We start from the raw sequence: 227,975 nt of genomic DNA, 5'->3' as shown, positions 1-227,975 counted from the left end.
TTTCCCACCTTGCTCTTCCTTCCCCACTCATAGAGTGCAATCTGGCTTCACCTCATGCCGCATCAGTGTACTTGGTCCACTTGATGTCACCAATATCTTGCCGTTTGTCAAATCAAATCACTCCTTTTCCATCCTCATTCCATTTGACCAGTCTTCACGGGCAAAGATTGTTTTTAAGCCTCTTACAACGTTGTCTTCTTGATTTCCTCCTTTACTTGACAATTCTACTCAGTAATTTGCAGACTGGTCTTCTTCCACCTATCCCTGGAGGGAATGTTACCTGAGTACCTGGGCTAGAACCCTTCACTGGGTATATGCACTACTGGTTAGCCCTGCGCTCTGCATCTGTGGCTTCAGTTACTGAACACTTTCAGACCTTCATCTCCATCCCAGTCTTATCTGTTATCAAACTAGACAGTCATGGTCTATATAGAATGTCCCAAAGGCACCTTAATTTCAAATTCAAATATAGCATTCAAAATAATGTTTTTCCAAAATATTTGGAATGTCATTCCAAAATAACATTCAAAACCTTTCATTTTTATGTATTCTCTGCCTAATTCAAAATTGTGTCAAATTAGTACCTTAAGTAAGAAGCACCCTAAACTCCTCTTTTTCCCTTTCCCCCCAGCTGATCACTGAACAAATGCTGGAAATTTAAACTGTTTAACATCTGCTTTCCTTATTGACTTCCTCTCCAGCCCACTGACACTGCCTTAACTCAAGACATCTTTGGCTCTTTCCGACTCTCTAATATTCTTCCTCTTTCCAATCCCATGTTCCCCATCCATCCTCCACTCTGTAGGCAAAGTGATCGTACCAGAGTATAAATCTGCTAATACTGCACCCTTTTAAAAATGCTTTGATGAAAAGAATAAAGTAGGAGTAATCAGTCTACCTGATATTCAACATATTACATAGCTACAGTAATCAAGACCATGTGGAATCATTAGAAGAATAAACACATAGATCAGTGAAACAGAATAGAGTACCCAGAAAGAGACCCATGTAAATAGGCACAACTGATTTTTGTCAAAGATGGAAAAGTAATTCGATTGAGGAAAGATAACTTTTTCAAAAAATGGTACTGAACCAACTGGACAGGCACAGACCAAAAACAAAACAAAACAAAACAAAAACTTCAACCTAAGTCTTATATCTTCCACAAAAATTAACTTAAAAGATCATGAACTTGAATGTAAAATGTACAACTATAAAACTTTCAGAAAAAAATATAAAAGAAAATCTTCAGCATCTAGGCCTACCCAAAAAGTTCATAGACTTAACACCCAAAGTACTACCCATAAAAGGAAACTGGACTTATCGCAAACTAAAATTTTTGTTCTCAAAGGACCCTGTTAAGAGAAGGAAAATATAAGTTACAAAGTAAGAGAAGATACCTAAAGTATTTGCAGCTCACAATTCTGATGGAGGACTAATATCCAGAATATACAAAGAAGACCTTAAATTAAAGGGTAATAAAACAAGCAATCCACTTTGAAAATGAGTACAAGATATGAATAGACATTTAACCAAAGAAAATACACAGATAGAAAATAAGCACATAAAAAGATGTTCAAAAAGATCATTAGCCACCAGAAAAGGCAAATTAAAACCATAATGAGATATCACTATACAACTATCAGAATGGCTCAAATAAAAAATAGACAACACCCAATGAGGATGGTAAGGATGTAGAAAAGCAAGATAATTCGTACACTGCTGCTGGAGATGAAAAAAGGTCCCATCACTCTGGATAACAGTTAGGCAGTTTCTCATTAAACTAAACATGTAACTACTGTCTAAAGCAACTATTATACTGGTAGACATTTATCCCTGAGAAATGAAAACTCATGTTCATACAAAAACTTGTATACAAATGTTTTAGCAGCTTTATTCCTAACAGCTGCAAACTGGAGACAACCCAGCTGTCCTTCAGTGGGCGAATGACCAAACAGAGCTCTGAGCATACTGTGGAATCTGTACAAACTGTGGAATATGATTCAGCAATTACATGGGCACACTACCTATATCCACAGCAACCTGCAACCCAAGAAATTATGTTAAGGGGGAAAAAGTTGATCCCAAAGTGTTGCTTATTGTATGACGCCATTTATATAACAACATAAGATATCTTGAAAGACAGAACTATAAAAATAGAGATTCCATTAGTGGTTGCCAGAGCTGAAAGAGGAGGTGGAGAAGAGAAAGAAGTATGTGGGACTATAAAGGTTAACGGAAGGATTCTCATGGTGATGGGAATGTTCTGTGTCCTGCTTGTAACTATGCCAGTATCTGAGTTGTGATACAGTCCTGTGGTTTTGGAAGATGTCATCACTGAGGGGAGCGAGGTATAGGGTCCGCAAGATCTCTATTATTTCTATCACATACAAATCTACAACTATGTCAAAATTAAAAACTTAAATTTTTAAAAGTACTCTTCAATGGCTACTCACTGCCTTTGGGATAAAGGCTGTATTTTAGAAGGAAAGGCTCTGCATCACCTCACTCCTGCCTAACTCATTCTACTCCACTCTATCACTCAGAGTTCTTAGGCAAACTAAGAAACCAGCTCTGGCTAACGTGTGCTGAAAAAGAACATACTGAAATAATTCAAGTGGTTTTCAGAGTCGACAGTCAAGTTGAAGAACAAGGCTTGTGCAGGTCAGCAGAAATAAAAATGTGTGGCCATGTCCAGAGTCTTCCCACAAGGACAGGTCACTGAGGGACTGCTACCACCAAGGACACTGGGCACTCCCACCAGCTCCTCCATGGGCTCGAGCACAACTCCGCCACCACTGGATACCAGGTGACACTGTCCCCTCCAAAGCACCTCACCCCAACTCCAGCTTTCAGGGTTCAGAGAGAGCTCTCAGAATGGAAGATGGGACTTTGCCTCTCCAACTCATACAGTGGAAGATTCCCCACACATAGAAAAAGGACATCTTAGAAAGAAATATAAAATAAAAATAAAAATCATAACCCCATCTAGTTTTCTACAAAACTCTTGAAGTGGGCTCATGTAAGTCTTAAAGTCCACAAAGATGCCTTGCTTGTTCATACATGTTCACTTTTTTTTTTTTTTAAGATTTTATGTATCTCTTCATTGAGAGACAGAGACAGAGAGAGAGGCAGAGGCAGAGGGAGAAGCAGGCTCCCTGCAGAACAGGGAGCCCAATGTGGGACTCGATCCCAGGACCCTGGGATCATGACCTGAGCCAAAGGCAGACATTTAACTGACTGAGCCAGCCGGGCGCCTCATACATGTTAACTTCCATCCAGTCCTCCCCTTCTGCCTAGTGTGGCTTCCCCGGTTCATCTCCCTTTTGTACCCAAGTGTCCTCCAATTTATTCCCCAGACAAATATGGGTACTTATATAAGAGCAGGAGAAAGTATCTCTCTCCTTCATTCATTCCTGACCACTTTATTAAACAGAATTGACTACTCGCTCATTCATGTCCCCAACCAGGTTTTAAACCATCTCTATCATTTAACTCATAACTGTCTCACCCAATCAATTCTAACCTCTTTACACACTGTAAGCCTTTGTTGGCTTCCTATACCAGCATAATGCCTAACACCCAATAGGTACTCAATAATGCATGCTGAGAGTGAATACCATTAATCTAAAACACAGATTGTAATATCTTAAGTCATTGAATATCTGTTAATGTGTAATTGCATTGTTTTCCCCAAGCACACTGCTCTGTCCTTGAAGTTAAGTGTGTGTATCTCTCATTTCTTTGCATCTCAAGGAGAATCTAGGATGCCATCTTATGCACAGACAAACAGAGCTCTGTCTTATGCACCAATCTTGCTATGCCACAATCTACTCTCCAAATGGCAGCCCAAATTGTCTTTTTAAGTTCTTGTTTTCTTTTTTCTTTTCTTTTCTACTTTTTTATAAGAGAGAGAGAAAATGGTGGGAAGGCAGAGGGAGAGAAAGGATCCCAAGCAGGCTCCCACTCAGCACAGAGCCCAACACGGGGCTTGATCTTATGGCCCTGAGATCATGACCCAAGCCAAAATCAAGAGTTGGACACTTAATCGACTGAGCCACCCAGCTGTCCCTGAAAAAATAATCTTTAAAAGTACTGGGGCACCTGGGTGGCTCCATCGGTTAAGCGTCTGCCTTCAACTCAGGTAGTGATCTCAGGGTTCTGAGATGGAGACCGTGTTGGGCCCCCTCCTCAGTGGGTGCCTCCTTCTCCCTCTCCCTCTGGTCCTCCCCCTCCTTGTGCTTGCTCCCTCTCTCTGTCTCTCAAACAAATAAATAAAAATCTTTAAAAATAAAAATAATAAATAAAAGTATAATTCAGGGGTGCCTAGCTGGCCAAGTTGGAAGAGCATACAACCCTTGATCTCATGGCCATGAGTTTGAGCCTACATTGGGTGCAGAGATTACTGAAATAAATTCAAAAATAAACTTTAAAAATATAAAAATATAAGTCCAATTTGTGTTTTTCAACAGCTTACCATCAGTGGAAGTAAATTCCAAACTCCTTTTCTTTAGGTACTGGCCTATCTCCAACCCCTCAGCTCCCCAGTATCATCTCCCCTTTTTGCTTCTTTGGCGGTCTGTGGCCCAGCCACAGAGGCCATATTTCTATTCACTGAAGCAACAGCCAAGGTCTTCTTCTGACCCGTGACTTTTTACTCACCATTCTCCCAGCCAGTAATGCTCTTCTAGGAGACTTCATGCAGATATATCCTTTAGTCCTCAGCCTAGTTCCAAAGAGCTTTCCCTAATCTCCAAACCCGGCTTCTTTCTTAGAGTATGCTATTGGTTGAATTGTGTCCTTCAAAAACATAGGTTGAAGTCCTACCTCCCAATACATCAGAATATGACCTTATGTGGAAATAGGATCTTCTTGGCAAAATTCAGCTTCTTCCTTTGGCTCAAATACAGCCTGGGACTCTGGGATCTTTGACGTGTTTCATCTTAGCCTTCATCAATCAGTCTCTCATTTGGCCAGTTTTGGTGGGACTGGACACCCAACCCATGGCAAAATGGCGAGAATCTGTTGGAATCAACTTAAGAACATGAAATATATTATGGAGAGCTCAAGTTATATGTGAAGAAAATAATGAAGAGGAGGAAGAAGGGATAGCATGAATATTTGAAGCACATGATAACTCAATTCTAAATTTATCCTAGTTTTCTCAGCCAAGAGTACAGTGTTTATTTCAGACTAGATAAAGAGGATTGGACACATTTTCCTGAGAAATGAAATTTAAGAGAAAGTTGTGATTATTAGACACCAAAATGGACTGAAAAATGATGTCAAATTAAGCTCAATTTTTTTCTTCATTTAGAACTGCTATTACAAAGGGAAAATTTTTCACTTGCAGCAGCTCTTAGGAGATATCAAAGCAAATGCTGAGTTTTTATTTTACTGCAACTGGTTGTTACCAGCTAAAACCATTGTAGGATATGAACTGTGAGGAGCCTGGCTTGCCAGATCCTTACTGTCCATAACTGACGCATTTTTCCTGACAATGGGTTATGGAAAACAACAGCCAACACTGAGCACTGGCCTCATTCTGTCCCTATCTAGTGGGTGTGTTTTCAATATTAAAGAGCATAACCAGAAAACCCCATTTCTCACAGTTCAGAAACCATGACTTTTCCCTTCAGTGAACTACTCAGTGAATTTATTGATATGAGTTCCCTTGCTTGCAAGAAAATTAATTCAGCTTTGGAAAAGAAAAAGAAAAAAAAACTATTTAAATCTCTTCATTTCATTCTTTGGCACTATAAAAGACATGAAATGGGCATAGTGTATCTAGATTTCAGCAAGATACTGGAAAAGTATTCTAAAGAGATCTGCAAAGGGAATTAGATAAAAAACTTGCTTTCCAAAAGGATGGAGTATTCTTGTATATACAATCTCCTAGAAGCAGCTGATATGCCTTTTCTAAAGTGGAAGTAGGTATCCGTGGATCACCCATGGTTTGTCTTTCCATGTTAATGATACTTCATTAATCAAGGTTCTCATCTACCCAGCAGCAAAATTACTACAGTATGGGCACAGCTTGAAGATACTGTAGGTTCAGTTCCAGACCACCACGATAACGCAAATACTACAATAAAGTAAGTCAAATTATTTTTTTGACTTCCCAGTACATAAAAAAGTTATGTTTATACTATACCATATTCTCTTAAGTTTGCAAGAGTATTATCTCTTAAAAAAAAAAAAAGACAAAACCTTAATTTAAAAACACCTTATTGCTAAAAAATGCTAACAATCATCTGAGCTTTCAGTGAGTCATGATCTCTGGTCATAGAACACCATAACAAATATAACAATAATGAAAAAGTCTGAAATACTGTGAGGATTACCAAAATGTGATACAGGGACACAAAATGAACTAATGTGGTCGGAATAATGGTGCCAACAGATTTGTTTGATGCAGGCGTGTCCCAAAACTTCAATTAACAAAAAAATTATATCTGCAAAGCACAATCAAGCGAAGCACAATAAAATGAGGTATGCCTGTATTTGCAAAATTCTAATAGCATTAATATGGGGAGATTATTGTCGTATGTCCAGTCAGCATTTTCCAATTAAAAGAGATATGCAATAGTTTTATTTCTATTACCAAGGGTTGTAAAATTTTTAGCCATTACCAGTAACAGCAAATGTACTGGTCTGACTTATACATAGATGATTTTATATAGGAACAAAAAAATTCTTATAATAAACTCCCAGAATTAGAATTTTCCAATATTCATGCCAAGTAATTGGGCAGAATTTCAAAAATTCCCTGTTCACCTAGGCCTTTTTTTTTTTTTTTTTTTTTTTTGGTCTCTGATAAATAAGTAGTATACTTGGCATTCTTTTTTTTTTTTTTTAATTGGACTATCTCTAAGTAACCGTATTCACATTTCTACTGTTCACATTAATGGTTATTATTTAATTGTTCTCATGTTTTTTAGTATTTCTTTCCATTTGTTTCTTAATTAATTAAAAAAAACTACTAACCTTATATATTCCTACTATTTAAAGTCAAGATTAAAGAAATATTTTAGTTAACTTCAGACAAAAGCCTCCAATAATTTTTCAAAATAATGAAATTATTTATATGTATATATATTTTGTATATATATAAAATGAAATAATGACTTCTTAGGAAGGTTATATTTTTTTTCAAGTGCTTAGCACTTTAACAATTAAGCTCATAATAATTATCTTTTTGTAATGTTTATATTGATAATCTCCTGTTAAATCATTTATATGTATAGTTGTATATGGCATGGCAATTTACAGACTTGTGATTGGTGTAATGGGCATCTTGGGTCTTGAGATATAATGTTGGACGTTTAGGCAAATCTCAGGGGCTTAATGTTCCTTGAAGAACCATCAAGGTAAATGTATTTAATATACAATAAAAGCCTATTAGAAAGTGGTTTTCTTTTCCTCAGTGGAAGTCAAACCATGAGTCACATCTTGTCTCCTGTATACAGAATGATATATGTGTATTTGGTTCACTTTAACACCAAAAGCCTATAATCTGTGTGCTATACTCATCTTTAGAAAGAAGCATTTATTACAGCTTGGTTAACTGTACGTATTTTTACATCTCCTCAGTTAATGGGAATTTCAGAATATTGACCTAAAACAGTTTATTTGAAGTGAGTTACAATTCCATTCTACAGGCCTAGACCCAAAGGAATAGAATGTGAGACAAACTTTCCTTTTATCATTCTCTGCTTGGGCCTCCAGCAAAGGATCTGTCTCCAGCCACTGGAGGTCACGTGCTGAATCTCTATTAATCAGTTCATGTCAGATGCAATCAGAATTTTGTCCAATTACAAAAACACTCATCCACTAATTTATCAAAAGCAACTGTGTGTAATACTCATGCTTTAGAGGATTAAACCACATGTTATTAATGGGCAGTTGAAGGAAGCACACTTCAGTAACTTATAAAACTGTGGCCTATTAACAGTTATTTATTTCAGTAGTCCTTGGAGCTTATCTCTTTTGCTTCACTAAGTCAACAAGTATTTACTGAGCTCCTACCACGTGCCAGGCACCGGGCTAGTACTTGGGGACATGAAATTAAATAAAGCAAGCATAGTCTCTCCTGGTAAGGACATTATTGCAAACAAAAACTGTGGCCACGTAAGTACTGTCCATGTAGAGGGCGATACAGAGCTAAGTAAGATAAAAATTGTTTGGAAAGAATGTTTCCACCTTTGACTTCCACTATAGTTTTTTTCTTCTGTAATTTATTCAACATATAATCATTGAACACTGCCTACAAGGCATCAAGCATGACAGTTGCTCTTCAGAATGTTGACATGAAAACAGACACAGCCTGTATCTTCTATGGAATTTATAAACTAGTAGAGGAGACAGTATTAGACAAATACTTACAGAAATTATCAACAAATGATGGTTATTTGCTAAGAGCTATGAAGTAGAAATACAAGTTCTATAGGAGGAAAAGGGCTATCGAGCTCTATTTTAGACAAGAGTCTTTAGATCTTTACTTGTTTCATCTTCATATCATCCCCAGAGCTTGGAAAAGGACTCTGATAAAACTGACACTTAAATGAATATTTGTTGAGCAATTGAGCCCTGAATTTGAGAAGTAGGTCAGAAAATATCATTCTTGAAAAGTGAAAATTAATCAAAATGACTAGATATGGTGTTTATTATTGCTCCTCAAGGATATTTCTAGTTCTCCTCTTCCAAGAATATAGTAGAATTGTACTTTCCTATCCTTTTGAGGATAAGCACGGCCATATGACTGGCTTTAATCTAATGTTATTAGAATTGATATGTATCCCTTCCAAGGAAAAGCCTTTAAGAGGAAGTGTGCAATTAAATGCATTTCCCTCCCTTACCATGACAACAATGCTTCAGATGAAGGATGATCTATTAGCCTACTTCTCTCGCTGCACAAAACATGGACCAGAGCCTCACCACCCAGGCAGACACATATAAGCTAACTGAGAAATAACCTTGGTTGTTTCAGGCCTCAGAGATTTTAAGGATTGATAAGGATCATAGCATTTAACTTAACCAGAGCTGCCTGATAACCTGGATAAAGTTAGACGCCTATGGAAAGTGTAATGCGAGAAGGTGGGTAGGGAGGCAACACATTTACAAGAATATAAAACAAACTGATAAGATTAGAGAGCTTCCCAAACCTCAGCAAAAGACTTAGGGTGCTCCTTGAAAAAGGAAGTATCCCTTTCGAATGGATCCTAGAAAATATAATACATCTGTCACAAGAAAGTTTATTATGCAATATGGGATTTGTATGGGATTTGTTGATTTTGCAATATGGGATTTGTGTGTATGTGACTGATAAGAATTGAAAGAGACAGGGGGACAAAAAGAATGTGCCCCCTAACTGTACTCTGAGCTTAACTACCACTTATTATAGAATTTTGGTAAGCACGAAAAAGGCTCCCACTCTAGAACATATTAGATGAAGTTTTCTTCTTTTGGGTAACACTTAGTTTCCTTGTCCAGATTCTGTATTCACTGAGCAACTTTCTTCGTTTTGGATTCCTGAATATGTCTTATTAGTCCTGCCAAATACGCCTGTTCCTAGGAATTAATAATTGTACATATATTTGATAAATCATTCTCCTGTGAATATAACTAGTATATATTTTATACACTTAACTACTTGAGAATAACTCAATAACTCAAAAAATAATAAATAATTTTTAAAGTTTCTAATACGCATTATTGAGAACCAGGCCCTAGATCAGTGTTGATCCTACTAATGTACTGATGTCCCAAAACACTCAGTCTGAAATGGCTGTCAGCCTGATGTGACACATTTGGTGCCAGAAAACAACACTGACATCTTAACTAAAATAGCAGCCATGACTAGAAAGAGTTATACAGGTTGAAGTTATGAGAAATAAGAAGCATTTGCAATAATAATCTTGAGCTTAAAGGTAGACATGATGCAGAAGTTAAACTATTAAAGGTTAAATTGTTATAAAGACTGCTGAACTTTTAAAATCAATCTTTCCAAACTAGACTTTTAACATTTAATGGATTTATTTTTTGAAGTTTGTAAATTACCATTATGAATATTTTAAGAATTATTATAAATGTTCTATATTTTATAAGAAAGGCATTATTTGTCTACTTTACATGATTCCTAAGCTTAACCAAACTTAAGTATAATTATTTTCAAAGTCCCATTTCCTTCCAGTTAAATATATTTTTTTAGTTTTTTGTTTTTTGGTTTTTTTAAGATTTTATTTATTTATTTGATAGAGAGATCAAAAGTAGGCAAAGAGAGAGGGGGAAGCAGGCTCCCCACTGAGCAGAGAGCCCAACTCGGGGCTTGATCCCAGGACCCTGAGATCATGACCTGAGCAAAAGGCAGAGGCTTAACCCACTAAGCCACCCAGGCACGCCTAGTTAAATATATTTTTAATTTTATGCATAGGAATGTAAGAGTGGGACAAGAATGCTTTGTAACAGAAATGTAGTATGCAGTGAACTTGACTACAGAAGTATTTATTCTCTTAAGCAATGGGTTTCAATAATTTTCCTCAAGTAATGTCATATGCACTTACTATAGGACAAATTCAGTGGAGGAAACTCATATTCAATGATTTAGAAAACCTTAACTGGAAACAAAGAAATGCATTGAACTTAATGTGAAACAAAATGCATCAGTACAATAAAAATTCTTTTTAAAAATTTAATACAAATCATTGTTAAAACATTAAATAACAAGAGCACTAGACTTATTAAAGATGAAAGGGTTAAGTGGAAGTTAACAGATTATTTTAAAACTATTCCAAGAAGACCCTTCAGTCTATGGCTTATTTTCCTTTGTGCATAATATTATGCAGGAAACAATTTTTCAATTCATGCAATAATATTTATACTGCACTTTTCCATATAAATGTGTTCATAAATATTAATCAATTCCCACAACAACACTGTGAGAAAGCTAAGAATTATCCAGAGTTGACAGACTGAGAGCTTAAAATGATGTTTGGCTATGATGCCAAGGACTGCTGAGGGAATTAATAAGAGAGCTGACAACAGAGTCAAAAATCCTGGCTCTGGCTGCTGCCAGGGTGAAGGAAACTGTCACAGAGCTTCCTTGTCCAGTCCTGACTCCTGTGCTCCACAGTGACTTCTGGAGTCACATGCACCTTCTCTAACATTACCCCTGCAAGGTCAGTGGAGCTATCACAGATTCTTCTAGCTTAGCTCTTAGTGTGTCAGAGTTAGGTGTCTCACTTCTCTTTGAGAACATCAAGAACATTTTCAAATCATAATTTGGAGACCTGCTTCAAGAGGTCTTCTGTAAGCCGATCGACAGAATCTACTTAAAGCCAAGGAAGAAATACCACTGCATCCTGCAAAGCCAAAACCAGGATCCTGGGACTGACTTATCTAAACTCTTGGTGATAAACACCTTTGTCTGCAAGCCTTTAATGCAGTATGTACACAGCATGCCGGTGACTAACTCTCCCAGTGACCCAGGACCTGAAGGTCACTAAAGGACTCTTTGGGTTAAAACTAGGGAAGTCCCAGGCAAACCCAAATGATGGTAATCTTATCTCTAGATAATGAAATATACTGATGCTTCTTTATTTTACATGACTGGTGAAATGAACGTAACCAGTTGTCTTATTTCAGCAGGTAATTAGATAATTGGGTAAAATTAAACTTGAGCAAAATTTTTTAAAATATTTTTTAAATATACCTTTGAGTGAATTATGGCCAAATTTTCAAAGATAGTAAAATTTCATATACAGTAGTCAAATTGCCATGGGGTAGGACCATCTGTGTGCATAAAAACCCATACTGAAAACTTGCCTTCAGGTTCTTTCCTTGCATAGGAGTTCAGACTGGAGAGATCTAATTCCCCTTATCTTACCTCAAGGACTCTTCTCATCTGTGGCCCTTGGCTACCCTATTTCAGAGCCCTAAAGAGTCCCAGAGAGTCAGGGACATGAGAAACTTCTTAAGGTTCTCCAGGATACACAAGAATCTGAAAGGTTGCCCTGTTTTATCTGCCGTGGCTCCTCTACCCCGTTGAGCCATGCTAGATGAGATCCTCTCTCTGAGATTACAATCTGGCTGGTTACAACCTGGGAAGCCAGAGAGACCCCCTACTCTGGGGTCTCTCCATTACCCCCTCCTTGGTGAGTGTTCAGCCAAAAGGACATAAGTAGAGATCAGGTTCATTTCAATCACCCAAAGTCTCAGTTCTCACCTGGGCCCCTCTGATTCTCTTCTTCCCACCTGCTTGAACTCTTCTCTCATTTGGGGAGGGAAACCAGCTGTTATGTCATCATCCATTCACTTCTCCACCGTGGATGGAATATGTGCTATTTTTGGTTTTGGCTCTTCTACAACTACTTACTATCTGTGTGACTGTGAGCAAGTTTGTTTGTTTTTTAACCTTTTTTTTCTTTTTAAGCCTTGTTTCCTCATCTGTAAAAATGGGGATGATTATAGTATTTACAGCACATGGGTTGTTGTGAAGATCAAATAAGTTAATAAATGTGAAATGCTTACAAAAACTTTGACACAAAGTAAGCCTTCATTAATTTTCGATTTTGTTGTGATTATTTAAATCCAAGCTTTGATTTATAAAAACAGTAATCATAACTTCTTTTTCATTCTCTCAGAAGCTGATTCTTACAACAAAATGCCTTTCTTTTAAGACTTGTTTCTGGTAAAGATTCAAAAGTCTACTTTGAAACGCAGGTGAGAAATTAACTCTTCATTTAGGCATCTTTCATTTTCTTCTCTCTCTGGGGACCTAGATTTCAGTCTTTTGCTTTGCTTCTAAGTATGAAAGGAATGTTCCTCAGCACCAAATTATGGAGTAAAGAGAAGAAAATCTACTAAGTGATATTATTGCCTTTTGCCAGGTATGTGACCTTGGCAAGGGGCTTAAATTCTGAGCCTTGGGTTTCCTCATCTATGAAATAGGGGGAATAATAATTTAGTGATTGAGTAAATCAATCAATAAAAATTTACTGAGTACTATATTCCAGAAACCTTGTCTGGTCCTAGAGATAAACACTTCAACAAGACACAGGCCCTGACCTCAATGAGTTTATAGCCTAGCGTGAGAGAGACTAAACCAATAATTACAGACAAATCCAGTAAGTTCCATTGCGATGAAAGTGATAAAGGGGACCTTGACCTTGACATGTAAGCTGAGACTAGAAGTATGGAGAGAGATGAGCTGGGGTAGAAGGCAGAAGAATGACTGAGAACTTAACCAATCATCTTATTTCTGTAGGCAATCGCATCACAGGGGGCAAAGTCCCATTTCATAAAAAATGTTATATTTGTCATAATAAAATAATGGCATGTACAAAGTCGTGGCATAGTATGGAATTTCAGACTGCCCAGATGCTTAAAGAAGGCCACTGTGACTGGAACGAACAAAGCAAAGAGAATGGGAAGAAGTGAGAAAGAAAAGATGCGGGGCGGGGAGTGGGGGGCAGATGCGCAGCGTCCTGGAGACTCTAGAATGTGAAAAGGTAATGACGTAACAAAGATAAAACTTTGACACAAAATTCTTCACTTAACATTGATTCCTTCCTGCAAACGTTGAGTTTCTTCCTGCAAACGTTGAGTTTCTTACCTTCATAATTGTTTTTCTCAGCACTCTTTGTTTTTTAGTATTTTAAGTTAAGCTGAGTCACTTCACTCATAAATTCCACCTCCTAAGTATGTTTCTATTATGAGTACTCTCATCAAAAGTTTACGACCACTGCCAAATAATGCAAGATTTTTTGAAATTATTCATTTTACCCTTACAGTATGTTATGAATATATGCAGATTTATGGGTCCTACTTACATATGCAAATTTATAAATATTAAACAGCAAAGGTCAAGATTACTTACCTTTAAATTATTCTGAAGTAGCCTGCTCTATTCCAAAGCATTCTGTACCACCTTTCATTCCACAATTCACATATTTTACTTTCCACTGTGGTGTCTTTTCCTAGATTTTAAAAATGATTCTACTATCAGATTTTTAGGCTATTTTTTAAAAAAGATTTTATTTACTTATTTGAGAGAGAGAGAGTACACAAAACTCCCGGTATCTTTCCTAGCAGTGGAAAGATCATTTCCCACAAGACTAACTGACAGTAACAATGCAGCCCTGAAACTCCCCACCCCAACTCCCTTATCCCCCACCCCCACCCCACCTGCCTCAACCCTGGGGCCCAGGGCTGCTTGCCTTTCCTTTCACTAAGATTCCTGTTGACTTCAACCTGATCCTCAGGCAAAGTGGTCTTAAAATCCCAGGGCTTCCTCACCACTCCATGCAAATTTGATTTGATTTTTGTGGTTGCGTTCACAGTATGGATTCAATTTGATCTTTCCCTAAATTATGGCCTCTCTCTCTCCTCTGACTTAAACTATAATTACCCTCTGACTTATCTTCTGATTATTGTATTCATTTACACATTCCCTTACTCACTGAATGTTTCCTTATTACTTCCAAAATTCCAGCGACTATGCGGGGCACCAGAGAAAGCCTGTGCTTCTTTCAGAGAAGATGCGGAATCACCTTTGCTGGGCCACAGGTCTCCATACCACATGACCCAGGACTAGGTACATTCATTTGTCCAGTCCATCAGATCAACTCATACTTTTACAGCAGTTACACAAGCTGGGCGCTGGGGTGCCTTACAAGATAGTGTATATCAGACAACAAAAGCTGTAGGAAAGTGGCTTTTTGACCCAGGAGTAGAGTGCCACATCTTCTGGATACCCTCAGTCTTTCAGCATTTATGAACATGGCATCCCAGGATTTGATGGAAAGAGGTGTTTAACTTATTGGAAAACACTGTTTATTCCCAAGGTCAAAAACAACAGAACACTTCCATAAGGACAGTCTTGTTCCATTTCTAAAGCTCCTTAACCGATTTAAAAAAAAATGAATCTAACCAACCTGGAGGCCAGTTATCGGGTATAAGAAGATCCTAAAGAGTGTGGAAAGGATTCTTAATTTTAAAAAGTTGGTTGTGTGAAGAGGGGAGTCATGATGCCAGACTTTCTGTTAGGATTTTAATCCTCACAACACCTCTAAATGAAATGAATACCTTATTTGTTAAACTTGCAATATTGTGATATAGAGAAAACACAGGAAAAAGTATATAAAACTTAAATTTACAGCTTAACAAACTGTTGCAAAATGAACTCAGGTTAACACCTACTCAGATAAAAAAAATGGACTATTACGGGCACCCTGATGGAAACTCTGTGGGACTCTAGCACATCATAGCCCCATTCACCACCTACTGCCAAACACACCCCTGACTTTCAAGGAACTCAACTTCCTTCCATTACCTTATGGTTTCACAGGCTAATTTACCAACTATAAAAATATCATTTGATTCTGCCTATTTGGGGAGGTCATACTTTAATTGTTCTATTCTGCCTGGCCTCTTTTGCTCAACATTATGTCATTAAGAGTCATCTATTTTGCAACAGACATAAGAAACCCATTCACTTTTATTGCTGTGTGGTGTAAATTTGGTCGAAAATACCACAATAGGGGCACCTGGGTGGCTCAGTCAGTTAAGCCGCTACCTTCGGCTCAGGTTGTGATCCTGGGGTCCTGGGATCGAGTCCCACATCGGGCTCCTTGTCCAGCGGGGAGCCTGCTTCTCTCTGCCTCTGCCTGTGACTCTGCCTGCTTGTGCTCTCTCTCTGACAACAAATAAATAAGAAATCTTTAAAAAAAAAAAAAAAAGGGAAAAGACAAAAGAAAACACCATAATATATCCTTCTGGTATGCAACTTTTGGACTGTTTCCAGTTTGGGGCCATTTTGAACAATACAATGAGCTTATATGAATATGCTCTGGTGTAAGTGTACACATTTTCCTCTCTAGTATGAAATTCCTGGGTTGTGGGTTATGGGTACCCCCACCTTCACTAGATACGACCAAGCAGGCTGTCCATCAGCAGTTCATGAGTTCCCACCGCTCCACGTCCTCATCTGCCTTGATTAGATTTCTAATTTTCGCCAGTCTGATGAAATGTAGTGTCTCACTGAGGTTTCAGTCTTCATTTTTCTGGATAAAACATTTTTGCATAGAAAAGGAAAGAGTAAATAAAATCAAAAGACAACCGACAGAATGGGAGAAGATATTTGCAAATGACGTATCAGATAAAGGGCTAGTATCCAAAATCTATAAAGAACTTATCAAACTCAACACCCAAAAACAAATAATCTAATCAAGAAATGGGCAGAAGACACGAACAGACATTTCTTCAAAGAAGACATCCAAATGGCCAACAGACCCATGAAAACATGCTCTACATCACTCAGCATCAGGGAAATACCAATCAAAACCATAATGAGATATAACCATACCAGTCAGAATGACTAAAATTAACAAGTCAGGAACGACAGGATGGCAAGGATGCAGAGAAGGGCGAACTCTGTTTCACTGGTGGTGGGAATGCAAGCTAGTACAGCCACTCCAGAAAATAGTACAGAGGTTCCTCAAAAAGTTGAAAATAGAGCTACCCTATGATGAGGAATTGCACTACTAGGTATTTGCCACAAAGATACAAATGTAGTGATCTAAAGGGGCACGTACATCCCAATTTTTATAACAGCAATGTCCACAATATATGAACTATGGAAAAAGAGTCCAGATGTCTATCAACAGATGAATGGATAATGAAGATGTGGTGTACATCATTACACAACCATCAAAAAAACCCGAGATCTTGAAATTTGCAATCACATGGGTAGTACTAGAGGGTATTATGTGAAGTAAAGTAAGTCAAACAGAGGAAGACAATTATCATATGATCTCGCTGATATGTGTAATTTAAGAAACAAAACAGAGGTTATTGGGGAAGAGAGGAAAAAGTAAAACAAGACAAAACCAGAGAAGGAGACAAACCATAAGAGACTCTTAATCATAGGAAACAAACTGAGGCTTGCTGGAAGGGAGAAGCGTGGAGAGCTAGGTTAACTGGGGGATGGACACTAAGGAGGGCATGTGATGTAATAAGCAGTAGGTATTAATGTAAAATTGATGAATCACGGACCTATACCCCTGAACCCAATAACACATTATATGTTAATTAAATGAACTAAAATAATTTAAAAATTTAAAAATAAAAATAAAAGACTTTTTATTTATTCATTTGAGAGAGACAGAAAGAGCACAAGCAGGGGAGAGGCAGAGGGAGACAGAGAAGTAGATTCCCCGCTGAGCTGGGAGCCCAACATGGGGCTCCATTCCAGAACCTAGAGATTATGACCTGAGTCTAAGGCAGACACTTAATAAACTGAGCCACTTTGGTGCCCCTAATTTTTCTGGTTCCTAATGATACTGAACATCTTTATTTATATTCCATTTGCATGCCCTCTCTTCTGAAGTGCCTACTTGGGTATTTTGCCCAATGAAGAAGAAATAAGCATTCCTACAAGCCAAGTTAAAAAAAATGTTTACCTCAGGAGGGAGTGATAATGTGACAAGTGACATTTATGGGTAAAAAAAAGGAGGACTGAAGATTGAACACTGGGTTTAGCAAATGGTACCACTGGCGAATTTAATCAGAGAGTTGGTGAAATAGAGGAAAAAGTTTGTGTGCTTAAGAGAGCACGAGAGAAGGGATCACAGGCAGTGAGGAATACAACTATTTCAGTTTTCATAAAAGTGGGGCAGAGAAACGGAATATCAATTTGTTTTAGGATGAGAAAAATAGGGTGCCTGGGTGACTCAGTTGGTTGGGAGACTGCCTTCGGCTCAGGTCATGATCCTGGAGTCCCGGGATCGAGTCCCATATCTGGCTCCCAACTCTGCAGGGAGTCTGCTTCTCCCTCTGACCTTCTCCCCTCTCAGGTTCTCTCTCGTTCTCTAATAAATAAAGAAAATCTTTTTTAAAAAAATGAGAAAAATAACATCACATTTGTATATATGACGGTGAGATGATTTAGTAGAAATGAAAAATAATACAGGCAAGGGGAAAAAGTACTATTTCTGAGAGGATGATCAGTGTTCAAGGAGAGGGCTGGCTTTACATGTATATGTAGACAATTTATAGCAGTGCTTCTCAAACTTCACATGTGGAGGTTTTGTTAAAAATATGTTTGCTGAGTCCTAGGGCCAGATTTATGATTCAGTCATTCTCCAGTGGGATCCAAGAATTTCTGTTTCTAGCAAGTTCCCATGGTCTACTGCCGATCTGGGGATCACAACATAAGAACCACTGCTCTACAGTAACAGGAGGCAAGGCAGAGTACCTAACTATGTATGCTAGTTGGTACTGGGTATTTTTCCAGAAAAATAGAACTTGGGTCAACACTTGAGAGTAAAGATGAGGGAACATGATGTGACAAGAGGAAACTATAAAATAATCATTTAGAACAGAAGTAGAGTGAATGCATCAGGGCATTAACATATTATTACAGAGAGTAGCATTAATTACTCATTGAAATACGTGTGCAATGGTTGTGTATATTTTCTTCAGCCAGGATCAGCTGCTCAGGTATAAATACAAAGAACTAATAGAGTTGACTTTAACCTGTATATGTGATACCCTCTGCTGCCTAACAAGTAACCTCAAAACTCAGTTGCTTAAAACAATATTTATTATTGTTCAGGAATCTACAATCAGCTAGACTGTCTTGTTGATGTGAACCAGGCTTGGTTGCTCATGGCTGGGCTCACACCTGATCTAAGGTCAGCTCATAGGTCATTAGGGACCCACCGATTTTGGATGGCCTTGCTCACATGTCTGGTATTTTACTGATTATGGGCTGGGATGACTGGAGTGGACTGACATAATGATTCAGCATCCCTTGGGGTAACCCAAACTTATTCACCCAGCAGTAGCAGGATTCCCAAAATGAATGTGGAATCCCCCAACACCTCTTGTGACTCAGGCTCAGCACTGACAAAATGTCCTCTACTGCATGCTGTTCCTGAAAGCAACTCACAAACCTAGACCAGATTCAAGGAGAAAGAGATTCTAGCCTCACGTGAGGGGTTGCAGTCATATTGCAAAGGGGATAGATAGATAGATAGATAGATAGATAGATAGATATCAAGAAGATTTATGTTGTTTTTAGTATTTACCACTACCAGAATGTGATCTTTCACTAGTTTAAAGAGATGAGAAAGGAATACAGGAATTAAGGATGTATCAATTAAATGATTATAATGATTTTCTAAGGATGTATCAATTAAATGATTATAATGATTCTCCATGAATATTCAGCTGGGGGAAAAAAATGAGAACATAATAGCAGTAAAAGACAGTGAAAGGAGGTGGCAGTCATTGGACTGTAGACACCAGCACTCAAAGGGTTGGAGCTGGAAAAGAGGACGTGAGCTGGAAGAAGAGAAGAGGGTAGTAATAGTGTCAGTGATAAGACCATCCCAGAAGAGAAGTTAAAGGAATCGAGAGGCTAGAGTGTTATAATCATTAAAAAATAAGAAGTGGAAATTGAAACATTACAATGAGCTAGAAGCTAAAATCAAGGTACGGGAAACATGAAGGGAGAACTGTGGTAGGTTGATAAATATACAAGTGTATAAATACAAATACATACATGTGTAAAAAAAATAAATATATATACAAGATAGATATAGATATATAATATATCTATATATATCTTTTAGAGAGACAGTATACCCACACACAGGCAGGGGACAGGGGCAGAGAGAGAGGGAGACAGACCCTTACGCAAGCTCCACACTCAGCATGGAGCTCCACACAAGGCTTGTTCTCACGACTCTGAGATTATGACCTGAGCCGAAATCAAGAGTCCGACACCTAGCCAACTGAGCCACCCAGGTGCCCCTGAAAATATTCTTTGTCATTATGTATATACATTGTGTATACTGGGATAAGTCTGTAAGAACATATGTTCAACTTAGAGCAGTTACTTCCCGGGTGGGGGTGGGGGGATGATAATGTATTGAGCAATGGTGAAAGGAAATTTTTGCTTTCATTCTCTTTGCTTCTTTTTTTGTGGTGTCACCACACACATATGTTTTGTGCAGAAATAACTTCAGTCTAAAGGAAAAATTCAAATGGAAAAATGAAATAGAGCTTTAAGAAAAGCAAAAGGGGCTGGCTTCCTGTCACAAAGATCAGGATTTGAATTTCATCTGTAAAAGGAGTATATTCCATGTCCATGTTTTGGTGATTAAGTGAGATCATTATTTAATGCCCTTCACAGTGTCTGGCACGTGGAAGCAGCTCAATAACGCTGGCTATTTTCCAGTCACTGACAAGTGCCCCGCCCACATGCAAATGCACTGGGTGCCCGTGCGCGGGTCGTGTGCAGGTCCTGCGCAGGTAGGCACGCAGGTAGGCACACCAGAGGGAGAGAGCGAAGGGGTGGAGGAGGACACATGCGGACCCAGAGATTGTGCAGCACGGGTCTACTCTACTCAGAGTACTTTCATTCCGGGGGGTGAAAAAGGAGAAAGACAAAAGGAGAAAATGGACATGTTGTTTATATTTCTTACCTGGCTAATTTCCAGAAGAGACTAATAAGAAATTATGCATATATTGACAACTTCACTAGCAAGAGCATTTATTCCAACATTCTCATTAAGAACTCTTCGCATGTCCAAATGACAGTTTTAAAATAGAGCTTTTAGAACAAGAATAAATCACAGCGAGTACTTTCCAAGGGTCAACAGTCATAATGAAGAGAGCTTAGTAGGCAGAGTTATCTCAGTATAGACAGAATCTAGTAATAGAAACTTGGAGAATCCTGTGACCTTCATGATAAAACACCAGTCTTTAAAATAAGAATTTTTCTGATTGATATACTATTAAAAATTAAGTGTAGCTGGTAAGTTAATTATTAGGCTCCCAAAATGTTGGCTTAGGCCATTTTTACCCTGTGATTATATAGCCTGCATGTGAGCTCTTAGTGTAAGATGTGAAGAGTCTACCAAATATCCAACAGAAAATCAGTGCCTGATACTTACACTAGTATTTGACACGACTAAAAATTAATGGTTGTCAGAATGCCGCCTGAAGATTGTGGCTCCAAGCAATTAAAATCTGTTTTTAAAAAAGATTTTATTTATTTATTTGACAGACAGAGATCTGTCAGGCTCCCTGCTGAGCGGAGAGCCCAATGCGGGGCTCGATCCCAGGATCCTGGGATCATGACCTGAGCCGAAGGCAGAGGCTTTAACCCACTAAGCCACCCAGGCACCCCTCCAAGCAGTTAAAATCTTTATTATAAACCTGTGAAATGTAAATCCTGATTTATTGATTACTGAGAACATGGGATTCAGAGTCAAACACAGAGCCTTCTGCCTCCAAGTAGGTACCTCCTGGCACTCACTCAAAATTTCACAATGGATGAAGATAGAGAAATTAGGAAATGGAAATTCATTCGTTCATTCAGTGGCCATTATGTACCAGGTTGTGCGCTAGGAATTGAGATACAAAGATGAACAAAACCCAGTTCCCAGTCTGAAATAACAGAGCTACTAGAAAAGCCTGACACAAAGCCAAATATTAATAAAACCATCAAGAAGATATCTCTAGGTTCCTGCAGCGAAACGAAATAATGTTCTTTCCAAGGGTGATGCGGGTGGTAGCTTGCATGGTAATGGAAATCAACAAATAAAAGAAGGCGTGATGGTTAATTTATTGAGCCAACTTGACAGGCTAAGGGATGCCCAGATAACTGGTGAAACATTTCAGCATGCGTCTATGCCTGTCTCTGGAAGACATGTGCATCAGTAGACTGAGTAAAGAAGTTTGCACTCACCCATGAAGTTAGACATAGTCCAACTTGATAAGGACCTGAACAGGAAAAACAAAAACAAAAACAAAAAAACCGAGGCAGAGGAATGGGGGTGGTGGAGAAAGGACAAATTTACTCTTCGCTGCTTGAGCTGGGAAACTCACCCTCCCCAGGCCCTAGATGTCAGGGCTCCTGGTTCTCAGGGCTTTGGACTTGAACTGAATTATACTACTGGTTTCCCTGCTTTTCTACCTTGCAGACAGCAGATTTCAGCCTCCATAATTGCATGAGCCAACTCCTATAATAAATCTCTCTCTCTCTCCATACACACACACACACCCTATTGATTCAGTGTTCCTGGGGAACTCTAATATAGGAAGAGAGAATATTTTGGGCAGAGTAAGCAGCATGAGGTTAAGAAGCCATGCCAGACTAGCTTCTCCATTTTATGTACGGTATTCTAATTATTAGATACATAATCTCCCTCTCTAAACTGAAGGTGCCTCCAGGGAAGTTACCATTGTCTACTTTTGTATTCTGGTATCTATCATAATGCCTGGCACACGATAGTTTCTCAATAAACATGTGTTTAAATCTTTAAAAAAAAATTAAAAAAAAAATAGTATCCTACCTCAACAGAGCCACTCAAGGTCTTTCTCCTTTGGGCCTGAGGATCTCTCAGAGGTTAAGGGGGCTGCTCCAACTCACACACAACCTAGAAGTCAGCCAGCATCCCTCAAGTATAAGAGAACAGGAACCAACAGATGGTCAGACTTTCCTTCTGGTGTACAATTATGGGAAGGATTCTCTGTGTTTCATGGAACATCCCAGTGGAATTAAAGCACTGTTGCCTACAACAGTGACCCTGTTATCCCTTCATATTGTTACTGGCTCTTATTCTTTTATTTCACTGCTGATTTCTGGGACGGCCTCTTTTTTTTTTTTTAAGATTTTATTTATTTATTTGACAGAGAGATCACAAGTGGGCAGAGAGGCAGGCAGAGAGAGGGGGGGAAGCAGGCTTCCCGCTGAGCAGAGAGCCCGCTGTGGGACTCTATCCCAGGACTCTGAGATCATGACCTGAGTCGAAGGCAGAGGCTTAACCCCTGAGCCACCCAGGCACCCCTGGGACTGCCTCTTAATAAGCCACCTACAGCCACGTTTTCATCTCAGGCTCTGCTTTCAGGACACCCCATTCATGAGAAAGATGCAGTACTTACACTAACCTCTGAGTAACTATGAATTTTCTACGAACATTAATAAGGGAACAGACATGAGACCTCAACATTTAGCGCACATGGGTGTGGAACAAGAATGATAAAATGAACTATTTCTGGAAGAAGAGAAAGCTTGGACTTTTGTTATCTTACCATAACAAAAATTTCTGATAACTTCTTAAGGACAAGGAAGTTGGAAATAATGTCACAAATCAGTACATAAAATCTCTGTTGTATATGTTCATATGTATAATTGTGCACCATAGAGTATGTAATATGAGTGAAGTCATTTTCAGCTAAAATGTTTAGTAGCTTCCTAAAGTCTCTAGTCCAAGATTTCTTCTCAGGTATTATCATTGTTCAATTTCTCAAATCTAACTAATACTGCCGATGGGATTCTGATGCCCAGAGCAAACAAAGCCAGGGATATTTGACAAACTCAGTAAGAATTTAAAAATGAATGACTGATTGGTTCTTTAATAAGGTAATCTGTCCTTGAGTGCAAACCCATTTGCTTGGTTCTCAAACTACAGGTAATGCTGGACTAAACAGTGCCAGGAGATGTGCACCTTACACAAGTGAGATTTCTTATTATCCAACTCCATTTCTAACTAGTGAATGTGGGCATAGAGATAGAACTAGGTCATGTGGGCAAAATCAATGCTTCATCTCATTGAAAATGGTGAAAGCAGCAACCACAAAATGACCAAACAATTGCTCCTTTTACAGCCCATCCCTGCTTCTAACATGCCCAGCCATGTTTCTGAAGGACCACGAGCCACCTGTGAGTGGAAAGTGTGGGAAGAAGGGAACATGTGGCCTGGATTGGGAACACCTATCTCATGGAAACCCACATTGGCCAACCAGAACGCGTTTGTGGTTGCTGCTCTCCACAAATCCCAGTATCAGTCGAGTGAGCGGGCGGGTGAGAAGAATAAAGGAGAAAGGAGGTTTAAAGGCAAACTTCAACCAAAGATAGGAGATACTACATGATTTTCTTTTTGCTTCATAAACAAATTAAACTGATTTTGTTAGCTAGAAAGATACAATACTACAAAAATTTAGAAACTAAGCAATAGTCCTTTGTTTATATCTTTATGTTTTTAACTGCATATTTAAATAGAAATCATCTTAAAATTTAAAAAGCATATCACTATATTAAAGTTTTTGATGGCAAATATCTTATATTGCATCTCAATTTTTTTTTTTCAAACAGTATTTATTTCTTTATGTCTTCATGTCTAAAAGCATGTTTCTTTAAATGGCATATACTTAAATCTTGTTTTGGTCAAGTCTTACATACCTTTTCATCTCTTTTTAGGTCATTTACACTTAGTATAATTATCAATATGTTTGTGTGTAAGTTTACCATATTGTTACTTACTACCCATTGCTCTCACCTATTCATCATTCCTTTTTTTTTTTCTGCCTTCTTTTGTATTAATTGATGTTTCTCAGAAGTCCGCTGTAGAGGAATGATGGTTGGAATGTTTAGCTGAAACATAGAGTAGGGCAAACTATGAAAAACTATGTTAGTACCACTTCTGAATACACAAAGAGATTTCCCACAGGATCCTAACGCATTCCATTGTTTTATATTTGCTTTTGAGAGGAAAGGTTTAGAGTCTTGCAGTAAGTATGTCTTACCTGTTAGGTATAGCAATAATCCATTAATCCTTTCACTTTGCCAAGAAAAGAAAAACTGTTACACAGTCACTGTCCAGAAGTTAGCCTGTTACCTGAGATTTTTCTGGAACAGAAATCCTAGATGCCTAGAATCGGATTAAATAGTCAACAAATAATAAATCATTTTCTTAAAAGATTTTATTTGTTTATTTTTGTGAGAGAGAGAAGCAGCACAAGCAGGGCTGGGGGAGGGAGAGGCAGACTCCCAGCTGAGCAGGGAGCCTGATGGCAAACTAGGACCCTGAGGATCATGACCTGAGCCAAAGCAGATGTTTAACCAACTATGAGCCACCCAGGCACCTAATAAATCATTTCTAAGACTACTGATACTCATTTACACATTGCTTTTCAAAAGGGGCTGTTGTGGAATATTTTTGTTAAGAGGAGAAAAAAAAAAACAATAGTGGAGAAGTGTGGATGAGCATGAGATACTCAATTTTCCATACCTTATTTTCAAATATTAAAGAGATATAATTACTTTTAAGAAAACTTTCAAGTATCTAATTTTATAGATAAGAAAACTGAAACAAAGTAATTAAAGAATCAAAATATATCAACTTAGGAGGGCACTTGTTATTCCTTTAATTACACTCTAGTACAGCATGAGAAATACATAAACGGAGAAAGATCAAAGATGAAAATACACAGGTGAGATGCATCCAGTCACTTAAGTCAAAAAAGTAAACTTGCTGCTCAAGAGCCCTGGAGACAAAGAATGTATAGATCCTCACCCAAGCCAAGGGGGACTCCACACTGACTGGATCACAGTTCATAAGGCATTCCTAAAATATGTGCATATTTGGATGCCCTTGATAATAAAAAATTTTAACACACTTAAATATTTGAAAATTTGGAATCAAAACATAAATAGAAAAAGAAAATAAGGGCCATCCATGGAAGGAACAATCATTTCACTGGGCTCACATATTTTTTGCTTCTATTATCACCAAAATGCCAACCAGCCTCCAAAAATATCTAAGTCTCCCATAATTCCTTAGGAATACCAAACCTTAGCTATGAAAGCCTGACTTGAATGTATCCATTATCTTTGGTTAGATATTTTACCCATACTAGTATAATGTTAAAATATTAACAGATTTCTTTGTTTCAAAATTTCCCCACCAGTTAGAAAATGGTAAAAGTTTTGGCTAGGCCCAGCCCTCAGACGGAGGAAGATGTTCTGTGGCAGACAATTTCTTGGTTTTGTATTCCAGCATGGACTTGAGACTCTCAAAGTAGAAAAACTGTCTCGAAGGCTGCATTCGTTTTCTAGGGCTGCCATAACAAAATACTGCAGACTGAGTGGCTTAAACAACGGAAATTTATCTCTCACAGTTCTGGAGGTTAGAAGTCCCAACATTAAGATGTCAACAGGTTTGATTTCTCCCGAGGCCTCTCTCCTTGGCTTGCAGACCACTGCTTTCTTGCTGTGTCCTCACATGGTCTTTCTTCCTCTGTGCGTGACACCCCTGGTTCTCTCTTTGTGGGTCCAAATTTCCTCTTCTAAAAGGACATCAGTCAAAATGATCAGGTCTGCCCTAGAGCTTCATTTTAATTTGATCACTTTTTTAAAGGCCCTATGTCCAAAGAGAGCCCCTACAGCCCCTCAAGTTAAACACAGTCATTTGAGGGAAGCACAACTCAGCCCATAACAATTGCCAGGATACATCTGTTTTTTCAAGTTCTGGGCTTTCTGCAAGAAAAAAATTATAAAAAGTTTTTTTTTAAGTTGGTTTCAGAATAGATACAAAGTATATGTCTCAGAGTTGCCAAAATTTAGGAAATAAAAATAAAGTATGTCAATTTATATCTGAATTTCAGAGAAACAACAAATAGTTTCTTTAATACTAGGTTTCATGGGATATTTGGGACATTCAAATTTAATTAGGCATTCAATATTTTATCTGACAATGTTAGTCTCAGGAAACAGGATGGGCAGCATTAAAGTGGATCATTTGTATGGCTCTCAGAGGAAGAGACCCTACACCCTATCGCATTGTGAGGTTAAATCCCTCCCATGAGAAACAACAGAAACCTCCACATGAGTTTGAGGATCCAAAAGCAGAGTATTTCGTTCTGCATTCTGAGAGAAAACTGCTTTAAGGAGTGTCCTGTGGTAACAGAGAGCCATCACTCGAGTAGAAACGGTGGCTCCCATCCGGATAGAAGGGGTCTGAGGTAACCACCCCACCTTTCCACGGCGAAATACGGACCCTCCTTTGCTGTGGCTTCAAAGCCAAAAGCTTTCTGTGAAGGTTTCCTGGGACTCCTCAAGAGAGAAGAGGTTGAATGAGTGTGGAATGGCAACCTTAAAATGGTCTCATGGTTTGGATCAAAGCTAAAAATTTTCGGGACGATGCTGTAAGTAGAGATACTGTAGAGTTTAATGCAGCAGTCATAGTTGCTGACAGGGTGGATGCCGTGGCCAGAGGTAACCAAACACTGACAGGGATGGAGAAGCAGATGTATGGATGCCATTAGCCAAGGACCAGAAGTCTATTCCTGGACTCGCTGACGCTATGTTAGCCCTGCTGCAATTTAGAACCCCCACGCCTCCCAGAAAGACAGCAAAGAAGAAAGAAAGACTGATAGTCAAAGAGAAATTCAGTTTAAACCAGAACTAGCTGAGTTCACCTTGAGTTTATCCGCATTGTACTTCTAACTTAACTGCTGATGAATCAAGATTCCCCATAATACACTATTAGATTGTTTGAATCTGACCCTAAAACACAACATGTCTTAACCAATTAAATTTCAATCCACTGCTATATCCTAAGAGATCTTGCTGAATCACAATTCTGCCATTTGGTATTTTAGCTCTCTCTGCAAGAGGGACTCATTTCATATTTTACACGTTTAGTTATTTATTGAGATACAACCTTAATGAGAAGTTTCCTGAATCGAGATACCACCTTACACCTGTTGGAATGGCCAAAATCAACAAGACAGTAAACAGCAAGTGCTGGAGAGGATGTGGAGAAAGGGGAACCCTTTTATACTGTTGGTGGGAATGCAAGTTGGTGCAGCCACTTTGGAAAACAGTGTGTAAATTCCTTAAGAAATTAAAAATAGAAATTCCCTATGACCCTGCAATCGCAGTGCTGGGTATTTACCCCAAAGATACAGATGTAGTGAAAAGAAGCGCCATCTGTACCCCAATGTTCATAGCAGCAATGGCCACAGTCACCAAACTGTGGAAAGAGCCAAGATGCCCTTCCTTCAACAGACGAAAGGATAAAGAAGATACGGTCCTTATATACAATGGAATATATTGTGCCTCCATCAGAAAGGAGGAATACCCAACTTTTGTATCAACATGGATGGGACTGGAGGAGATTATGCTGAGTGAAATAAGTCAAGCAGAGAGAGTCAACTATCATATGGTTTCACTTACTAGTGGAGCATAAGGAATAACACAGAGGACATGGGGAGCTGGAGAGGAGACGTGAGCTGGGGGAAATTAGAGGGGGAGATGAACCAGGAGAGACTGTGGACTCTGAGAAACAAACTGAGGGGAGAGGGGTGGGGGGCTGGGTGAGCCTGGTGGTGGGTATTAAGAAGGGAACGTATTGCATAGAGCACTGGGTGTGGTGCATAAACAATGAATCTTGGAACACTGAAAAAAATGAAATTTAATTTAAAAAAAGAAATAAACTAAATTTAAAAAACTATTTACTATACCTTCAAAAAACAAAGTTTCCTACCAAAGGACTTCATCCCACCACATTCTCTCCTTCCAACATCCAAAATAAATACACCCACACACAAAAATAAAATAAATATATACACACCACAAAAACCACAGTAAAATTTCTAAGTAAGCGTCTCTTCTTGCAGCAAGAGCAGAAAGGAAAAGTAGAAAATCACTTTGTTTTTTATTAAGAAACTGAAGGATTTTTAAATTACTAAAAAAATCAAATGAAAAATATTCCTAATGCAGAACTACTGCCATCTTAAGGCCACTGCCCAGTATTACAAATCAGCTTTTGGTCCTATTCAGCTAGAAGACTAATATTTAAGGGCTACAGAGATTAATTTTTAAGCATTTAAATATTTTATCTTTTTTTCAAATTACTAAATAAACTTTATTGCTTCCCTGTAAGCAAATTATGGGATCCAGGGAAGATGTGGCAATTAAGTTGTACAAAAAGTTAACATTACAATGTTTACTTTGGAGTATTTAGAAAAACACTTTTTTTAAATATGGTCTTTTTTGGGGGGATCAGGAAGAAAAAGAATCTTAAGCAGGTTCCACGTCCAGTGCCAAGCCCAACGACGGCCTTGATCTCACGACCCTGAGATCATGGACCTGAGCTGAAATCAAGAGTTGGAGGCTTAACCAACTGAGCCACCCAGGCACCCCAGAAAAACATATTTTCAACTAACAAAAGAATAAACAAACAAACCTCTCCCTGCCCCCAAATAACAGTTTGGTAAATAACATTTATTATGTAGACATCAAATTGCAGTATTTTAAATTCACAAAAGATCACTTTGTGAGTTATTTTAAAGTCTAAAACAAGCTAGCTGATCATAAATTATTTAGGTAAATAAAAGTAAAAGGCACACCTAAGGTTAAAGTCGCTAAGTTACAGTATTTACTGTATTAAAATATAGGTCTATTGATATAGGTCTAAATATAGGTCAGTAGTAATGATGAAATTCAATCCTAGAAAATCAGCAAAAATATAACTTATTCTGAGCATTTCTACATTATTTCATAACTTTTGCATGAAAAGGAAAACTCCATACATAGAATACTAAAAAACAACCTAAAATTTCACAACATAGTATTAACATTATACTCAAATAAAAATACCAAGATCCTGAAAACCAACAAATAGCCTAAGCAAAAAAAAATTAAGCATAAGTTCCTGTCATTTAGGGATCTTTCAAATGCAAATACTATTTACTACATTTGACCCAACAACATTGGTTGGGGTCAAATCTCCTTACTGAATGTCTTAGTTTGCTGAGACTGCCATAACAAAATACCACAGACTTGGTGGCTTAAAGAGAAAATTATTTTCTTACAGCTCTGGAGGCTGGAAGCACAAGATCAAGGTGCCAGTTGGGTAGGTTTCTAGTGAAATCCTCCTTTTTTGCTTGCAGACTGAACCTTCTCCTTATATCCTCACATGGGATTTCTTCCATGCCTACAGTGTCTTTGGTGTCACTTCTTCTTTGAAACCATCATATTAAATTAGGGCCCTACTCTTATGACCTCATTTAATCATACTCAAAGTCCCTATCTTCAAAAATAGTCACATTGGGGCTTAGGCTTCGATATATGAATTTGGGAAGGGAGGGACAATTCAGACCACAACACTGATATACTTAATATTAGCACTCAAAGAAACAGAAATTAATTGGTCTAAGAACATGGAACTCTTGATTGATTGATACTAGAACAGCTGTGGTATTTTATCAGTACCTGTGATAGAAGTTTAATGTATTAGAAAAAAAAGTAAATATTTTTATTTGAAAATAAGCCCTATGAAGAAAAGTGAATGTATTTAGGTTCAGGGTTAGGTAAGGAGTCGGGGGTGGGAGAGGGAACCATCCCACATGTTCTTAAAGGAGTTAGAACGAGGTTTGAGCTAGAAGCCTGGACAGGTGACTACAGGTCAAGGAGGGGTAAGAGCTCTAGGGATGCCTGGAGGGTATTGTTTCCTAAATTCTCCCACAAAGTGTAAATGCCTAGAGTCTCTAGCAGAGAGCTCTTTGACAGGACTTGAGGAATCTAAGACATGTCACTTAGCAAGTAGAAATGTCTGTTGTTGAGCCTATCCAAGTCTAAGGGCCAACCCCAGTCCCAGGGACACTTACATCAGGAAAAACCATCCTTTTCGTACTCTTCCCTTGGGCAACAAATGCCCTTGTACATTTATATTACTAAGGGAACTCCCTAAAGTGTCTACCCTTCAGGGAAACTTGTGGCCTTCAGTGTATAGCCTACCTGGCACTTTGACATTGGCAGGCCCACCGCAGGGGCAAAGAGGAACACTAACATCAATGCTTCACGGACAACAGAGTCATAAAGGGAAATATGTACAAACTGTGAATCAATCCAGGCCCCTCTTTTTGACTCACAGACATTAAAAATATGGCTGCTGGACTGTGACCAGACCGGTCAGTGAAGAGCTCAATCTTCTTGAGGTTTCTTTCCTCTTCCTATTCCAGAGAGATCTGTTTGGGGCTTTTAAGAGTTATAATGGAACAAGTATTCAATTTATTCAAATGGGCCCACTAGGTATAATAAGTGTCTTACCTAATTGAATTATTTATTGCACTAAATTAATCCCCTGATTGGTCTATTGGCCTCATAAGGGTTAGTATTCGTAAGGGTTAAATGTAATTCTCAATGAATTATATCTTCATTATGTCATAACTATTGATTTTTTTTCCATTGGACAATGTTCCTTTAAACTTAACACATAAGAAATACAAAGGTAATGAACTTACATTTTCTTTTTTAAATTTATATTGTATTTTCTCTTTTAAATAATTTTAAAGATCTCCAAGACCTAGCCTTTCATATGGGTTCTCAAAGTGAAATACCTTAAGCAACATTGTATATAACTTTTCTCCTGTACATCTAAAATCATACCAGCTATACACAGTCCGTGAGAGAATTCAGTTTATTGTCGAACCATTTTGTGCTCTATAAATCTTAAAGCCGTCTGTTTGCAGAAAGTTCTCTGCTCTGTAGCATGTTCTATCAACTTTCTGCTGTCCTTTCACAGAAAAATTCATCCATATTAAAAAAAATAAGATAATCAAGTAACAAAAATAGCCAACGTTGATTCCTTTAATCAGCGTCATTTTGCAAAAATGGTCCTTCAACTTCTAATAAATTTCTTTTCTAATGCACTCCAGAAGGGGAGATAGTGAAAGGTCTTTTAACAACTTAGGGAGCAACGAAATATTCAAACCTTAGAGAGCACGTGGGCAACGAGAGCTCCCCAATTCTAGGCTAACTGTGTCAGAGGATATTCGTGAATAGAATTGTCGTCGCCATAACCTTACCTTATCCCGCACTAGAGCAAAGGGTCGGGTGTAACTTGACAGTGTCCTGTTTTCTGGGGCACCTTGAAAACGACGGGGAGCCCCGGTTAATTTTGTGGCAAAGGTTCTGCGTCCACGGGGACTCACGGGCACCCCCAGCTCCAGCAGAGGTGGAGGGGCTCGCGGCCCTCCCGCCTTCCGGACTGCGGGGCGGGGAGAGCGGCGGGGGGCGGCGGGAGCCCAGCCGGCAGCGGGGGCGGCGCGGGCAGGCGGGCCGCGCGGGAGGCGGGGAGAAGCGCGGCCGGGGGCGGCGCTCGCGGGCGCGGGAAGCGCTGGAGGCCGACGCGCTGCGTCCCGGGGGTGGCCGCAGCCCCGCCCCGCCCCGCCCCGCCCCGCCCCGGTCCCGTCCGGTCCCATCCCCGCAGCGTCCCGCAGCGTCCCGTCCGCGGGCTCCTCGCACCCTCCCGGCGCCCGAGGCGCTCTCCAGTGCTTCCAGCGCAGCCATGGCTCAGCACTTCTCCCTGGCCGCCTGCGACGTGGTCGGCTTCGACCTGGACCACACTCTGTGTCGCTACAACCTGCCCGAGAGCGCCCTGGTGAGTGGCGCGGGCTGCCCGGGGCGCGCGGCGAGCACCTCCCTGGCGGCCGGGGCCGGACTTCCCTCGGGGCTCAGGGCGGCGAGCGCCGCCGGGGGCCTGCGGCCGCCACGCCCCTGCGCAGAACCCGGCCTCCCACCGCGAGGCCGGGCGGAAGTGTGCGTCCCCGGGGCCCTGCCGGCGCGCTCCGCACTGGCTTGCGGTGCCCAGCTGTGAGCCAAGTTGGAGAAGAGCCGTGGGGAGGAGAAGGGGCCGAGGGGCGAGCGGTGCAGAACCGGCCGGGAGAAGCGGTTCCAGGGACAGAAGGCGGGGCGGGGCCAGGGCAACTGGGGGTGTCTGCTGCAGATCCCTGGCCTTGGAACTTCGCTGCTGGTCCTTCTGGGCTCCAGCGGCGCTCCAGGACAGCCACCTGGACTCGTATTTTCCGGGTGTGCATTTTCCCTTTTCGTGTCTGTGCGACCACCTGTCAGTTCTTAAACACTGCAGTCAGGGAGAGATTGCGTGGTGTATGGGAAGGAACGCTAGCCGAGAAGTCGTTAGAATGATAGCCCCTATTTTGTCTTCTACCAAGAGACAAAAATGAACCTTTACTGCCCACTTCCTACAGGCACCATGCCCCCTTTGAGTAAGTTCTAATCTTAACAACAGCCTACTAAGCTGGGGTCCTCCCAGGCCTTTGGAAAGAAGGGGAAGTGAAGTATGTCTGATTCCACACCCTCAGGTGAATCGCCTTTCCTCCCCGGTTCCTTTGGTTTCATACGGAAACTGATGTAAGAAATCAACAGGAATTTTTTTAGCCAAAGATCTAAGCATCAAAGCTTTCTAAAAGAGCGGACTAGGAGCACCGTGGTCAGAGCAGGGCTCCACGACCAGACTGCCTGGCCTAGGGCACCAGCGTCTCCATTACTAGCTCTGTGACCTTGGGCAAGTTACTTAACTTTTTTTTCAATCCTCAGTTTCCCCATTCACAAAAATGACCCAAATAATCGGATTTACGGCAAAAGGCTGCAAGAATTAAGTGAGGAGTAATAGATGTATAATGCGTAGAGCAGTGTCTGACCCATACAAGTGCTTTTATGGTTACCATCCAAACCATTTTTAAGCCTCGCCATTTATGGTTAGAGCTCAGGGCCTCTGGTACAGACATTAGCCAGTGCTGTTCCTCATCCCAGTGAGGTCAGTGCTCCAACCTGAGGTTCAGGTATCTGTCAGAGGTCAAAACCCAGTGTCTGAGTTGCTCATGTGCTATCTATGCACAGATGCTAAAAAATAAAAAAGGTGTACTGTTCCTGCTGTTACACTTTTCTGCTTTCCTTCTATACAGGTGTTTCCTTGGTCATACTGAAAGTTGAGAAGGCTTTTCTTTTTGATCTTCAGCCACTACTTTTTCTAGACCTTTGATTCATATTTTCCTTCCCCACGTGCCTTTCAGGTTCCCTCCCGGAGAATGCGAGTTTTCTTGCATCTCCTCTGTGGCCACCTTCATCTGAAGGAAATATTGTTAAACCACTCATGTTAAGCCCATTATGTGCCTGTGTGCAGGTCTCGTCTCAGCATGCAAGATCCTCGAGGACAAGGATTCTTTTCTACAAACCTTCCTCTAATATCAGGGAGGCTTAAAGATTGAAAGTAACCTAGGGTGTTAGGTGTGATCCTCTTTGGTTCAGAAATCTTCTATGAAATGCCAGCAGTGTGCTTGCTGAGCACCATAATAGAACTGAATACAGAGATAGACACAGGCTTTCCAAGTGGCCATTGTACTGGGTAAAGATGCTGCTGAGTTGGTTTCGGCCCCCTGGAGTGAAGGCAGTATCATTCCTGGAGGGCTTCCCTCCACCACACCAACTCCTCTGTCAGATCTCTTCTGAAATAGCATTCCTTTTGGGAAGCTTTCCCCTGCCCCCTAAAGTTTACCCTTTCCTTCTCATCCCACCTCCAATTTTCCATAAAACCCTTAATTTCTGAAAGCACTTACACGCAGCTTAAAAGTTCCTGTTAACCTGTTGGAATCTTCCCCTTGAATCTAGAGTCATGGCTCCCTGACTTTAGAATCTCTGACAGTCTCTTGTGTGTTCTGTGTGCTGAACTGAGTGCTTGGCATAAAATGGTTCAGTCAGTAATTGTGGAATGACTGAATAAAAAAAATATATTTTAATAACTGAATATGGCACAGTCACTATTCTAATAATCATTCAGTTTAAATGAGCTGGTTAGGTCTTTACAAAACTTTGTGAGGTTGTTGCTTTGTCGCAGTCGTTTGGAGATGAGGATAAGGTGCTAAAAAGGATAAGTAGCTTATCCAGGATCGTCCTGCTAGCCGGCTTCTGTTTCCACCGCTCGGCTTTATATGTGCCACAAAGCCTAGGGTTGCTGTCTGGAGTGACTGGTGCTTGAGCTGGGTACCAACACAGGAGTTAAAGCTGGCAGGGAGGAGGCAGGGTGGAGCACTTTGGACAGAGCAAATACAGCCAGGGTAAAGACCCAGCGAAGAGAACTCCGGGAGGTACAGGTATCCAGCAGCAGACAGGGAATGGCAGGAGAAGATGTTGGAGAAGTCAGTGGCGACTGCATCGTGGAACAGTGCGAGGGCCTCTCCCATGAGTGTCATAGGCATTTAATAAAGGCAGAGTGTGTGCAAAGGTGGGACTGGGTGTGTTACTACACCTGGGGACTCAGGAAAGCCATCCTAGAAATGATGACCCCTGTGCTCTCCGGGGGTTGCAGACTCGGAAGTGGATGGGGCCAGCAGTTAAGCCCCATATGGGAGTGGGAGTGGGACCTGGGGCAGCTAGGAGAGCGGGTTTGCCTTCTGAAGACACAACCACACTCAACTTTTGCCAACATCTATCTGCCGTGAGGAAGTAGGGGCTCAGTCTCTTAAAAGATCTGATTCCTTTAAGATAAGTTAGAGATCTGAACTTGTTTTAAAAAAAGAAAGAAAGAAAGAAAGAAATCCTTGTATGTGAAGTCTCTGAATTTTTAAACGTTAGCTCATTTTCAAACAGCAGGATTGTAGGGTTGTGAGACAGATTTAGCAAAGAAAAAAACAGAGCACCCAGTTCAATTTGGATTTCAAATAACAAAAACATTTTTATCAGATGCTTCTTCTGCAGGGGATGTGCTTATCCTAAAAAATTCATTGTTGTTTATCTGAAAACCAGATTCAGCTAGGTATTTCATATTTTATCTGGCACCATGAAGCAGGAATCAAACCTGATTTGTGATCTGCATGTAACTTACAGGACACCAGTGTGCAGCTGCTGTGTGGTGTGTGTTACTAGTCACGGGAGACTGGGAGCAAGTCAGTGACCCCAAAGGCTGGGGGAGGATGGGGGCTGCCCGTGGAGGCCGTGTGCCATCAAGGTTTCTGGGTGAAAAAGGTCCAAGAACCAAGGCGTCAGGATTAGGACAGGTTTGAGAGGCACAGACTCCCTTATTGTTCTCAGCACCACTATTCTCATTCTCCCAGCACGTTGACCTCATTCTCTCCTATTACAGAAACTTCTCCACGAGGTGAGGAACACAGCTGTGGACGCCCCTGTTGGCAGCCCTTCTGGAAAGGGCTCCTTTGTCTTAGGAAGGTTTCCAACCTCATTGGAATCACATGCCCATATCTTTATCAGGATTGCCAAGGGGTGAGAAAGTCCAGGACTGAATAAAGTGCCTCGACCAGAGGCAAAATTAATGGTGTCAGTAACCATTGGTAGCTTGAAAGTGACCATGGTGGGGATATTTATTACCATGGAAATGGGCAGACAGTACTTATCAAGGATGGAGATATATATATAGATATCTATCTATATATATATATCTGGTTAAGACTGATAATAAAAGCAAATATTTACATTGAATTTACTTGTATGTCAGGCACTGCTCTAAAGCACTTTACATCTGTTAATCCCACAGCACTGGTTTCCTGCGAGGCAGGATTATGATGTGTATTTTTATTGTCCGCTGTACTGTGTATTTTTATTGTCCACCGTACTCTGGACCTCAGAGTGACTCAGTACATGTTTTATTTCATTTCTTTTTTTTTTTTTAATGATTGAACAAAAATCCATAGAACATGGAAAGCCAGTGATTTTCAGTCATCTCTGGGCTTTGCGAATCCTGACCTGGACCCCACCCTTGCCTGTAGGTCTGAAATTTCTGGGTGGTTTTAAGAGCAGTCACTATGGTTCTGAATCACCGCCAGGGGTGGGAAGTGTTGATATATCGTGTTGACATAATGTGAGCTATTATCAGTTGACCTGGTTCAGGGTCACACTGCATTGCGTGGGAGTACATGTATAGTGACTTTAATTAGCTTCAGGACAGAGAACAGCTCTAGTTGACAGGGAGCTTTTGATTTCTCTGCACTCATCTCCTGGTGCTCGCACCCAAACCCAGGCATGTGCGGGCCTCTGGGTTTCTGGACTTGGCGTGCTCCCTCCCTCTGGATTCACCCAGCTAACTGCTACAGCTCTCAGGGGTCAGTGTAAGCATCATCACCTCAGGGAGGCCTTCTTCCGTCCCTTTCGCTGTGTCTCGACCCTCTCCGCTTTGTGCCACCTCATGCTGGCAAAGAGGTTATGGGTTCACGGAGAGTAGAAGGGTCAAGTTGCTGGAGTATCATCTTGGTCCCTGCTCAGTCTGACCCCAGGCCAGTATTCAGATTCAGGTTCAAGTGCATCTGATGCTGACTTAAGAACACTGTTTGAAGGAGAATGGGGTAGGGCCAGAGTGGACTTTTGTCTACCTTTCGCCTGCTTTTCACGTGGGATACACAGTTCTCTAAAAATTTGAGCCAACCCTTTAGAAAAAAATAAGACACATCACTCAAACACTTGGGATTTTGTCGTTGAGGAATCAGAAGATCCATTTATCTTTGTACTTATTTCCAGAAGTTTCCTTTGTCCTTTTCCCTCAGTTTTCCCTGTGGCGGAGATACGAGAGATATTTCCTGTATCTGATGGAAGCCCCTTCATTCTTCCTTCAGGTCATCTGCCTGGTTCCCGTGTGTATTTCCCTTTGAGACTCCCCTGTGTCAGTGACAAAACTAAAACAACTTAGTGACAAGTTGGATGTCCTTTATTTAGGGGAGAATGATCTATGAACTGGGGAAGAACAGTGCCCCATAAGCACTATCCACTAAGGATGAGCTGAGGATAGATGGAATGATAGAGTAGTCAATAAGTTTATCATCGTGGTGATCTGTTAAATAAGTTTACAAAGCTTTGTCAAGTCTTAATGATCTCCAACCCTTAGAATTCAGGAGTAAGACTGAGCGTTGTCCTTGGTTATAAAATTGTATACTGGTGGTCTAATTCTACACTATGAAAGGACACAGTAGCTACCTGGGCTTCTCAGCAGTGGATAAATTGATTGCATTAAAGGGGGATTAAACTGCAGAACTTCACAGTTAGAGAGATCTCTCTCCCATCTGCCCCATGAGTAATTCCAGTAGGTTTTCAGGTCTGTGAAATTAGGAATGAATAGTGAGTTTTTTATTTATTCCTTTTTCTTATTTATAGCTCATTTATAATAGCTTTGCTCAGTTCCTGGTCAAGGAGAAAGGGTATGACAAGGAATTGCTAACTGTGACTCCAGAGGATTGGGATTTCTGGTAAGTTCTTTTTTTTTTTTAAGGTCTTCCTATTCCTTCTGATTCTCAAATATTGCTGAGTAAACCTCAGTGCTTCCTTTTCTGTGGAGACATAAATTGAAATGTGAAACTGAATCAAAGGACAAAAATGCCTTCTGTATTAAAAGTTTTATGTTTCATAAATCAAAGCCTTTTCTGCTTTAAATTAGATTTGTTTAATTAAATATGTAAATAAGCTAAAAGCTTATTGACTAATTTGGTATTTGTATATGGCTGAAGTTTGTCTTAAGTTTCAGAGGTTATTAAGAACTGTCTCTAAAATTTACATTTTTTCATTAAAAAAATGTGCTGTATTGCCTTTCAGCACATTGGTTCTATAGAACCATAGAAGAGGAAGAATCATCATGTTTTGAATAAGTGTCTGAACTGGAACATTGGGTTTTCTATAATTTGAATAGACATTACTATGTCTATTCTACTGCTTCCTCCTTTCCTGGGTTAGGTTTTTCCACTTCCCAAGGCTTGTTTTCTCTCTCTCTTCCTCATCTAAACGACAAAATAAAAATCCTACACTTAAACATTGCTCAGTTAAAAATTAATAATAATCCTAAAACACATAGAAACACATGCAGAATTAATTCTAGAACAATGATGTTCATCTATTACATATTTCTGCAATATTTGGCTAGACCTTTTTGATGTATCCCTTTTCTAAAAAGAAGAAACAAATATTGTGTTTCTGACTCTGGTATTCTGGTATTCTGACTCTGGTATCTCAGTATTATGTTACTGACTCTGGAAGTTTTACTGTGAACCAGAGTCAGCAAGCCTTCTAAAGTACCACATCATTTTTTGTTTAATTCTCTTGGTATTTGGTGGCCATTATACCTCCTTGCTTTTATTATTCATAATAATGAATCTGTTCCCACTTTTCTCCCCAAATCCCGCAAGTCTTTTACAGTGAGGAACCTAAACCTTAGTATTTGACTTTGTTTTAGTGGTTTTCAATAAGATGTCCTGCCCAGGGGGCAAGTTTTTATAACCTGACCTAAATGGAGGCAATTTATGAAGAGTATAGGAGAGACCCTGGATATATCTGGCAGTCTATAAATTTGGGCATGCGCATGTCTTATTTAATGAAAAATATTTTGTACATTTCAGCAGAGACATACAATGGAGTTCCCTTTTTTTTGTTCTCTTTAAGTTTTAAATTCTTCCTTTTTAAAAGCGTAAGGATTTTACAACCTAAACATGCTGTCTTTCAGTTTCCCTCATGACAGTTTCCTTTGCTCTGTGGATGGTACTTAATTTTAGGATTCTTGGCTATTTTTATTTGTTTGACTAATATATCATTCATGTGGGTAGAAGAATCCCTTTTTAGCATTGTGACTTTTTGAAAATATAGATTATTATTCCTTAGATTAGCTGAATCTATGAATTGATTGGTAATCAGACTTTTCTGTTTTAGTTGCAAGGGCTTGGCATTGGATCTGGAAGATGGGAATTTCATTAAACTTGCAGATAATGGCACTGTGCTCAGGTAATAAAATTAGCTGTGAAGTCAGAACTATTTTTCCGGGACACTTTATACAGCATTTGATCGTTAAGGTACGGATTAAATAAGGTTATTATTTTTACCAATCAGATGACAGATCGTGTGCCTATGTTTCTTTGTATGAATTGTTTGAACGATTTAAATACAGTTCTGATAGGGGCGCCTGGGTGTCTCAGTGGGTTAAGCCTCTGCCTTCGGCTCAGGTCATGATCTCAGGTTCCTGGGATTGATCCCCGCATCGGACTCTCTGCTCAGCAGGGAGCCTGCTTACCCCCTCTCTCTCTGCCTGCCTCTCTGCCTACTTGTGATCTCTATCTCTCTGTCAAATAAATAAATAAAATCTTTTAAAAATAAATAAATAAATACAGTTCTGATAGCATTGAACTTCAAAGTCTAGCTCTTAAATTTAGCTCACCAAAAATATTTGCAGGAAATCCAGTAGAATTTTAATAACTTGCTTCATCTCATTGCCCACCTCTCCTGCAAAAGAGTCTGGGGATTATGTTGTGTTAGATAAGTACATAGTTGCCTGGAATAAACTTAGATTTCTTTTTATTAAGGAAGAAGGAGAAGATGGATGTTGGGTGGGGTTGATGATCTCTGCACATCTCTCCTCCTCTCTCTGTTTATCCAAATCTGTCTCCTGGGTACAGGACTGATGTTGTATTTCAGCTCCTTCTGGAAGTTTTTCTAGTCAGTTCCAACCTTCACTGGTCTCCGTTTTTCACACTCAGTGCTGATTCCCTTCCTTCCCTCCCCTCCGCATGTACCGGGCACTTTGAATGTTGAAGAGCAGGTCCAGCAGTTGAGAAGCTGCTGCCACCGTTGCTCTGAGCCTTATAGAGGGTGCGAGGAGTGGGCATCTGTTTCTGCCCCCAAGAACGATAGTAGAGGCAAGTCAATATGGTCACGACTCTGCGATTTGTGATTTATATTAACGTGATCAGAGCTGAAGGAAAGAACACTCAACACGGATTATCCCTGGTACATACTCTTCCTTCCGATACATCATTCTTTCTGCACAGTATAAACTCATGTTGTACCTAGACCTTGTCCTAAGGTTCAGATGACTAGAGCTGGTGTGGCCTCACCTCTTACTACTTTGTTATTCGTTTGCACATTTCTTGCCTTGGGCAACTAGGGCTAGAACTTCTGTGTGTATGTATACATTTGTATGTACGTATGCGTACATACTCCATGCAGTTTTGACCATGACCTTTAACTCAACCATCAGATTCTTACAGTGTGCTTGGCTGTCATCAGTCATAGTTCAAAGAATGTAAAGCATTCTGCAGTTTGGGTTCTTTCTTTCATTGTTATGTCTGTCTCTCCTCCCTCTCAGCGTCCCTCCCCTGAGATCTGACCCCCTCCAGGCAGTTTCTCCTGGATTCACTAGCTCATCTCCCTGATGCCTGCTTTCTTCCAGCAGAGCAGATTCCTTGTCTCATCCTATGTTCTACTCCAGATCCTTCCATCTTTACATGCAGCTTTCTAAAGCATTGTCCTCTTACAGAAAGGAGCCCATTTTGATTTTTCCATTTGTTCTCACCCTATTGCTTTCCCCCTCCTTCTCTTATTGGTTCTCCCCACGGCTGCCACCCAGTCTCTGCTGTGGTTTCTGATCATTCCAGTGAGACTACCTTCATCTTCAGAGTTAAACAATAACTTCTCAGGGAAGAGTTTTTCTTCTGGAGAAATAGTTTAGATATTATAGGTCCAGAGCAGCTAGCATGGGCCAGACCTCAGAGTGAGTTGCTCCTGATCACTTAATTGCCAGTTGGTGGATGAAATGAACAAAGAACTTAAGGAAACGCCTTCTAGAGCCCTAAAGGAATAAATCATGTCGTTGAAAATGGACAAAAAGAAAACTGGGTTCATTTTCGGGGGGACCACCCATAGCAAGGCCAGAGGGAGGGGTAATCAGAGGAGGCGTTCACGAGCATTGTACCCCATCTCCCCGAACCAGGGCGAGCCACGGCACGAAGATGATGGCTCCCGAGGCGCTGGCAGAGGAGTATGGTGGGAAGGAGTGGAAGCACTTCATGTCCGATGCGGGAATGGCTTGCCGATCAGGTATGGCTCATGTGGGTCTGCGCCACCATGACCGCCCCGGGGTCTGGGACCTTGAACCTGCAGCGTGAGGACAGGAAGCATCCGCCCTTGCCTCCTGTTGGCCAGGATGCACAAGGGAGCCACCGTGGGCTGATGGGAATAGGGTGTGTTTTCCACACCTGTCTCGAATCTCTTTGGCATTGATTCTAATTTATTTTAGGTTTTGTTGATTCTCCTTTTACCTTCTCTTGTTCTAGAGTAAAAAGGCTAGCACCTAGGAATAATACGTTTCTCAGTCATCTGTATTTTTTTTTTATCAGTTTATTACATGCTCAGTCCCTGCTTTAATTTCTCCTTTACCCATTTCTCCTCACATGCATACTACCCACCTGTCTCATTTTCTTGAATTCTCTCCTTTACTGCCAGCTCTGCTGTCTTCTCTCTTCCGCCTTTATCTCTTCTTTTCCCTTATTTTAAATAATTTCACCCATTTTCCCCCACTGTCTTGGAAGAAATTCACCATGTGTAAACATGAAAAGATTTCTCAGCACGATTTGTAGACATTGATGTACATAAATTAATAAGGAATGATTAAGACATTATTATAAACACATAGACCTTATTATAATTGTTGGTTTTTCATTTGTGCTAAATTTTTTGTGCCATATTCTCTCACACTACACGTTTGAAATGCACTCATCTCCTTCAGAAAACGTAGTAACCTGAGGAGCACCTGGCTGGCTCAGTCAGTGGAGCATGTGACTCTTGATCTTGGGGTTGTGAGTTCGAATCCCACATTGGGAGTAAAGATTACTTAAAATAAAATCCTAAAAAAGAAAAGAAAGGAAAATGTAGTGACCTGAAAATAGTTGGGAGTTACTCCTTATTACAATTAGGTTTGCTGTGTTACATTCATCACCTTTTGAGAGTTTGTATTGTTTTTGTCCTGAGATGAAAATGTCAAGAAATCGTTGCTCTTGGTAACCTAAGTTAAGAGGAAAACAGGTTTCACATTGGGGATCGAGGTGGAAGGCGTTCACACATCTCAAGTCCCAGTGGCTGGTGGCAGTTTAACGGGTGTCTGTAGCCTTTTACTCAGCTAAAAACAGAGAGCGGCCGTTGTCTGTCCAGAAGCAGGCAGTCGTAGATAACTTTTTCCCAGAAAGGCCAGGTGCGGAGCTAAGCGTTTCACTCTGACATCCTTTAGAAACAGTACTTTAAAGAACTAAAATATTTCTCAGCCAGGAAACGAACGTTCACCCAGGAGGACTGCCGGCTGCTCACCACTTTGCCCTCTGGAGAGCGCCCCCTCCTGGAGCCAGCGGCTTCCCTCTGGTCCCCCCGGTTTACCCAGGAGCGCTCTGAGGAAGAGCTTGGAATTTACCTCCTCTTACTTGGGGTGGTTAGGGAGGTGTTTCCCGTTTATGTGCTCGGTGGTCAGGCGGTGGTGACGCATCACAAAGGCCTATTATTGTTTCTGCCAGATAATAAGTGAAAGCTTGATGCCTTCTTTGTGGAGCATAACAAATAGCATGGAGGACAAGGGGAGTTAGAGAGAAGGGAGTTGGGGGAAATTGGAGGGGGAGGTGAACCATGAGAGACTATGGACTCTGAAAAACAATCTGAGGGTTTTGAAGGGGTGGGGGGTGGGAGGTTGGGGGAACCAGGTGGTGGGTATTAGAGAGGGCACGGATTGCATGGAGCACTGGGTGTGGTGCAAAAACAATGAATACTGTTATGCTGAAAATAAATAAAATAAATAAATTTTTTTTTTTAAAAGCAATACTATTTTTTTTAATCTGGAGACATAGAAAAGAAAAAAAAAATGGCCTGAGATTCCACAACCCTGTTAAACTTTGTTTACCTTAAAAAATATAATGTAAGCATATGGCTAGGAAATTTAAATATTATCGAAAAGAATAAAATGAGGAGTTAATTATCTCCAACCCCTGTTGTCCTCCAAAATCCCCTTTCCTTGAAGCTTATTTCTCAAAAGCACACAAAAGGGATCATACATTTCCTGCAGTGTGCTCTTTAACTGATGTCCTCGAGATTCTGTCACTTTAACACACACAGAGCCACCTGGTTCTGTGAAAGGCTGGTGTTCCCTGCCATCTGGTTTCATCCGTCAGCCTGTTCAGAGTGCACGTTTGCATCGTGTCTGGTGCTTGGCCCTTACAAACAGACCTGCGGTAATGTTTGCACACACATACAGTTGGCTCTTTGTAAGTTCCTAGAAGTGCGCTAAGGATATAGAGGTTTAAAAATTTTAGGGCAACTCTCTTGGCCCCCTCCCTCTTTGCGAGCTTTGTACTATCCCTCAGTAAACTTTGCTTTGCTGCCTCCCAAAATAACATAAAATAAAATAAACTTTCGATCAGTAAGGCCAAATAAGGGCCTTTATTTAAGGAGAGCATTATAAAGTGCTTTCCCTACCAGTACATTTAGGGAATTTAAAGCACTGATAGGCAGAGACATTTTACTGACAGTTTATTTGACAATCCCTTTGCAAGTTGTTGCGTTGGCAGGAGTGTGGTTTTCTTTACCAGCCAGTCTGCAGAGAGCAAGTCCTTTTGATCTTTCCCCCCTTAAACTGGTAGATTATTCAGAAACAGCTTAGTATAACAGAAAGCACAGGGCAGGTAGAGCCAGGTTGTCCTGGATCATGCTGACTCTGTTCCTTGCTGGGCAAAGTGATCTGGTCAGTTACTAAGCCACTCTTAGCATCACTTGGCTCAACTTCAAGTGAAGATGGTATCACTCATTGGCACGAGTGAGAACATTGTGCTATCATAAGTTGTTCTTTTGCCCTCAGTCATGCATGTGCCTCTGGTCTGTGACCAGTGAGAGCAGGCAGTCTGTGAAGTATGTAGTGTCGGCAGTGGCTTCTTGGGGAATGAGTTCTCAGTGGGCAAAGTTTAAGGATCTTAGAACTTGTTAGAGGCTTATTTTCTTTATCTGAGCTCACTGATCCCTTCATTGCCAGTGAGTTCTCTGCTCATTAGGAGGGGCGAGAAGCAAAGCTTTCATGGGGTACAGTCTTGGAGTTTTGGTGGAAGAAGAGGCATCGAGAGCAGCCTGGCCCAGTTCATAGGTCAGGACTAAAGAAGTCTCAGCGTGCCCACACAGCGGTCATCCAGCCCACATTTTACAGTCCAGTGACTCAGCCCCCTTGGCTTCTCGGAGGGAGTCTTATTAAACCCCTGAGTTATTTGATTAGATCCCATCCAAGACTCAGGATCAGTATTTTAACTCTAACTGAATTTTGTCTGTTAATGGCCACAGAGGAAGGGGAAAGCAAGGGCACGGAACTGGCAGGACAACAGATCTCCTGCTGCCACCGCGCCCGGAGCAGCTGGCGACGCTGGTGTCGCAGGCCAGGAGATTAGATCAAGTGCAGGGCTGTGGACCGTGGGAAGGGGTGCCTGCCATCCTGGTCTCGGGAGCCCGGGAGTGTTGTGTGGCCTTACAGCACGGCAGAGTGTGGGCAGAAAAGCACATGGGCTGTGATCTCCCTTTTCCTCCTGATGCCTGGTTCCTCAGGCAGCAGAGCCATCCTGACCTTTCTGAGGAATAAACAGTAATCTAAGATGTTCTACCAATAATTTCAGCTGTAAGAGTAAAAACCAGGAAGATATGCCAACCAAACTATTTTTAACTGCGGGAAAGGATATGTAAACTCACGTAGCCATTTTGTGAATTAACAGATGGAGAACTTTTGACTTTATTTCTTATACATTCTTAATAATTTGATATGTAGAAGTAAAGGGCATTTAATGACATTTAAAAGGATAGACATCTAGCCCCTGCAGAGGATTTTCTCCTGATTTACGTGTGGCACTCCCTCATTCCAAAAATCCATTCCACTGTTAGGTCATTCAGTCATTCAACAAACATTTGTTGAGTCCCTGCAGTATGCTGGATATTGAGCATAGTGGACGCTAGGGAACAAGACTGCTGTGTTCCATAACTTCATACTTAGCTTACAAATGGGAAGAAGGGAGTACTTGAAATCAGGCACTTACAATATTGCATGCAACAGTTGTGACGTTTGAGGAGGTACTTTCTCACATTAAACTACAGTCTGGCTTCGCCTTTGGTTCTGTTTGATTCCTCCTTGTACAAGGATTCCCTGAGGATTCTATGACATTGGGATCCCCCCAAAGCAGAGTGGTTGGTCCCGATCCTGGTATACAGGAATGAGATAGTGGAGAGGGTAAGCTGTAGAAGGTAGAAACAGTTGGAGCTGGATTCCACTGGATTTCTGAGAAGCACTGAGAATATCTCCCAGAGTTGTCGATCCAAGGGACAGGAGCCTTCACTGGCCCCTAAACTTGAGGCTCTCCCACTGGCTCCTGGTTGAGGCTTGCCACATGAGCCACATGGACTCCACAGGCTTCTCGAGGGACTGAATGACACAGGTGTGCTTGAGGTGGGATGATGCCATTAAGCACAGCAGTGACTGGGCTCCAGCATGAGCCAAAGGAACGCAATATGGGACATCAAGGGTCTGCCCAGGGACGGCAGATTCAAAAGAGACTTCTGCACCAAGGAAGGGCTCAAGTTTAATTCCGTCCTAGGGTCAAGCAAAATAAATCAATCTCTCTCCTCCCTGAGATTCTACCGTGCCTGTTCTGTGCACCTGAGTTTTTCCCAGATAAGTACACCATATCCCACATGATGTGATTTGTTGTTGTTGTTGTCTATTCCTCTCATCACCCGGGTTGTCCTCACATGAAACTGAAGGTGGACCAGCCAGCACAGATAGGAGAAGGGCTGTTATGCAGATGACTTCGTGGTGCTCCAGTGTTAGGCTGATTGTCTTGACATTCAGTGACATTGATAACATAAATTGTGGCTGTTTTATAATCCATTTCATAGTTAACATATAGTCTAGTTTTCGTTTTTACGTAAAATTTTTTTTCATAAGATCCTTGAATTAGGGCGGTCATTTTTTAACTTTCTTATAGCTTAATCCTTCTTTAAAAGACAGTGAACGCCTGCAATAGAGCTATTCTGACTTGAAATAGAGGCCCCTCTAAGGAACCAGACCAAAGTCTGGTGTCTCTTCAGCCAAGTTTCTGTGTGTCACATAAATGAGCCATTCGTTCCCAGTGTAAAATTTTGTTCTTTTTTAGGAAAATACTATTTTTATGATAACTACTTTGACCTGCCAGGAGCGCTTCTATGTGCCAGAGTGGTGGACTCTCTATCAAAGGTGAGCAGGGACTCGTTTTTCAGAAGTTACAATAGGTATTCAGTCATAAATCAGAGGACTTAACTATATATGTCTTTGGGTTGAGATTTTACTCAGTTTCCTCTTTGTGGTCTTGGAAGTGACTGAGGAAGGAAAACATAGAGAATTTGGTCAGATACCTTGGGAAAATTAAATAGCCCTGACCATTTTTCCCCTGAGGGATAATAAACCTCTTCTCCAGCAGGGGGTGCAAATGTCTAAAAAGAAAATACCTTACAGATGGAAAGAATATTTTCTTGGGTTTCATTAGCAGAATTTAAGAAAAAATAATTAAAGATAATTTTAAAAATCCCACTATCGTTAAGCACTCTAAATAATACAAAATCAAAAAAAAAATGAGATGAAGTTTTTAAGTTCCTCATTTTGAGCAGTTTGATATGTATAGACTTTGTACTATTTATGAAGATTGAATATATTATTGAATATATTGAATATACTTAGGAATATAATTATTATATTACTGAATACTAATATGATTATTATTAGATATATGGAATATACCTGTGAGCAGACACCAATTTTATATCAGAATTACTTTCCAGTTTTGCTTGTGTTGTCTTTGAACATCACAACAATCACGTTAATAATAGAACATGGATAGTGGTTTTCTTTTGAGCCAGAATTAGTCATGTGTTTGCGAGTTTCCGCTGAGCAATTATTTTATCATGTAGAAGTTATTATTTACTTGAGATGGAATCAGTTTTTCATCCATAATGACTTCAGGCAAATGTATTAGTCTTCAGATATTCCAGAGTTTAATTAGGTACAAATGTCTAGTAGTTTGTTTTTGTTTAGGTAGAAGGACACTGGTTAATAATGGTTCCAAGACGGCAAGGCCTTGTGGGATTATGTATTTCAATGTAATGTTTATTTGCTTCCTGGTTTAAAAAAAAATCTAAATAAAAGTGGTTTATGTTTTGGATTTGGAACCTCCTTCATCTCTCCTGTAGAGATTTTCTACTCTTTTTTATTAAAGTCCGGAAAATGTGCACTGAATTCTAAAGTAACCAGCTTTTAGGACTTTAGGATTTGGGGCTTCTCAGCCCCATCGATGCCGCGGTACAGAAAGCTATAACACTGTAAATTTACTCCTGTGTTTAAAATATATAATTTTTAGACTTCACACTGAGTAGCAATTTCTATTTTATTTGGGCTATACGAGCTATATTAATATTTAGTTATATGCATGTGTATATATGTATCTGTAGCAGTGATTTTCTTGGAAGATCTTTCTTCTTAAAATCCCATTCCTAGAATGAGTTTTTTCATCTGTTATCTTTTCTAAAATATGAGTCCCATTTTTAGATTATAGCAATATTGTAATTGCTTGCTTTTTTTTCTTCTGTGCTTAAAAAATTATTACATGTGTTAACATTTGGGATTTTTTTTTTTTCCAGCGGAACAATGGTCAAAAAACATTTGATTTTTGGAAGGATATAGTTGCTGGTATACAACACAATTATAAAATGTCAGCTTTTAAGGGTGAGTAATGTGATGGGAGACTTTCTAATTGATGTTTGCTAAATGCTGCGCGGCTTGTGAATTAGTTTGAAGTTACCTATTTTGTCATGTTCCCCAATCAGGACTTCATTTTATCTAAAATGAAGTTGTTACTGCTTATATTTTAAGAGGTACTTTATTCATGTCTGCTCCATGGCTACAATTGCCTGTCCTCTGAGCTCTGCTCTCTCTCCCTGACCTGCCAGAAGGGGCGTTTCGTGGGTTCCCCAGAATGGAGTTCCAGCTGTGCTGTTTCCTGGCTCGGTGATGAGGATTACTCCCTAGAACCCTGGGCGTAGTAGCTATAGACAGGTAGGGAGAGTGAGAATTCCATTCTCATTGCTGGAAAACAGGACTGGTTGACTCAGAATGGGGCAGAGTCTTGGCCAGGCTGCACATCGGGTCTCACAGCTGCATCTCAGGTAAGGTTATGCGGAAGATCTCTAAGGCATACAGGGATGCTTTGTCATAGGTTACCTTGGGAACTCGAACCAGGCTGCCCTGAGTCACCCGGTGGACTGTTAGATGCTCAAGAACAATGTTTCTCAGCTTAGAAAAAGGTTGCCTTTGATTGACATAAATTGCCTGCCTTCCTTTTAATGGTAATTTAAGTAATCAAAATAATCCTAAATATTGTGACTAAAAACATGTCAAGGCAATAAATAGCAACTCCCAAATATTTTTTCAAATTGCATATTTCTCTGCCACCTGCTTCTTTCTTTTCCTGAAGAAATCACTGCTTAGCGAGATTGTCTCACTTTTCTGTGCCTGGTCACCGGCATACAGCCCTGGCTGGTAGGTCCCATATGGTCCTGTGGGTGTCTTTTTGTAGCCATGTGGAGTGCTGAGGGGTGTGTGCGAATCCCCACCCCAGTACAGGGGAGTATCCATGACAACTGTAATGGCCACCCACCACTTTATTGTTTTATTTTTATGAACTTTGTAAAGTGAAAAGCCTTAAAAGAAAATAGTTGAGAATAGCAAATTGCTGCTCTCAAAAAAATTCAGCATAAAAATCTGTTGATGTTATTTTATTGCATTGTAAATAAGGAGTAGGTAAAACATGTCATGCTTTAATAAGTGAGGCACAGCTTAGAAGTTTTAAGCAGCAGTATAAAAATACAGTACAGAGCATAAATAAATCACATCTTTTCATTTCTAGCCAGATTTTGAAACCCTTGACATTAGCAATAATTTCACTAAAGTGGGAGGCTCAAGGTCCTTATGGCGATGTTCTGTAAACCCACAAAATCATAATCTGTTAAGACTCAACATGGAATTAAATCAAATTAATCACACTTGTATTAAATAAATAAACTAGGTTAGACACCCATTTCCAAGTTGTGCCGGGTATATAGAAAGCTTTTCTGGAGTCACAGAAAAATCTGAAAAGATTCATGGCTAAAGCACCTTGCATTTCAGATTTATTTTAACATCATCTTTTGGCTTTTTATTAGAGTTGTAAGAAGTCTGTGTGCACCTGTACATTTGAATAAATCTTGATGAAGGGGCCGTGTAAGCCTTCAAGTAATGCACTATCATAAAGATCTTAGAGTATACAGTGCCTTTTAAATTTGAATATTCAAGTATGTGAGTTCTATAAAGACATGATACCCTCTGAATGTTTCCTAGAAGTTCTCCTGTTAATCGGCTGATTAAAAGAAAAAAAATGCTGAATTTCCAAAATCAAATTTAACATAATTTCGTGTCACATTTCAGGGTTTCTTTGTGATCATTCAAAATTTTTTAGGTTAGTAGGACTTTCAGGGTGAAATTTTTAAGTTCTGAAGGAGTTCACAGAACACTTTAAAGAGCCTTGGGACCGCTTACTAGAAATTCAGGAGGGCTTTCCCCTGCTGTTTACCACTGCAGCGCACTTTCTCCGGGCGGGGGGTAGAATTGGTGGGTCCAAAAGCTCAAATCTGTATTTGGAAAATCAAAATTCGTCCCTTTTTTTTTTTTTTTTTTTTTTTTTTGGCCTACCTCCATATGCTTTCTGTGGGGCACGGTGGAGTTGGGGAACGCCTTCTCAGGCCGAGTTACATGAGCTCGGCGGGCGCACGCTCACACCGGGGCCACCAGGAACCCGGAGAAAGAGGAGTGGACGTACTCCGAGGAGTACAGCCCGCTCGAGCCAGCGTTGGGCAGCTGCAGCCACACCTGGTCGTTCTCCGCGAGATCGAGTACCGCGCTCCCTGAAGCCTGATCTAGGTAGCCTTTGGTGTACTCGTCGTAGGTGTACATCACAGGGGCGCCGTTCTTATACAGGCCCACCCACACGTGGGTCCCTTTCACATGCACGTGGTAGGAGAAGTAGTACGTGCCTGGTACGCTGCAGGTAAAGATGCCGGTTCTGGGGTCGTAATGCTGCTGCCTGTTGTACAAAATCTTATCGAATGGGATGGGAATACCTACAGCTGGGTAAGCTTTGGAGAGAATAACAGTGAAAGCGGACATCGGCATTCCCGTCACTCCCTGGCTGGCACTAACAAAAGGCCTTTGGCCCGCCTTTATGAAGCCCTCAGGTGGGGCTGCTTGGCCTGGGGGCCCTGGGGGGCCTGGGGGGCCAGGCTCTCCAGTGTGGCCTCTCGGACCTGGAGGCCCTGGTGGCCCAGTGGGACCATTGAGCCCCTTAGTTGCTACGCCCGCTGGCCCAGGAGGACCTGGAGTTCCCGGATCCCCTTTAGATCCGGGGAATCCTGGAATGCCCGGTGGCCCAATGGGGCCTCTGGTTCCTGGTATTCCAGGGGCCCCTCTTGGCCCAGTCTCACCATTGTGTCCAGGCATTCCCTTAGCTCCTGCTGGGCCCACAGGGCCTGGGAGACCAGCAGGTCCCCGAACTCCAGAGTCCCCTTTTGGGCCTGGTAACCCTTGGTTTCCCTTAGGACCACTGCTGCCTGGTTCTCCCGGGTACCCTGGTTTTCCATCTAACCCAGAGGAACCCCTTTCTCCCTTAGTCCCAGGGTGTCCTACAGGCCCCACCGGCCCCATCTCACCTTTAGGACCGGGAATCCCTTGGTTGCCTGGCATGCCTTTTGGTCCTTGGGGTCCCGTATTTCCAGGGGGTCCAGTCACACCTGGTTCCCCGGGATGACCTGCTGGGCCTTGTTCCCCTTTAGCACCTGGACTTCCTGGAAGGCCAATAGGACCCCTTTGTCCCTTCAGGCCTGGCAACCCTGGTTTCCCGAAGCCACGAGCCCCTGGAGGCCCAGCTAGTCCCGGAGCCCCAGGGTGACCTTTTGTCCCAGGAACCCCTGGCTGGCCTGGGGCTCCGGTAGCTCCTGGCTTTCCAGTGCCTTCGGGTCCTCGTTCCCCAGGAGGACCTTGGGGGCCTGGTGGGCCCGCTGGTCCCCTTTCTCCTGGAAAACCCCGATCGCCTTTGGCACCTGGTTGTCCTGGAAACCCATTTTCACCTCTTTTTCCCACTCCAGGAAGGCCAGGTGGTCCCATGGGACCCTGAGGGCCTGGAAGACCCCTCTCACCGGGGCGTCCAGGAGCGCCGTATCCTGCTTCCCCTTTCTGTCCAAGCACACCAGGCGCTCCCGGTGCGCCCTTCTCTCCAGGAAAGCCCCTGGGTCCCGGGGCTCCTGCACGACCTTGTTGTCCGGGTTTTCCCCTCACAGTCATTCCAGCTGGGCCGGGGATCCCGGGTGGCCCTGGTGGGCCCCGTGGTCCTGGTAAACCAGCCGGTCCCACATCTCCTTTTGGTCCAGATGGTCCTTTCTCCCCTGGTTTTCCTGGGAGTCCTGGCAAACCCGGCTTCCCAGTGGCCGATGGTCCCGGTGGTCCGGGCAGCCCTGGCTCTCCTTGGGGTCCGGGACTTCCGTGACCTGGTTTTCCTGGTGGTCCAGATGGGCCTGGGTGCCCTCGAGGTCCAGCGGGGCCTGGTGGGCCAGGAATACCTTGCTCTCCTCTTACAGATACACCTAAGAAACACGCCCGATACACACGCCCAGAAAGAGAGATGGTTAGTGGTGACTTCGCACTGTCAGTCCATTTTGGCAGACTAGTCGTAAGTGGTTTTTGGATAATACATTTTCTATTGTATGTAAAAACAGTGCCAGAGAGGATGGTTTCATAAGACCATGGCTCCCCTAATACTTTCAGTACACCCTCATTATCCAGGAAAATAAACTGGGGTTGAAGAATTCATCTAGAATAAGAGTGCAGTGGAGGTCTTTACCCCATTTATTTTGGGAAGGTCATCTACCTCGAGAGGAAAGGGGAAAAAAGGTATTTGATAGAAAGGAAGAAAAAGACAAATGCAGAATAAATGGGAAAGTATTTAAGAACTATGACAGTTTTCTCTCACAAAAGCTGTCCTGTAAGATATCTGGTGAGAAAATCTGCCCTGGCCTACCGAACACAGTTCAGATGTAGGTTGATTTTTTTCACCCTCGGCACATACCGTGAGCTCCTCTACCCTCCTTTCATTGACTTAACACAGCAGCAAAGAGAATTGGATCCAGTGGGCAGGGTATATAAAATAGTAGGTATATAAAATAGCATTAAAATGCTTATCTAAAGTTTTCTTTGGTTAATGCACATAGTTATTATTGATTTCATAGAGGTATGGGACCATTTGAACCAGGTACTTCTACTGATACTATGAATTCAGTTCAGAAAAGGCTCATTCACTGCCTGTGATGGGAAAAGGGCTCTTGGACCACAAGTGTGCGGAGCACAGGACACATCTTACAAGAGCTTCAGTTATGAAGGGAGTGAAACAAGTGTCCCTGGGATAAGAGGTGTCCAGTGTTTTGGTTTTAGTCGTTCAGAGGTGGGAATTAACAGAGCATTCTGGTATTAGGATATATAACTGGGAAAATACTCTCGTATCAGAGGATCTTTAGGCATCAATTATTGTAAGCATCTATTATGAAATAGTCTTTTCTTTCTCAGAGAAATTCTTTAATTGCTAGCAAAAATGGCAATAATTACATATGATTGCAATGTCTATTTGCAGAACTTATATTAAAATCATTTTGCGTTTAATAAGTCTTCAAGAAGATAGCTGGAATGCCTGCCTATACTATTTAAATTCTTTTACTGTTGGAAAATGGTTCGTAGTTATGGTAGATTTAGCAAATGGCATAGTTAATGAACAGTTTGGTCAAAACCCCGAGAATGACTTATGGCTGTGACTTTTGAGCCACATGTATTTTGTACAAAAGTGATTAATTAATATACTTAAACTTTATCTAAATCTTTAATGGCTTTAGAAATCAGAGTGAAGACTAAATTGGAACTATTATTAAATGAATTACAAATTTAAAAAACAAAAAAAGAATTATAAATTGCCTTTGAAAACATGCTTATGGGTATGGTTCATATCAACTGTCAATTGTTGGTACATTATAATACTTTTAAAAATCTTTCATATCAACTGGCATGTAAGAAGTAGTCAGCCAGTAGTAATTGCTAATATTATTCTCTTGGGTACTCATATTTGAAATAAATTTGGTGACAAATGAAATATAAAATATACAGCAGAATCATTAAAATAGATAAGCTAAAATAGGAAAATTATTTTAGACTTGGGTATTTATATTTTGTACTAATTAGAGTTATTACATTTCATTTTGTAAATATTCAAATGTATGGAACTTTATTCACTCATGGGATTCAGTAAATGACATCAGGAAGAAGACTCTGAGAAAGTTAATTTGTGGAAAAGATCTCTCTCTATAAATATACACACAAACACACATATATAAATATATGTATATCATTGATAGATTGACTTTCTAGTGTACATACCTTAAATGTCTATAAGTATCAAGAGGTGTAGTATATTACAAATAGAATAGATGAATAAATAGAAAACAAAATAGCACTTTTTTTTTCAAATGCAAGCTATGGGGTTTACTTCAGAATCTTATTCTGAATCTCCTAAAGATCTTATCCATACTAAAAATCATTTAGTCTGGTTGGAAATCTGTTTAACTGTTAAAATAGGGAGGAAAAACAGTCTTACTGAAAATGACTACATAGTGGGTTGCCTGGGTGGCTCAGTCAGTTAAGCATCCAACTCCTGGTCTTGGCTCAGGTCATGACCTCAGGGTCATGAGATCGAGCTCTGTGCTCAGCTTGGAGTCCACTTAGAATTCTTTCCACCTCCTCCACCCCCCACCTTACACTCTCTCTTTTTAAATAACAAATGAAAATTTTAAAAATGAAAACGACTCCATAGACCACCATTTGAGGCTGGGTTATAGACTTGAGGCATAGACCACCATCTGAGGATAGGGTGATCTCAGTCACTTGGAATGTTGCCCTCAAAGGTCCTCCACCTCTTGATCCAAGAAAAAATGAATTCTGTTGTGTCTTTAAGGGATAGCCCCTATTTGTTGCTTGCCAATGGGGGGGAGAAATGAAAGATTAGGGTGGTATCATCCTCAAGGAAAAATGATTACCTAGCAAAGAAGTTTCTGAAATGTCCAGAAATTGAAATAGTGGTCGATCATGTCAGAATATGGCACCCAAGGGGCCACCAGCTCTGCATTGCTTTGCAGCATAATTTGGTGTGTTTTGGCTGAGCCCTCTGAACCTGTGTTGAACAGATGGGCCCAGGAATTACATAGGCACTCTTTATATTTCTGTTATCAACCTAATGCTATATGTGTATACATTGTAGACTTTTGTCTTTCTTTTAATACATTAGTGCCTGCCAGTGAATGATGATGTACTTGAGTTTCCACCTTGTATCACCTTGTATCATCAAGTAGAGACTGTAGTGAATTTAGCAGTTGAAATGCAGCTTCTAAGCTTTTCATTTATTTTGCAGAAGTAGCCAAGATAATGCAGTATAGTAAGATGGGAAAACAGAAACATTTTAAACCATCTACAAGGGGTACATTTGATTTTTAACTCAAGGTGGTTTCATATGATCTTGGTAAACTACGAAGAGTCTGAATTTGTGAATATAGAGATATACCCAGTGATGTATGTCGTAGCATTTCACATGAATTGCCATTCATTGTTTCAAGGAAAGTAGCAGGTTTCTTTTGTAACTTTTCTCTTTCTCGTATTTTATTTGTATTTTGAGACATTCGGGAGTTTTTGTGACATACCTGTGCATTTATTTTTAAACATTAAGCTACCTTTCATGAAATGTTTTAAATTTCATCTTTCTAAGAAGACAATCCTGTATGTTTACTTTCCTGAACATGGTTGTCTCCAAAAGCACTATTTTTAAAGTCTATGGCAAATATCCTTAGCGTTATTTGCAAGGTAAAATATGTAACTATAATGAAAAAATACTAAGGAAAGGAAACTTGAATCTTAAAATCAGTTCAGATTATGCAGTTAGATTCAGTTAGATTTCAGGTAGTATGTGCCTGATGTCACTCAGTGGAATTAGTGAATGAGAAACCCTAATAATTGCCCTTCCTTGAGGATCTGTTAGGAGTGTGCGTATACATTTTCTCAGTTCTCTTCACAATATCTGAGAAAGCTGAACAGCTGGGAAAAGATTCAAGAACAAAGCTAAAACCTATCTAAGGCTAGCCCTCCGTACAGTGTGAGGAAGTGGAGACGTACGAGTAACACAGCTAATACTTGCATACTTTACAGGTAGTAGTAACTCACTTAAACTTCCTAACAGCCCTTTGAGATCGCTGCTGCTGCTTTTTTTATGAGCGAGGAAACTAAGGCACAGAGAGGGTGAGTAACTTACTTGAGGCCCCACAGTTAGTACACGGCAATTAAGTCTGTGTATTTGACAGCTAATCCATACAAAAATGTATAAATAGGGGGGTGCCTGGGTGGCTCAGTGGGTAAAGCCTCTGCCTTTGGCTCTGGTCATGATCTCAGGGTCCTGGGATCAAGCCCCACATCAGGCTTTCTGCTCAGCGGGGAGTCTGCTTCCCCCCGCCTTGCCTCCTGCTTTGCCTACTTGTGATCTCTCTCGCTCTGTCAAATTAATAAATAGATTTTAAAATATATATATATTTAGATACCTAAACCTGTTCCTCTCGGTATAATTGGCAGTTATTTCTCATTAAGATTTTAAACTTAATTAATTTGTTTTGGATCCATTTTTCTCCCTCATGGTTGGTTATTTGTGCAGAAGCATCAATGGTAGGAAAAGCTTTAAACATAAAAGTTCTTAATTTTCTTCAGGTACATCTTTCTACCCTACTCACTGTGGAAAGGATATTAATGTACTTGAATAGTCTTGCTTTTTCCATAAATCATTTTGCTTTATTATTTTGGGCAAACTAGGAGTTTGAAGATAATTTAACACCAAGTAGAGTTAAAAGCATTTTGTTAAAGAGATCATTAAGATTGTAGAAAGCAGTAACCAGTTAGTTAATACTGCAAAATATATAAAGTTTACCTTTACTCTTTATGGCATAGGGAATGAAGAACTGGGTCTTGGTGTTGGGTGGTGGACCTTTTATGCCTGTAGGTGTTTGGAATTGCTCAGCATAAAATCCTCCATGAACCAGGTTCAAGAACATTAGCAGCAAAAGGGCTGTTTGTGGTAGCATGTTCTCAGATGGCGTCTGAAAAACAGAAAAGAATCATTTCTTGTTAAAAAAAAAAAAAAGAAAAAAAAAGAATCATTTCTTGTTATTGACCTGTTTTATTTGTCTGTAGTTGAACACATGAATTCTTTATTTCATTAACTACCTTTTTTACCTTATCCTTTCTGTTTTTAATATATTCCATAAACCAGAATTAGAAATTTTTAGTTATATGAATATATGACTTAGTTTTTAGTGGAAACCACATTCAAGTAACCAATAAAACTGAAGTGATTTTTGAAGACGAAATACAGAAACTATAATTAGATACCTGTATTAATAATTTAAGATCTTTAACATAGGTTGAAATATCCAGCAGTTTCAAAATAAACTAAGTAGGACATAATTTTACGAATATGGTTTTCTTAGAACTATTTTCTTATAGAGGCTAATATGGATTGAACTTTCTGAGTACACTTTAGTGGAAGGTCGCTTTTTTTAAATGACAAAAAAATAAAGAGTTGATTTATGAGGCCCGTTTCCAAACAAGCTACCATGAAAGTCCACCAGAACATCAAGTCATAGACTTACCTGGGTGCCAGGAATTCCTGGAGATGGTTTCTTGGCAGCTTTCTGAGCCCTCCTGTGGCCAGGTGAGCAGTGCAGAAGGTACCTTCTCCGGAGCTGACCTACCGTATTTATACTGTTTCTCCCTTACTTCTTGAGGTTCCCCTGAGTTTAAGCTCCTCCCCTGAGAGGTGGAGAGTACTAATTATAGTGGAAAGTTCTATTGGGCAAGCATACAAGATCAGGTTGGGCTCTCTTATTTTCTTAATGAAAAATAAACTCTTTGTCTTCAATATATATTAATAGTTTTAACCATGCAGCATCTTTTTCTGAGTTTTATTTTAGAAGTTATTACTCAGATGTTTAGGTTGGTTCATAATGGGATGATAATACCCCCTTTGTGTTTTTGAAAGCACATTCTTATGTTATTTGGTTGAAAATATTTGTAGTATATTAAAGTAGGAGAGGAAGTCTTTTTGCAGAGGGAGGGGTGTGGATTTAAACCATCCTCTAAGTTCTTCAAATATGACATAAGGCCCTCAATGTGTCCATTAATGTTCCTAAATTTTTATGCAAATAGCTAACTCCATTTCTTAGAAAACAATTAAAATGTAGGTATGTTGTTTTATGTCTTGGAATTTTAGTGTAAGTTCTCAGAAGTTAGTAAGAGAAATTTTTAATATGTTAATATCTACTTTAATTTTTATATATTAAATATTTTAGTTTTCAGACAGAGGCAAGATATCCATGAATTTGAGAATAGGGTTAGGAATATAATTACCATAAAGGATTTGGACTCTTTATTTACGATACATCAGTATGTTCAGTAAATTGCTTTAGGTGTTACTGCTTAATTTTGGATTTTACTTTAGAGTTGTAGTATAGATTATAGACGGCAAAAGCCTTAACTGATATCATATTGTGTCTATTGAATAAGATGGTTGTGTTCATTTCAGAAGAAAAAAATCCCTCGAACTTTGCTTTCAGCTTTTAAAAAAAGTATCAGTGGTTTACCTTACAATTTCCTTCAGGAATCTTGATTCAGCCCAATGAGAAACATTTTTCCCCCAAAGATGAAAGTAAACCTTATCATTGTCTTTTTCAGTGCTTAGAATTCTCTTTAACAATATTAGGAAACTCTTAAAAGTCAGTTTTCAGGATCCTAAAAAATATCTAATACAAACAGGAAGTTGGGAGACTAAATTTTGTATCTTATTTAATTTCATTATTTTTGGAGCTAGTGAAATCAACTGTACAGGTAAAGTAGGTGAGAAGGAAAATTCCGTAACAGGCATAGATACAACCTTTTTCAAACCTCTGCAGAATTAAAGTAGAATGGTTTCAGGACTGATTGATAACTGATGTAAGTTAGTGTTTGGCCACTAACTTGGATGAAATGAAGGTTTGTTTTTTTTCTTGTCCCTGTTTCCTGTCCTGAATATAATTTTCTGAATTTTGTTAGATTAAATCTTTATAGAAATATAAATGGATAGCTCACCTCACTGACTGCCTTTCTCCTAACTCTCCCTTTTAAACCTTCCATTGGTTGCCATGTTTAAAAATCTTTACCATCCTATATGTCTCTATGTAATATTCATTGATAGATATGAAATGTGATTTTTGTATCAGCTCACATGAACAGGATAATTCAAAAATTTATATTCTAATCACTTTTCATCACTTGAAAAAGTGATTTTTGTAATTATTATATATGCTCTGCTATGCCTATAAGATACGACAAAGGATTAGTAAGAGAAATGGCTGCCTTCCGTCTACTTATGGTTCATTTGGATAAGTTTTTGAAAAAGTAGGTGAGGTTACATGGATGCCCTTGAAGGCTAGCCTGTAGACTTCGGGGTTTTTTGTTTCAATTTTGTTTTAAAATGAATTATTACAAGTACATATTCTAGTATTTTTGTATGTATATGTGGATACACACACACTTATTTATAATTGAGACTGTTACCCTGTTAGATTACGTTCATGTGAAAGTACAGATTAATTCTCAGGTCTTTACACTGTGCACCTGTGTAGACCGTTTGTTCGTCTGTGGATACTCCAGCTATTCCAGACCTTCTCACCTCAAATTCTCTAGGTGTCTGTTACACAATGAAAAGTTTGGGCTAGGCTTCCAAGCTCCTCCCAGCTTTAAAATTAGAGCATTCTGTGTTGGAGGTATTTTGCTGTTCCCCATGGTGAGACAGTGGGCTTGGCTCCATTTAGGACTTACTAGAGACAAAGTCCATACCAGATGCTCAGATGCCTTCTTTTGGGGATATGTAAATACATGTGGCTGTTTGTCAATCTATATACCCCGTTTAACTTTGGAAAATGTGGTGTCTTTATTGGATAAGGCTTGGCCATTCAACCCTTTTTGCAAATAGTATACTTATTTCAGCACAGGGAATCTGACTGCTGTTTGCTTTGTTAGTCACATAAGAAGGACTGTCTCCTCCAAAACAGATTGTAGAATCAGAATATTTGCTAGCCACACCCCACCCAATTGTGTATTTAAAACTATTTTTATTCTGGGAGTTTACTTGTAGCAGTTTGAAGTGACTCGTCTGTGGCTTTTGGATGAAAACCCATTCCACTTAAAACAGAAAGCCATGCTCTCTCAACTCAGTAACCTAAGTGCATTTTTATAATATCAAATATAAATGTTTTTTGCACATCTAGCATTTAGCTGTTCTAAGCTTGCCTGTTCATTTTCACTAGCCAGGATCAGTGATTAATTCACCGAATATTTTTTTTGTGTCCGGCATGGAGATAAAAAGTGGGTGAATAATGTGCAACCCCCACCCTTCCTGGGTTTGAACAGTGGTCTGCAATCATTTTTCCCCAGTCCTGCAGTTCTAGGGGGCAGGACACATTTCCTTCAGTCTTCAAGGTCCGGTGATACAGTGGTAGTTCTGAGATTGCATCGTAAAAAAGCTCTTCAGGTGATTACAGTGGACTCTGAAGTTGGAGTATCTTGGTCTGATGGCATTGTTCCATTACCAGTTTCTTAATATTAGCTGCATAGTTTTTTGTCATTTTGTGTCTCTACTTTCTAACTTTATTGTGGAAAATTTTAGTTTTCTGTAGAAGTAGAGATTAGTTACAGTGAATGCTTAGGTATTCCTGGGCCAATTCAAACTAATCTCAACTCTCTGACGCTCAGTCCTTCCATTCACCATACCTCAAAATGGTGGACAAATAGGGGAGCCTGGGTGGCTCAGTCAAAAGTGTCTGCCTTTGGCTCAAGTCATGATCCTGGGGGTCCTAGGATCCAGCCCATGTCCAAGTCCCTGCTCAGCAGGGAGTCTGCTTCTCCTTTTCCCTTAATCTCTCCCTCCCTTCCCTGCTCATGTTCTCTCTTTCATTCTCTCTCACTCTCAAATAAATAAAATCTTTTAAAAAATTATGGACAAATACATATTGTCCCAATTTACCTATGAATATTCAGTATACTTCTCCAGAAAATGAGTCATTTTTCTCTAAAACAAAATCTTCATACCTATAAAATGAACCGTTTCTTAATAGTATCAAATCCTTTAGCCCATGTTCAAATTTTCCCAGTTATCTTAATGTATGTACACATGCATGTATGCATAGGTATGTAAGTGCATACTATGTACATGTAAATCTATAGAGAGAGATACCCACATGTGTACAGTGCAGGCACATCTGTATACATATATGTACATACAGAGTCAAATGTTTTTACTGATTGATTTACTGTTTGTTCAAATTAAGTTCATGAATAGTCCCTAACTTACGTGTTCCTGGTATTGTTGTTTTCTCTCTGTGTCTCTTTATTTCCTTTGCAGTTTATTTGTTGAAAACCTAGGTCATCTGTTCTGATCAATATCCCACAATTTGGATTTTGTTGTCAGTTAAAATACTTTTCTATACCTTATATTTCCTGTAGATTGGTAGTTAGATCTAGAGGTTTGATGTCCTTCAGATTTGAGATGCACACACAAATACTTGTTTAGCAAGAAGGCCCTTCATTGCTGGTTGTCTTTTGTGGTGTTGCTAGGCATTGGTCATTACCTAGATTCATTATTTCACTGGAGAATACAAAATGGTGGTATTTGTTTGTTTGTTTAAGATTTTTATTTATTTATTTATTCAACAGACAGAGATCACAAGTTGGCACAGAGGCAGGCAGAGAGAGAGGGGGAAGCAGGCTCCCTGCTGAGCAGAGAGCCCAATGCGGAGCTCAATCCCAGGTCCCTGAGATCATGACCTGAGCCATAAGCAGAGGCTTAACCCACTGAGCCACCCAGGCGCCCCCAAAATGGTAGTATTTGAATTCTATTATTCTTTTTAGCTAGAATACTTCCATAAAGGTAAATACTCCTTTATTAACTATTTGGTTACCTCAGAGTGCATAGAAAAAGCAGGAGAAATGCCTTTATCCATGTGCAACCTAATAAGCTTATTTTCCTAGCATCCTCCAGAGGTTACCCTGTGAGGTGTTTGAGAGTCATTATAAACTCATGGATTTAAATATATTTTGTGTGTTTTTTAAAATCTTTTTTGGTTTATGCTTCTATTATTTTTTAAAATAGGTATTCATTTATATGCCCTTCCGATTTCTTAGATAAATGACATCATAAAGTACATACTATATGCTACCTTTTTTAATGTAATAGTTTGTCTTGGAGATCACTGCATAGCATTATGTGAATATGATCCACATTTCCTTTTCCCAGCTACATGGTACTCCACTGTATGACCGTACCACGGTTTTACACACGTTTCCCTGTGATGGGTATATGGGTTATTTCCTCTCTCTTGCCATTACAACGATTTTTGTAGTGGGTTACTTTGTGTATGTGTATTTTTTGGCCAGAATATCTTCAGGAGAGATTTTTAGAACTGGAAATCCTGGGTCAAATGGTAAATGCGTCTGTCATTTTGTTACATGTCATTTCACTCTCCTCCATAGGTCTTGTGTCATTTCATATTTCCACTGGCAAAATATGAGTGTCTGTTTCCTTACAGCCTCACCAACAGGCTATCTTGTTTAGATTTTGTTGCATTTTTAGATTTTTGCCCATTTTACAGGTGAAAACTATAATCTTGGTTTAATGGTGATTTTGGTTCTTCTTATGAAGCACCGGCTCGAGCATCTTTTTGTATAGTTAAGACTGTACTTCTGGCTCACTTTTCCTGAAAGTGTTCTCTGTCTTAGGAATATAAACCTCTTGGGACATCTGGGTGGCTCAGTCCGTTAACTGTCTGTCTTTGGCGCAGGTCATGATTCTGGGGTCTGGGGATCAAGCCTCTCATCAGGATCCTTGTTCAGTAGGAAGTCTGCTTCTTCCTCTGCCTGCTGCTCACCCTACTTCTGCTCTCTCTCTCTCTGACAAATAAATATATTAAAAAAAAAAAAAGGAATAGAAACCTCTTTCCTGTGATAGAGTTTGCACATGTTCTTTCCAGTTTGTCATTTGTCTTTTTTGTTTAGGAATTTTTTTTTAAATTTTATTTATTTATTTATTTGATAGCCAGAGATCACAATTAGGCAGAGAGACAGGCAGAGAGAGAGGGAAGCAGGCTCCCTGCTGAGCAGAGAGCCCGACGTGGGCCTTGATCCCAGGACCCTGAGATCATGACCTGAGCTGAAGACAGAAGCTTAACCCACTGAGCCACCCAGGTGCCCCTAGAATGGGGATTTTTTAACACACGAAATTTTCTTTTTCTTTTAAGATCTATACTTTTTTTAAAAAGATTTTATTTATTTATTTGACAGACAGAGATCACAAGCAGGCAGAGGCAGGCAGAGAGAGGGGGGAAGCAGGCTCCCTGCTGAGCAGAGAGCCCCATGTAGGGCTCGATCCCAGGACCCTGGGATCATGACCTGAGCCGAAGACAGAGGCTTTAACCCACTGAGCCACTCAGGTGCCCCTAAGATCTATACTTTTGATTCCGAATATTATTGTTCTTTCATGGACACAGAGCTGTAAGGCACAGGAGAGGTCATCTAAATCAATCATCTCATTCTTGAGATGAGGAAACTGACTCCTGTGTTATGAATGTCTCCTTCCCTAATGTTTGAGTAAAATTACTGAAGTGAGGAGCTGTTGATAAGAGAGTACATTGGAAGAGAGCACCACCGACTAAGCCAATATGTTCATCTCCTCACCCAAGGAGGACACTGATTTTCCTGTCTCCCTAATCCTTCAATTTTTTAGCAGTGGAAATGGAACAGTGCCCGGAAGTGTTGCTGGGGCACTGGGAGACCCACAGCATCCGCCACCACCTCATGGTACCTCATTCCTCTTGAAAAGAATTTAAAAGAACATTCGTAGGTGCTGTTAGAGAGCTAAAAATGATCTATTTGTGAAAACAGTCTAATGTGGCATAGTGGTTAGATACCTGCTGAAAGCTTGAAAGGAGAAATTCGTGCATAAAAACAGATGTTTATGAAACCCCTGAAGCTTCAGGCCAGGTCAAGAAAAACCGAGAGTCACTTAAGGAGTTTGAACAAGGCTTTATATTCTATTTTCTATTACACATAAATTGCTACATTACTTAAAGAGCTCATAGTTCTGTGCCACAAGCACTTAGTGACATCACCATCTTTCCACAGTAACCTGCTGAGTTAAAAATATCGGAGCCTCGTGGCTCCTTGACCTCCGATCTTCTTGGCCACCCAAGAGGCTATTCAGACCCATTCCTACTCTATTTACAAGTTTAGCTTTCACGTGAAGCCTCTGCTAAGCTGGAAAGAGAAATCAGACAGAAAGTTAAAGTGTCAAAAATGACCATTTTAATTGGGGAAGACACTTTCTATTTGAATCTTTTTATTCCCCTGCTCTTTATCATATTCTGAACAACTTCACAGTCACCAAGTACTATGGGTACAAAGTACCTGTAGGTACAAAGCAGGGTATTTGCACGTGGCAGCCCAGACCATCAGGACCCCCGCCCACGAAACTTGCTGGTGCAGCTCTTGAATTCACAGTAGCAACTGAAATGCATTCTACAGTCTTCAGTTTGAGTAATGCTGGGCCCTACTCTCCATAGGCAGACAGCTTTGTTACCTGCCTGATAGACCTCACTCTAACTGTGAGCTGAGACTAGAAACTACTCTCTTGCCGCCATCTCTGGCCCATCCATTACCCTGGCCCCTTACACCTGGTTTCCTCATCAGTGAAAGCCCTACCATCTGCTCACTTGCTTTCAGATTTTTTTTTTTTTTAAGATTTTATTTATTTGAGGGGCGCCTGGGTGGCTCAGTGGGTTAAGTCGCTGCCTTCAGCTCAGGTCATGATCTCAGGGTCCTGGGATCGAGTCCCACATCGGGCTCTCTCTTCAGCAGGGGGCCTGCTTCCCTTCCTCTCTCTGTGATCTCTTCCCTTCCTCTCTCCTACTGTGATCTCTCTCTGTCAAATAAATAAATAAAATCTTTAAAAAAAAAAGATTTTATTTATTTGAGAGAGAGAGAAAGAGCAAGTGAGGGAGAACATGAGTAGCAGAGAGAGGCAGTGGGGGAAGGAGAAGCAGACTCCCCGCTGAGCAGGGAGCCCAATGCAGGACTCAGTGCCAGGACCCTGGGATCATGACCTGAGCAGAAGGTAGACGCTTAGCCAACTGAGCCACCCAGGTGCCCCCTTGCGTTCAGATTTTAAGGATAATCACCATTTAAAGAAAATGTAGGAAACAGAAAAGAAAAGAAAATTTGTACACTATAGAAATATAATGACTGTTAATAGTGGTGTTTCCCCCCTCCCCCCATGACCTTTTTGGAGCTAAAATTCTATCAGTTATCTTTCATCAGCGGACAGTCAAAATAATTGTCACTTCTGACGGACTGTAAGTCTGAAAGGTAGGCATGCTACAGTCCTGTCCTGTTTTCTGGGTTTTTTTATTGGGTAGGAAACTTGGAAGGTGACGTAAGAGCCATTTGAAGTGGTAGACCAGGGCCTGGGCTTGCTCAGTAGATGTGAATGATGATGTCTAAGAAGTAAATATCTCTGATGTTATACTTGATTCTGTCTATAGTGCCATTCTTCTCAAATGTTTGCCAGACTGTGAGCCTCTACTGCGCGCCAGTTGCCAGGTTAGACGCTGCAAACCGCTACTGATTCTCTTAGTGTCGTGGGGGACACAGACAGCAAACACAGCCTCTTAGGGGTTTTGCTTCCGTTTCTTTTAGAATCTGGAATTCACAGATTCTGGTGTGGAAGGAAATCCAGGTTTCGATCATCAAACCATGTTTTCTAATCATACTTCGTACTCGTTTCTGACTAACTCCAGGACTGTGGGTCATTTAATCATTAAAACTCCAGTCTGAGCAGGCAGTGCCTGGTACAAAGCATGAACTTCATAAATATTTGCTGGACGAGGGGACTCAGAGCTTTAGGACACCAGATTTCAATATTTTTTGAGTGTGGGCATTTTGCCTCACACTTGTGGGCACCCAGAGGTGGGGCCTTTTGCACATTCCGGTTTGGGTCTGGGTCTTTTCAGTTCACGTCCTACCTTAAAATAACTCTGAGTTCTTGCAAGAGGTCCCAGCATGAATAACTGCTTCCCAAAACAGCTTGCACAAAAGCTTTTAACTGTGGCTGCTGTTCTGTCCAGTGGTTCCGTCCAATGAAGTTAGAATTTCGGACTCAGAATTTTCCAAAACAGTGTTTTCTCCTGGTAACCATGACAGGGGTATAGAGTGAAGGGAGAGGTTCCAGACAGAGGCCGAGATGGAGAGAGAGAGAAGAAGGAGAAGAGCCTGGACTCGGGGGAATTTTAAGGGATTTCTTTAAATGTCTCAGAATCTGAATGTTAATACTTTCACAACGCAGAGTACTAACCACTATACGATCACGGCAGAATGTTAACACTTTCAGAGCAACTTTTTATATAAGCCTGTGCTTCATTTTCAAAATTTCCTCACTCATCCATACCCCCTCTCTGTGTGGATACATCAATTCGTTCAGCTCCTTAGTGACATACGTTCCATGCCAGGAAATAAAAATGGGCATTTACAGATTCCTTCCCTTCTCAAAAACTACCAGTTTAAAAACAAACAAACTACCTGTTAGCACCTTCTCTTTTGAATGAAAGTACATGACCTGTAAAGGGTGAAACATTATTTGGAAAGAGAATACTAGATAACATTTTAGAACAACCAGTGTTTGTAAGATGAAAAATTTGAGAATCACATTCAGCATCACTAAAAACTGGATTTTAGAGCTGCAAGAGACACTCATCTCAAGTTAAGTAGCAGAAATTGATATTTAAATTTTGTCCTTAGCAGCCTTAGACCTTTTTTTTTTTTAAAGATTTTATTTATTTATTTGACAGAGAGAGATTACAAGTAGGCAGAGAGAGAGAGAGAAGGAGGCTCCCTGCCGAGCAGAGAGCCCGATGCAGGACTCGATCCCAGGACCCTGAGATCATGACCTGAGCCGAAGGCAGCGGCTTAACCCACTGAGCCACCCAGGCGCCCAGACCTTTTTTTTTTTTAATACCGACTTCATGTTAGTCTTTTAGATAACAACGAGAGAGCTATGGGTTATACCTGTTACTTAGCAAAAGTATATTTGGGCAAAATTAACATTTTCCTATTAAAATCTTGGGTAGTAGATCATCCAATTACCTAATGAACAGTATAACTTCTATTACCAGAAAGTATTTTTCACTATAATTTGTGACTATAATTCAGTTGAAAAAAGGTTTTTTTTACCTATGCTTCAGATGCTGCTCTATCTTGTGGATCAACATACCCATCCCTGGTTATGTATTTACAAATATTCTTATTTACTAAACCAAGATATCTTCTATAAAATGGATGTGTGCAGTACATTCAAATTTGTGTGCAAAACCAGATGCCTTTTAGAGCTGTGAAATCTGTCTGGGAATGTTCAGCTGAATAGCTAACATTTCTTAAGCTCTTACCATGTGCTAGGTACAATTCATCTTTATTTCATTTACTCTTTGTAGCAGCCCATGAAAGAGGTACTGTTATTGTCTCCATCTTTAGACATGAAAAATTGAGGCCCAGAGAAGGTAAGCATCATAGCCAAGATCACAGGGTAGGTGATGGTAGAGTTACAGTTTTCTTTGGATCTATGTTAAGGGTCTATGAGGAATCCAATATAATTCTGCATATATGACTGTTAAATTCAGAACTACTGTGTGGGCTGTTCTTTGTCAAGAATTTGTGGGCAAGTGCTTTCTAGAACATCATCTCCTATTGATGGAAACTATTTTTCATTAATTCAGCTTAATTCAGATTTTGCTAATTACAAAACAAACTTCAGTTAGTGCTAATGGTACATATCCTGAAGAAATGTCACTACGCTTAATTCATAGCACATCATGGCCTTTTACAATGACTGAAAGGGAGGATGGGTTTACCAAAAAATTCTCAATGTTTTGGGAGACATTCCACCTCTTACTAATATTTTAATCCTAATAATGATAAACCATAGTAAAAGTTAAAATTATTTGTTCTGAAAAAGAGATCCTATTTAAGAAAACTTAATGTGGAATTCTCAGCTTTGGAGAGTTTGATGATTTGGCGGGGGAGCCTTTTATGAGTTGATTTCTAATTTGACTTTTCTTGCTATTTTAGTGATCTTTGGCCTACTTTTTCAAATGCTAGTATTTCTTTAGATTCAAAATAACTGGACTTTGAGCTAATGATTCATTCCATGTTTAATTCACTCCTGCCCGTTGAATGGAAAATCTGGCACCAGAAACCTTAAATACATTTAAAATTTAGTATTATCCGGTTTTGAACTAGGACTAGCACACTATCAAAGAATCTTTTTCCTCCAAATTTATGCAAGTTCAGTATTGTGTATAATATAGGAAGTTGTGTTCCAGTGTAAAGTTTCATTAGTATAACACCACTTTTTAACATTGAGTTCATAGCAGTTTCATTACTTAGAATTAGTTTTTAGACATAATTTCTAAGTGAAGTTGAATCTGTATTAGATTTTGCAGAACATGGCACTGACTTACAAATGCTAATGAGGTAGATCTAGAATTTCACTTTTGGATCCTCGTATTTTTATAGAATTTTATAATTAGCACAGGTTAAAAATGACAGAGGATTGTCTTTTTTTAAGATTTTATTTCTTTGAGAGAGAGAGAGAGAGAGAAAGAACGTGAGTGGGGGAGGGGCAAAAGAAGAAGAGAGGGGATCTCAGGCAGGCTACGCACTCACTGAGCATGGAGTCTGACATGGGGCTTGATCTCAGGACTCTGAGATCGTGACCTGAGCCAAAACCAAGAGTTAGAGGCTTACCCGACTAAGCCACCCAGGCACTCCAGGATTGGTCTTCTTTTTTTTTTTTTTAAAGATTTTATTTATTTATTTGACAGAGGTCACAAGTAGGCAAGAGAGGCAGGCAGGGAGAGAGAGGAGGAAGCAGGCTCTCCACGGAGCAGAGAGCCCTATGCGGGGCTCGATCCCAGGATCCCGAGATCATGATCTGAGCCGAAAACAGAGGCTTTAACCCACTGAGCCACCCAGGCGCCCCTCTAGGATTGTTCTTAATTACAACTAAGATCTTAAGAGAGCAAGAATAGATACTTAAGTATTTCCCATTTTGCCTCCAGTCCTGCTTTTGGCTTTATTTCCCCTAAACCATAGTTTCTCATATTGGTAAATACTAGTTTATAATTGCTTTTTAAATTTGTAACCGTTTGGATTTATAACCGCAGCCAAGAAAAGCTTAAAAGCAAAAAAAGGCATATTGAACATATATGACAATACATGATCAAATAATGCAGTTACAAAAGATAGATGTATGTAAAAATGCAGATATAACAAGAAAAGAATTATTTGACAAAAAACTTTAGTAAGAGAATTTAGAGGGGAATGTAATGAGTTTTGTAGCCTTTGGGAAACAGCTTACCATACTTATTAGCGAATGGGTGTTTTGTGGGTGAAAGCTCTAGTTCTGTTAAGTAACAGTTTGTGGGTAATTAACTTAAAGCTCAAAATTCTGTTATTTGGTATAAATGTTGGGTAAACTCATGTAGATTTTAAGTAATAAAATTATTATGTTTAGGAGTGCGTGGGTGGCTCAGTTAGGCATTACTGATGCTTGATTTTGGCTTTTGATTTCGGCTCAGGTTATGATCTCAGCTCCCAAGTGGGGCTCCTTGCACAACAGAGAGACTGCTTGTGATTCTTTTCCCTTTCCCTCTGCCCCTCCCCCTGCTCTCGCACATGCACACACCCTCTCTAAAATAAATAAATTGTACAAAATTAAAATTCCAAAATAATAATAAAATTATGTTTCAATGATTCTCTTTAGAAGCTGATTTCACAATAATATTGAAAAATATTGTATTTGAAAGCCATCTATTTTTAGATCTTATTTTACCCTTAATATTGATATAAAAATTCTTGAATATTTTAATGCCTATTACATGCTACAATGTAGCAGTACTGAACTCCTTTTAAAATGCACTTGACTGGGGCACCTGGGTGGCTCAGTGGGTTAAGCCGCTGCCTTCGGCTCAGGTCATGATCTCAGGGTCCTGGGATCGAGTCCCGCATCGGGCTTTCTGCTCAGCAGGGAGCCTGCTTCCCTCTCTCTCTCTCTGCCTGTCTCTCTGTCTGCTTGTGATCTCTGTCTGTCAAATCAACAAATAAAATCTTTAAAAAAAAAAAAAATGCACTTGACTGTGTTAATGCAGTGTTAATAAATTTATCAAAATTTTCAAAAACATCTCAGATGAGTGTAAAGAGCACTACCACATATATTTTTTTAATTTAGTTTTATTTTTTCAGTGTCCCAAGGTTCATTGTTTATGCAGCACACCCAGTGCTCCATGCACTCCGTGAGCACCAGGCTCACCCATCCCCCCCTCCACCCCTCCAGAACCCTCAGTTTGTTTCTCAGAGTCCACATATTTTTAAATTTAACTGTGTAGCACTTCACTCTAGGATCTGGTTTTTCAAGTGAGGCTAATACATGGGGACGATGTTTATGAGCTATGTGGTTCTTTAGGTATCTCTTAACTTGGAAGGAAAGAAGGAAATAAGAATTTAACTTTGTTTTGCTTAAGAGACATAAATATTAAGTCCTCGTCTTCATAGTAAGGGCCATTTTGTATAAAAGTTACCTATCTGCGGGAGCCTAGTAAAGCACTTGAGTCTTCTATGGGTCATTTTTAAATATCATTCTGTGATTATCACTGTAATTAGATCTTACTCCACTTTGTCTTCACATTGGTCTCGTATTTACTGACACTTCTTCTGTGTGTTAGATACTTCTCTCGTTTAACCCACAAGAACCTTGTGTGGTAGATACTAGCCTTCTTATTTGGTGTGTAAGGAAGCTGGAGCCCAAGAGCTTGACGGATTTACAGTTTCAAGAAGGCAGTAGGTGGCCGAGCAGAGAGTTTGCATACCAGGTTCACAGGCTACATTGGCATTTTCTTTTCTTTTCTTTTTTTAGATTTTATTTATTTATTTGACAGAGAGAGAGAGAGATAGTGAGAGGAGGAACACAAGCAGGGGGAGTGGGAGACAAGCAGGGAGCCCCATGCGGGGCTTGATCCCTGGACCCTGGGATCATGACCTGAGCCGTAGGCAGACACTTAAGGACTGAGCCACCCAGGCGCCCCTACACTGGCATTTTCCACAAGAGCATGCTATCAGATATTTTTAAATACTCTTTTGTTTAATTTCCTGTGATTGTTACTGAACTCCATCAACTCTTGACCAGGTTCCACCCCTTATCAACTGTAGTGGAAATGCCGACAGAGGGGTGCATTCGGCTAATATATTTTCTCAGAGTAGAAACGACTCCTTGGCTCTTGTGGCCACATCGGGCGTCTCTCCCTCTTCTGCCTTCCATCCTCGCTTTCCATTGTTTTCCAGAACAAAGACCCCCTTTTTTTCAATATTTCACACTGAGGAAGCTTTGGTACATACATAGTATACATGATTTTTTTAAAACAAAAAGCAATAATACTAATGCAGCGAACAAACACCTGCTACCCAGCTAAAGAAACCTGTGTTACTGCTGCTTCCGAGACCCCTGTGCACACCTCCCTGACTATACTCCGTCCGTTCCCGGTGTGAGGAACTGTGCTGAGTTGTGTGTCTTCCGCTCCCTCTGTCTTCCCAGGAAGTCTGCCCTCCCACGTCCCATCCCCAAAACACACGTGACCATATCCCAGAGTAACTTGTTGTCACGTTTTCACACTATGCTTAAAGGTATTAGACTGTGTGTGCTTTTACAACTTCTTTTTGTTTGTTTGTTTGTTTTTATTTGACACACAGAGAGAGATCACAAGTAGGCAGAGAGGCAGGCAGAGAGAGGGAAGCAGGCTCCCCGCTGAGTAGAGAGCCTGATGCGGGGCTTGATCCCAGGGTCCTGGGATCATGACCTGAGCCGAAGGCAGAGGCTTAACCCATTGAGCCACCCAGGTTCCCTGCAACTTGTTTTTTTGATACAGCATTATGTTTTTGAGATCTATCCATATTAATGTGTGTAGTAGTTGTTTATTCATTTTTCACTGCTATATGCACCTTCCCATTGTGAGTAGTCAGAATTTATTTTTGTTCATTTGGTATTGCATATTTTACCTAAGTTTTATTTGTTTGCTGTTAAAATAATACTGCTTTAAACATTCTTATACATATTCCATGGCTACCCACAAAAGAATGTTTCTAGTGAGGATTATCTAGGCGTGGAATCCTAAATAGACCTTTTTTTCTGTTTGTTTGTTGTTTGCTAAAGCCATTTTGTGTTTTACCAGTGGGATATAAGAGTTACAACGCCCTGGTGTTAATCTAAATTTTAAGGTTTGCTAATCAGTAGTTGTAAAACATCTTCTCATTAGATTTTTATTCGCATCTTCCTGATTTCCAACGAGGGTAAGCATAGTTTCATGTATTTGTTGTGCGTTTGTGTTTACTCTTCTCTCAATACCTGTTTATACCTTTGCTCATTTTTTATTGGGTTGTCTTTTATTGTTATTACTGATTTTTTAACACTCCTTACATATTTTAGATATTAATTTTCATTAGTCACATGCATTGCGGATATATGACACCTTTTGTGTTATCTGATGCTGTCAGCCAAGAAAGACTCTGTTTTTAAAAATAATTCACTGAGACCCAGTAAGTTCTTTATGTTACTCTTTTTGCAACTTTCCGGTGGGACTACAAGCTATTGTATATTCAAGAAAAGACTTGGTATCTCTGTAAAAGATGGTGGGGAGAAATTTTTCTTTTGATGACTTTCCTTCCTCTGATGAAAGTAGATGATCATTCCTTTTATAGAATTGGCAATTCTAAGATTACTTATAAAGGTTCTATATAAATCACTAACAGAAGTTTATGTTCAACATTGGAAATCAAGTAAAAGGTATATTGGTATATTTCTTCTTGTGCAATAATAACTAGCATCACATTTTCTGGATTGGAGTCCTAATTATTTCAGTAAGTGATTTTCTGAGAAAAACATTATAAATGTGAGATATTTCTAGTGTAGAAAGTATAGGAATTACTTTTTCAGGAAAATTTTCAAGTTACTTGGATGAAAACTCAAAAAAAAGGTCTGTTACCTCTTATTTTCATTTAAAAGCTGATTTGTAGTACATAATACAAATGGAATTGATGCTAGAATATTATTCCATTTTACTTTGACATTTGCACGAGTTTTTGTGGGGGCTGAATGGATACTGTTTCTAAAATATGAAACTAATATTCACAGGTGTTCTAATTTATTTTTAGAATCTGCAGGACTAATTTTAGTAATTTAAGTTTAAAAGATAAGAATATTACAAACTCCGTTTTATTAACACTTTTTCTAACCTTAAAATAAAGTGACCTGGCATATTCTCAAAAAAAAAAAAAGTAGGGGTTGCATTGAGTTGAAAAAAACACATTTTTTTGATTCCATTAAAACCAAAACCACATGCATCCTAATTTGGCAACTAAAAAAGCATCTCCTTAGTTTCAGGTATGGTATTTTATAAGTTAATGACATTAACTGTCACTAACTTATAAAATAATGTTTAATACTTTATAATTAAATTATTATTAAATTATTATTTTATTCAAACTCATTTTTCACTCTTAAGTGAAAAAATGAGTTTGTAACTTGTTTCTGGTAATTCTGTTGAAATGTATTGGAATCTGAAAATAAACATGTGCAGGAAAAGGAGATCTTATGTTTATAGTGTGTGGTAAAAATTAAGGTTTATACTTATAGTTAAGAACTGTCTTTAGTAACCTAGGCATCTTGATAGAATGTTAGTTCAGAGAGATTCATTGAGTGGCTTGGAGTTCAGCAGGAAGGAATCAGTGCAATAAATCAGTGAGAAAAATTAATTTATAGTGTTTGTCCACCCTTGAAAAATGTAAATTTGGCACTGCTTCTCTCATTTCTTCTCATTTCTCATTAACTGCCTTCAGACAGCAGAAGATTCAAACTCCTGTATTTATCATCTTTAAGAGAGATATTCTTGCTGTAAAGCCCTTTGTTTTTTAAGTCCCAGAGTCTTCATACGAGTCAGTCTGAATACATGGGAATCAAGCAAATGCCCCCAAATATCTGGATTAACTATTCTTTGTGTATTAAGGTGGGAAAATTTGGCCAATGAAAACATAGACATTATGGTTTAAATTTTATTTGGAAAAGACTATGGTTTTGTCATACACACCTTTTGCTATTACTGTGAAATTCCTCGAGACAGGATTTTATTGATTTGAATAATTTTTAGGAATAATAATAAAATACCTGATACTTACTCATATCAAATTTGTCCTTGTCATTGGTAATAATTTGAAAGAGTTTTCCCCAATATAGGTAACATCAGAAGGAGTAGTTGAGTTAAGGAGTGGGAATGTGCCATTTTGTTATGCCTATAAATTTGGCATTTCACTGCACTACATATTTGGGTATCTGATTTTATATATGCATATTTATATATTTAAAGACAAGTAGATAATTTTATGGATAAGCCTAGGAAATAAATTATTTACTGAAAAAATTCATTTCGTTATAATCCAATCAAGGATTAGTAAATGCCATTAATCACAACATGGCTGAATTTATAGTAGTGTTTCGTCATGATATGTTTCCTGTATTAGATTTTAATCTTTAACAATTAGTAAGATATTTTTAAAATTTTATGAAAATGTAGATGTCGGGGGGCCTGGGTGGACCAGTGGGTTAAAGCCTCTGCCTACAGCTCAGGTCATGATCTCAGGGTCCTGGGATCGAGCCCCGCATCGGGCTTTCTGCTCGGCAGGGAGCCTGCTTCCTCCTCTCTCTCTCTGCCTGCCTCTCTGCCTACTTGTGATCTGTCAAATAAATTAAAAAAAAAAAAAGAAAGAAAGAAAATGTAGATGCACATGGAATGTCTTAATCCTTGAGAGATTAGTTTTTATGATTTTTCACGTAATAATAAATGGTCATTATTTTTGTGTGTGTGTGTAATGAGGATATCCAGAGTTCATTTAATACTGGCCATTTTGGATTTGGATTTAGATACTTGGGTTTCTGGAGCTTTATATAATTGGTATCTCTTTTTATAACAAAAAGAAAGCGTGAACCTTTAGTCTTGCTACAACACTGAAATGTTAACTTAAAGGAGAGCACCAACTTGGATTCACCTATACTGAGTTGCTAAATATGTTTATTGAACTTGTCTTTCCTAGTTTTCTATACTACTTTAAATATAAGATTCTAAGTTTAGAACTTAAATATTTGAGTATATTTAATTTAAATAAACCTTGACTTCCAATAAACTAGTAAATAGACTCTTAGAATTTGTATGTAATGCACACCAGACTTTGGGACAACTACTTCTTAGACTTCACAACAGTAATATAATCTTCAAAGGGACTGGGTGTGATAACAGAAAGTAAACCATGAGTGGTGAGCCAGTGGCATTTGTCCCTGATGACCTTGAGCTAGTTCACCCTATCCCAGCCACAGATACGTATGATGGAGAGTGAGACTTCTGTTTGGCATGTAATTCACAATGAGAGTTTTTAAACAAGGATCTTAGACTGACAGTGCTGACTGTTCTCTGCAAAATTTTGTTGAAAGTTACTGGATTTATTTCAAAATATGCTGGTTGCCAGCAGTGGAGATAAGATCTGTGGGAAAGGATTCGGTTAATGGATGATGTTGAGATATTCTCAGAGGGAATGAATGAAGCAATCATAGATTTGGTTCATACATCAGACTGACATGTGAGAAGTGGCATGCCTTTGGGGTCTAATCCATGAGCAAAGTTATGGGCATAAAAGGCTCCCTAGAGTTTAAAGCATTGAAATAGACTGGAAGCTTCTTCAGGATCTTCCCCTCCCTCAACAAAGGGTGTTGGTATGTTACAGAGGACAGTTGGTAACTGCTTACTATTAAATGTCTCCAAATGAGTTGGTTTTCAAAGATGAAATGTGATGAAATTAATTGGCAATGAAATATTTGGATTATGCACATTGTAAGATTTGAATCCAGTTGCTCTTCACTAAAATTCTTAAAAAATTAAACAATAAATTACAGGCAAAAAAGAATACTGATTTTCAGAATGCAAAGATTTTCTTTATTAGTAGGGAGATTGGTTACATCATCACTTCAGGATAAAGTCACAAGCTTCCCACTCACTTAAGATAGTAAAATGGATCCTATGTTATTTTATTGGAAATCCTGATCAGTGTTATCTTATTATTTTCTCTTCATTCTCTAACCCAATATTTATGTATTTACCATGTTATAATCTACTTTTTTTTCTTTTAAAGTTTTTATTTAAATTCTAGTTAGTTAATAACATATATGGTAAAATTAGTTTCAGGTATAGACTTTAGTGATTCATCACTTCGGGATACCACCAAGTGTTCATCACAACAAGTGCCCTCCTTAATACCCATCACCATTTTAGCCCACCCTCCACCCACCACCCCTCCAGCAACCCCCAGTTTTTTTCTCAATAGTTAAGTCTCTACGGTTTGCTTCCTCTTCTCTTTTTTTTTCCTTCCCATATGTTCATTCATTTTGTTTCTTAAATTTCACATGTGAGTAAAATCAAATGGTATTTGTCTTTCTCTGACTGACTTATTTCACTTAGCATAATAGCATAAAGTGTTGCAAATGGCAAGATTTCATTCTTTTTGATGACTGGGTAATATTCCATTGAATATGTGTATCATATCTTTTTTTTTTTTAATCTGATAGAAGACACAGTGAGAGAGGAAACATAAGCAGGGGGAGTGGGAGAGGGAGAAGCAGGCTTCCCACTGAGCAGAGAGCCCATTGTGGGGCTCAGTCCCAGGACTCTGGGATCATGACCTGAGCCAAAGGCAGACTCTTAATGATTGAGCCACCCAGGTGCACCGTATCTACTTTATCCATTCATCAGTCCAGGTTATAATCCTCTACTCATACTATTTCAGAGCTTTCTTTTAGGTGTTGCCAATGATCTAAAAATCAAATCTGTATTTTCTATCCAATAACATGTGAAAGTGGATTGTTTCTTTTTTTTCTGTAACTTATTTTTATTCTGGAACTTATTATTGGTGTTAGTAGTTCATCTTACTGTTTAGAGTATGATTTTATTTTTAGCAGTAGTTGTGTAGCTGAGTTGAAAATTATATTTGTAAAGTAATCAAAGAGAGCTTTTGGTACTTCCTCACCTTCTTTTAACATTTATGCAACAATATTTAGGAGCAGCAAATACTTTCCCAGAATTTTGTATCTGGTAATATAGGATTTTCTTTTCATTGCAGTTTACTGTACATGCCATCCAAAGCACATACTTTTCTAAGCACTTAAATACAGTGGTAGACAACTAGAATCCTTAAACTTGGCTTTTTTTTTTTTTAAGATTTTATTTATTTGACAGAGATCACAAGTAGGCAGAGAGGCAGGCAGAGAGAGAGAGGAGGAAGCAGGCTCCCCACGGAGCAGAGAGCCGATCCCAGGACCCCAGGATCATGACCTGAGCCGAAGGCAGAGGCTTTAACCCACTGAGCCACCCAGGCACCCCAAAACTTGGCTTTTTGTTTGGGTTTTTTTGTGGGTTGTTTTTTTTTTTTTTTTTGGTGTGTTTGGTTTGCTACAGCTACTACTACCAAATGATAGCCTTAGGACTATTATTATCAATTCAATTTTCATTATCCTCTCAAAGTTAATTAATGTTAATTAGCATGTTAATTAATACAATTGTTAAGGATAATGCCGGAATTTATTATATGTACTTTTTTAGTATATCAATTTTTTATTAAAGTAGTGGCTAAATAGTTCTATAACAGGATCATTACTAACTAAAATCTGAGATTTTTTTTTTCGTTTTTCTCAATGAAGAAGAAACAAATAAGAGAAATAATGTTTAACATTCAGATATACTTGAGGCTCATTTAGTTTTTTTAACCATATTTTGAGTGGTTAACTTTACAGGCAGTCATTTCTAAAATTAAATCAAAATGAAAGGTTAGCAGGAGAAATACGGACATAGCCAAATAAATATTTTCAATAAAATATATATTACATGACACTAGTTTCTAAATTACAGTTTATTCTAAGGAGCCAATCCTTTGTTTTTTTTAATCACTAGAACATGCTAAAAATTTAAGTGATGGAAATTTACCATGCTGCTCCAGCTCTCCTAGGCATTTGGATTTTTAGCCTATTTTATGTGTTTATTAATTTTCTTTTTTCTTTATTATACGATAGGTACATAATCCGTGGGTAAACACAGGTAGTCAGTAAACCAACAAATTTCTCAATATATTTTGTCTGGCAGAACATTTTGGGGTGATTACACATGTGGTTCAGAATTCGAAGGTTGTAGTGATACTGTTTGGCAAATTCACACAATTTACATCTCTCAGCGACTTCTAAATATTAAATTAAGAACTTTTTCATAACCAATGGCTTATGTAATTGTTTTCATCATTGCAAAGTTTCGGAGCAGTGTAAGGCATTTCTATATACTAACTTGTGCTTCTTCCCACTGTGCGTGACAGGAAATTGAATAGACAGTGTGTTTCTTTGCTAGACTAACGGGGCATTCTTAGGATTATAATCTTCTAAATTATTTCCTTGCCAGTATTAACAGAACACTGACCTATTCAAAGGTTACTCCAGCAGGATAAATAAGTTGAGTCTGAGATGGACTTTCCAAACAGGGGTGTTTGAATAGTGAAGTATATAGCACTGTTGGTTTTAACAAAGGTAAACCAGAGGACAGCTGTTGAAAAGGGAAGCTAGACTTGAAATTGGAGAAATAGTTATTTTCCAAAGAGCCCCTAGGCCTCATGCAAACAGTGAATTAAAAATAGTTGAGGGGCTCCTGAGTGGCTCAGTCGATAGAGTGTCCAACTCTTGATTTTTGCTTGGGTCATGATCTAGTGGTGAGATGGGTCCCTGTGTCAGGCCCCAGGACCTCAGTGGGAAGTCTGCTTGGGATTCTCTCTCCCTCTCCGCCTTACTCTCTCTATCGCATAAATCTTTTTTTTTCTTTTTTTTTTTTTTTAATGTATTATTAGCCCCAGGGATACAGGTCTGTGAAACCTCAGGCTTACACATTTTGCAGCACTCACCATAGCACATACCCTCCCAGTGTCCATAAGCCAGCCACCCTCTCCACACCCCTCCCCCCAGCCACCCTCAAATATATCTTTTAAAAAAACAGTTGAACTTAATGTTGATGCACCACATTAGTGTAGGGATTAGGGCAGAACCTAGAATCTGGACTCTCCATGTAAAATAACTGGTCAGTTACAGAATCGGGAGCCTAAAGATCCTTAGCTTTTTGGCTCATTTTCTTTCTTCAGAGATGAGGAAATTAAGAAGAAATTTTGGGTTAAATAAAGAATCAGGATGAGGACTCACGGCTTTTTAAACTAAAATCCAGTAGTCCAGGGCACCTGTGTGGCTTTGCTGATTAAGCCTTCAGCTCAAGTCATGATCCCAGGGTCCTGGGATCAAACCCCACCTTGGGCTCTCTGCTCCTTGGGGAACCTGCTTCTCCCTCTGCCCCTCCCCCTTGCTCATTCTCTCTCTCTCTCTCTCAAATATAAATGAAGTATATAGTATAAATATATATAAATAAAATATATATAAAGTATATATATAAATAAAGCATAAAGTATAAATATATATATAAATTTTTTAAAAATCCAGTATTCCCTCTCACAGGTAGGTACCATTGAATGTGTTGGTACAGTATTTTACCTTTACTTCCTATAACAGCTCCCTTGGAGGACTGTCCCAAAATTCTGGTAGAGGGTCTGAAAGAAGGCTTAAAGGCCACGACTGAGGAGACTTAAAGCACAGCAGCTAGATCCCCCTGGTCTGCTCTTTTACAAGGGCCATGAAGCCAAGGCTTGAAAGGTTTTGGCAGTAGAGTAGCCTAGTTGGTGTGTTTTTTGAAATACTACTCTGGCTGCAATACGCAGTACTTCCGGGAATCCGTAGTCGCTGGGAGATCAGTTAAGAAAATCCTTACAGATGTTCAGCAGACATACGAAAAGATTCTCAGCTTTACTAATCATCAGGGAAATGCAAATCAAAACCACCGTGGAATACCAGCTTCACACATGTCAGAATGGCTAAAATCAAAGAGACCGATAACAAGGGTTGGCGAGGACATGGAGGGAAAAGGTATCCTCATTCGCTGTTGGTGGGAATGAAAATTGGTACAGCTGCTAAGGAAAACAGTGAGGTTCCTCAAACAATTAAAAATAGAAATACCATATGATCCAGTAATTCCACTATTGGTTTTTGCCCCCCAAAAATGAAAAGAGCAATTAAAAAAGACACATGCACCTCTGTGTTTATTGCAGCATTGTTAACAATAGTGAAGTTACAGAAGCAATCGAAAGGTCCAACAGTAGACGGATAAGGAAGATGTTTTTAAATACATATATGTGTATATTTTATTTATATATATAAACATAAATGGAATATTACACATAAAAAGGACGTGATCTTGCCATTTGCAACAACATGGATGGGACCTAGAGGGTATTACGTTAAGTGAAGTAAGTCAGATTGAGAAAAACATACCGTATGATTTCACTCATATGTAGAGTCTAAAGAAACAAAAATATAAATAGGCAAAAAGGAGATCCAGACCTATAAATACAGAGAACAAACTGATAGTTGACAGAGGGGAGAATGAGGTTGGATAAAATAGATGAAGGGGAGTGGGGAATACGGACTCTCAGCTGTGGAATGAAGAAGTCGTGGGAACGAAAGACACCGCATAGGGAATGCAGTCAATGATATTGTGATAACATGTGGTCAGCACAGCGTAAGGCACAGACGGGTTGATCCCTGTGTCGTGGTGCACCTGAAACTAATGTAACATCGTGTGTCAACTATACTCAAATAAAAAAAATTTTTTTAAGGAGGGGAAAAAAACCAAAATGGTGTCCTGGACTAGAAGGGTGTGGTGTAGATGAACGGAGGAAGATGGATAAAAGTGATATTTAAAAATGAATTTTTAGAGATTGGGGCATTAATGTAGCAACATTTGGTAAGCTTACTTTTATTGGATGTGACCTACTGTTGCTCTCTTTCATATATTCTTGTCATGGAATGTAATATCTGAATGTAAGGGGGCTGGAGAGTCTTGGGGTATTATATATAGTAAACATCAAATGTGAGTTTGGGAATATCACTTGAAATTATATGTAATGGGGGCACCTGGGTGGCTCAGTCGTTAAGCCTCTGCCTTCAGCCCAGGTCATGATCCCAGGATCCTGGGCTCGAGCCCCACATCAGGCTCCCTGATGCCTGAAGCCTGCTTCTCCGTCTCCTTGCCACACACCCCCCCCCCGGTTTGTGCTGTCTCTCTCTCTCTCTCTCTGTCAAATAAAAAAATAAATCTTTAAAAAATTATATATATATTACATACAGTGTTCTTATTTACATATTACATAAACTGATTTAGGAACTATGATATTTAAGTTTTGTAAGTAGAAACAATTACAGATTACATGTGATTTTATAGTTTGGGGTTTTTTTTTTTTTAAAGATTTATTTATTTGAGAGAGCATCCAAGCATGTGCCAGGGGAAGGGGCAGAGGCAGAAAATCTTCAAGGAGACTCCCTGCTGAGCTTGAGCTCAGAGCCAGAGGTGGGGCTTGATCCCAGGACCCATGAGATCATGACCTGAGCCAAAACCAAGAATCGGACACCCAAATCGACTGAGCCACCCATGCGCCCCACAATTTTTTAGTTTTTGATAAATGAGTAAGATGACATTTACAGTTTTTACGGCACTTAAAAATACTGCCTTTTGTTGACTGACATCTTGACCATCTCTAGATTTACATCTCTCTCTAAATTTGTTCAGGGATTAGAATTTGCAGCTCCTGATAGCAGTTGTTATCATCTGCTTGGTCCTTCATGTTTTCTTCTGTGCTGTTACCCAGCCCACGTTCCTGCTGCCTGCTTCCCTGCCCCGTCCACTCTGCTTTCCTCCTCTCCCACCCCGTCACGGGCTCATCCCAGAGCGTCGCGCCTTCCGCTGCGCCTTCCACTGTCTCAACTTACGTTCATGCTTGCAAATACATTTTTACTATATATCGTTTTCTTGGCTTTTTCTTAAAATAACACAGGATGAAAAATCCTAAATGTTTTTAACTTACAGCGTTTTTGGTTTATGCCCTGCAAATTATTGTGTGGTTAGAAGTTATCTGTAGAGCAAAATTTCATTCTATTCATTCATTTAGTTACTTGATGTATTGAGCATTTGCATACTATTCCTTATTTAAGTTTGCTATATAGCACTATTCAATTTAAATCATTTATATGTGATCTCATGGTATGCTTTTAAAATTCAGAATGTTACCAGGAAAACAGTACATATTGAAAAACCTGATATTCAATATCAAGTTGTTAAATATCGGGTTAGGCTTATGGGTAGTGTGTTAGAAATTATCACTTTGTATTCCTAACTTTTCATTTATAACAGGAATAAAGTATCCATTTTAGCTTTTCTATAAGTAACAGCTTTAAAATCATACTTTAAAACTTTAACAAAAAAAGCAGCATTAATGAAATCATTCAGTATAGCCTATAAATAATAGCAACCCTTCTCCTAATTATTGAGACATTTATAAACTGATAATTTTGTCTCATCAAATATTTTGGTTTTTTTTCAGCACCAAGGCATTTATTTTAGATCCCGAAGCTTTATAAGGACTTGTTATTTGGAGAGTAATTGATGCCAACTTTATTGAAAACGTCTATTTTATTTTACTAAGATAATACTTCTTTGACTGAGATGGAGGATTACAGTGACCTAGTTGATTCCAGTGCACCGCTCTGTACAAAGGAGGAGGAGAAATGGAAATTTTGGAGGAGATGGGGTTTGCATTTCCTCGTCTACTTTGAAAGGACACACTGTCTTCATTTCCATTATACTTTCAGTATGGTTGACTTTTGAAAGGCAAATGTGAAGTGACATTAAGAATTTGAAATGAGAATCTATGGTGGGAAAATACAGGAGCTGTTTCTTTTTCATCTGTTAATGATTAGAGTTTTGATACCTCAAAGTTGCACACAGCATTAGATTATTCCGTTTCTTTACTGCTTAACTTTCATCCTGGTCCCTGCTTCTTCACCAGGAGACAGATCTCTTTGCCGTTTGTTTCAAATGTAAGAGAAAACACTTGATAAGTTTTCTAACTGCTGTTCCTCCTCTGCCTTTAATTTCACGTGTTACGGTGATTATCCTACTACCATGTCAGATGAGCTGCCGCGCTCTTTCTCCCGGCAGTCCATCTCCTGTACACTGGAGTCATCCTCTTCCGTCTCACAGGGGGCTCTCAGTCTGCCGGGTCCTCGCCGTCATGTCTTCCCCACATCCTTACATAAGCCCTTTACCATATTCAAAACTTGGAGTGCTATAAAATAAAAGGAAAAATCTTCTGACAGCCCTGCAATTCTTTCTTTTTCCCTCTTTCCCTCTCTTCCTTCACAGCCATACATCTTGGATAATTGTTCCATACTTTTCTGTTCCTTTTACAATGGCACCATTCTGTTGTTTCTGGTAAGGTCAACCAGCAGCTCCAACTGACGAAGAAGTCCAGTGATCTATTTCCAGTAGTCATATATTACCATTTTTCTAAACATCTCATTTTATAAGCCATTCTTTCTCAAAACTCACTCTTCTCTTGGCTTTCTTACTGCTTCTCTCCCTGGTTTCCTTACCAACTTGGATGACTTCTTTGTCTTACTCCTTGACTTCCTCTTTCTGCTTTGCTCATCTCTTGAATGTTGAGATCCCTAAAGGTCCTGTGTTTGGTTCTCTTCTTTGTACTGAAGGGGCTACTTGAATGCTCACTGTCATAACTTCATTCACCATGGATTTATGGGCTGCTTTCTCCCCAGACCCATATTCGCAACACCCTGTTGGAAACTTGCTAAATGCCAAGAGGTAGGAATCAGGAGACTACTGAAATCATCCTCATAAGAGATCATAAAAGGAGAGTCAGAGGGGATAGAGAAATTAGGTTTTTACGAGATATATTCAGGAGGTAGAATTTCAGGACCTTAAATTTATAGTCCCTTTTTTTCAGGGGAGTAGAGGGAAAGGAATGAATTTGAGGTTTTAGGACTTGGTCACTTAGAGGTTTGTGGCTCTGTCCATTAAAGATTCAAAGTGTAAGAAAATGAGACGGACTTTCAAAGATGGTGGTTATATCTTTGAACATGTAAACTTGGAAGTGTCTGCTAAACTTCAGTTATTCATTTAACTTCTGTAAGTATAGAGTGCCACGGAGAGATCTGGTCTGAAAATCATGGACGTAGAAGGAGCCCATGTAAGTAGACACTGAGGACACGAGAGAGGATACGGAGCACGGGATGTCACAGCCTGTCGTGAACACTGTCACATTCCCACCCTTCTCTGGCTGTTTCTCATCTTCACACGTAACCTTTATTGTAACTATGGCACATTACTTGACAATCTCTTAATGTGCCATGTTTTTTCTTTATGTTAATACTCATTGATCAGTGTCTAAAGCCCTCAGCCCATCTATGAATTCCCTATTTTATCTCCAAAGTTTAGCTCAAGTAACATCTTCTCCAGGAAGCAGTAATTAGGCTTAAATAATTTTGTCTCTCTGCTCCCATAGTGCCTTGGGATAGCACTTAAGACATCTTTCTGTGACTTACATGTATGGCTCATTCCCACTAGACTGTATTTTCTATCTGCTTAAGACTTGTGTTAGCAAGTTTAGCAGTCAAATTTCCTTATTTGTTAAGGTAATAGATTTTTAGGTGGAATGTTTTGTAATTATATAGCTCATTAAGGTATAATAAAAATAACTTAAAAAATAATGTTTAGCCACCTTAATATTTGAATGTGGCTTTTTAAAGGTCCACTAAGAAAATGCTTTCGAGTCCTTGATTAGGCTCTGTGAGCTCACCAGGAAAAAGAAACAGTAAATTTCAAAAACTTAAAATTTCCCTCCATACTTCTTGTTTTCATAGCATAATAAAATACAGAGAAATGATTGCTTTATACTTTACCACTAGATGGCTGAATTACATTGCTTTTGGAAAAGAAGTAAAATCTTAATCGTTTGAAGTAGCCTACTAGGTAACATTTAACAAAATGATATATAAGTGTAATATATGTTAATATATTTACACATTCATACACACACATACATACATATGCACACACATAAATAACTTACTCTCTAAATAGGTTAATTGGAATTAAAAATTGTTCCTTTAAAACTTTTTTTTTTTTTAAGATTTTATTTATTTGACACACAGAGATCACAAGTAAGCAGAGGCAGGCAGAGAGAGAGGAAGGGAAGCAGGCTCCCACTGAGCAGAGAGCCCGATGTGGGACTCGATCCCAGGACCCTGGGATCATGACCTGAGCCAAAGGCAGAGGCTTTAACCCACTGAGCCACTCAGGCGCCCCTCCTTAAAAACTTTTAAAAATTATAACCTCATGTGATTTCAGCTACAATTTATAAGATATATTTTAATGAGATGTATAAAAGATGGGTATATTTTAAAATCATGCCCTTGCGTGGAATATCCACAAACGTCAGTGCTAAAAGTTTCACAGAACCTTTGGGGTGAATTTAACTGTATTAGAGAACTAGTATCTGTTGTCAGATGAGGACTCTGGCTTTTTCCGTAAGCACAGTGTTTCATAGAGTTTCTGCTCAACTGGAGTTCAAAATGATGCAATAGGTAATATAATACTTCATTTAAATTTTCAGTGTAAGACATTTCCAGTTTTTAAGTCTCCTCGAATCAAGTCTTGGTCATAAGTGCCTCTATTTTTGGTCAAGATTCAGGAATGCTCTACGAAGTTGAACCATGGGAAATTACCATTTTTGAATGTCAAAAACTCAAACATCAGCCGTCTCATGTAGTCCAACCTAGTAGCTTCCTTGTTTTAGTCATTTTTATTTATTACAATTCATACAGTGACCTGAATACTTCTATTATTTTGGGCAATTAAGCTTTGGTCTAAAGATTTGATTGAATGATTTCTTTACCTCAACTTTGGGAATTTTTGGAAGGCACCTACTCAGAAGTGCAGTTTGGCAAAATGACATTCAGGTTAATAATAGGCCTTACTGAATCCCAGAAGAATTTCCAAGTACCATTTCAGTGTAAAGTTACATGCATTGCCTTCAGAAAATGCAGGGTGCATCTCTGAAAATTGGACATGGTATCTAAAGGGAATCTTCCTAGGGTTATTTTGGTTAGGTATTAGTTGAAGTGATTGACCAAACAAAAGTTAAAATGTGGGTCTCAGGGGAGCCTGGGTGGCTCCGTGGTTTGAGCATCTGACTTCAGCTCACGCCATGGTCTCAGGGTCCTGGGATGCAGCCTAGGGGTCAGGTCCTAGTCCACATTGATTGGGGAATCGGTTTGTCCCTCCCAGTCCCTGTCTTCCCCACCCCCGGCTCATGCACACTTGCTCTCACTCTTTCAAATAAATAAATGAATAAAATATATTTTTAAATATGGGTCTCAAATCAACATCGATTTGTAATGTATTTTTCCCCTTGGAATGCTGTTAACATAATAGTCTATTGATTTTGTTTTCCGTTACTTAGTGGCAGTGTTAAAGTTTAACTGTAACGTGAAATTTTAAAATTGTTGAAAAACACATTTAATGTTTTAACAAAGCAGCAAAATACCTGAAGTGGTATTTTTGGCTAAATTAAAATGTGCTGTCAGTGAGGCCTTGATCTGTCTTTCCACTCCTCTACCCTAACACCGCCCATGGTAATCCCCTCTCTTCTTGGGCAGGCATGGTTCTGGCTTTTTCTCCCTGAACGCTGACAACAGAGTCACCCAGACGTGGTGTACTACTTGCTACAGGTGATCATGCTAGTGTTTTGGAACTTTCATGTCAACCTTATTTTAAGTCTTCCAGCAAAATGTTGATTTAAAAATACATAAAACCTTGTATTTGCTTTTTTAAAAAAACAGGAGGACAGTGAGGTAGTGTTAAAATAGTTTGAAAGTACTGTTCATGTTGTTGATTTGGTAAACTTACAGATTAATTTAATTATGAAAGGGAGAGGTCCTCTCTGAAAAATATTTGGGTGTTTTTGATGGAATTAAGCAGTTCCTTATTTGTCCTGTTTTATTTCACCCATCAAATTAAAAACAAAGCGATGTTTGACTGTTTATGCTTCAGGATTAATAATTAGGAGATACTTACTAGCAGAGGCAATTACATTTCTTGACTGAGCTGTCACATCTTGTAGATGAAAAATATTGAATTGTTTTGAGAACACTATTTCTTATGAGGTAAAAGTAGAACATTAGTCAGGATTTTTTTTTTTTAACCTGCAACCATATTGTCTTTTTGTTTGTTTGTTTTTACTCCCTGTGCAGATTTGAAATCAGTGTGTTAGACTAGAACTTCATTCTGACAGGAGTGTATAGATGTTATACATGGCCAGCTGAATACAATATGGCATTGGAATATCTCTCCTTCTGGATGGATCAGTTAAGGGTACAAATATTTAACATGATTCTAGTGCTCTTAAGCATTGATAGAAAACGTACCACTCGTGCTTGCAGTTACATCATCTAACCGCTTCAAGGATCTGGGATAATCTGTTAAAGGATAACTGAACTATGTATAGTACAGAGTAGGAAGGAAGAGGTCATAGAGAAAACACAGATGAAATAAAGGAAGAGAAATTATATTTGCTAATTGGGAATGGATGGGAGAGCATGAGGAAGCATTCCTGGAGGTCACGATAATTTAAAGTTGCCTCGAAAGGTGAATTTGATCAGGTAGAGAGACAGGAGAGAGAAGTTAGGTGGGTGACTGCAGCTGTCCTTATCCTGCTTTTATAATATTTGCTTTTAAAATTCATTGTATCTTAAATAAGAATTGTGTTTGAGAATTACATCAAAGATATCTGTGGGAGTGCCTGGGTGGCTCAGTGGGTTGAGTGTCTGCCTTCAGCTCAGCTCATGATCCCAGGGTTCTGAGATCGAGCCCCTTATCAGGCTCCTTGCTTATCAGGGAGCCTGCTTCTCCGTCTCCCTCTGCTTGCTGCTCCCTTGCTTTCCCTCTCTCTCTCTGTCCAATAAATAAACAATTTGGGGGGGAAAATATATCTATGGATATGAAGACAATAAAGCTGAGATAACAGTAACTCCGGCTTCCAGCCCTCTCCCACCCACCTCCCCCACCACCCTCTGTCACAACACAACGCTTGCCACCGTCCCTGTGCTCTTCTCAGGGCTCTGGTCCCTGCAGCCAGCCCCTGACCATGGAGAGCCACATCCTCCACGGGAGAAGGCTTGCTGCATCTTTTCTCATGACAGTGTGTTCGTTCTGTTTTGTTTTTCTTTTCTCTTTGCCAAAGGATGCTCATGCCATAACACCACCTTCCCTCTCCCGAAAAGACAAGAAGGGAAGAGAATTAAGCTTTGGACTGCACATTATTCGGAGTGGGAATGGGGAAAACAAAGCTAACCTTTACTTGTAGGTATCTCCGGTGTTTGCCCTTTTCCTTCTGTCTCGTGTTTTCTTGATTCACGTGGTCTAAGAATGAGGACTCCCCCATCTTTTGAATGAATTGCAGTGCTGGAAGCTTCTGTAACGATGTGAGACTATGCAGGACCACTCATGTAAGTGGAACCCTAGACAGATAACATCCAAGGACTGCCACACTCGTTTCATTCCTTCCTGCTACCTCAGAAGCTCAGACAGCAGGAAGTGAACCATGGGGACAGGTTCGCCAAAAGCCAGCCTCAACGTCTTAAAACAAAAATGGTTTTTCTTGTAATTCAAAAAATATTGACACGAATTGCAGAAGAGATTTGAGTCCCAAGGGAGATCAAGTATGTGTGAAATTGAGTTTAAGTTCTGCTTTTTCAGTAGACTGTAACCAAAGAGCATATGAAACCACAAGAGAGGGTTCCTCCACATCCTCCTCAAGTTTGAGTTCTTTTTTTTTTTTTTAACAAAGTACAGCAGTCAAACGGAATGAGAAGAATGAGCTGATGAATGGGCGGGGGGGCAGAGGGGGGCTGGCGGGCTTTGCAGAGCGTCGTCCGAAGCTGAGGGTAAAGACCAGCAGCCCCCCTGACCCCCACCCCTCGAGACTCCTTCTGACAGCCACGGGGCCCTGGATTTGTGCATGTTTTAGATGACCCACAGCATTCTTAATGTACAAAACCAAAATGTCTCACAGACGTTATAAGAACATTAAGAAAAGCAAAAAGCACATATTTCCATTACACCTTTTTACACGTTTCTTTCCGATCATTCTTTTCCATCTTCCGTTTGACACCTAACTCTGAGTCCTAGAGAGAAAAGCATCACAGCGGCAGCCTGAGCTCAGAAGGCAATTCCTCGGAACCAGTGAGGACTTTAGAGCTTCTTTTGCTCGCTGTGATAAGTGCACAGAGCCCCAGGGCCGTTCTTACTACAGAGGAGCTGTCTTGACCGGTACCAGTACCGCCGATTCTTCTGTTGTTGGGAGGCATTGCGTTTTCCAGAAGTGAGTGCCGGCCTGGGACTGCTTTTAAAGAGGACGCCTCACTTGAAGAGACAGGAAATTGCAAACTCCAGCTTTGGTGCATCTCCGAGGATGCTTTCCTCCTCTTGAAATTCCCTACTCTGGCCTCTCTTCACATCCAGGGAGGAAAAATGTCATTCTTAATGGATTCCCTTTTTAATTTAACCATTGCTTAAAATGAAGACAAAAAGTTACAAATAATCTTACAAGACACAGGAAAGAAAGTATCCTATTTCCTATAAACACATTATGTTATCTTTTCGGAGAGATTGCCCAGTCACAGGCAGCGTTCGTTCCCCAGTTTGCATGCAATTAAGTTATCGGTCATAGCAACCGACTGTCAATACGTTTGCATTTCTCCTACCTGTATTTGCTGAAAAGGTCCCTAAGAGCTTGCTGTTGGCTCTTTAAAAGTCACTAGCTTGTCATCCGGTGTATTTATTCTTCAGTTATACGTGGGGGCAGAAGTTCGTAGACGCGGCCAGTAAGAATTCCAGGATGGGTAAAAACAATCCACTCCTTCCAGAGCCGTTTTGGGGTCGTTTTTGAACTTTGTACTTTTTATACAGAGCTCTGCTGAATCACATGCTGGCTACCGAAGGATGGTCTGCCTTCTGATTCATTTCCAGGAAAGAATAAATTTCTGTTGTCCAGCAGTCAGTGACTTTCTGAGATGTGGATGGGGATCGGGGAATTTGTGTTCGCGCAAGCACGGAATGACACCTCGGCATGAACGGTTGCCCTGGGATGGCTCAGAAAACAAATCCTTCACTAGTTTTGATTAATAAACCTAAATGATGTGTGCATTTTAGAAGGAAAATTACTTTGCATCTATCTACCTACTAACCAGCAAAGTGAGGAAGTTAACACAGGAGACTGGCGTCTTAAAGTCATTCTTTTGGGATCAGTGATGTTTTAAAAAATATAACAGTGTATTTACTGATTTTTATTCTTACTCCTTTTTCAGATTAACTCAGCTGTGTGTTTATTCTTACCGAAAGCCAGAGAAACTTAACTTTCTTTTTCAATAAAGACAAAAGAGAGACTTCATACCAAATCTTTGATCCTATTCCCTTTTATGTGCATATCCTTTTTCCTAACTATCCAGATTTGGCAATTTACACATATGATTGTTCTTTTTTTTTCCCACTTCTTTGTTCTTTATTGCCCCCAAGTCAATATATACTAGGAATTATAGGCTGTCTTAATTGTTGGAGACCTTTTTTCAACATCATGACTGTGTCAGATTTTCTGGACGTTCTGTAAATAATTAATTTACCCACTTGCTGAATCTTTGTGCTGTAGCTATGACAGGTATTTTTTGTTCTGCTGCCTAGAGCCACACAGCACTGATGACCCTGAGCTCATGACCCGAGCTGAAGTCAAGGGTCAGGTGCTCAACCGACTGAGCCACCCAAGCATCCCTCTTGTTATCCTTCTGATTCAAATTGTAGACTGGAAGAAAAACCGAGGGCTGAGAGAGGGACAGCTCAACATTTTGGATTCTTTGAGGCAGAAGGGGAGCTGAGAAGAAGGGCAGATATAGGAAGGAGGAAACTAATACAACAAAATAGGGGAGAATGATGTCCTGAGGCTGAAAGAATAAAGCAGTGACCTGTTGAGCTCTGAGGTACCATAAGGGCAGTTAGTCGGCCACTGGATTAGCAGTATGGATTAGCAGCTGATGTCCATGGCAGATTCCTGTTCACTTTAGTAAGAAAACTAGTTTGAAAGAAGAGTGGGAAGTGAGGAAGTGGATATGGTCAGCGTAGACAGCTCTGTTGGTTTTGTTGTGAAGCAAAGAGCTAGAGGGATGTGGAATCGTAAGAGTTAACTTCATGCCCCCCCCCCATGGTTGGGGGTATGATATGAATGAAAAGAAGAAATAATGGTGTACGTGTATGTGCTTTTATTGCTTGTTTTTTAATGAACAGAGAAGGTCCCTAGGACACAGGCTTAAGTTAAACTAGTTTAAGTTTCATCCTACCACTTAACTGGTGTGTATGGGGGCAAACTGCCTAGCGGCCATTCTGTGATAGAAATAAGTCATATTCCAACAGTCGTCGTGAGCACAAACTTAAATATAAGATGTATATAAAGTGCCTGATTCATAGTAAGTAATAAATCCACTACAGTTACCTTTGAATTCTGAAGAGTCTATGTTCGGAAACAATTAAGCACTATTTATTTATTTATTTATTTATTTATTTATTTACTCATTTTTCTTAGGAACTCTTTATGCCGATAGAGAGCCCTGTTTCTCAGTAAGAGGTAGGCCCTAGCTGAGGCCGGACCTCACTTCCCCAAAATCCAGCTTTACCAAGCTGCTTGCTTGCTGTTTTCCAGTGTATTTATAGTCGGTCATACTTCAGCTGATCGGCTTGGAAGCTCTTTCTCTCCTCCTATCCCCCCAATCATCTTCGAAGGCCAGGTTATCTTTCCGACTCCAAGTCAAGGAGCAGCCCTTCCCTGGGACCTTTCCTGACACCGATGCTTTCCCACACAGTTCTGTGGCTGACCCCTGCCTTTCTCCTCTGTGGCCTCATTGTAGCCTATTACTGCCCTTCCACTCTTCTTTCGGTGAGGTTCACAGAGCTGTCGATCTCTACTGGCCTGTCATATCCTTAAAAGCCGTAAACATATATCTTTGGCTTTTATCCCCCGCATGATACTTGACCCATTATAGGTATTCAATAAACCGTTGTTGAATAAATTGATACATGTGTGAATGAACGGTTAATACAATCATGACCACTGTGACAGCTTTGCATATTTTAATGCTTCAATCACTTTATTTATTTATTAATTACTTGCCAAGAGTATTTTACAAAGAATACAAATCATAAAATCAAATAAATATGCGAGGCTTGAGCTGGTTGGGTTCACCCCCCTCCCTAGCTTAGAAGAGCATTATTTTGTGAAAGAGGTTTGAGACAAATTATGAATAGTCACTGTTCCAAAAGGCCACTTAACACTCAAGATATCAGAAATTTGGAATATACACTCTAAACAGGTCATGCTTTGAAAATGTTAGTGGTGGTAAAGATGATTATTAAAATAAGAATAATTGGATTTCAGATCTGTACTTACAAAATGTTTGTTAAAATCATATGTCATATAACTTGAGAACTAGGTTCTGGAGAATCTTGGAATAGGGCAGTGATGACGCAGAAGGACCACTTATTCTACCTTCGAAGTGGCTGAATTTTCCCACTGAGATCCCCTATACCCCCTCTGCTTTTCTCTGCTGTTTTCTGTTCTATTTTGGGTTGTAAGGATTATTCCAGAACTCTAAATTTTTCACTTTCCTCCCGTCATAGGAACAGTGATAAAATTTTAAGTTTTATCCTGGGTAATCAGGATGCAATGAGGAGCCTTGGGACAACCATTTGTATAAATGTGTAATTGCTACAGTCTGTGTTTTGGGGTTAAAGATGGGCATAAAGAGTTGCCTTTAACTCCAGTTCCAATATCCAGGGAAGTCCAAGGATGAGAATCTGCTGCTTACTCTGCATAGTGGGAAGGATTTTATTGATGGATAGCCACTCAGATGAAGGTTCCAGTATCTTAAAGAAGAAATTATGCTGTGGAGGGATGCCTGGGTGGCTCAGTCCATTAAGCGTCTGCCTTTGGCTCAGGTCATGATCCCAAGGTCCTGGAATGGAGCCCCACATTGGGCTCTTTGCTCACCAGGGAGCCTGCTTCTCTCTCTGCCTACCACTCCCCCTGCTTGTGCGCTCGCTCTCTCTCTCTCTCTCTCTCTCTCACAAATAAATAAAATCTTGATAGAAAGAAAGAGAAAGAAGGGAAGGAAGAAAGAAAGTAAGTTACGTTGTGGAATGATTGTAAGGGAGAGAGCTAGGTTCTTCTCCTAACACTATATCTTTTGTCCAAACTGTGTAGGAGTTTAAACAAATTTGGGGCTTCAGTTTTTCCCCTCTGTAATCAGGGTGACTGAGCATTTCCTGACTTTTGTAAATTTGTGAACACTTTTCTAAGTAATGATTATATATTAAAGATTATATAAGGGTTATTTTAATATAACCCTTAGTTACAGTTATAAAGAAAAATTTTGTTTTCTCTGTATTATAGGTAATATAGTCTGTTTAATTACATAAAAAGTATTTATAGAGAAAATTTTAAGTTTTTATTATGTTTCTTTAGTGTTAAGGCAGCAAAAATAGTCAAAAACTTTTTATCCTTGGATGCCTGGAATTCTTGGATTTTGACCATTGGGAAAATCTGCTCTTTTTCCTGTTGAAGAGTAAGATAAGAACAAATGTTTCAGGGTTCAATTTGCAAGCCCTTTTCTACAATCTCTCACTGCAGGTGTGGATAACCAGTTAGGATAAAGTTATCTTTATATTGTTTCTTTTAACATTTTTTGTGATATACCAATATCTTGATTTGCTGCATAAGAAATTTGATCAGATAAATGCAATTCATAGAAAAGTTCAAAATTTGTCATCCTTATGCTTCCTGTCTTTTTTCTCCAGTCCCTTATGTGAACAAATTCAAAACAATATACTAAAAATAACTAAAAACACTATGTAAGTGTCAAAACCAGCCTCTAGCAATGTCCATCTGAGTGATAAACCGACTGTGTACTGTCCAGGAGGCAGCTTCTTGCCACTCACTTGAAATACACATCAGGGCTCTCAAAATTTCGTCTTAAAGGGCTATACAATTGGAACTTTAAACAATATATTTAAAAATAGGTGGAAATTAGTACTTTGGCCTTTAGCAGCCGGAGATCGAAATGCCTGTACACCTCTAGGCTGGTGGTCAGATGATGCGGAGAAATAAGGGAAACACTGACGGTGTCTTCTGGCTGCGTGGTTTTTGGACAGCAGGAAAGACTGTTCTCGGGCTGTGGTGTGAGGGGATGAGCAGTCTGTCCGTGCACGTTGGAGCAGTGAGCTTCATTCCTGTGGGGTGTTCTGTCTGAGCAACAGGGGCAGAAAAGCTGTGTGACGGCAAGTGTTCCTCAAATCCACACGCAGGTCCGAGGACCCGCTTGGCCTCCTCTTCTCCTGGACATGTTCCTTCTCAAAGACATTTCTTATTGTTGGTGGTTTGTAAACTTTGTTCTGGAATAATCCCTAGATTGACAGGTAGATGTCGACGAGAAGATGGAGAGATCCTATATAGGCTTCATCCCGTTTTTTCTAATGGTTGTATTTTATAGCTCCACGTGATTGATTTGTTGACACCAAGACTCAACTTTGGAACATTACTCTGAATTACACTCAAGTCTTCACTTGGATTTCACGAGTTTTCCACTTACACGCTTTTCCAGGATCCCATCCAGGAGTCCACATTGCATTCGGTCTTCCTGTCTTACTATTCGTCTCTTTTGGTCTATGGCATTTTCTTAGTCTTTCCCTATTTCTAGGACCTGACAATCTTGAGGAGTACTGGCCAAGTATTTTGTAAAATGTCCCTCCATTTGGGTTTATCTGATGTTTTCCCCATGACTCAGCTGGGGTTGTGGATTAGACCCCCACAGAGGTGAAAAAGTATTCTTGTCGCATTGTATCCGGTACATACATGCTGTCACTGTAGTATCAGTGGCAACGTTCGCCTTGATTACCTAACCAACCAACATGGCAGCTGCCAGGTTTCTCGACTGTGGACTTACTGGTTTTCCCCATTTCATGCTCTGTTCTTTGGAAGCAAGTCACAGGGTCCAGCCGACACTTAGGGTTGGGGGGTTGAGAAGTAAACTCCTGTACTTGGAACAAGCAAAATATACTTACCTGGAATTTTTCTGTAAAAAAACATCAGATAGATGTGCTAAAGGACTTTCTTTTCCTCTCTTTCATTTCCTCTCTCCCAAGGCAAAACATGGTATGCTTGTTCACAGGAATATCCAACTCCAGTTATGCCTGTGACTAGATGGACAGTACTTTCCCCGCTGATTATAAATTTCAGGCTGCGAATGTTAAGTGAATAAAGTAGTCCTTCTTTGTTTTCATGGTACAAGTAGTGAAGAAGAACGACTTAATGAAGAGTAGGCAGACTACAAAGTTCTGGCATCTTTACTATTTTCATAAAGTTCTTTTGTTTTTGTTTTTTTAATGAAAACCATCTTGAGTTTCCATCCAGATAAAACGTGGACTGCTTCTAGCTACCATACTTTTTTTATTTTGTTTTTGCTGTGCTCTCTTCTGAAACATTCAGTTGCCACTTCTACCACCTGCTTGCAGCCTGCTGGGAACCCAGGACACGGTTAATTCAGTCTAACAGGATTACTAATATTGCTGCTTATCATCTCTACAGGAGCCACAGTAGAATAGCATAGGTTTCCTGTAGTTTTAAAGATATATGTAAAAGAGTTATGTTTTGTAATAAACTGTTTTGAGCTTTTCCTAATGGTCAGATTTTTATATGAGTGCCATAATTACTTATGAGGAATAGAGAATATTTCCATGAGCAAGATTATCTACTTGTTTGAAAAATTAAGGAATCAGTATAGCTTATAGACTTTAGAGTTTTAACTTTATTGAGATAATCCTTTATACACAATCAAGTGTACACCAGTGTGGGGGCTTTCTCAGGTACTCTGTGTGTTCCCCAGTCTTGTTATGACTACCTGGGGTAGGCCTGAGGGACAGCTTTGCAAGGGAGTGCAAAGAGCCCTTGGGTCAGGTGTTCTTAGCTACTTCAGACTCACATGCAGTCCCCCACGTGGCTTGTGGCATTTTTAAAATCGTAGGCTGTATGGCACCTGGGTGGCTACAATGGGTTAAAGCTTCTGCCTTCAGGTCTGCCTTCAGGCTCAGGTCATGATCCCAGGGTCCTGGGATCGAGCCCTGCATCGGGCTCTCTGCTCAGCGAGCCTGCTTCCCCCCTCTCTCTGCCTGCCTCTCTGTCTACTTGTGATCTCTGTCTGTCAAAAAAATAAATAAAATCTTTTTTAAAATAAATAAATAAAATTAAAAAATAAAATCATGGGCTGCATCTTACCAGCTTTGACTGCAGCTGGCCCCTTGTCCCACAGCACATTGCCACAGGTAAGCTAGTCCTAGTCCGTGCGTCCTCTCCACCCAGCCTCTAGTGATGCTTAAAATTCCCATATGTGGGACAGTGGCTTACCAGAGATGATTGCCTTTGCATCTGGAGCCCTTCCGGATTGAAATCTGACAAGTGAGCCCACAGACATATTCTGAGTCTGTCTGGTTTCTTGCCTGACAAACTGTCCCCCAGAGGGGGGGACTTCTCCAAGTTCAACCACAGGTCGAAGATAACGAAAGTGACCTCTTCCTGTTTCATTCCTTCACATTTCTCTGTGTTCACAACTCTTATGTGGTTTTTACAGAAACATTTCTGTAAAAAATAATTTAATTTACATTTCTGTAAAAAGGTATTTTGTTGAGGTTTATTTGGGGATTTGCTGTGCTCTGGACAAGGGGAAAGATCTTCCATATCCTTCCTCATCCAGACCAAAAGCAAAACTTGCTTGTTCAATTTTCGGCTATCCCATATCCCATATTCTGCCTAAACTTTTTCTACTAAATGAAGATAGTCATTTGCAGATTATGTGAATTCTTAGAAAATACCTACTTAGTGTTATGGCACAACATAAAATCAGTTTTCTTACTAAAACTGGGTAGAAGCTCTCTAAAGAATGAGCAGTGTAGGGTTTATAGTGTTTCCAGGAAGAGCAAGGATCACACAGAAAGAAGCACAGTAGGCTCAGTGAAAGGAGAGATTTTACTCCTTATTTGGGCTTTTTTTTTTTTTTTTTTTGCAACTTCCCTATTTTTTTACTGATCATCAGTATCTCTCAGGTCAGAAAGAAATAAATTTATTATGCTGTACTTATTCTGAAATATTTCTATTTTTAGATTTTGCTTACTTTGATATTAAGTATATGTAAAAGGTGGTTTCGTTTTTTTAAAGGCATATCCCCTTTTTGCTGGTCACTTTATTCTTAAGCTTTGGAAGTTAACAGACTCATAGCTTTATTTTTATCCTTCCTTGAATATTTTCTTAACTACTTAAAGGAAAATTATATCTATAAGAATCCTTTTAGATCTATACTAAACATTATTATGGTGCAGCTTAAAAGGGAATTTTCACCACAAAGTTCTCTCATGAAGTATAATAAAATAAAATGTTTCTTTTGTTAACAGGTACTCATAGTGTTAAAGAATTTCTCAAGCATTTATAATGGCTTTTTTGATATATCTTAGTAGTATTCTTGAGATTTCTTTTTGGACATAAATATGTAATTACAAGAAAAGTGATATCCCTTTTAGAGGAAGAATTTGTTATAACAAAAAAGTCACAACTATAATTTAATTCACGTAACTGAGTTAAGACATGTGGTCTACTTTGAACAAAACACATTCTAAACTAGAAATTTTGGCTCCATGTTTGACTTCTTGAAATAAACTGTATAATCAAAACAGAACTGGAATTATTTGATACTATAATAATCTTCTAGTGGTTATTTAAAACAGAATTTTATACCTTTGGGGCTGTTCTGAGTTTTTACATAGGAGTATTTATCTAAGAAAAGATGTCATTAATTATATTTTAGTGATGTATTTTACTCTTATAAATTACTCCTCTAGATAGTCCTATATATACTCTTCTGAGGGCTTATGATTAACATTGTCCCCGAAAAATCTTGTAACTGTTCAGTACTGATGCTTTGGGAATGGAAGTGTTGGAAGTAGTTATATCATCAAATGCATATTAGTTCTCAGATATAGTAAACTTTTAGAAAAGAAATTTTAAAGAAATTGAAAGAGAGAATGAAGATAGCATTGCCACAGTTGATTTAGAAATAGAGAGTAATCAAGATCTTGGCTTTTCATATGATTCATTTATTATATGTTCTGACACAATTTTTAGAGACACTAATATGCAATGTCATCATTACCATTGTGATACTTCGAGCTTGCCAAGGACTGTGCAGAAGAAAAATCTACATAGAACATTTCAGCCCACAAGAGCTTAAAATATAGAAGATAAGGTTGGCAGCCATGTGAATTCACGGCTTACAAACAGATGAAGAAAACACTAGAACCCAGTTTCTGGGAAAGGGGGGAATTGAATCTCTAGCTGGATATACTGGGAAGAACTACCTAGGTTTTGGTAAAATAAGGCACAGTATTTTTTTTTTTCTTAAATTGGAAAAGTCTAGAGTTAGGATACCAATATTCTAACTCTAGACTTTTCCAGTTTAAGAAAAAAGCACCAGTAGACCACATGTGCTTTTTTTTTTTTTGCCCATTTGTGGAATTTATATTCTAACAAGAACTAATCGAAACTATGCCTCTCTTCTGTCCCTGCCTTTCTGTCTGGAAACTTTCATCTTTTATTTGCTACTTTCCTTGGAATGGAAATTCCAAAATATCTTGGAATATTTCCAAAATATTTCTTGAAAGTGATAATTTAGTAATTAACATGTGTGTGTTAATTTGTATGATAAAACATCAAAAAAAAAGACATTGTAAGGTACATTTACAGATTTGTTTACATAAGAGGCTGTACATATGCTATAGAATACTTCCCCTATCCCATTAACTAGTCTCAACTTGTTAAGGATCAAAGCTAGTGGGGGTGGTAGAAGTTCATGACCCATTCTCATCCCTTGAGAAAAGTAAAAAAAAAAACTCCCAGTCTTCACCACCTACTTAGTTTGCTTCACTGGTTCTCATACTGCTTTTTCTCCCTGTCAATGTGGTAGATACCACAATGTGTCATATGTGGTAGATTCTCTGAATTGCTTCTTAGAGCTTTTCACTTTAAGTAATAACATGTAAAGAAAACCCCAAAGCAATGAAACCTTTTTACATAATATACAGATTTCCTTCAACCAATACTTAGAGTTCAGTTTAAAACCATACCAACCTTTTTTCCACATATGTCTTCAACTTTATTTCAAAATATTGACATACTAAAAAGGAAGCATATAAACAAATTTCTGTTAGAGACTTAAATACTAGCAAAAGTCATTAACTTTTCTATAGTAGTTGACTAATAAACTGATAGTAGTATAAATTTCTTTCTTATTTTTTTACAAATTTCTTTTTGTATTATTCTGTGTTTTTCATCTTTCCCCTTTGAAAACACCTTTTTCTTCCCCCATATAATTTTAGAAGATTAATGGGAACTTTAGATACAATTTTATTTTATTTTATTTCATTTTATTTTATTTTTAAAGATTTTATTTATTTGACAGAAAGAGAGACAGCGAGAGAGGAACACAAGCCAGAGAAGCAGGAGAGGGAGAAGCAGGTTTCCAATGCAGGGAACCCAATGCAGGGCTTGATCCCAGGACCGCCGGGATCATGACCTGAGCCGAAAGCAGTTGCTTAACAACTGAGCCACCCAGGTGCCCCATTTAGATAGAGTTTTAATGTAATTCCTAATCTTCCTGAGTTGAATACTGGGACCCATGTGTGCTAAGAAAATGACTAGAGTACCACAGCTAAAATCTGCAGTTCTCATTTATAATGCAGTTTCTGAACAATAGAATATGTAACATGGTTTAAATGTACATATTTAGTAGTGTCTCACCGAATGAGTTCATGCATACAGTTATAAAAATTAAGTTTTATTACCTGGGCTTTCCATTTCCAGCAAATTCTCAATAATAGTAATTAAGTTTCACTGCAAATTGTGTTCGTTTATATCATTCATCACATACCTTTCGATTAGCTGTACTTTCCATTCATGTATGTTACAGACTTTAAGAGCATTACAGATAGTAGGAAGATGAGTAGAAGGGCACCTAGGTGGCTCAGTCATTAAGTGTCTGCCTTGGGCTCAGGCCATGATCCCAGGGTTCTGGGATCAAGCCTATGTTGGGGTCCCCGCTCGGGGGGTATCTACTTCTTCCTCTGCTCCCTACTCATGCTCTCTCTTGATATCTCCATCTCTCTCTCTTTCTCTCAAATAAATAAAATCTTCACAAAAAAACAAAAGCTGGCTAGAGTATATCCAAAGGCAGATGCCACCATAAGATCTAGACTTTATTAAATCTGTGATCGAAACTCACCACTTCCTAAATACTGTCCATCACTTCCATTCTATTTCATTGTAAAGTGGGTTAAACTTATATTCATGAACTTCCCTCTTTAATAACACAAAATTTTAAAATATGGACTTTATTGCTAAATTTAAAATGCTGTGATTTCTTTAAGTTGTCATAAACAAGAATGTTCGCTATTTTTTGCTAGATATACTGTTGGGATTAAAATAAGTACATATACTATGACCTATCCTACCTTCTACACCTCACAGTGTCCTATCAGACACACTTCTCATAAAGAACATGCAGTCTTTGAGACTGACATTTCCTGTGCATTGAAATTTTATCTGCTTTACAAAATACTATAAATTCTATTCATTAGAATAGAATTTTGCTTGTTGGTGCCCTTAGATGTTTTAACTCAAGGAGTATATCCAGATATTTACAGGAAAAGAAATGTAACACTTTAAAATACAGTGAACTCTTGTAAGGTTTATTAAGTAATCTAAGTAATTAATAATGTTCTGTTTCCTAGTATTCCAACATAACCATGTGAAAGGGCATTAAAATTCCATTTGTGTATTTTCTCCTGAGAAAAGAGATGGACATTTTGCTTTGTCTTTTACTAGAAAAGTCCTAACTCCTTAGAGTTTGGAGATCAGTTTTATTGTCAGTATAAAAACATTACCTTTCACCACAGTGAGTTTACTTAGTGAAACTTTTTTAACCTCAGTTTCTAGTTTCTATAAATTGTTTTATAGATAATGAGAGAGAGAGAGAGTGTGTGTGTGTGTGTGTGTGTGTGTGTGTGTGTGTGGTATGTACGTTAGAACCTGTCCTAAATTTATGCGACCTAAGTGGAAGTGAATTTGCTTGAAACTCCTGATTCTATAACAAGCCGAGTATAGACTCAGGATACTTTCCTTACTTGACCCTTAACTTGAAGTCTTCCTGCCTTGATTCCTGGTGGGGATAGAATGAATCCATAGCCATCTCTATGTTTTTTTGTTTGTTTGTTTTTAAAGATTTTATTTATTTATTTATTTGACAGACAGAGATTACAAGTAGGCAGAGAGGCAGGCAGAGAGAGAGAGAGGAGGAAGCAGGCTCCCTGCTGAGCAGAGAGCCCAACGCGGGACTCGATCCCAGGACCCTGAGATCATGACCTGAGCCGAAGGCAGCGGCTTAACCCACTGAGCCACCCAGGCACCCAACCATCTCTATGTTTTAATGTCCACATATAAAGTTCTGAAATTGGACAATGGAAACCTTGGTCAGTTTGAAAAAGGGATTACTGCAGTGAGGTAGAAAGCTAACTGCCTAGAGTCTTTTGTGTTTCCGGTACACAGAAGGCAAGTTACCAAGTGCTCCCACCTCTAACTGAACTTCTCAACCCCAGAGCAAACAACCATGGTATTGATAAAGACAATTTCATTGAACAATCTAAGATTTCTCACTTCTGGAAAAATAGAACAGACTCCCTCTGACAATAAAACGCCTTGATTGATCCCCACCCAAAAATGTGAGCATCCCAGAATGGCAAAAACAAAACAAAACAAAAAAAACTCATGGCTAGATTCAGATGAAGACCAAAATATGCCTGCAACTCCCAATAGATCTTCTGCTTGAGTGTCCGTTTTATAAATCCTTATGCCTTAAGCAACACTCTCTTAGACAATTATCATGTGATCTCACTGATATGAGGAATTTGAGAAACAAGGCAGAGGAGCATAGGGGAAGGGAAGGAAAAATGAAACAAGACAAAACCAAAGAGGGAGACAACCCATAAGAGACTGAATCTCAGGAAACAAACTGAGGGTTGCCGGGGCAGGGTGGGGTGGCGCAGTGATGGCCACTGGGGAGGGCATGTGCTGCGGTGAGTGCTGTGAACTGTGCAAGACTGATGAATCACATCACTGTACCCCTAAAACAAATAATACAGTATATGTTAATTTTTTTAAAAAGTAATTAAAAAAAGCAACACTTTCCTGACAATATATGCACTTCCAGCTCTTCGGTTCTTTTTTCCTAGGTGTCTGGGGGCACAGTACTAATTAGCAGTAGTAGAAATAAAAGATGTTCATAATCTTCATTTTTATGGTTACACAAATTATTATTTCTTGGCCCTAAAACAGTCAAGGCAGGTGAAATTGTAAAATAAAATATTTTAATCCTGGGGTGCCTGGGTGGCTCAGTGGGTTAAAGCCTCTCCCTTCGGCTCAGGTCACGATCTCAGGATCCTGGTGTCGAGCCTGGCATCGGGCTCTCTGCTCGCAGGGAGCCTGCTTCCTCCTCTCTCTCTCTGCCTGCCTTTCTGCCTACTTGTGATCTCTGTCTGTCAAATAAATAAATAAAATCTTTAAAAAATAAATGTTAATCCTGTTTTCCTTAGTTCCTTTATTTAGCATTCAGTGGAGATACTTAGCTTGAGGCAGGAGGGCTGTGAAGACAGAGAGAGCAATTTATTTCAGAAATAGTATACAGTAATAGTAATAGTATACAGTAATACACAAAGATAAACTCGAATGAACGACCTTAATGTGAAACAGGAATCAATCAAAATCCTAGAGGAGAACATAGGCAGTAACCTCTTTGACATCAGCCATGCCAACTTCTTTTAGGACACATCTCCAAAGGCAAAGGCAACAAAAGCAAAAATGAACTTTTGGGACTTCATCAAGATCAAAAGCTTCAACACAGCAAAGGAAACAATCAGCAAAACAAAGAGACAACCTTTGGGTAATAACCTCTTTGACATCAGCCATGCCAACTTCTTTCAAGACACATCTCCAAAGGCAAGGGAAATAAAAGCAAAAATGAACTTTTGGGACTTCATCAAAATCAAAAGCTTCAGCACAGCAAAGGAAACAATCAGCAAAACAAAGAGGCAACCTTCGGAATGGGAAAAGATATTCGCAAATGACACTACAGACGGAGGGCTGATATCCAAGGTCTATAAAGAACTTCTCAAACTCAACACCCAAAAAACAGATAATCAAGTCAAAAAATGGGCAGAAGACATGAACAGACACTTCTCTGATGAAGACATACAAATGGCTAACAAACACATGAAAAAATGTTCATCATCATTAACCATCAGGGAAATACAAATCAAAACCAAATTGAGATACCACCTCACACCAGTCAGAATGGCTAAAACTAACCAGTCAGAAAACAACAGATGTTGGCAAGGATGCAGAGAAAAGGGAACCCTCCTACACTGTTGGTGGGAATGCAAGCTGGTGCAGCCACTCTGGAAAACAGTATGGAGGTTGCTCAAAAAGTTGAAAATAGAGCTACCCTGTGATCCAGCAATCACACTACTGGGGATTTATGCCAGACATACAAATGTAGTGATTCAAAGGGGCACATGCACCGGAATGTTTATAGCAGCAGTGTCCACAATAGCCAAACTATGGAACGAACCTAGATGTCCATCAACAGAGGAATGGACAAATAAGATGTGAGATACACACACATACACACACAATGGAATACTATGCAGCCATCAAGAAAAATGAAATCTTGCCATTTGCAACAACTTGGATGGAACTAGAAGGTATTATGCTAAGCGAAATAAATCAGTCAGAAAAAGACAATTATCATAGGATCTCTCTGATTTGAAAAATTTGAGAGGCAGGGTGAGGGGGTTAGGAGGGGGAAAAAATGAAACAAGATGGGATTTGTGGGGGAGACAAACCATAAGAGACTCTTAATCTTACAAAACAAACAGGGTTGCCAGGTGCAGGGGAGGTAGGGGGAGGGTGGTGGGGTTATGGACATTGGGGAAGGTCTGTGCTATGGTGAGTGCTGTGAAGTGTGTAAGCCTGATGATTCACAGACCTGTACCCCTGGGGCAAATAATATATTATATGTTAATAAAAGAAGAAGAAGAAAAAACCAGTGCATTTGACAAGTTATGTATCATAGAGTAGAATTCTATTCACAAATGAAACAAGAAATTCTAACTATTCCAACAATATGAATGAATTTTAAAAACCTAATGAGAGAAAGGAAAAGCTAGATACAAGAAGTTTGTATCCTATGATACAATTTTTGTAATATATAATTTTATGTAATAAATTGTAGAGTGGGATAAACTAGAACATAGGTAACTGATAAAACCAGAAAAGCAAAGATGTGAGAACCATGAACAACTTTGGCCATGGTACTAAGAGGGTTTCCAGGAAGCATTTTATTTCTTGACCTTGTCAGTGATCACACGAATGTTTGCTTTATAATATTTCACTATAGTGCAGTTTTGTGTGCTTTATGTGTGTATTTTTTATAGTAATTTCTTTAAAAAAACACATGATTTCTGAGTTAAGGACTTGAGGCCCATTTCATAGCTCGTACCTTGTTTTTTTTTCTTTTGTTTTACTTTTATTTGTTTAGCATTGCGTGACTACATCATCTTAAAGCATGGAGTCTTAAGTCTGTAATTGCAGTGGATAAATAGAACATTTACATTGATTCACATGTTAGAACCTTATTTAAAACAGACCTCATGTATCCTAAAGGTTGTAGCCTTCCTCATTTTCATCTGACAGCAGAGTCTTCGACCTACCATCATTACACTGGTTTTTCCAAAGATTTGTCAGACAAATCTGGTTGAAATAGGATGCTGAGGAAAACCTTTCCTGCTTGAATTCTTCTCTTTCAGTTTGACTTTTGGGAAATTTCTTTTAGGTTTAAAACTATGATGAGAGCTTTTACCTCAGTTCATTAATTAGAACTTACTTCTCTCTGAGACCATTAGGATTGCGTAATTCTCTATCTATCTTTCCCCATTTTGAGTGCCAGTAAGCTCAGAGTCCAATTTGTGACTAATGTATAATCCCTGGATCGCTGTATATTTGCACTTTCTTGCATCGTATTGACATTTTACTCTGATTTCTTTTGATTGTGATGTTTATTCTTTATAGATCTCCATCTTATCTGTAAGTATTTTGTAAAAGTACTTCAGCTCCTTTGCACATTAAGAAGAATGTGTGAGGGGCACCTGGGTGGCTCAGTGGGTTAAGCCTCTGCCTTTGGCTCAGGTCATGATCCCAGCGTCCTGGGATCGAGCCCGCATCGGGCTCTCTGCTGAGTGTCCCCCGCCTCCATCTGCCTCTCTGCCTACTTGTGATCTGTCTCTGTCTCTGTCAAATAAATAAATAAAATCTTTTTAAAAAAATAATAAGAAGAAAGCGTGAATGAGCATGCAAACCAGCGAGGGAGTGCGGGGTGACACGGAGCCGGCCTCCGAGTGGAAACTCCGAGACTCCCTGTAGTTCTTGTGGATGAAATAAAGTTCAAAAGTTTAAACCTGCTCTGCAGACTGTTTTTCTCTCCCTTCAAGAGGCTCTTGATTGTCAAGTGAAAGTAAATATTTATAGTTGGCTATGCTAAAATGTTCTGAGGGTGAAAAAAATGGTTTTAATAGAACTGTATCCTTAATAGGAGTGGACACACAAATCCCTTCATGGGCGGAAGGCGGGGCCAGGGAAGCAAAGGCTGACAGCGGTGACTGAGCTAAGGGCTCGTGCTTCTTAGCATCCTTTCAAAGGAGACACGTAATCATTTGATTGGACGCGAGGCTGTATGTATGCATGGGCCTTTGGAGATTTTTTTCTCTTGAACTGCTGAGGTACTTTTGTGGAAACAGGATTTTTAAACTGATTTCCGTGAAATACACGTCCACGTCCTTCTTTTCACGGTTTTCAGAGAGCGGCCGAGTGACGTGAGCCGCATGAGATCATGGACACGGCCCGGGCTCTGTTGAAACGTGGGCGAATCAGTTCATCTCCCTGCAGCAACGCCAGGACTTTTTCAGCCGTCCGGTGGGATGGAACACAGAGCTTGTGGCGGGTGTGAGAGGAGTCGCGGTGTGCGGAGGGCCTGGCATGCCGGAGCGAGTCTGCCTGTGTTTATTGTCTCCTCTTCCTCTCACCACATTTTCAACAAGCAAAGTCAGCCTCCCCTGAGACAACACAGGACTTTTTAGAAATTATTTTCCTATTTTTTTCTTTTATTATCATGTGAAATCCTGTCCTTTTCCTTGAAACATGAGGTTATGGCCCCATGGTGCAAAGAATTAATTTCTGGTGGTTCTTATTCTGAAAGAGAAGGCACGTTGTTCTGTCGGTAGATGGATATGGAAAGGGAGAGGGAAGTGTGGGTAGTCATTTGGATGAGGGAAGGGAGGTGAGGGAGACAGTAGTGGGACAAGGAGGTAGGGCCCTTGTATCTTGAGAAAACAAACAAACACCCGCATCATGTCAGGCGCTCTTTTTACACAGCTAAATTTAAGTCAAGAGGAATAAAAATGACAGTGGTTGTGGGGGTAAACATGCCATGCAGAAAACCTCCCCTTTTACACAACTACTTGCTTTATTGGGTCTTGAATAAAATCAAACAGGAAAGACTTTAGACCAGCAAAACTGCCAAAAATGTGGTAGTCTCTGGAACCCTGGCAGCCGAACTGCCAGAATCGTGCAGTATGTAAACGGGATGGAATCATTCTGCTGAGAAGCAAGTGACAGGTCTGGTGGATCTCAGTAACCTGAGAAGGTACCAGAACCGTGTCTCTTAATGGCTTCACTGCGGTGGGTGTGGAGCTTCTCCATGGTTCTCATTAGTAGTTAACCCTATTTATAAAGACCGGTGTATGGAACTCCTAGAACTTGAAGCTGGACAGGCCTTGAGGAATTGTCTGACTCCAGCTCTGCATTTTAACTTAGGAAACGGAGGCTCAGAGGCCTGCACTGACTTCTCCAGAAGTGTGTAGCGAGTGAACGTCAGAACTAGGGGCAGGGCTTGAACCTCGACTCCTGAACTAAATGCTACTCGAGGAGAAAATGTGCTTTAGAAATGATGTGTTGGGGCGCCTCGGTGGGTTGAGGCCTCTGGCTTCGGCTCAGGTCATGATCTTAGGGTCCTGGGATCGAGCCCTGCAGTGGGCTCTCTGCTCAGCGGGGAGCCTGCTTCCCTCTCTCTCTCTCTGCCTACTTATGATCTCTCTCTCTCTGTCAAATAAATAAATAAAATCTTAAAAAAAAAAAATATGGTGTGTTTCTACCCATTTAACATGGGTTTGCCCTGAAAGTCAGTATCTTACAGAGAGAATAAACAACTCCTGTCCTTCCTTCTGTACTTTAGCAAGAATTTATGCTTCTGACCCAGATTCTGCATCCGTTGCTCTGAGATATGGAAGGAAAAGAATTGGAAGTCTTCCAAAAATGTTAACCTTAAGTAAGCAAAAAATCCTGCCGGACTTCCTGTGCCGCAGTGCCTGTTTCCCTGTGGAAGGGGAAGGAGAGAAGGTGGTTCAAAGGAAAGAAAAAGGTTTTTAGTGCAAGTGAGTTCTGCTTAGTGGGAGCTTTGGGGATATTTACAGATGCGTTATTTGTTGGTAAGATGAAATAGGCTACAGTAATGACTGACACGGAAAGATTTTTTTTTAATTTAATTTTAATATTTTTTTATTTTTTATTTTTTATAAACATATATTTTTATCCCCAGGGGTACAGGTCTGTGAATCACCAGGTTTACACACTTCACAGCACTCACCAAAGCACATACCCTCCCCAATGTCCATAACCCCACCCCCTCTTCTCCCAACCCCCCTCCCCCCAGCAACCCTCAGTTTGTTTTGTGAGATTAAGAGTCGCTTATGGTTTGTCTCCCTCCCAATCCCATCTTGTTTCATTTATTCTTCTCCTACCCACTTAAGCCCCCATGTTGCATCACCACTTCCTCATATCAGGGAGATCATATGACAGTTGTCTTTCTCCGCTTGACTTATTTCGCTAAGCGTGATACGCTCTAGTTCCATCCACGTTGTCGCAAATGGCAAGATTTCATTTCTTTTGATGGCTGCATAGTATTCCATTGTGATGCGGAAGGATTTTGAGGGATATGATCAATCATCCATAGGAACAACCACATCTTCATTATTCACTGCACATCGTTCCGCCAAGTATATGGAATGAAGTCAGTAGGAAAATTGTGTGTGTTACACCTATAAAGAAAATCTTCTTACTGCTAAAAATTGTCTACAAAATTGTCTAAATGTCGTTGTGTAATATAAGTTATATAAAGTTTCTAGACTCATCATCTAAAATTTGAGGTGTTTCAGGAGCCTGGGTGGCTCAGTCATTAAGCATCTGCCTTCAGCTCAGGTCATGATCCTGGGGTCCTGGGATGGAGTCCCACCTCATGCTCCCTGCTCAGCAGGGAGTCTGCTTCTCCCTCTTCCTCGGTCTCCAGCTTGCTTTTTCTCAAATAAATAAATAAAATCTTTTTTTAAAAAGGTAAAATAAAATAAAATCTCAGGTGTTCCTCCTAATACCTAAGTCCTTAAAGTATGTATGTTGATAGACAGTATATATTTGTATTTCCTAAACCTTCAGGCTGCCAGGTTTTTATTGTGTTTCTGTCGTCATCAGCAACAGAGCAGTAAACATTATCAGAGATGAAGTCAAATTTTCAAATCAGTTTGGCTACTTGCAAGCTACATTGATTGCCCCCCTTTTTTAGATAGGATAAAAATGAGGTAAACAAAAATCAGAGGATGAGATTTGGGGCTTATCAAATGCATCTAATTAATCTCCCTTTGCCCATTACTCAGATGTAAATTTATAATCATTTATATCATGGTAAGAATTGGTCATATGGACTTACAATCCACTTATTAGGTATGTAGAGAGTAGGAATGTATGGGATATTTAAGAGATGAATTTGAGTTTGGACTTAAACTGTGTGACTTTAGCAAATTAATTAACACCTATAGATCTTCATTTGGTGATATTTAAAATGGAGAAATATCATATTATTGTAAGATAATGTGCATAACATATTAAGCAGAGTGCCTAACTTACAGTGAGCTCTGAGTAAATGTCAGCTAGTATTATTTAGGAAAAAGCATCATTCTCTTCTTTGTATATAATCACATATTCTTATAAAATGCGTTTCTACTTTAGTGAGTCACACATCCCCCCTCCCTCTGCAACATCAATTGAAAAAGAGGAAACTGGGGTTAGAGTTTAAGCATATACAAATAAAAAACTTGCAAGGGACATTCCTTTTTGCCCAAAGTGAATTCTATATTTCTGTTAGTATTTAACTTCATAAAAAACCTTTTTCCTGAACTTTTTTTCCTTTTGATGTAAAGTCAAAAATAAAATCTTAACATGAAAGAGTATTTTGTGTGTCCTAAAAGTAAATATGAAATTCAGAATTCCGAAATTTAATTTTCAGGTCTTGCCTTGTATCTGTGTTGAGAGTGCAAAGTGTCCACTGGCCAGAATGCGTCTGGGGTGAACACAAAGGTGTCGGTGTTTCTCAGAGCACATCTCCTCGGGCTAGGCTGAAACCTGCTTCTCTGCGCTCACACTCTCACAGGGCGAGCCTGCTTCCCCTCATTCCTCACACAGCATTTTGAGACCCTGTTCTCCTGAGTGGTCTCTGGTTGCCCTTGACCTTTTAGAGTGAGTACCTGGAGTCGTTCCTAAGAAGCTCGTTGTGAGATGTACTTGGCTTGCCAGAGTAATTGGGATCACTGTCCCTTTTTGTCTGAACGTAACGTTACTAAAGGTGAATGTATTAATGCCAGGGCCTTACAGACTCTCAGGTGTCGCTTGAGAAAGCCGGTGCTTACGAACCTTTGGCCTTCCTTGACTCTGCAGCTTGTTCTTATAGCAGCCCTTTGTGTAATGCTTTTTAGTTTCTTTGTATTTTTCTGCCAGCTTTTCCCATGGTTTATTTACAAAAGCCCAACCCCAAAGCATCTAGTAATAAATAAAGAGCGAGAGTACTATCTTTCTTTCCATAGGACTGTTGTCATTGATAAGAAAACCTCTAAAAAAAAGCCATCATGTTTGGCTTCTAAACAAAAGGCAGAAAGAGTTCATGTGTTGGGCAGCTGTGGTAGAAGCAAAGATCACAGGCTTTTAACAAACAAAAACTTGGTTTCCAATCTGAAACTGGTCACTTGTCACTTGGTTTCCAATCTGAAACTGTCTCTGATCTTGGCTAAATCTCCCAGTCCCTCTAATCGTCAACCGTTGTCTTTGTGAAATGGAAAAGATAGCTTCCTTCACAGGGTGAGAGCATGAAACAGTATGCACAGGCAGAGTTTTTATTAACTGAAAGTACCGGATAAATGGGTCTCGTTAACACACATGGGATACGTCTCTGCGCCGAAGGACATGGGAGCAAAAGGTTATCTTCATTCAGGCATTTAACAGCAAAATAGCATTCGCAAAAGCTTGTTTATTTATTTATTTACTTACTTATTTTGAGAGAGAGGAGCAGCAGGAAAGGGAGAGAGAGAATCATAAGCAGGCTTCATGTCCCGCACTGAGCCCACGGAGAAGCTTGATCCTGGGCTCCTGAGATCATGACCTGAGCTGAAATCAAGAGTCAGGCTCAACTGAGCCACCAGGCACCCTTCAGAAGTTTAATTTTAACTCTGCTGTAATAAACCTTGCAGTTTTCATCTTTATGGGTTGGACCCAAATGTACAATTTTGATATAAAAATTTGAGGATTTGGGATGCGTGGGTGGCTCAGTCTTTTAATCATCTGTCTTTGGCTCAGGTCATGATCCTAGGGTCCTGGGATAGAGTCCCACATCAGGCTCCTTGCTCAGCAGGGAGCCTGCTTCGCCCTCTGCCTGCTACTCCCCCTGCTTGTGCTCCCCTCTATTTCTCTCTCTCTCTCTCTCTCTGACAAATAAATAAAATCTTTTTTAAAATTTGAGGATTTAATGAATAATGAAACAGTGAAGGCAGTTAGGAACTCCGGATAAAATAGTGACCAATGATGTCATGGTCGAGTCACAGTACAACAAAAAGGTGGTGTGATTTTGAACATTTATGAAAATTAAGAGAAGTAAATAGATTTTCTTCATCCTCGTAATGTGCTTTTTGAAGATAGATCATAAAAATGGGCCTCTAGAAATAGAAATGTCCTTCTAACATATTACTTCTCTGCTATGAGCAATATTTATACATCGTAATACAGTAAACAGGTTATTTGCCTTTAATTTTTAGAAACAACAACAAAGCATAGAAAGGTGAGTCAATAATTTGAAAACAAAAAGTAAGGTGATGGTCAGAAGTTAGGATGGTGGAGGAGTTGGTGACTGGGTGGGAAGAGAGAGTCACTAATCATCTAGGTTATGTGATGGGGTATTAAAAATTGATATAACAACTGGCAGAGCTTGAAGTGCATTATTTAAAGTTAAAAGTGACCAAAACTATGGGCACCGGCATGGCTCAGTTGGTGAGGCTTCCAACTCTTGATTTTGGCGCAGGTTGTGAGATCAAGGCCCACATTGAGGCCTGTGTTGGGCTCCACGCTGGGAATAGAGCCTGCTTACATTCTCTGCCCCTTCTGCTTCCCTCTCTCCCTCCCGCTCCAAGGGAAAAAAAAAGAAAAGAATAAAGCTAAGTGTAACTACAAAAATTACAAGCACGGAGAAGGACGATAAAGGGTAACGTGAGTTAAGTTGATCTTCATTCTCAGTTGGAAGTCAGTAGATGTTGCCTGAAGCTTTTGAACTAAAAACTGTGACTGTATTATTTAGATTTGTGAATCTAAATTATCAGGAAAGTTAAAAACAAATGGCCAAAGATGATGAAGAGGGGCAGGTATGGGAGCAGTACTGAAGAGGGGCAGGTATGGGACAGAGCCCATTGTTTTTCATTATAAATCACTCTATGTAATGGTAGCAATATTTTTACTATGTACATATATTGCTTTGATACAAACATTAAAAAATAATAATAAAACAGTACTGACAGCCAAAATCCCATTGGGTGGATACTGTGGCGTATGTTACCCCACTGCAGATCTAGAAGACACAGGGTAATTCTCCGAGCCTGAGGTCATCTTCCATCCCTGTCATCCCTCTCACTTCTCCCTCCAGACTTTCTTTGTCCTACTTTTAAACTAGGCAGCACAGCCTTTTCACTTTGCAGCCTGGGGTCACCCTATGTCATGCTAACTTTGCTATCACCAGTGGAAACTTAGTTATCTTGCACCAAAATGTCAAGATAGTAAATTTCTATAAAGCAAAACAAACTCAATGCACAATGTAGGTGAATGTTAGTAAGTAACACAATGTATCTTGCTTTGAAAATGGCTCACCTTGTACCAGGATTTTATACCAAGATTTCACTCATTTGTGGACATTAAGAAACAAAACAGATGAACATAGAGGAAGGGGAGGAGGAATAAAATAAGATGAAAACAGAGAGGGAGGCAAACCGTAAGAGACACTGAACTCCAGGAGACAAACTGAGGGTTGCTGGAGGGGAGGTCGGGGTGGGGGGGGGGGTAACTGGATGATGGGCATTAAGGAGGGCACATGATGTGATGAGCACTGAGTGTTGTACACAACTGATGAGTCACTAAACTCTACCTCTGAAACTAATAATATGGTATATGTTAACTAAATTGAATTTAAATTAAAAAAGATTTCACCATAAAAATCATGTGGAAAACTGTTAACTGTCCCAAACATTAGAAATTTTATGGGTGTGCTGTTTTATTTCCTGTATATTTCTATGAGGTTTACCTTAAATTTTTATTCACTTTTTTTTTTTTCTGTTGGAGAGGTAGCAATACTGGATTAGCTTGAGCATGGCCAAACTGTGACAAAATCATTCCTAAAGGACTATTCCTAAATAAGAATAGTTCCTGACAGGGGTGCCAAATCCTCACAAAAAGTCACAGCAGACAGGGATACATGCTATTTCGTTTGGTGTTACGAAGCTACTCTTGTTCCCCGACCTCAACTATCCATATACTGCGAGTGGACACAATTTTATATAATTTGCCAGTAAAATAAATACCTAATTTAAAAAACTATCTCTTCTAAATCAAACTAATTGCCAATAGTGGGTTGGTTTATAGTCTGGGGAAGCATTTGGGAGGGCAACAGTAGTTCCAATATTCTGCCTTTAATAAGGGTTAGAAAGATGGCTACCAGACATCTTCCACACTGCTGGGTAAAGAAGACATATTCTTTAGAAAACAGGGGACTCCGTTAATCAGCCAGAAGTGTTCATTGACAAAGATTCTAAGCGTAGGTAGATTTAGATCAAAAGCAACTAATAGCGTCTAAGCCACTTTGATGCCCACAGAGCGGACGCGGGCATCATGAATGAGGACTAAAGATGCAAGAGGAGTTCTTTTCTGGCACCGACTTCAGCAGAGACTGAAAGGAGTTGTTTTGAACCACAGATGTGGGGAGGAGGAGAGTGGAGATGCGGAGGGAGTCCCCCACGCTCTCGCCGTACTTGCTAACAAGCACTTCGCTCACCTACTCATCCGTCCTAACATCCACCACCCTGTCTCTCTTTGAGCACCTCCTGTAAGACTGTGGCTGGTGTGTGGGGTTGTTAAGGGTCCGAACGTACATTTTGTTGTCCCAGGGATCTCCTGATCTCCTGTTACCTCCAGGAGTCAGCTTGTATCACAAAAGGACAGTTTGCCTTTGCTTGCCGATCATATATTCCTGTAAGCGTCCGACTTCCTTGATGGCTTAGACCTCAAATCATCCAACAACACCTTTCAGGAATTACACTTCTACCTGATTATTTGTATCTATGAAATCACATTTGTCATTTACTATGTTGGTTATATTCCTTAATTTTTCTTTATATTTTTGCATCGCTCTATAAAAAGGACACACACACACACACACACCCCTTAAGGAAAGAGACCAGTTAATCAAAATTTAAGCCTGTTGTACTTCACAATACTTACATATCTCCCAAATGCTTCCCCAGCCTAAAAACCAACCCACTATTGGCAATTAGTTTGATTTAGAAGAGATAGTTTTTTCAATTAGGTATTTATTTTACTGGCAAATTATATAAAATTGTGTCCACTCGCAGTATATGGATACTTGAGGTCGGGGAACAAGAGTAGCTTCGTAACACCAAACGAAATAGCATGTATCCCTGTCTCCTGTGACTTTTTGTGAGGATTTAGCAATGTTGCTGACTTTCTGGGTGGGGACACACTTGCTGCCTTCGGTTCTGCAGGCTCAAGAATGCTGCCTCAGCCTCTCCAGCACCTCCTCTTCTGCTAGCATGGCCTTGTTCTAACAACGCCGCAGAGCTGACCCTGAGCAGGCACCATTCTTCATGCGGCAGGGAGGGGCACTTCCCATTCTGCCCCTCTTGGGATTGGTGGGACCCTCACATGGAGTTGCTATGATTTCTCCAGAGTCCTGTCTGGTAACAGAAAAGCTCTTTCCCCTCTCATTTCTGAAAAGCAGACCCGGTCTGTCGGGGTCCTCACTTTCTTATATAGCTGTCGTGTTTGTTAGAGCCACAGCCTCAGAGCCACGGGGTTGCGGGAGGTCGGGTCTCGCCAGCTTCCTGCAGGACAGGGTCTCCCGTCCACACGTCCTTTCTCCATTTCTAGTTCGCCTGCTGTCCTCCTCACTTCTCCCTCTCTCCCCGTCTAGGGCCTGACTAGGCATGAGCCTGCATAGGCCTCTGGGCACTGATGGGCTTTGCCTGCTTAAGGACACAGATGTCAGGTGTGTCCTAAACCAAGATTTGCAGACATTTCCCCTCACAGGGGTCACTTGTAACTTTGTTTAGAAGGTCCTTGGGCTTTTTACAAAGCCCACAGAAAGGCCTTCGTTTTTCCCTACTAGTTCTCCGGTTACCATCTTGTCTGATTTGAAAAGCTAAGCTAATTCTTAGAAAAACTGGGTCGAATAAAACTCTCAGCATTTTTTTTAAGATTTTATTTATTTATTTGACAGAGAGAGAGATCAGAAGTAGGCAGAGAGGCAGGCAGAGAGAGAGGGGGGAAGCAGGCTCCCTGCTGAGCAGAGAGCCTGATGCAGGGCTCGATCCCAGGACCCTGAGACCATGACCTGAGCCGAAGGCAGAGGCTTTAACCCACTGAGCCACCCCAGTGCCCTAACGGTCAACATTCTTGACCCCTGCTACCTTCACTTCTGCCATGCAGGCCTTAAGAACAAACACCCATGGTGTGCTGGTTAATAATTTTAGTGGCTATGATGAGGCTGAAAAAGTTACCAAGTTACCATGTTACCATGAAAATGTTACCAAGTTACCAAAAGTTACCATGACAAAGTTACCAAGTTGTGACATTGGAGTATTAAAGGTTCAAGTACCCTTTCCAACAGGTTCAAGTACCTGTTGAGCTTCAGCCAGTTGACATGGTTACTTTTTAATTCTGCAAATGAAAATGAACCTGATAGTGGTACTTACCTCCTAGGCTAGTTTGGAGGATGTGATGAGACAATGTGTGACAACTTTGCTCCAGGCCACACACGTAGAAAGCCCGGAAGTCGTCATTGGTTCCCTCTGTTGCTGCCCCTGACCAGCAGTTACCTAATGTGCCCAACACTCTAGTGCATCGAGCACTTCACATGCGTGTGTCGGTGTCAGGAGAAGCTCCCAGAATAGGAGCCCCTCAACTATACTGCTCCAGTCAGCTTCTCTGCACTATGTTTTCTAGGGGCCAGTGGCAGTCTATGGCCCCAAGGCACACGTAGCTTTGCTCAGAAAATGTCCTTTATCGACTTGTTAGTAATAGGAGTGAGCAAGCTTTCTCTAAAGCTTGCAAGACAGATCCTGATAAACAGAAGGGTTCTTTCTTCTCTCAGACTGCTAGGTGGTCACTGACTACATCAACAAACAGGGATATAGTCACTCACTTCCTCTCCAAATTGTGGTCACTGAGCAGTGGACAGCAGTTTCTGGGTTACAGCCATTTGCTGGTAAGGTTCCCCCATCCGTTGGCAAATTTCCGCAGCCACCTGACTGTTCTGCTCAGTGTGTCCTTGAGCCAGAAGACACAGCCAGGGCGGCCAGGGAGTGATGGCGTAGGAGGAGATAGGCCTTCCCTTTTTAGGCTGATTACATGTGACTCTGCTCCTACTTGAGAAAGATTATTGTTCCGTTCATGTCCTACTTAACTGAAGTAACTTATTTTCAAGTGGACTCCTTCTGTTTGTCCCATACGTAAGAACCAGAGGAGTCTGTCATAACTGAGTGTGAGCCATTTTTCTTAACCAAAATGGGGGACTTTTTCCTTCTGATTGGCTGGCTTATAAGGTTACAGAAGCAGATAGTTTTTTGTTATTGTTTCTCATAGACACCAAAAGAGAAATAATTCAGCAAGAATAGAAACTCTGTAAAAGGGGTGCCTAGGTGGCTCAGTCAGGTGTCTGCCTTCAGCTCAGGACATGAACCCAGGGTCCCGGGATGGCACCGTCCCGGGATGGTGCCTGCATCAGGCTCTTTGCTCAGCAGGGAGCCTGCTTCTCCCTCTGCTGCTCCCCCTCTTTGTCCACACACACACACTGTCTCTCTCTTTTCTGTCAAATAAATAAATAAAAATCTTTTTAAAAAGACCTGTGTGAAAATTAGATGAAGCCCCTGCCGTGGTCATTCTTTTGGCTATAGGATCTCTCATACTCAGCACTATTGTCATTTTGAACTAGAAGTTCTTTGTTGTGGGAGATACTGTGAGCATTGTACGGTGCTTGGCAACCTCCTGAGCCTCTATCTGCTGGGTGCCAGTTAGCAGCACAGCCCCTACCCAACAAGAATGTCTCTAGAATTGCCAGATCTCCAGGAGGGGGCAGATGGGAGTCACAAAATCAACCCCAGTTGAGAACCACTGCTGTAACATCATTAAAGACTTCTTTCTATAGAGGACAGAATCTCCAGTGATTTCTTCTAGATAAATAGGAGGGTCTGTCAGATATCCCTGCTAAGTTTTTCTTCTTGAAAGGACTAACTTCTTTCCTTTTTCCAGTCTGGTCTTTGATGCCATGTCCTTACCTATAAGACATCAGGTAGTGGAAAGGACACTGAACTATCATCAAAAGACTGAATTTTGGGGCACCTGGGTGGCTCAAAGGGTTAAAGCCTCTGCCTTCGGCTCAGGTCATTATCCCAGGATCCTGGGATCGAGCCCTGCATTGGGCTCTCTGCTCAGTGGGGAGCCTACTTCCTCCTTTCTCTCTCTGCCTTCCTCTCCAGCTACTTATAATCTCTGTCTGTCAAATAAATAAATAAAATCTTAAAAAAAAAAAAAAGACTGAATTTTCCCCAACACTGTCATTATTTATTAGCCTTGATCTTCAGCAAACCCTTTAATTACTGTGAACCTTATTTTACCCACTAATCAAAAAGGTTGTGGGGGCACTAGATGGCCCAGCTGGTTGAGTGTCTGACTCAATTTTGGCTTAGGTCATGATCTCTGGGTCATGAGATTGAGCCCCAAGTTGGGCTCCATGCTGGGTGTGGATGGAGTCTGCTTAAGATTCTTCTCGCCCTCTCTCTCTCTTTCCCCACCCCTGCTCACCCTTTCTCTCTCTCCCTTAAAAAAAAAATTAAGGAACAAGGTTGTGGAAATGAGAGAAGTGTATGTTAGAAAGAACCTTTAAAAATTAAAGAACACATCCAAAACCCCATTCTTCAGCCAAATGAACCAGGACTCTTTGGAGAAATGTCTAACTTAAGGACTGCGGCAAGCAGTATACGAGATAACCCTGTCACATCTTATAGCTTTGGAGTCAGAAAGCAACGAGGTGCTGATAAAATAATGATGATGATGATAACGATGATGGGATGTGTCGGGGGACACAGGAATCAAATAACAGCTTCCCATGGCAAAAGCTGGAACAATTTGAGAACAAAATAAAGTGGTGTTGGCTTATAACCCAAAGACCCAAAGTGTAAAACAAATATCAGTGAGTCATGCTGATGTAAATGATTGAACAAATAAATAAATGGGGAAGAGGAACTGCTTTCTGGTGCAAAAGAATTCCAAATAATTTATGCAGACACTTTGCCCTCGAGGTGGTGAAATAATACTTCTCACTCCTTAGTTGTAGGCTACACAGAGTGACTTCCTTCCAGAGAGTCCAGTACAGAAGCGGGAACACACAGGTAACTTCACAGTGGAGAAACCTGAATAACATGGCCTCAACCAGGTGATCAAGTTCAACTCATATTGATAGGATGGACCCTTGATGTGGTGTCCTGAGAGTGGTATCTAATCTCTGTGGTCTTCCACCTAAAAACCCATGACCCCCGTCTCACCATGAAAAAAAAACCATCAGATATGTCTCATGTGAGGGATGTTCTATAAAAAAGCTGACTACTATTCTTCAAAACCACCAAGGTCATCAAAAGCAAGGAAAGTCTGAGAAATTGTCATGGCCAAGAGGAGCCTAAGTAGACATGACCACTAAATGTCATATGGTATCCTGGAGGGAATATTAGGTTAAAGGTAGGTAAGATACATGAGAATACTTGATACTGTCTTTGCAATTTTTCCATAAATCCAATATTATTCAAAAGCTCAAGGTTTATTTAAGAAACTGAAGCTAAATTAAGACCCTCTTGTATGTAATGGTCAATTTCTAGTATATGTCTTCCTTAGTTTTAAAGGTTATTCATGGAGTCCATCTCCAACTTCATGCTCATGGTGATGTATAACATCCTTTATCAATTACACTTCATCTCCTCTCCTAGCTTGGAATAGTTAGGTTTCCAACATGGCAGCTGAAGAGTATCCCATGCAGTTCTTCCCCTTGTTGGCATGGATCCCATGGCAGACCAGGTTTACTCTCTCTCATGAGGAGATTACTGGTGGCCCCTTTTCTTCCTCCATCTGCTCAGAAAAACAGCTTCCTATATAGTTCACAGGTGCTTGCTTCTAACCAAGGTTTAGAAAGTCCTCTTTGAGGGTGCCTGCGTGGCTCAGTGGGTTAAAGCCTCTGCCTTCGGCTCAGGTCATGGTCCCAGAGTCCTGGGATCGAGCCCCACATCTGGCTCTCTGCTCAGGAGGGAGCCTGCTTTCTCCTCTCTCTCTGCCTGCCTCTCTGCCTACTTATGATCTCTGTCTGTCAAGTAAATAAATAAAATCTTAAAAAAGAAAAAAAAAGAATGAAAGAAAGTCCTCTTTAGTTTCTATAGTGAAGAGGTACTGTGGCAACCCCCCTTTATAGCTGTAGAAGGAAACACAGATCTACCCAACAAGATAATGCAACCAGGTATGTACAGAGTAGGAATGGAAGGCGGGCAGGGGATATCCTCCAGAACGGTAAAACCCAGGAGGAGCGATTCACTAGAGGATTAACAATTTTCATGTAAGTAACTAGAACTGTCTCTTCTGTGACAGTCTCGCTTTTCCGGCTTTAGCCATGATACTTAACTATGTAATTGGAAGTTGTTCCCACCATCTTTATTTCAGTATTGTTTTATTCATTCTGTGCATATAGCACTGTATATAAGTATATATTTGAATATGGTACAATATAGAAATCTAATTCAGAATCACTGTATTATATAAAGAGCAGTGTTCTATAATCACTTAAGTGGTAACAATCTCTTAGTGATAATAAATTAACCAATCAGGTTTCCCAAATATGACCCGTGACTATGGAATCAACTCAGTAGTACTTTTCAACTCAATGAGGTGAGCCTTTCCCTTAGTCACGTTACCTGATGATACCCAAAATGAGTGTTTTACATAAAAATAATAACGTAAGTGATATGTGCTTCATGACTCTCCAAAGCCGTCTCCTTATTTAGGCTTGTTTGTCGTCCATCCCCACCCCTAGAATAGGGAAGGTAACATATGGCCACGATCTGACCAGTGAGGACAAGGACACACAGCCAAAACACAGGTGCAAGGCCTGAGCCATCTGATTCTGGGCAGTGTTTCCCCTTCTGGCCTACACTGCAGCCTTGGCATGGTTTCATGGTTATAATTATTACTTTTACTTTTAAAAAATGGTCTCTCTGGACCAAATCATGTTTGCTTGCTATTTTGATCCAAGGCCACTGTCGCTGCATGCAGCCACCACTGATAATTTTAGGAATGGTGGACTGAAGTTAACCTAGAGAAGCACCAACCAAGAGAACTTCCTCAGTAATGAAATGTTTTGTATCTGCGCTGCCCAGCGTGGTGGCCACTAGCCACGTGTGGCCATTGAGCACTTGCAGTGTGGCTGAGGTGCCGTGGGAACTGACTATAAAACTATATTTAATTTTAGTTAATTTTCCTTTAAATAGCTACATGTGGCTAACAACCACCATGTTAGACAGCCTGGGTCTAGACAGTGGAGGGATCCTCCATGACACGGGTGGCTCTTGTAAGTTACCTCTCGCCACTGCTTGGGCACACTTGGCCATTCTTTGCGATTTTAGAGAATAATTGTCTTTCAGAACCTTTTTTTCTTATGCTTAGGCTATTTGGAATATACAAATAGGCACAAAATTTCTTCTAAATTATGACCCACTTAAATTTAAAGCTATGAGATCTTAAAGCAACACTATAAAATTCACTGAGTTTAGGGGCACCTGGATAGCCCAGTCGGTTAAGCATCTGACTGTCGATCTAAGCTCAGGTCTTGATCTCAGCTTCGTGAGTTCATGCCCCTCACTGGGCTCCACAGTGGATAGAGAGCCTACTGTTTAAAAAAAAAAAAAAAATCACTGATATAGTTAATCATACTCCTCTTGGTAGAAATGAGAAGACAGTGATCCATATGTCTTTGATTACACCTTTAAGAGATTGAACCTTCAGGAAATTATTATTGGCAAGAGGTTTATTTCTTTAATTCTAAAAACAGAGGGCTATTTTCTTTCACAGATACAAATCTGTTATTTGATGCAAAGTTCAAGGACACTTTAAATCAGGATTGAGTGATATTTACAGAGCCTGACAAAATCCAGTCAACATGATGTTCCATTAAATTCAGTGGAGTCCTGGGATTCTAGTCAGGGAGAAGGGGGACTGTGGTTATAAATTCATAATGCATTGCAGAGAAACATTATAATATGAAGACAGCAGCTGTTTCCATTGCTCTTGTTGTTAAATTGAACAACTAAATTTAGAAGCTCTATGGAAGAAATTAGAGAGTGACATTGCTTAACTATCCAGCAGATCCTTGGCTAGAAAATGTCAAAGAGTGAGAAAAGACAAAAAGTAACAGATATTTCTAGGAGTAATAAAAAGATTCAGAAAAGAAGTAGGGGTGCTACCTCATCAGAAACTTTTTTGTCTTCTAACATGGCTTTTGACTTCTTAAATGCTTTTTACTTACGTTTAAGAGACAGCTATCTTCCACAGATTATGATACCAGAAAAACGCATTTTATGCTGGGAGACGAAAAAAATGAAATAGATCTAAAATGTTACTGACTGTAAATTTGAACAAACTAAAGTTACAAAATGCTTGCTTTTTAATACCAGTCTTTTGATGTTGCATTACATAGATTCTCTTTTGATGTGACTCTTTCATTTCTAACATCACACTTGTTTCTACTTAGTTTCTTGAATTCATCGTTATGGTCATGAAAACATTGTGTCAGTTCTTTATAATTACTGTTGTCGAATACTGTTAAACATGAACATATATTCAGCTAATAGGATATTTTCAGTCCCATAAACCTTCCTCATGCTCCCTTCCAGCCAATATCCCTTGCCTGTAGGAACATCTAACAGCAAAGACTAATTTTGTCTGGTTTTTAACTTTATTTAGGTAGGATTCAGCCCTGTGTGCTCTTATGTCTGGCTTCTTCAACATTGTGTTTCTATGATTCATCCATATTGTTGAATGTAACAATAATGATTTTCATTATTGGACAAGATACTTTTGTGATTATACCACAATTCATGTAATCATCCTAGACAATTTATGGAATTATTGATAGACATTATCTAGGATGATTACATGAATTGTGGTGTAATTGGTAAATTGGGGACTATTACAAATAATGCTTATGTACCTGTTTTCCTTTCTTCTCAGATCTATACCTAAAAGTAGAACCGTTGCATTACTGGGTAATAAGTATATGTATGTTTAGTTTGGGTAGATACTGCCAAACACTTTTTCAGAGTCCTTGTATAATAGAGGAGAGTTCCCGATACTTCATATTTTCCATATCCTCACCAGTACTTGTGATGGTCTGGATTTTTTTGTGGAGTCAGGCATGGGGGTAGGCACTTACCATCTGTAATGATAATCATAATTTTGCTTCTGGAAAAAGCTAGTTGGAAACAGCTGGATTAACAGTTTTAGGCCACAGACACACCCTACACACACACACACACACAGTGAACATCAAATATTCCTACTTCCAGGGCACCTGGGTGGCTCAGTGGGTTAAGCCTCTGCCTTCGACTCAGGTCATGGGATTGAGCCCCACATTGGGCTCTCTGCTCCGCAGGGAGCCTGCTTCCCCCTCCTTCTCTGCCTGCCTCTCTGCCTATTTATGATCTCTCTCTCTCTCTCTCAGTCAAATAAATTAATAAAATATTTTTTAAAAATATATGTGTGTTTGCACATCTATAAAAACTTACATGGAAAAACATATACCAAAATGACAACAATGTTACTCCTTAAGGACAAACAAAGGGAAGGGACCGAATTTGGGAACAGTAGTCGGAGAAAACTTCAGACTTCTCTACAGTGTCTCAAATTTGGGAAAGGATAATATTTTCTTATATTAAGTAATTATAAGATAATTTTTAAATGACATTTTAGTACAGAAAGATCATTTCCTTGTTCTCTGGAGGTTGAAATATACTAGGTAAAGAGCTCTTCCCTCCAGAGCCCCACAGCCTACACACAGTCATGCAGAGTGTCCAGGCTTGCTGGATTTAGTTTTCTAAAGGGAATTCCTTGACTACATGGAATAAATTGGGAAAAAAAAGCTACAGTGATTCCTCTTATTAGGAATAAACCAGCTATTTGTGTTTTCATCTTCATTCTGATTTTATATTTGAAGAATACTTTATAAAAAAGTGTTTGAAAAGAGAAATATTTATTTGCACTAACTGCATTCACATCTTTACAAAGAGGTTTTATAATACCTTAGTAAAGGAATAAAGAAGGTTAATAGAATTAGTAAGGGATGTGGAATGAAATGATCAGGAAACCAAGATTTTCATTCTGTCATGCTGTTAGTGCCTTGTCTGGTTGGTGATAGGCAAGTCAACCTCTCTAGGCCTTGTTGTCCCATCTGTGCAGTGAGGGGGTGGGGTTTTGTGGCCCCCAAGATTCTGCCCCGTGCTCTGTGAGGAAGTATAAACAGTGGAACAGTAGCCCATGCACTTTGTGTTTTGCCTTGGAAGTGAGAAGAGGGACAGCCTTGCCTCCTCCTCAGTAGAACTTTTAGGGTTTTTTTTAAAAGGTGTTTTGAAGGTGGGCGCCATTTTGATAAGGGAAACCTTGCATTTTGGACACTTGCAGGGCAGTTCCGTGAGGCATTGTGGCTCATAGCATTCCGCAGTTGACTGACTAGGCTTAAGCTAGGGTGGTTAACAGAGAGGGTGTGTGCTGAGCACCGTACTGAGTGCACGTTCATTGTCCTGTTTAATCCACATAATAATATTATGGGATGGTTTCTCTTTTTTTTAATTTTTTATTTTTTATAAACTATATAATATATTTTTATCCCCCGGGGTACAGGTATGTGAATCACCAGGTTTACACACTTCACAGCACTCACCATAGCACATACCCTCCCCAATGTCCATAACCCCACCCCACTTCTCCCAACCCCCCTCCCCCCAGCAACCCTCAGTTTGTTTTGTGAGATTAAGAGTCACTTATGGTTTGTCTCCCTCCCAATCCCATCTTGTTTCATTTATTCTTTTCCTACCCCCTTTAACCCCCCATGTTGCATCACCACTTCCTCATATCAGGGAGATCATATGATAGTTGTCTTTCTCCGATTGACTTATTTTGCTAAGCATGATACCCTCTAGTTCCGGATGGCTTCTTTTATTACCATTTCATAGCCAACAACCAACCAAGTATACAACTGAGACTCCAATCAGGACTGTCCAATTTGGATCCGGGCCACACAGGACCACATCCTGTAAAACGTGTTTGTGTTTGTGTGTGTGTGTGTATATCTGATCTGTACAAAACTGTTCTGTCCTTCGAAGATTTTTTTTTTTTGTAGATTTTTAAAAATTTATTTGAGAGAAAGAGAGAGAGATAATGAGAGATAGACCACAAGCAAAAAGAAGAGAGAGAAGCAGGTTCCACGCTAAGCAGAGAGCCTGTTGCGGGACTCAATCCCAGGACCCGGAACTGTGATGACCTGAGCCGAAGGCAGGCACCCAACAGACTGAGCCACCCAGGCACCCTGTCCTTCAAAGATTTTTCAGCAGGGATGGAATTACCATTCTCCTTAAATCAATAGCAACAGCTCTTATTTAATGACGTTATCTACAAATCACGAATTCTTTTCTCCCTTCCCTCCTACTCTGTTCTAAAATGATTTTATTTGCTGACATGAGACATTAAATTAAACTCCTTTTGTAGTTTCAAAAGGAGTTCTTATCGGGAAGGAAGAAGAATGTTTGTCTTAGTTTGCAGAGAAACTGAGCTGCTCCTGGTCATCTAAGAGTTCTGGTGAGATTTCCTTCGATTCACATTTTTCTTCATTGAGTGCTCATAGTTTATTTAGTTTTTATTGCTTACATTTGCCAAACACTGTGAGTAAAATATTCGCCTCATTTAAATTGAATTTTGAATGTTTCCTTCTTGGTTATTATTGAGTAATTCCAGGCTTTCGGGTTCTCTGGTTTTATGTTGACAGCACCTTTCCTTTCAAAAAGAAATAGTCTGGTCACTTATGTCATATGCTTTCTTAAGAGATTTTTTTTCTAGGTCAAAAGAAAGCCAGAATATAATTTTTCATCAGTAAATGGTTTGATTCTTACAGTGTTCTTTTATTCAGGTTTTCTGGAAACCTGTAGCATCTCTGCCTAGATAACTGGACCTGTTTTCTGCTTAGAGCAGACTTGTTGTACCTCATTCTTGAGAGATTGAAGATCTACACTAAATATACACACCAGCATTTATATTACTTCTAAGACCTCTTAGCCTTGAGATTCACTAAAATTTTTGATACGTAGGCCTCATTTAGACTGAGCACAAATTAAGTTTACCTTTGACTACCAAAGAAATGGTTTATTTTATTAAGCCACATAATACTGTATACTCACTAAGATTTCAGATGAGTGTTTCTAACCTCCTTAACAGAAGTGTTAATGGCATTACCTTTATCGAATGAGTTCTGTGTTTCTAGAATCCAGTTACTGTATTTCCGAGCACTATAATGGCACAGAGAAAATTGCTTAATGGAGCTAAGGGGAAGGTAGAAATCTGATGCAGTGAGTGAACTGTACAGAAAAATAAATGAAGGGCACCTGGGTGGCTCAGCAGGTTAAGCGTCTGCCTTCAGGTCAGGTCATGATCCCAGGGTCCTGGGATCGAGCCCCTGCTCAGCAGAGACCCTGCTTCCCCCTCTCTCTCTGCCTGCCTGCCTCTCTACTTGTGATCTCTGTCTGTCAAATAAATAAATAAAATCTTTAGAAATAAATAAATAAATAAATGAACAGGAGTTGGAGCGTGTGAACAAGAACGTAGTGGTGGGCATATTCAAGAGAGACAAAAAAAAAAAAAAAAAAAACCCTAAAAACAGTGAGAATTGAGCAGACTCCCAAAAGCAAAGTGGAATTGAGAAAAGCAGAGAAGAAATGGGTTTTGAGGGAATAGCTTCAGGTTAAGAGTGGGAGTGGCTGGACAGCGGACTTTCCTTTCCAAGCAGAAGCACCATGTTGGGGGGAGGGAGGCGGAGGGGGGGTTCAAATCCGTCCTGTTGTTTGCACAATAGGAGCAACTTTTGCCTCCTGTTTGGGTTCACGTGGACCCTCGGCCCCAGACCTCCCTGAAGTTCATTCTCAGTTGCCTTTGCATCTGCTCTCTGCCGAGTTGCTCCCCCTCCCCTTCCCCAAGGCTGAATGCCCTGCACTGACCAAGGCCAAACTAAATCTCAGCCTTCTCCTGGAGCTCCCCTTGCCTTCCGGAGAAGCAGTCCTTTTCCTCGCCAGCAGCCCCACACCCCGCGGACTGCACGTCAGTTCTGGTGTCCCCTCAACACTGAGGTCTCCTTGCTGGAGGAAACCAGCTGTCCTGGTGTATCCCGGATGCCCACGCAGAGCCTGGTCCCAAATGCACACTCAGTAGGTGAACTGTGTGTTTTTGGGACCAGTGGGAAAAATAATTCTCCACCTACATTTCATATTAACATCAGTAGCATCCATAGTCATAGAAATAAAAGTTTTGTTTTATTTATTGTGGACTTACTGCGTCCTAAAGAGAGAAAGCAGAAAAATACCTTCTTTTGAAAAGCCTTTAATAATATATGTATTAGATATACGTAAAGACTGAATCCTTAACATGATTTTTAAGATTTTTCATGTTAACCCAGCAGAGCTGGTTTTTGATTTTTGGTTTTAAAAGTCTCCTATATTAAATGCTTAAAAAATACATATGAGGGGCACCTGGGTGGCTCAGTGGGTTAAAGCCTCTGCCTTCAGCTCAGGTCGTGGTCCCAGGGTCCTGGGATCTGGCCACACGTTGGGTTCTCTGCTCAGTGGGGCACCTGCTTCCCCCCTCTCTCTCTGACTCCTCTATGCCTACTTGTGATCTCTGTCTGCCAAACAAACAAACAAATAAATAAATAAATAATACATATGACTGTCCTCTTAATAGGATGATAGGTTTGTTCAGAAAAGTAGCCAAGATACAAACTGGCAGCGTTAGCGAGACCAGAAGGATGATAGAATGAAACAAATGAAAGGAATCTGGCTAGAGGAGAAGAAGGTGCCTAGAGTCGAGTGCTTTCTGGAAGCCGTTCAAACTCGGTGAACCTCGAGGGTGAACCCTTCCTGCCCATCCTGCCCAGGTTCCCACTGTTTTCTCCCTGAGAGCTTGCCCGTCCTAACAGAGGCTGTGCCCGTGTTAGGTGTCCCCAGGCTTCCTCTCCTTTCTGTCTCATAACGGATTATTTTAGCCAGGGGGCTGCCTTCCCATCACAAACTGATTAATGGTCATTTGGGAGCTGAGCTTAGTGTAGTGGGAATGTACGCACATGCCGTCTGACCATTCTTTTCAGCTGTGCGCTTCAGGAGAGGGACCAGGTTAGAAGAAACACGGTGGAAGTTCTGTTCAAGCACTTGAGTCCTCAGTGGGAGTCAGGCTTTTTGTCTTTTTAAGACTTGAGTACTAAATGCACTCTATAATATCTAGCTCCTTTTCCCTGTTATTGTTTCTGATCTCTGTGTGCCTCCAAGCTAGACAAATCAATAGTAACTTTTTGGTTTTGTTTTGTTTTGTTTTGAGAGAAAGTGCGAGCAGGGGAGGAGGGCAGAAGGAGAGGGAGAGAGAGAATCTCAAGCAGGCTCCAGGCCCAGTGTGGAGCCGGACAAGGGGCTCTGTCTCACGACCCTGAGATCATGACCCAAGCAGAAACCAGAGTGAGCTGCTTGACCCACTGAGCCACCCAGGCACCCCACTGGGAACTGTTTTAAAAAGCCATCAGCATTGGCACCTCTCTAAGCCTACTTTGCCCCAAGCTATCCTGTTTTTGTTCTCATTTTTTCCAGCCGACCAAAAGGCTTCAAGTCAGTGGGCCTGCTTCCTCTGGTGAAAACAAAACCTCTTCGATGGTTACGTGCCTGGCAAATACATTTAAAAACTCTCTGAGACGAAAGTTACAGCGTACCTCTTTGAAGCTGGCCCCTAAAACCGGTCCCAGGTTTTACCTGGAAGCATCTTTACTTTGCTGTACCAAGGAAAACATCCTGGTTTCTCACACAGCTCATTTGTAAGGCTGTGCCTCGGCAATAGTGCCTTCATTCACCCCAGGCTTCGAACTTTTGAGGTCCTTCTGATGATGTCATCATGTCATCATGTGCATTTCTTGGATCGTTCGACTTCCTCTGACATTAACCAGGAAAATATTACCAGCCGTTGGCTTTCAGCCGGGGACTCGCGGTGTCTTGCTGTGAACCGTGCTGTCGCTCTGTTAACAAGCAGACCAAATGGGCCTGAAAATATTTTATTCAGAGACTGAAAAGTCTACCAGAATCATAAAGATAATGGCAAAGGCATAAAACATAGATTTGTTTTAGCAAGGAGAACCCTCTTCTGGCCCAGTAGATTAGGCTGTTCGAGGACCCAAAATAGAGAATAACTGAGCAGTGAGCCCCATGCCTGGGGCTCTGCTGTGATGAAAAACTACCCAGAGGTATTTACGTTATCTGTCAGAAAGCAGTCTTACCACCAATGATTTGTGAATATTCATTCTGCTTGAGAGACTGCATCACCTTAAAACAGTCTCTCCAGTTAATGAACCTAGTAATTATTCTTGGTACTTTCTCATACTTGGTTATAACCATTGGTTGTTTATTGTTCCTGTCCTATGACTATGAAATACCACATTTATATCAGGAATCAGCAAGTGTTTCCCCAAAGGACCAGAAAGTTAAAATTATAGGCTTTATGTAGATATTTATATCACCATTTTAAAATGTAAAAAATCTTTCTTAGCAGGTGGGCTGTGGTTTGCCAACCCTAGTCTTTAGGATCACCTGCTAAGTTTTTTCCAGTAGCTCTCCCCTCACACACGCTTCTGCAGTCATTAATCCTCTACTGTTTGCCACACATCAAGAATGCAAAAAAATATAAAGACAGTTCCTTTTCTGAACGATCACACAGCCTCAGGAGGGAGAAAAATACAGAGATACACTTACTACAGGTGTTTGCTACTGCGTAGTGCAGTGAATGTCGTCAGTGGTGTTCAGAGGCATCGTGCCAGGGGAGGGCTGCGTGTAGACCACGGTCTGGTGAGCAGCCACAGACATGCCTAATTAGTAAAGGGAGGACAGTGCATTCCAGGAAGTGCAATGATATCTACTTATTAATGTAATACACTTGTTTTATTTTGTTTCCTATGTTGGTATAAGATCTCTATTCCAGAATAATTACATAGGTAACTTTAGCTCAGTACCTACAAAGTACTCCAATAGAAATTCTGAGGAAAAGCCCATTATTCAGTAATTACAGAGAAAAATAGAACACAATTTAAGGAACTGGACCTCTGCTTCTTGTTTTTAAATTATTATCTTTTTTTTTTTTTTTAGCAGGGGGAGGGAAGAGGGAATAAGAGATCCTTAAGCAGGCTCCATGCCCAGCACAGAGCCCCATGTGGGGCTTGATCTCACAACCCTGAGATCATGACCTGAGCCAAAACCAAGAGTCAGATGCTTAATCAACTGAGCCACCCACGTGTCCCTCTTTTTCTGAACGTGTTATTTTACTTTCGTAGACACTGATCACCAGATAATTTAGATCTCAAACACAGTTGTAAACACGTAGGCAACGGGGCTACATACATCATGTAACATACTAATCATTCTGTAATTATGAAGAGGTTACATAGGGTTTAGTGGACTAGGATTCCTGAGCTGTATTCCATTCCCAGATTTGTTGCTAAGTGGTTTTGAACAAAATCAGTAGTCTCTACTCATCTTTAAAATCTTCTAATGAGAACCTACTAATTCATCTATAACAGGACAGGATTGAAGAAGGTGATGTCTAAGGCCCCTTCCAGTTCAAGATACTGTAACTATAATTGGAGCGCATGTCAGTAGATACTTTTTTTCCTCTGCAGAAATCAAACTTGATTTGTCTAAATCTCAGACTCTCACTTACTTGAATTCCCATCAATCTCAAAGACCTTGCACTGTGATAACTATGTAGTAGTATACCACATGCCCAAAAAAAAAAAAAAAAAAAGAAAAAGAAAGAAGGGGGAATTTATGGTATCCTTGAAGTTACAGAGCACCCAAATGCTGTGCCCCGGGAGAAGGAGTATTGCACGGGTTCTGAAAGGGACCTGGCTGCGTTCACATCCTGGCTCTGCTACATTCTGGTTTGTAACTCTGGGCAGGTTCCTTAGCCTCTCTGTATCTCAACTGCAGGTTGGAAATAATAGAGGTCCCACCTCACAGTGTTATTATTGTATATATTAAATACGGTCATCATTGTAAATGTCTTAGAATTGTGTTTGGCAAAAATAAGCCCTCAAAGAATGTCAGTTATTATTATAAATAGGATAATTATACATATAAGTCCATTTAGAAGATTTAATATTGAAATGTTTTAAAATAAGTGATAATGCCATTGGAAATTGCTCTAATATGATGGTGAACAAAAAGACACAGGTAAGAAACTATATGTGGTTTGCTTAAAATTGCCATAAAGTTTCACATGAATAGAGCATATCCTGGCAGGAATCACATCAAAATATTTGTATGTTTGGTAGCTGACCTGAAAAAAGAGTCCCTGTTTTCTTTTCCTTAAAAATGAGCTAGGCCCCGGGGTGGCTGGGTGGCTCAGTGGGTTAAAGCCTCTACCTTCAGCTCTGGTCATGATCTCAGGGTCCTGGGATCGAGCCCCGAGTAGGGCTCTCTGCTCAGCAGGGAGCCTGCTTCCCTTCCTCCCTCTCTGCCTGTCTCTCTGCCTACTTGTGATCTCTGTCTGTCAAATAAATAAAAAAAATCTTTAAAAAAAAAAAATGAGCTAGGCCCCATATAATCACTAAATTGCAGCAGAAATGACCCTCTAAGACTTCTAAGGCTATGTCGTAAGTGTCCTTGCAGGTTTTACTTTAGTATTTTGGGACAAGTTGAGCTTATCCCGAGACTGGCCTGCTGTGGGAAAGCCCAGGCTAGCTGAGTAGAAACACAGTTCGCCAACCCTCAGTCTCCCCACTATCCCAGCCCAGGGGCTGGACAGCCACTGAAGGAATCCTTAGATGATTCCAGACCCAGTAGTGACATTTGATTGATACACCCCCAAATGCGAGCCACCCAGCTGAACGCTGAACTCTGTCATCCCTGAAAACCATGAGATAGGATAATACACTGCTATTTTAAGTATATCACTCTGTGTGAGATGGTTTTTTATACAGCAATAGAAAACTCAGTAAAATGAAATTTCTATACCAAGAATGTATCATTTAATAAAATCAATAACCTCTTTAAATACTGTTGTTTTCGATGGCAGTGTAGTTTCAACTTTAAGAATATTATGTATCATGTGGTTTTAAGTTGTACATGTCCATTTGGTAATTTTCAACCTACAAATTAATAAGAACGTCCCTTTAACCACCCTAAATAAATGTAAACTTGTTGGACTTTACGCACGTAAGAGTACAGGGCAGCCCAGGAATTTGTGTAGAATATTCTCTATCAACCATTACGGAGAATCTCCTTTTTTCTAAGACCGAGGTATAAGATTTCTCTTGACAATGACAAACGGGGCATATTGAGTGCTTTTTTTTTTTTTTTTTTTTTGTCTCTCTCTCTCTGTACCAGACTGCTCTCCTCTGGGGAATCTAAATCTGCGGTCCTTAACTTCTCGGGAGTCACATGTCCGCAACTCCAGGAATCGGACGTAAACTAAAGCACCTGCACCTGCTCTGCTCCCTCAGACACACACATACAGGGAGGAGCAGTGTGTGCAGACAGCGTCAGGATTTCCTTCACCCACTGAAGCCATGTGTGTACTGTGGGTTAGGAATTCCAGTCTGGGGCGGGGGGCACCTAGCGGACTCAGTCAGATGAGCATCTGTTTCTTGATATTGACTCCGGTCTTGATCTTGAGCCCTGCGTCATACTCCCTGCTCAGCAGCGAGTCTGCTTATCTCCCTCTCCCTTTGCCCCTCCCCCCCTTTCATGCATATTCTCTCTCTCTCTCAAATGAAGAAATAAATCTTTAAAAAAAAAAAAAAGAATTCTGATCTAGGGCATTATTATTCCTGAAGACTCCTTCAGTAGTACTGCAGAACATTACATGTAGGTCCTGTGTACTTGTGTTTGCTGTCGTAGATATTAACACTTTTTTATTTTATCAAGTCCATAATTTCAAGTTTTATATTACAAAAGAACAAGATCTGCCAGAATAATTATCTGCACTAAAATGGCTCACTAAGGGGTGCCTGCGTGGCTCAGTGACTTAAAGCCTCCGCCTTTGGCTCAGGTCATGATCTCAGCGTCCTAGGATTGAGCCCCATACTGGGCTCTGCTCAGCGGTGAGCCTGCTTCCCCCTCTCTCTGTCTGCTGATCTGCCTGCTTGTGATCTCTCTCTGTCAAATAAATAAAATCTTTTTAAAATTTAAATAAAAATAAGGGTGCCTGGGTGGCTCAGTGGGTTAAAGCCTCTGCCTTTTGCTCAAGTCATGATCCCACAGTCCTGGGATCGAGCCCTGCATCGGGCTCTCTGCTTAGCAGGGAGCCTGCTTCCCTTCCTCTCTCTCTCTCTGCCTGATTCTCTGCCTACTTGTGATCTCTGTCTGTCAAATAAATAAACAAAACCCTTAAAAATAAATAAATAAATAAATGAAAATAAAATGACTTGCTATTTAAAACTTTTGTATTTTTTCCCTTTTCTTTCATTTATTTATTTATTTATTTATTTATTTATAATCAGCTTGGAATGACTGGCCAGGTGGCATTTTACAATAACATACAAAGGATACAACTGATGTAGGCCAGATTTGGGTGGAAATGTGTGTTGGAAAACAGAGTAATGCCTCATGAAAAAGAACTGCTTTTCCAAGTTCTGGGGGTTCCGGGTACAGATGTGGCAGAGACTTAACACCTAACAGGGATTCCCTGTTTGTATATGACCCTGTGAGACCGGATACTGGACAAGTAATTCTTAAGTGTGCTTGGGAGTTGAGTTCCTCCTAGTCAGTCCTAGTTCTGCATACTTTCAGCTTTATTAGTAAGAAAAGATATTTCAGAACAGATAGAAGATGTTTCAACTAAAATAATTAAGGAAACAGTAGGCCCTTGTGATAAAATATAATCTTTACACCATGTGTTTCTTTGAAGGCCAGTCTGTCTTTTGAAGAAAACTTGAATGTTTTGACTCAAGGTTAATGAGGTTAAGACTTAACTCAAGGTTAAGTCTCAAAAGAATTTTATTTTTCTGTTGTAATCCATACGTATTTCAGCAACTGGTTTTTACTGTCTTGGTTTCTAACTAGCTCACATCTGAAGTTTGTGGGAAGTCAGAAGTGCTATGTAAAATTTGCCTGAAGTACTAGTTAATTTTAGTTTTATTTAAACCGTTCAAAAGATATATATTAACATAAGCTATATAAGTATTTACGTTTCGTAAATAGATATACAATAGAAATCTTTGAGTTATTCTTGGAGGTTAACAAAAATAATTTAGAGCTCTTTAATTTTATTTCAGATATTTCTAGAAGCATTTGTGAATTTTTTCTTCTTATGTCTTGAATTGCACAGACAGAGTAATGGGATTGTTGACACTTTTCCTAAGCATCTCGTTCTGGTTCTCTGTTGCTCCATAAGAAACCAGCTCTCTGTTACTGTCCCTGATGCTCTGAGCTGAGTTGGGTGCTTTGCACTTAGGGTTTCCCAGGCGGTGGCAGGAATGCAGTCATCTGAAGGCTTGCCCAGGCTGGATGTCTCAGGGGGCACACTCATGGTTCTGGGGGTTAGAACACAGACACTTAAGTCCATCTGACTCACTCCTCACAGCAGGGTGGTCTCAGACTGGTTGTACTTTTTACATAACACTGGCTTCCAAGAGATAGAAAGTTAGAGTTTCCCAGCCAGTGAAGGGCCACACCTAGACCTAATTCTGTTGGTCAAAGCAATAAAAGGCCTGCCCACGTTCAAAGGATTGGAGCGCCCGGACTCCCAGCTCCAGACACGGTGAGGCAGGAGAGATGGCTGAGCCATACTCACCAGCGTAGTAAGTGGCACACCTGGAATTCAGACTGAGGCCAGTCCCAACTGCAACGCATGCACTTTTCTGCTTTGCCTGCAAAATGACTACACTCGTGATTGGTAAATGGAAAAGAATGTAAAATAATACTGTGAAAAAATGCCATCACATATTCACCTTTGAATATATCTTTCCATGAAAAGAAATAAAAATAATCTTGAAAAGCTGAAAACCATGTTAGTTTAAATTCATTTTAATGTGGGAAACAGGTCTAAGAGTTTCCGTCAGGTAACATTAAACACGCTTACTCTGATTGTGCACCTTTAGCCCGAATAGTGAGGATCGAGTTCCTTCAGGAAAAAAATGTATTTTTAAAAACTATGTGGTTTTTTGAGGGCGCCTGGGTGGCTCAGTGGGTTAAGCCTCTGCCTTTGGCTCAGGTCATGATCTCAGAGTTCTGGGATCGAGTTCCGCATCAGGCTCTCTGCTCAGCAGGGACCCTGCTTCCCTTTCTCTGCCTGCCTTTCTGCCTACTTGGGATCTCTGTCTGTCAAATAAATAAATAAAATCTTTAAAAAAAAAATACTATGTAGTTTTTTTAAGGGTTTTCTGTAGCAGTAGTACTTAAAGTGCAGTCCTTAGACTATCAGCTGGTGTGGGAAATTGTTAGAAATGCACATTTTCAAACTCCACCCAAACATACCAAATCAGAAACTCTGGGAGCATTTCAGCTAGCCTTCTGGGTGATTCTAACATACCCTAAAGCCTGAGAATCACTACTCTACGGAAGTCCTGAAAGAACTGATTCTTTGAAATCACTTTTTGAAAGACTATGTACATGAAGCGGAGATACATGTCAGAGGAAGAGAGACACTGTGGAAACGGGAGTTCATTGATACCAAGTTCTCCGGCGGTGACATCACCATGGAGGTGTAGATGCAGGTGTAGACTAAGACCAAAATGGCCTGTCTCCACCACCTGTTCAAAGGTTTGCAAGTGTCTGACCGGCCAGGTGTGAGTCTTGGGAGCCTATCGGGGATCTGCGGGAATTGATGTTTGTCGCACGTGCGCCACGGGCTTCCCTGAGCTCCCAGATTCAGCCTCGTAACTGACTCCCTCCTCCCTTCCCCTGTCAGGTCACATGGACCGAGCCAGTCTTCCTTAGCATCGTCAGTATTCCCGGATTTCAGCGTTCAGCCCTCGTGTCCTTCCCAGGCTCTCAGTTCTTGTCCCCAGCACGAGCGTTCTCCTTATCGGACAAGGTCTGATTCAGGGTTCACGCCTGCGTGTGGCATCGCACATCAACAGCAACTAATAAGTGTTGATTCCCTATTACAAAAAGGCTCTCTGTTAGGGGATTAAGTAATGTAAAATTAAGAAGCCCTTGTCCTCTGAGAGCCTCTGATACACAGTGAGGCAGGCACGATATACAGATGATAATGGCAAGAGTTCTCACTCTTAGATCTTCGAGCAGTAATCCTTAAAATCACTTGGGGAGCTTTAAAAAAAATACCACTTTCATCACCCCAGCCCAGACCAATTAAATCAGAATCTTTTGACTAGGGCACGGTTACAGAGATAGAAGTCAAATACTATTAAAATATAAATTTTATAAATTATGTTTTTCAATATCTTATATACTTCATTATCCAATTCTAATGCGTTGTCCTTTTCCAAGCATTATATTTAGCATGTAGATTTTTCACTTTACTCAATCTAGGTATTCTAGGTTTCTTTATTTACAAATACATTAGATAGAAACAAACCATATAGGGACCATAAACAGGAAATCTGTCCTAAAATTAAAAGTTTCATCTTTTGTCCTCTGTAAATAAAAGTTATTTTAGAACATACACAACCTATTGCTTATCTGTGTCATCCTTCAAAAAATATTTGAGTATCTCTTGGCCCAAAATAAAGTTATATGTATGTATATTTCAGAAAATTCATTCTGTCATCTCTTACAGCAAGTACATTTAAACAGTGTAGAGCTAAACATTCTAGCTGGTCACAGGCATGCTCTTCTATAACTTGTAAAAGTCATGAACATTTCAGTCTCTCCTATATTACGTTCTGCAGCAGAAACAACAACAGACCTTAACTGGAGTCTGATGGTGGAGGTGTTGGCATCCCAGCATCTCTGATCCCTTTTGCAAAGAGCTTTGAAAACTCCAGCCACAAAATCACAGAAAAGGTAGTGACGCAGTTAACAAGAAAAATGCTTTCTTACTCCATGATGATACGAAGAGTGATGTGGACACAACTGCTTGTTAAAATTAAAAAGCATATTTTTTAATATTCAAATTGTACTTTTCTTTTTAACCACAAGAGGTCCCTAATCCCCAGTCACGTTTGATAAATGCAGACCAATTTTATGTGCCTATCAGACTGTTGCAACACTTTGCTATTATTTTCATTACTGTATTAACCAATTTTTTAATATATGAAAAGTAAAGGTCTATTCTCTGGAACTAGCTTTTTAAAAAATGTACTTTTAATCCTATCTGGATACAGAAAATACCAGTGTCTAAGGATATGAGAGGAGTGGAAAGGCGGGGAATATGAGTTACATAAAGTGGCTGTGAAATAGAATTCCTTTGAAGTTAAGTGAAAACACGGGCTACTTTGTGAGTTGATAACAAATAAGACCATTCCTTTCTTTCTACTCTAGGTCTAAATGCTCTGTCTTCTCCAATCAATGTTAACCTATCAGTTTAAGAATGTAATTAAATACAATTATTTTTTTCAATAGGGGTGTTTAAAAAAAAAAGGAAGGTACTATGGATAGGGTGATTTTGACAGGGCATGCATAATGCAGTTTTTTGTCATAGGTTATATGTTGCAAATCTTATTATTACTTGGACTTTAAACAATCATAAATATTTCTGTGTCTGCCTCCACACTAATTTAAGTAGTCATTCATTGAATGACTGCTCCATGCCAAGCAGAAAGACAGGCTCCCTTACCTTTAGGAGTTTATATATATAGTCACTTCGGAGAGATAATTTAATGAACAATTATAATCTAGTTTATAGCTTGATTTAGTAGCTTTGGCTTTATAGCTTGATTTATTTCAATAAAAATATGAGTTTTTTATAGACAGCAATGCTATAAACTTCGGAATTGCTAGGAGACTCGACCTTAATTGTTCCCACTATAAAAAACGTGAAGATAATTATGTGACATGATAGAGGTGTTAGCCAACACTAGGGGAGTAATCATAATTGAAATATATAAATATAGCAGATTAACACATTATATATACATCTTATACATCTTACACAATGCTTTCAGTTATATTTCAATAAAATAAATTTTTAAAAAGATGAGCCTGTACTTGGTGTAATTCTATCTATTCCTTTAATGATTTGAGGTTACGAGAGAGCAAAAATATATTCCCCAGTAGTTGGTGACCATTTATAGTAAGAGCAGCCCATAGTCTACTATTGGGGTAGACTATGGGCTGCTCTTACTATGAATGTTTTTTACTTAGTATAAATGTTGGGAGATTTTAGTGTGTTCATTTTACTCTGGCTTGTGAACAGAATGAGGACACTCATATGATTGCCTCAGGGAGTAATGTTCTCTTACTAAAGTATTATGTGTGTACTCTTTGGGATTAAGTTTATTCAAACTAATAAAACCAATTTAGGCAAGAATTTTCAAATACAATATTTAAATGTATGTGCTCTATTTTTTAATTCACTTGGAAATGGAATAGGTTTGTAGCAGTAATTTATATTTTGATCACTAGATGGCACTAAAGACATAGCTGTGGAAAACCGCGTTTTCTCAACTTGGTTCTGAATAGACACTTAAGTGTGTAAGTGTTTTCAGCACTGTATACCAGTAATCTTTTGTTATCTATCCCATAATATTTCTGTTTCTACAAAAGCTTCGTTTTTCTGGGTGGAAGAATCTCACATATGACTCCCTTAGGTATAATAAATTGAGAGAGACACAGCCTCTGCCATTTACTTGGATAGTCACTCATCAAACTATTCTGTTCTTAGCTATTTGATTTTATTGCTCTCTCTTTCTGAAATTAACCCTTTCTTACTCATACCTTCTCTTCTCTGAAAAAAAAAATCTTTAAAGGGTCACTACATAGTTGTATGATATTAAGAGATCCTAGAGATTTACACAGTGGCAAAATACCAGAAGAGCGCAGACTTTTTGTTCTCAGTCTCCTGGTGTCTCAATATTATTATTGCATTGTAACATGGTTTTTTTCTTTTGTTGTTTTTTGGTCTGGTTGTGATGGATACTTGCAGTATATCACATTGTGAGTAGAGATGCTGCAGGCTGCAAACCATAGATATCCTTGTTATGTAAGCTGTTGTTCAATTGAGTTACCTGACTGGAAGTCCACGGTTGGGCTGGTACGCTCAGCAGTAGTTAGTTAATTCAGTGTCTTAATTAGAGATCGAATGATGTCATGGGGGACTCGGGTTCCTTTCACATGTCAGCTTGGCCATCCTGGCTCTGTCAGATTTGTGCTTTGTGTTGGGGATAGCTGCTGCCATTCTAGGTGGGATGTGTGAGCGAAGTCCAGAGTGAAAGAGCGGGTGACTACTCCACCGTGTAGATTCCTTCTCCGCGGCTGTGCACCTGACGCCACAGACCCCCAGCGGAGTTCTCAGGTCCCATTGGCGAGGCCTGGCCCTCTGGGACTTCCTACACAATCCACTGCAGCGGGAAGGGATTCCCACAGGAACTGCCACTCCACGGTAGGCTGAGAGCGACCCATACCCCCGCTGTGCACCCAGCCCTGAGAGGAGCAGGAACCCTCAAAGAACATTAGTGTCTCCAGCAGAGAAGCAGGGCGAAGGCGTGGACTTGGGCAAACACAACAGTATTTGCTACCATTTCTGGTTTTATTGAGTTTTTGTCTTTTTGCTTAGAGACTCTTCTTTTTCCTAATATTCTTGAAATGTTACTTTCATGTCTGTTACTTTAAGTGCGTGAGACTGTGCAGAATCACAGGACCAGCCTGTAACTGTGGCGGAGCTCAGTGCTCATTCAAGCTCTTTCTCCTGTGGTTTTGTTTATGCTTGTGTCCTATTCTTAGCAATTTAGAGAAAGTAGGAACTTGGGTTCTCTTTTTCTGCTTATTAGTGCTATCGCCCGGAGAGCAGTCTCTCTAAAGTACAGTATGAATCTAGTAGCATTTCAGGCAAGTCTGCAGTTGTCTGCAAAGTACACACAACTTTCAAGGCACCGTGGCAAGCAGCATGGGTGCGTCTGACCAGAACTTCTGGAAATACTGGCAGCATCTGCCTCAGAGCTCGGACTGGCCCCTGTGGTCTCTGAAGACCCAGAGGGGCAGAGCCAGCAGGCCCACCTCAGTGATGAGAGCCATTCAGCTTTTGCTGGCCCCTGCATTGCCTTCCAGCCTTTTCCATTTGACATCCCAGCAGCTCTCAGAGCCTGCAATAGAGTTCCATCTGAAACTCTACTGTGACTCTGAGGAACACAGCTCCCCTCTTGGTTGCTTCACACTGACACATTTCTTATGCATTATCTGAATATTTATTCATCATTCTTATCCAGCAGATAATTTCTTGAATGATTGAAAGAGTACTTATTCATTGACATTTCAAATGCAGGAAGGCTTTCTCTTATTTAAAACTGATCATATTGGGGCACTTGGGTGGCTCAGTGGGTTATGCCTCTGCCTTTGGCTCAGGTCATGATCTCAGTGTCCTGGGATCGAGCCCCACATCGGGCTCTCCGCTCAGCGGGGAGCCTGCGTCCCCCTCTTTCTCTGCCTACTTGTGATCTCTGTCTGTCAAATAAATAAAATCTTTTAAAAGTAAATAAATAATAAACTGATCATATTGTGTTTATTATATTATCTGTTCTAACAGTTTATCGCTTCCTGTCAGATAATCAACAGACATTCTCAGCTGGCCTTTTCAGTCATCGTGTTCTTAAGGAAAGAACAGGAGTATTTTTTTTTTAAAGATTTTATTTATTTATTTGACAGAGAGAGATCACAAGTAGATGGAGAGGCAGGCAGAGAGAGAGAGAGGGAAGCAGGCTCTCTGCTGAGCAGGGAGCCCGATGTGGGACTTGATCCCAGGACTCTGAGATCATGACCTGAGCCGAAGGCAGCGGCTTAACCCACTGAGCCACCCAGGCGCCCAGAACAGGAGTATTTTTAAGAAGCAATTAATAATGGTGTCATTGCCATGTCTGAACCAAGTTTTTATCCTTTTGTCTATAGCTTTGAGAGACATAAACTTACTTGAGAATACATGAAGTCAAAAAAATTTTTTTTTAATCTCCTTAACATTTTTTATTTTTCAGAAAACTGTGGAATATATTTTCCAGAAATCAAGAGAGATCCAGGCAGATATTTACACACATGTCCTGAATCTGTGAAAAAGTGGCTTCAGCAGCTAAAGAATGCTGGGAAAATTCTTTTGTTGATTACAAGTTCTCACAGTGATTACTGTCGACTTCTCTGTGAATATATTCTTGGGTAAGTGATAAGTCCTTCCATTCTCGTGGCCTTAGAAAATACTGATGACGAATGAGGTCAGTACTGCCTTCCAAGTACTCGCCCGTGCCCATCCCCTTCTGTTAGACAACGCTGAGTGACCGGCAGTTGCTTCTCTGCATCTGCTGATGGCAACACCCCCCAAGGGCAGTTTAGCTAAAGCAGTATGACTGGGGCCAGTAAGGCTCGTAGCCTGCCGATGGTCTGGACTTGAGAGGGTCTGACAGATTGATGGACTTCATGTCCCTCAAACAGCACTCCATGAGTTCGGTTTCTCAGCTTCGGATGATAAGTGAGGGACACCGAGTTGTAGATGACATTCCCTGACCCCTGCCTGGAGTACCGCCCTTCCGGCCCTTTCGGTGTGGAGCCGCGTGCTCCAGCATTCAGCACAGCCAGGGATGAAACTGACCTCCGGGAAAGTTGAGGCAGTGTAAATGCACAGACTTCAGACAGACATGGGTTCAAGCCCGACCTTGCAACTTCCTCAGGCGCCTGAGGTATGTCTTTGACTGTTCTCACCCTCGATTTTATCGCCTTAAAAATGGGCCAGCCATACCTCATAGGTGTGAGCGGGGAGTTTAAACAAGGTAGCACAGGTATAGGATTCGAGTAGTTGGTAAGTTTCATTGTCAGTATTTATTTATGTCGTTCTCGTGAGCAGTACCAGAGAATATCCGTGGTTGGAGCCAGACTGTAAAATGGGTAATGAGATCTCCCCCAGTGTTTCCTCAGATTGCAGCAAATACTGAATTGCTGGGTATAAGCAAATTTCACCCTCAACACTGACCTCTGGCTGCCTTCTTTAGCCTCCTGAGGTCTGTGTTCCTCAGCACGTGTGGGTTTAGATTGGTCTGTGGTATATTTAAAATCTACTGATGGATTTTCTGCTTTCTGAGTAATATGTAGGCCTGGGATCCTTGGAGCGAATTAAGGCAGGAGTCCTGGATACCTTGCATGGTGCCTCTTGGACGGCGAGACTCCATTTGCCATCCTGATAGTGGGACTGTGCTTCCAAACAAGCACTCTTACTTTCTTTTTCATTAGCATAGATGACCCAAGTTTTTCTTCCTATCTTAATTTCTCTTCAGTGTAGTTTAGATTTCTAAATATTATCTCCCCCAATGCTCTAGTCTTTACTTTGCCATCCCATATGATCCGTAATTTAGTATTAAATACAGACTAAAAAACAATTATTGTTACCTAAAATTATCACACTGTAAGATTACACTGATTTCCAAAATGAGGTATCTTCTTCGTATTTGAACACTGTAAAAGATGTCGCCTCACTTGATATAATGGTAGCTTTCTGTAGGATCCATGTAACATACAAAATTATTAATAACTTAATGCTAATAAATCCAAAGTTCAGGCCCCACATTTGAAGACCTAGCTCGTGAATATTTTCGCTGTTAGAAGCTATTAAATTCAGGAGCGCTCGGGTGGCTCAGTGGATTAAAGCCTCTGCCTTTGGCTCAGGTCATGATTCCAGGTCAAGCCCTGCATCAGGCTCTCTGCTCAGCAGGGAGCCTGCTTCCTCCTCTCTCTCTGCCTGCCTCTCTGCCTACTTGTGACCGCTCTCTGTCAAATAAATAAATAAAATCATTAAAAAAAGAGAGAGAGAGAAGCTGTTGAATTCATTCACTTTAACTATTACCCAGTTAGTGAGTTAATGTGCATTTTTCCCCCTTACGTTTATACTTCAAGGTGTTGTCAGGAGGAGTAGTGCTTAACCGTCTTCTCTTTGCACATGTAAAATACAGAAAAAGCATGTAAAAGTTAATCAAAAGATAAGAAACGACTGTGATCAGATAGGCAAAGATTAAGTTCTATTTTATGTGGACTTTTTCTAAATCCGTAAAATTATGACAAATATTGTTGCCTTTTAGGAATGATTTCACAGATCTTTTCGACATTGTGATTACAAATGCATTGAAGCCTGGTTTCTTCTCCCATTCTCCAAGTCAGAGACCTTTCTGGACACTCGGTAAGTTAACATTTCTTCCTTCCTTCTTCTTTTTCAGATTTATTTATTCAATTACTTAATAAATGCCAGTTGACTGACAACCATGTGCAAAATACTATGCTAAATACAACACGGGGTATAAAAGTGATAGCACGCCTTCTTTCCCATCCCAGGAATACACACACACATTAAGGTCAGTAAATGCATGGGGTTGATTGTAGGCCATTGTAGCTGTCACGGAAGAAATGACTTCCCCAATGAGGTAAACCAGGAGGACACCTTAGTTCTGTTGGCAGGGAAGGCCTGTCCAAAAAGGCCTGGAAAGGTGACTAACCGGGCAGGACCTGCAGGACAGGTAATGAGAAGAGCAGAGGAAGAGAGGCAGCAGGTCAAACAAATGCACAGGCCAGCGTGGGAGTAGTTTCGGCGAGTTCCAGTGACGGAGAGGAGGCCAGGGATTCCGGAGAGAGGAGAAGACGTTGGGGAAGGCAGGCGGCCTCACACACGGTGGAGATGGGCTTGAATATTATTCCACGAGCTCTGAGAAGCTGTTCAGTTGAGGTGTAGGAGTAACAGGGAGAGCTCTTTGGCTGCGGAATGCGAATGGATCGAATGTGGGAAAGATAGGCACTGAGTGTGCCACGGGAGAGACTGGGGGTTGGTCTGAGGAGGTAGTGCCGGAGGTGGAGAGAAGCGGACATATTTCAGATGCATGTGGAGGTGGAACACAGGGCTTGGTGATGCTTTCAGAAGGAGAGGATGAAAAGAATAATCAAAAATGACTTGTTGGTTTTTCTTTTTTCTGAATTGAGCGAATGGGTGAAGGGTGGTAGCATCTACAGCCATGAGGAAAAATACAGAGGAAAAGTTTTTATAGGGTGGGGATGATAGCTATTAAGAAATCATTTTTTATAATGTTAAGTTTGAAATGCCCATAAGTATTCAACTGGAACTAACAATTAGGAAATTGTATAAATGAGCATGGAATCCAAGGGAATAGCTTTAGGCTCAGGATATAAATTTGGGAGAGTTATCAGCTCACAGGGTATTTTAAAGCCATGGGCTTTTATGAGATCAAATGCAGAGAGAATAATGAAAGTAAAACCAGATTGTAGATAGGTATTCCCACATAATAGTTTTTTAAATAGTTCATCCTTCTATCTCTTGATACTTATCAATTAAGCAAATATAGTGCAAAAAATGCAGTAACTTGTTAGCATAAAGTTCATGCATTTGTGGTCTCCAGTATATTAAAAAAATTTGGCATATTTTTAATGTGCATTGTTTTCCATTACTGGTGTATGTGTGAAATTTTAATAAGAATTTCTGTGGAACATGGGGCAGCTGGCTGGGTCTGTCCATGAAGGAGGCAACTCTCGATCTTAGGGTTGTGAGTCCAAGCCCCACACTGGGTTAGAGATTAGTTGCAAATAAAATCTTAAAAAAAAAAAAAAACCTCTGTGGAACAATATAAGAACTGCTATAGGTACAGAAAAGGTATAGATTTTAGAAGAAAATATGAAAATCCTGCAAATTAAAAATTTTTAAAAATTTGCTGAGTAGTTAGATATTTAAATATAAATACGTGAAGGGGGAAATATTTAGGGTTTTTTTGTTTGTTTAACACAAAGAGTATTATTTGAATCCCCGATAACAGGTTATTTCTTAACATCAAGGATTTATAGGAAACATTAAACCAATATATAAAAATACCATCGCTCTCTCTCTTTCTACAAGACCAGGGTTTCTTAACCTTAGCAGTTCTGAGATTTGGGGTAAGATGCTTCTTTGTCAGCGGCAGTAGGGCTGCCGCTCTGTGTACTGTGGGCGGCTTAGTGGCGTCACTAGCCTCTGATCACTAATGCCAGTAGCATCCCGTATCCCCAGTTGTGACATCCAAAAGTGTCTCCAGACGTTGCCAAATTTGCCCTGAGGAGCAAAATCACCACAGTTGAAAACAACTGTCCAAACCACACTCATTGATATACAGGCATATTTTCATATCTTCAGTTTAAAAAACATAAACTATGCCCTGATCCTACATTGTCTTCCAGCTAAAACCTCCATTCTCTGGTTCCCTTCATAGCTGAAATTCTAGAAAGACTTGTCTACACTCACTGGTTCCCCTCCCTCCAGTGAACTCTTCAACACACCGCCAACAAGCTGGCCACCTTCTATTCTTTATCGTCCTTAAATGGCTGTCCCCGGATTGCCCCCGGCAACAAACCTCCAGTCTCTTCCCCCTTTCTTGTCCAGTAGGCTGTGCATCACGTCCTGTTTAAACCGCTTCGTCTTTGCTCTCTGCTCAGAATATATGGGATTTCATGCTTCTGTAGATATACAGAAAAGCCTGCCTCTGTTTTTTTCATATCCAGAAGTGATTAGACTAGAAGATCTCTGAAGTTCTTTCCAGCTCTAGTTTTCTGGGCTTCTGAATTTAAAATATTGCAGTGGAAGATACAGTGAATCCTGCAGTTTTTAGAGTTAACACAAAATACTTTATTCCCATTTTGAGGGCAGTAAGTTTGTGAGAACTGTTATGAATGAGAGGATCGTACTAACATGAAAGAACCTCTCATCTGTGGTGTGTAGTGTCCAGTTTCATGCTGATTCTGATTCATTGCCTACCTCTGATTGCCTTTCTACCGCTGGATTCCCTTCACCTTTCTCTGGCTCTGCTAAAATATTTTATTGCAGTAAAATATTCATTGTGCTCAAAATCAACACAAAGTTATCAAAATATTTTCATGCAAATTAAACTGCAAATAATAGCTATGAGTAAATAGCATTAACACAAATTTAGCTTCTAAATCAATATGGAACTTTCTAAGAATTGTTAACAATAGTAAAGGAAAAAAATTGTTGATCGTCAATGTTGAATTCACTGATTTCCACAAAAAGAAGTCTTCCATTATGTTTAAGACAAATGATTTAGTCCTTCGACGCGTAACCAGAGAGAAGTGGGATCCCAGCCCTCATACTGCAGTCCGGGGAACTTTATGATTAAACAGCGTATTTTCCAAGCTTCACACCTATTTCTCTAACAGATTTTTCCTCAATCTTAGTGTCAAAATATACTACATTTCATATTTTAAAAAGCCACTCCATTAGTTTTTAGTCAGTTTGGAACTAGTGTCCCTTGTATCACATTTCTGAAGGGTTCATGTTCTCCAGCATTCCACATTCGCACTCCTTTCTTCTGCTCTCTCCCACTCTGATGGTTTCAGCTGTCCCCTCAACAGCAATGACTCCCAGTTCCTTATCTCCCCGCATCACTTCTCCCTGACTCACACAGGCGTATTTCTAAACTCCCCAAACCCTGCAGCCCTGGCGTTGCAGGAACCTTGATGTGCAACTCGTGAACTTCCCCTCCCATCTTGGCGTGCTCCTCTTCCCGGACTCCCTAGTTCCGTTATAACTTTTCCAACTGATCTTGCCCAAGCTAGGAGAACCCATCAACTTCTGCTCCTCTCTCCCCTTCGCATCTAACCTGTCCTTCAGTCTTCTCAGGCTGGTCACCTACCACCTTCCTGCCAATGCCTTTATCATGCCTTGTGCGAACTGGTACACTCACATCACTGCTGGGTGTGACAGTACCTAGTGACTGATCGCCCAGTTTCCATCAGCCTTGTCACCCTCAAACCATCCCCATGCATGTCGTGTCCCTCCAGTGTCATGTAAATCAAATCACTGCTCCAAATGGATTAAAAGCAGAAGTAAAGTAAGGCAAAGGAGCTTCTGGGATGGAAGGTGCCAGGCCAGCCAATTCTCAAGGGCACAGTTAGCCGTTGCCATAGAGACAAGAGGGGGAGCATCCTGCCTGAATCGGGAGCCAAGTGCCTCCTGCTGGGTTGATCCTTACCAATCTGTTTAAGGATTATTTGGGGGACAAGGAGCCTCTTCCAGGCAAAATGTGCAGCATCCCTCTCCATCACTGGGTGATTCAGCTCCTCACCAGCGCAACCGGCCAGGGTAGGGGAGGGGGGGAGGAGTCCATCCTGCAAGATGGCAAATTCAGTGAGGAGAGCGAGCGACGGTATCTTTTTCACTGCCGGGTCCCCCGTGTCTGCCAGCTCCCCCTCCTCCCCACCCCCAATTTGGGAATCACGACCCTACTCGCTGTCATTGGTTTCTTGGCCTGAACTCTCACCCACACGCAGACTCCCAGATCTTTCTCTGAGACCTCTTTTCTAGAGCCTCATAGCCCGTTTCCCCCTGCACACAGCTGGCTCTGCGCAGTGTTGCGAACTCAGACTTCATACTCTCCTTCCACGTAGAAACGACACAACCAGACGTGCCGGCCGCTTTCTATTATCGTCCTTACGTGACTACCCACGGAATCGCCCCGCGACCAACCTCCTGTCTCCTCCCCCTTTCGCGTCCAGTATGCTGTGCACGACGTCCTGTTTAAACCGAGTATGCTGTGCACCACGTCCTGTTTAAACCGAGTATGCCGTGCACCACGTCCTGTTTAAACCGAGTATGCCGTGCACCACGTCCTGTTTAAACCGAGTATGCCGTGCACCACGTCCTGTTTAAAAACCGAGTATGCCGTGCACCACGTCCTGTTTAAACCGAGTATGCCGTGCACCACGTCCTGTTTAAACCGAGTATGCCGTGCACCACGTCCTGTTTAAACCGAGTATGCCGTGCACCACGTCCTGTTTAAACCGAGTATGCCGTGCACCACGTCCTGTTTAAACCGAGTATGCCGTGCACCACGTCCTGTTTAAACCGAGTATGCCGTGCACCACGTCCTGTTTAAAAACCGAGTATGCCGTGCACCACGTCCTGTTTAAACCGAGTATGCCGTGCACCACGTCCTGTTTTAAACCGAGTATGCCGTGCACCACGTCCTGTTTTAAAACCGAGTATGCCGTGCACCACGTCCTGTTTAAACCGAGTATGCCGTGCACCACGTCCTGTTTAAACCGAGTATGCTGTGCACCACGTCCTGTTTAAACCGCCTCGTCTCTGCTCTCTGCTCCCTTCCCATCAGGCCGTCCTCACTCTCTTCCCGGGGAGTCTCTTAACTGCCCCCCCCCCCGCCCCCGCCGCCTGCACTTTGTACCTCTCCCTCCCTACCTCTCTTGCGCCTGCCCTCAGATACTAGACAAAGACTTCCATTTGTCACGTTAAATACATTTTATGTAATTCACTTATTACTGTTAGGCATACTCTGTAGTTAATCACACACACACAGAATCTCCTGGGCTTCCCACTCCGTGGAGCATCCGAAGGTGAATTACGAATCTGGTTGCTAAGTTACGTTTTCATCTTCACTCTGTCCGCTCCCTACAGATGCCCATGAGTCCACCCTTGCCAGAACGAACACCTTCTATTCTTGGCAGATTTTTGTTCCTGCCCTGCGCTCCACATCAGTGTTTCTTTGACTATGATGTTCGCTCACACCCCCCAGGGATATTGTTAGAATGGAGATTCTGATTCAGGAGGTCTGGTTATAACCTTAGCTTCTGCATTCTAAACAGATTTTCTGGTGAGGCAGATGCCACTGGTCAGATCACCAGTGACAGATTCTAGTAACCCCAAGAGAGAATGCCTTAGTGCAGTTAACTGAAGATTGTTATTCTGAAAAGAAATGAGTCCCAGCATATGAGGTATGGAAGTATTGCTCAGCGGGGAGCCTGCTTCTCCCTTTGCTTCCACTTTTCTGCACTCTTTTCTGTGCCTGAGCACTCTTTCACTCTAACAAATAATTAGATCTTAAAAAATACATATATATTTAAACTAAAGGAAAGGACTTTGAAAGAATTAATTGCTTTAAAGAATTATGAGTATCAGGGGCACCTGGGTGGCTCAGTGTTAAAGCCTCTGCCTTCGGCTCAGGTCATGATCTCAGGGTCCTGGGATCAAGCCCCACATCAGGCTCTCTGCTCTGCGGGGAGCCTGCTTCCTTCTCTCTCTCTGCCTGCCACTCTGCCTACTTGTGATCTCTGTCTGTCAAATAAATAAATAAAATCTTTTAAAAAAAATAAAGAATTATGAGCATCAAACAAATAGTAAACCCTCAGAATCAACATAGATGAGTAGATATTCTCTTAAATTTGCTGAACTCACTAGTAAAATATTTGTTTCTCTTAATCTGTAATTTTCCTTTTTATGGCTCCCAACACAGACAAGCATTTTAGCAGACATTTTACTTTAAAAATGTCTAATGGGGACACCTGGCTGGCTGAGTGGGTACAGTAGGTGACTTTTTAAAATATTTTTTTATTTATTTGACAGAGAGGGAGAGAGAGAGCATGTGCACATGAGCAGGGGCAGAGGCAGAGGAAGAAGCAGGTTCCCCGCTGAGCAAGGAGCCTGATGTGGGACTTGATCCCAGGACCCTGGGATCATGACCTGAGCCAAAGGCAGCCACTTAACCGACTGAGCCATCTAGGCGTCGTGAGCACGTGACTCTTGATCTCGGGGCCATGAGTTCAAGCCCTACATTGGGCCTGGAGCTTACTTAAAAAGATAAACTTTAGAAAATATATATTGTAAAAATGTGTTATTGCCCATGCCCCCCCCCCAAAAATAGAAAAAGTGTATAAAAATGCACAATTGGAGGAAAAATTCTAACTCAAAATTGAAGAGGAGATATGTAAAAGTAAATATGCACTGTCTAGTCAGGTCCACGTAATATAGGACAGAATTCAGGGAACCAAAAGAATTGTAAATATATTTTTAATTATAAGTCATTGTTTAGTAAACCTCTAGCAAGTCAACATTGCTACTAGAATATAAGCATCCTAAAGACAGGGGCTTGGGCCATCTAGGTCACCTCTGTTACCTCATACCTAAAGTATTCTGTAAAATCTAGTTGAATAAAGATTTGAAAAAAAAAAGAAAAAGTTTTTTCCAGGTCAGTCTATTCCCACCAGGCTATGAGGATTCTGTTTGTAACATCTTCCTTGTAACAGCAAAAGAATGGCAACATCTCACCTATCTATCAAGAGATCATTATTAGGGGTGCCTGGGTGGCTCAGTGGGTTAAAGACTCCACCTTCAGCTCAGGTCATGGTCCCAGGGTCCTGGGATCGAGCCCCACATCAGGCTCTCTGCTTAGCCTCTCTCTGCCTGCCTCTCTGCCTACTTGTGATCTCTGTCAAATAAATAAATAAAATCTTTAAAAAAAAAAAGAGAGATCACTATTATTGAACATGCATCTATTTTAAAAACTAAGTAGATTGCAGTGTATTATCTAGAGAAGCTTAAAAAAAATCAAATTGCAGAACCGTGTGCCAGTATTTGCATTTAAATGGGAGGGTTCATGGGTATAATATTAGTTGCCAAGACTGCTGTCCTAACAATAAACCACAGACTGGGGGCTTAAACACCAGAAATATATTTCACTTACTTCTGGAGGCTAGAAGTCTGAGATCAAGGTGTCAGCAGGATTGGTTTCTTCTTCCTCCTCTCTTCCTGGCTTGTAGATATGCATCTTCTCCCTGTTGTCATCACATGGTCTTTCTTCTGTGTCCTAATCACCTGATTATCTGTGACTTATAATCAGTTCTTATGAGGACACCAGACATATTGGATTAGGCCCACCCGAATGGCCTATTAAAGGGCCTGACTTCAAATACAGCCACATTCTGAGACACCAAGGGTTGGGGCTCTACCATATGAATTTGAGGGGAGCACAGTTCAGCTCACAACAGGTACACACATATGCCAAAACTCTTCACACTATATACTGACAATGTGTGCAGTTTATTGTTAATATCAGTTATATCTCAGTAAATGTGTCTTTAAAGGGGAGAGGGAAAGAGTATATATTTGCTTTATCTGCATAAAAGAGTGGTTACCTTTTTGTAGAACAGGTAAGTACACAGCGGAGAAAGTTCAAAAATGGAACTTTTAATATTTGTAAGTATATTACTCATTCCCAAAAAAATCACATTAAATACATACTACTTAAATATTAAGATAGTAACATCAAGCATATTGGGAGTTGGGGGAACAGGTGTGAGCTGCCACGTGAGCCACGTCCAAGCAGCTGTGGGCTGAGGTCAGTGGTCAGGCACAAGTACAAAAAACTCTTAACTCTTGTTCTCTATGGCAAGATTTTCTTACCTAAGATAAGTTATGGAACTCACCTTTATTTAAGATTGTTAGCCATAGAGGTGCCTGGGTGGCTCAGTAGGTTAAAGCCTCTGTCTCCAGCTTAGGTCATGATCCCAGGGTGTGGGATGGAGCCCTGCATTGGGCTCTCTGCCCTCCCCACCGCCGCCCCCTCGCCCCCGGCCCCCGCTCTCTCTCTGCCTGCCTCTCTGCCTACTTGTGATCTCTGTTGTCAAATAAATAAATAAAATCTTTTTTAAAAAGGGGAGGGTGGTGCCTGGGTGGCTCAGTGGGTTAAGCCTCTGCCTTCGACTCAGGTCATGATCTCTGGGTCTCTCTGCTCAGCAGGGAGCCTGTTTCCCCCTTTCTCTCTGCCTGCCTCTCTGCCTACTTGTGATCTCTGTCTGTCAAACAAGTAAATCTTAAAATCTTAAAAGATTCTTAAAATCTTAAGAAAGAAAAAAGACTTAGCCATAGCCTTAACTGTATCATTTCCCCATATTTTGGAGAACTTTTGCTAAAATTTTACCATTTTGTGTTTTTACTTTTCTTGGTCATATGCTCTTAAAATAAGAAAATAAGGGGCGCCTGGATGGCTCAGTGGGTTGAAGCCTCTGCCTTCCGCTCAGGTCATGATCCCAGAGTCCTGGAATTGAGCCCCGAATCGGGCTCTCTGCTCAGCAGGGAGCCTGCTTCCTCCTCTCTCTCTGCCTGCCTCTCTGCCTACTTGTGATCTGTCAAATAAATAAATAAATATATTTTTAAATAAATAAATACATAAAATAAGAAAATTAAAAGTTTGATTTACTAATTGCTCTAATCGATTGCTCTTCCATCTCTCCACCCAACCCTTATCTGCTTCCTAATTTTATTCAGTCAGTTTTGGGGGAATGTGTATGTTATAGGAACAAGTTAGAGCTTTGGTGTATGCATTTTTCTCCTTCATGCTTATAACCCAAACATCCATTAATTATTAAGCTAAAAGTTTGGAGGAATCATTCAGACATCTTACAGAACTTAAGTACAAAAATTTTTCTGACTATATATCTTCATAGGAAGATTTCTTACATTAATGCTTTCTATCCAGTCCTTAAGAATGTTTTAAATTAAAGCTGTGACATAATTGACTTGTACGAAAGTAATACTGGTTTGCATTTTTCATAATACAGTGCTGTTTAATCAATCTGAGGGATACTGTAAAAACAATAAACTTTATAAATGAAGTTCAAAATGCATTCTAAAGTCCACTTTTTTTTTTAAATCTGTTGATCTATTCCTAATCTAATGGAGGAGAGTAAACAGCACTGCATTTGGGCATAAATAGGAGGATGCCAATACAAATTTCTCTTTTCTAAAGTTGTATCTTGTTCACAGTTGCGTCCATGAGCCATAGCCAGGTCCAGGAATCCAAATTTAGAGACGATTTATGGGTCTGTCTTACCCTTTTGTCTTCTAGCCCCCTTTTGAAGTCCTAATGTAAAACTAAGGAGTCCGGTTAATAAAAAACCACTTACCAGCTTTGAGGTCTCGAGCAAAGTAACTTCCCTGAGCCTTCTTATCCTCAGTTAAGAGGCTCGTTGTGAGGATGAAGTAAAATATACCCCCATTACCCACAGCCTCCCCACAGAGCAGTACATTTGCTTCAGCTGATGAAGTGACTCCTCATTCTCACCAATCATGGGGGAGGCTGTGCATGCGCAGAGCGAGGGGCTGTAGCAGAAATTTCTGGACCCTTCAGTTTTGCTGCGAACCTAAAACGGCTTTAAGAAAATCATTTGAAAAATCCTCTATGTATGAAAAATGTTAGATCTGTCTAGATGAGGACAGCCATGAAGGACTTGTAATCACCCGGGTGCTCACTGAATGCTGGCTCCTGTCCCCACACAGCTCCTTCCTGTGCACATCCTGCAGCCGTGCTTGGTGGGGGTCTGCCCAAAAATCACTTGATTAAAGGGTCTGATTGTCAAACTCTCTTTTCAGAAAATGATGAGGAACAGGAGGCACTGCCATCTCTTGATAAACCTGGCTGGTACTCTCAAGGGAACGCTGTCCACCTTTATGAACTTCTGAAGAAAATGACTGGCAAAAATGAACCCAAGGTATTTTCTGATTGAGGTGGGGTTCTTGATGCCCTCCCGCAGGCATGAACTATTATAAATTAAAACCATAATTCTAAATGCATTCAGCTTAGTTTTCTGTGGGGAAATCATCTACTACCTCTGCCTATCTTGCCAGTCTTTTACCTCTTCTGCTTAAATAAGCCTTTTCTCTGTGATCGAGACTGACTCTTTACCTAGAACAGAGAAGAGCAAAGATTTCAAGCAAGGAGGCACAGTTCTAGGGGATACACTGGACGAGTGTGTGGGATACCTGAGGAATAATATTCTGATAACAGGTCACCGAACAAACTTTATATGTAAAACAAATGTCAATTGAAATTACACCACAGACTAGCCTAAAGACACACTTGATTTTGATATGCTGGTCACATTGTTGATGTTGGACATGGGTGCATTTTTTATAGCATGACACTTTCTTCCAAAAAATGTTTACCGGAAAGATCAGCGGGTAACTGACCCCTGCTCCACTGGCTCCCACATTGCCACAGCACCCTGGGAACTCTTAGGGGTTTAACAGAACATTCTGACTTGGAGGTTCTAGTTCCTACTTCCTTACCGTTTTCTCATGTAAATGTAAATTGAGGGGTATGGATTAGATCCGCGGGGCTTTGCCTGAGAATAACTGGAGAGCCTCCCAGAGCCCACTTACCCAGCCCGGCAGAGATTCTGTTTCAGCCAGTCTGGGTAGGTCCCAGAAACTCTTGGAAAAGCTGGTGTGATGTGCACTCCTACAAATGTAATCCATTGTAACAAGTCATCGCTACTCCACCAGTTCTTCACTTCTAAGGGCAGCCTTCATGATAAACATACAGACTCTGACTTCCTTAGAAAACTGAATAAACTCAGCCCCTGCCTTTCTTCTACCTGCAAATGCGTTGTGTCACTTCTTACAGCAAACCTGGTGCCCCACAAACCAAATGGGGCAGGTTGAATATTTGTGATGGTATTCACGGAAGTTTTAAGATGTTTATGTAACTTTTGTCCTAAGGACTTTTTTACAGGACTTTTTTCTGCTTCATGAAGTGAACACCACCACTTTCACATTCCTCATGCCTCAAACAGAATTTGCTGTCTGACTTACAGGTGGTTTACTTTGGTGACAGCATGCACTCGGACATTTTCCCAGCCCGTCATTATAGTAACTGGGAGACAGTCCTCATTCTGGAAGAGCTCAGAGGGGACAGAGATGCGAAGCCTGAAGAATCAGAGCCTCTAGAGAAGAAAGGAAAATATGAGGTAAGGATTTCCTTACTAGCTCTTTCCTGGAAAGAAAACCCTTTATGTTTGACATATCTTAAAAAGTGCTTATTTGTGCCAAGAGTGATGAAATCTCTTGGCACTTGGTGAACTTGCTATCTCAGTCCTGTTGTTAATCTTGTTGATAATTTTTAAATAATGCCAAGACCCATCTGTCTTCCCAGCCCTCTTGCTTTCACCCAGTGCTATGACTCCATGGGTGTTTTTTGGCTAATGTCAAGGCAACCAGATCCTGACTCATATAGTCACACCCTATGTCTCTTTTGCTTGGCCATGAAAGCTCTTCTGCTCTTTCTTCATGAGTATAAGTTAATACATTGGTAGCTCCTTTAGACTTGGTTCCTCAGCTGCCAAGAAGAAACCTTAGGCGAAGACTTGATGTAAAGAAAAGTAAAATATGTCATAAATCTGAAAAAGGGGAAAAAGTATATAAAAGCAAAAAGCAGCAGAAAAGAAGAAAGATCAGAAAATAATGTGCATTTCTAAATTCATCCCAGTGGAACAACTCTAAGAAGGAAAAACTCAAGTCAAGAAACAAAAAATAACTATAAAAAGAAATGAGCTATTAAACCACACAGGGACAGAGAGGAAACTAACAAGCATACTACTAAGTGAAAGAAGCCAGTTTAAAAAGCCTATATATTGCATGATTCCAGCTATACGACATTCTAGAAAAGGCAAAACTACAGAAAGTAAAAAGACCAGTGGTGCCAGGGGCTCAGGAGGGAGGGAGGTGAGTAAATGGAGCACAAGGGGTTTTTATGGATTTTCATGGTACTGTAATGGTGGAAACATGACATTGTATGTTTGTCAGAACCCATAGAACTATACCACATGAAGTGTTAACCCTAATGTAAACTACATTAATAATAATGTATTAATACTGGTTGACCAGTGATAACAAATGTACCGCACCAATTACTGCAAAATGTTAATAATAGGAGAGACAGTGGGCAGGAAGGGGAGGCAAATGGGGAACAGATGTATGAGAACTTTCTGCACTATGTGCTCTAGTTATCTGTAAACCTAATCTGTTCACTTAAAAAATAATAAGCATAAATAGACCCAACAAAACGTTAGAAGAAAGGGTTCAGGTTTTTCTGAGGTTTCCGCTGAGTAGCATTTAGTCTTCAACATGACACTGGAAGTTCTTTGGACTGTTTAAGAAGAGCTTTAAAGCAGTCTTACAGGGGGTAGGCCTTGCATCCTGCGTGACTTGGGAGAAGGTTTTCACTAAAGAGAAATTAGGAGATTTGGTTTCTTCAGAATGCTTTGAGAATACAGGTACTGTATTAAGAAAATGAAGACTCCATGGGAAAGTTTCCTCCAACATTTACAACAAACAGTAGCCCCATCCTTTTCCCATGACCCCTTTCTCTTGTTAATTAGTGATAAACACATGAACAGAGTTCATAATTGGCTTTTAGACAGAAAATGATGAGTCAAAAGCTTGAGAATTTTATTTCCTAACACAAAACTATCAAACTCTACCTCCCCAACCCGCCCTGTTCCCCTGAACGTGGGCAAGGAAGCAAGCAAGAGGACGGTTCGGCCAAGTGACACGGTTACAGTAAAGCCCTCAGAAGGCTCCAGCTGTAGCCCTAAACTCTCTTCCCATCTCACATTGTTGAGACTCCAGGTTAAATGGAATTGTGGAAGATGGATTGGGGTCTGAGGCAGGTGTTTTGCTGCAGGATTCCCAGCTGTGGCCCAAAGCATCATGTGGAAAAAGCAGAGTATTCTCGTACTACTTGATTCCAGAGTTAACCTGGTCAGACTGAATGATAGGATGTTTCTGTAGTTTGTGTTAAGGCAGTGTTTGTGTGATGGGTTCCTCCTTAGCAAATGTTTCAGGACAACTTAGTTCTCTCTTCTTTAAGGAGAATCCTCTAATCCTACATCTTTCTGCTTATATTTAAAAGCCGATTTAAAATTTAAAACAATTGGGTGTTTTGTTTTGTTTTTTTTTAATTATCTTGTAACACAAACCTAGGACTATAACTTCTAGAAGCCGGACTGCTTTCATATTTAAGTTCACCTGTATTCCTATACACAGAACACTTTCTCCGTCAGCACATCAAAGCCTTTGTGTAAGTACAGCATGTCATGAGAATTCAGATTCTTTCCTGCTTCCCTGTGGAGGAGACAAGAATACAAAACCATCCTCAGTTGTTACAGGAGGAAGGAGACAGTCCATAAAGAGAGCTAAACAGAAAGTATCGTGTGAGGGCTCTTCTGTTGATTTTGTGATTATTAAGAAAAATGTAGTTTCATTTTTCTAACCAAATGTCATACACGTAATATATATCACATTCAGTGTTTTAGTTAGCACAAAACCAGAATGCAAAGGGATTTAATTCCTTATTTCTAGTTAACTTTATGCAGCTTAAATGAACTTTTAACAGGATAATCTAAAAACAAATCAGATCATTTCAGGATTGATGCACTCACTGAACAAAAACATTTACTACATTCTGTAGAGGTTAGCATTTTGTTTCACTTAGGCTTGAATTCAATTTCTCAGATATTTACAAAAATTTCACCCTTCATAAAACCATCTGGAATGTGAAGATCACTTTTACTTCCCTTCATTTGTGACAGGAAGCTCAAGATAAGGACAGAGAACATCTCAAATGGCACTCAAAAGGCTTACATAAGAATTTTTTTCTAAAATCTTACTGCATCTGTTGATTATCCATTATACTATACTGGAGCATGACAGATAGGCAAAAATGGCCCATTTTAATAATCAAAGTAAAGCTAGTTAAAGAGACAAGGAAGAATAATTTGTTTTCATTTATCTTTGGAGAAATAAATCAAAAGTCACTTCATTAATCTTGTAATTACTTGGACAATCTTAAATTTCATAAGATTAGCCTCCAAAAGGAGCTCTCCTCTTCAGCTTCCTTCATTACTGTTCTCATCTGTTTCTTCATTCGAACTTAAAACAAATAAAAATGTATTCTTCAGCTTTTTAGAGTAACATACTATGAAATTTATGTGCCAAAATAATTCATTTTAATGATGAAAATTCTCAGCAAACAAGAAGGGGCCAGCCTTTGATTAGAGAAAAGCTATCCAACAAAACTCAGTGAGAATATAATCTATAATGGAAAAGTTTTTTTAAAGGAATATAAAACTATTTATTGACCACTGTTTACCAGTATTTACAATAAAGTAAACAATATACAGTTGGATAACATTGACTACAAAGTTACTGTTTTTCCTGGTTTCTGCTGAACCAGTAACTCAAATACTGAAAAGACTGAGCCTACATGTCAGGAATGAACTGGGGTAAAGAAAAAACATGCAGGTGAAGAATTTGGATTATACAAGCCTGTCCACCCATTTACTCCAGCAGGTGCTAAACTGCCAACATCTCTAACCATCTGATTATGATTAGCTTCCATGAAGGAAGTTGTAGACAGTCCATGAATCGTGACCTTTTAGTCAATACAGCACAGAGAATTTCAACTTCTTAAAAAGGAATGGTTCACTAGAAGGAACCTTTACATGTCCATTTAACTAAAGTATTGCTTACCTAAGTAAAACACACAAGGACTTGTCGAGTTTTGTCATTTAGGTGGGGAGGTTGTTGGTAGTGATAAAATTTTCCTTTCAGGGATCTTGCAAATATACTTGCGTTTATATGGCTGTAGAGAAGGATATGGATTCTGATATGGCTGCTTTTAAATTGTCCAATTTAAATTGTTTACATTATATTTAAATTGTCCAATTAATTACAAAATTTGAAGGTTAAGGCCTCAGGAAAAACTTCAGTTTAAGTGATTTATTTCTTAAAATGCTGAAAATGATAGCATCCCAGAAACATGGGCTTATCCATGGTTATAAAATGCTGTTTTTGTTTTGGTGAATGTTAAAAACAAAAACCACTTACGTATTTTAAGTATACACACAAAAAAAACCCCTAAATAAACAAAAAACCCAGAATGGTCCTTAGGCATATAGGAGTTAAACACAAATTCTGACTGAGTAAAGACTATGAAGATTTCCCCCAACATTGAGAAAAGGTTCTCTAATGCAGGGGGATAATATATCATGGTCTCAAATATTCTTTTCCGATAAAGGAAGCAACTACAGAAAGCTTTTATTTGTTTAAAGTAACCAGTGCTATAGATGCAAAAACCCCAACAACTCCCCCAATACTACTTCAAAACAAACATATCAAACTTGATTTTCATTAGAATGTTATTTCTTCACACTAATAAATCAAAAAACAAAGACCCAGATTTTATATATATATATAAATATATATAAAAAGCAATGCAAACAATTATTGAGCTTCATCTTCTGGACAAGAATGCCAAGTTAGTCTCTCTTCATAAAAAGCAATTACAATTTGAGGACACTTCATGTTTGCCTCTTTTGCCAGCACCAAGTCTGCCTCATCTGAATCTTTCCATTTCATGAGAAACATTAACTCTCCACTGCTGTCTGTGGCACCAATTATTCGTTCAGGATCAAGACCTCTGGCAAAGCCTCTTGGTTTATCAGCAGCATCTCTTTTCTTCTTTGATTTGCTATCATCAGATTCACTGTCAGATAAAGATTTTCTTTTTGTACCATCTTTTTCTTTACCAGCTTTTTGAGAGTTAAGAAATGCTTCAATTAACTCTGGACAATCTAGATTTTCTTCAGGCTCCCAAGTATTGTCAGCATCTGTAAAACCCTTCCACTTCAGGAAATACTCCACCTTCCCATTCACTACACGTCGGTCCAGTACTTTTTCCACCACAAATTCTTCAGGCTCTGCCTCTTCTACTTTTTTACTCTTTCCATTCTGTTTCTTTCCCATTTTTTGCAATGTAGTTTTATTGGAGGCCATTTTTTATTGCAGACTTGAAGAGCTATTATTCACCGCCTCCGAGCTGCTCCGGGTCCCCGGTCTGCGGCGTCTATATAATGGAAAATTTAAATGGAGAAAAAAGCCATACTTAATGGAGACAAGTGGTCTTCAAGGTTCTGAGCTAGACAGAGGATATCTATTATTAATTATATTGTGTAACAGAGGTGGCCAACATGACAAGAAAAAGAAATACGGAATTAGAGTTAGAAGATACCAAATTGTGATTATTTCAGAGTTGTATAGTCGTTAGCATGGACCACCTTAGGGAAACAGTCAGCAAACCATTATAACTAAGAAGAGAGTTGTGAAAATGCTAGATCCAAATCAGCATTCAGAAATCAATAGCTTGGGGCACCTGGGTGGCTCAGTCAGTAAAGCGTCTGACTCTTGATTTTGGCTAAGGTCATGATCTCAGGGTTGTGAGATCAAGCCCCATGTCAGACCCCTCACTGGCTGTGGAGCTGCTTAACATTCGCTCTCTCTCCCTCTCCCTCTGCCCCGTGCATTCTCTTTCTCTTAAAAAAAAAAAAAAAGGAATCAGTAGCTTTTCTCTGTGCCACCAGTAAGGACTTAAAAATGTAACAAGAAATAAACCATTTACAAAAGCAAAGAAAATGAATCATTATATTACTGTCTGAAAATACATCTCATAAGACCTTGATAGAGAAGTTTTTAAGTCTCTATTAAGGTTCTATTAGGGTTTCTGAACAGGTGAAAGAAATCAAAAGTACAAATCTCCAGTTATAAAATAAATTAAATCTAAGGGACTTATACAGCACGGTAACTGTGGTGAATAATACTGTATTTCACATATGAAAATTGTTAGGTGAGTAGGTTTTTACAGTTCTAATCATAAAAAATCTAATTTTTCGATGATGGCAGATGTTAACTAGACTTACTATGATCCAGGCACCCCATCCTATAAATGGATTATAGGCCTGAAAATAAGAAATATATCTGTAAAATTAATGCAATATACAGAAATACCAAATTATTATGCTCTGCATCTTGTTAGTATGTCAATTAAACCTCAATTTAAAAAAAAAGATTCTAAATACAAATAAAAAAATAGAAAGATATACCATATTTTAAGATTATACTGATACCTTTTTTCCTCAGATTTATTTATAAGGTCAGTATAATGTTATAAAGAAATCCCAGGAGGATTTTGGATGGACCTTCACAAACTGATTATGCATTAAGCAGAAAACTGAAGGCCCACAAATAGCTAAGATAATTTTGTAAAAAAGGATAATAAAGGGGAGGAATCTTACCCTATTCAATACTAACCATGTTAGGAAGCTACAATAGTTTTTCAATATAGTACTAACAACAAAATACATAAAAAGGTCAGTGAACAAGAGGAAAATGAACCCAGACATAGGACCCTGTATCACATTCCAAGTTACCATGTAAATGTGATGCGTGGTAGAGGATTGTCAGTCAGCAGGAAAAGACAGCTCAGTAAATAGCACTGAGTAAGTAGTCCCAGTATATGAAGAAAAAGGAGTCCCTTTTCCCCCCTATATAAATTTTAAATGGATTATAGGCCTGAAAATAAGAAATATATCTGTAAAATTAATGGAAGAAAATATTTTTGTGACCTTAGAGTAGGGGAGAATTTCTCAAGTTAGAATCCAAATGGGTAACAATAAGTAGAAAAAAATGACACTGTAGCAATATTAAATACTTTTGTTCAAGATACCTGGAATACTGTTAACCAGTGTGTAAAAGGGAAAGGGATCTTCTTAAAACATCCGTTTAGATAGAACCTTATGAAATTCCCTTTTTTTTTTTGGATGTCTAAAATAGTTCAACATCAGCTGAACAAAGTGAATTTATACACTTTGTTGTGTATAAATGGACAAAAGGTATCCAGCAGGTATAATGAGTCTGGAGTTAACATTCTTTCAGATTACTCTCTATGAGACATTTTTTTTGTTTGCTCTGCCAGTTCCCCGTGGGGCTCTTCTGTATTTAGTCTTGTCAATAAAAATAAGTTACAAGTTAGGTAGAGGAAACTGGTTACATTCAGAGTTTCTTTTCTTTCTTTTTTTTTAACATTCAGACTTTTTGTCCTTCTTGAAAACTTCTTACTTTTCCATAGTGGTCAGTGACCTTAATGTGAGTATTCATAAACACACTTTTTTTTTCTTTTTCAAGACTAAATGGATCATTTCTAATTCATATAAGTATGGAGAGAAAGAGAGATCCAATATAACTTAGTTGCCATATGTATAATGCTCTCTCCTATATAGATTCATCCTTAATTAAATCTACTCTACAGTGTAATTGAGAAATAAGATTTGATAGCTCTGTGTATGTGTGTACTTATATATATATATACATTTTTCAGAATAAATACTCAAAATTTTTATCACAAGTGTAAAACATAAGAGCTTATTAGATTAGCAGAGATATCTTAATATATTATTAAAATGTCAGTCTAACATCATTCTCTTCTTGTTCAGCATATACATATACTGAGGTTTTAATTTATGCAGGTCTCTTTGCTGAGAATATCAGAGATTTGTGGTTGAGTCACACACCATTCCTTTTTTTTTCTTTTTTTTAAGATTTTATTTATTTATGGAGTGCCTGGGTGGCTCAGTGGGTTAAAGCCTCTGCCTTCGGCTCAGGTCATGATCTCAGGGTCCTGGGATGGAGCCCCTCATTGGGCTCTCTGCTCAGCGGGGAGCCTGCTTCCTATTCTCTCTCTCTCTGCCTGCCTCTCTGCCTACTTGTGATCTCTCTCTCTCTGTCAAATAAATAAATAAAATCTTTTTTTTTAAAAAAAGATTTTATTTATTTGTCAGAGAGAGAGAGAGCACAAGAAGGGGGAGTTACAGGTAGAGGGAGAAGCAGGCTTCTTGGGAACCAGATGCAGAACTTGATCCCAGGACCCTCTGCCTGCCACTCCCCTGCTTGTGTTCTCTGTCTCTCTCTCTGAGACAAATAAATAAACCTTAAACAAGAAAAGAAAAAGATGACAGATTTTATAATCCAGATTATATAGATATGATGGGAGTTTTTACAATTCTTAATTTTATTACAAACCCATAAAACACTGAGAAATATTTTTTAATGAATCTTTAATTTAGTCTACAATTTTTATATCCCTGCTCTGACCTAGACATTAAGCCTTAAAGTTATGCTAATTTATATAAGAAAGTTCCTAATCTTCTGTAGTTCATTGTCTGTCAAAAGTGAAAATTAATAGTATGATAATTTGAAGATAGCCTGAGCAGGAGTATATTAGGGATAAACTCAGGGTAGGAAAATGGAGAAGACCTAATTTAACCCGAGTGTGAGAAATTAAGAAAAATGTCTTAGGTGCATCCAGGCCAGATCCCAAAGGATGAGAAAGGGTTCCCAAACAAAACAAGGGGATGATACTTCTTTTTTTCTTTTCTTTTTTTAGGGAGAGCACTTTGGGCGGGGGTGGGGGGGGAAGCGTGGGGGAAGTGGTGGCAGAGGGAGGAGAGAATCTTAAGCATGCTATATGGTCAGCACAGAGCCCAATGCAGAGCTGGATCTCACCATCCCAACATCATAACCTGAGCAGAAGTCAGGGGTCAGATGTTTAGCCAACTGAGCCACGTAAGTATTCCCAGAGCAAGAAACAACTAAACTAAGCTTTGTTTTCATTTTTATATAGTATCTGGTTTGGTTAAATGTAAACTACACAAATTCCTAGAGTTTTCCTAATTTGATTTCCTGAATGGGGGAAAAGCTTACAACATTGAAAATTAATCATAGTTTTCATTGTTCTCTTGTTTCAGGGTCAAAAGGCAAAGCCTCTAAATGCATTATCTAAAAAGTGGGGCTCTTTTTTTATTGATTCGGTTTCGGGACTGGAAAATACAGAAGACTCATTGTTTTATACATGGTCGTGTAAAAGAATCAGTACTTACAGCACTATTGCAATTCCAAGTATTGAAGCAATAGCAGGTAAGCAGAAACAGACTTATAAAACTTCAGCTGTTACTAGACAGTAATGACTGTAAGTACTAGAATTCTTGCCTTTGAAAGAAGAAAATCTTCCCGTTGCATTTATTTTTCTTGGGCTACACCTAGGTTATAGCAACCTAGGTAATTAGGACCTGCCTGACTCCTGGAACCAACTACAAAAACTGGATTTTTTTTTTTTTTTAAGTCTGCTTGGGGTCATAGGATAAAAGGAAAAGTTACCAGGACAGTTTCCTTAAAAAGCCATGTAAGGTGAACCTGACTTTTGGAGCTGCTTTTCCCTTAATGTTTGGTGTTTGCTAATTCTAAAGAGGGCACCAGGGAAAGTGAGTGGACCTTTCATTAGCTTCCTGAGCCTACAGGCATAGGAATGGAAAGTAGGGTCTGCCAGAGGAGGGATGAACCTGATGAACTCTCTTAATCTGTACTGAGACCCTCAATTTACCTTAGAGTAAAGATAACTAAAGCTCAGTGTTCGATCATCTCAATCCCTAAAACTGCATTGAGAATATTCTCTTTAGAGGAAGTTAACATCATTCTAGGGCTCAAATTATTTCTAAAAACAATGAATGTAAGGTTCAGCACATAACCAAAAACATCTAGGTCCACAAGGTTATGAGATTATACTAAAAGAAATAATAAAATGTACCATGGCCAAGTACAGAAAAGAAAGGACTGAAAAATTTAGTAGAGACAAAAAAACAATAAAGAGAATGGATGTTCTAAAAATGAACTATTAGAAAATCAAAATTAAGGGGCACCTGGGTGGCTCAGTGGGCTAAGCCGCTGCCTTAGGCTCAGGTCATGATCTCAGGGTCCTGGGATCGAGTCCCGCATCGGGCTCTCTGCTCAGCAGGTAGCCTGCTTCCCTCTCTCTCTCTGCCTGCCTCTCCGACTACTTGTGATTTCTCTCTGTCAAATAAATAAATAAAAATCTTTAAAAAATAAAAAAAAATTTAAAAAAAAAAAAGAAAATCAAAATTAAAAACCTAATGGATGTTTAAAGCAGATTAGACACAGTTGAAAAGTGAATTAGTGCACTGAAAGACAGGCCAAAAGAAAATTTTATCCAGAATGAAGAAAAAACAAAGCAAGATACAGAAAAAAGGAAGATATAGAAGAGGGACTAAGCGACACTGGAATACAATGAGAAGGAATAAGATTTCTATAATTGGAACCCCAAGAGATGAGAGAATAAGCCAAAAGTAATAGCTACAACTTTCCAAAAATGATGAAAAGAAATAAGGCAAAGGTGTAAGAAGCCCAAAGAACTGAAACAAAGTAAATAAAAATAAATCCAACATAATTAAAAGGTTATGAGATTGCTAAAAATCAAACATAATTAAGAAATATTAAAAGCAGCCAGAGAATAAAAAACAGATTGATTTGAAAGGAGTAAAAATTAGACTGATATCTGACTTCTACAAAAAAAAGAAGCCAACACAGTAGAACAGTATCTTTAAATTGCTGAAAGACAGTGGCTATCAATCTTGATGGCAGTCTATACCCAGTAAAGATACCACTAAAGAATAAAAGAAAAGTATTTTTAGACAGTCAAAAATGGAGGAAATTTATCTCCAGAAGACCTACACTAAAGAAAATACTAGGGTACTATTCTTCAGGCAAAAGTAAGAATGTTCCCTGTTGGAAGACTGAAGATGCAAGAAGGAATATACAGCAAAAAAGGGATAGATAATGAATAAATTAAATGAACATTTTCTGTTGGAAATTTTTTTAAAAGTTCTAAGAGGTTTAAAGAAAGCATTTTTTAATTTTATTTTTATTTATTTATTTTTGGGAGGGGGTGAGTGGGAGCAGGGTGGGGACAGAGGAAGCAAGAGAATCTTAAGCAGGCTCCACACCCAGCATAGAGCCCATCATGTGGCTGTATCTCACAACCCTGAGTTCACGACCTGAGCCAAAGTCAACAGTTGGGACACTTAACCAACTGAGCCACCCAGGTGCCTCTAAAGAAAATATTTTAAAACATGACTTTACCAAAAAATTGCTAGAACTGATAAAGAAATTCAGCAAAGTCGCAGTATATGAGTCAATACAGAGAAATCAGTTGCATTTCTACACACTAACAATGAAGCAGAAGAAAGAGAAATCAAGGAATGGATCCCATATACAACTGAACTAAAAACCATAAGATCCGTAGGAATAAATCTAACCAAAGAGGTAAAGGATCTGTACTTTAAAATTTACTGTAGAACACTAATGAAAGAAATTGCAGAAGACATGAAGAAATGGGAAAAGATTCCATGCTCATGGATTGGAAGAACAGATATTGTTAAAATGTCTATGCATCTCAAAGCAATCTACACATTCAGTGCAATCCCTATCAAAATACCACCAGCATTTTTCACAGAGCTGGAATAAACAATCCTAAAATTTGTATGGGACCAGAAGAGACCCACAATAACCAAAGTAATGTTGAAAAACAAGAACAAAAACAAAACCCCAAACTGGGAGGCATCACAATTCCAGACTTCAAGCTGTATTGCAATGCTGTAATCATCAAGACAGTGTGGTACGGGCACAAAAAGAGACATACAGATCAATGGAACAGGATAGATAACCCAGAAATGGACCTTCAACTCTAAGGCCAACTAATCTTTGACAAAGCGGGAAAGAACATTCAGTGGAAAAAAGATAGTCTCTTCAACAAATGGTGTTGGGAAAATTGGACAGCCACTGCAGAAGAATGAAACTGGCCTACTTTCTTACATCATACACAAAAAATAAACTCAAAATGGATGAAAGACTTAAATGTGAGACAGGAACCCATCAAAATCCTAGTAGAGAATATAGGCAGCAACCTCTTTGACCTCAGTCACAGCAACTTCTTGCTAGGCACGTCTCCAAAGGTGAACTATTGGGACTTCATCAAGATAAAAGGCTTTTTGCACACCAACGGAAACAGTCTACAAAACTAAAAGGCAACCTACAAAATGGGAGAAGATATTTGTAAAAGTCTTATCGATAAAAGGCTAGTATTCAAAATCTATAAAGAACTTATCAAACTCAACACCCAAAAAAACAAAAAATCTAGTTGAGAAATGGGCAGAAGACATGAACAGACATTTCTCCAAAGAAGACATCCAAATGGGCAACAGAAACATGAAAAAATATTCAACATCACTTGGCTTCAGGGAAATACAAATCAAACCACACTGGTCAGAATGGCTAAAATGAACAACTCAGGAAACACAGATGTTGGCGAGGATGCAGAGAAAAAACCATCTTACACTGTTAGTAGGAATGCAAACTGGTGCAGCCACTGTGGAAAACAGTAGAGAGGTTCCTCAAAAAGTTGAAAGTAGAGCTACCTTATGACTCAGTAATTGCACTCCTAGGTATCTGTCCTAAGAATACAAAAATAGTGATGTGAAGGGGCATATGTACCCCAATGTTTATAGCAGCACTACCAAAAATAGCCAAAATATGGAAAGAGCCCGATATCCATCAACAGATGAATGGGATAAAGTTATACCACATCTTCTTTATCTATCAAAAAGAATGAAATCTTGTCATTTGCAAAGATGTGGATGGGTGGATGGAACTAGAGGGCTTATGCTAAGCAAAATAAGTCAGTCAAAGACACATGGCACATGATTTCACTCATATGTGGAATTTAAGAAAATAAAACAGATGAACAGAAGGAAGGAAAAATAAGATGAAAATAAAGAGGGAGGTAAACCATAAGAAACTCTTTATAGGAAACAAACTGAGGGTTGTTGGAGGGGAGGTGGGTGTGAGGATGGGGTAACTGGTGATGGGCATTAAGGAGGGCATTGAAGCAATGAGCACTGTTATTTGCAACTGGTGAGTCACTAAATTCTACCTCCGAAACTAATATTACAGTATATGTTAATTAAATTGAATTTTAATTAAAATGTCTTTTTTAAATGATGCCAGTGGCAGGGGGACAGTTGTAGTTAAAATGCTTAGCATCCTTGTATTTTATGGTGAGGAAATGAGTATGTTAGGTAGGGGCGCCTGGGTGGCTCAGTGGGTTAAGCCTCTGCCTTCGGCTCAGGTCATGATCTCAGAGTCCTGGGATGGAGCCCCGCATCGGGCTCTCTGCTAGTGGGGAGCCTGCTTCCCCCCTCTGCCTCCCTCTCTGCCTACTTGTGATCTCTCTCTGTCAAATAAATAAATAAAATCTTTAAAAAAAAAAAAGAGTATGGTAGGTATTGATAAGTCAAAAATGCATGTTGTAATCTCTAGGATAACTAAACAAAGAAACCATAATGAGATACATACTAGCTAATTATGTAAAATGATTTTAAAATCGAAAAGAAAAAAAATGGAAAGAATATGAAAAATAAATAAGACATGGAGAATATTCAGTAAGGTGACAGATTTTTAAAGCTGAGTAATTATATTAAGTATAGATGGCAAAAATCTCTGATTAAAATCCTGAATGAAATAACAAAGCCAACTTTGGGTTGTTCAGAAAAGACATCTCTGAAATACAAGGACACAGGAAGTTTAAATATCAAAGGATGGCAAGAGATAATACCTTGCTAATGATAACTAAAAGAGTTAGCTATACTAATGTGAAAGAAAGTAGACATTAAGGAAAAAACCCATTATTAACATGAAGGAGAATTACTTCTTAATAGTAAATTCAGTTCTCAGAACTATGTATCTGAAAGTCTGAGGCATTCACAGGTCCCTGATTAAGATCAGAACTTAAATCCCTCCATTATCTTAAAACCAAGAAACCACTGAAAAAATCCATTCTGCTTTGCAGAAGTATATGCTTTTGCTTGCTTATTAGTTTCCTGAAGTTCCTCTCAGAATTTGGCAACATGCCTGAGGAAAAAACCAGCAGGGTCCAGTTCTCCACCTATTCCTTTATGGCAGATTCCTAGCCCCTCAAATTTTGTGTGCACCCCTTCAAAGACTGCCTAAACTCTACTAAGGTTTTTCTGCTGCTAGTAACTGCCCCTGCCTCCAGGAAGAATTCAGGTGCATAAGAGAAAAAGCTGTGGCAGAATGTCCACTCACTCTCTGCTTGCTAGGCCTTCCCAGAACCTGGGTACTCCGGTCTTACGATGATGATGATATGATGACAATTACAACCCTAAAATACATAGAACCTGCCCAAAAGTCCATTCTCTATGCCAGTGTACAAACCCATTATCAGTATATACTCATTAAAATAATATCTCATTAGTTTCAAAGGATAGTTTAATTTTCATTTTGTTCCATGCTTATACACATGAAATTAAAGAAAGATAACCTAAATATACTTATTCCTTTTACAATTTTCCTGTAAAATAAACAGAACGTGTAACTTGAAGGAAGGGGCTAGCCCAGAATTAAACAATTATTTTCAGTTTTTCTATTTCACTCTTCCTTTATTTCAAAGTGATTTGATTTTATAGTGAGAGAATAAAGTAATGTGTTAGTAGAAGCCGATGAATTATTGTAGTAGTACGTGCATAAAAACCGGGTCAAAGGGACATGGTTATGAAATAGTAAGAAAGTCGAAGTAAAGTGAACCTTCATTATTCTAGGATTTAAATATTTCTCCAAAGAATGAGAAAATAACCCCCTCGCCATCTTCTGGGGGGGAATCACCTCTCCTTAAAGAAGCAGTACGAACAGTGCATCTCCCATTTTCATCTCCCAAAAGCTTTCTTCCATAGCCTCCTGGAAAAGAACTTGGTGCTAGGCTTTTGTCTTCTACCTTTTCTCAGGAGAAGATATTAAGAAGGACTTAACAGTCGTCAAACAAAGCTAAACATGTACCAATTTTTTGTGGGGAAAGGAGGAATTAATAGGTCATACTCAGTTGTTTTGATGTCCAGGATACTTCCTCAAAAAGCAAAGTGTTAGTCTCTAACTTTGCACTCTGCTATGTTCACATTCTCAAATAGAAGTTTTATCTCACAGAAAACTTGAAATTGACTAGTTCAGTAGCATATTCAGTAAAGTCGGATATTACTATATAATCTACCATATCTCTCAAGCAAGAAAAATGGCTGGGAGAAAAATACTGACGGCTTATGGCTTCAGGCATATTGAGGATAGAACCTTTACATATATGTTATCCTGCTAATACCTCTTAAAAAAAGATCCAAGAGTTGTTCTGTTTCTGTTCTATTTTACATTGAACTTAATGTTCAAAGATATTTGTTCATTTTGGCTCACTTCATTTAATTGCTAGGCAATATGGTTGATAGGATAGTTTATTTAATACACGGAGTTTAATAGAATATTGTTGTGGCAAAGAAGAATTCCGTTTTTATCTGCTTTTGTCTTTTCTTCCAAAGAGCACCAGAAATGACTTTCTTGTAACAGAGATGCCATTCTTTCCCTCTTGTTGAATCCCCAGTCTGGAGATCCTTGTTTTAATAGAAGAGTCATCTGATCTCACCTGGTTATACAATGCCAGATTTCTTAATGGATCTTTTCTGCTACCTGAAAGAGAAAATGTTTGCTTTAAATGACATAGGAGGTGAAAAACAAATACTCCCCTTTGCCTCTTAAAACCTTTTTTGTATTCAGGAAATGTTTCTTTCTTAATGAATATCGTATTAGATTTGGTTATTTCATTAACATATAAATACAAAAATTCATATTTATAGATTTTATAAGTTTGCACTTGCAAGCTATGGACATTATAATGACTAGTTTGTAAGCACTATGATAATGTAACCATTTTTAACCTTATAGTAATAGCTACACAGAGACCTAGACATTTACTTTAGCAAATGTATAGGAAAGACCGAGAAGATGATGACTGTTTGAAGTGAGCCTGTATTATTTTAGTGGCATATCAGAAATCCAAGACCTCAGATACATGATTTTAGAAACTCATTGTTAACAAATTTACTTTCCAATGCCTTTTTAATGTTTGGCTCAAAATATACCACAGCTAAGTGAGCAGTCAAGACCGATGAAACTCACTAATATTGGGAAGTTTTTCTGTTTACATCATCTTGGGCTTCTCAGGCATCAGAAAGGCAGTATCCTGCTTCCCAGTTTCTACACTGGTGTTTTCCTCTACTACTTGGGATTGATGATTCTCACTGGCATTTAATATAAAGTATAATTTTTATACTAGTGTCATTTTCAAAGTACTCAGTACTTCCAAATGATGTTTTACTTGTGAGATTTTTGAAATAAGGATTATTGCCCAGTATCTTCATGTGGACTGAGTATCATAACATGGCATGTATCATAGTGTTTTACTTGTAATATTTCTGGTAATGTTGCCTTGGAAGTCATTTGGGAAGATGATATCTGAAGGCTAGCTTTTGAGAAACTTAAAGATGTCACAGTGCCTCACCATTAATAAAGTATGCAGTTCTCTCTCCCAGTTTCCCTTGCGGCTATGTACACACACACACGTGTGTGCGCGCACATGTGCGTGTGTGTGTGTGTGTGAGAGAGAGAGAGGAGGGGGGTGATTATATGGAGAAAGCTGCCATACTGTCTATATTAAAATTCTTATTTATCTAAGCATTCAAAAATTATTCTTAGTAGCTCTCTTATTACTATTACTTATTACTCTTATTACTAAGGGCCAAGAAGATTATTTGTTCTCATTTATCAGTTACATGATGCTCTGAGTAGAGCCCGAGAGACTTTTAAATTAAAAAAAAAAATTAGGTGAGCATGCCTATTTTATATGTTAACTTCTGTACAGAGAATGTTAAAATTAAACTCACTAGTTAGATCTCTGAAGATGATTTATAAAACTTCTAAATGTATCTTGACTTAAATATTATTGTAAATTTTATAGAGAAAAACATCTATACTCTTCATGTTATGTGCAACCTATCCAGGTGACAAAAGAAATATTAAAATTCTAAAAATCACAAAATTCTAAAAAAATAAGTTTTAAGCTTTGCGCAGTGGCAGTATCGTAGCCAATGAGGTTTATCCGAGGCGCGATTATTGCTAATTGAAAAATAAGTTTTATTACCAATGACTCAAATTTTGATTTGTTTATAGTTATGAATGGCCTTTTTAGATCTGCCAAGTAATAATTTTTTTTTTTCCCCCAGAATTACCCCTGGACTACAGATTTTCAAGATTCTCTTCCAGCAGTTCAAAAACAGCTGGCTATTATCCAAACCCTCCACTGATCTTATCAAATAATGAGACACTGACAACCAAATAAACGGTCTTATCTGAAAAAGGAAGAACCATATATGCAACAAGTGTACTGTAAAAATATTACCTTTCAAAAATACTGTAAAATGCTTTATAGGAACAAATTATTAATGATAACTGACCAAGAAATTGATGTTTTTCCACAGGTCTCCTTTCTGTATAGACCATCTTGATGTGCAACAATTCTCATTAGATTAAAATCACAGTATCTTATAACTGAAAAGAACCTTAATATTTTCTATATGGATAGTTCTGAGATTAGGATTCACCTAGGGATTAGGACTCATCTGTGTAATATATACACATATTCACACAGGCAAACACATACATATTGACACACATGCCTAGACCAGTGGCTCTCAAAGTGTAGTCCCCAAACCACTAGCACGGCATCACCTGAGAATCTGATAGAAATACAAATTTGCATGCCCCACACAAGGCCTGCAGAATCAGAAGCTCAGGGAATGCTACCCAGCAAGCAACCTGTGTTTTAATATTGGTTTAATTGGTCTGGAAATATAGATGAGCATTGACATCTTTACCTGCCCCAAGAAAAATGTAGCCAGAATTGGGAATAACTGATCTATATCTGTTTCTTCCATTTATAACCAAAAACACTGAGTCTAGTGAGAACAAACTATCCAAGCTATCTATCAGGTTTTATGCTATTCTTACATTTTCCAAAACAAGGAGCTAAAGATTTCTTGTGAAATCAGTATGGGCCAGAAAAGAGATGAGAAACAACTCTTTCAACCTCTAATATTACTTATAAGGGTTCCCCCCCCCCAATAATGTTAAAGGCTATATAATTAGTTTTCATTCATCTTAAGGTATATATTCTCAATGGGACAAAAATTAGTTCTTGGGGTGAAAAAAAATTAGATAATGCAGTGAATTGTGCTCCTCCAAAACTCAACCCTACCCAGTAAATCTTGTTCTTCAGCATTAATTTCTCTCGTTAGGGAGAAATAGCATTTAAAGTTAAATTTATTAATTAAATTTAATTTGGTTGAATTTAATTTTTCTGGAGGGGGAGGGGAGATAGTAATGAAAAAAAGATTGAGAAAAACCCTTTAAGAGGTTTTATAGTTATACTACAACCCAGGATCACTGTGTTCCATGAGCTTTGTATAGTCCTCTAATAGTAGCTACTTGTAGCAAGATGTCTGGAGCCAGAAGTTTACAATAAATTCCTGGTTACTGTTTTATGTTATAATTTCACTCTCTCCATGTCAGAAAACACAATGGTCGCTATCATTATTTTACCTGGATTGTAGCAGAGAACTTAACATATTGATGCATGTAATGAAAAGATAAATATTTCATTAAATTTTTAAATGCTCAAATAATCCCAAATGTATTACGGGAATGAGTATCTCAGGGTGGGTAAACAGTTACTGAAATTTTTTCCTTAATGTCAGTAGCTCTGTTTGATATCTACTAATAAGTATATGGTAATGTATTTGAAATTGATTTCCAAAATCTTATTGGAATATGGTAACAAACACACAATCAGCTTAGGGCTAAATGAAAGATACTGTCTCATGTATGCAAATAGATATTTAATTTCTCTAAAAATAAAGCTATTTTTTCTTATGTGAATTTATTTTGTCAATGGGAAAGAAGAATGTATCTTTAAATGCTTATAAACTGCTATTATTAATATGAAAAATGAGAACCCCAAAATATGTTAATTACACATTTTTGTCACTAAGGAGTGAAAAAAATGTGCTCAAGTTCAAAGTTCTCATCCTACTTTTACCTCTAGTTAGGAAAGGGGGTCCCAAGAAGTAACCAACTACCCAATCAGACCTGTTTTTTTCATCTTGTCAAAAGACAAGGTGAAGGTTTATTTCCAAGTTTCCTACCATCATTCCAGCAGACTCAGTTCTTCTAATGAATGCTGTTTTTCTGTTGAACTATAATTAGACCTTTTAAGTTTTTTTATTTCATTTTTTCTAAAAAGTGCCAGTGTTTCTAATTGTGTATGAAAAGTAAAAATAATTTTTAAATGGCACTATAAAAATTAAAAAGAGAAGAAAAGCTCTATATTCTTTAATAAAGTTAAATGAAGAAAGCTGGAAAATTGTGTAAGTGGACAGAGGATTTAAATTTAATATTAGCATGTAGGCAAACATTCACCATCTGAAAGATGACTAAAAATAGATACAAGAGATTTTAGATTTTCTTTGCTGGCCACTTTTGATCTCATCAGCAGAGGAGAGATCTGAATGTCACAATGGTAAAAGTTTGTCAGAATTTGGTTTCTGGAATATTGAGGTAGCAGAAAATTCAGTTAAACCATGAATTAATTGCAATCTAAAATCAACTAAAGGGGATTCTTGAAATTCATGGGTCTGAACTGCACAGGTCTGCTTATATGCAAATGTTTCTTTCTATGGTACTGTAAATATATTTTCCTTATGATTTTAATGCTTTTTTCTAGCTTACTTTATTATAAAAATGTAGCATATAATACATATACAAACTATGTGTTAATGTTATCAGTTAACAGTAGGGTATTAGTAGTCAAGTTTGGCAGGGTTGTCAAACATTACACAGATTTTTTACTATGCAAGGGGGAGGGGGCCCTAATTCCCATATTGTTCAAGAGTCAACTGTACTTCTGAGTTTTTTAACCTGAAATCAGGTATTACACCCACCAATTTTCATATCCAACAACTTTAAATATATTTAAAGCAAAAAAAAAAAAAATACACACACACGTATATATACACACTTATATATGTATACCCACACTTTAATTGAATTGGTGTGAATGAAACTCAAATCTATATGATTATTATATATAACAAACCAGCATAAAATAGAATGTCAAACTCTCATAACCTTGACTATATTAAAGTCATATGGGTAGCTTTTTCTTAAATATGTTACAGTAACATACCCTTACCTCTTCTCAGGGTGTTGAGAAGAAGGTTATTGTAAGAGTTGACCTCCAGAGTACTGTAAGACAGGGATATACTCAAGAGTTAACTCACCCAGTGTGCTGCCCATGAAAATCCTTGGGCATGGTCCAGTCCACATTGGGTGAATTCAAAAAGGTGTCTCTTGTTGGTCTCTAGAATCATCCTCAGAAATAATGGTAAAAAAATAATGGCAAAGAGTGCTAACTCTTCACCAGGCTACTTCATGTACCCTATTTATCCCCTACAGCATGCCTATAAGGTGTGCATAACTAAAATTTCACAGAGAAGGACATTGAAATTCACGGAGGTTAAATAACATAATTACTCAAAACTGTACTGTTACTAAGGATCAGAGTCTGTACATGAGCCCAAGTTTCACCCCAGAACTCATGACCTTAGTTGATTGACACCTTAAAGTCTTCCAACATTGTAAGATTGGGGCAAATTATCAGTCTAAAACCACACTTCAAATTTAACAGTCACACCACAGCAGGACATGTAAGGGATTACAAATAAAGACACAGGCTCTGTCCTAAAGTAACAATTTAGTAAAAAAATAATAAAGCAAAGATCTATGACCTAGAACTTACCTGGGAGAGTAAAATAGAAAACCAAGAATCACGGAGTCCTAAAATGTATAATGAAGTCTACTCTTCTTAGAAGCCACATATACTAAAGTCATCAGTAAGCAGGTCTATTCTTTCTTCATATTCAGGTTCAAATGTTCACCTTGCATACTTAGCAAATTTCCCCTCTGGTGCTGAGAAAACCAAAATGGAAAAGGAATAATGAAGACTGATCCAAGTAAACTTAATGGGAGATGGGATATCTGGGCCTATTGAGAGAAGTTGGGTCAGGTCATTAATTAGAAAAACTACTACAATATTACATAGACTGCTTGACAGTTTTCCATACCGTGCACCTGTTTCTCAGTCTTTAAAAGAAGAAGAAAAAAAAAAAACACCCTTATTTTACTTTATTGGTGCTTTGGCGTTGGCACTTTCTTGGTAAAGATTAAAACTTAATATAGTTTAATAATGAGAAGGATGGGGCACCTGACTGGCTCACAGTTGGTAGAGCATGAGACTCTTGATCTTGGATGTGAGTTTAGCCTCACCTTGGGGGGTAGCGTGTACTTAAAATTTAAAAAAAAAAAAAAAAAAAAAAAAAACCTTTAAAAAATTAATTAAAATAAATTACTAGAACCTATTAAAAGCAATCACTATGTTGAATCAATTAGAAAATACTCAAATTCTCTAAATTTAATACAAATGTCAACATTTTACAGTTCCTAGCAACTAAATTTCATAAATATTTAAAGTCCTTTTTGTACATTTACTCCCTTTGATGAAGTCAACAAACTGCTAATTTCATTCATTTTTGTGGCAATTATCAAATTGCATTTGTAGGGCGCCTGGGTGGCTCAATGGGTTAGAGCCTCTGCCTTTGGCTCAGGTCATGATCTCGGGGCCCTGGGATCGAGGCCCACATCTGGCTCTCTGCTCAGCAGGAAGCCTGCTTCCCCATCTCTCTCTGCCTGCCTCTCTGCCTACTTGTGATCTCTCTGTCAAATAAATAAATAAAATATTTAAGAAAAAAAAAAGATTGCATTTGTAAATTTCCGTAGTGTTTTAATCTGTGACTGTATGGAACCGTGTATTAAGTGATAAAAAGTAACCTTTCAAAGACCAATCATGGATGCCTGGTGGCTCAGTCGTTAAGTGTCTGCCTTCAGCTCAGGTCATGATCCCAGGATCCTGGGATCAAGTCCCACATCAGGCTCCTTTTGCCTGCCACTCTCCCTGCTTGTGCTCTCTTTCTTTCTGACAGATAAATAAAATCCTAAAAAAAAAAAAAGAAAAAAGAACCAATCATGAATGAATGAAGAATAACTTCAACTGAGTCCTGATTATTCACATAAATGAGTTTTGTTTTATGCCAAATTTAGTACAGATATTTATAACAGTGGAAGATACCCTAGGCTTGAAATAAAAAAATATACATTTCAGTGACTTGCATCTTAAGCACATTTACTTCAACTTTCTGAGCCTGTTTTCTCAAATATTTAAATGGAGATAGTAAGATCTGTGTCAGAACTATAAAAGTAACAGAACACAAATGGATGTGCCAGACATACCAGGATTTCCTGAGACTGTCAAACTAGAGACAGTATCTTTGACACAAATCAGATATCCAAGGCTCAACTGTGAGTCTGTGGAGCAGGGGATTCAATAACAATACAGGTAATTTTTGTTTCTATGATAAACACTGATTACAGAAACGACTCAACTAGACATAAAGGAGAAGCAGAAACAGCAACAGCAGTAGTGGGAGATGGGACCCTGAGTATGGAAAGCTAGAGAAGCCTTTTGTCATTGTCAAGTCTTAGCTGAATATCCAGAAATGGAAAAGAATGCTTCTGGAGATTCTGTTATGTGGGGTCCCGGGAAATTATGAAGGATGACCCTACTAACAGCAATATGGTCTGAGCAGACCAAATGATACTTGGTGAACAGAGGAGAGAACCTCACTTAACATACTTGGAGGTCTGCATAAGGAATAATTTGGGTCTAGAATTGAAAAAGAAAAAAAGCCAATGAAAAGAAATGGGGCAGGGATATGGGAGTAAACCAATTAATTTGTAAGTGAAAACTACATAATGTCTAACTGAGTCTAACTTAACAGAACAGAAATCTAACAAATGACTGGCACCAACCTATTAGAAAAATGAATACCATTGGTTACAGCTGATGATAAACCAAGGGCAACAAAAATGACACTTTTCTGACCATGTCCAGAAAGGAGAGAATGCTTGAAACAGGTGCTTGACAATGCAAAAAACCGATCAGTGAACTGAAAAGGTAAAATAGACTATGGAGTTTGGATCAGAGTATAGTTTGCAAAGAAAACCTAGCTCTCTGAAACTTAAGTTCTCCAGGTCTAGAAAAAATATATACTTAAGTAAAACCTGCAAGTATGAATTGCATCAAGAGTCAGCGGGTCCCTTTAATAATAATTTGAGGCCATTTATGTAAAATTTTTGTTTAGATGGCTAAAAATACCATTCATTTTCACAGGTCTTGCAATATCCACAGCCCCCTCAACTCCAGAGAATACAGAAGTATTTAGCTCTAAAACCTTCATGTGACAGTTGCTGAGTAGCAAAACATTACTAATTAGATGTCTGAGATCATTTGTTTCTAGACACTACATGTCAATCACAATTTTTGTTATTCTTTCTTTTTAGAGCACGACAGTGTTGTAAGAAAAGAAATTAAGCACTTACAGAGTACAGTAATTAATTTCTTCCAAAAGTCTATCTTAAGCTCACTGAGAAAAAAAGAAGATCAGTTAAATGTAGTAAACAAGAATGGTGCCTTAAAAATTGTTTCCACTAAGCGAAGTTAGAGAAAGACAAATACCATTATTTCATTCATTCATATGAATTTAAGAAACAAACAAGAAAAGGGGGAAAAAAAGACAAAAGGAGAAACAGACTCTTATTTATAGAGAACAAACTGATGGCTACCAGAGGGGCGAGGGTGAGGGTGTGGGTTAAATGGGTGATGGGGATTAGGAGTACACTTGCTAAGATGAGTACAGGGTGTTATATGAAATTGTTAAATCACTGTATTGTAGGCCTGAAGCTAATATAACACTGTATGTTAATTAACTGGAATTAAAATAAAAACTTAAAAAGCCAAAAATGTTTTCTACTCACAACACTGTTTAGTACAGACTAAAATCAAAAAAAAAAAAAAAAAAAAAAAAGTGCTTCAGTTGCCTTCAAGAACTGCACTAGTTGGATAGGAAAAATTTTGTTCATGAGCATAAAGTTAGTTAGTCTTCTTATTTACCATTTTTCAAGAAAAAAGTCCTAGAAATTTGGTGGCTTTTTTTTTTTTTTTGAAGTTCAGGGCAATGCTTACTGTGACAATTTGGTAACTTTAATGATTTCCCAACCTTTTATTAGCCTAGACAACACAGAACTTTATTTTTATTTTTTGGTGAAAACAAGAAGTACAGCAGTGACAGACTTTATTTTTCCTTTGCGCACATATAAGAAGACTGAAGTACTTAACGATCCTCATTTAGTCTGACAGAGCAGCAATTCTACAAGTACGTACACTGGTTAGGAACGTAAGATGTCAAGTACAACATTACCATTAGGGCAAGAAATATCAAGACAATAGAGCTGTGTTTTTCTTCTTGAGATTACTTTCACAAGACAGCAACAATTTGCAAAATTTCAGAGATCACATTCAAATTATATTTCTTAGAATAGAACTATATATGAAGACAGACCAGAACAAGCTGATATATTAATGACTATTCACAGGTTTCATACTGCACAGGGACAATTTTGATATTTTTGCACACATTCTCAATTACAAGCAAAAAGCAGGCCTGTAAATGTCAATTTTGCCAGCAAGCAAAAACAGAGAAAGGAATTAATAGGATTCTACTCAAATACAGTGAAATAAGGAGCACATACCATTAATCTTCCACACAGAAAATATTTCCACACAGAAAAATATCCTACGATAATAGAGAGAAAACATTCAGCCTTGCATTTCTGTGTACAAAAATCGACTGGTGAATTCAAGGGAATTAGGGAAAAGTACTCCAAGCATCCTCTTCAAACACCAACCACTTTGATTCTCCCACCTTCCTGGAAAAAGCTTCAGGGACCTCTCCCCACCACCCCCAACCCTGCAGGGTTCCAATCTTTTCCGTGCCTTTCCAAGAATACTCCACAGCAGGTTCATTTCTTTTCTGAAATGAACAGGTTTCAGGTTCCTCTGCCTACAGTACCCTCCCCACTTGCTGTGCCCTGGCCTCCCAAACACACAGAGCTTACGGGAAAGGCCTTCAAAAAAAAGGAGAAAGGCAGAGGGTCATTACTATCACTACATACCACCCAAGAAAGACAGCCCTGACTGCTGTCCCCCCTACTAGAAACTGTCCTGGAACTCCAGACAGACACCACACATCCTCATAGACCCCTAGGAGGGAAGCTTGGCATCTCCCACATGTAGATTCAGCTGCTCCCTAGTTTTGGGGGGACAGAAGCAGGGAAAGAAATGCGGAAGTGCAGGAGAACCAGAAAGGCCAGGATGGAGGCCCCTGGGACATCAGAGCAGCAATAAAGTTGAGGACAGAGGTGACCCTCAAAATGCTGCCCTGTGTTATTTCTAAGTGATCCAAGGCCACCACCCCCCAAATTTCCAAGTCTGGAAAAGAAAGGTGAAAAGAAAAAAAAGAGTGAAAAGAAGTAGAGTGAAAGTAAGTTTTGGTTGCTTTACACCACAACCTGCTCGGGTCTGCCTTAAATCCATCCCTGTGAGGCCCCCTGTCTTTCCCCTCTGCCTCTCAAACTAAACTCAGGAAACACAGGTGTTGGTAAATGGACAGGGGGAAAGGGTGGGGTTGTCAAAGCTGGCCCAAAAGAACACTGCACATAACTCAACCTACACAGGTCTCCCTTTGAAACTTTCAGACCCTACTAAAAACAGAGTAGGGGGAGGCATGAAGGCAAAAGAGCACAGATAGAGATCTGGAGTCTATTGTGCAGTGAGTGCCTTTCTCCCTCTGGACACAGTCAAGTTGAGAGCAAATAAAACAAAAAGCCTGCTTTTGCCAGTCTGATTTTGTTTCTGATCTATAACTGTTTAGGGAGGGAGGGAGGGAGAGGGAAGCGGGGGGGGGGGGGAGAGATAGTAGATACAGAACAGGCCCCACAAACCAGAATGACCTCTCCCCCAGTGCCCTCACCCCAGCAACTTTCCTGCTATCATTCTGAGAATGAGTGCAAGAGTTAGCAGGGGGATGCCTAACAAAGTTGGCCAGATTCAGGGCGGTTGGTTGGCTACAGCTCAGAAAGCCTAACTGCTGGAAGGGAACCATTACCAGCCTTGCTTTGGGCACCATCACATATGCCTGCCCAAGCTGCCCAACAGCCAATTGGGTTTATAGGTACCATCTGATGGGGCAGGGGGTTGGAGGGGAAGTTCCCTATGTGCTGCCTGGGAGCTTAAATCCACAGACAGTTGCTGAGGAAGCAGGCAAAGCTCATCCAGAAGGCTAAGAGCAGGTTTGGGTGGGCCACAGCACAGACCTTCATACTCACCTGTCAGTACCTGTTCACAAAGCAGAGTGCCCAAAGGCAAAAGAAGACTAATGCAGTTAACACTGAACACCTCTCATCTGTTACCTCATTCATGCCTAGTAGCCACCCACCAGCCACCTTATTCTGCCACATAACAAGCTGGGTGGATGGCACAGGCCAGGAAGGCAGGTAGGAACCAGTCAGTGGTAGGCAGAATGTCCAGTTTGGGTTGACGGCTGGCATCATCTAGATCAGCTTCATCTTGCAGCAGTGAAATTCAAAGAACTTGACATACAGTACACGGGTATCAGGAGGACAGTCAGCATAGAGTATGAAGCCCAGCTAGTTATCTGCAAAGGTATTTCAAGCTTCTTTGTGGTAGATAACCACTTAAAAAACTCGGAGAAGACCATGGTCACAGACAGGGCCCAAGGCATGCAAAGGAAGGCAGTGTCTATCTATCTACAGCATCATGTGCTTGGCATGAAGCAGTACAAGGCCATGCACTTGGAACATGTAACAGGATACAGAAGAGCATAAAGGTCCAGAGGAAGAAGAACACAAGCGTATAAGAGTCAACCTTGCAACTGACTGTTGGAGATTTAGAAGAACCAAAGGATAAAATAGTCCAGTGTGAAGAAAAAGCAAATAGCAGACTGCATGCTGTTGGCTAAGCACAGGTTCAAAGGGAGGTGGCCAGGAGACTTGTGCTGGAGCTTCTCACAAGGTCATCAGTTAGCCAGACTGGAACCTGAAGGACCTGGGGCTCTCCACTGGCTGCCTTGCTGGGTCTCGGATTCCACGGCGAGGCCCTTCACCCATCAGGTAGTACTGTAGGGGATTGGGCCACAGTTCTGCTTTGATAATCTCGGCAATCCTGTCGAATTCTAGGAGGCTGTGGTCTGAGAACCAGTTAAAGAAACTGGGGATAGTGTTTCCTTCCCGGTTCCTGTGGATATGGGACTGGGGGTCTTGGCCCCTGTGCCAGCGGATTGGAGTGGAAAGAGACACCACCCTTCCGGAGGATCTGCGCTCATATTCTTTGACAAGCCCCTCGTTTCGGAAGTAGGGGTTGCTCTGAAAGATGAACTTGAATTTGCAGCCGGCTCTTGGGTGTTTGAGCTCCTCCACCTCCAAATTGATCATGTACCTCATCATGTCTTCATCTTGGCCACTGATCATAGGTGACAGCTGGGGGTGGTTCCGAAAGGCAGTGACCCAGAAACCTGGGATATTCTGGATAATGAAACTTCTGCGCTGCATATGAAGCCTTCGCATGCGGCCAAACTTACGCTCCAGCTGAAGGAAGGCCCTGTCGGCCTGGGCATTTACGTTGGACAGCTCCTGATCGATGGCCTCCAGCGAATCCATGCAGTTACTGATCTTCGGGGCCTTGCCCCGGGCCTCCTCTTTCGGTCCTCCTCCCACCTTCTTCTCCTTCTGCATCGCCTTCTTTTCCTCCACCACCTCCTCTGCTCCCCCCTCCTTTCCCGCAGCCGCTGAAGCGGCGCACTTTTTGGTCGTCATGTCCTTGGCCTTCGCCCCAGGCATCATCTGAGACCCCAGCCCCCCTGCGCCACAGGCTTCTAGAGCTTTCTCCCCAGCAGGGCCCTGCGGCTCTCTAGGCTGACAGCCATTTTCCTGGCTATTGTCGGTCGCCACCGCGGCGGAGGCTGAGGCAGGGGCGGCTGCCAAGCCTTCCGTGGGGAGCAGAACCTCTCTCTGCCCCGATCTGGTCGCTACACGGCCGCGACTCCCAAAAATGCGAACGCGGAGCACCGGGGCACAACTAGCCGGGTTCTGGGGTGCGCCTCCCTCCGCGGCGGTCTCCAAACTGCCCTCACCTGTGTCCGCCATCACCGGCGTCGCCTCGGTTTCCTCGCCCTGGCACTGGTTTAGGTCCGGATGTCCCGGGGCAGGCTCGGCAGTAGTTTGGCCGCAGTCTTGAGCGGCAGCAAGATCGTTGCCCTCGTCCAGGCCGCTCATTTTGGTAGAAGGCAGACCTGCAGGAGGAGAGCGTCGCTAGTCCTCCGCAGAAGCCGCGCTCCGCCCCGATCCACCCCTCTCTTCGACTCTGGCGGATGCTGCTATGACAACCGGTGACGTCACGGCAGCGGCGCCGGCACTTCGCGCGAGACTTCGCGGAGCCTTGTGATGATCTCAGTCGAGGGTATCCCTTTGTCTCTGTGTGGTGAGATGTGTTTCGTCCTTTTGGAAAGGGTTTGATTTGCACGACTGGGGGCAGACCAAATCCAAACCTGTGAGAGTTGTGTTAATGTGCATTTCAAAGGCTCCGGATGAAATTCTAAGCCACCTACGCTCTTAATTTTCTCTTAAAATATTTACTTAAAGGTTAAGTCATTGTTCAAGTGGGTCAGCTCATAGGGCCTTTGGTGGATAGGAAGGTGGATTCAGCAGTTCACATGCCTGCTTTCTTAATGTACATATTCATGACTGTTACTGAAGAATCGAGATGAGGGGCACCTCAGTGGTTCAGTGGGTTAAGCCTCTACGTTCGGTTCAGGTCATGATTTCAGGGTCCTAGATGGAGCCCCGAATTGGGCTCTCTGCTCAGCAGGAAGCCTGCTCCCCACGCCTCCCCCGCACCTGCGATCTCTCTTTCTGTCAAATAAATAAATAAACTCTTTATAAAAAAGAATTGAGATGAGCGGAGTTTCATCTTTAAGAGAACTGTTGGTCTAAAAACTTAGGGGGGGGGGAACCTTAGGAACAGTGGAAAACTTTTTTCATCCTAATAAGACAAAATGAATTATTTCGTGTGTTTATGTATGTTGGCCAGCACCTATAAAGATGTTGGACAATATTTCCTCTTCATTTTTAACTAATATAAGTAGCAAATGTATTTTCTGTATTTAGAGTTGACCCGTTGACCCTATATAATCCTTATATAAAAGGAGTTCTTGCTTTATAATGCTTGTAGGCATGGAGCCAGCAAATAGTTGCCAAAATTTGCCCCTGTGATAATTTACTGCGGGACAGAAGTAATAATCAACTGTTTGCAGGCACTGAAACTAGTAATTGTCCAAAATAGCATATTTTAAGTAACACTCAATGCTAATGTTAAAATATTTACTTAAAATTTGTCTTTTCAAGTCAGCTCATACGACTCATCTAACAGTGATGTCAACTCTGTTCTAGGTGTTGTTTTGTTAATCCTTAGATGAATGCAAGAAACAAAGAAAACTTAAATTTTGCATATTTTTGTTTAACATTTTAAATTCATGTTAGAAAAAAATGTTTATGATTATAAATAACTCTTTTTAATAGAAACTACACTACAGAGCACCCCAGCTTATGATCACTTTTAAATTAGGGCTCAGAAGAGGATCCAATGAAAAGTAAGGATGGAGGAGAAACGGATTTGCAAAAAAGGTAGGTAATATTGAGGGAAGTAGTGCCGACCCTGTGCAACTAAGAATGAGGTGCTCATAGAAAGATACTGGCTGACATTACAGAGAGACAGCCTCTCATGCGGCTTCATCATTTACCTCACAAAAGTTTACTAGAAAATTTATAAACAATTAAGATGTTTTTGTACCCCCTAGTCAGCCTACTCAAGGACAGACTGTCCAGACTGACTCATGCACCCAACCAGATAACCCACAACAGTTGTGCAAACAAGATTCACTCTTCTCAGGCTACAATTACTTTTCTCTCCTTTTTTCCCTCTTTTAATAAATTCTATTTTGTCTCTGTGGGGTGAAATCAGTGTACTGATTTATCCTCTTTCTAAATAAGTAAACAATGTATTATAATTAAGTGACTTTATAATTAAGTGATTTTATGACTTTGGGTTATTCTTTGACACAACTCTGTTTCCTTTCTTAAGGAGTTTTTGTACTGTGGAAGGATTGATCCTCTAGAATTATAACCTGAGCCAAGAAGCAGAGAAGCAGCAAATGTTGAATGAAAGCTCCTTTGCCATACAAGAAAGAATTTGCTATTTGCAATGGAAAATTAGAAAATTACTAAAGACTACTACTACCTGTGAACCTTTTTTCTCATTGCATGTGTCAAACTTTTTAATAGACTTTTTATCTCCACTACTTGAAACATCCCCATGCCTAGCTTTGATTATTCCTGTCAATGGAATCATTTTCCATTAATGACAACCTGCCCATTCTTGAAACTCCATTCAATCCTACCTCATGTAGATTGCACTAGGCATTTTAATTCATTTAATTTCATAAACAAGGACCCAGGAATCACAGAGAAGTTAACTCACTCATGGTGAGATATTAATTGCCAAACTGCCTCTTCTCATCTCCTATGTATAACCTTTCCTTATCACCTTATCATTCTTTTTTTTTTTTAATTTTATTTATTTGTTTGACAGATTACAAGTAGGCACAGAGGCAGGCAGAGAGAGAGAGAGGAGGAAGCAGGCTCCCTGCTAAGCAGGGATCCCGATGCGGGGCTCGATCCCAGGACCCTGGGACCATGACCTGTGCTGAAGTTAGAGGCTTTAACCCACTGAGCCACCCAGGTGCCCCTCACCTTACCATTCTTATAGTCCTCTGAATTTCCGTAACTCTTATGACTTCGCCATGCAAATTAGAACTTATCTTTTATCTTTAACCTTCTTGGTGGTTTTGTGCAGATGGGTCTCCTCATCCCAGCTAGACAAGGATGGCTGCACAGTGACTTCTTCCTTGGCATCTACTGCAGGATAGCCCAGTGACTATCTCATTGAAGATTGTAATGAATTTCATTATTTGATTAAATGAAAAATTTTATAGGTTTTACCAAAGTGAATGAGTATGCTAGTATTTTGAGTTCAGTGGATATATATTACAGGTATGAATCATTTTATTTGCATATTAGAATATAGGATTTTTGGTACACAACAAAGCCTGTTCTGCTGGCAACTGACAATAAGCCTCACTACAGAGAAAAAGATGTATCAGTAATATGACCATATGGAAAAATATTAGCAGGAAATGCCATGAAAATCTAAGAGGTTATTTTCATTTGCCACAAGACTAGGACTGTAACAAAAGTTCAAACAAATTAATACAGTCAAATAGGAATGACTTTACTAAAGTGTATAGTAAATACTAGAAGATTTAGGAAATACCCACTGTTGTTAATCTTGAACAAGTTTGTCTTTTTCAAAATGATAGGGTTTCTGGATATATATTCACTACACTTATTGTCTTCTAAATGTGTAATCTTATTTAATCCTCAAAACAGCCCTGTGAAGTAACAAAATTATGACCTCCATTTTACATACCTCAGAAGGAATTCAACCAAAGAACTGAGTGGTTTATCCACTGTCACACAACAGCGATAGAGCCATAATCTGAACCCAGATAATCTGACTCAAGAACCTGCACATTCATTATATTGTCAGCAATTCTGCACAACATATAAAATTCAAAAGCACTTTCTTAGAAATAAGACCATATGACTTATTTATGACTATCATATGACTATCCCAATTTAATGTTAAATATTATCATCCTATTCCCCTCTGTCCACCCAGAAAGATACTAACAATTATTAGAGAAGTGCCCAGTTACTAAAATGAGATACAGGAATTCATGATCTTGGATTCAATGCTGTGAGTCAACAGTTTTCAGTCCATCAGATGTAACATTCTCTTTGTTCCTTTATTATTTCTTTATTGGTATTGTGTAGATCATCTTATTGGAGGAGGGCAAAAGACATGGGCTGCATTTCTATCTCTGCCTTCATGAGCAACGGAAATTTGGACAAGTGGTTTAATTTTTTAATCTCAATTTCCACATTTTATAAAATGGGAATCATAAAGGGCACCTGGCTGGCTCAGTCAGAGGTGCATGCAACTTTTGATCTTGGGGTTGTGAGTTTGAGCCCTATGTTGTATATAGCCTACTTAAAAAGGGGGGGGGGTTGTAAGATCACCCAAACTGTTTTTATTCACTGCTCACAGAAATGGGTCCATAATGTAACGTAGGTGAACCTTCTTTGTAAGTTGCTTTCCTGATGTTGCTTTCCTTCTCCCTCACCCCCATCTCCATCTTTCTTTTTTTCCTTCTTTTCTTTAAAAGTTTCATGGTCCATGAAACATGGTCCATTTCATGGACCATAACAGTGAAAAGATACAGAATTTTCAAACAATTTCTCTTAAATGACCCTTATCATATGGAAGGAGTTGTGTCCCTAGGACTGAGTCCCCTCTCCAGGGCTCTAAAGCCCAGAATTAAGTTGAGCAGCAACAGAAGCATTCTATGGAAATGTGTCTCTTCCTCAGACAAGACAAAGGCATCTTTAGCAGACAGATCCTGTGCGTCAAGGGCCAGGCAAAATTGCCGTTCCCAACAGAAAACTGTCCTGCTTTTTGGGAAAACAGTGGCTGAAGAACAGCTTCCTTCACATTCAAAGAAGTTGCTAGTCTAGTTGAATCTTTTTTTTTTTTAATTTTTTATTTTAAGATTTTATTTATTTGACAGAGAGAGAGAACACAAGAAGGCAGAGAGGCTGGCAGAGAGAAAGGGGGAAGCAGGCTCCATCCTGAGTAGGGAGCCCAAAGCGGGGCTTGATCCCAGGACCCCAGGATCACGACCTGAGCTGAAGGCAGAGGCTTAACCGACTGAGCCACCCAGGCACCCCTCTAATTTAATTTTAGTAGGCAAGAGTCAAGGGTGGGTCTGGCTTTGGTACCTGTTATGCCCCAATAATGGGTCCCTGATTAAAGGAGCGAGACTGATATAAAAGGGAAGGTAAAGCAAAGCTTTATTTCATGCCAAGCATCAAGAATCAAACTGACCAGCCAGGGCTGTGCTTCTTACAGAGAGGGCCACCTCGCTCTCCTTTATGGACTGGCTTTTAAGGGCAAAGGCCATGCGGTTGGGCCAATGAAATTGTAACACACAGAGAAAGCTGCACAGTGATGCTAGGTGACCAATTGAATTACAATTTACCCTATAGTAGACATTTGACCCAGCCTATCACCTTGGTTAGGATTGGCACTCAAAAGACTCCCAAAGGGCGGGGTCCATACTCCTTGGTAGCTAGGGAGACCGTATGCAACCCCCGCCACTGATCAGATGTCTCCACCTGGCCTGACCCATCCTTGTATTTGAGCTTTGTTACCTGAGGCTGGTTTCCAGGACTTGTTTTTAAGTAAGTCCCATAGGGGAAGGGGAGCAGGGACAGTTTAAGGGTTAAACAACAAGGTTATTGTTTAACCTCAATGGAAGCCTCTGGCTAAAATATAAAAATATAAAACAGGTCCTCACAGTACCAATTCAGTGTGAAGTTTGATGTGGTGGCCATGAAAATGCACCTCCTGGGCTTCCAAATACAAGCCGAGTAATTGTTCAGGAGTCTGAATGCTGCCCCCGGAAATCTATAGCTCCCTTTGCATTCTGGCCCTACCTCCTGTGAGCAACTCTAGCCAATGCCTGAGTGTGGCTAGGAAGCTAAGGCAAGACCATTTCTAGAAGATGTGGGACTCAACTGACAGCTGCTCAAGGACTCCTTGTTGGCCTTGCTGAATCTTCCTTGGATGGCGCAGGAGACTGGGACACTTGCACCCAACTTTCTCTTGCTCTCTTTTTCACTCAGAGTCCGATTTTCTTTCTGGTCAAATAAATGCCTCTTCCATCTTTTTTCCAGCTCCCTCCCCATTTCACTCGCTCATACAGTCATTTCCCCTAATAAAATCTTCGCACATTTCATCCCAGCTTGACTTCTTTTCAGAGGATCCAGAATAAAATATTTAACAGATCATTTGAACTTCTCAGTTTCCATTTTTATATCTTGCAAATTGGGGGTTGGGGGACAGAGAAAGAGCTAGAAGTGGGGAAAGGCAGTGTCTTAAGAAGGCCATGCCTGCACTAAATGACATGATGAAATGGTTAGATGGCTATACCTAAGAATCCCTAGTTCTGATGAAGTCCCAGAACCTAAGTCAGGTTCGGTGGGGTGAGGTTCGGAGCTGATGACTAAAGAAAGAATTCTTAAGACATCTTTGGTGCAAAATGGTGGTTTATTAAAGCACAGGGACAGGACCCGTGGGCAGGAAGAGCTGCTGCCCCGGGTTGTGAGGAGTGGTTGGTTATATACACAGGAGTTGGGTAGGTGAGGACAAAGGGGTGTTCAGAAGGGCTATTGGGGCAAAGAATACTATCAGGATATTGAAGGCTTAGTTGCTATCAAGTAAAGACAATTGGAAGTCTGGTGGAATGTTACATTCCTGCTATCAAGCATCCTTGTTAATGAGATTTAGGTTTAGAAGAAATTTAACTTTATTTACTTTTCCTTCTACTTCCACCTCCTCCGGTTTTTTATGGAGGGGAGGGTGACGTTAGGGCTTGAGGAACTGAGTTCTGTGTCTTTGGAAATTGGGCTATTGATAAGGTAACTTCTTTGTTGTAATCTCAAGGACATTTGCAAACCAAGGGAGACTCCTGTCTTGCAGGATTGTGATCTCAGCAAGAGCCGAAGGCAGTGGCCTAACCCACTGAGCCACCCAGGCGCCCCCTCTGAGAAGATTTTGAAGACAAAGATGTGCACTTGGAGCAGAATTAGACATCCAAGGTTTAAATTGTGACTCCATGGGGCAGTGAACTCAAATGTGATTAAGAATATAGGTATATATCGTGTGTTTATAATGAAAACCACATTCAGGAAACTAAGAAATGAAGCAGGAGCAGCAATAGGGTTTAGGGCAGTGACCCCCAAACATTAGCATACATCACAATCACCTGGAGGCTGGTTAAAATGCAGTTGCTAGATTCCACCTCGAGTTTGATTGTACAGGACAGGAGTGGAGTTCTCAAATTTGCATTTCTAAAATGATTCAGGTGAACCCTATGCTGCTGGTTTGGGGACCACCCTTTGCAATCTACTGTATTAGGGTAATGAAGAGTAGTAGGTTGAAGCTGAAGAGTTGTAGAGAAGGTCCAAGAACATCAGAGAATCATCTTGTAGGCATCTGAATGTGCAGAAACGAAAAGGGAAACATAGGAAGATTGTTGGATAAGTATGTCTGTACTACTTATAGGTCAGTATGTCCCTGGCAGACTCAACATCTTCAGTGATGCAATGATAACAGAGCCACTTAGTTTGTAAATTAAGGAAATCTCCAGAGAGATCAACTTTTGCCTGGAATGGAAGGAGAAAAGTAACAAAAGAAAAAAAGTAATTCCAAAATTGAGATTAAAAATGAAATTATACAGCAATAAGAAGAACTTGCAAATTAAACCACACAAGTAGAGTCAGCAACTTTTTTTTTTTTTAAGATTTTATTTATTCACTTGAGAGAGAGAGCATAAACAGAGGGGAGAGGTAGAGGGAGAAGCAGACTCCTCACTGAGCAGGGACTACCTCTCCCCATACCGCCAAACTCCCCCCACCACTCGGGGCTCATCCTAGGACCTGGAGATCATGACCTGAGCCAAAGGCAAATGCTTTAGCATCTGAGCCACCCAGGTGCCCCAGAGTTAGCAATTTTTATTTAAGCACAGAAAAAAAGTCAAAATAGTAGAAATGGACAAATGCAATTCCAATTTTTGAACTGATGACAATATTATAAATCTATTATTTATTGTTACATTTTACATACACTAAAATGCATGAATCTTAATTATACAACTTGACAAGTTTCGACAAATGGATACATCCATGTTATCAAAATCTGGTGTGTTAGAAATGGATGCATTCCTAGAGACATATAAACTACCACAACTAAACCAGGAAGAAATAGAAAACCTGAACAGACCCATAAAGTAAGATTGAAGCAGTCATCAAAAATCTCCAAACAAACAAGAGCCCAGGGCCAGATGGCTTCCCAGGGGAATTCTACCAAACATTAAAAGAAGAATTAATTCCTATTCTCCTGAAACTGTTCTAAAAAATAGAAATGGAAGGAAAACTTCCAAACTCATTTTATGAGGCCAGCATTACCTTGATCCTAAAACCAGACAAGGATCCCATCAAAAAAGAAAATTACAGACCAATATCCTTGATAAACACAGATGCAAAAATTCTCACCAAAATACTAGCCAATAGGATTCAACAGTACATTAAAAGGGTTATTCACCACGACCAAGTGGGATTTATTCCAGGGCTGCAAGTTTGGTTCAACATCCACAAATCAATCAATGTGATACAATACATTAATAAAAGAAAGAACAAGACCATATGATACTCTTAATAGATACTGAAAAAGCATTTGACAAAGTACAGCATCCTTTCCTGATCGAAACTCTCCAAAGTGTAGGGATAGAGGGTACATACCTCAATATCATCAAAGCCATCTATGAAAATCCCTCCACAAATATCATTCTCCATGGAGAAAAACTGAGAGCATTTCTGCTAAGGTCGGGAACACGGCAGGGATGTTCATTATCAACACAGCTATTCAACATAGTACTAGAAGTCCTAGCCTCAGCAAACAGACAACAAAAAGAAATTAAAGGCATCCAAATCAGCAAAGAAGAAGTCAAACTATCACTTTTTGCAGATGATATGATACTATATGTGGAAAACCCAAAAGACTCCACTCCAGATCTGCTAGAACTTGTACAGAAATTCAGTAAAGTGTCAGGATATAAAATCAATGCACAGAAATCAGTTGCATTTCTCTACACCAAAAACAAGACAGAAGAAAGAAAAATTAAGGAGAAAATCCAATTTACAATTGCACCCAAAACCATAAGATACCTAGAGGCAAAGAATCTATACTCATAAAACTATAAAGTACTCATGAAAGAAATTGAGGAAGACACAAAGAAATGGAAAAATGTTCCATGCTCCTGGATTGGAAGAACAAATATTGTGAAAATGTCTATGCTACCTAAAGCAATCTACATATTTAATGCAATTTCTATCAAAATACCATCCATTTTTTTTCAAAGAAATGGAACAAATAACCCTAAAATTTATATGGAACCAGAAAAGACCTCAAATATCCAAAGAGATATTGAAAAAGAAAGTCAAAGTGGGTGGCATCACAATTCCGGACTTCAAGCTCTGTTACAAAGCTGTCATCATCAAGACAGTATGGTACTGGCACAAAAACAAACACATAGATCAATGGAACAGAATAGAGAGCCCAGAAATAGATCCTCAACTCTATGGTCAACTAATCTTCCACAAAGCAGGAAAGAATATCCAATGGAAAAAAGATAGTCTCTTCACCAAATGGTGTTAGGAAAATTTGGACAGCCACATGCAGAAAAATGAAACTGGACCATTTCCTTACACCACACATGAAAATAGACTCAAAATGGATGAAGGACCTCAATGTGAGAAAGGAATCCATCAAAATCCTTGAGGAGAACACAGGCAGCAATCTCTTAGACCTCAGCTGCAGCAACTTCTTCCTAGGAACATCGCCAAAGGCAAGGGAAGCAAGGGCAAAAATGAACTATTGGGATTTCATCAAGATCAAAAGCTTTTGCACAGCAAAGGAAATAGTTGACAAAACCAAAAGACAACTGACAGAATGGGAAAAGATATTTGCAAATGACATATTAGACAAGGGGCTAGTATCCAAAATCTATAAAGAACTTATCAAACTCAACACCCAGAGAACAAATAATCCAATCAAGAAATTGATGAAGTCCCAGAACTTAAGTCAGGTTCGGTGGGGTGAGGTTCGGTTCGGAGCCGACGGCTAAAGAAAGAATTCTTAAGACGTCGCTGGTGCAAAAGGTGGTTTATTAGAGCACGGGAACAGGACCCGTGGGCAGGCGGAGATGTGGCTGCCTGGGGTTGTGAGGGTAGGCATGTTATATACCTTGCGTTTGGGGGGGTGGTGGTAAAGGGATGAGAGGTTTCAACAGAGTTTTCACATGTTAAGGAGGGCCTACAAGGTGCCGGGGGGGAGGCCTTGCCCTTATGGCTTGATCAATGTCGTCTTTAGGTCAGGCATTAACATCAAGATAGTTGGGAGATTCTTGGTGGGGTATTATGATCCTGCTATCATTTACATTCCCTTCTACCTCAGCCTCCTCCAGTTTATGGTGGGGAGGGAGACATTAGGGCTTCAGGAACTGAGAGTTATTTGCCTCTGGAAATTTGTGCTATTGATAAGGTAACCTCCCTGTTTAGATCTCTAGGACATCTGTAGAGCAAGGGAGATTCCTGTTCTGTAGGATTGTGATTCCTGCAAGTTAACTATTTATCATTTTTTGGCAGTCAGGGGTGCCTGAGGAATGCTACACATATGGAGGGGGGCAGGTGGAGAGGGGGTGCAAGGTGCCAGCTCTTGCTCTGTCCTCAGCCAGCCTCCTTCTCCCTCATCAGAAATGGGCAGAGGATATGAATAGACATTTCTGCAAAGAAGACATCCAGATGGCCAACAGACACATGAAAAAGTGCTCCATATCACTCAGCATCAGGAAGATACAAATCAAAACCACAATGAGATACACCTCACACCAGTCAGAATGGCTAAAATTAACAAGTCAGGAAATGACAGATGCTGGCGAGGATGCAGAGAATGGGGAACCCTTCTACACTGTTGGTGGGAATGCAAGCTGGTGCAACCACTCTGAAAAGCAGCATGGCAGTTCCTCAAAAAGTTGAAAAGAGAGTTACCCTATGACCCAACAATTGCACTACTGGGTATTTACTCTAAAGATACAAATGTAGTGATCTGGAGGGGCATGTGCATCTGAATGTTTATAGCAGCAATGTCCACGATAGCCAAACTTGAAAGAACCCAGATGTCTAACAAAAGATGAATGGATAAAGAAGATGTGGTATATTGGGGCGCCTGGGTGGCTCAGTGGGTTAAACCGCTGCCTTCAGCTCAGGTCATGATCTCAGGGTCCTGAGATGGAGTCCTGCATCGGTCTCTCTGCTCAGCAGGGAGCCTGCTTCCCTCTCTCTCTCTCTGCCTGCCTCTCCATCTACTTGTGATTTCTCTCTGTCAAATAAATACATAAAATCTTTAAAAAAAAAAAAAAGATGTGGTATATATATACAATGGAATACTATGCAGCCATCAAAAGAAATGAAATCTTGCCATTTCCAACAACGTGGATGGAACTAGAGGGTATCATGCTTAGCGAAATAAGTCAATCAGAGAAAGACAACTATCATATGATCTCCCTGATATGAGGAAGTGGAGATGCAACATGCGGGGGGTGGGGGTTGGGTGGGTAGGAAAAGAATAAATGAAACAAGATGGGATGGGGTGGGAGACAAACCATAAGAGACTCTTTCTCACAAAACAAACTGAGGGTTGCTGGGGGAGGGGGGTAGGCAGAGGGTCATGGGGTTATGGACATTGGGGAGGGTATGTGCTATGATGAGTGCTGCAAAGTGTGTAAAACTGGCGACTCACAGACCTGTATCTCTGGGGCTAATAATACATTATATGTTAATTTAAAAAATTAAATAAAAAAAGAAAACATGGTGTGTTACTATCACTCTTGGCAGTTTGCTCATGCTTCTTCCCAGTTACTCTACTAACCCTAAGGCAACCACTCTTTAGATTTCTATCACCATGGGTAAGCTTCCCATGCTACTGAACTTCACATATATGGAATTATATAGTATGCACTCTTTTTAAAATTTATTTATTTAGAAAGAGAGAGCATGCACAGCGAGGTGGGAGGCAGAGGGAGAGAATTTTAAGCAGACTCCACACTGAGCTCAGTGCTCAGTATAGGACTTGATCTCAGTACTCTGAGACCATAACCTGAGCCAAAATCAAGAATCGTATGTTTAACTGACTGGGCCACCCAGGTACCCCCAGTATGTACTGTCTTATCTGGCATCTTTCACTTAAAAATGTTTTTGAGATGCACCCATGATATTGCATGATCAGTAGTTTGTTCCTTGTTGTTGCTGAGTCATGTTCCGTTGTTATGAATACACCATGATTTATTCATTCACCTTTGGTGGAAACTGGTTTGATTCTAGCTCTGAACTGTTATGAATAAAACTATTATGAACATTCTTGTGCCGTATATAAATTATACTTTAATAAAGAAAATACATTAATAAAGAGAACAATGACAAATTCCAAAAACAATAGATTTTCTTATCTATTTTTAGGTGACATCTTTGATCACTTAAATGAGCAAGGAGAGAGGGATACTGCACAAAGAACACTGAGGTGGTAGGGATTAAATATTTATCACTCAATGTTAGCCACTATCATCAGTGTGATCAAGAAAATGCAAATAGATTCAAACTATGTATATGGACAAAAAAGCAAGTGGAGAACACACTCTTTTACCAATACTAAGCCACCATAAATTCTGGAATCAGAGTTTGAAGCATAAAGAAATAAAGACTCAGAAATGAAGTTACTATTTCCGAAGACACTCATGTCTTATATGTATGAATCAGTTGTCGTGGCTGATTCTGCAATACAAACCTCTGCTTGATTAGTGGACTTCAGCCTGAAGAAATGTGTGCTGAAATCAAGCCTTAATAAGAAGACCCATATTTCTAGAATTTTGTAGAGGAGTACATGAATCTTAAAATAAGTTTCTATGTATAAGTTTGTTTGCTGATGCCCTAGGACAAAGTTAAACTGGGGGTGGGGGGGGAGAAGAATATGTGGATCCATAGTTTATAGTAAGATCCTAAAGATGTTGTTACTCTGAAAGGAAGCTGCCTGGGAGACAACAATGACCTGGCTACAGACAAGATTTGCAAATGACATTAGGTTTGCAAATGAAATTAGGGAGTAAAATTACTCATTAGGAATAATTAACGATCCTCCAAGCACGAATAGGTTAAAAGAATTAGCCTAATTTAATAAAAATTAATATAAATACATGTTAAGTGTTGGACACAAACTTCAATGAAGTATAATATGAAGAAGCCTAACTCAGTAGTACATGAATACTTTTTAAAGCATTCACTTTGGTAAATTATTTTAAAGATTTTATTTATTTATTTGACAGACAGAGATCCCAAGTAGGCAGAGAGACAGGACTAGAGAGGGGCAGCATGCTCTCTCCTGAACAGAGAGCCTGATGTGGAGCTCAATCCCAGGACCCCGAGATCAGGACCTGAGTCAAAGGCAGAGGCTTAACCCACTCAGCCACCTAGGGGCCCCATCACTTTGGTAAATTTTAATCTTATTAGGAATGAAAGGGATAATATTGCTGCTCCAAAAGTTAATGTTCTCCCAAGATCCACTTAAAGAAACGAACTATGTAAAATATAGGTGATAAGAATCTCATTCTATTTTGTTGTTTGGATGTTACTTTGCTCAGTACAGGGCACCTGACTTCAGGAAAAACACCGGCATAATGAATCTTGTTTATTAGCATACACAATGGATAAGGAACATTGAAGGAATTTATATATACCCAGGTTGGTGGTAGTGGTGGTGGTGGAGGAGGTGGAGAGCCGTTGAGGTGAAGGACAGGATGATGATCTTCAAGTACTTAACTCCTTTGTGGAGCCAGGCTAATTACATTCTGCAAGAATACAAGGGTCAAAATATGGAGATGTGCTGAGAGCCTACTATATGCCAGGTCCTTTGCAATAGCTGGGTATTGTAAGGCAATATGTTTCTGAGAAAATCTAATAAAACTGGGAAGGGAGTTAATATTCCCTCACATGAGGAGTCCAAAAAAAGGTTTTCAAATCTGTCTGTACCTTTGTATCTAATTTAACTGGTTTGAGGGTAGAGCCTAGGTATCAGAATTTTTTCAAAGCTCCCTAGCTTTTTTTTTTTTTTTTTTTTTTAAGATATTACTTATGAGAGAGAGAGAGAGAGACATAGCGGGCAGGGAGAAGAGCAGAGGAAGAGAGACAAGTAGACTCTGTGCTGAGCGCAGAGCCCAATACAGGGCCTGATCTCAGGACCCTGTGAGCATGACCTGAGCCGAAACCAAGAGTCAGATGCTTAACTGACTGAACCACGCAGGTGCCCCACTCCCCAGCTATTTATAATGGTCAGCTGGGTTTAAGAAAAATTAGGCTAGACAACTGTCTGGATATAAATGAGAAATTAAAATGGAGAGGAAGGTAAATGGAAATTACTATTTCTTACATATTAAATGCCAGGCATTGTGCTTGGCATTTTTCACACTCTAACCTGTATTAACTATTTCAATACTTGGAATCTTTTAACACAGTGCCTGGCACATAGTAAACTCCCAAATGCTTTCTACAACCTTATAATGGCATTCTCCAAATACATCCTGGGAGAATATCGGCTTACAATATAGGTATTAACATCCCTGCATTATGGACAAGGAAACCAAGGCTCAGAAAAGGTTTTTCTTTTGGCTAATGTGCTAGGTAATAGGTCGGAAAATTGATGTAATCCCCGTTTAAAGCTAGTGTTTCCAGGTACCTGGCTAGCTCAAATAAGAGCATGTGAGTCTTGATCTCAGTTTTAAGTTCAAGCCTCATGTTGGGTGCAGATATTACTTAATAAAATCTTTGAATAAATAGATAAATAAAATAAAGTTAATGTGTCTTCTCTATCTCTTAAGGCCACTAATAAGACATTTGGGTATTTATGAAAATTAGCAGCTTACTTAAGTGGCCTTTTTTACTTTTAACAGAACCATTTCTTCCTCACCTGTTCTCCAAACAAAACAAAACAAAACAAACAAACAAAAACAAAAACAAAAACATGAAATGCAAATACTGAAAAAGTGAAGCCAAAAAGTAGACATTTTCTTAGTGTGGCCTAATAGAAACTCTTCTGTAAGTCTTGAGTACCCCAGAGACCAAAGAAAATGTATTAAAGTGGCCGTTCAGAACTGAATAAAACACTTCAAACAACATGGAGAAAGTACTGCTCACAAATAAAATATCTCCCATATAGATAGTAAATAGATAAGTATTATATCCATCTCATTCACAGTCTAGGACTTCAATTATATATTAAGGGGAAATTAGCCCTGAAAGGACAGTCGTGATCATCTCTGACAACTTCTTTTTGCCATGTTAATCCTGAGTTTTCTTTTGTACATGACTGGTTTGAATATTACTGAAGAGGAAACATTCAAGGAAAAAATACCCCTTCAATGAGACAGTGAGTTCCTCCAGAGCAAGGACAACCATCACTTTACTATCCCATATAATCCTTAATAACCAATATAAAATAATAATTGCTGCAAGGCTGCACTGCAAGGCTACCCTACTTTTCAAAAATAAAATATGCTTCAAGTGGTGAGCATTAATGACTTGATGCAATGCTAGATTCTGATTTTTTCTGTTGCCTGACCAATTGTTAAAATTTAGAGCCTATATTAACATACACAAAATGGTGTATTTGATAACAGAAATTTTCTTTTTTGAGCTTCATGTACTGTGTCTGTTCTGAGATTCATTTTTGTAAATCAAAGATACACAACACCTTATTCTAGAAAAATATGAAGCTATAGGTCCTAAATATCAATTAGACACTCCTTTAGATAACCCAATATAACTACTAGTGCTAGTTTGACACCCACATGTACTCTACTTAGAACCAGAAACATTTGTACACTGTTTTACAGAGTACAGAGTATATATTTTTATATATTACTTATTTGTCAGAAAAAGAGAGTACAAGCAGAGGGAGCAGGAGGCAGAGGAAGAAGCAGGTTCCCCACTGAGTAAGGAACCCTTCACAGGACTCGATCCCAGCTTCCCAGGATCATGACCTGAGCCAAAGGCAGACACTTAACAGACTGGGCCACCTAGGCATCATGTGAAGTAGTGAGTATATCTTAAGGTACTCATGGAAAAGTTGATAGGAGACATTTCATTTTTACACTTTTTTTTTTTTAACCCATTGGCATCTAGCAATACTTTACCCATCTTAAACTCTAACTAGATAACCCTTTCTTGTCTTGGTTTTTTTGGTCACAAAAAAAATTCACAGGGAGAAAGTTTCTTATGTATTTTATACACTTTTGATATATCCAAGAAGCCTAGAACCATGCTGTCCATCTAATTTAAAATTTACCCGTAGCCACAAATAAATGAAAAATTTTTACTAATGTATTTAACCAATGTATCAAAAATATTACCATCTCAACATGCAATCAATATATACAATTGAGGTATTTTACAGTTTTTCCATACTTAAAGTCTTTGAAATCCAGTGTTTATTTTACACTCAGAGCAGATCTCAATTTGGACTAGACACATTTCAAGTGCTCAGTAGTCACTGGTGGCTAATGGCTACTGTATTGGACAGCACACGTCTAGAGTCTAACTCCTACCTCTAGTGTTAACAGTTACCTTAAAATATACAAAAATAAAGCACATAATTGTTGATCCAAAGTTAAGTAATGCTCTGCTGAAGTAGCAAGTGAAAGGTTAAATGTTATAGGGTTTAGACTTTTCTAATCACTTAAAAATGAAATTTACTTAAAAAAGGCTTTGTAAATTTTTTCCCCTCAATTTTACAAATGCCTTAAAAACCATCTTCTTCTCATTACTTCATCAAGCCTTTTTGGGTACTAGGGTATTTTGTTCTCTTTTGCCATTTGAGTTATTCATGTTGTCATTCAATATTTATCTAGTAACAACTATGTACAAAATATGCTAGGAGCAGTGAGAGATATAAGATACCCCATCATCTCTGCTTTCACAGAGCTTACAAACTTGAAAGGAAGTGAAAATACATTTGTATTTTACCGTATCACTGTGTCATGTCTGCTTATCAGTTTTTCCCCAATTCTTTAACAATAAAGGAAATTATTTTATCTTCTTATTCTTGTTATCTTCCCAAGGCCTGACAAAATGCCTTAGTATTTGTGGAATTCGCTGTTAACAAACTATACGCTATTTTCTAAAATAAAAGTCCCTATAAATATACCAAGTACTAGAGAAGACATTTCATTTTCTCTAATGGGAACAGAAAAAATGTAAGGCAGAAGAGTTACCTCTGAGGCTCTGAAAAATTTGACAGGAATAGAAGGTGGGGAAGTTTGAAGAAAATGAACAAATTTTTACAGCTAAGAAAGTATGAGGATAAAAGAATTGATCACTTATGACAGAAACTGTTTGCTTATTAAACGTGCAAGTGAATAAAAAAAGTCTGAATGACCTGAGACTATCATTTACAGAGACAGAAATGGAGGCTTTAAGAAGTGAAGGAAGTGGTGGTGTTGTACAAGCTATATGGAAAAAGGTGACATCATGAATACTGTTAACATTTTAAAGCTAAATCCAGAAACCACCCTCCCAACCTTGTAAAGTACAAGCAGTGTGCCCTAGTTTCTTACTTTTGGGATAATGTCTGTTGTATCCATTTTTAGAACTTAAAGTTCTATAATCTGTTGTTATTTTAATCAATTTCTTCATGCAAGTTTAGGGCAGGGTGAAAAATAAGAAATCTAGCAGCTTAACATGCTTTTACTTTACTATGACACATACAAGGAAAAACAAATATGCCAATGGTACACTTTCAATTTGAACAGAGCAATCTCACAAGTATTTATATTTAGGAAAAAAGATGCATCAATTTCTAAGTTATACCCAGGATAAATTATTAAGCAAGACAATCAAACCAAACATCTTTTGTAGGTTATTCTTCCATGAAGACAACAATCTCCAGTCTTCAGAATCTGATAAAATCAAATTACTCAAACTCTATTTCTAAGGATACAGTTTTAACAGAAACAATTAGTCGAAAACTCTAATATTCATTTAAGTCTCTGTATCTTACAGGAAAGTAAAACTGTTATTTTCTCCAAATATTCCCAATTGAAAGCAAAAAGAAAACCTATACAACTCAATTTTCCCAGTAAGCAGAAACAGAAAATGTTATTTTACTAAACATTGGAAAAACAAAAAACACAGTATTAATCTTTTGCATAAATTAAATCAAATGAAAACAAGAGAAAGCTCCAGAAGTTGCTTTGTTTCTTTCCTCTTCTCTAGGAAATACACTTCACACTCCAATCCCTCTCAATTCACAATGGAAATCCTGAGAAAAAGTATTTCTCCTCCCATTACCACTGAAAGAGAAAACCTCTTCCTTGAACGCTGTGTCAGCTCATCTTAATCTTAGCCCAATTTTTATCTTGCTCATTTTTCCCCTGTGGTCATCTGCTCAGTTTTCCCCGCTTAGGGAACCCATCAAAATCTCTGGTTCTTCCATCCACTATCAACTAGATATAATTTTTCATTCCATCTAGATCTGTCTCCCTTTAAATCCTCTAGGTGTTGCTAAAGGAGTGGAGAGTGGGGAAGAGAGCAGAGGAAAATAAGAGCTCCAGCAGTCTATTTTACAGGACAACCTGTCCCTGGAAATAATGAAGAGCTAAAACCAAATTAAACTAAAAGGCCTGCTTTTGCAGATGCTTTTGAGCTATCTTTTTTTTTTTTTTTTTCTTTAAGAGACAGGAGACGGAGAGAAAGTGTACTGCCACCCTGGCATTTAATAGCGTCCAGGATTAAGGAGAGGAGGCACAAGAGGTATACACTACGTTTCGTGTGAATTTACTAGCTGAGGCCAAGAAAGCCTGGTAGTTAGAATGGACACCATCCTTACTCTGGCCATAAGAATAAGGTTTAACATGTCACTTTGACCACTAGCTTGACAGTTAGTAGTGTTCTGCATCATGAAGATGGAGGGAAGGGGAGGTGGGGAAATCTAGATCTTTTGGGTGGAGGAATAGAAGGGTCTTTGTATGCTGGCAGGAAACCTGGGTCCCCCGGCAGTTCTAGAGATTCTTGTCTACCAGAAACGAGACAGTGGGGCCAACAATTATCTGCAAGGTAGGCAGGGGCCCAAGGTGCGTAGGCAAGGCCAGTAGTAGGCAGTAGGAGGTGACCAGAGGTGCAATCACATAGACTAAGTGGCACACTGCTGCTCTCTCTGTCCCACAATTGTCTACAGGCTACGTGCCTGTACTAAAGAGCCAACATGGGTAGAATGAGCTTCTAGGCAAAGCTAGAATTCCAGGTGCTAAGAGCCAGACCAAAGGCCCTGAGAACAAACGGGTCCATGCAGTACAGATAAAGCTAATGCAATTTACAGCATCATGTGCTTGGCCTAGGAGTAATGTGAATCATGACCATGCAGCATGTGACAGTAATGCAGAATGGCATGAAGGCCATGTGGAAATGGAGGACCATGGCCTTCAAAGTCTCAGTCTTGAGGTTGAGGAAACAATGTCCAGAGGAAAAACGCTGTAGAAATGGAACGGGGCGGGGGGGGGGGGTGTAACCCATTTCTGTTGTCCTAGCACAGGTCCAGCAAGAGGTGGCAGGGGACCTTGTGCAGTATTTCCAAAGGCAGAGACTAACCAGACTGGAATCCAAAGGGCCTGGGGATCTCTACTGGCTCTCTTATTGGGCGACGTCTGGCTCTGCGGACTCCTTCACGCAACAGGTAATACTGCAGTGGATTGGGCCACAAATCCTCTTTGATAATCTCAGCAATCTTGTCGGACTCTGGAAGGCTGTGGTCTGAAAACCAGGTGAAGAAACTGCAGACGACATCTTGGTTCCGGCGAATGAAGGACTGAGGTTCATGGCCCCGGCGCCATATGATTGGAGTGGAAAGAGACACCACCCGGCCGGAGGCTCTGACCTCGTATTCTTTGACAATAAGCTTGTTTCTGAAGTAAGGGTTTCTTCGAAAGAAGAACTTGAATTTGCAGCCAGTTCTAGGGTGTCTCAGCTCCTTGACCTCCAAATTGGTTATGTATCTTAGCATCTCTGCATCTTGGCCCCTAATCATGGGGGACAGCTGGGGGTGGTTCCGAAAGGCGGTGACCCAGAAGCCCGGGATATTCTGAATGATGTAGTTTCTCCTCTCCAGGTAGTGCCGACGCATTCGCCCAAATTTATGCTCCAGTTGCTGAAAGGCCCTGTCGGCCTGAGCATTCACAGTGTCCAGTTCCATCTGGATGGCTTCCAGGGGGTTCATGCGGAGATCCATATTCAAGGGTCGGGGCCCCGCTTCTTCCTTCTCCTCCTCCCCCACTCTGTTTTCCTCCATCATTTCTCCTTCTTCACCTACTTGCTTCTCTACTTCCATCTTTTGTTCCTCGTCCTCCTCCTTCACTCTTTCCTTCTCCACCACCTCCTCATCCACTGCTACCGAGGAAACGGTGCACTTCTCGGTCTCCACGTCCTCGGCCTTCACCGCTGCCAAGACCTCAAACCCGAAGCTCTCCGGCTTCTCCCCACCGGGGCCGCGCGGCTCTCGGCTCGGGCGGCCATTTTTCAGGCTGTTGTCCGTTGCCACGGACACCGGCACAGCTTCCGGGCCTTCCGTGAGAGGCGGAGCCTCCGCCTGCCCCGCTTCGGTCGCCTCGAAACCGCAATCCCCACCGCCTCGGCTCGGGGCTGGGTGGTCACAGCCCGCGGGGGCGTGGAAGGTTCCCCGCCCCTCTGGAAGCTGAGGCGGTGGGAGCGCGACCGCGTCCAAGCTTCCCGCACCCGGCTCCGCCATCACCTGGGATACCTCGGTCTCCTCACGGAGCTTCAGGCTGTGGCGTGGGTCCGGGTCTCCTGGGACATCGCCGGGAGTCGTGAGACTGCGAGCTTCGGGGGAAGAGGACCTCTCAGCCCCAGCCAGGAGGCTCATGTCCGTAGCAGCCCGACCAACGGCAGATTAACGTCTGTTTTCCTCACGGAGACCGCCCGCGCGCCAGCCGGCGCTTCGCCCCGCCCACTCTCTACTCTCGCGAGCGTCTCCGCGAGGTTGACGTCAGGGCCGTAGATCTCGCCCCCATGCGAGAAGTTGGGGTTTGCTCCGCCCTTTCCTGTAGTTTTATCGTATTTTTACTTGTGTGAGTTTAGTGGGAGGTGAAGCCCTACTTTGACTTACGTTCATAACTGTGTTTCGGAATGAGAGACTGAAGGCAGTGAGAACCCTCCCTGCGGTACCTCTGGGAACTGCCTCCAGCATGCCAGCTGGGGTGAACTGTGGCGACCCCAGCACTCCCCTGCCTGTCGTCGTCTGAAAAGGCGTTTCACTGGTTTTGCAGAGGAATTTTTCAGGCAGGAGTGTAAATCTATTCCTTGTTACCCCATAGTGGCCAGGAGCAAAAATCTCTTTATTAATTTATTTTTTAATTTTTATTTATTTATTTATTTGACAGACGGAGATCCCAAGTAGGCAGAGAGGCAGGCAGAGAGAGAGGAGGAAGCAGGCTCCCCGCTGAGCAGAGAGCCCGATGCGGGGCTCCATCCCAGAACCGTGGGATCATGACCTGAGCCGAAGGCAGAGGCTTTAACCCACTGAGCCACCCAGGCACCCCCAAAATCTCTTTATTTTTAAACTAACGTGGACAGCAAATTGTTTCTCTCTTCTCAAGTAGAAAGCCCTTTGGCCTCTGACATCACTGGGAGAAAAAACTACTCCGCGGCTTTTTTACCGCTAAAGTGACGCGTAGTATTAGTCCTTGCTCGTTCCGAATTTGTAATCTGCCTCAAAGAGGAGTTTGTGCTACATAATGTCTGCAGGGATTAAACCAGGGTCAGTTCGCTGAATCTTGCTCCGTGGCTTCTCACTGCAGGAAATTAGAAGAGCTATTCTCAGTCCAATAAACTATTAATCTATTCACGAATTGAGGTCTGCAGAGAGGTAGGAGAGGTTGACCCTGTTGAAGTATGTGTTCATGGCAGTCAGTTCCCAGAGTTGAAGAGGGAGGTCCGTGGACCTGGTTGTTTTAGTTCGTTTAGCTTGTGAAGAAAACTGGTGTTCGAGAGTTCCAAGGCCTCAGAAAAATACCAGTGGGAGACCTCCTGCCATGATTTTTATAAAGGAAAGCTAATTAAAATGAATAATTGAGGTAGTCTTGAAGTAGAAAACAAACTTGCAGAATGCCAGTGTGCGGTTAGTTGACTCAAAGTGCGAAACGGGCAAACTTTTTTTTTTTTCTATTTCCTTTGCCTTGGATTGATTGTAGGCTATTTTAATAATGGCCCCCACAGATGTCCTCCTCCTGATCATCAGAACCTGTGAATATGTTCTCTTCTGTGGCAAAGGGGACTTAGCAGATTCGGTTAGGTTAAAGATAGGAAGATGGGAAAATCACGTGGATTATCCAGGTGGGACCCATGTCATTATAATGGTCCTTGTAAGAGGGAGGTTGGAGTGTCAGATTTTGAATGTGTGACAATCAAAGCAGAGGTGAGAAAAAGAGATTTGAAGATGCTGTGCTGTGGACTTTGAAGATGGAGGAAGGAACCGGGATCCACGGAATAAAGACAGCCTCTAGAATCTGGAAAGGTAAGGAAATAGATTGTCCCGTAGAGCCTTGAAGGAATGCAGCACTGCCAACATCTTTGTGATGTCTAACCTCCAGAATATAAAAAATAATAATTTGTGTGGTTTTAAACTACTAAGTTGGTGGGAATTTGTTACTAAAGCAATATGAAGTGAATATGCCTTGAACTGAAGTTTGGTTGCATCTCTGTGTGTGTCGTGTTTTGCCTAGCAGCCTCTCCCTCATCCTTGCCCATTGCTTCCTTTTGAGGTCCTGCTTCCTGCCCAACAGCTGTGATGTATCACATCCTGAGCGTCTTTGGTTATCAAGACCAGAATTAGGCAATATCCAGAAAGAGAAAATTAAAGCCAAAACCTGTGACAAAAAATATTTGAGAAGACTGTGAACTCCAGAAGGACAGGGTCATAGTTTTGTTTACCACTGTTTACCACGTAGGTAGCACACTGCCTTGCAGTGTTACATTATCAGAATGTTAAATACAGAAACAAGTGAACAGAATACAATTTCTCCCTCCTGGTGCTTGGTGCTTGGCTGACAGTTACTCTTGTAGATAAGAATGAATAATGGAATTTTCCACAAGGCCCATTTCTTTCTTATTGCCATGAAATCATCCTCTATTTTGGAATAATCTAATTTGGCCTAAAGTGGAAACTTTCATTCTTCTAATATGCCTTCTGTTTTTAAGCAGAAAACTCTATTGCCAGGCTTTCACCAGAACTAGATGTGACTTTATTTGTCAAGGGCACTATTATGTCTGCAAGTGTATTTAATTAGTGCTCTAACTGCTAATGTTAGGAAAGACTCCAGCAATAGATGGTGCATGTAAATGTAATCAGGATTCTGGTGAGTGTTAAGTGTTGAAACGCTGTGGAGGAAACTTTCCTTCTTTAACTATCAGTATATTTGGAAAAGACATGATATGGGATATTTGGTTGAATACACAAAAATGAGGAAAAACTTAAATTTCTCCTAATTTTAATTGTCTGAAAGTCCCACTGGAGAAATGATGTGATGATAACTCTTTATTGTAGAAGATGGAGAGTGTAAGTTAAAGTAACTTTTGAATAAGGGAAGGTCCAGGGAGAAACATGGTTTTAGAGGGAAAAGCAGATTTGTGTATTTTATGCCACTTTTTTTTTTTTAAGAGTTTATTTATTTATTTGACAGACAGAGATCACCAGTAGTCAGAGAGGGAGGCAGAGAGTGAGAGGGAAACAGGCTCCCCGCTGAGCAGAGAACCCGATGGGGGGGGGGGCTCTATTCCAGGACCCTGAGATCATGATCTGAGCCAAAGGCAGAGGCTTTAACTCACTGAGCCACCTAGGTGCCCCTGAAACTTTTTAAAAAAATCTTTTAAGAAAGAATCTTTTCGTGGAAGAAGGAACTCTTTAGGATTTCAGTCTGCACCAAGTTTCATGTGCTGAAGGAGTTATCTTGCCTTGCAGGAAAAAAAAATATGGTTGCTATTTGCCACAAAAAACTGTACTTAATATATTAATAATATTATTTGCAGCTATTACTTGGAGACGTTTTTTCTTATCTTTTTGAACCTAAAGTCTTAAAAGGAATATGTGTCTCTTTTACATGACACGGTTATCTTGCTATCTAAAACATTCTTTTTAGGTGGATACTATTCATTCTCTAAGACCCTATCACAAACCTGTCTTGCTTTAGAGTGTGCGAGGCATTTTGTATGCATTAAATTGTCAAATTTTATAAAAGAGGAAGCAGTAACTGAGAGGTTAATGAACTTAACCAAGATCATACATAAAAACTCTTACATTCCTCCTCTTTCTCCTAGGGGCAACTTTCCTGAGCCACTCTATGACTCATTAATCTTCCCGCTCTGAATTCCTACAATTCTGCTGAGCCATGCAACTGAGCACTTAATTATACTCGTCCTCTTAGTGACTCTGGTTGTTTCCTGCATGTCAGTCTCAGCATTCCAGCATCCCAGTATCATTCCGTGGGAGAGGACACAGTTGCTTCTTCTTTTGCATTTACTCAGCATAGCACGGAGCTAAGATTTTAATAGATCCTTAATGATATTTGCTGATTTGAATAAACAAAACCTTAAATCATCTTACAAAAACTAACAGTGTGTCCGTACTGGCATTATATTTTATTTTATGGGGGAGTATATTTTAGCTCTGCTCCATATATTACCTTTTTGCATTTTTTAAAATTTTAATTCAGTTAATTATCATATAGTGTATTAGTAGTTTCAGAGGTATTAGTTTCATCAGTCTTATATAATGCCTAGTGCCCTTTTGGCATTTTTAAATATAAGATATATTTTTACTTTACAGAGCATTTCTGTGGCAATTTGCAATAAAATTCACTACTCAAAAGGTAGTTTAGTCTTTTTTAATATGGTTCTGGGAGAAACATTGACAAAAACCATGAAGCTATTTTGCATCATATCAAAGAATCACAGATTCTTCAGGAATGATTTCTCAGGCGATAAAAGAGTTTAGCAGAAGTTCAGACATTTTTGTTTTGCAGCAAGATACGTTTTGTGGTTATAACTAATGATAGCTTTCATGTGTTTACTGCTTCTGATGTACTGACCACTGTTGTAAACACTACCCTGTGTATTGTATCCTTTAGTTCTTATGAAGAACCCTGTGAGGCAGTGCTATTATGACCTTTATTTTACTCACTAGGGAACTGACACAAAGAGAGACTGAGTTACTCATTCAAAAATGACATAAAAAATGGTGAATCCTTTGTGAGGATTAAATGCGTTAGTGTAAATTAAATTAAGCTGGGCCTGCCATTTATTAAACATTACATATGTTAGCTATTTTTATAAATAAAAAATAATGTTATAAATAATATAAATAATAAGCTGTCAGTTTCCCTTAAAAAAAAAAAATGATAGACCCGGGGCACCTGGGTGGCTCCATCAGTTAAGCAACCAACTCTTGACTTTTCTAAGGTCATGATCTCAGGGTCATGGAGCCCTTGTGTTGGGCTCCAGGCCCAACTAGCAGTTCACTTGAGATTCTCTCTCCCTCTCCCTTTTTCCCTCCTTGTGCTCTCTAAATAAATAAATAAGGGGCACCTAGGTGGCTCAGTCGGTTAAGCATCTGCCTTTGGCTCAGGTTATGATCCCAGAGTCCTGGGGTCAAGTCCTGTGAAGAACTCCCTGCTCAGTAGGGAGTCTGCTTCTCCCTCCATCCCTACCCCCACGTGTGATCTCTCTCTCTCGGTCTCAGATAAATAAATAAAATCTTTTTTAAAAACTTAAAAATAAATAAATAAATAAATAAATAAAAGGAATCTTTCCTTTTTTTTTTTTTTTTTTTTTTTTTAAAGAGAGATCAGAAGCAGGCAGAGAGAGAGAATGAAGCTGGCTCCCGGCTGAGCAGAGAGCCCGATGCGGGGCTCAATCCCAGGACCCTGCGATCATGACCCGAGCCGAAGGCAGCGGCTTAACCCACTGAGCCATCCAGGCGCCCCATAAATGGAATCTTTAAAAAAATGGTAGACCCATGATTTGGATCTAGGGAGTTTAACTCAAGAACTGCTCTCTGTACAAAATGTGAAGTTACTCCCTAAAATAAAAGCATAAAACTATCGTCACTTAATGTTGAATTAATACACATTTGTTTATTCAGTTCAACAAATGTTGAATTAATACACACCCATTCCCCTATCCACAAGCGTATTAGTTTGTTAGGAAAGTACGCCAGGATTTGCTTTCTGTTTAGAAGAAGAGTAGTTATTGATAATACCTAAATTCAGTATTTTGTAAACCCCATCAGACCCTCTATCATCTTTTTTAGCAAGTTTTTACTTTCTTGACATGAAATTCATGGATAATATAACCCCAACTACACACATTAATAGAAAAACATAAATATAATGACTTGACTCTGATATAAAAAGAGAAGTAAAAGTAATTTATAATAGTGTCTGTTTCAATAGACAAAGGCATTAACATGCCCACATTATAAGAAATGACAAAGTAGTTAGAAAGTTATACCTGTTGGGGCACCTGGGTGGCTCTGTCATTGGGTGTCTGCCTTTGGCTCAGGTTATGATCCCAGGGTGCTGGGATCGAGCCCTGCATTGGGCTCCCTGCTTAATTGGAAGCCTGCTTCTCCCTCTCCCTCACCCACTCCCCCTGCTTGTGTTCCCTCTCTTGCTATGTTTCTGTCAAATGAATAAATAAATAAATCATTTTAAAAAAAGAAAAAGAAAGTTACACCTGTTGGTATAGTCACTGTGGCTGGAGATTGATACAGGTAGGTTTTACTTTAAGCCAGAGTAGAATTCCTCTTGGTGACCAAATCTTGGTGAAGTTCTAGAAAAGAAAAAGGAAGAGTTCCCCTAGATTACCATGGCTCCTTATTTCTTCCCCTGTAAGAAATACATTTTCACCCAAAAAAAAAAAAGAAGGAAAGAAACATGTTCACATTTCTGTAATCAAAATGTATAACCACTATCAACCAGGTTTTAGTCATGATATTTTTGTTGTCATTGCCTGAGTATGTGAGAACTTGGTTGTTGTTACTGTTTTCATTCTGGACAAACATTAAAGACCATCTGAGGAAGGGATACAACCCATAGTTTGAAAACTTTCTATCAGTCTCCTTGGCAGGCTCAAAAAAGTGCTAACATAAAAACTTATATAATTGGTGTCTATGTCTTTGAAGAAAATCATAGATATAAGAGTTGAGCACCATTTTAAGAAATATAGCATCACCAAACTAGTTGAGAACAGAGAGGATAATATTGTTTGGGAAAACATGGATACTGACAACTCTGAGTCAAAACTGTTGCAGAAAATTTTCTGAATATGAAGAAGTTCTAGAAGTACCTTAACAGTTTACTTTGCTTTTGTTTTTCCTTTTATATGTGTCTAAGTGTGATATTTGATTTACATCTAACTAAAGTCTAAAAGAGCTTTTGAAAGACAAAGTAAAAATTATTTTTAAAAATCCATTGTGTCATAGTTTAATTGACAATATTTTTCTTTTTTTCTCTTTTCTTGGTGATATTTAAGTAATGCTATATTTTACACTTGATAATGTCCTCAATTAGATGAAATACATAGCTTCATTCCTGGAATATTCACTGCACAGTAAAACAGCACAACATATTTCGTTTTTACAAGTAAAATGATGTTAAATTCCAGGCTGACATAAATACAGGTGGTTTTCCCTCTCACAAATGGGACAATTTTGTTGTTGTTGAGTGAGGACTTACTATTGGTATATAGCATTTCTGACACTACCAATAGCATTCTTTTTAATAACCAGAATACACCTCCACAAATTTCTAAGACATGCCAAAGGAAGGTAGGTCTACTAAGAATCTCTTACTTACTGGGCATGGTATTCACATTGATTTTTCACTAGAGGGAGCAACTGGTCTTTAAGAAAGTGATGTGAACTTTGGAATGGTCTTTCAGTATAAATGAAATACTCTGGTAATTTAAACTGAATCATGATCATTTACTACCATTATGCTGTAATTGTTAAAAAATGGTCTTCTCAAATGGGGCTTAGATTTGTTATGATGGCTTCCAATAATCAAATCAGGTCAAAATATCTCATAAAACCCTACCTACTCCAACAAGATCCCTACCTGTGTAGGATAGTCATGGACCTGATTTCAAGTTCCAGCTCTGCCATTCACTATCTGTTTAACCCAGGCAAGTTACTTCATCTCTCTGAGCGGGTTAATCTCTATTTAAATAGAGAGATTTTTAAAAAAACATTTTATTTATTTATTTGAGAGAGAGTGAGAGAGAGATCACGAGCAGTGGGGAGAGGCAGAGAGCGAGAGGGAGAAACAGACTCCCCACTGAGCAAGGAGCCCAGAACTCTGAGATCATGACCTGAGCCCAAAGCAGGCGGTTAACCAGTTAACCGACTAAGCCACCCATGTCCCCCTAAGTGGAGATCAGAATGTATACTTTACCAGACTGTTAAGAAGATGAAATAAGATATGTGTAAAGTTTAGCACTGTAAGCTTTCAATGAATAAACGCTAATAATATTACCTGTATTGTTTTATGCTAATAAAACTTACATGTATTAAAATTAAACTATTGTGCAAAGTACAATCAGACACTAAATTCAATTATAAAAATTGTGTTTAGGGTTCAGACAAGAAAGATATCCATGTGTATTAGAGTGGTCAGCGAAAATTTCATCCAGGAAATGAGACTTAAATTGGACTCTGCTATAGGTAAGAACTGAACAACATGAAAAAGAGGTGGGGTTGAGGGCATGGAAATCACACTTGTTTACTTCTCCAGCTATTTCAACATGCATTCTAGACCTGTACTGTCCATTACAGTAGCCACTAGCCATGTGTGCCTATTTAAGTTTAAATTATTAAAATTAAAAATTCAGTTCATCAGTCACAATGACCACATTGTAAGAACTCCAGAGCAACATCTGACTAGTGGCCACTCTTGAAAAGCTTGCATGGTGGAAAGTTCTGCTAAACAACCCCATTTTAGGCACATAGTATCTTCGGGTTGTGGGGGGAAAGGAGGCTTGCTGCTGCTAAAATGCCATTCCACAGTTATAGCAGGCCTATACTTTATAAAAGCCTTTAAGTAAAAACTCATTTATTAAAATTAATCCTTTCGGTTGGCATTTATTTGAACCCAAATTACCTGTTTTTAGTAGGTGTAAGTATTTTCACTAGAAATATTTATCTACTGGCTCATGTTATATGAAAAAGATATCTAACTATTATGCTCCTTCACTATAAAACTTGCAGATTTAAAATAATTTACAAAAATGAGCGATTAATTCAGAGGGAATAAGGAAGCTAAACAAATCAAATTCAGGAATCATTAGTTGAAAAACTTGTATAATTAGGTTAATCATTTAAATAAACAACAAAATATATGCTTAGTGGGACAGTCCCCCACATTACTTTTAGTAAAGTGAAATAATTTAAAGTAAAATGAAAAGAAAATAATGAATGTGAAACAATTAATAAAAATCATTACATGGAATTTTATGTCAATGTGAGTCATGATAATTTGCTTGACACAATACCAAAAGTAGACAATCAAACCATTTAATAAATGTGACTTTTATATTTGAAAACAATTCAAAATCCTAAGGTTAAGAAATTTCATCCAATGGGGGGCACCTGGGTGGCTCAGTGGGTTAGGCCTCTGCCTTCGGCTCAGGTCGTGATCTCAGGGTCCTGGGATTGAGCCCCACATTGGGCTCTCTGCTCGGCGGGGAGCCTGCCTCCTCCTGTCTCTGTGCCTGCCTTTCTGCCTACTTGTGATCTCTGTCAAATAAATAAACAAAATCTTAAAAAAAAAAAGAAAGAAAGAAAGAAAGAAAAGAAAAGAAATTTCATCCAAGGGAAAATATTTCTATACATTTTCTAGATAGTATGAAGTTTAGATAAGTAGCTAAACCCTTTAAATATTATTCCCATGAATTTGCCCTGTTCATTAAAACTCCAGAGTCTCATATATAATCTTACAAAAATAGTATAATTTTGTTTTTGTAGAGTCCCAAGGTCAAAAACCTTTTTTACAACAGTCAGACTTCCATCATTATATTAAAAAAAGAAAAATAACAGTCCTCTTGTTTTAAAAAAAGTTTCATCTAAATCACTACTTTCCACATAAAAATTAATTCAATATGAGAAGTTCATAGTATGGTATCTAACTTGATACTTTTGTTGTTATAACATGTCATCTGTTAGCTGAGAACTCCGACTTGTGAATTCTTTGGCTCTAATACTATATTGCAACTTCCTCTGGTTGCAAGCATACTATGTTTGTAAGCCATACTATGCTCATCTGTTTTTCATATGTGAAGAGTTGATTTGGAAAGAGACCATCATTCATTCGTTTGGCCACTAATAGAAATGTTCTCATCCCCTCTATGACATAGGTAGAATTCACCTTACTATACAGATTAGGTAATCTCAGAGAGGTCAAGTGACTTGCCTAAAGTTGCTTAGCTTGCTCAAGTAATGGGGTATGGATGTAAATCCAGTTTGCCTAACTTCAAAGCACTTTCTACTGTGCCATGTTGCTTTTCTGATTTCTCGAAATCTTTAACAGTAATCAGGGAACTCAAAGACTGTTGCCTGTTTTCTGATAACTTTTTCCTAGGGTTTGTGTCTTCTGTAGCACCCAGAGGATTTTTATGCAATGTTGGCTACACTGAACAATCCCACATTGAAGGCTATCTTATACAGCAGTGGGAACTTCAGTATCTTAATCTAAACAGAACTATAGCTTTTAGGAGACAGGTACTCTCAGTGGAAGCATTTATTAAATTCAGGACAGAATTAAGAAAAAATGCTTCCTGCTACCACTGATATTTCTAACTTAACAGCATTTCCATATTCTTACACGTGGGACTCAGAGATTTCAATTGCTGATGAATGAACTCAAGGATAAAAGAGCTCTAACCAATAAATATTTCACTGGCTTTTACTATTATATACTCAGGAGGAAGTTTTAAAAATATAAGTTTGTTATTAGGAAGTACATTAAGTCCAATTCGGAAAAGATTCTTTTTCATTCATCCTAAGAAGAGAGAGGAAATCTGCATCCTTCCTACTTAAGATATCTACCCATGTTGGAAACCTTTCCATTATTTAAAAAACAGAGGATTGTCTTAACTTCTTACTTCTCTCCCAAAGAGAGAACATTTTCACAGTTCAGCCACACTGAAATTGCTGATTCAGTGCTGATGACACATGCTCAGCAAGAACCCAGGTGCAAGCAAGAGCCCAGACAGCTGGAGGAATGGCTGAAAGATAGGGCTATTTGTGGGCGGGGATAGTTAGATAGAATGGAATCTGATGGCTAAGCACCTTGTTTCTGTGTGAGAGTTATTATTTTATGTACATAATATACATAATATATAATTACAGTACATGTGTCTTATCTTTTATTTTATTTAAATTGAATTAATTAACATGTAGTGTATCGTTAGTTTCAGATGTAGAGTTCAGTTATTCATTAGTTGCATATAACACCCAGTGCTTATGACATCACCTGCCTTCCTTAATGCCCATCACCCAGTTACCCCATCCTCCTACCTGCCCCCCCCAGCAACCCTCAGTTTGTTTCCTGTGATTAAGAGTCTCTTATGGTGTGTCTCCCTCTCTGATTTCATCTTACTTCATTTTTCCCTCCCTTCCCCTATGATTATCTGTTTTGTTTCCTAAATTCCGCATGTAAGTAAAACCATGTAATTATTTTTCTCTGATTCACTTATTTCGCTTAGCATAATACCTTCCAATTCCATCCACATTGTTGCAAAAGGTAAGATTTTATCCTTTTTGATGGCTGAGTCATATTCCATTGTGTATATATGGCATGTCTTCTTTATCCATTCATCTGTTGATGGACATCTGGGCTCTTTCCATAGTTTGGCTGTTGTGGACATTGCTGCTATAAACATTGGGGTACAGGTGCCCCTTTGAATCACAACATATCCTTCGGGTAAAACCTAGTAGTGCAATTACTGGATATCCTTTGGGTAAACACCTGGTAGTGCCATTACTGCGTCATAGGGTAGCTCAGTTTTTAACTTCTTGGGGAACCTCCATACTGTTTTCCAGAGTAGCTGCAATGGCTTGCATTCCCACCAATAATGTAAGAGGATTCCCTTTTTCAGCATCCTCACCAACATTTGTTGTTTTCTGACTTGTTAATATTTAGATAGGTGTTTCAAAGTCCCATGAACATTAAAGAATATTGGAGGTTTTTAAACAGGGAACTGACATGGATGTGTCAGAAAATAACTTTTTTTTTTTCTCAGCAATCTTTACTCAGTTCTTGGGGGAATGTCTCACTTCCCATGCTCCTGTCCCTGCTGCCCCACCACACCAGGGCGCTGTGGGATTCAGTGTCCTCTGTTGAGAGTAGGTCCAGGGCCGGAGGCCTGGTCTGGAGAATATTCAGGACAGCTGGTCCCTTAGTGGGGATGCTGGTCTTCTCTGTTGTGGGGAAGAAGGAAGATGGGCAGAAATACTGCCCACGAGCACTCAGAGCCCCATTATCTCCCCGGCTTGGGTTTCAGGGTAATGAGGGGTGGGAGTGTCCCCTAGCCTCAGCAGCCAGAGGAACTCGAGGATCAGGTTCCCAGGGTAGCTGCAGAGAAGCAGCTCAGAGCAAGGGCTCCTGAATCGGGGCAGAGATGGGGGGGAAATCCGTAGGGGGTGCTGCAGTAAGGGTGGTCATTGTGCAGGCGGAGTCCAGAGAAATGGGTGGCCATGTTCTCTTCCGAAAGGAACTGCCCAAGGGTTCCTGCTTCTCCTCCAGGTTCTGCTTGGTGGTCATGGGCACAGCTCCTCCCATAGGGGAGCTCACATACTGGGCTCAGGGCCCAACCTGGGGGCCTTGTTCCAGGGGGTGCTGCAGGATCATAGAAAATAACATTAACTGCTATAGGAAAAATGACTTGAAGGTTGTATGATTAAAGGCTGGGAAACTGGTTTTAAAGTGTTACAATAACTCAGTGTTATAATAACTCAGGCAAAGATTGTTGAAAGTGTCTTTAGAAATGTGGTAGTGACAGAACAGAATATTTAAGAGAAATAATAAAAGAATTGACTGAAACTAGATATGAAGATGGGCAAGGAGTTTGTTTCAGTTTGGACAACAGGAATGAGTGGAAATGTGAGTGAGCTTTAGAATATAGGAAGAGGACCAGGTTATTATCAGGTTATAATGGGAGGGAAGACATCACAAGTTCAATTACAGACAAGGGAGTTTCATTGTGAATCTGGGGCAGCCCATTAGAGATACTGGAAAATAGATTTCAGCATTTGTAGATCAGGAGAAGAGTAGGGTTGTTCCTGGAAAGAAAGATAATGCAAATGACTTCCAGAGGCCAAAGGAGCCAGATGACCAAAGAAAAAGTCTTGACATGTCCAGCTTGTCCAGCTAGACAGGAAATGGTTTTTATTAAGGGAACTTATGGATAGAAGGATGTCTTGGGCTGCCACAAGACAAGCAGATCTCCATAACCCAATCTCCCTTAAGACCTGCTTTTATAGCCCTAGAGACTAAGAGTATGTGTTGAGGGACCACCCAAGCAGAGAATATTTAAGAATAGACATATCACTAGGGCAGATCAAGGGTGTTCTGCTCTGAAGGTGTACTTAAATGTGCTGCTGAACAAAAGAACGGTGGGAGTGGGGTTACATGCTGCAGAAGGTTTCAGTACAGGGTGCCTGGGTGGCTCAGTGGGTTAAACCTCTGCCTTCAGCTCAGGTCATGATCTCAGGGTCCTAGGGTTGAGCCCCGCATCGGGCTCTCTGCTCGGTGGGGAGCCTTCTTCCCCCTCTCTCTCTATCTGCCTCTCTGCCTACTTGTGATCTCTCTCTGTCAAATAAATAAATAAAATCTTTAAAAAAAAAAAAGAAGAAGAAGAAGAAGGTTTCTGTCACAAACTGGCAGGTTTGTCTAAGATGGCATTAGTCTGATTCCAGATATGGAAGTCATTATATATAGGTAATAAAGGATAATTGGAAGAAAGGCAGGCAGGAACAAGGCCTCCCATCCCTGTCCTAGGAGGAAAACTACTCTTAAAAGGAAAAAGACCCCATCCTGTTATTCTCGGCTTTACGCAGTGCCCTAGCTTTAAGTCATCCAACTGAGAGGACTTACACAACTTGTATGTGACAGAAAGGAAGGGAATGGCCTTGGACGTCCTAATCCAGGCCTAGGGGCCCACTCAACAGCCAGTGGGATATTTAAACGAAGTGCTTGATCTGTTGCCCTATAGCTGGCTAACATGCCTTAGGGCAGTGGTGGCTGCTGCTCTCTTGGTCTTCTAAGCTGCAGAACACCACCCTGGAAGGAGCCTTCCACCCTTTCCCAGGTGAACAACTGCTAGATAGGTAGATGAGTGTGTGGACAAAAACCTGATTGGATGACAGGTGTCTGGGGATTAATGAGATTAAAACAACCCAGGGACACCTGGGTGGCTCAGTCAATTACGCATCTGCTTTTGACTCAGGTCATGATCCCAAGGTCTTGGGATCGAGCCCCATGTTGGGCTTTCTGCAGGGAACCTGCTTCTCCCTCTCCCTGCTGCTGCTCCTGCTTGTACACAAATTTATTTGCTCTGGCAAATAAATAAAATCTTAAAAAAAAAAAAAGATTAAAACAGCACATACTGAAAAGCTTGGAAAAACCCGTAGATTTAAAGACCAAATTGGCAACCCAACCCTCTCGGTTCCCCTCCCTCTTTGGGAGCTTTGTACTATTGCTCAGTAAACTTTGCTTTACTGTAGCTCAATGAGCTTTGCTTTGCTGCCCACCACTTTTCATCTTGTCCTCCTCTTTCTTCAAAGGGGAGTGACCAAGAACTGTGTCCACCTAAGGAAAAGAAATCCTGTAACATAGGTGATAGTTGAAACTAGCAGAGTGGATAAGAACACAAAAAGACATGTAGAAGAGAAGAAAGCAGAAGCAGGAGTAGAAGTCTGTGGAACACGGACATGAGAAAGACAGGTGAGGTGGGGCAGAGGAACTGAAGAGTAGCCGTTAGTGATAGGAGAAGAATCAGAAGAGTGTTGTCCTAGAAGGCAAGGGGGGAATGGACTTCAGGATGCTAGGGTTCGGGGGGTGCAGCCATGTCAAGTTTGACAAAAACTGAGAAGGAAAGTTCCTGAATTGGGTAGCTGTGTGGGCATGGGTGTCTTTAGTGAGAGCAGTTTCAGAAGAGTAGAACAGAGGATTACAGAGTTAAAGAATGAATGAGAAATGATGAAAGTATAAATAACTTGTGAGGACAGTTCTTTCATAATTGGCAGTTCAGAAAAGGAAAGCAAATAGGGGATGTATTTAAGGAGATGTTGAGTTTGTTTGTGAGAAAGTAGGGTTGAAGGAAGTCCTAATTGTTGGGAAAAACGTGTACCCAATTGCCATCAGACGTGGTCTCCAGGGGAATGAGGATGGGGAAGGGGGAAGAGGGCTTTAACTTCTTGCATCTTACAATTTTAAAGAGAGTTAGTGATATTAAAATTACTTTCACACTTTGAATTTAATTTTTTTAAAACACCAAAGAAAACCTTTTCATACAATGATGAAATCATTGAACTTGATCAAATATAAAGTTTAGTATTTACTCAAAAGAAGAAAACAACACAATCCAACAAATTTGCTTTGAACACTTTTTGGGTTGGTATTTAAAGGCTGAAGCAAAATGTGATATTGAATTCAAGGTGAATTAAGGCTTTTTTCCCCCTTAAACCTGTGGGGTAAGTCCAATATTAGGTTAATGATGTATTGAAAACAGCTGAAATTCAGTCAGAAATTTAATTTATTGAGGTGAACTTCTGTATTTTAGAGTATTGGTTGCTTTAGAAAATGAGCTAGAAGTGACCTTTGGGATTTTTTTGTATTTCTTTTATATAAAGTATATATTTTAAATCTATCTGTTAGTGTTCTTCAGAGAAATAAAACTAATAGGAGGTAGATATAGATGTAGATATAGAAATACATTTGGAGATTTATTATGAGGAATTGGTTTATGTGATTATGGAGGCTGAGAAATCCCATGATCTACCAACAATAAGCTGGAAACCTGGGAAAGTCAATGGTATGATTCAGTCTGTGTCTGAAGGCCTAAGAACCAGGGACCAGATGGTATAAATATCAGTCTCAAGACTGGAGAGGGTATGAGATATCCCAGTTCACTTAGTGAGGCAGAATAAAGGTAGTAAATATCTATTTTTTCTGCCAGTAGTTCTATTTAGGCCCCCATTGGACTGATAAGGTCCAACTACGTGGGGGAGGCAGTCTGTTGAGTCCAGTGATTCAGATGCGAGTTCCTTCTGGAAACAGCCTTCCCAGACACACCCAGAACATTTGATCTGGACACCATAGTCCAGTTGACATTTATAAATAAAGGTCACAATATACAAGTTAGTAATTAGCGAATGTCTATTTTTTATAAAAGGTTATTTTGTATAGAAGGCTCAGATATAGGGTAGAGTCAGTAAAACACAGTTTCCAAGTTAAAAATAGCTTACTTTTATTAGAATTTCATTGGAGTTAACCTCTGCCTTTTAAAATAGGAAGACTCGGGGCGCCTGGGTGGCTCAGTGGGTTAAGCCTCTGCCTTCAGCTCAGGTGAAGATCCCGGGGTCCTGGGATCGAGCCCTGCATCGGGCTCTTTGCTCAGCAGGGAGCCTGCTTCCCTTCCTCTCTCTCTCTGCCTGCCTCTCTGCCTACTTGTGATCTCTCTCTGTCAAATAAAAAAAAAAATCTATAAAATAGAAAGGCTCCTCCTGGCACCTGGGTGGCTTAGTCAGTTAAGCATCTGCCTTGGGCTCAGGTCAGGATCTCAGGGTCCTGGGATGGAGTCCTACCTAGGGCTCCCTGCTCAGTAGGGAGTCTGCTTCTCTCTCTCCCTCTACCCGTGCCCACCCTCACTCATTCTCCATCTTCCTTTCTCAAATAAATGAATAAAATCTTAAAAAAGAATAAAGTAGAAAAGCTTCTATATTCATATATTTATGTAATTTTAGAGTCTAGATGTATTGATAGAAGGGTCAAGGAAATTGGGAAAGCCCTAGGTAGGAAACTTGAAAAGCCTGAGGCTGCCAGGACATGGGAAGGGGGAGCAGATGGAGGAAGTATTTGTAAAAGGAGATAAGCCACAGAAAAGCCCTGTAAGCTGATTCCTGAGTCCTGGTGTCTGAGGTAGTATAAGGTATCCGCGAACCTCAGTCCAGTCTCCTCATCTGGTCACTGTCCCATCTTGAAGCCAGAAGGGAGAATATAGGGAAAGGAGGAGACATGAACATAACACGTCCCTTCCCCTCCCCACCCCATCTTCATTACCAGTTAGCATTGCAGAGCAAAATAACATGTACAGGACATACCCTCTTAGAACCATATGTTGAAGTGAGTAGGATATTCACCAGCTACTTAGGGGGCACTTCCTGTAGTGAGTATGGTAAGTATTGAGGATTCCAGAATAGATGCTCTTCTTGCCCTGAGAGATTGTGCATCAGGATGGGGTTGATTTAGACGTAAATCAGTACACTGCAGTTTGAAAAGGGGTATGTTAGGCTTATTTTACCAAGTATAATCTGAATACTGAGTGCAGGAATAAAGACCCAGCAAGTGCCTGGGGGTTTGGAGAGAGCTTCCTAGAAGAAGGAAACTTGACCTGGGACTTGAAAGAAGAAGAAAGGTGTGAGTAGAGGATGCTGACAGAATGGGAGATAGGCTGGAGAACAGCCCAGACAAAGGCAGACAGGAGGGCGGAAATCTGTTTGTGTAACAAGTGTAGACAAAATGGGGTGGATGGTGGGGAGTAGGGGGGAGGAAGGGGCAGGGCAGAAGGCTGGAACGTGGGTTGGGCTGTATTTGAAGGGCTTTGAGACTCGCTATCTGCAATCAGCATCCTGTTAAACTCTGACAGTGTGCATTAATTTTGTTTCTATTTAAAATTAGCTGACTTCATTCCAAATTTTTAATTGGGTATTTATATAAAATGAATGAAATGCAACATCCTAATTAGTCAACAGTAGAATAGGAAGGCAGGAACCATCATACAGGAAAACAAAAAAACAAGAAAACAGAAAAACAGCCGTAAAGGTTTAGAGGTGGTGGAGCTGTCTATATTTTCAGAAAGTAACAATATACCTCCTGGAAGTTGATTGATAATATTTTTCAATACTGTTAATTTCAGTTATTTTTTAACATATTGACTAAACCTTGGAGGAGAATTATTTTATTTTTTTTTTTTTAAGATTTTATTTATTTATTTGACAGAGAGAGAGATCACAAGTAGGCGGAGAGTCAGGCAGAGAGAGAGAGAGAGAGAGAAGCAGGCTCCCGCTGAGCAAAGAGCCCGATGCGGGGCTCGATCCCAGGACACTGAGATCATGACCTGAGCCGAAGGCAGCGGCTTAATCCACTGAGCCACCCAGGCGCCCCTGGAGGAGAATAATTTTAATACAAAGCTATAAATCCATTTACTTAAAGGGAAAAAGAAAATTGCAAGTTGTCATTTTATTTCCATTCTAAAAATAGAACATTATCTAGAACCCTCTTTGAAAATAGAACTTCATTAAATGGGACTCCACTGATGAAAAATTTTTCATAATCTCGTCAGTTTTGCTTTTGCTTAGCAAATCATCTCCTCATGATTATTGTAAACCAATAATAACATGGTATATTGGAGTTATGTTTACAATATTCAAGATAGATAAGTCCTTCCATTTAACCTCATCCTTGGAAACATTTTATCATAAAAAATATTTCTGAAATCCCTAGTATGTACAAGGAACCATTCTAGGTACTGGGAACATAGCTTTGAACAAGACATTCCAAATCACTGCCCATTAGGGGTTTATATGATAGTGTGCAGAAACAGTAAATATGAAAACACATAAAGAGGTATTTGGGAGACCAATAATTGCTCTAAAAAAGTCAGTGAAAAGAATGACTAGGTCTAAAGTAATAAATAAGAAAAGGCCTTTGTGTGGAGGGGATGTTAGAGTTAAACCTGAATGGTGAGAAGGTGATCCACTGGGAAAAGCATTGTAAATAGAAGAACCAAAGAGCAAAACTGAGACAAGTCTACTCAACAACAACAAAAAAAAGAGTAATACTGAATATTGTAAACATAACTCTAGTATACCTGTTTATTATTGATTTACAAGCTTTGCTTAGGAGGTAATATCAGAGATGAGATAGACAATGTAAGGCTTTGAAGGCTATGAGGAAGCTAGATCTGTCTTGAGTCATTGCTAGGGTGGGGGTGACATAGTTGGACTGATGCTTTGGAAAAAGCATTTGGCTATTTTGTGGGGATTGGGTGGGGAGCAAGAGTGGAGGCAAGAAAGCCAATGAGGAAGCTGCTGCAGTGGTTTGAACTAGAATTGTCACTGTAGAAATTATGAGAAGTGGTAAGTCTCAGAAAATAATTTGGATAGGCAAATTAGAACTATTGGTGCTCTGCCCATATCTCATTTCAATGCATGATGAAGGCTTCCTACTGCCTGGCCAGAATGCCAACTTCCTCACCTCTGCAGTGGAGAACAACTCTGATGCATGTTCTATGCCATCTTCTCAAAGGTCCCAGTGGGATCTGTCCATTGTCAGTAACCTTGTCCATTATCAGTAATCCAGCTGTCCTTATCAGTAACTTGCTCATCATCATCCTATATTGTCCTCCTTCCTTCCTCCTCTTTCCTAGCCCCCCACAAATGCCTCCTGGAATCGCCTCCTAAAAAAACAAAGCGCACCCCAGTCCCTGTCCCAGAGCAGGTTTCTGGGGAAACTCAGTTTATAACACTAATTTTAGTAAATTATAAATCTTCTATTTCCAGTGTATTTTCCCATCTATGTTCAATGTCCTGCTTATGAATTTCTTAGAGTAAATTATCTGGACCATCTTTAGCAAATTCATCTTTTTATCAAACTAATTGGATTGCAGGGGTGTGAGCGCATCTGGCTACAGGGGTCCCAGCAGATCAGGTTTGGCCACTCACTACTGACAAAATCCAAAGCCAGGAACATGAGTGGTAGTGAAACAATAAAGGAATTTATTTCGGTGAGGCCAGTGGACTAGCCTCTCAAAAGACTAGCCAAAAATGCAAGTTTATGTAAGGAAAATGGGACAAAGGTTGGCGGGTACTTGCAGATGGGCAGTCAAAATCAGGTCATGATTTTCATGGGTAGGTCCTGATGGCGCAGGGAAGTTCCTGTTGCTTGAGCAGATAGTTTCAGTTCCCATCAGGGGATGCTTTGCCTGCAGATCTTTTGCCTGCGTGAAAATTAAGTTCTTCTTAATCAATTAGAAAGTCCAGACTGAGGTCAGAATGGGTGTAGTTGAAGTCCTCTTTCAAGCTCAGGGAAAAGTTCATTTGTAGGAAGAGGTAGAGATTCTCTGCCATCCCTGTGCCTTGTAAAGCACCATATCCCACCACAATGGAGCCCTCTAGAATTTAGCTGTGATCTCTGATCACTAGGACCTTAATAAATTCTCACTAAACTACTGTAATAGGGATTTGGCTTAAGTGTTCAGACATGGTGACTAACCATTGTGGTTTTCTTGGGACCAAGGGGTTTTCCTGGCCTGGGAAACTCAGTGTTAAAACTGGTCACTGACCATTTTTTAACACTGAATTATTGGTCAGTTTAAAGTGACCTGGACTTTGGTCACTTTATCCAAGTTCAGGCCCTGGAGTAAGAAATATTTTGAGTTCTCAATTCTGCTCTGCCACTTATTGGCTTGGTAATCATGGGCAAATCTTTCTAGTCTTTATATGTCTTCGTTTCTTATCTATGGAGTTAACACTAGTACCAAATCAGAGATCTGTGATAAAGATTTGATGAGATTATATGGGATATGCAAATAATGTCCTCCCAAAGATATCCACATCCTAATCCTGGTAGTTATACATAGTATTATATTACATGGCAATAAGGAATTAAGGTTGCTAATCAGTTGACCTGAGATAGGGAGATTTTTCTGGATTATCTGGGTGGGCCCAATGTTAATGTTAACACAAGTCTCCTTAAAGTGGAAAAGGGGGGCAGAACTGGAGGTCAGAGTGATGCAATATGAGAAGACTTCTATCAGCATTTAACATGCTCTGAAGATGGAAGAAGCAGCCACTAGCCAAAGAACGTGAGCAAACTCTAGAAGCTGGAAAGGTCAAGGAAATGTATCCATTCAGAGGCTGCAGAAAGAAATGCTGCCTTGCCCACACCTTGGGTTTGGCCCTATGAAACCCATTTTGGACTTCTGATCTCCAGAATGCTAAGATATTAAAGTTGTGTTGTTTTAAACTACTCTTAAGATTGTAGTCGTTTGTTACAGCAGCTATAGAAAGCTAAACATGTAAAGCATTTAACATATTTCTGCCCCACAGTGTTGGTGGGATAGTGTAAGCTAACTCAGGGCCAGTGTCAAGATTTACAGGAAGCAGTTGACTTTTCTGCATTTTTCAGGACGGCCCAGGGCAGGCGAGCCATTCTCTCCTACTTTATTCGTTACCACCCTTCTCCATCATTAACTCCTGAATAAATTATTCTTTTAGATGCCTCAGGTCAGATACATTATCTCTTTCCTTTGAACCCTTAGCATTGTTTGTACATCTATAATGATTTATACATCTATAATGTTTTATTTTACTTTTAGTTATTTGTGAGGGTTTTTTTTTTTTTTTTTTTTTTTTTACTAATCCCTCTTAGTTTGGAAACAAGTTGAATACGAGAACAATTTTTACTTGTTTTTCTGTACCCAGGACAGTATTGATTTTCATAAAATAGGTAATGATTATTAAGTTTAATTAAGTGATAAATATGGAGAAAGAGGAAATGAAAGCAAGCAGTTTTCTAATGTGACCTGTAAAGTTCAGTTATATATATTCACACGCCAGTGGCAAAACTTAATTTGCAAGGGAGACAGAGAGAAATTAGTCTCTAGCTAATGTGGTTTTGTGCTCACCTCAAGAGGAAGAAAAGACTGAATATTGAGGAACAATTAGCAGTTTCTCCCTCTATTCGATTTAAGAATAATTAGAGACAATTAAAAGAAATCTATAATTGTGGGTTTAGAAAGCTGCTGGGGGCGGTGAGGGGCACCTGGGTGGCTCACTTGATTAAGCTGCTGCCTTCAGTTCAGGTCATGATCCCAGGGTCCTGGAATCGAGACTTACATCAGGATCCCCGGAGGGAGCCTGCTTCTCCCTCTCCCTGTCACTTTGCCTACTTGTGCTCTCTATCAAATAAATAAATAAGATCTTTGAAAGAAAGAAAGAAAGAGAAAGGAAGAAAGAAAGAAAAGAAAGCTGCTAAGGAACAAAATACTCCAAAGGCATGGTAAACTAAAAATATTGTAAATTTTCTCATCTTGAAAGTCTGCTTGAATTAAAAAAAATCATTCCTTAGAAAAGGAAAGAAAAAAAAAACTCCTTGATTTTGAGTTTCATAGAATTTGAACTCATAAATCTTACAACTATAATAACTAGAATATATTTGGCTATTGTGAGCCAAAGCTTTGAAGAGTGTAAGCCAAGTTAGGTCAGTTTTGTAGAGTCTGCCCTTCAGAACTTCCTCATTTTTAAATTCCTGGCTTTAATGGAAACAGAGTGAAGAAAAAAAGCAAAAGAAACCTGTGCCACGTTTGTGGGGCATGGAAGGGAGGGTAAACACACAGAGTTCTGAGTGTAGTTACAAATGTATACCAACTCAAGCTCTGGATGGATTTTTGATGTCTCACTGGTTAGACCATCAAGGTTTTTTAGGAAGAAGAAATAAACACAAAATTCTAAACTGTTTTCACCGTCTGGGGATGTTATCATTTTTACTCAGCGCTTTTCTCCAGTGTGGTATTAAGTCTTTCAGCTAATGCAGTAGCCTCACTGTATGTGTTAAGTTACTTCAGAATACGGGTGGGTTGCTTCCTCTCTCTTAAATGAGTCAGGCATTTGAAGCAGAGAGGATAGATCTAGGTAGATATGGACTAGGTCTACGTGTAGAGACAGAAACACAGAGAGAGAGACGAGGGAGTTTCCTCTCACTCAACTCTAACCAAATAGGATTTTCAAAACTTGAACGAAACTATTCACAACTTATTTTTTCTCATTTAAGAGGTCCAAGATAATCTTTCAGGGCACATCTTTAAGTGATTAATGTTGAAATGGATAATTCCACAGTATATTATAAACTGAAGTTGACCCAGTTAAATGAGTATGGTCTGAAAGAAAGTTACTTAACACGCTTTGCTATTTTCTGAGATTGGTGGTTTTTGGTGATGGTTGGCTGTGGGCGAGGATAATGTGGAACATTAGATGGAAATACAGTTGTGGAATTTTAATAAACTGCCAGTCTGCTAATAATATGCTTTTGTTCAAACTCTTTTAAATTTGGCAGTTATTCATAAATCCTAGTCCAGAAAAGAAGTACAAATTTTTCTTAGGAAGATGTGTACAGTATTTGGAGAATAAAGAAAAGACAGATCTTCAGATCTTCACATCTTCTAGAAAGAGACTTTATTCAGCACTGAACTGTTAAATTTGTACTTTGAGAGGTTCCTGGGATCCTTTGGGATCCAAAGTCACAAGTGGAACAAGTGGAAATAATAGAGTCATGTTTGAATTTAAATACTCCAAGTGGTACATTTTATGTGACTGTTACTATTTTTGGAATACTAAATAGTCCTTAATAGGACAATACTCATTTCCTTCCATATTTGTATATTATTTTCATACAAATACAAAATGAAAAAAAAGCCCAACTTCAAATGTACAAGTTCCTTTAACTTCTGAATATATAATTTTATCACTCTTGGTGAAATTTCAGAATGATGAAGACCAGGGAAATTTTAGAATTCAGAGAGACCATGTATAATATTTGGCGATGGCTTAATGTGCTTCATGACATAAATTTATCTTATCTTTCCCCTCCTGCTAAAGATATACTTGGCATAATTGCTTTCCTGACTATTCTGCCTCAGGCTATCAAGTCTAATGAGGGATTTTTGGCCTTCTACTAACTGGTCTCAAAGAACTATTGTCCTTCCCCTATTCCTCCCACCCTTTGAATCTAAGTCCAAAATAAATGAATGGTAACAAGTTTCCTTCACTGCTTTTTAGTGTAGAGTTTCAGTTCAGGAAAAGTTCTGTTCAAGAATGAATTCCAGCAGTGTTCCTCATGCCAGCACACGGCATAAAAGTCTTGGAGTATGGAAGGATGCCAGAGTCAATCCTACTCTATTTTAGTGAAGAATCATGATAACATATGATTATGATTCTTCATGCAAACTTCACGGCCATCTTTCCTCAAGAGTTTAAATAGCATTGATGAACAACACATTTAAAGGAGAAATCATCCCAAGTGTGGTTTTTATATACTATTCAAACACAAAATAGAGCAAGGTGCTAAGAGAGAGTGTTCTTTAGTTGCGGAACAGTAACTACCCAGGTGGTCAGACTGAAATGTTTAGAGTGGGTGTATGTGGAAGCACACACAGAGAGAGCCGGCGACCTTTTCTGGAATAGGCTTCACTTTGGGCTGTGAAAAACAGTCTCCAGGCGAAAAACACCTGGAGAGGGAATCCTGTACCTCTTCCTCTTTGAATATGGCCAGGCCTTCCAGGAGGAGCTGGACTGTGTGACCCACGGTTTCAGAAACAGCGAGGTGAAGTCTTACTCAGGGTCATGAGGAGAACAATTTTATTCCATTCCTCATACACTCATTCCTGATCTCTCGCCTTCTCTACCCCACAACCAGACTGGTTTGCGAAGTAGTATCTGAGTAGGTCACATCCTGACTTAAAATCCCTCAGTGGTGGATCATCTCTTCCCAAAAAGACTAAAATCTTTTACTTCACGCTGGCTCGCTCTCTTTCTCCTCGCTGGCCACGGTTATGGCTTCCACATTCACATTTAGGCCAAGCTCCTTCGTGTCTTTCCTCCCTCACAGGCAGATTGATCTGCCCGGTATTCGGTGTTCTCTCCGTCTCCATCCTTCCTGCCCCCGTCACCCTTTTTACCTGGCTGCGTCCTACTTATCCGTTTCCTCTCAACTCAACAGTCACTTCCTCCAGGAAGTCACTTCCTCCTTGAAGCTCTACATCCAGTTTGGCCCCTTCTCTCCTAACTGCTCTTGTACACTCTCACTGCACTCTGCATCCCCATTTGTAGCACTTACTGCACTTACTGCAATTGTAGTTAATTATTCATTTAACACCTGTTTTCCCTTGCTAGACTGTAAACTCAATAATGACATCAACTATGTCTGAATTGCTGTACTTTAAGTACCTAGCATAGCATTTGGCACACTGTAGATTTTCAATATACATTTCTTGAATGAATGAATAAATAAATAATTAGCCAACAAATGATTAACTCCAAGCTTGAATGGCTGATTGGTCTGATTCCTTTTTGCACACTTCCCCACCCCCCAGGGAGTGGGGCAGGCAGCAGGAGACAGATGCAGGCAATGAGTTCCACAGGACACAGCATAGTGACAGTGAGGGAGGACCCGTAGGGGAGAGGAGGTTGATAAGCTCTTTTCTTAGAGTCAGTTGTGGTTCAGGAGGTTCAGAGATCAAATAGCAAAAACCACATCCTGCACAAGAGCGAGGGCTTTGGATCCAATGGTGCGCAAGCCCTGTAATGGATGCTGAGGGGCAGAATAAAGCAGAGAGCCAAAAATGCTGAAATGGATGGTGAGTCAGAACAGGCAAAACGAAGACCCTCTCTGTAGTTCCAGGTATAAGATGCTGAAGCCTAGGGAGACTTCCGTGATTTCCACTCATATTTTCATGAGTGAAATGTTCATTTAAAGGTGCCAGTCTAGGTGGCAAAGGTAATATTTACCCAACTTTTCTAATATACTTCCATATTTCCTTATCTGAAATCTCTATACTCCCATGAATTTGAAATTTAGAAGTTTTGGGATTTTAGAAAGGAGATCGTTGGGGTGCATATTAAGTACTACTCCCAGTGAGTTCGAAAACAACACTTTTTTAAAAAAAAGATTTTATTTATTTATTTGACAGAGAGAGAAACAGTGAAAGCAGGAACACTAGCAGGGGGAGTGGGAGAGGGAATGCAGGCTTCCAACTGGGCGGAAGCCCAGTGGGGCTTGATCCCAGAACCCTGGGACCATGATCTGAGGTGAAGGCAGATGCCTCACAACTTAGCCACCCAGGCGCCCCTAAAACAACACTTATAAGGAAACATATTAATAGTCATGCAGAGAAATGTACGAATATGCACAGTAAGTAGGAGAAAGAAACACCCCCAAGAGCTTCAGATCTATTCGGTTCAGGTTTTGCTGCCAGATGAGACACAGAAATACTTTTCAGAGATTTCGAGGGTCTGGAAATTCTGGATGGGTGATTGTGGACTTGGTACAAAGCATTGTGTGCTTCTGACACCCTCTTAATTCCTGTTTGACCAATTCTCAGCAGTGGGGGAGAAGTTGTCCTGACCTGCTGACTCAGATTCCTCAATTCCTTTTTTTTTTTTTTTTAATATTTTTAAGTAATCTCCATACCCAATATAAGGCTCAGACTCACAGACTCCAGAAATGAAGAGCTGCATGCTCTAGTGACTGAGCCAGCCAGGGGTTCCTCTAT

General features: G+C 39.9%; 5 protein-coding genes, 2 long non-coding RNA genes and 2 pseudogenes across 8 annotated transcripts; 3 read left to right on the top strand and 6 right to left on the bottom strand.

The window, feature by feature from the left end:
• Positions 1 to 25,194: 25,194 nt before the first annotated feature.
• Positions 25,195 to 31,919, bottom strand: LOC123392117. The gene is made up of 2 exons (XR_006606809.1): positions 31,666 to 31,919; positions 25,195 to 26,329 (listed from the first exon to the last, which is right to left on the bottom strand). It is a non-coding gene; the product is annotated as an uncharacterized LOC123392117 (long non-coding RNA).
• A 99-nt stretch (positions 31,920 to 32,018) lies between these two features.
• On the top strand, positions 32,019 to 172,325 carry NT5DC1 (5'-nucleotidase domain containing 1). 2 transcript variants are annotated; one of them, XM_045080194.1, is made up of 12 exons: positions 32,019 to 32,240; positions 37,754 to 37,845; positions 39,293 to 39,364; positions 41,346 to 41,452; positions 46,570 to 46,649; positions 48,089 to 48,170; positions 140,143 to 140,317; positions 142,225 to 142,322; positions 152,352 to 152,470; positions 153,575 to 153,727; positions 162,398 to 162,566; positions 170,615 to 172,325. In XM_045080194.1, the coding sequence occupies exons 1-12, from the start codon at positions 32,148 to 32,150 to the stop codon at positions 170,728 to 170,730; spliced, it is 1,356 nt and encodes a 451-aa protein (XP_044936129.1). In that variant the 5' UTR covers positions 32,019 to 32,147; the 3' UTR covers positions 170,731 to 172,325. The 2 variants fall into 2 exon arrangements, with proteins under 2 accessions (XP_044936129.1, XP_044936128.1); XM_045080193.1 differs by having other exon boundaries at positions 32,020 to 32,240; positions 48,086 to 48,170.
• On the bottom strand, positions 49,204 to 57,401 carry COL10A1 (collagen type X alpha 1 chain). The gene is made up of 3 exons (XM_004753546.3): positions 57,251 to 57,401; positions 56,530 to 56,698; positions 49,204 to 52,114 (listed from the first exon to the last, which is right to left on the bottom strand). The coding sequence occupies exons 2-3, from the start codon at positions 56,681 to 56,683 to the stop codon at positions 50,253 to 50,255; spliced, it is 2,016 nt and encodes a 671-aa protein (XP_004753603.1). The 5' UTR covers positions 56,684 to 56,698; positions 57,251 to 57,401; the 3' UTR covers positions 49,204 to 50,252.
• On the bottom strand, positions 156,867 to 158,631 carry LOC123392116 (chromobox protein homolog 3). Its single transcript, XM_045080195.1, has one exon. It carries the CDS (start codon positions 158,592 to 158,594, stop codon positions 158,043 to 158,045), a length of 552 nt encoding a protein of 183 aa, XP_044936130.1. The 5' UTR covers positions 158,595 to 158,631; the 3' UTR covers positions 156,867 to 158,042.
• On the bottom strand, positions 158,557 to 181,849 carry TSPYL4 (TSPY like 4). The gene is made up of 5 exons (XM_013056727.2): positions 179,784 to 181,849; positions 174,244 to 174,413; positions 168,979 to 169,022; positions 159,515 to 159,553; positions 158,557 to 158,664 (listed from the first exon to the last, which is right to left on the bottom strand). The coding sequence occupies exon 1, from the start codon at positions 181,746 to 181,748 to the stop codon at positions 180,498 to 180,500; it is 1,251 nt and encodes a 416-aa protein (XP_012912181.1). The 5' UTR covers positions 181,749 to 181,849; the 3' UTR covers positions 158,557 to 158,664; positions 159,515 to 159,553; positions 168,979 to 169,022; positions 174,244 to 174,413; positions 179,784 to 180,497.
• LOC123392158 lies at positions 170,451 to 170,582 on the top strand (annotated as a pseudogene).
• A 20-nt stretch (positions 181,850 to 181,869) lies between the features above and the next one.
• Positions 181,870 to 184,042, top strand: LOC101683159. Its single transcript, XR_001179602.2, has 3 exons — positions 181,870 to 181,953; positions 183,097 to 183,155; positions 183,613 to 184,042. It is a non-coding gene; the product is annotated as an uncharacterized LOC101683159 (long non-coding RNA).
• A 14,997-nt stretch (positions 184,043 to 199,039) lies between these two features.
• TSPYL1 (TSPY like 1) lies at positions 199,040 to 202,345 on the bottom strand. The gene has a single exon (XM_004753548.3). It carries the CDS (start codon positions 202,240 to 202,242, stop codon positions 200,950 to 200,952), a length of 1,293 nt encoding a protein of 430 aa, XP_004753605.1. The 5' UTR covers positions 202,243 to 202,345; the 3' UTR covers positions 199,040 to 200,949.
• Positions 202,346 to 213,894: 11,549 nt separating this feature from the next.
• LOC123392137 lies at positions 213,895 to 214,189 on the bottom strand (annotated as a pseudogene).
• Positions 214,190 to 227,975: the final 13,786 nt, after the last annotated feature.

Source organism: Mustela putorius, unplaced genomic scaffold, assembly GCF_011764305.1.
Source record: "Mustela putorius furo isolate JIRA1106 unplaced genomic scaffold, ASM1176430v1.1 tig00000450_pilon_pilon_pilon, whole genome shotgun sequence".
NCBI classification, from domain to species: Eukaryota; Metazoa; Chordata; class Mammalia; order Carnivora; family Mustelidae; genus Mustela; species Mustela putorius.
This window is presented reverse-complemented; position numbering and strand designations above follow the sequence as displayed.

Bases quoted from the DNA above. Each gene is read 5' to 3' on its own strand.
- TSPYL1 (XM_004753548.3), bottom strand. From the start codon at position 202,242: ATGAGCCTCCTGGCTGGGGCTGAGAGGTCCTCTTCCCCCGAAGCTCGC.
- COL10A1 (XM_004753546.3), bottom strand. From the start codon at position 56,683: ATGCTACCACAAACAGCCCTTTTGCTGCTAATGTTCTTGAACCTGGTT. The intron at 52,115-56,529 runs GTAAACTTTATA...CGTGTTTCTTAG, and splicing joins CTATGCCATAAAGAGTAAAG to GTGTATCTGTAAGAGGAGAG.
- LOC123392116 (XM_045080195.1), bottom strand. From the start codon at position 158,594: ATGGCCTCCAATAAAACTACATTGCAAAAAATGGGAAAGAAACAGAAT.
- NT5DC1 (XM_045080193.1), top strand. From the start codon at position 32,148: ATGGCTCAGCACTTCTCCCTGGCCGCCTGCGACGTGGTCGGCTTCGAC. The intron at 140,318-142,224 runs GTAAGTGATAAG...GTTGCCTTTTAG, and splicing joins CTCTGTGAATATATTCTTGG to GAATGATTTCACAGATCTTT. The intron at 153,728-162,397 runs GTAAGGATTTCC...CTCTTGTTTCAG, and splicing joins AGAAGAAAGGAAAATATGAG to GGTCAAAAGGCAAAGCCTCT.
- TSPYL4 (XM_013056727.2), bottom strand. From the start codon at position 181,748: ATGAGCGGCCTGGACGAGGGCAACGATCTTGCTGCCGCTCAAGACTGC.